General features: G+C 42.5%; 2 protein-coding genes, 1 long non-coding RNA gene and 1 pseudogene across 5 annotated transcripts; 3 read left to right on the top strand and 1 right to left on the bottom strand.

Annotated features, from left to right (window-relative positions):
• Positions 1-36,779: 36,779 nt before the first annotated feature.
• On the bottom strand, positions 36,780-203,132 carry LOC115152133 (furin). Of its 3 annotated transcripts, none has more exons than XM_029696672.1 (15): positions 202,225-203,132; positions 175,226-175,538; positions 116,295-116,393; positions 110,923-111,027; positions 103,969-104,097; positions 101,244-101,320; positions 69,244-69,332; positions 62,868-63,040; positions 49,064-49,276; positions 47,719-47,819; positions 43,429-43,532; positions 43,024-43,321; positions 42,591-42,718; positions 42,042-42,170; positions 36,780-38,065 (listed from the first exon to the last, which is right to left on the bottom strand). In XM_029696672.1, exons 2-15 carry the CDS (start codon positions 175,412-175,414, stop codon positions 37,362-37,364), a joined length of 2,538 nt encoding a protein of 845 aa, XP_029552532.1. In that variant the 5' UTR covers positions 175,415-175,538; positions 202,225-203,132; the 3' UTR covers positions 36,780-37,361. The 3 variants fall into 3 exon arrangements, with proteins under 3 accessions (XP_029552532.1, XP_029552533.1, XP_029552534.1); XM_029696673.1 differs by having other exon boundaries at positions 202,560-203,132; XM_029696674.1 differs by lacking the exon at positions 202,225-203,132 and adding an exon at positions 175,815-175,922.
• Positions 203,133-204,094: 962 nt separating this feature from the next.
• On the top strand, positions 204,095-220,407 carry LOC115152132 (uncharacterized). The gene is made up of 6 exons (XR_003867426.1): positions 204,095-204,410; positions 209,944-210,065; positions 216,486-217,266; positions 218,109-218,480; positions 219,951-220,017; positions 220,213-220,407. It is a non-coding gene; the product is annotated as an uncharacterized LOC115152132 (long non-coding RNA).
• Positions 220,408-221,756: 1,349 nt separating this feature from the next.
• On the top strand, positions 221,757-225,954 carry LOC115151365 (1-aminocyclopropane-1-carboxylate synthase-like protein 1; annotated as a pseudogene).
• An 8,304-nt stretch (positions 225,955-234,258) lies between these two features.
• Positions 234,259-237,591, top strand: LOC115152131 (uncharacterized). The gene is made up of 4 exons (XM_029696671.1): positions 234,259-234,528; positions 234,963-235,180; positions 236,146-236,337; positions 236,638-237,591. Exons 1-4 carry the CDS (start codon positions 234,479-234,481, stop codon positions 236,964-236,966), a joined length of 789 nt encoding a protein of 262 aa, XP_029552531.1. The 5' UTR covers positions 234,259-234,478; the 3' UTR covers positions 236,967-237,591.
• Positions 237,592-260,818: the final 23,227 nt, after the last annotated feature.

Here is a 260,818-nt window from a genome sequence, read left to right as displayed (position 1 = left end):
AATTTAAAATAGGTAAAAACCTATCATTTTACTAGGACTGTCTCGGAGTGGTCTGAGCAGGGAGAGGAAAACTGAAAATTGCTTTTATAGAGCGGTGAGGAGAAGTCGTCTACGGAAGCAACTTCACCATTCATTTGCTGTGTTCAGGGTTCACTCAAACATCGTTTTAAGCTTTGTTTTACTGTTGAAGTTACAGCTGATTTCGGGTTTGTATATCAATACCCTCCTTAAATATGTCATCTGATTTATTCGTTTCAGTCTCAATTGTTTAATCAAATTTTTCACCGCCAGCTCCTGATATCAGGGCTAGGCCTGAGCTTGTTTTCCCTGGCCAAACTAGCTGGCCATCTAAACTATGCTAGTTTTTGTCCTCATTGCCAAACTTCATAAATACTGCACCCTCAACTTAAACTTATATTGTAGTTATACATTCATGTAACTAAGAAATTTGCCAGAAAGAAACTTAATTAAATGATTTATTGCTTGTTTGAATAGTCATGGCTGGTTCGAGGTATCTGTCGTAAGATGACGGTGGCTAAGGATATCATTGCTACGTAACACGGATCCAAGTTCAGTTTGGAGATCCACCGGCGTCATTAGCGAAGGGTTAGCTGGACGTTTGACTGTTCTTGGAACTGTGACAACTGGTAGCCTCTCGCCGCTTGGCTCGATGGGATATGTAGGGATTCTGCTAGCACAGCCAGATATGTACACAGTCTTGTACCCAACTTCTTAGGGCTAGGCCCCTTTTTTCTCCACTTCCTGCCTGAATGACGTGCCCAAAGTAAACTGCCTGTAGCTCAGGCCCTGAAGCCAGGATATGCATATAATTGATACCACTGGAAAGAAAACACTTTGAAGTTTGTAGAAATGTTAAAATAATGTAAGAGAAAAACCAACCTGAATAGTTTTTTTTGGAGAGAGACCATCCTCTTAGAAATGCAAGAGAAAGGTCATATTGAAAATGAGATCCCTGGATGCAATTCCTATGGTTTCCACAGGGTGTCAGCAGTCTATGTTCAAGGTTTCAGGCTTGTAACTTCAAAATGAATAAGAAATATCAGTTTTTGTAGGGCACAGTCTTGGAAATTCGTGTTTGCGCGTGCCATGAAGACATTATGCACCTGCTAAAATCGGTTTCCTATTGAACATACTTCTTTCCGAAATAAATATTATAGTTTGATTACAATTTAGGGTATCTGAGGAGTAAATAGAAACATATTTTGACTTGTTGAAACAAAGTTTAGGGGTAGATTTTTGGATTTCTTTCTCTGCAAGTTGAACGAGTGGATTACTCAAATCGATAGCGCCAACTGAACAGACTTTTTGGGATCTAATGAAGGATTTTATCTAACAAAACACCACATGTTATAGCTGGGACCCTTTGGATGACAAATCAGAGGAAGATTTTCAAAAAGTGAATATTTAATCGTTATATGTGAATGTATGAAACCTGTGCCGGTGGAAAAATATTTTGATGTGGGGCGCAGTCCTCAAACAATCGCATGGCATGTTTTAGCTGTAATAGCTACTGTAAATCGGACAGTACAGTTAGATTAACAAGAATTTAAGCTTTCAGCCGGTATAAGACACTTATATGTACCTAAATGTTTAAAATCCATAATATTTATGATTATTTATTTGAATTGCGTGCCCTCCAGTTTCACCGGAACTTGTCCGGCTAGTGGGACACCGATCCTTAACCTTTTTTTAAATTAAAAACTCCTTATCGTATTTGTTGATTAAATCCGACTTTATTAATATAATGAGTAATCCAGGAATGTCAGGAGTTAATTGACTTGAGAAAATAGCAACTCTACAGAGAGCAATGAGTAAGGTTACCATACGGACAGTGGCAATATGTTGGCATATGAGAATTATTAGAATATGGCAAATATTAGTCAACCCTTGCTACCTGCGACATGAAACAGCAAGGTGGGAGGGCATACAGGATGTCGCCAATGTATTAATACGCAATTTGTCTAAATGGGTAAACACTTCAACCACTACATTTTTATTCGTCACTGTAGGTTTTTGCAAAAAAATAAGTTTTACTTCCAACTGTTAATATCAACACAAGATAGTTAAATGTAAACTCACCCTAGCAGGCAATTGTCGTATCTGCTTTTATGCAAACTTTCTAAATGTCACAAAAAAATTAAAAAAAATCACAGGGCAAGTTAATGGTAACATAGCTTGTGAGTATATTTACATACACACAAATAATTAGATATTAAACCGATTATGGCAGTAGGACGAGTGCATTAGTCATTTAAAAATTGGTCGAAGTAAGCGTACAGCGATCAAAACACTTGGTTTTCTGAGCAATCTTTCGGATTAGTAGGACATGTAAATGTATTAATCGGAATTAAAGTGGTTTATTTGATCTGTCCATGTGTTAGCAAGAACAGCGTGAGCTTCCTTCTTTTTGAGGAGTGAAGTGAGTTCGGAAAAACAAAGTATGCATCTTAGAAATAGTTCACATATGAAGTTTCTGAGTCCGAATTCAGAATCAAATAGGCTTCACAAAAACATGGTCGCTGTGGTAGAACGTTTATTTTGATTAGCGATTTTCTGCATTTATCAAGGTCCTATCAGGTAGCCTGATTTCAGATGTGTCCATGTAAACAGGATTATTATGGAAATCATTCTTCTTGCAAAGCATGTAAAGTTTAAATCAAACTATTATAGAAATCTGACACACAAGATTCACAATATTGTGTGCATGTAACATGTGAAACTTGCACTGTAAAATCTTGGATGGTGAAACTTGCATCCATCCAACAAGAAAAGCAATTCAGCCATTCTTTAAAGTCAGGAAAACGATCCTGCAAAGAAACATCCTTTTTTATAGTTTAAAAATAGATTTAGCAGTCAGTAGGCATTTAGAATTAAATGTGTAGTGGAGCTTCATAGTTGTATTGACATCACGTGCTCCTTCAAAATTATTCTGCAATAATCATTTGAAAAACTGTTTCCATCATTTGTCGCAATAAAGATAAATCCACCCCTCTTGAACAGATAAAACTGTTGTCTTTCTACACTAAAGAAAAATACACAGTCTACCAAACATTTAGGAATACCTTAATATTGAGTTGCAGAACAAAACAGCCTCAATTCGTTGGGGATTGGACTCTAAAAGGTGCCGGAAGCATTTCACAGGGATGCCGGCCCATGTTGACTCCAATACTTCACACAGTTGTCAAGTTGGCTGGATGGACCATTATTGATACACACAGGAAACTGTTGAGCGTGAAATACCCAGTAGCATTGCAGTTCTTGACACAAATCGGTGCGCCTGGCACCTATTACCATACCCTGTTCAAAAGCACATCAATCTTTTGTCTTGCTCATTCACCCTCTGAATGGCACACATACACAATCCATGTCTCAGCTGTCTCAAGACAAAATCCTTTAACCCTTCTCACTTTCATCTACACTGATTTGAAGTGGATTTAACCAGTGGCCTCAGTAAGGGATCATAGCTTTCACCTGGATTCACCTTGTGGAAAGAGCAGGTGTTCTTATTGTTTTGTATACTCAGTGTATAAACGCAACATGTAAAGTGTTGGCAGTTAGCCTAGTGGTTAGAGCGTTGGGCCAGTAACCGAAGGGTTGGTGGATCAAATCCCCAGGCTGACAAGGTAAAAATCTGTCATTCTGCCCCTGAACAAGGCAGTTAACCCACTAGGCCGTCATTGTAAATAAGAATTTGTTCTTAACTGACTTGCCTAGTTAAATAAAATAAAAAAGAGCTGAAATAAAAGATCCCAGAAATGTTCCATATGTACAAATCATATTTCATTTTGTGCACATGTTTACGTCCCTGTTAGTGAGCATTTATCCTTTGTCAAGATAATCCATACACCTGGCAGGTGTGGCATATCAAGAAACTGATAAAACAGAATGATCATTACACAGGTGCACCTTGTGCTGGGGACAATAAACGGCCACTTGTGCAGTTGTTACACAACACAATGCCACAGATGACTCAAGTTTTGAGGGAGTGTGCAATTGGCATGCTGACTGCAGGAATGTCCACCAGAGCTGTTGCCAGATCATTTAATGTTAATTTCTCTACCATAAGCCGCCTGCAACGTTGTTGTAGAGATTTTGGCAGTAAGTCCAATCAGCCTCACAACCGCAGACCATGTGTATGGAGTCGTGTGGGCGAGCGGTTTGCAGCGTTGTGAAGAGAGGGCCCCATGGGGGGTTATGCTATGGTCAGGCATACGCTACAGGCAATGAACACAATTGCTTTTTATCGATGGCAATTTGAATACACAGAGATACCGTGACGAGATCCTGAGGCCCATTGTCGTGCCATTCATCCACCGCCATCACCATGTTTCAGCATAATTCATGGCCCCATGTTGCCCCATGGGGGCCCCATCGACGTGTATGACAGCATGTTCCTGTTCCCACCAACATCCATCAACTTCACACAACCATTGAAGAGGAGTGGGACAGTATTCCCACTAGTGGTTCTGGGGAGGAGGGGGGGGGCAGAGGGGGCCAGTGCCCCTGTGACAACAATTTTGGACCCCCTTGTGGCCCCCCTAAAATGTGGAGTATGAAATAATTTTTACATAACAAATTTTTGCTATCGTTCATTTCATTTTTACATCCGTTATTAGACAGTGGCAAAGCAGAACACTAATTTAACCCACACATTTTCTAGAGGGACGGCTTTAGGCGGAACACAACAGTATCGTACCACATGCATCTGCATTATGAACATGGTCTTTTGCCTGCTAATGCCTGCAATGCAGTGAAGAAAACGATATGACAACAATAACGTCTAATGTAACTGGCCCCTCTAACTGTACAACTGGCCCAGCTTGGCCCCCCCAGTTGAAATGGTCTAGAACCGCCACTGAGTATTCCACAGGCCACAATCAACAGCCTTATCAACTCCATGTGAAAGAGATGTCGTGCTGCATGAGGCAAATGGTGGTCACACAAGATACTGACTGGTTTTCTGATCCACGCCCCTACCTTTTTTTTAAGGTATCTGTGACCAACTGTATTACTGTGACAGGTTAAAGGAAATACTCATAGCCTGTTATACATTAAAAAGTATTAGTAAGTTCATAGTATGTGAGGATCTTAAAACATCTAAGGTTAAAAAGATCATGCATTCTGTATTAGTTGATAGAGATTGATAACATTCATATAATTGTGTTAAAGTTAAAATCCATCAAGTGTACAAAAGGTAAGAATTGTAAAAGGAATGTGTAAACGTTATATTGATTACTTTATTTTGTGGTGCCTAATTTAAGGGGAAAAGTGTTAATCTGTGATCTACTAAATGCTCTTTAATCCATGAGTCTGAGACCGATTGCTCTGGTCTCCACTCAAGTTCACGGGGAAATCGCGGTCTTTTCCTCATTACAGTAAAAGTTCTCGTTGAGGAAACAATACCGTATCACTCTCGTGATTATTTCTCCCCTTTTTCAGGTACGATATTGATGATAAAACTGAGTCATTTAAATGTAATAATTCGCTAACATGTCAAGAGTGTTTAAGGTGTGTCTTAGTAACATCTTGAGGAAGTTGAGTTAAGTTTGCAGAGTAATATGAGCCCTGCTCGGTTGCAGCTAAGGCTAGCTTCGTACTGAGAGTAGCTGCCATTTTATGTCGATCGTGAATGAACATGTGAATGAACATGTGCGTTGCTAATAAGATATGTTGCGGTGTTATGTGTATAAGGGTTTTTCAAACACTTGATTGACTGTTGATAAATTGAGTTATGGTTTACTGAGTTAAAGCTTTGTGCTTGACAGTTATATTGAAATGAGTGTATGTTTCAGTGAATTACAGTGTATACTGTTGTGACGTGAATAAGCCTTGTACCCTACAACACTAGCTCTTTCCTGTAGATCTGTTGTTTTGTAAAATGTGTTACTTGTGTAAAATGTGTTACTTTGGTAAAATGATTACAGTAAAAGTTCTCGTTGAGGAAACAATACCGTATCACTCTCGTGATTATTTCTCCCCTTTTTCAGGGGCGTAACATTACCAGTCATATGAAATCCATAGATTAGGGCCTAATGAATTTATTTCAATTGACTGATTTCTTTATATGAACTGTAACTCAGTAAAATCTTTGAAATTGTTGCATGTTGCAATTATTTTTGTTCAGTATATTAACTATAGTGCCAGTGAGGATTTCCTACCACTGGACAACTTGTTACAGCTGTTGATAAGCCAATTTTTTTCCATGTTATTACATTAGGATATAAGGGGGATCATAGCTATAGTCAATCAAATTCACGAGTTGATTTAAAAACTGTTTAACATGGTCTGTGTCTTGACTGATTTGTCCAACATCGTGTGACAAAACGTGACTTTTCTGACCTTGCATTTATGGCAGTGTGACACCATGCACAAACCCTGTCTGTCAAAATACCCCTGTCTGTTAGGTTTGTATATATCTTTTTAGATCTTTTTCTTCGCATATCTTTTAAAAATATTTTCCTAAACCTCAACTTCTAAATACTCTCCTGCAACCAGCCGCACCCAATATGGCGTGGATCTGTTTTTTCTAAAGTATTTTTATTTACATCGGATCTGGAATCCCTCAACTGAAGCTAGCCAGCTAACTACCTACCAGCTATTAGTCAGCAAACCACTGCTAGCGGTCAGCTAACCTTTAGCTCGGAAAGCTATCGCCAGTTCGTACAACGTGACTCAAACCAGAGCATAACGGACATATTTTTTCTATCCATATCCCCAGATTCTCCATACCGCAACTCTGAACATTTTCATCTAGATCTTCGCAACTAGCTAACCGCAATCCCAGGTGACTACTCCTAGCTAGCGTTTCCATCCCGGAGCAAGCACCAATTAGCCTGAAGCTAGCCCGACTAGGGCTCCTGGGCCACGACCGAAGCCCACTCCTGGGCTACAATATCCGGATCCCTTCTACTGCCGGTACGGGGCACGGAACCCCGCCGATCCTCTACGACTGAAATACCGACATAATCTGCCTGACGATTCTAACAGGCCCCTCAGGCGCGACGTCCGCTGAAGGCCCCTTCTGCTAACCATGGCCTGCTAGCTACCTAGAGCTACTTGGAACCCTACTAATTCCACGACTGGTCTATCGACGTCACCGCACGAAGAGGCAAAAATGGACTTACCTCCATCGCGACGTCCCCCAAAGGCCCTTCTGCTAACTTGCTAGCCCCGGTCTGCTAACTACTTCTGCGTTATGAACTAGACACGGACACGAATGATCGATTGGTAGCTTGTTGTTACCAAGTATTGGTGCTAACCGTGTGTTATAGGATGCTAGCATGCTAGTTAGCTAGTTAGCTACGGCGTCATAGGACACGGTGCACTAGGTGGGTTTTCACGGAAGAATACTGTACCAAGTTATCTAGCGGAATAAACTAAGTTTGAGCCTATTCCTGGAAACATTGAACCGCTGTAGTTTACATACATTTTAATTTCTAGTGGTAGCTAGAAAAGTTATATTTTAGCGTTTTAGTGTTTCAGTGAATTGTTAGTGAGGGAGGCCCTGCTCTCTTGCTTCCCCAGTTGTTTAGTTAATTTTCATGCCAATCTCCTTTGCATTAGGCTACAGGAGAGGCTACGCTATCAGCTATGTGTCGGTCTATCCCTGTTCTCTCCTCTCTGCACAGGCCATACAAACGCTTCACATCTCGTGGCCGCTGCCACTCTAACCTGGTGGTCCCAGCGCGCACGACCCACGTGGAGTTCCAGGTCTCCGATCAGCGGCCAACAAGGCAGAGTTCATCTCAGCCTATGCTGACGGAAACATGGATTACCACAGAAAACACTGCTACTCCTACTGCTCTCTCCTCGTCTGACCACGTGTTCTCGCACACCCGAGAGCATCTGGTCAGCAGGGTGGTGGCACTGGAATCCTCATCTCTCCCAAGTAGACATTCTCTCTTTCTCCCCTGACCCATCTGTCTATCTCCTCCTTTGAATTCCATGCTGTCACAATCACTAGCCCATTCAAGCTTAACATTCTTACCATTTATCGCCCTCCAGGTTCCCTTGGAGAGTTCATCAATGAGCTTGACTCCTTGATAAGTTCCTTTCCTGAGGATGGTTCACCCCTCACAGTTCTGGGTGACTTTAACCTCCCTACGTCTACCTTTGACTCATTTCTCTCTGCCTCCTTCTTTCCACTCCTCTCCTCTTTTGACCTCACACTCTCACCGTCCCCCCCTACTCACAAGGCAGGCAATACGCTTGACCTCATCTTCACTGGATGCTGTTCTTCTACTAATCTCACTGCAACTCCCCTCAAAGTCTCCGATCACTACCCTGTATCCTTTTCCCTCTTGCTCTCCTCCAACACTACTCACTCTGCACCTACTCAGATGGTATTGCGCCGTCGCAACCTTCGCTCTCTCTCTCCTGCTACTCTCTCCTCTTCCATCCTATCATCTCTTCCCTCTGCTCAATCCTTCTCCAACCAATCTCCTGATTCTGCCTCCTCAACCCTCCTCTCCTCCCTTTCTGCATACTTTGACTCTCTATGTCCCCTATCCTCCCGACCGACTCGGTCCTCCCCTCCTGCTCTGTGGCTTGACGACTCATTGCGAGCTCACAGAACAGGGCTCCGGGCAGCCGAGCGGAAATGGAGGAAAACTAGCCTCTCTGCGGACCTGGCATCTTTTCACTCCCTCCTCTCTACATTTTCCTCCTCTGTTTCTGCTGCTAAAGCCACTTTCTACCACTCTAACTTCCAAGCATCTGCCTCTAACCCTAGGAAGCTCTTTGCCACCTTCTCCTCCCTCCTGAATCCTCCTCCCCCTCCCCCCTCCTCCCTCTCTGCGGATGACTTCGTCAACCATTTTGAAAAGAAGGTCGACGACATCCGATCCTCGTTTGTTAAGTCAAACGACACCACTGGTCCTGCTCACATTGCCCTACCCTATGCTTTGACCTCTTTCTCCCCTCTCTCTCCAGATGAAATCTTGGGTCTTGTGACGGCCGGCCGCCCAACAACCTGCCCGCTTGACCCTATCCCCTCCTCTCTTCTCCAGACCATTTCCGGAGACCTTCTCCCTTACCTCACCTCGCTCATCAACTCATCCTTGACCGCTGGCTACGTCCCTTCCGTCTTCAAGAGAGCGAGAGTTGCACCCCTTCTCAAAAAACCTACACTCGATCCCTCCGATGTCAACAACTACAGACCAGTATCCCTTCTTTCTTTTCTCTCCAAAACTCTTGAACGTGCCGTCCTTGGCCAGCTCTCCTGCTATCTCTCTCAGAATGACCTTCTTGATCCAAATCAGTCAGGTTTCAAGGCTGGTCATTCAACTGAGACTGCTCTTCTCTGTGTCACGGAGGCTCTCCGCACTGCTAAAGCTAACTCTCTCCTCTGCTCTCATCCTTCTAGACCCATCTGCTGCCTTTGATACTGTGAACCATCAGATCCTCTTCTCCACCCTCTCCGAGTTGGGTATCTCCGGCGCTGCTCACTCTTGGATTGCATCCTACCTGACAGGTCGCTCCTACCAGGTGGCGTGGCGAGAATCCATCTCCGCTCCACGTGCTCTCACCACTGGTGTCCCCAAGGCTCAGTTCTAGGCCCTCTCCTATTCTCGCTATACACCAAGTCACTTGGCTCTGTCATATCCTCACATGGTCTCTCCTATCATTGCTACGCAGACGACACACAATTAATCTTCTCCTTTCCCCCTTCTGATAACCAGGTGGCGAATCGCATCTCTGCATGTCTGGCAGACATATCAGTGTGGATGACGGATCACCACCTCAAGCTGAACCTCGGCAAGACGGAGCTGCTCTTCCTCCCGGGGAAGGACTGCCCTTTCCATGAACTCGCCATCACGGTGGACAACTCCATTGTGTCATCCTCCCAGAGTGCTAAGAGCCTCGGCGTGACCCTGGACAACACCCTGTCGTTCTCCGCTAACATCAAGGCGGTGACCCGATCCTGTAGGTTCATGCTATACAACATTCGCAGAGTACGACCCTGCCTTACACAGGAAGTGGTGCAGGTCCTAATCCAGGCACTTGTCATCTCCCATCTGGATTACTGCAACTCCCTGTTGGTGGGGCTCCCTGCCTGTGCCATTAAACCCCTACAACTCATCCAGAACGCCGCAGCCCGTCTGGTGTTCAACCTTCCCAAGTTCTCTCACGTCACCCCGCTTCTCCGCACACTCCACTGGCTTCCAGTTGAAGCTCGCATCTGCTACAAGACCATGGTGCTTGCCTACGGAGCTGTGAGGGGAACGGCACCTCCGTACCTTCAGGCTCTGATCAGGCCCTACACCCAAACAAGGGCACTGCGTTCATCCACCTCTGGCCTGCTGGCCCCCCTACCTCAGTTCCCGCTCAGCCCAGTCAAAACTGTTCGCTGCTCTGGCACCCCAATGGTGGAACAAGCTCCCTCACGATGCCAGGACAGCGGAGTCAATCACCACCTTCCGTAGACACCTGAAACCCCACCTCTTTAAGGAATACCTGGGATAGGATAAAGTAATCCTTCTAACCCCCCCCCCCCCCCCCACAAAAAAAATATATAGATGTACTATTGTAAAGTGGTTGTTCCACTGGATATCATAAGGTGAATGCACCAATTTTTAAGTCGCTCTGGATAAGAGCGTCTGCTAAATGACGTAAATGTAAATGTACTAGCTTGCTAGCCCCTGTCTGCTAACTGCTAGCTTGTTGGCCCCGGCCTACTAACTGCTAGCTTGTTGGCCCCGGCCTACTAACTGCTAGCTTGTTGGCCCCGGCCTACTAACTGCTAGCTTGTTGGCCCCGGCCTACTAACTGCTAGCTTGTTGGCCCCGTGCTTGTTAGCACCGGCCTGCACCGGCCTGCTTAACTGTCTGAATCGCCGTGTCCCCAGCCAGCCCAACCACTCACTGGACCCATATGTTCACTTGGCTACGCATGCCTCTTTCTAATATCAACATGCCTCATCCATTACTGTCCTGGTTAGTGATTACTGTCTTATTTCACTGTAGAGCCTCTAACCCTGCTCAATATGCCTTAACCAACAATGTTGTTCCACCTCCTACATATGCGATGACATCACCTGGTTTAAACGTCTTTAGAGACTATATCTCTCTCATCCTTACTCAATGCCTAGGTTTACCTCCAATGTACTCACATCCTACGTTACCTTTGTTTGTACACTATGCCTTGAATCTATGCTATCGTGCCAGAAACCTGCTCCTTTTACTCTCTGTTCCGAACGTGCTAGACAGCCAGTTCGTATAGCCTTTAGCCGTACCCTTATCCTACTTCTCCTCTGTTCCTCTGGTGATGTAGAGGTTAATCCAGGTCCTGCAGTGCCTAGCTCCACTCCCACTCCCCACGTGCTCTCATTTGTTGACTTCTGTAACTGTAAAAGCCTTGGTTTCATGCATGTTAACATTAGAAGCCTACTCCCTAAGTTTGTTTTACTCACTGCTTTAGCACACTCTGCCAACCCGGATGTCTTAGCCGTGTCTGAATCCTGGCTCAGGAAAACCACCAAAAACCCTGACATCTCCATCCCTAACTTTAACATTTTCCGCCAAGATAGAACTGCCAAAGGGTGCGGTGTTGCAATCTACTGCAAAGATAGCCTGCAGAGTTCTGTATTACTATCCAAGTCTGTACCCAAACAATTCGAGCTTCTACTTCTAAAAATTCACCTTTCCAGAAACAAGTCTCTCACTGTTGCTGCTTGCTATAGCCCCCCCTCTGCACCCAGCTGTGCCCTCGACACCATGTCAACTGATTGCCCCCCATCTATCTTCTGAGCTCGTGCTGCTAGGTACACCTAAACTGGGACATGCTTAACACCCCGGCCGTCCGACAATCCAAGCTTGATGCCCTCAATCTCACACAAATTATCAATGAACCTACCAGGTACCACCCCAAAGCCGTAAACACGGGCACCCTCATAGATATCATCCTAACTAACTCGCCCTCCAAATACACCTCTGCTGTTTCCAATCAAGATCTTAGCGATCACTGCCTCATTGCCTGCGTCCGTAATGGGTCTGCGACCAAACGACCACCCCTCATCACTGTCAAACGCTCCCTAAAACACTTCTGCGAGCAGGCCTTTCTAATCGACCTGGCCGGGTTATCCTGGAATGACATTGACCTCATCCCGTCAGTAGAGGATGCCTGGTTATTCTTTAAAAGTGCCTTCCTCACCAACTTAAATAAGCATGCCCCATTCAAAAAATGTAGAACTAGGAATAGATATAGTCCTTGGTTCACTCCAGACCTGTCTGCCCTTGACCAGCACAAAAACATCCTGTGGCTTTCTGCATAAGCATCGAATAGCCCCCGTGATATGCAACTTTTCAGGGAAGTTAGGAACAAATATACACAGGCAGTTAGGAAAGCTAAGGCTAGCTTTTTCAAACAGAAATTTGCATCCTGTAGTACAAACTCAAAAAGGTTCTGGGACACTGTAAAGTCCATGTAGAATAAGAGCACCTCCTCCCAGCTGTCCATTGCTCTGAGGCTAGGAAACACTGTTACCACCGATAAATCCACTATAATTGAGAATTTCAATAAGCATTTCTCTACGGCTGGCCATGCTTTCCACCTGGCTACCCCTACCCCGGTCAACTGCTCGGCACCCTCCACAGCAACCCTCCAAAGCCCCCACCATTTCTCCTTCACCCAAATCCAGATAGCAGATGTTCTGAAAGAGCTGCAAAATCTGGACCCATACAAATCAGCTAGGCTAGACAATCTGGACCCTCTCTTTCTAAAATTATCTGCCGAAATTGTTGCAACTCCTATTACTAGCCTGTTCAACCTCTCTTTCGTATCGTCTGAGATTCCCAAAGATTGGAAAGCTGCCGTGGTCATCCCCCTCTTCAAAGGGGGTGACACTCTAGACCCAAACTGCTACAGACCTATATCTATCCTTCCCTGTAGTTCTAGGATCTTCGAAAGCCAAGTTAACAAACAGATTACCGACCATTTCGAATCCCACCGTACCTTCTCCGCTATGCAATCTGGTTTCAGAGCTGGTCATGGGTGCACCTCAGCCACGCTCAAGGTACTAAACGACATCATAACCGCCATCGATAAGCGACATTACTGTGCAGCTGTATTCATTGACCTGGCCAAGGCTTTCAACTCTGTCAATCACCACATTCTTATTGGCAGACTCGACAGCCTTGGTTTCTCAAATGATTGCCTCGCCTGGTTTACCAACTACTTCTCTGATAGAGTTCAGTGTGTCAAATCGGAGGGCCTGTTGTCCGGACCTCTGGCAGTCTCTATGGGTGTGCCACAGGGTTCAATTCTCGGGCCGACTCTCTTCTCTGTATACATCAATGATGTCGCTCTTGCTGCTGGTGATTCTCTGATCCACCTCTACGCAGGCGACACCATTCTGTATACTTCTGGCCCTTCTTTGGACACTGTGTTAACTAACCTCCAGACGAGCTTCAATGCCGTACAACTCTCCTTCCGTGGCCTCCAACTGCACTTAAATGCAAGTAAAACTAAATGCATGCTATTCAATCGATCACTGCCCGCACCTGCCCGTCCATCCAGCATCACTACTCTAGACGGCTCTGACTTAGAATACGTGGACAACTACAAATACCTAGGTGTCTGGTTAGACTGTAAACTCTCCTTCCAGACTCACATTAAGCATCTCCAATCCAAAATTAAATCTAGAATCGGCTTCCTATATCGCAACAAAGCATCCTTCACTCATGCTGCCAAACACACCCTCGTAAAACTGACCATCCTACCGATCCTCGACTTCGGCGATGTCATCTATAAAATAGCCTTCAACACTCTACTCAACAAATTGGATGCAGTCTATCACAGTGCCATCTGTTTTGTCACCAAAGCCCCATACACTACCCACCACTACGACCTGTACGCTCTCGTTGGTTGGCCCTCGCTTCATACTCGTCGCCACTGGCTACAGGTTATCTACAAGTCTCTGCTAGGTAAAGCCCCGCCTTATCTCAGCTCACTGGTCACCATAGCAGCACCCACTCGTTGCACGAGCTCCAGCAGGTATATCTCACTGGTCACCCCCAAAGCCAATTCCTCCTTTGGTCGCCTTTCCTTCCAGTTCTCTGCTGCCAATGACTGGAACGAACTTCAAAAATCACTGAAGCTTGACTCATATCTCCCTCACTAGCTTTAAGCACCAGCTGACAGAGCAGCTCACAGATCACTGCACCTGTACATAGCCCATCTGTAAACAGCCCATCTATCTACCTCATTCCCATACTGTATTTATTTATTTATCTTGCTTCTTTACACCCCAGTATGTATACTTGCACATTCATCTTCTGCACATCCACCATTCCAGTGTTTAATTGCTATATTGTAATTACTTCGCCACCATGGCCTATTTATTACCTTAACTCCCTTATCTCACCTCATTTGCACTCACTGTATATATACTTTTTTTTCTATTGTATTATTGACTGTTTGTTTGTTTATTCCATGTGTAACTCTGTGTTGTTGTATGTGTCGAATTGCTTTGCTTTATCTTGGCCAGGTCGCAGTTGCAAATGAGAACTTGTTCTCAACTAGCCTACCTGGTTAAAATTAAATAAAGGTGAAATAAATGATGTACTCTTGTTTGCATATTTGTTTATTTGTATTTGTTGTGTTCATAATAAAACATTTTAAAAAACAAACATGCACAAACCGGACACGCGCGTGCGTCCGCGATCGTGAGCAAATTCATTTTGACCCCCCTCACACCAAACGCGATCACGACACTGAAATTTCGCAACAAGCTCTGAACCAATAATATTACTTTGGGGGCGGGACGATGTTCGCGCCTTTTCTTGCCTACATTTTTCATTGACCGTGTTGAAATGTATTCTGATTCTTCTGATTGCACCGAGTTGTGACATGGGTAAGTACATGATTGCATATTGTACAATAGTGATGCCAGGACAGGAGTTAATACATTTAATACATGCAAATTGTAGTTTTACACATCTAGGCACTTTCCTCTCACAGACTCCCATATGCCAATAATACACATGATGGCAGGCTGATTACTATGATTAGCTAGTTGCTTTCACCTTACAACCAAACAACTCTGGTATTAGATATAAACAATGCATTTACTGAATAAAATCCCGTTAAATAAACTGTAATATTATACAAATAAAAAATAAATACTTTATGCATGCTTTTCTAAACAACATGGATTAAACAGACACCACCTGCTAAAACAGAAGTTGGTCACCCTTGTATTATTGAGGCGCAGACAGGGAAGGAGGTGGTGGTTATGGGTGCATCCCATAAATGTGCTGTGAAGGGAGCATAGGCAATACTACCACCTTGTCCAGGAGCTGCTCTTGGACTGTGCCCCAACATCACCGATACTTCCGATGAGTGCAGAAGAGATGGAGACTGTTTTTTGTCAGCCCAGACCTCACCAAGCAGACAACCAACTACAGGACCCCAATAGAGCCAAAGAAAAGACTAGCTGTCACTCTAAGGTTAGTTATTGGAAAAGGTTGTGCTGTGTAAGCAGGTGCATGAAGAAGAGCAGTATACTATAGTGTAAAGAAACTCCAGCACACTGGTGATCATGATGCTCCACAGATGTAGGCCTATGTTCCATTACATCTAGGAAGCAGATAGATCACCAGGTATAGTGTCTTCATTATACTCAAGGTAAGCAAGACACACTGTTCTTTGTTTAGTCTTTTGTTTATAATTATTCAAGGTGACATTAACTTCTTAAAGTATAGGGGGCAGTATTTTCACGGCCGGATGAAAAACGTACCCAAATTAAACTGGTTACTACTCTGGCCCAGAAACTAGAATATGCATATAATTAGTAGATTTGGATAGAAAACACTCTGAAGTTTCTAAAACTGTTTGAATGGTGTCTGTGAGTATAACAGAACTCATATGGCAGGCAAAAACCTGAGAAAAATTCAACCAGGAAGTGGGAGATCTGAGAATTGTAGTTCTTCTTTTTAATCCCTATCGAAACTACAGTATCTGTGGGGTCACGTTGCACTTCCTAAGGCTTCCATTGGCTGTCAAAAGCCTTCAGAAAGTTTTTTCATCCGTCTCCTGTTACCGGGCAGAGAAAAGGAGCTCAGTCAATCATTGGACTGCCTGGGGACAAAGGGATTGAGGATGCGCGATCCCGCGAGCGCGCCGTTCCTCCTTTTTCTTCTTGAATGAATATGCTATTGTCCGGTTGGAATATTATCACATTTTTACGTTAAAAATACCATAAAGATTGATTTTAAACAACGTTTGACATGCTTCTAAGAACGGTAATGGAACATTTTGACTTTTCGTCTCTGGTACCGCGCTCACGCGTTATGCCTTTGGATAGTGCTCTGTACGCACGAACAAAACGGAGGTATTTGGACATAAATATGGTTTATTTTGAACAAAAACAACATTTCTTGTGGAAGTAGCAGTCCTGGGAGTGCATTCTGACAAAGATCAGCAAAGGTAAGAGAATATTTATAATACTAATTCTGAGTTTAGGTGACCGCAGAACTTGGCGGGTGTCTGTATAGCTTGCTTTGATGGCGAGCTATGTACTCAGAATATTGAAAAATGTGCTTTCGCCGAAAAGCTATTTTAAAATCTGACACAGCGGTTGCATAAAGGAGTACTGTATCTATAATTCTTAAAATAATTTATGTATTTTGTCAACGTTTATGATGAGTATTTTTGTAAATTGATGTGGTCATTCACCGGTAGTTTTGGTGGGAATACATTTTCTGAACATCATGCGCCAATGTAAAATGCTGTTTTTGGATATAAATATGAACTTTATCGAGCAAAACATACATGTATTGTGTAACATGATGTCCTAGGAGTGTCATCTGATGAAGATCGTCAGAGGCTAGTGCTTCATTTAGCTGTGTTTTGGGTTTTTGTGACATATATCCTTGCTTGAAAAATGGCTGTGTGGTTATTTTTGTCTATGTACTCCCCTAACATAATCTACTGTTTTGCTTTCGCTGTAAAGCCTTTTTGAAATTGGACAATGTGGTTACATTAAGGAGAAGTGTATCTTTAAAATGGTGTAAAATAGTCGTATGTTTGAGAAATTGAAATTATGATATTTTTGCTGTTTTGTACTTCGCGCCATGCTATTTCACTGGCTGTTGAATAGTGTGGGACGGTCACGTCCCACCTTGCCCAGAGAAGTTAACAGTCACATCAAGGCATGGTGCACCTGTTGTAGGTGAGATGAACAGCCAGAGCAAGGCATGTAAACAAATACGGCATATCCCTCCCAGTAACAATATCCACTGAATAGCAGAAAACTATTAAAAAAAGTTTAATGCTAGGTGCAATGCATATATAACTGCAACAACAATGTGCAAATAGTGCATACACAAATGTTTCCCTTTTTAAAAAGAACCTAGGCCTAAGTATGCACATGGCTGGGATCTGCCTTTTAGCAGGGGATTATTGATGTGACTGGGAGTCTCTGTCCCAGCTCTCTTGAGCGAATGTACTGAAGCTGTCATCCCAGCTATTTGTTGGAGACCTAGGTTCTGGTAAGTAATGATCCCTGGGCTCATTGTACATGATAGGCTGCAGTCCACCTCTTCCGTGCTGAGTACTTGCAGGTCGTGGTGGTGGCAGTGGTGTTGCCTGCTGGTCATCTTAGTTATGTGTTGGAGACCTAGATCCTGGTGAGTAGGAGTATTGATGCCTGGGCTGGCCGTACATCATAGGCTGCAGTCCAACTCTTCCATGCGGAGCATCAAAGAGCCATTGTGGTGGTGGAGGTGGTGGCAGAGGTGTTGCATGATGGTCATCCCAGTTTACAATCAATGATGATAGTTGCACTTTCAGACATCCCTTGTTTTTTCCTATTTTCTTCAGCTCTGGCACAAGGCTGAGCACAAATGCCTCATCCTCCGAGGTAGCAGCAGAAGGGATTTGCTTCCTGACAAATGCAAGCAGGTCTTCATCCACATCTTGATAGTTGACCTGTTTTCTTTGTCTTAGCTGCCAGTCTTGAGCCGTGTCTGTAGTGGTTGGTATTGAGCCGTGTCTGTAGTGGTTGGTCTTGAGCCGTGTCTGTAGCGGTTGGTATTGAGCCGTGTCTGTAGCGGTTGGTATTGAGCCGTGTCTGTAGCGGTTGGTATTGAGCCGTGTCTGTAGTGGTTGGTCTTGAGCCGTGTCTGTAGCGGTTGGTATTGAGTCGTGTCTGTAGCGGTTGGTATTGGGCCGTGTCTGTAGTGGTGGTATTGAGCCGTGTCTGTAGTGGTTGGTATTGAGCCGTGTCTGTAGTGGTTGGTCTTGAGCCGTGTCTGTTTTGGTCGGTATTGAGCTGTGTCCGTAGTGGTTGGTCTTGAGCCGTGTCTGTTAGTGGTTGGTCTTGAGCCGTGTCTGTATTGGTTGGTCTTGAGCCGTGTCTGTAGTGGTTGGTCTTGAGCCGTGTCTGTAGTGGTTGGTCTTGAGCCGTGTCAGTAGTGGTTGGTCTTGAGCCGTGTCTGTTTTGGTCGGTATTGAGCTGTGTCTGTAGTGGTTGGTCTTGAGCCGTGTCTGTTAGTGGTTGGTCTTGAGCCGTGTCTGTAGTGGTTGGTCTTGAGCCATGTCTGTAGTGGTTGGTCTTGAGCCGTGTCTGTAGTGGTTGGTATTGAGCTGTGTCTGTAGTGGTTGGTATTGAGCTGTGTCTGTAGTGGTTGGTCTTGAGCCGTGTCTGTTAGTGGTTGGTCTTGAGCCGTGTCTGTAGTGGTTGGTCTTGAGCCGTGTCTGTAGTGGTTGGTCTTGAGCCGTGTCTGTAGTGGTTGGTCTTAAGCCGTGTCAGTAGTGGTTGGTCTTGAGCCGTGTCTGTTTTGGTCGGTATTGAGCTGTGTCTGTAGTGGTTGGTCTTGAGCCGTGTCTGTTAGTGGTTGGTCTTGAGCCATGTCTGTAGTGGTTGGTCTTGAGCCATGTCTGTAGTGGTTGGTCTTGAGCCGTGTCTGTTTTGGTTGGTATTGAGCTGTGTCTGTAGTGGTTGGTATTGAGCTGTGTCTGTAGTGGTTGGTCTTGAGCCGTGTCTGTTAGTGGTTGGTCTTGAGCCGTGTCTGTAGTGGTTTGTATTGAGCTGTGTCTGTAGTGGTTGATATTGAGCTGTGTCTGTAGTGGTTGGTCTTGAGCTGTGTCTGTTAGTGGTTGGTCTTGAGCCATGTCTGTAGTGGTTGGTCTTGAGCCGTGTCTGTAGTGGTTGGTCTTGAGCCGTGTCTGTAGTGGTTGGTCTTGAGCCGTGTCTGTAGTGGTTGGTCTTGAGCTGTGTCTGTAGTGGTTGGTCTTGAGCCGTGTCTGTTAGTGGTTGGTCTTGAGCCATGTCTGTAGTGGTTGGTCTTGAGCCGTGTCTGTAGTGGTTGGTCTTGAGCTGTGTCTGTAGTGGTTGGTCTTGAGCCGTGTCTGAAGTGGTTGGTATTGAGCCGTGTCTGTTAGTGGTTGGTATTGACTGTTGTTCAGGCGTCTGAAGCACAGGGTCATGGCTCAGGGACACCACGTCGTCTTCAGTGTCATTTGGCTCAATATGTTGTGGCTGAGGCGAATCAGCATTTTCAAGGCTGAGGTTGCCTCTTGAGCTGAAAAAAGGTCAACAAATGAAAAGTCAAACATGTTTTAAGTAAACTTTATAAACCTCAGCTCAGGCTCAATTAATCATATTTCTCAAATCTGGGCCACAATGTCTAACACTGCCGGTTTTCATCATTCCTTTGTAATAAGAGACTGATTCATAATCTATAGGCCTACATAATCACTCATTCAGAAATGGGATACCAGCTGACATGAACCAATCACGTAGTGACTTAGCAGGTAGAAAATAAGGCCAGCAATAGTGCAATTTGTTGAGATTTAGAATTCTGTGCAATCAATTCAAATTAGAGGTTGACCGATTAATCGGAATGGCCGATTAATTAGGGCCGATTTCAAGTTTTCATAACAATGGCTAATCGGTATTTTTGGACACCAATTGTGGCTGATTTAAAAAATATATATACACCTTTATTTAACTAGGCAAGTCAGTTAAGAACACATTCTTATTTTCAATGACGGCCTGCTTTGTTCAGGGGCAGAATGACAGATTTTTACCTTGTCAGCTCGGGGATTTGTTTTTGCAACCTTCCGGTTACTAGTCCAACGCTCTAACCACCTGCCTTACATTGCACTCCACGAGGAGCCTGCGTGGCAGGCTGACTACCTGTTACGCCAGGGCAGCAAGAAGCCAAGGTAAGTTGCTAGCTAGCATTAAACTTATCTTATAAAAAACAATCAATCAATCTTAACATAATCATTAGTTAACTACACATGGTTGATGATATTACTAGTTTATCTAGCGTGTCCTGCGTTGCATTTAATTGATGCGGTGCCTGTTAATTTCTCATCGAATCACAGCCTACTTCGCCAAACGGGTGATGATTTAACAAGCGCATTCGTGAAAAAAGCACTGTCATTGCACCAATGTGTACCTAACCATAAACATCAATGCCTTTCTTTAAAATCAATACACAAGTATATATTTTTAAACCTGCATATTTAGTTAATATTGCCTGCTAACATGAATTTCTTATAACTAGGGAAATTGTGTCACTTCTCTTGCGTTCCGTGCAAGCAGTCAGGGTATATGCAGCAGTTTGGGCCGCCTGGCTCATTGTGAACTGTGTGAAGTCCATTTATTCCTAACAAAGACCGTAATTAATTTGCCAGAATTGTACATAATTATGACATAACATTGAACGTTGTACAATGTAACAGCAATATTTAGACTTAGGGATGCCATCCGTCAGATAAAATACGGAACGGTTCCGTATTTCACTGAAAGAATAAATGTTTTGTTTTTGAAATGATAGTTTCCGGATTCGACCATATTAATGACCAAAGGCTCGTATTTCTGTGTGTTATTATGTTATAATTAATTCTATGATTTGATATTTGATAGAGCAGTCTGACTGAGCGATGGTAGGCAGCAGCTGGCTCGTAAGCATTCATTCAAACAGCACTTTCGTGCGTTTGCCAGCAGCTCTTCGCTGTGCTTCAAGCATTGAGCTGTTTATGACTTCAAGCCTATCAACTCCCGAGATTAGGCTGGTGTAACCGATGTGAAATGGCTAGCTAGTTAGCGGGGTGCGCGCTAATAGCGTTTCAAACGTCACTCGCTCTCAGACTTGGAGTAGTTGTTCCCCTTGCTCTGCAAGGGCCGCGACTTTTGTGGAGCGATGGGTAACGATGCTTCGAGGGTGGCTGTTGTCGATGTGTTCCTGATTCGAGCCCAGGTAGGGGCGAGGAGAGGGACGGAAGCTATACTGTTACACTGGCAATACTAAAGTGCCTATAAGAACATCCAATAGTCAAAGGTATACGAAATACAAATGGTATAGAGAGAAATAGTCCTATAATAACTACAACCTAAAACTTCTTACCTGGGAATATTGAAGGCTCATGTTAAAAGGAACCACCAGCTTTCATATGTTCTCATGTTCTGAGAAAGGAACTTAAACGTTAGCTTTTTTACATGGCACATATTGCACTTTTACTTTCTTCTCCAACACTTTGTTTTGCATTATTTAAACCAAATTGAACATGTTTCATTATTTATTTGCGACTAAATTGATTTCATTGATGAATTATATTAACTTAAAATAAGTGTTCATTCAGTATTGTTGTAACTGTCATTATTAAAAAAATATATAATAATAAAAAAAATAATAAATCGGGCGATTAATCGGTATCGGCTATTTTTGGTCCTCCAATAATCTGTATCGGTATCGGCGTTGAAAAATCATAATCGGTCGACCATGCAGTCATGAGTGAACAGGGAGTACAGGAGGGGAGTAAGTACACACCCCTGAGGGGCCCCAGTGTTGAGGATCAGCGTGGCAGATGTGTTGTTGCCTACCCTTACCACCTCGGTGCGGCCCATCAGGAAGTCCAGAATCCAGTTGCAGAGGCAGATGTTTAGTCCCAGGGTCCTCAGCTTAGTGATGAGCTTCGTGGGCACTAACGCTGAGCTGTAGTCAATGAACAGCATTCTCACATAAGTGTTCCTTTTGTCCAGGTGAGAAAGGGCAGTGTGGAGTATGATTGAGATTGTGTCATCTGTGGATCTGTTGGGGCAGTATGCGAATTGGAGTGGGTCTAGGGTATCCGGGAGGATGCTGTTCATGTGAGCCATGACCAGCCTTTCAAAGCACTACATCAAGTCACAAGCTTGATGTAATCATTGCCTGCTAGGATGCATTTATTGTTTGTTTTGGTTGTATTTCAGATTATTTTGTGCCCAATAGAAATTAATGGTAAATAATGTATTGTGCCATTTTGGAGTCACTTATTGACTAAATACTAAACTTTTGACTACTTTAATAGACAAGTGAATTTGTCCCAATACTTTTGGTCCCCTAAAATGGCAGTCTATGTACAAAAAGTGCTGTAATTTCTAAATGGTTCACCCGATATCGATGAAAATACCCTCAAATTAAAGTTGACAGTTTATCATTTCAAGTGCTTAGGTACAGAGCCTAAACAACAAAAACCCTGTCACTGTCCTAATAATTACGGAGGGAGCTGTATGTACAGAGCGATGCCGCCAATTGTTGGTTATCGAAATTTGGTTAAGTCAGAAGTCATGGAAAAGTCATGAAATTCCATCTGTCAAAAAGTGTATAAACCCTGCAGTAATGATGATAGTTGCTCAGTGAAACTCTATTCTTTCTTAAGTACCGAACGTATTTTGACATTATTTAGCTTGAAAAGCTAGTGAATGGCAAGTTGAATGGCTGCTTCCTGGGTTTAAAGGAGAATTGCCCGTCAACATCTTCTGTAAACCCAGATTGTGGTTCATTGGCTGGCTGGCTAACTAGCAAAGGAGAAGTAACATTTGCTTAGCTATCATCCATAACTATCTTATTGACTCGACAATCAGCTGGTTGTTGCCTATTGATAAATTATTTATTAAATCATTTATTTGAAGTTCTTGTCTCTCGTCATCACTGAACCTCTGCTAGCTAGCTACATGCCAATTAATGATTTGTTTAGCATAGTAACGTGGAATTATTAGGAAGAACCGACTGGTTCAAAACATTAGAATATAATTAACGACCAACCTGTTTGGTTAGCAACTTCAGAACTGTCTATTGCCCGGACTATATAATCTGGTGGAAGGATGAAATAAAACAAATTTACTCATTAAAATAAAGTTAATGAAAACCTGTTATAAAATCATGTTTTATAAAGAAATATATATAAAGGCCCTTGAACCTGGGAGATATCGTGTGATAACTCCCTCCTAGGGGCTGTTAAAGAACAGCCAGTGGCAACCCATCATTTGGAGGAGGTTGGGGTTTTGAGCCCCACCTGTTCAGCTAAACAAATATTTTTATTACTTTTTTGTTGCATGTTTTGCATGTTATTCTGACATTAATACGTGTCACATATAAGTTTGCAAACAATGTAAAAAAATAAAATAATTGACTTAATAAAGCCACATACAAACATGGTCTCTTTTTTGCTTTCTTGTGTAAGGCATCTCCAAAATGCAGGTGTTTCAGCCTTGCTCAGTGCTTTATGTGGTGGTGGGGCAGCCAGAGGAAAATACAGAGCGTAGGGGTTGTGTCACCCCCTGATCTGTTTCACCCCCTCCAGGTGTCGATTATTTTCCCCGGTGTATTTATCCCTGTGTTTCCTGTCTCTCTGTGCTAATTCGTCTTGTATGTTGAAGTCAACCAGCGTGTTTTCCCGTGCTCCTGCTTTTCTATTTCTCTTTTATTAGTCCTCCCGGTTTTGACCATTGCCTGTTTTTCTGGACTCCATTCCCGCCTGCCTGACCATTCTGTCTACCCTGGCCTCGAGCCTGCCTGCCATTCTGTACCTCTGAACTGGTTTTCACCTTTTGCCTGTCCACGACCATTCTCTTGCCTACCTCTTTTGGATTGTTAGTAAACATCTTGGACTCTAACCATCTGCCTCCTGTGTTTGCATCTGGGTCTCGCCTTGTGCCCTTATAGGTTGGTAATCGTTCTCTAGTTGCGCCGTGATTGGCTCAGTGTTTTGTCACTCATGGGGACACTACGTCACCGCAAAATCTATGGGGAGAGCATGAAAATTCAAGCCCCTTTGGTGCTGCCATAGAGTTACATTAGAAGTGCCAATCCAAGAAGGCTCGAGGTCATTGGCCACAGATAAAATGTCAAATCACGTTATATCTATCATAGCCTTGATTGGACTGATCATGTCAACATCATACTTTCAAAATCTTAGCAAGCAAGCTAGCAGTCATTATCATGAATCAAGTCGACAATCTACTGGCAAATACATTTTAATCCTTGTCATATGAAGAGAAATTATGAAGAGAAATCATATACAGTGGGGGAAAAAAGTATTTGATCCCCTGCTGATTTTGTACGTTTGCCCACTTATAAAGAAATAATCAGTCTATAATTTTAATGGTAGGTTTATTTGAACAGTGAGAGACAGAATAACAACAAAAAAATCCAGAAAAACGCATGTCAAAAATGTTATAAAATTATTTGCATTTTAATGAGGGAAATAAGCATTTGACCCCTCTGCAAAACATGACTTAGTACTTGGTGGCAAAACTCTTGTTGGCAATCACAGAGGTCAGATGTTTCTTGTAGTTGGCCACCAGGTTTGCACACATCTCAGGAGGGATTTTGTCCCACTCCTCTTTGCAGATCTTCTCCAAGTCATTAAGGTTTCGAGGCTGACGTTTGGCAACTCGAACCTTCAGCTCCCTCCACAGATTTTCTATGGGATTAAGGTCTGGAGACTGGCTAGGCCACTCCAGGACCTTAATGTGCTTCTTCTTGAGCCACTCCTTTGTTGCTTTGGCCGTGTGTTTTGGGTCATTGTCATGCTGGAATACCCATCCACGACCCATTTTCAATACCCTGGCTGAGGGAAGGAGGTTCTCACCCAAGATTTGACAGTACATGGCCCCGTCAAATGAGGAGGTGACGTTGTCCTGTCCCCTTAGCAGAAAAACACCCCCAAAGCATAATGTTTCCACCTCCATGTTTGACGGTGGAGATGGAGTTCTTGGGGTCATAGGCAGCATTCCTCCTCCTCTAAACACGGTGAGTTGAGTTGATGCCAAAGAGCTCCATTTTGGTCTCATCGGACCACAACACTTTCACCAGTTGTCCTCTGAATCATTCAGATGTTCATTGGCAAACTTTAGACGGGCATGTATATGTATTCTTGAGCAGGGGGACCTTGCGGGCGCTGCAGGATTTCAGTCCTTCACGGCCTAGTGTGTTACCAATTGTTTTCTTGGTGACTATGGTCCCAGCTGCCTTGAGATCATTGACAAGATCCTCCCGTGTAGTTCTGGGCTGATTCCTCACCGTTCTCATGATCATTGCAACCCCACGAGGTGAGATCTTGCATGGAGCCCCAGGCCGAGGGATATTGACAATTATTTTGTGTTTCTTCCATTTGCGAATAATCGCACCAAATGTTGTCACCTTCTCACCAAGCTGCTTGGCGATGGTCTTGTAGCCCATTCCAGCCTTGTGTAGGTCTACAATCTTGTCCCTGACATCCTTAGAGAGCTCTTTGGTCTTGGCCATGGTGGAGAGTTTGGAATCTGATTTATTGATTGCTTCTGTGGACAGGTGTCATTTTTACAGGTAACAAGCTGTGGTTAGGAGCACTCCCTTTAAGAGTGTGCTCCTAATCTCAGCTCGTTACCTGTGTAAAAGACACCTGGGAGCTAGAAATCTTTCTGATTGAGAGAGGGTCAAATACTTATTTCCCTCATTAAAATGCATATCAATTTATAACATTTTTGACATGCGTTTTTCTGGATATTTTTGTTGTTATTCTGTCTCTCACTGTTCAAATAAACCTACCATTAAAATTATAGACTGATCCTTTCTTTATCAGTGGGCAAACGTACAAAATCAGCAGGGGATCAAATACTTTCCCCCCCACTGTATAAAACACATCGTTGCTCATCGGCCATTGGACAAACATTACACAACAAGTTGGAAATCGCAAATTCAACAATGAGTGGTTTGGAAGAAGTCAGTGGCTAACTGCCAGCATTGCAAAGCAATCACGAGCCTGCTATTGAGTGGAGTGGGTGTGTAGTCCAAGTCTGGGTTTAAGGGTCTCTTTTCCAAGCTTAAAAGGATAAAAATTCAACATTGGCCATGCTGTCAATCCATCATGACTGCTGCCAGCGTTCAAAACAACTGGAAACTCTGTATTGGGAAATCTCAGACATCCGTGAGTTCAAGACAACTGGGAACTCGTAAAAAAAATGAGCTCAGACTGGGAAAATATGTTTTAAACGGTGATCCAACTTGGAATTCCAAGTCGGGAACACTGGCCTCATTCTAGAGCTCCGAGCTGAAGATCACTGACGTCATGATTCGACCTTGTTTTTTTCCCAAGTTCCCAGTTGTCTTGAAAGCACCATAAATCCAGAAAATGCCAGACTTCAATTACAAAGTATGATGACAAAATGTCTTGTATGCTGCTGCATAAATGAGGTAATATGCCAGGGAGATACTAAGTGTATGTTGTGTAGTAAACTGTTAGTAGCCCATGTGCCTAACCCTAATAATTTGGCGCCTTTTCCCCTCATAACTTAGCCTACTGTTCTGACTTGGTGGTGCACATGTAGGCTGTAGCCTGTTTTAGAGATATGTCATAATCAAATATTGTAAGAGCTTTCATTATCTGTTTATATGCCCCCTTTATTTTCCTAAGGTTCTGACTTGGTGTACACAGAGAATACTGTTTGAACGGCCCATGTTCTGAATTCTGTCACTGTACATTTCAAAAGTGCTGAACAAATACTTATATTTACTACGTCCATCCTAGCTCACTCATTAATGTCTTAATCAAAATTACGGATTGCCTCTTATCCGCTCGTTGTCCCCTTATGCCATAGTTTGTACATCTCAATTGTCAGTAGAAACTACATTTGTTTAAGCAGGTCAGCCATATAAGTAATGTTTTTTTTTTTAAAGGCAGTAAATGAGGCTGAATGAACTGTTTCGCTGACAGGTGTAGCAGTGGTAAGGTGTTGGGACTGCTGTTGGGACAACTTTATGTAGGCGCTAACAGTTTGTGGACACTGTTTGTCCTCGTTATAGTGCAATTAATGGATTCTTTAGTGTTGTGTAGTGGCTTTGCTGGCATGTATCTAAAAAAAAATATTTGGGGAGTTTGCCCCATCAAGATTTACATACTAAAATCGGCACAGAGAACAACCCTTAGTCGGGAGTTATCACACTACAATCCACAGGTTCCCCTGACTTATTGCTAAATTAACCAATTTAGTTGAAACTCCCGCGCATGCAAACCTGCTTATTAGAAGGTCCTGTGTAGATTGTATTTTCAACCAGTCAACTACCAGGAAATAACACTGACCAAATCAAAGTGTTAGTGTCATCACCTGTACAATGATACAAAATATAAGAAAAACATAATTTTGATCACACTGGGCCGTTAACTCTTTTTTAGCTACTGATCTCTAGTTTGTCAAACTAGTTGAAGGGGGCAGGATTGTAGCATCCCCAGCTGAATGAATGGTCAACTCTCAAACTGATGGTTGATGAAAGTTTAATACCGTACCATTCCCACAGCTAATTACGTCATATTGCTAGCAGACTTCAGAACATCAATTACATTACAAATATCCGTTCAGTACACGTTCAAAAGAATTAGAAAGATATCTGAAACCAGACCAATATTGAAAGACAGTAAATATCTTGTTCCCTTTCCAGCTAGGTGCTAAATTTGACATTGTTTCTTGGGTGCTTGAACAACCTTAACAATTGTTTTTCTCCCTTTTCCTCTCTCGCGCCCGTTTCCCATATACCCTTGGCGCATAAAACTTATTGAATTCAACCATTATTTGGTTCAAAAACACATTTAGATTTGTGAACAGCCATCCACAACAACCACAAACCGTAAGGTGCAAATAGCTAAATGAGAGAGCAGCAGTGTGATTCACATCAATGCGCTATGTAGATATCAATAATAAGTGATATCCGTATCGCCGTAGACTACACCACTATCCTTACCTCCAAGCATTTATTCAAGTTGGATCTTTGGATGCCGACAGCAGTCGCACCATTGGAAGACAAAGCTTGGACTGAAGCGTACAAAAGCCTATTCCTGCTCTTTTCCCACGATACATCAAACACATTTGATGCGTCATCAAAGTGGTCTCTGATTTGTGGTCAGACTCGCTCAGGTGGAACAAACGTAAACTTGCGCTTTTGTTCAATGCTGATTTGAATGTCATTGAGAAAACAGAGAAGTGTCAAAGATTTGTTTCGCAAACATCCTTTCTGAATTTAAAAGTAATCCTTGAAGTAATCAATATTTTTCAAAAGTATCTGTAATCTGATTACAATATTTTTGCTGGTAACGTAACGGATTACAGTTACATGTAATCCGCTACTCCCCAACCATGTAGTATATACTCATTAAGTATGTTGTATACAGTATGTTAGTACGGGTATTCAAACACAGCAAGGATGTATTGTATGAGGTTTTGCTGTGCTTGTACAGGGTGAAACAGATGGGGGTATTTGCAATGTTCCTCTGGTACCAGCGCATGTGGGAGAAGAGGGTAATGAGCAGGTTCTTAAACATCCAAATGTTGATATGGAATTGTCAAATCAGTAAAGCAGAAGCCAAGGGGTTAATAAGAACAGTGGTTAAAAACAAATGGCAAGAGTTGTGGAACAGGGAGAGAAAGGGAAGACACATGTATACGATCCAGGAAAAGGTGGGGGCAGGGATGTCCACAGGATGAGAGAGAAGAGAGGAAAGTATAGTCACAAGGCTGAGACTGGGACACACAAGGATCAATAGTACATTGTAATTGGTGGGGAAACATCCAACTGGGAGGTGTGATCATTGTCAGGAGGAGATGGAGACAGTGGAACATGTTCTATTTCAATGCCAGAAATATGTGAGGGAAAGGTAGGGATTGTTATTAGATTTGATGAGTAAAGGGGTTGAAGAGCCAGGATTAAGTGAACTGCTGGGCAAATCTTCAGGGGATGTAGTATATACAGTTGAAGTCGGAAGTTTACATACACCTTAGCTAAATACATTTAAACTCAGTTTTTCACAATTCCTGACATTTAATCCAAGGAAAAATTCCCTGTTTTAGGGCAGTTAGGATCACCACTTTATTTTAAGAATGTGAAATGTTAGAATAATAGTAGAGAGAATGATTTATTTCAGCTTTTATTTCTTTCATCACATTCCCAGTGGGTCAGAAGTTTACATACACTCAGTATTTGGTAGCATTGCCTTTAAATGATTTAACTTGGGTCAAACGTTTCAGGTAGTCTTCCACAAGCTTCCCACAATAAGTTGGGTGAATTTTGGCCCATTCCTCCTGACAGAGCTGGTGTAACTGAGTCAGGTTTGTAGGCCTCCTTGCTCGCACACGCTTTTTCTGTTCTGCCCACAACATTTCTATAGGATTGAGGTCAGGGCTTTGTGTTGGCCACTCCAATACCTTGACTTTGTTGTCCTTAAGCCATAACTTTGGAAGTATGCTTGGGGTCATTGTCCATTTGGAAGACCCATTTGCGACCAAGCTAGTCCCTCCTGCAGCAAAGCACCCCCAGAACATGATGCTGCCACCCCCGTGTTTCACGGTTGGGATGGTGTTCTTCGGTTTGCAAGCCTCCCCCTTTTTCCTCCAAACATAACGATGGTCATTATGGCCAAACAGTTCTATTTTTGTTTCATCAGACCAGAGGACATTTCTCCAAAAAGTATGATCTTTGCCTCCATGTGCAGTTGTAAACCGTGGTCTGGCTTTTTTACAGCGGTTTTGGAGCAGTGGCTTCTTCCTTGCTGAGCGGCCTTTCAGGTTATCATATAGGACTCGTTTTACTGTGGATATAGATACTTTTGTACCCGTTTCCTCCAGCATCTTCACATGGTCCTTTGCTGTTGTTCTGGGATTGATTTGCACTTTTCACACCAAAGTACGTTCATCTCTAGGAGACAGAACGTGTCTCCTTCCTGAGCGGTATGACGGCTGCATGGTCCCATGGTGTTTATACTTGCGTACTATTATTTGTACAGATGAATGTGGTACCTTCAGGCATTTGAAAATTGCTCCCAAGGATGAACCAGACTTGTAGAGGTTTACACATTTTTTCTGAGGTCTTGGCTGATTTCTTTTGATTTTTCCATGATGTCAAGCGAAGAGGCACTGAGTTTGAAGGTAGGCCTTGAAATACATCCACAAGTACACCTCCAATTGACTCAAATGATGTCAATTAGCCTATCAGAAGCTTCTAAAGTCATAACATAATTTTCTGGAATTTTCCAAGCTGTTTAAGGCACAGTCAACTTAGTGTATGTAAACTTCCGACCCACTGGAATTGTGATACAGTGCATTATAAGTGAAATAATCTGACTAAACAATTGTTGGAAAAATTAGCTGTGTCATGCACAATGTAGATGTCCTAACTGACTTGCCAAAACTATAATTTGTTAACAAGACATTTGTGGAGTGGTAAAAAACGAGTTTTAATGACTCCAACCAATGTGTATGTAAACTTCCGACTTCAACTGTAGGTAGTTAGATGGGCTGTGTACAGCTGCAGCGATCGGTGAGCTGCTCAAATAGCTGATGCTTAAAGTTAGTGAGGGAGATATGTCTCCAACATCAGCAATTTTTCCAATTCATCCCAGTCATTGGCAGCAGAGAACTGGAAGGAAAGGCGGCCAAAGGGGGTGTTGGCTTTGGGGATGACCAGTGAGATATACCTGCTGGAGCGTGTGCTACAGGTGGGTGTTGTTATGGTGACCAGTGAGGTGAGATAAAGTGGAGCTTTACCTAGCAAAAACTTAGATGACCTGGAGCCAGTGGGTCTGGCGACTAATATGTAGCAAGGGCCAGCCGACCAAAGCATACAGGTCGCAGTGGTGGGTGGTATATGGGGCTTTGGTGACAAAACGGATGGCACTGTAATAGACTACATCCAATTTGCTGAATAGAGTGTTGAAGCTATTTTGTAAATGACATCGCCGAAGTCGAGGATCGGTAGGGTAGTCAGTTTTACGAGGGTATGTTTGGCAGCATGAGTGAAGGAGGCTTTGTTGCGAAATAGGAAGCCGATTCTAGATGTAATTTTGGATTGGAGATGTTTAATATGAGTCTAGAAGGAGAGTTTACCGTCTAGCCAGACACCTAGGTATTTGTAGTTGTCCACATATTCTAAGTCAGAACCGTCCAGAGTAGTGATGCTAGTCGGGCGGGCGGGTACGGGCAGCGATCGGTTGAAAAGCATCCATTTAGTTTTACTAAATGGTTTAGTTTTACTAAATGGTGTTGTATGGCATTGAAGCTCGTTTGGAGGTTTGTTAGCACTGTGTCCAAAGAAGGGCCAGATGTATACGGAATGGTGTCGTCTGCATATAGGTGGATCAAGGAATCACCCGCAGCAAGAGCAACATTGTTGATGTATACAGAGAAAAGATTTGGCCCGAGAATTGAACCCTGTGGTACCCCCATAGAGACTGCCAAAGGTCCGGACAACAGGCCTTCCGATTTGACACATTGAACTCTATCTGAGAAGTAGTTGGTGAACCAGGCGAGGCAGTCATTTGAGAAACCAAGGCTCTTGAGTCTGCCAATAAGAATACGATGATTGACATATACCTTTTGCAAATTCGTAACATATTGTACATTTTGCAAATTCGTAATATGTCATACGAAATGGAGTGCCTCAGATTTACGTACAGAATAATACAAAATGCTCTGAGACCAGGTTGAGGGCCTGAGGGTGATCTCCACAGCATAGAGAGGAGATCCTGCTGTGCCTTTGTGGGAGGGAGATAATGGAGTCAGGGAGGTAGAGGGCTGAGAGGAGAGATGATGCTGGAGGAACCCTGGGGCAACAAAACACTCTGCATTGGAATCCGTTTTATCAGATGGGATTTATTTCTGGATTAACAGAATTTGACCTTTTGACTGACCTTTTCAACAACAGTAATACTATTCCTTATCTTATCCTGTAGATAAGATACTATTTAATCTTTATTTTGTAGCTTGTCTTTGTACTAGACTGGTAGCATTTTATCACGGTTTTCTATGTTTTTGCCCAGTATTTCTCATTCTGTTCCCTTGCAGAAATTGTCATGTTACAGAACTACTCAAATTGAACTAAGAGCTTAAAAAGACAACTTAACTGGAACACTAGTGAACATTATTCCATAGACCATGACTGTTCTACGGGGATCTGCTTAAAAGCCTGGAGCAGAATCCATCCTGCCAGCCTGGCCTTCCAGGAGATCCAAACCAGCCAGATACCCTCCACTACAGTAGATCCTTCCTCCATCCAACTGCAGAACGACAAAGAGGACAGACTAAATGACCACTGAACAACCACTACAGCACACCCACACACAAGTACATGGGGGAGTGAATGACAAGTGACTCTCCATCTCCTCAGATTCAACACATGGACAGACACACTCATTCGCTCACTCACTCAACACACATACTTGCCATGCAAGGTATGCACAGGTTCCAGGATCTGAAATTAACTACAATTTCTCCCTGTAGATCTAATTATGAGGTGCATTCAAAATGTACTATTATCTTAGACCTGCTCCCCTCTACTCTTCTGGGGAATGGAGAAAATTTCCTGTTAATGAACTCCGCAAATACAACCTACAGACACGCAAAACTTTCCATATGAATCTAGTTTAAATATTAATGTCCTTGTGTTTCAGCAGTATTTAGGACTAGAGGAAGTTATTGAATCTTAGGGGGTTGTGGTGATGCTCTTCCAGAAGCTGGAGAAAGTGGAAGAGAAAACGGTAGAGGACAGAGCTCCACAAGGGTGATACAGAGCACAGAATGGGTCAACACACCAGCTTTCATCTCACATGACCTACAAAGTCATTTTATTTTAGCATGACATTTATCCCCACAATATTGACATCAATCATCAGTTACATAAAAAAGGATAAAATAGAAAAAAGGATAGAAAATACAATCTATTTAAAATATGCTGTAACTGATCTATAAACATTTCACCATAGCAGTTCTTATCACATACAATACTCAAGAGCTTTGATTGTAAAGACCAGTCCAAAATATGTTCTTAAAGTTGACCAATAACTTAATAACGCATGTCTGTAAATACCAGCAGGCCAATACATTTGCTTGTCAAAATATGTGAAATGTGTAATAACAAGAGAAAGCTATTATCTTTTTTCCACTGATAAATACTTGGCAGAGAAACAAACCCTGAAAATCAATAGAGCCTCCATGGGGAAAATGAAGACAAAATGATCTTATTTCTTGCCGATAGCAAGAGAATAGAGAGATGTTGAGAAGGTCAAATAGCTTTGGGTTAAGTGTTTTTTTCTTCTTCTTCAGAAAGATGGGAACAGTACTGCAGGGTTGGTAATCCCTCTAAGTAACCCAGTGTGCAAATGAAAAAAGTGGCTGACTAATATTACCTGCCATCCCTTCTCCCACTTGTTCTGTAGTGTGTGCGTTTGCTGATTGATGCATGGGCTTTCTACTTACATCCAAAAACCACAATACTAGAAGTTTGGCCTTTCAGCAATTGTCTATATTGGTATTAAGTGCTTGTAAGCTGTTGGTGACAATATTGCTAAGCAAAAGCTCAATAATTATCAAAACCTTGAAGTCTACTCCAAAAAAGTCTGCTGGATTTGATGTGTTGTCTGTATTGGGGTTATATTAGCTGATTAAGAAATGCTGGAGCCCACTGATTATGGAGAAGAGTAGGAAACTCAAAAAACAAACAGTAGGAAAAAGTGTTATAAAAAAGTGTTTAAAGGCCCAGTGCAGTCAAAAATGTGATTCGCCTGTGTTTTATATATATATTGCCACACTACGAGATTGGAATAATACTGTGAAATTGTAAAAAAAGGTTGATAATGCCCTTTTAGTGTAAGAGCTGTTTGAAAAGACACTGTTTTGGTGGGATGGAGTTTTGGCCTGCCTGGTGACATCACCAGGCAATAAGACGAGCGTTCCAAACCTTTGCCAATAACAGCTAGTTTTCCCTTCCCCACTTAGACCCCTCCCAAACAGTCCTAGCAAAATTATTGTTTGAGAAATTGCTCTTGCTAAGAAACAATTTTGTTTTCAATCAAATGGTTAAAAAAACAAACAGTAATGTACTCAATTGTTACCAAAAAATTATTTCATATGGAGAAAAAAACGTCTGCATTGGGCCTTTAAACCCTTACACTCGTGGGACTATTGATGGGGCTTAATTGAAAGGTTTCTTACAGAATAAATATTAAAAGCATATGCATAAACATGTTAGTAATTGAAAGGAACAGTTTGGAGATTATGGGAAAATTATAAGACCGAAAGGTGAGGACGCAACAGTTCATCTGACTGAATCCAAACATTACACTGTCTATTAGTGCTGAGCGATTAACCAAAATGTCAGTTATTTTTCAGTTTTCAAACAACTAATTGACCGAAGTCGTTCGTAAAAAAATGTATCTGTGAACTCAATGCTCACATCACTCAGTTTCTCTAGAGATCCAGCCTGAACTGTGTGATGTAGTAGGGAGTTGTGGTTTCCAATTGGCCAATTTCCTACATAGTTCAGCGCATAAAACGTGGCAATTAACTACAATCACCATAATCCATTGCGCATCTACTTGTCCAGTCTGTCTTTATTTTATGACAGCTACGGAGGAGAGACGAATGCGCAATCCTGAGGGGATATAGAGAGCAGCTGTTGCTGAGCGTGGTATCTCTACCTGAAAATACATAATCTAAGTGATTGATAGTTGGTATTCAGCAGTCATAAAAGTATGCCTTATTTACTTTGAAGAACTACAAAATAGTGATTTTGTCAGACAGCATAAGAAGCAGCTCAATAGAGATGAGATGATGACTTGGAATGAAATAATAAAGTCATAAAATAAAACAAATGTAATATACACAACAACTGAAATATTTTATTAAAGTAATGTGAATAAATTATGGTTCATAAGTGATAAACAGTAATGGGCAGTCACTACCATCATTGTCTTTTATTAATTGTTTTATTCTGTGTTGTTACAGCATTCAACCTACATAATGCATAGAGCATTTAATGTAAAAACATAATCGAAACCGACACCGAAAATCGCTTAGCACTACTGATGATAAAAGTTTGTGTGAGAGGACTAATTGGTGTCTCCAAGTGGCCACACACCAAGTAAATTCAATGCACTTGTATGACTCAAAGAACAGCCTTCAACTATAAGGTGCTGTTTTGAGCTCTCCTATATGTGCCGTTGAGGAACTAGAGCAAGCACACTTGAAGTTGTTTTGTTTGGAACACAACCCATTGTCCCCGCCATTACACAATTACTGGTGTTGTTTACGCAATCCAAAAACCATTATAAATCCCAATCTGGGTCAGGTGGGCATACTTTGAAAGCTTGTTCTATTGCCAACATGACTAGCTAAGTTATAAAACACGATATTACAGTGTTAGGCTTTCAAAATGCAATTCAGGGAAACAGATTGTAATATTGGTGCGCATAGAAAGCAGTCATGAGTGCATTCAGGTGCGTGTGCTGCGTCATATTTTCTTTACAGTAGACAAACATATGCACATTCTGTTCAGAATAACCCAGTGTATGACGCCATATGATCTTGTAACTGTACCTGTACTTAAATATAGATCATATACGGAAATGTGAAGTACACATTTGGACTCATGGGTGTTTGGCTTGCTTGTATGACATCAAAACAGTATTTAGTTATAATCCTCAACGTCTCATCTTTCAAAATACATAGTCTCATTCATTTACAACTTTCCCTCACTCAGTCAACAAAAAAAGTTGCCCAATTAGTGAGCGAGATTGGGGCAACTTCATATCGCGTGCGGTGTTCAAGTGCAGAACGGCTGTCAGTCGAAACCCATACAGCGCTATGAAGCGCAGAGCTTGAGGTCTGACGTCATATATAGCATGTTACTGTACTGCCACTGCATTCAAATGTAGGCATTTATCAATGCCCAAATCTGCAAACTTTCTCTCTTACATTAAATAAAACCCTGTTGAGGTCTTCATCCAATCAGAAACGGTGTTGGGAGGCTATTCAGTTCTTGTCTACAAAGTCACTGTCACACAGGCACACGCATACACACGTATACTAATACATACGGACATCTCTTCCGATGTCTGCTTAAAGGAAAACTCCACCCAAAAACTATATTTTGTTTCATTACATGCTGACCAGACCGGACAAGTCGCGTGTGCGAGCGTCGCAATATAAATTTAGAAATCCACGTTAGTCAATTATTGCACCCACACTGCTCTGCGGGCCAACGAGCGTCTGCGTTGCCAAGGGATAAAATAGAAGTAATTTATATTTCTGACGCAGATCGCGCTGCAAGTCCTGCCTCTCCCATCTCCTCATTGGTTTATAGAAGCAGGTACCCACGTGCCATCTCCTCATTGGTTATACCCACGTGGGTGATTGAAAGAGAAATGTTGTTGTGGTAATACTATGAAAGTGTAGATGCCAATCACCATATAAGTTCAAAGATGAAAAAGCCTGGAAGGAGAGATGACTAGAAACGTTTCGGTTCGCCGTTTTATGTGTGGATTAATTGTCGGAGTACAGGACCTTGTGCATTTCAGGTAAAATAACAACTCAATGTTTATATCCCAGGACAAATTAGCTAGCAACAGCAAGCTAGCTAAATAGGACAAATTAGCTAGCAAGTGCAAGCTAACTAGCTAAATTGCCATAAAGGTTTAATGCTTTTCGACCTGTCCCCAAATTAATGTCATTGGTTCAGAGTTTGTTTTGATATTTTAACCTGTGTGTCATGATTGCGTTTGGTGTAGGGAGACAAAATACATTTATTCACAATAGCGCACAATGGCGCACGCGCACAGCCGGTTTGGGTTCCGTGTTAGTCCATTGTTGATATAGTCCCAAAATGTTTTGCATGTCACAGCAATCAAGTTTTCAAGATATGCAACTTTCAAAATACAGAAATCGGCCTTTCTACAATAAACTAAAGGTCAATGGGAAACATTAGCGAAAACTGTACTTTACCAAGACCCTTGGGCCAGGGCAAATAATCTTATTCAAGTGTTTAAAAACAAAAAATGAACTTAAAATAAAACCAAAATAATATATATATAGTCATTATAAAACAAAAACATTTTCAATTGATTAATGCTTAAGGGTGAATCATTGGACCAGGAGGTGCTTGCTGGGCTGAGCCATTACATCCCTGGATCAGAATCTCTGTGTATCAGCTAGGGACAATGCCTAAACCAGACTCACACTACAGACCCATGAGCTCTAGCAGAGGGAGGGGCTGGAGAGACCAAACCCTCTGAAGAGTTTCCTCCAGACGTAGGGGTCAGAGAGGGGGCTAGAGAGAGCTCTGTGTCCTGATAAAGGCTGTCCTCTCACTGTGGCAGTTCAGTTCTTCACTGTCGGAATCAGAGCCCCCCAGTGTTACCTGGTCCTCGTCACCCCACACGGTGGGGATCCCTTTATATGATACCCTGCCCTGCCTCTCCCAGCCCAGCCCCAGGCCGAAGCCCCCCGAGGCCCATCCCCCTGTCTCCACAGAGTGCAGTTTGGTCCTACGGGCCCAGGGGGCGCCACCAGAGTGCAGCTGCAGCATAAGGAAGACCCCGGCAAAGGCTGCCAGGATGAAGGCACAGCTGAGCACCGCCAGGAGGGTGGCCAGAGGGGAGGACAGGGCCAGGCTAGGTCCTGGAGGCTCCCCCACTCCCCCACCTCCCCCCTGCTCTAACCCCACTGAGCTTTCCCCTGGTCCACCCACATCTCCCTGGAGGTCGGGGCCAGTGGGGGACTTGCGCTGGACCTGGTTCTGGTGCAGGCAGGCGGTGAGGACCAGGTGGCTGTGAGGGGGGCAAGAGAGGCAATCGCTGGGCCCGGGGCCGGAACAGGTGAGGCAAGCAGGGTGGCATGGCAGGCAGGACTGGACAGAGGACAAGTCCACCCAGTTGTCCAGGGACATGTTGAGGAGCTGGGGGCCCGTGGTGAAGCCGGGGGGGCAGAGCTTCACACAACCCTGCAGGAACAGGGAGAAGCCTAGGCTGCACTCTGGAAAGGGGGAGAGAGGGGAAGAGCGAAAGAGAGAGAAAGAGAAACTGAGAAAGCCAGATGATACACACACACAGGGGGATGAGGTGCTGATTTTCTGAGCATTCTGAGCAAGTCATTTAGCAGACGCTCTTATCCAGAGCGACTTACAAATTGGTGCATTCACCTATAATATCCAGTAGAACAACCACTTTACAATAGTGCATCTAAATCTTTTAAAGGGGGGGGGGGGGGGGTTAGAAGGATTACTTTATCCTATCCCAGGTATTCCTTAAAGAGGTGGGGTTTCAGGTGTCTCCGGAAGGTGGTGATTGACTCCGCTGTCCTGGCATCGTGAGGGAGCTTGTTCCACCATTGGGGTGCCAGAGCAGCGAACAGTTTACATTTTAGTCATTTAGCAGACGCTCTTATCCAGAGCAACTTACAGTAGTGAATGCATACATTTCATACATTTTTCTTCTCCGTACTGGTACATACATACACCCACACACAAAAAAGCAAAAACATGCCACAAATTAAGCCTTTTAACACTCCTGTTATATGTGCAGGTTGACGTTTATTGTCATGAGTCTTGCCCTGGAGGCAGAACTGAGTGGTTTCGCAAGATGGGCCTGCTGCAAAGTCAAAATTGGGTAAATCGTAAAAATGTATGAAAGCAAAAATTTGCATTTAGGTCTTAATTTAAGGTTAGGTTTAGGCATTATGGTAAAACCGGGTGTACACTACACGACTTTCAGAATCCTAACATCGCTGAGCCTCTCACATTAAACAACCGTCTTTCTTGTAGTTTTTTGTCTTGCCAAAGTAGTGGTGCGCACACTACACGATGAGGCACAGATGGGGTGTCACACACTACACGATGAGGCACAGATGGGGTGTCACACACTACACGATGTGGCACAGATGGGGTATCACACACTACACGATGTGGCACAGATGGGGTGTCACACACTACACGATGTGGCACAGATGGGGTGTCACACACTACACGATGTGGCACAGATGGGGTGTCACACACTGCACGATGTGGCACAGATGGGGTGTCACACACTACACGATGAGGCACAGATGGCGTGTCGCACACTACACGATGTGGCACAGATGGGGTGTCGCACACTACACGATGTGGCACAGATGGGGTGTCGCACACTACACGATGTGGCACAGATGGGGTGTCGCACACTACACGATGTGGCACAGATGGGGTGTCGCACACTACACGATGTGGCACAGATGGGGTGTCGCACACTACACGATGTGGCACAGATGGGGTGTCGCACACTACACGATGTGGCACAGATGGGGTGTCACACACTACACGATGTGGCACAGATGGGGTGTCACACACTACACGATGTGGCACAGGTGGGGTGTCACACACTACACGATGTGGCACAGGTGGGGTGTCACACACTACACGATGTGGCACAGGTGGGGTGTCACACACTACACGATGTGGCGTCACACACTACACGATGTGGCACAGATGGGGTGTCACACACTACACGATGTGGCACAGATGGGGTGTCACACACTACACGATGTGGCACAGATGGGGTGTCACACACTACACGATGTGGCACAGATGGGGTGTCACACACTACAAGATTCTTCACTTGGCTGTGAGGATTTTCGATACCACCACAATGTCTCACGAAAATGTTTTCAGTCAGACATTCACACCTGCCATACAGAGTTAAAATATACTGCTCAAAAAAATAAAGGGAACACTTAAACAACACAATGTAACTCCAAGTCAATCACACTTCTGTGAAATCAAACTGTCCACTTAGGAAGCAACACTGATTGACAATAAATTTCACATGCTGTTGTGCAAATGGAATAGACAACAGGTGGAAATTATAGGCAATAAGCAAGACACCCCCAATAAAAGAGTGGTTCTGCAGGTGGAGACCACAGACCACTTCTCAGTTCCTATGCTTCCTGGCTGATGTTTTGGTCACTTTTGAATGCTGGCGGTGCTTTCACTCTAGTGGTAGCATGAGACGGAGTCTACAACCCACACAAGTGGCTCAGGTAGTGCAGCTCATCCAGGATGGCACATCAATGCGAGCTGTGGCAAGAAGGTTTGCTGTGTCTGTCAGCGTAGTGTCCAGAGCATGGAGGCGCTACCAGGAGACAGGCCAGTACATCAGGAGACGTGGAGGAGGCCGTAGGAGGGCAACAACCCAGCAGCAGGACCGCTACCTCCGCCTTTGTGCAAGGAGGAGCAGGAGGAGCACTGCCAGAGCCCTGCAAAATGACCTCCAGCAGGCCACAAATGTGCATGTGTCTGCTCAAACGGTCAGAAACAGACTCCATGAGGGTGGTATGAGGGCCCGACGTCCACAGGTGGGGTTTGTGCTTACAGCCCAACACCGTGCAGGACGTTTGGCATTTGCCAGAGAACACCAAGATTGGCAAATTCGCCACTGGCGCCCTGTGCTCTTCACAGATGAAAGCAGGTTCACACTGAGCACGTGACAGATGTGACAGAGTCTGGAGACTCCGTGGAAAACGTTCTGCTGCCTGCAACATCCTCCAGCATGACCGGTTTGGCTGTGGGTCAGTCATGGTGTGGGGTGGCATTTCTTTGGGGGGCCGCACAGCCCTCCATGTGCTCGCCAGAGGTAGCCTGACTGCCATTAGGTACCGAGATGAGATCCTCAGACCCCTTGTGAGATCATAAGCTGGTGCGGTTGGCCCTGGGTTCCTCCTAATGCAAGACAATGCTAGACCTCATGTGGCTGGAGTGTGTCAGCAGTTCCTGCAAGAGGAAGGCATTGATGCTATGGACTGGCCTGCCCGTTCCCCAGACCTGAATCCAATTGAGCACATCTGGGACATCATGTCTCGCTCCATCCACCAACGCCACGTTGCACCAGACTGTCCAGGAGTTGGCGGATGCTTTAGTCCAGGTCTGGGAGGAGATCCCTCAGGAGACCATCCGCCACCTCATCGGGAGCATGCCCAGGCGTTGTAGGGAAGTCATACAGGCACGTGGAGGCCACACACACTACTGAGCCTCATTTTGACTTGTTTTAAGGACATTATATCAAAGTTGGATCAGCCTGTAGTGTGGTTTTCCACTTTAATTTTGAGTGTGACTCCAAATCCAGACCTCCATGGGTTGATAAATTGGATTTCCATTGATTATTTTTGTGTGATTTTGTTGTCAGTACATTCAACTATGTAAAGAAAAAAGTATTTAATAAGATTATTTATTTCATTCAGATCTAGGATGTGTTGTTTAAGTTCCCTTTATTTTTTTGAGCTGTGTATTTGGTCAACATTTTGATTTGAATAACATTGCCTTTGAACTTCAGAGCTGTAACGATTTGTCACTTTGGTTAAAGGCAAGTACAAATGCATACTAGTAGCAGTCATCGCTCCTGTTCGAGTCTACACATTTTGTGTGATGCGAAACAACGTCATCTCACTGGATAATTGTTTTTGCGAGCTCTCATAGGCTATTGCTGATCACCTTTCTTAAAACTTGTCGTTGCACTTCTCACACTGCAAGAGCATTGAAGATTTAATGCTGATAAAATCTAACATGTTTGAAAATATCGGGATGTCTGGAACTGCTCAAAGATGGGATCAGATTGTGTCGCTTACTCGCTCACATTAAACGAGCGTCGGGGACAGCCGCGCACCCCGAGTAGGCAACGACATGGGAATTTTGTCTCTCCGATCTCAAAAACTACACCGGGGCCAAAACCGTGTCGTGTACACCTGGCTTCAGGAGGTTAGGGATAGGTTTAAAATCCGATTTGATAACTTTGTGGCTGTGCCAGCTAGTGACCACTCTGCAGAGCTGCCTCTAGTACATGAGTCATCTCAAAAAACGGCAACCTGCATCATATGCATGAGAACCCCACATCCACATGCTGAGTGTCACCAAGAGGCTTCTAATCCCATCTGGAATCTTTTAGTGCTATAGATATCTCAGTGTGTCTCGGACAGTCAGTCTCACCGATGCAGATCTGCTGGGTGTCGAAGGTCTTGCAGCTGTTGTTGGACGGCCGGGGGAAGTCAGGAGACGAGGGGTTAATGGAGCTGGAGCCTGTACCGTACAGGATCAGAGTAAACTGACTCAACACACCTGGGAGGGGTGGAGGAGAGAGAGGGTGAACACATTTCAAATTCAAGAGAGAGGAGAACAGAAGGAATGAACAATTCAGTACCTCTAAGAGGAGAGAATGGGTGAGTGTCAGAGAGATACTAATATGATGACGGTGAAGAGGTAGGTGAACTGACTGAAACACAGGGAGAGGAGAACAATTGCTGATTAAGAACGAGAGAGAGAACTGATATGATGTGGACAGGAATATGGATGAAGAGGAGGCAGAGGGAGTAAAGAGAATCACTCATCTTATTTCCCCTGCTGTGCTGAGACTGTAACAAACGACAGCAGAGGAGACCTTCTGGAGTAAGGAGAAGGGAAAGGAGAGAGAAAAGAGGAGGGAGGAGCCTCTCCTGTGTATGTGAGGAGGGGTATGAAGGTACACAGATGTCCTCTTACCATAGTCATGTCCTTGTTCTGAGACGTTCTCTATCTCCAGGGTCCACTCCCCTCGAGGGTCCTCGTCCCACATGTGGGTGGTCATGAAGGCCCAGTCAATAAATCCCTCTGGCGAATAGTCTTTAGGCCTGAAAAGAGGGGGAGAGAGAAAGAGAGAGACACAGAGAGAGTAGTTAGGGCTCACAGCCAAAAACATAGATCTCATAGCAACCATCCTAAACCATGAAGGGCTCTTCAAAAACAATACCTCCCAGAACGGCTGCTAAAAATACACAGCACTTCAAGCAAACATAAATTAAAGACGTCAAACACTGCACTGTGTTTTTCTGTGAACATGTTTATGTTTACCTGGAGGATGATGTATCTATCGGACTGATATGAGGTTGATGAGGATTCCTTTGTATTTCCACAGTAGGTGTGTGTGTGGGTGTACCTGGGAGCCAGCAGGGTAGAGCGTGTCCCTAGGGGGCTGATGAGGTGTATAGCCAGGTTTCCTCTGTGGTTGTAGGAGAGAGTGAGGCGGGCCTGGACATGCTCCAGAGAGTTGACATACTCTGGTCTGCCCCAGCAGGAGTCCAATGTCTTACTGAACAGCAGCCGGCTACCTATGTCCCTCGGCTCTGAGAGCATGGTGAGGACACACTGGTGCTGTGGGCCCACGCTGGTCCAGTTCTGAGCCAGGACCACCATGGCCCCCGCATCCAGCAGACCATACCCATACGAATGACTCACTGAGAGAGACAGAAAAACCATGAGTGAAGTTCCAAAGAGTCATGTGAGTCCACTTATCATGTAGTTCAGTCAGCCAAGGCATGTCCAATGAGTGCTCTCCTGTTACCTTTGCGGCCCACTCCATTGGTCCTCCAGTCGTCAGTGCTGAGGTGGGCGGGGTGAGAGGTTCTCACCACCAAGTGCTGCATGTCCCGCCACGTCAGGTTCATACTATACAGCGAGAGAAAGATATGTATTCTTATATTAGAGATGTTCTAATAAAAGAGAGTTTAAGAGGCATTTCTAGAGAGAGAGAGAGATGTCCCTCCACATCAGGTTCATAGTTCAAGCAGATAGGAAAGAAAGACATGCAACACAAAAAAAGATGCATACAAACACCACTAGAGACATGTCAATGTCAGTCACACACAGCAGTGAAACGGACGTGGACGTGGTCCATAAGGTTTTAACAGCAGTGTCCAGTAACAGCACCATTATAAAGGCAGCCATTAAGCACTGGTGTTTAATGGTGAGAGAACACAGTAACACCTTAAAGTAGTATAGCAGAGTACTGTACTGAACAGTAGCCCACGTAGAGCAGTCAGTAATGACATCAAGCCTAGATGCTAATGCTTTTGTTCTTGAAACCGCCAGGACGGGTCACCTTCCACTAAATAGAAGGGCCATATTAAATCTCTCCAGCTGATTTAGCAGGGAGCGGCAGTAGGTTGGTAGGAAGAGCAGAGAGGACAAGAAGTTTAGGGAGCACATGCCTTTGGAGTGAGTGGAGAAATGGAGGCCCGCGGGCAAAGATAATCAAACCATAAATCACATGGGTTTACAGCTCAACTCGCTGCCTGCGCCGGGCCGAGACAGAAATAGAAGCGCTAGAACTGCTCCGCAGCTTGACAGCGGTAGCGGAAGCAGCAGACTCTCACCTCAACAACCTTTCACATCCATACACTCCCTCCGTCACCATTCACGTCTCACACTCATGTGTTATTAATGGACATCCCTCCATCCACTCAATGTCACCTCGCTGGAAAAACAGCGCTCTCCCTATTAAATGATTCAATCTCCATGAATTCCATCTGCTGGAGAAATACAGGCAGACCTGTTATTATTGCTCTCTCTCAGGAAATGCTGAGGTGATCTACACTTTGTGGAGAATTATTGGGTTTGAACTTTCATTGTCTGTGAATGATAGGGTATATTGAAGCAAACTTCCTCCCTGCATTCACAACGCCCTTCTCTGTGGCTGCAGTGGCTGGAGGGTTGCAACGACTACCAGTATGCAGTACATACAGTGCATTCGGAAAGTATTCAGACCCCTTGACTTTTTCCTTTATGAAAACCTGATCCACTTTCCATCAGGACAATGACCCTAAGCGCACAGCCAAGACAATGCCAGAGTGGCTTAGGGACAAATCTCTGAATGTCCTTGAGTGGCCCAGGCAGAGCCCGGACTTGAACCCGATCGAACACCTCTGGAGAGACCTGACAATAACTGTGCAGCAATGCTCCCCATCCAATCTGACAGAGCTTCAGAGGATCTGCAGAGAAGAATGGCAGAAACTCCCCAAATACATGTGTGCCAAGCTTGTAGCGTCATACCCAAGAAGACTTGAGGCTGTAATTGCTGCCAAATGTGCTTCAACAAAGTACAGAGTAAATACTTATGAATACTTATGTAAATGTCAAATTTCAGTTTTGAATTGTTTCTATATTTGCAAAAATTTCTAAAAAACTGTTTTTGCTTTGTCATTATGGGGAATTGTGTGTAGATTGATGAGAAAAAACTATTTCATCAGTTTTAGAATAAGGTCGTAACGTAACAAGATGTGGAAAAAGTCAAGGGGTCTGAATACTTTCCGAATGCGCTGTACACTACTATACACACCTTTTGTCTTTGCCCAGTGACAATGTTTGTGGGGGGACAGTTAGGACACATGCCAGGCATACGCTAATGAAGATGTAGAGTGTATGAGCCTGAGGACTGACAGCTGACTGGATCTGACATCTGTCAGCCTATCAAAAATGAGGGAGGAGATACAAAGAGATGTACGCTACTATAGGAGTAGTCTACAGACCTGATCACTGGCTGGCCATGCCAGTCTCACTAGCCACCACACACTATTCTTTTCAGGGCAGTTGTCTTATTCTATTGAGAGTTCTACTGAGAGACAAGTTAAACAGAGGTTCTACTGTTCTTGGGGGGCTATCCTCCTGTAGGTTTTCGCTTCAACCCCAGTTGTAACTAACCTGATTCAGCTTATCAACCAGCCAATTATAAGAATCAGGTGCGCTAGATTAGGGTTGAAGTGAAAGCCTACAGGATGGTAGCTCTCCAGGAACAGGGTTGGAAAGCCTACAGGATGGTAGCTCTCCAGGAACAGGGTTGGAAAGCTATGTTCTAGTAAGAGATGACAGTTTAACTTTTTAAGGTATAGGGGGCAGTATTTTCATTTTCGGATGAAAAAAGTGCCCAGAGTAAACTGCCTAATACTCGGCCCCAGAGTCAAATATTTGCATATTATTAGTAGATATGGATAGAAAACACTCTGAAGTTTCTACAACTGTTTGAATGATGTCTTTAAGTATAACAGAACTCATATGGCAGGCAAAAACCTGAGAAAAATCCAACCAGGAAGTGGGTAATCTGAGAATTGTAGTTCTTCTTTTGAATCCCTCTGGAAACTACAGTGTCTGTGGGGTCACGTTGCACTTCCTAAGGCTTCCATTGGCTGTCAACAGCCTTTAGAAACGTGTTTCATCCTTCTCCTGTTACTGGGTGGACTGCCTGGGTCCAGTGAGTTGTTTACTGCGCAGGCACATTTTGCGCACCGCTCCTTCTTTTTCCTCTGTAATGAATACACTATTGTCCGGTTGGAATATTATCAACATTTTATGTTAAAAAGACTAAGGGTTGATTGTAAACAACGTTTGACACGTTTAAACGAACGGTAATGGAACTATTTGACTTTTCGTGTCTGGATATACGCTCGTGCGTTATGCCTTTGGATAGTGATCTGAACGCATGAACAAAACTGAGGTATTTGGACATAAATATGGAGTATTTCGAACAAAAATAACATTTCTTGTGGAAGTAGGAGTCCTGGGAGTGCATTCTGATGAAGATCAGCAAAGGTAAGAGAATATTTATAATACTAATTCTGAGTTTAGTTGACCCCAGAACTTGGCGGGTATCTGTATAGCTTGCTTTGATGGTTGAGCTATGTACTCAGAATATTGAAAAATGTGCTTTCTCCATAAAGCTATTTTAAAATCTGACACAGCGGTTACATTAAGGAAAAGTATATCTATAATTCTTTCAATAACTGTTGTAAATTTTATCAACGTTTATGATGAGTATTTTTGTAAATTGATGTGCACATTCACCGGCAGTTTTGGTGGGAATACATTTTCTGAACATCACACGACAATGTAAAATGTTTTTTTTTTAATATAAATATGAACTTTATCGAGCAAAACATACATGTATTGTGTAACATGAAGTCCTATGAGTGCCATCTGATGAAGATCATCAAAGGTTAGTGAATATTTTAGCTGTATTTTTGTTTTTTGTGATGCATGTCCTTGCTTGGAAAATGGCTGTGTGGTTTTTCTTGTGAAGTTTATGTCCTAACATAATCTAATTTTATGCTTTCGCCGTAAAGCCTTTTTGAAATCGGACAATGTTGTTAGATTAACGAGAAGTTTATCTTTAAAATGGTGTAAAATAGTTGATTGTTTGAGAAAATGAAATGATGAGATTTTTTTCTGTTTTGTATTTCGCGCCATGCTATTTCACTGGCTGTTGAATAGTGTGTACCGCGGGTGGGACGCTAGCCCATATAAGTTAACAGAGATATTAGCGTGTAACTGAGATACGGATGGGGATTTGACATTATTTCACTATTCAAATAATATCATTACATTTTTTTCGGATAAAAAAACAAAACAAAAACAAAATTAAACATGCTTTTCACCAATCAGAATGACGTGAATGCACATGGCAGAGGTAAACAGTGGACAGGATGCTTTTCTCCATAGTTTTTCGCCATTATAGAACTGATTCTGTTAAAAAAATATTTTCTGGTGAGTATTTTGCATAGATCTGTCAGGTCTTGTCGAAAATCTGTATGCGCCCTGTAGTTGCTATTTGAAGTGGGTGGAAATAGCATACCGATGTCAGGGCAGACAAGGGCTAAATGCGCAGCAGTAGGTCAACGAACGGTTATAAAAACTACATTCAAAAGTTTGTTATTTTATTAAATAAAGTATTTCAAATGTCACATTGTCAAAATAAGCCTAAAAAGAAATTCTCCATAAATGAACACTCACTCAAGTTATCGAATACTAACGACCGTTCGGATTTCCGGATAACCGCGCCCATCCCTAAACAGAGATAACTCACTTGGCCTCCAGAGCCAGGGCGATGATCCCAGCAGCCAGGGGGGCCGAGGCTGACGTCCCCGTGTGGGTGTCTGTACACTTCTGTCTCAGGTCTGTTGTCACCTAGGAGAAGAGAGACAAGAAAATAGAACAGTCATATAGATTCCTACAGAAACTGGCTGATCTAACATGCAAGTGGAACAACTCATTTAAACGCATTACTTATCTATGCAAAATAAAGAGTATGTAGATCTCAAGTCACGATTTTGACATTGGGTGACTTCTGCCTAGGAGGGACAAAAAGGTGATGGAGAAGAAAAGGGGCGGGGGGGCACAGCAAAGTCCAGAGTGTTGTACCTGTTGTCAGATGCAGAGTTAATGAAGCATGTCTGGAGCAATGTGAAGACACATCAGTTATGACAGGCAGAACGTTAGCTAATCAACCCACTCAGTGTGTGTAACTTACAAGCTACTGTATGCCCCAGAACACTGAAAATACTACGGTCTAGTGAACACATCTCTTTAGAACCACGCTGAAAAAAGATGGCGTTCATTTTAAGGTATCAGGACTGGTTCTTACAGCTTACATCACTGGAATAATGACACAAAAAGCAGAGGGTCTTCCATGAACTGAAACACCACCTGCAAGTTGGTCCTGTCACACACATTGTGACTGGTTATTGTCTTGTAACCGTACCTATAACAGAGTATAAACATTGATGAGTTTGTTGAGGCAACAAGCAGCATGCGGTTACTAAAACAGAAGTGCATTAGTTGGGAGCGCTGTGCCTTCAGTTAATCACCTCAGAGTGAGACAATGACACAGCCAGACTGAGAGACGTGTTTGTTCACCTGCAGCAGCCCTCTGGTGTGTTTGGGAGGAAAGCGGAGAAAGCGTTGAGTTGCAGGAGTATTCATATTAGTTGTAGTCAGGGAAGAGTGATGCATCTTAGTCACTAATAGTTTGGTATGAATCACCATCTGTTTCAAGTGGAGGTTTACACTGCTATAGGTATGAGTGTGTTTGTGTTTCAGTGTCAATCTGTTTCTATGAGGTTTCCTCTGATGGGTGTTGTAGCGACCCTAGAGGTGTGTGTGTGTGCGTATCAGAGGTACTTGCTAAATGTTTCTGGTTGAAGTGGGTGTGTGGGTGTATCGATATGCTTCATTATTAGGAGACGGTTTCATATTGTGCTTTCTGCTTTGTTGTATGTGATAAAGAGATCATCCTGGACCTCGAGGGATTGCTAATGATGACTCACATCTGTTTCTCATTGGGGTTTCTAGAGCTGAAAATATGTGTGGAAGATAGGAGTGTGTTATACTGTATGTGTAAGAGAGTGTGTGTGTGTGTCAGTACTACTCACTATCTGTTTCTCGTTAGGGTTCCCAGAGCTGAAGGTGGTGGCGAGGGTGGAGGAGCAGGCCTCGCTGTACCAGGGCACCATGCCGTACTGGGTGGTGCTGCTGATGGACAGGGTGTAGATGCTGTTGGTGTAACCATCACAGTTACAGCTGTCCTTCTCACGACCACCGTTCCCCGACGCCCACACAAAGATGGAGCCCAGCCCACCACGGCCCTGGAAATGAACACATATAGGCAAGGATGACACACGGGCATCTACACTTAGAAAAAAAGGTGCTATTTAGAACCTAAAAGGGTTCTTCAGCGGTCCCCATAGGAGAACCCTTTGAAGAACCCTTTTTGGTCAATGTAGAACCCTTTCCACACCTTTTTTCTATGAGTGTAGAACACAAACACAGATAACACAGAGACATACAGTATAGTACAGAGACAGACAGACACACAGAGACATACAGTATAGCACACAGACAGACATTCAGAGACAAACAGTATAGCACAGACAGACAGAGACATACAGTATAGCACAGACAGACACACAGACAGACATAGAGACAAACAGTATAGCACAGACAGACACACAGACAGACATACAGAGACAAACAGTATAGCACACAGACAGACATACAGAGACATACAGTATAGCACAGACAGACACACAGACAGACATACAGAGACAAACAGTATAGCACAGACAGACATACAGAGACATACAGTATAGCACAGACAGACACACAGACAGACATACATAAGACATACAGTATAGCACAGACAGACACACAGACAGACATACATAAGACACAGTATAACACAGACAGACATACAGAAACATACAGTATAGCACAGACAGACACACAGACAGACAGTATAGCACAGACAGACAGACACAGACAGATATACAGAGAGACATACAGTATAGCACAGACAGACATACAGAGACATACAGTATAGCACATACAGAGACAAACAGTATAGCACAGACAGACACACAGACAGACATACAGAGAGACATACTGTATAGCACAGACAGACATACAGAGGCAAACAGTATAGCACAGACAGACATACAGTATCGCACGCAGGCATAGATATAACACACACGCACGTTCAAGTGTGTGTATGTGGAGAGATGGATGCAGATGGAGTTTGTGTGTGTGTGCGTGCATGCAGCTGTATGTGTGTGAGTTTTCAGTTGCGAGACTGATAGTGTGAAATATTGCACCAGACAAGGATGTTTACCCCCCCCATCCTGTAAAAGCCTTGACATCCTTTCACTGGATGTGATATGCTGTTGTATTCTTTCTGACACACACTGCACTGCTGCCGGCATAACTCTTATTAATGTATCATGAACTATATGGTAGACTATTTACTGCTGCGGAAAAGCCAGTAAAAAAACGATCACTTCATTACTGAAGTTAGTTCGATCGCATCACACAACTGTCCCAGACTATGTTTGGAATATTTATTTCCCGCACAGAATAGGTCTATTTTTGTACTATGGGGGATAGTAGATTGACATATGCTAATGCTTTTGCTGTTCGGTAGGCCTACTCATCTTGTTGGCTGACAAAAAGTAAATGTGGACAGTTCTTCCAATATCTATTTATTTAACCTTTATTTAACTAAGAACAAATTCTTATTTACAGTGACAGCCTACCCCGGCCAATCCATAACGCGGACGACGCTGGACCAATTGTGCGCCGCCCTATGGGACTCCCAATCACGGCCGGTTGTGATACAGCCTGGAATCGAACCAGGGTCTGTAGTGACATCTCTAGCACTGAGACGCAGTGCCTCAGACCGTTGAGCAAGTCGGGAGGGCATGATTGTACTGGACTGGGAGGAGGAGCAGCAATAAAGATACACTTTGAAGCTTTTTCTTTTCATAACCAAATATATAAGAGGAGCTACATACTGAGGAGAAAATGTCCTTCAGATGGAGAGTGCAGAGAGAAAGGAGAGAAAGAGAGTGCAGAGAGGAAAGAGAGAGGAAGAGGGAAAACAATAGAGATGGAGAAAGACAACATTCTACAATGAAAAGGATGTGGATATAGCAGAGCGGCACAGTTGAACAAATATGCAGAATACGGATGGGCATAATATCACATTTCTTCAGATATCCAGATAGTCGAAATTCACAATAAAAAATTAAAAAATGCGACTCTTGTTCAATCAGAATGATGCAAATGCACATGGCAGAGGTAAACACCGGACAGGCTGCTTTTCTCCGTAGTTTTCCGCAAAAAGTAACTGGTCATGGTATATCCTTTAAGTAACAATGTCACAAGGAAAATCTAATTGAATTTATAACAACACTTTTTCCATGATCAAATTAGGCCTATCATTCCCCCGCTAACCTTTATTTAACTAGGCAAGTCAATTAAGAACAAATTCTTATTTACAATGACGTCCTACCCCAGACAAATCCGGACAACGCTGGGCCAATTGTGTGCCGCCCCATGGGACTCCCAATCACGGCAGGGTGTGATACAGCCTGGATTTGAACCAGGGACTGTAGTGACACCTCTTGCACTGAGATGCAGTGCCTTAGACCGCTGCGCCACTCGGGAGCCCACTAAGTAATCGAACACTAATGTCCGTTCGGATATCCGTGCTCATCCCTAATGGAGAAATAGAGGGATTGATTGAAAATGTGAAAGAGGTTGCATAAAAGAGCAGGGGCGAGAAAGAGATATGAAGGGAAGGAGGGGCTAGATAGGCACACACTGTGTTGTGCCTCAACTCCAGCTGAGACTGAGATGAGAAACAGTGGAGGTGGGCGTGGGAGTGCCAGCGACATGAACAAAACAACTCATATCTCACACATGCACACGCATTACAGTACTGCTTAGGGAATGCACCCACAGTCTTTATGGATCTAAAGAAGTGCTGTGAGAATGTTATTTCCTAATCCCTGTCCCCTGTGGAGGGTTTGTCCCAGCGTGTGACTCAGTGGGACTCTCCTGCTCTCTTCCAGCTCACCAGTCCTGACACCTTAAAAAGAAGACCATCTCTTTTCAGCATGGTTCTATTGATGCATTGCTTTGTTTTCTTATGGATTAACTCTAAATCAACAGGTATTCCCCATTTCAAATCATTATGGGAATCTTTTCAGTAAAACAGAAAATGCCCTGTTTTGCTGCAGGCTATTATTTTCTTTCCATCGGTCCATTATCCTGGGAGTGTTAGATGTGAGATTTATGTTATATGAATCATATTTCTTACATTGAAACTCCCTCTCCCCACATTCTTACAGCGATTGCTATCCTCTATTCCCTTCCTATCTAAATCTAACTCTGTGTCAGCGATTTTGCTCCCATTTCTCCTCTGCCATTTGTCATTGCACATTTGTTTCAAATTTCAAAGTTAATTCGCCACGTGCACAACAGGTGTAAAACAGTGCAGTGAAATTCTTACCTTGAGAGCTCTTTCCCAAAATAGTGATGATAAAAATAATAGAATTAATAGAAAATAGTATAAAAAAAAAACACAAGAACTACGATGAGAGTTAAAGAAACACGATAATGCAAGTATATACAGGTCAGTGCCAGTACCTTATTTTTTTTCAATGTGCAGGGGTACTGGAGTGGTTGAGGAGGGTTTATACATAAAAAGTGACTAGTAGTAAGATATACATGTAAACAGGGCTGAAAAGTGACTAGTAGTAGGATATACATGTAAACAGGGCTGAAAAGTGACTAGTAGTAGGATATACATGTAAAAAGTGACTGGTAGCAGGAATATACACTGACACCTTCCTACTATTGAGCTGCACCCCCTTTTGCCCTCAGAACAGCCTCAATTCATCGAGGCATGGACTCTACAAGGTGTTGAAAGCATGCTGGTGTTGAAAGCATCAACATGCTGGATCATGTTGACACCAATGCTTCCCACAGTTGCGTCATGTTGGCTGGGTGTCCTTTGGGTGGTGGACCATTCTTGATACACATGGGAAACTGTTGAGTGTGAAAAACCAGTAGCGTTGCAGATCTTGACACACTCAAACCGGTGCGCCTGGCACCTACTACCATACCCCATTCAAAAGGCACTTAAATATTTTGTCTTGCCCATTCACCCTCTGGCACACATGACCTAGATTCACCTGATCAATCTATGTCATGGAAAGAGCAGGTGTTTCTCTAATGTTTTGTTCACTCAGTGGTAATATACTAGTGGTAATATATACATGTAAAATAGGAGTAATTGTGACCAGTAGCAGGATAAATAGGTAAATACTAATGGTAATGGCAATCAATAATCAATGGACAGCAGCGTAATGGAGTAATACATCTAATCAATAAGGCCAGCATCCCGGAGTCGCCTCTTCACTGTTGACGTTGAGATTGGTGTTTTGCGGGTACTATTTAATGAAGCTGCCAGTTGAGGACTTGTGAGGCACCTGTTTCTCAAACAAGACACTCTAATGTATTTGTCCTCTTGCTCAGTTGTGCTCTGGAGGCCTCCCCCTCCTCTTTCTATTCTGGTTAGAGCCAGTTTGCGCTGTTCTGTGAAGGGAGTAGTACACAGCGCTGTACCAGATCTTCAGTTTCTTGGCAATTTCTCGCATGGAATAGCCTTCATTTCTCAGAACAAGAATAGACTGACAAGTTTCAGAAGAAAGTTATTTGTTTCTGGCCATTTTCATCCTGTAATGAAACCCACAAATGCTGATGCTCCAGATACTCAACTAGTCTAAAGGCGGCCAGTTTAATTGCTTCTTTAAATCAGCACAACAGTTTTCAGCTGTGCTGACATAATTGCAAAAGGGTTTTCTAATGATCAATTAGCCTTTTAAAATGATAATCTTGGATTAGCTAACACATGGTTTACAGGAGTGATGGTTGCTGATAATGGGCCTCTGTACCCCTATGTAGATATTCCATAAAAGAAATCTGCCGTTTCCAGCTACAACAGTCATTTACAACATTAACAATGTCTACACTGCCTTTATGATCAATTTGATGTTATTTTAAGGGACAAAAAAACGTGCTTTTCTTTCAAAAACAAGGACATTTTTAAGTGACCCCAAACTTTTGAATGGTAGTGTAGGTATTCCTCTTGTCCAGGTGTGAGAGGGTAGTGTGGAGTGCATTGTCTGTAGATCTGTTGGGGCGGTATGCAAATTGAAGTGGGTCCAGGGTGTCTGGGATGATGGAGATGATATGTTCTTGGGCACAGGAATGATGCTGGTCAGCATGAAACAAGTAGGGCTTATAGACTGGGGCAATGAGAGATTGAAAATGACCGTGAAGATGCCTGCCAGCTGGTTTGTGCGTGCTCTGAGAATGCACCCTGGAATACTGTATAGCCCCATGGCCTTGGAGAGTGTTGACCAGATTAAAAAAAACTTTACTCACGTCGGACTCGGAGAGCGAGATCACCCAGTCCTCAGGGACGGCAGGGGCCCTCATGCACAGCTCGAGTAAATGTATTGCGTTCGACTGGTAGGGAGGCATCATTGGATAGATCATGGCTAGGTCTACCTTTGTAATCCATAATGGACCGTAGCCCTTGCGTCGAGCGTCAGTGCCGGTATAATAGGATTCCACCTTGTTCCTATATTGTCCTTTTGCCTGTTTGATGGCTCTGTGGAGGTCGTAGCGGTACTTCTTGTACGTGTTCGTGTCCTCAGCCGTAGCCTCGGGGTTGGCTGCAATAGCTCTGTCCTTTAGTTTAGCGCATACGTCAGTGTTAATCCAGGGCTATTGATTGGGGAAGCAGTGAATCTTCACTGTGGGGACAATGTATTTCCTGATGAAGCACGAGACGGAGGTGGTTAGTGCGTCGATGCTATCAGCAGAGTCCCAAAACATACTCCAGTCAGCGCTAGCAAAGCAGTCCTGCAACATAGCCTCTGATCCTGTAAACAGGACACAGGAGTATAGAGACATGATCTGATTTGCCAAAGGGGGGATGGGGGAGGGTCTTGTATGCTTGTTTGTGGGTTGAGTAACAGTGGTCTAGGACTTTATCGGCCCCAGTGGAGGAGATGTGTTGATATGTTTTTTTAATTTTTATTTCACCTTTACTTAACAAGGTAGGCCAGTTGAGAACAAGTTCTCATTTACAACTGTGACCTGGCCAAGATAAAGCAAAGCAGTGATCGGTAAGCAGCTCAGACAGCTGATGCTTAAAGTTAGAGAGGGCGATATAAGACTCCAGCTCCAGCTTGTTGTTGTTGTCCTGAGGTGGAATATATTCAGCAGTCACGATAACAAAGAAAACCCTTCTACCCAACCCTTCTACCTCTCGGGAGGTAGAAGGGTTGGTATTTGATTATCAGGTGTTCCAAGATGGGTGAACAATAAGTAGAGACTTCCACTGCGCTAGAGTCTGCACCAAGGGTTGGAACCGGTTCGGGGAACAGAACTGAAAAATAACAAAACGATTTGAGGAACAGAACCCGAACCCGAAACTAAAGTGATCTATACAGTTCCGGAACATAACTTATCTTTAAAGCATGGGAACCGGTAAATAATGTTATTTTAAGTTCAATATTTTTTTTTATTTAGTCCCACAAAAATCACAACAAAGCACCTATGCGAAGCCCTAACTCTGTTACTCAAACTTATTCCAGCGTCTGCCTGCCAGCTGGAAATCTTTGCCAGAGGGTGTGCGTGTGTGTAGGCTGGGATTACACGAGATAGGAATGACATGGGTAATGTATTGGGTGTTCTGTAAACTCGTCCCCAGGCTCAATTTCTATTGCATATAAAGACTGGAAACACTGTGCAACAAAATAGGACTTGAAAGGGGTGTGGGTTAAAATCGAGGTGGTAGAGAGAGAGCCTGCCACAGCTGTATTAAAATGCAGAAAATCGTCAATCAAAATAAATGTTCTATCACAGTGACAATATTATTTTTGGGTAGCCCAATTGCTTCTGAGTTCAGATATATAAAGTTATGTGAAAACTATTTTAAGATGCATACTTTCCGATATCCCGAACTCACTTCCTTGTTTAGCCTAAATCACTTGCACTGCTCGCACTTTGAAATCCAGAGTTCAAGTTCAAGTTTCAACTTTTATTTGTCACATGGACATGTACAGTGAAACGCTTAACTTTCAAGCCCCACCCAACGGTGCAGTATTCAATATCAAAATATTATAACTAATAAAAAATAACATGAGAAATAAGGAATAAGTGAGGAAGCTATAGCGCATTCAGAAAGTATTCAGACCCCTTGACATTTGCCATTTTTGTTACGTTACAGGCTTATTTTTCCCCCTCATCATTCTACACACAATATCCCATAATGACAAAGCAAAAACAAGTAAAGAAATGTTTGCAAATGTAAAACAAAAAAATCCAGAAATATCCCATTTACATAAGTATTCAGACCCTTCACTCAGTACATTGTTGAAATACCTTTGGCAGCGATTATAGCCTCGAGTCTTCATGGTGATGACGCTACAGGCTTGGCACAACTGTATTTGGGGAGTTCCTCTGCAGATCCTCTCAAGCTTTGTCAGGTTGGATGGGGAGCGTCGCTGCACTCGAAATTGAGCTCAGGTGCATCCTGTTTCCATTGATCATCCTTGAGATGTTTCTACAACTTCATTGGAGTCCACCTGTGGTAAATTCAATTGATTGGACATCATTTGGAAAGGGACACACCTGTTTATATAAGGTCCCACAGTTGTCAGTGCATGTCAGAGCAAAAACCAAGCCATGAGGTTGAAGGAATTGTCCGTAGAGCTCAGAGAAAGGATTGTGTCGATGCACAGATCTGGAGAAGGGTACCAAAAAATGTCCACAGCATTGAAGGTCCCCAAGAACACAGTGGCCTCCATCATTCATAAATGAAAGAAATTTGGAACCACCAAGACTCTTCCTAGAGCTGGCCGCCCGGCCAAACTGAGCAATCGGGGGAGAAGGGCCTTGGTCTGGGAGGTGACCAAGAACCTGATGGTCACTCCCTTAGCACTCCAGAGTTCCACTGTGGAGATGGGAGAACCTTCCAGAAGGACAGCACTCCATCAATCGGGCCTTTATGTTAGAGTGGCCAGACGGAAGCCACTCCTCAGTAAAAGGCACATGTCAGCCCTCTTGGAGTTTGCCAAAAGGCACCTAAAGACTCTCAGACCATAAGAAACAAGATTCTCTGGTCTGATGAAACCAAGATTGAACTTTTTGGCCTGAATGCCAAGCGTCACATCTGAAGGAAACTTGGTACCATTCCTGCGGTTAAGCATGGTGGTGGCAGCATCATGCTGTGGGGATGTTTTTCAGCGTCAGGGACTGGGAGACTAGTTAGGGTCAAGGGAAAGATGAACAGAGCAAAGTACAAAGAGATCCTTGATGAAAACCTGCTCCACAGTGCTCAGGACCTCAGACTGGGGCGAAGGTTCACCTTCCAACAGGACAACGACCCTAAGCACACAGCCAAGACAACACAGTGGCTTCGGGTCAAGTCTCTGAATGTCCTTGAGTGGCCCAGCCAGAGCCCGGACTTGAACCAGATCTGACATCTCTGGAGAGACCTGAAAATAGCTGTGCAGCGACGCTCCCCATCCACCCGTTTTTGCTTTGTCATTATGGGGTATTGTGTGTAGATTGAATCGTTTTTTTCCCTCATCAATCAATTTTCCAATAAGGCTGTAACGTAACAAAATGTGGATAATTCAAGGGGTCTGAATACTTTCTGAATGCACTGTATATAGGTAACTGCCAAAATAAAGGAAACACCAACAAAGTGTCTTAATAGGTTTTCGGGCCACCACGAGCCAGAACAGCTTCAATGCACCTTAGCATAGATTCTACAAGTGTCTGGAACTATATCGGAAGGATGTGACACCATTCTCCCACAAGAAATTCCATAATTTGGTGTTTTGTTGATGGAAAACGCAGTCTTAGGCGCCGGTCCAGAAGCTCCCATAAATATTCAGTTGGGTTGAGATCTGGTGACTGAGAAGGCTATGGCATATGGTTTACATTGCTTTCATGCTCATCAAACTATTCAGTGATCACTCGTGCCCTGTGGATGGGGGGCACTGTCATCCAATGGGGCATAGCCACAGAGCTTTCATACTTCTTGCGCTTTGGGGAGCTGTCATATGCATCCAATAAATTGGTCTTCACCACTCTTAGTGATTCAGGGCTAATCTCTATAGCTAGCCAGCTAATTACGACTAGCAACTAGCTAAACTAAAAGATAAGACCTTAACTTTTCTGAGATTGAGATGCTGTAATCCGTTTCCCGGTGCTTGACACTGAAGTTCAGTCAAGATAGCATAAAGTAAAAAGGTGGCCCCTTCCATAGATGCGGTAAAGAGGTCAATGGAACTTGACCAAAACAAAAGAAATGCCATGGAAACTCGTTGGGAAAGATGCCGTGAGGAAAAGATGCCGAATCGCCTCATTGCAGATTTAGGCTATTGTTTATATGTGTGTTTCACTTAGGTAAAAATTGGAGTAATATGTTTGTATGGACGTCAACCTCAAAACATGTTCATGTCATCAATCAACTGCACTATGCTACCAGCTTATACGAATGGAAGTTAGCATTTAGCAGTCACTTCTTCTAAACCTGAAAAAGGATAACTTTGATATGTTATGCAGCGAAAACAGCCAAATATATTCAAACCGGACTTTAGTAACCACCTTGTTAGCCTGTAACAATACATCAATCATGACGGATTTCACAAATATCCACTTTGTTAGATCAGATTTGTTAAATGTGTGCCAAACCAGCATCCTTCTATCCCCCGTTTAATTGACCTCTATACCGCATCTATCACCGTCCGCATTGTTACACATTTTTAGAAGCGCACGACATTGCCATACAAAGATCGATTTAGCCTCTTAAAGCCTCTGGAGGCTCCACAATTGTGTGACACCCTCCTTACGGACCCTCCGCACTGCATTGCTGGATCAAGCATAAATCATGTTTAATGGCCTGCCTGGCATTTTTATACATGACCCTAGGCATGATGGGATGTTAATTGCCTAATTAACGCAACAACCACACCTGTGTGGAATCACATGCTTCAATATACTTTGTATCCCTAACTTAGTCAAGCGTATATGTTATTTTGGTAGTTACCTGTACATGTAAAGAGGGCTGAAAAGTGACTGGTAGCTGGAATATATAAATACATATGGTAATATACAGAGGGGAGGTTCTAAAGGTTATGCTAGATGGTGATTTGAAATCCAGAGGATTGTTTCTAAGGGTTATATGTTAGATGGTGGTGGACAAGGATCAGCCAATTAAAACCAGCGGTTGTTTTTTCCGCTCCTGTCATAGACTTCCAGTCAAGTCCCATTCTGAGGCGCTCGGAAACCAGACATCTCGACAGCGAGAGAGCCGGCTGGTGGGTGAGATTAGGTGTTCTGGCCTGGTGTAACTATCATGTCAGGCCTACAGCGTATTCTCTGCTAAGCTAATAACAAATGCTCTGAGTAAACTGATCAAATAAAGCAGAGGTGAATAGTTACAGTTCTGGATGATATGACAGTTCAATCTGGTGCTCCAGGCCAGAACATACTCTTGGTCAGGTATGGTGGTTGCATCGCTTTCATTCAGATACACCTTCTACTAAATATTATCATGGAAAACCTAATTATTTTGAAGATCATTTGTGATAATGTGTGTAAAATTTTAAACAGCAATACCTTGTTTCCAATACAATTTTTCCCTGGTGGACCATACAGTTGTTCCTGTTCTACCCTTCTTATGTGTATGTGTCTTTAAAACAACATCTGGTAGGTATCGCGCTGTGGTGGTCATAAAATTTTATCAGACGGTTATTGTCATGCAAAAGCCGGCAGTCTTTTACATGACAAACACGTTTAGCATCTCCTGTCCTCCAGACATACAAGCCGCTGATCCACGGCTTTGGAACATCTATACTGAACAAAAATATAAACACAACATGTAAAGTGTTGGTCCCATGTTCCATGAGCTGAAATAAAAGATCCCAGAAATGTTCCATACTCACAAAAAGCTTATTTCTCTCAAATTTGTTTACATACCCGTTAGTGGCCATTTCTTATTTGCCAAGATAATCGATCCACCTGACAGGTGTGGCATATCAATAAGCTCATTAAACAGCATGATCATTACACAAGGGTCACCTTGTGCTGGGGACAATAAAAGGCCACTATAAAATGTGCAGTTTTGTCACACAACACTGCCGCAGATGTCTCAAGTTTGGCATGCTGACGGCAGGAATGTCCACCTGAGCTGTTGCCAGAGAATTGAAAGTTAATTTCATCCCATATGCCGCCTCCAACGTTATTTTAGAGAAATTGGCAGTACGTCCAACCAACCTCACAACCACATGTAACCACGCCAGCCCAGGACCTCCACATCCGGCTTCTTCACCTGCGGGATTGTCTGAGTCCAGCCACTCAGACAGCTAATGAACCCGACCTATGTCTGTCTGTGATAAAGCCCATTTGTGGGGAAAAAACTAATTCCAATTGGCTGGGCCTGGCTCCCCAGTGGGTGGGTCTGGCTCCCAAGTGGATGGCTGCGCCACTGCCCAGTAATGTGAAATTCATAGATTAGGGCCTGATTAATTTATTTCAATTGACTGATTTCCTTATATGAACTTTAACTCAGTAAAATCGTTGAAATTGTTGTATGTTGCGTTTATATTTTTGTTCAGTATACATTTGAAAAAAGTATAATAAATCCATTTAATATACACCATCACAATAAATGCATTATTTATTTATTTTGGTCAGGCCTAAAGAAACATAATATGAAGAAAAAGTAATTAAGAGGAACATAATGAGTTGGCCCACGTTATCTACGTATGCTCCATGCCGTATGACACTATTTTATTTTATAGTAAGAAGAATATAATTGAACTGAAACAGGTCCTATATGCTAGATTTAGAGTTATTTGGCAACATTAGTTGTGAATGATACAAACCTTAGAATGTGTTAGAAATCAAAACCTATTTGGGCTGCATGGTGAGACTATAGGCTATTGGTGATTTGAGAAAGTAGAAAAAAAGCTTGCGCTCCGTTTCTTGCCTCAGGCTGCACAGCTGTTCTCTCATCAAGTTATCATATTTTCACCCATTAGACTATTGTCACGGTTGTCGTTGGTTAAGGAGGACCAAAACGCAGCAGGTATGTGTAAGCTCATCTTGACGTTTATTAACTCAGAATGAACGTACAAAAATAACAAACAAGAGAACGAACGATCAACAAACAGTCTGGCAAGGCACAAGGCTAAACACAGAACAATCTCCCACAAATATACAGACAAACACACCCAACTAATATAGGACTTCCAATCAAAGGCAACACCACACAGCTGCCTTCAATTGGAAGTCCACCCCAATTAACTCAACATAGAAACAGACTACCTAGACTAAACATAGAATACATGAATCTCAAACAGTGCCCAAAAACCCCCGGAATACTAAATCAAATGCCCTTACTACAAAAACACCACCCTGAACTACATAAAACAAATACCATCTGCCACGTCCTGACCAAACTACAATAACAATTAACCCTTATACTGGCCAGGACAACTATTCTCAATTTAATCTTGTTTTTACTAAAATGTCAAATTTGTTTAGATTTAGAATGGTCCATTATCAAACGGGCAGGAACAGGGGAAGTGTAAAAAATACATGTAATCTGTATGCGGTCGAATAGCGAATGGAGGCTGCACGGTTTCCCACCGGTCTGTTTTGTAGGCTACTTCAGGTTTATAGTGGAGCATGTTCTTAATATGAGTAGCTGAAAAATAATTATAATAACACTTATTTCACTCCATGCATCAACCACTGTCTGAGGAGCATGCTCTCGTTCCGCCCAAACTCTGTATGCCATGGGCTCTCCAACATCGATAGTAACATGTTTTCGCAACTAAACATATTTCACTAAACTGTTGACAGCCTATCTGCGCGCTTGATAAAGGAGTAAAGCAGAAAGAGGAGGAGATGGAAACGCATAGTGGCAAGATATTCTGCTGAAGGTAATGTGTCACCCAATGAATTATAAAAAGGCTATTTAAAATCAAAATCACTAATTGCAGGCTAACGGTACAATCAATGAACCAACAGCATCGCCCAGGACTATACAAAATGGATAGACATTTTGGAGCATAGCATAAGGTAACCAGTCTATCCAGTATGCATAATAATACAGTCCACACTCAAAGGTGATTACTAGAATTTGTTTAATTTTTGAGTATAGGCTAGACCAATTATGTACCAAAGACATCTTAAATCAGTTTTGTTTGATGTTTTTCTGCCATGTGTAATATGTGGTACAGCTATGTACTGTATAATGACACAATCATACTTTTTATATTTATATATATTTTTTAGGGGGGGGTGGCTTGGGCTTATAAACTCTAATATGTTCATGGGAGTCTTGAATTAATCATCAACTTAGAAAGCGCTGTCCATTTCGTTGTTAGGCTTTGAAACAACATCCACAACAACCATGTTTTACACTGTTTCAACCTGCTGTTGAACTTCAACCTTCAAATTGATCATCACAGTGAGGTGAGTTGTAAAAGTATGATAGGCTACTGTTTTGACGATAAGTGTTTGATGTGACTTTCGATTTCATTTGCATTGATGTCAGAGTGGTTAGAGGGACAATAGAGCCCTGAGTACCAGGCCATTAACGACCTAATGGTCGTTAGCAAGTTGGGTACTCCCAAAGCATGTCCAGAGTGCATAAAAGGAGATTACCGTGACTCAGGGGTCACATAGAATTTTTCTGCGGTCACGCTGGTGTGGCAATAATGTCATCGCAACAACCCTAGGTAGGTACGCATCATTAACCATGTGTGCTCCAGTAATGAATTAGCTCCACTGACTGACCTCAGTGACTCCTCGGAGGAATGCCTCCTTGGCCAGCTTGGCGGGGCCATCTACCGTCTTCCCATCATCCTCTGGGCCCCAGCTGGCGCTGTAGATGTGAATGTGCTGCGAGTTGAGGCTGAGGGAGTGGGCCTCCACCACATCTGTCACCTCTCCATCCAGCATACGCACACCTGGACACACACACGCAAGGTCAGTACACAGATCGAGAGAGAGAGACAGGTGAAATTAGAGGTAAAATAAAGTAGATAGACAGGTAGGGTGAGACAAAGGGAGAAAGAGAGGTGACAGAAAGAGAGAGACAGAGGAACATTGTGGCAGAGAGAGACAGCATGAGCAGAGAAGAGGTAGGGTGCTATAAACATGATGCAGTTGGGAAACAAAGCCTTTTGTGTCTGGCTGTCATATTGACAAACACACTGGGGCGACAAAGGGCTTATGAGCCGGTCACTCTGCCAGATGTGATGAGCAATTGTACTCTCAGACACAAGCATGCAGATGTATGCTCACTTACTCACACACTTTTTACTGTTGTAGCTATAAACAAGCACAGCTGGCCATTAAAACAAGAGTCAATACCTTCTCCTTCATTAAACAACCAGGTAAGAAAACATACATCTCACAAACAACGCAAGATTGACAGAACATTCCTTCTGACGAACAAGTGCGGAAGGGTTTTAGGGTTTTTACGGTGCCTCCAACAGTGTCTGTGACCTGAGGGAAACCAACTGGCCCAGTAGCAGGGTCATTCCATGAAATGAGTGCCTTATTTTTTTAAGTAGAAATTGTGCACCAATATTGAATTTTAAAAGCCAGTTACATTAAATAAAGTGCCCTTTAATATAGACCACATGGAGAATTCAATAAATCCAAATTTGTATATGAATAAAGACTTGCTAAATTGGCAAAATTATGCATTTTGACATGTGTATCCTGTGACTTCTAGGAAGATTTTAACTGCAAAATGTCTCCAAGTTTTCACCATCATTGTAAAGCCTTTGTTGCTTTGGCAATGTCATTTCTGAAGATTGTTATTTATTTAATGTGATTAGTGATTAATTTACATCTGTCCCTCATTTTAAGGTCAACCCTGTTACGTGAACTGAACTCTCATTTTAATATGGTGAAACTATTCGTTTTTAAATATTTTTTTCAAAAGAAATATTGAACATCTAATAGTCAAAACATACCGTAAAAGCAGGTGCGCTGGTTCTACTATTTTTGGCCATTTCCTGGTGTTTTGTGGTAGAAAGCAGGCTAGAAACGTTTTAACAATATATTTTAAAAACTTGCATTCAATAGCCCCTACCTGTTGCACATATTAAACTTCCATTCCCCCTGTCACAGGGGGATTCATGGCTGATTTAAAATGAAATCATCAACCCTGTACTTTAATTGACACTCAATAGGCACTTACTAGGGATGTGCATCTTACCCTTTTAAGACGATTCAATACATATCTAGATACAGTGCCTTCAGAAAGTAGTCACACCACTTGACTTTTCCACATTTTGTTGTATTACAGCCTAAATTTAAAATGTATTAAATTGAGATTTTGTGTCACTGGCCTACACACAATACCACAGTGTCAAAGTGGAATTATGTTTTTAGAAATGTTACAAATTAATTAAAAATGAAAAGCTGAAATGTCTTGAAAGTATTCTACCCCTTTGTTATGGCAAGCTTAAATAAGTTCAGGGGTAAAGATGTGCTTAACAAGTCTCATCCAGTTGAAATTGGAAGTTTACATAAACTTTAGCCAAATACATTTAAACTCAGTTTTTTTTCTGACAATTCCTGACATTTAATCCTAGTAAAAATTCCCTGTCTTAGGTCACTTAGGATCATCACTTTATTTTAAGAATGTAAAATGTCAGAATAATAGTAGAGAGAATTATTTATTTCAGCTTTTATTTCTTTCATCACATTCCCAGTGGGTCAGAAGTTCACATACACTCAATTAGTATTTGGTAGCATTGCCTTTAAATTGTTTAACTTGGGTCAAACGTTTTGGGTAGCCTTCCACAAGCTTCCCACAATAAGTTGGGTGAATTTTGGCCCATTACTCCTGACAGAGCTGGTGTAACTGAGTCAGGTTTGTAGGCCTCCTTGCTCGCACATGCTTTTTCATTTCTGCCCACAAATGTTCTATAGGATTGAGGTCAGGGCTTTGTGATGGCCACTCCAATACCTTGACTTTGTTGTCCTTAAGCCATTTTGCCACAACTTTGGAAGTATGCTTGGGGTCATTATCCATTTGGAAGACCCATTTGCGACCAAGCTTTAACTTCCTGACTGATGTCTTGAGATGTTGCTTCAATATATACACATTATTTTCCTACCTCATGATGCCATCTATTTTGTGAAGTTCACCAGTCCCTCCTGCAGCAAAGCACCCCCAACAACATGATGTGCTTCATGGTTGGGATGGTGTTCTTCGGCTTCCAAGCCTCCCCATTTTTCCTCCAAACATAATGATGGTCATTATGGCCAAACAGTTCTATTTTTGTTTCATCAGACCAGAGGGCATTTCTCCAAAAAGTACAATCTTTGTCCCCATGTGCAGTTGCAAACCGTAGTCTGGCTTTTTTATGGTGGTTTTGGAGCAGTGGCTTCTTCCTTGCTGAGCGGCCTTTCAGGTTATGTCGATATAGGACTCGTTTAACTGTGGATATAGATACTTTTGTACCTGTTTCCTCCAGTATCTTCACAAGGTCCTTTGCTGTTGTTCTGGGATTGATTTGCACTTTTCGCACCAAAGTACGTTCATCTCTAGGAGACAGAACGCGTTTCCTTCCTGAGCGGTATGACGGCTGCGTGGTCCCATGGTGTTTATACTTGCGTACTATTGTTTGTACAGATGAACGTGGTACCTTCAGGCATTTGGAAATTGCCTCCAAGGATGAACCAGACTTGTAGAGGTCTACAATTTTTTTTCTGAGGTCTTGGCTGATTTCGTTTGATGTCAATGATGTCAAGCAAAGAGGCACTGTGTTTAAAGGTAGGCCTTGAAATATATCCACAGGTACTCAAATTATGTCAATTATCCTATCAGAAGCTTCTAAAGCCATGACATAATTTTCTGGAATTTTCTAAGCTGTTTAAAGGCACAGTCAACTTAGAGTATGTAAACTTCTGACCCACTGGAATTGTGATACAGTGAATTAACTGAAATAATCTGTCTGTAAACAATTGTTTGAAAAAAATACTTGTGTCATGCACAAAGTAGATGTCCTAACCGACTTGCCAAAACTATAATTTGTTATTAATTATACTTTAGATGGTGTATCAATGAACCCAGTCACTACAAAGATACAGGCGTCTTTCCAAACTTCACCATGAGGCCAATGGTGACTTTAATGGTGACTTTAAAACAGTTAGAGTTTAATGGCTGTGACAGGAGAAAACTGAGGATGGACCAACAACATTATAGTTACTCCAAAATACTAACATAAATTACAGAGTTATAAGAAGGAAGCCTGTACAGAATAAAAATATTCCAAAGATGCTTCCTGTTTGCAATAAGGCACTAAAGTTAAACTGCAAAAAATGTGGCAAAGAAATGAACTTTATGTCCTGAATACAAATGTTACATTTGGGGCAAATCACATCACTGAGTACCACTCTTCACATTTTCAAGCATGGTGGTGGCTGCATCATGTTATGCGTATGCTTGTCATTGGCAAGGATTAGGGAATTTTTGGGGGATTAAATAAAGGGAATAGAGCTAACCACAAGCAAAATCCTAGAGGAAAACCTGGTTCAGTCTGCTGGGAGACAAATTCACCTTTCATCAGGACAATAACCGAAAACAAAAGGCCAAATATACACTGAAGTTGCTTACCAAGACAACATTGATTGTTCTTGAGTGGCCTAGTTACAGTTTTTGACTTAAATCATCTTACAAATGGCAAGACTTCAAAATGGCTGTCTATCAATGATCAACAACCAACTTGACAGAGCTTGAAGAATAAAGAAAATAATAACGGGCACATACTGTACAATCCAAGTGTGCAAAGCGCTTAGAGCATGTGTCAAACTCATTCCACGGAGGGCCGAGTCTGTGGGTTTCCGCTCCACCCTTGTATCTGATTGATGAATTAAGGTCACTAATTAGTAAGGAACTCCCTTCAGCTGGTTGTCTAGGTCTTAATTGAAAGGAAAAACCAAAAACCTGCAGACGCTCGGCCCTCTGTTGAATAAGTTTCACATGTGAATTAGTGCATCAAATCGTATCATATCGCATCGATTTGTTCCTCTAACATTTGTTACATACACACATTCATTTTCTATTCTAAATTAAAATCTTCTGCTGATGCCCCTCAATATTTATCTGAAAAAAATTGCTATGAATATACAGCACAACTTTGGATTTCACCCCCATGTCATAATCAAATGGTTTAGACTGTTTGGAAGTGTTGATGGACTCAGAGTGAGCTATTCTTCTTCTATCGCTTAGACCATGCAGTGCAGGTTGCAAATTTACAACTTCATTATGCAATTATACATTTTACCCTGCATATCTAAAACTATCAAAACTTTTGCTGATGGTGAAACTTTACAATCAAAATAAAATCTAATGATCAGCATGTAGCCTCCCTATAGCCAGATGAGTTGTTTCTCTGGTGGTAGCTTAGGCTACTTTCATTCTGTTAAAACAATTTTCAACAGTGGATTTGATAAAAATATCCTAGCAAATTACATTGGTTGTCACTCAACTAATAAAGCATAATATTGAACAAGCCATTTTACAAACATTTGAATGCTGAAGCGCAGATGTGCCAGATCAGGAATAGGCCTACCTCTCATTGGCCAGCGCGCACAGTTTGACTACGCTACTGATATTGCCTGGGGTTGTTTGGTATGCCAAACGACTTGCAGATTAATGACTGTCAACATAATTACATGCTTAGTTCGACACTGAAGGAGAGGACGCAGTTGTCACAAAAGATGAGAGGTATTTTTGGAAGGTAGAAAGCAAGTAATTTGAGCAATAAACATTTGCGAAACGGCGATTCGTAATGTTTGAATCGATTTTCTGACCGATGCATGCTCATGTATTTGGATCGGTTTGGAGTACCCACAGACTGATGCACTCATAACTTATATGTTTGAACTAGAGGATGCATATCGGTGAATCGTTAGTTACCTAGCACTTACTATAGTAATTGTTTTATTTAAGATCTTGAGATGGAAAAACTTGCTCTTTGTGACAGGGCCTGTCCGCAGCTTTGATGTGGAACGTCTCAGATCAGTGTTCTGAACATTAATGGTAGCAGAAGGCGTGAAATGAGCCATTGTCAAATAAGTCCTATACTGCAACGGTACCTGACTAGCTAACCACAGGTTATCTGCTGCATCTCGGAGACAGATGATAAACCACATAAAGACTTCAATTACACACTCTAGGAAACCTACCTGGTTAAATAAAGGTGAAAAAAACCCGAAAAAAAACAGGCCCTGCAGACACACACAAATTGATTGCGTGTGTATGGAGCAATCAGTCTGGATAAAAGCAAGATGGTGTTTGAAAGATGAGGGGTCTTGATTTGAGGTAAATGTGAATGGTAATGTCTTGAATCATGCAGTAGCTAACACATTAATGCCGCTATAACAATCATCATCATAATCATTAGTGTCATGGGGCGGCAGGTCGCCTAGTGGTTAGAGCGTTGGGCCAGTAACCGAAAGGTTGCTAGATCGAATCCCCGAGCTGACAAGGTAAAAATCTGTCGTTCTGCCGCTGAACAAGGCAGTTAACCCACTGTTCCTAGACCACCATTGGAAATAAGAGTTTGTTCTTAACTGACTTGCCTTGTTAAATTAAATAAAAAAAATTGGCAGGAGGTTAAAATCCCATGGAGAGATACTGCTGGGTTACTTTCCCTCCAGCTGTGTTCACTGGCTCCTGTCTAAAAGCTGTGAGCTGTGGGAGATGAGTGTGTGTGTTTGGGGGTGGGGTCAACGCAGCCACTAAATGCTAATCACTGTACAGTAATTAGGAACGGCCCAGCAGGAGAACACACACACTGAGCTGCTAGAGCAGGAGATGCATGCTAGGAGGAGTAGGAGCGTTATGGCTGACTGCTGGGGACTGCTCTCAAGGCTCCACTGTTGGCTGCTTGTCTTTGATAGGGTGCTTAGGGACACAAGTTGGTAAAGGCCAGACAGTTGCTTGATATAGTCCATTAGACTGATTAGAGTACTTGGTTTTGACGAAAGATTAGAGACAAAAGTTGGTAAATATTCAGAAGTGGCAGCTAGCAAGTATAGAGATTACTACGGTGTGCTCTACTGAAATTGACACTAGTTCAACTGACAGCAGACCCTAGTCAACCAATCACAATTGGCTATTGGCAGAGCATGCCTCAATCACCTCCAATTTTGGCGTTGTAGGCCACGCCCACCCCACAAACATCGTTGTTGGCGGCCGCAGCAACCTCACCAGCACACCGTGTTCCATGTCTAAATGAGAGAGACAGAGAGAGACACAGAGAGCGAGAGAGGTAGAGCGAAAGAGAGAAAAAAAAAGAGAGAGAGAGGAGTTAGGATTCATTAACAAAAACACTCATTGCTCATAGTAACCACCCTGAACCGCGCAGGGATCTTCAAAAACAATAACTTCTAGAACGGCTGCTAAAAATACACAGCAGCACCAGGCTTGGGCGGTGTACCGTATATATACTGTATACCGGTGTATTTGGAAAAATACCGTAATTATTCAATACCGTAATACTGTTCAAACTATTTCATTTAAGTTTCAATAAATGTGAATATCAGTAGCTACTTTTTAATGAAGTTAATAATGGCAGTCAACTTGTGCAATACGTTAGGAGATAAAACAGATTGCGTTCATCATTTTACCTGTCACATTATTTTACATTATGAAGCTTACTGTAGTTCCCCAGAATAGTTGAGCCAGTCACGTGTTTGTTTGTAAATAGCACAATGGTAGAAAGCAGGAGCTGGTGAGTCCATAGCGTTCTATATCTATTGGCGAGTCGCTGTTGTGCGACGAACATGAGGTGATTACACTTGTATGCAATTCAATACTAAATGTTTGCCATCAGATATCTTATAACGGCTTTCTATCCTGTTTCAGAAGTCAAACAGCTCTGGATGAGTTCTGTACAGCTGCCATTCTTTCCCTGTGCTTCATACTATGATTTTTTTTCCTACTCCATTTTTCTCCCCTCTGATCCATGTACACATGCACGCTTTCTGAAGGAAGAGCAGCATCACAACTAGTTTATGTTAGTTTTCTCTTGTTAGCATTTAGTTAACAGCGTCTATATGATGCTGCTATTACTTGTGCAGTTTTTTTTTGCATTCTGGTAATAGACGCCCATTCTGCTTTTTTCCCCCATTTTTAGCGCTAACTTGTGTGCTATGCCGGTAATACTGTAAATCCCATGATATAAAAATCTGGATACCGTCCAAGCAGCACACCAACGAATAGACGAAAAACAGAAGGCCAACTGTTCTGCCTGCGGCTATGGAACCGTGACCTGTTCACCGGACGTGCTACCTTGTCAAATGTGGAGTGAAACCTGAAAGACAAGGCACTGTCTAAAACTATGATGGACGGTCACTGGACGCAGGCCATCAGAGAGAAATATGGGATACTATTGATATGTATGAATTATTCACTGTGACCTTCATCAATGATTATGAGCAGTATTGCCTTGTGTAAAGAGATAGAGACAGGTGATCTGAGGACGGCAGGTTCATCACACCTCTCAGTTCTACCTTGCTGCTGGCATGCTGTTGGGCATCACACAAGCACGCACGTACACAAACACACTTGTAAGGCCGCAGGGCCAGACAGTATTCCAAGGCATGTCCTCAGGGCATGTGAAGACCAGCTGGCAGGCATCTTGAAGGACATTTTCTAGCTCTCCTTGTCCCAGTCTGTGATCCCCACGTTTCAAGCTGACTACCATCATTCCTGTTCCCAAAAACTCTTAAGACATCCTGCGACAATGACTACCGCCCTCTAACACTCACATCTGTAATAATGAAGTGCTTTGAAAGGCTGGTCATGGCACATCTCAACTTCATCATCCCAGACACCCTGGACCCACTCTAATTTGCATACCTCCCCAACAGATCCACAGACAACACAATTGCACTCCACACTGTCCTCTCCCACCTAGAAAAGAGGAATACCTATGTGAGGATGCTGTTCGACTACAGTTCAGCATTCAACACCATAGTGCCCTCCACCGACGACTCCAACTCCATCATCAAGTTTGCTGAAGACACAACAGTGGTAGGCCTGATCACCAACGGCGATAAGACAGCCTACAGGGAGGTCAGAGACCTGGCAATGTCGTGCCAGGACAACAACCTCTCCCTCAATGTCAGTAAGACCAAGGAGCTGATCGTGGACTACAGGAAACAGGGGTGGGTGCACACCCCCATCCACATCGACGGGGCCGCAGTGGAGAGGGTCAAGAGCTTCAAGTACCTCGATGTCTACATCACTGAGGACTTAACATGGTTCTCTCACATCAGCACAGTCGTGAAGAAGGCACGGCAGTGCCTATTGGCCCTCGGGAGGCTGACATTTTTTGGCATGGCCCCTCAGATCCTTAGCAACTTTTACAGCTGCAACATCGAGAGCATCCTGACTGGTTGTATCACCGTCTGGTATGGCAAATGCACCGCCCTCGACCGGAAGACGTTAGAGAGGGTGGTGCAGACGGACTAGTGCATCACTGGGGTTAGCTCCCAGCCATCCAGGACGTACATGCCAGGCGGTGTCTGAGAAAGGCCCGAAACATTTCCAAACACTCCAGCCACCCGAGACATGGACTGTTCTCCATGCTCCTGTCAGGCAGGCGGTACCAATGCATCAAGTCTCAGACCAACAGACTCCTTAACAGCTTCTATCCCCTGGCCATAAGACTGTTAAATGGCTAACAACTACTTTTCTCCCTCCACACCTAGGCTGCTGCTAAAAATATTATTGATTAGATTTATGACTACCACTAAGCTGCTGTTAATTAATTATTGACTGCCATTACCATTAGTATTTCTACCATTCACTTTTTATTAATCCCTGCCTACATGTACATTTCTACCTCAAATACTCCAGTATTGGTAATCCCTGCACATTGTTAATTTGGTACTGCCACTGACCCTGTACTGTATATAGCTTCCTCTCTTATTTCTCTTGGTTTTTAGTTTTCTTATTAGTTACACTATCTTGATATTGAATACTGCACTGTTGGGTAGGACTTGCAAGTTAAGCATTTCACTGTACTTACACCTGACCTATATAACTTGAACACACACAAGTATACGCACACACGTACACAGACAGACATAGACTTTTGATTTAGCAACTCCACTATATATACACAAAATATATATACAGCCCTTCAAATTAGTTGATTCGGCTATTTGAGCCACACCCATTGCTGACAACGAGCACACAGCCATGCCACCTCCATAGACAAACATTGGAAGTAGAATGGCCTTACTGAAGAGCTCAGTGACTTTCAACGTGGCACCGTTGTAGGATGCCACCTTTCCAACAAGTCAGTTTGTCAAATTTCTGCCCTGCTAGAGCTGCCAATAAGTGCTGATATTGTGAAGTGGAAACATCTAGGAGTAACTAGGGATATGGTGGTCACAAAACTTTGTCAGCTAGTGATTGTCAACAAAATAACTGTCAGTCTCATGGTAATTGACCATTATTAACAAACACATTTAGCATCTCCTGGCTTTCATGCATAGCCTACAACCCTCTCATGCAAACATTTGGAACATCTACATTTGAAAAAGTCTAAATCCATGTAATATATGAAGAAAATGTAGTCTATTTCTGAAGAACAGAATAGCATACTCTGAGATTTACTTATGTTAGGCCCTGATCTGGCTATGCCATATGACTGTGGGCTACACTAGTTCATTTAGCAGACAAGATTTGCTTAGAATTTTATTTTATAGTATGAAGAATACAATTGAACACAGCTGAATAAAATAGAAAGGATATTTTCTCTAAACGATTTGAGAGATTGCGCACATGCGGCTATTTGGTGTTGAGTGGTTAACAAAGAAACAGGTATTCCTACATGCTTCATTTTTTCATCCTACATGCTTCAACTTTAGTTGTGATACACATGTTGAGCTATGTTATGATTTTTAATACATTCTAAGGCTGCATGATCCGACTAATGATGATTTGAAAAAAGTTGCATGAAAGGCATGAGCTCTGCTATGTTTTTTTGCGCAGGCTGCACACACTACATCAGTCACTCATTCACAATTTGACAAGCACTTGATAATGCCTCAAATTTCCCGGCTGCATCCCTTTTGTGTGGCCACAATGCCCCCTAAAAAAATTAATGTCTTTTGCAGCTAGTGGCCGTTGTGCCCTTGGGTTGAATATAATATTTATTATACCCTTCTCCCGGCTGCGTGCCGAAGCACCTCTCACTCACATGGCTCTCCATCACGTGATCGGGTCTTTCTCACAGGCTATAAGTGAAGACAGACACATCGGGGACACAACTGCGCACGTCCTTATCCAATTCCGGTGCACATATTGAAGATATGACCGAGTGGCACAGTGGTCTAAGGCACTGCTACACAGTGCTAGAGGCGTCGCTACAGACCCGGGTTCGATCCCGGGCTGCATCACAACCGGCCGTGAACGGGAGCCCCATTGGGGCTGCGCACAATTGGCCCAGCGTCGTCTGGGTTAGGGGAGGGTTTGGCCGGGGTAGGCCGTCATTGTAATTAAGGATTTGTTCTTAACTGACTTGCCCAGTTAAATAAAAAGGTACAAAGAAAATAGATATTGGAAGAACTGTCCACATTTACTTTTCGTCAGCCAACAAGATGAGTAGCTCTAACGAACAGCAAAAGCACTAGCCTATGTCAATCTATTATCCTCCATAGTACAAAAGGTGACCTATTCTATTCTGTACGGGAAATACATATTGTTGTTAGATGCGATAGATCCCAAATCAATACAACCACTAGCATCAAAAAACCTCTTAAGCAATGAGCATGACGCAACAGATGAGAACATTTAGCTTAAAATGTTAATAAACCATTAGGCTATTTCTTCGCATTTTCAGCTCAGTAATGCGCACATGGCATTAGGCTATAAGCGCAAATGTTACATTAGCAGGAAAACACCATTCTAAAAAGTGACCACAAATCTGATTATGCATGTAATGCTTTTATTATAAAGGTGCATTTTTATGATGAAAATGATCTTCCCCAAACTTGAAACTCAAGTGCTGCGGATGGGTATAACTAGCCCACTGGGGTAACTGCCCCCCAGCCTCCCCACTAGGGTTATGAATGCAAGCGGTACCGGAGCACCAGGTCTAGGTCCAAATGGCTCCCTAACAGCTTCTATCCCCAAGCTATAAGACTGCTGAACAATTAATCAAATGGCCACCCAGACTATTTACATTTACTTTTGTTTTTACACTTATGCTACGTGCTGTTTATCATCTATGCAGTCACTTTATCCCTACCTACATGTACAAATTACCACGACTAACCTGTACACCCGCACATTGACTCGGTACCGGTACCCCCTGTATTATAGCCTTGTTATTGTTAAGTAATTTTATTGTGTTACTTTTTATTATATTTTTTACTTTAGTTTATTTAGTAAATATTTTCTTAACTCTATTTCTTGAACTGCATTGTTGGTTAAAGGCTTGTAAGTAAGCATTTAATGGTAAGGTCTACACCTGTTGTACTCGGCGCACAAAACATTTGATTTGAATGTGTTCCTACCTGTCATTTAGATAAGGACTAGCCCAATTAGCGCTAGTTTATGCTAGCTTGCTAGTTAGCAACTTTACTAGCAGTAAATGCTAGCCAACTAGCTAGATAGCATAAGATGCTAAAAGTGCTAGCTAGCAACCTTACTACTATCCAGCCAACTTGACACAACTGTGGGAAGCATTGGAGTCAACATGGGCCAGCATTCCACAGAGATGAGGAAATCATTAAAAAAAATCTTGTTAAACACTATTATTGCACACAGAGTGAGTCCATGCAACTTATTATGTGACTTGTTAAGCACATTTTTACTCCTGAACTTATTTAGCCTTGCCACAACAAAAGGGTTGAATACTTATTGACTCAATACATTTAAACTTTTCATTTTTAATTAACACCCCCCCCTTCAAAGTCACTGAAATCTCTTCTACTAGCCATTGTAGCCAAAACAATGGGCAACTGTGCATTTTTGTACATGACCCTAAGTATGATGGAATGTTAATTGCTTCATTAACACAGGAACCACACCTGTGTGGAAGCACCTGCTTTCAATATACTTTGTATCCGTCATTTACTCAAGTGTTTCCTATATTTTGGCAGTTACCTGTATATCAATCTTGAACAGTATTTTTGGGGGATTCAATTTGAATGAAATTGATGGAGAGAGAAAGACAGAGTGCTTGCGTGCGTACTGATTTAAAGCAATGATATTTGAATGATAGTTTGTTTTAAAACTCTGCAGCTCCAATAAAAAAAGAAAAAAGATCTTTACAATAAGAAAATAAGGTGACCCCAAAGCGAGATGGAGATGTGTAAATTAGATGCGCATTCACTCCTAATATTACTCTAGCATAGGCTGCAGCAAATGTAAAGTACCTGTCACAAGATTTTTTTTTACCAACTGATGACATGATACTGTACACATGCATTGTGAACTGTGCTGCATAATGTGGTGCGCTTCCTGTTCCCACCCTGAGCGTTGATGATTGATCATGCAGATAGCAGAGAGGTCATGGAGATGCCCGATTTAGACATTGCATATCATTTAACAGTTCCATTTCACCTCATGCTGTTCATATAAATAATTTATTATAATTTACAGTTTTTCACAGTTAGTTATCCCAGGAAACAGAAGTTGGTTTGGGCAGGAAATCTCTGTAAATCTCGGTAACTTGGTTCCTGCTATTAAACCCTAGTACATAGTACCTTGCTGGTGCGTCAGAGGAAAAGGGTAGGAGCTCTATCTCAAGCTGAGAAGCTGATTACACTGGAGCACGGCTCTGTAAATCATTACATTACCCACCTGCTATTTACCAATAATGTATAAAAAAAATGCAACACAAGACACTTTTACAATTCATACTAATCAATACAGAAAAGTTTTGCACAGCTCAAGAGAAATTGTGACAAAGGCTTGGAAAGTAGAGAGTTAAATTATGTTTTCTACACTTCGCTTATCGCTTGACCTCGGCTATCACACGTTGGATTAGAGTGATTTATAAGCAATGACACTGTCATGAAAATGGCTATTCTTCACTGACAGCTCTGCCCTTTCCCCCAATATGCCATGCACAGCATATGCTAACATGTCGTACACCATCCGTGAACACAAAGAAGCAATTAAAGTTAAATCTTAGCAATTAAGATGTTGTGCTTGTTCGTTGTGTTGCTTTGGTAACATGTTTATCAGCCAATCCATGAACAGAACAGTCAACTTGTCAATGTGCACACACAATCACACATACCCACGCACGAATGCACACACTGAACGTGACAGTTAACTCATAAACATGCCTAAAAATGTGCACACTAGCACATATCACCCACAAACACAGTATGTCCCTCTGGCTGCTGGCCAAACATAAAAAACATTAAACCCACATTTTTATCCCTGCCATAGACAGAAACCCTGTGTCGCATTCGTTTCTGAGAGTGTTAGATTGAATTTTAAAGAAAGGGGGGATCCTAAGGCACACCATACTAAATGGTTTTAATCGCCATCAAGAGAGAAAGCAGCCCTGCTAACCCTGATTATGTCTATACTGGTCCAATTCAACACAGTAGCCAGGAGGCAACTGGCCTGTCTGGGCCTGCATTTTTCCTAAATTATTCCTGGCTGCCAGTGACATCATTGTTTCATCCATAGGATCTCAAAATGGTATTTGTGGCAGCGGGTATCGTGGCACAATTATAATTTGGCCAAATATGTGTAAGCGGGGAGGGTATCCACCACACCCATAGCGGTCAACAACTAAAGTGCAAGGCCTGGAGGCACTTTCAAATGTTTAAACTTGGGCTGCTTGAGGGTAGCCATCCAAATTTACCAGACACACAAACAGACAAATACACAGATGCTGCGTGATTACAGAGTGTGATTGAACTGGACCCCTTTCAGATGAGACAGATGACAGCTTCATGTGTGGAAGTGGCCCAGGAGTGTGGGTCTGACGACCAGATGACATCTTAATTATACATTTGTCAAAACAAAAATCACAGGAAATGATTTTAGAGGCACTTTATTGACCCACTCTCTTCTTTCTTTTTCTCTCCTTAATGCACTGGTTAAAGTGTCACACAGAACAGACAAGACTATCAAGTCAAAGGCTGTGTTCCCGTAAAATAACACCTTCTCTGAACAGTACCTGTTGTACCCATCTCCTAAGTCATGGGGTTAACTGAACAACCTGCTACATTACCTATACGACTGAAGCAGACAGAAAGGAAGGGTTCTGTTCTCCAGTTACTCCATGTTAGGTGTTAAACATGTGAGAAGACCAATTATAAAGGTGCTGCATCCATCATGCAGCCTCCCCTCCTCAGTGTAAACCCAGAAGCCTGCATCCCCAAGTAGCTCTCCAGAAGGAGGGTTGGAAGGCCACCCCTGCAGTAGTCCATGGCAGACAAAGAAAGGTAGCCTAAATACTATCTACAAGGTCACTGTGCCCTCTTTATCTTATCTGAGGGACGGAGGGGGACAGAGGGGGAATATTTTGTATCTCTCTCTCTTCTTCAGGCTTATACATTCTCTTCCAGCCTATTGGTTGCCTTGTCCCTTTACTTCAGAATGGTATGAGGCAATGTGGTGATTTTGTGTTATTGTTTTGTCTCTTCCGCAAAGAATGTTCTGATTTTAGACACAGACAAAAAGGTCTGAAATATGCACTACACATTATGTGGACACCCCTTCAAATTAGTGGATTCGGCTATTTCAGCCACACCCGATGCTGACAGGTGTATAAAATCAATCACACAGCCATGCAATCTCCATAGACAAACACTGGCAGTAGAATGGCCTTACTGAAGAGCTCAGTGACTTTCAACGTGGCACCATCATAGGATGCCACCTTTCCAACAAATCAGTTCATCAAATTTCTACCCTGCTAGAGCTGTCCCAGTCAAATGTAAGTGCTGTTATTGTGAAGTGGAAATGTCTCGGAGCAACAACGGCTCAGCAGTGGTGGTGGTGGCCAACACAAGCTCGACACCACCTCGAAGTGGTGGCCAACACAAGCTCACAGAACGGGACTGACGAGTGCTGAAGCGCTTAGCGAGTAAAAATCGCCTGTCCTCAGTTGCAACACTCAATACCGAGTTCCAAACTGCCTCTGGAAGCAACTTCAGCACAATAACTGTTTGTGGGGATCTTCATGAAATGGGTTTCCAGGGCTGAGCAGCCGCACACAAGCCTAAGATCACCATACGCAATGCCAACACGTCGGCTGGAGTGGTGTAAAGCTCGCTGCCATTGGACTCTGGAGCAGTGGAAACTCGTTCTCTGGAAAGATTAATCCCGCTTCACCATCTGGCAGTCCGATGGACGAATCTGGGTTTGGCGGATGCCAGAAGAACGCTACCTGCCCCAATGCATAGGTCCAACTGTAAAGTTTGGTGGAGGAGGAATAATGGTCTGGGGCTGTTTTTCATGGTTCGGGCTAGGCCCCTTAGCTCCAGTGAAGGGAAATCTTAACACTACAGCATACAATGACATTATAGACAATTCTGTGCTTCCAACTTTGTGGCAACAGTTTGGGGAAGGCCCTTTCCTGTTTCAGCATGACAATGCCCTCTTGCACAAAGCGAGGTAAATACAGAAATAGTTTGTCGAGATCGGTGTGGAAAAACTTCACTGGCCTGCAGCCCTGAACTCAACCCCATTGAACATCCTTTGGGATGAACTGGAACGCCGACTGAGAGCCAGGCCTAATCGCCCAACATCAGTGCCCGACCTCACTAATGCTCTTGTGGCTGAAGCAAGTCCCTGCAGCAATGTTCCAGCATCTGTTGGAAAACCTTACCAGAAGAGTGGAGCAGCAAAGGGGGGCCGACTCCATATTAATGCTCATGATTTTGGATGAGCAGGAGTCCACATACTTTTGGTCATGTAGCGTATTTTAGTGTGTGACTGATGCCAGAGCGATGTTTGGCTAACGTGGTGGATTCGTGCTCTGCCGCTGCCTACTGTAGTGGAGCTTTTGGCTGTGGGGTATCTGTGCTGTGGCAGTGTGAGTGAATGGGGCTGGATCCAGGGGCCTGCTAAAAGGATTAGATTATTTTTTGCTTGGCTTAACTGAGCTCCGAGGAAGCTAGAGGCTTGGTTGCTGCTCAAACAGTTACTTGGAGTTCCTCCTGAGCCAAATTGATCGGGAGCATTCTCTCTCTTTCAGGCCTTTGGAAGAGGGCAATCTACTGCCCTTGTCAGTGCTCACACGTCTCTGGTTGCACATCTAAAGAGAATCGCTCATCAGGCGACTCGACCAGGCTCATGGGATTAAGACTACCTAACAATGATAAGCTTTCTGAAAATGGCTTTAGAAGATGCACGCCAATCCAATGAGACACACACTTTAACTATAATGAAGTGATTAATTCGGCAGTGGTTTAAAGGAGACCCGTGGGATAAAGCCAGTCAAACAAAGAGGCTTCTAAACAAAGAAACAAAGCAAGCCAAACTAATGAGACAGACAATTAAAAACGTGCCGTGTCTCACCAAGGAAGGACTAACTCTTCACACCACTGACACACCTGATTAAATCTTCTATTTATCAGGCCTGCTCAGTGTCTGTATATTGGGGATGGTGTCTGGTCTGCTGGGGGTTTCAGGGGCTTAGACCATCTGCAGAACTCAATCACTGCTGCCCACTGCCCTGGGCCTTATTGAAGTGGCTGGAGCAAGAGCACAGCAGCCTTCCATCACACATACAGGCACAATTTCAATCAATCAGCCCTCTGGTCCCTCTCTCTGGACATTGAGGGTAATAATGGAAAAAACATACAGAGAGCGAGAGACCGAAAGAGAGACATACAGAGAGAGAAAGCGAGAGAGACAGAGAGGAATCAGGTGTGAAGGTGGAAGGTCGGGCGCCTGCCAACATCACCTCCTGAAGTCTATCTGTTAAATCATCTCAAAGCTCTGGGCTGTCTGGGAAATAAACACACGGCCTCAGACAGATAGAAACAGAGGAAGATGGTAAACAACATAGCCAGGCCTTTAAAAAGACGGGCACTTTTTATGTGTTGAACTTTGAGGTCAGGAGTCGGGGGCAAGAGTTGTGTAAAAGAGAGAAAGAGAGGTAGTGAAAGAGGGAAAACATTTTCTATATACCAGGCTCTCTCTCTTCGTCTCACATAACTGCCTCCAACACTGCAGGAGTATTTAAAAAAAAAAATTAATTTCACCTTTATTTAACCAGGTAGGCCAGTTGAGAACAAGTTCTCATTTACAACTGCGACCTGGCCAAGATAAAGCAAGGCAGTGCGACAAAAACAACAACACAGAGTTACACATGGAATAAACAAACGTACAGTTAATAAAACAATCGAAAAAATCTATATAGAGTGTGTGCAAATGAGGTAAGATTAGGTAGGTCAAGGCAATACATAGGCCGTAGTGGCAAAGTAATTACAATTTAGCAATTAAACACTGGAGTGATAGATGTGCAGAAGATGAATGTGCAAGTAGAGATACTGGGTGCAAAGGAGCAAAGAAATTAAATAACAATATGGGGATGAGGTAGTTGGATGGGCTATTTACAGATGGGTTATGTACAGGTGCAGTGATCTGTGAGCTGCTCTGACAGCTGATGCTTAAAGTTAGTGAGGGAGATATGAGTCTCCAGCTTCAGTGATTTTTGCAATTCGTTCCAGTCATTGGCAGCAGAGAACTGGAAGGAAAGGTGGCCAAAGGAGGAATAGGCTTTGGGGGTGACCAGTGAAATATACCTTCTGGAGCGCGTACTACGGGTGGGTGGTGACCAGTGAGCTGAGATAAGGCGGACCTTTACCTAGCAAAGACTTATAGATGACCTGGAGCCAGTGTGTTTGGCGACGAATATGAAGCGAGGGCTAGCCAACGAGAGCATACAGGTTGCAGTGGTGGTGGATCACCACCAGTGGATCGGTAGGATAGTCAGTTTTACGAGGGTATGTTTGGCAGTGTTAGGTTCTTATTTTTCAGAGTAAATAACTCACAGACACCAGAGAAGCTTTAATCAAGTTAAATATTCTCAAAGATTCTGTACAGCTGTATTTAGACAGCAAAACATTTCTCTCCATCACAGTTATATACATCCTACTTAAGACACACCTTCTCTCCAATCCTTACATCTTATGGTTCAACAGAAAGAGGGTAACAGGATACCAAACCCTTTTTACTCCCTTAACGGAATCTGTCCTCACCTCCTGACCTCAACCCCTCCATCTAATCCACAGATGTCCATCTGTCTCCCCTGTATCAACACGGTGCTCTGCTCCCGTCCCCGAAAACACTCCCCACAGCTATCTGTCGTTCTATAGAGACCCAGTCTCTTTCTCCTTTGATTATATGCTTCTTTCCTATCATTTATTTAATATCTCAATGTTCAAAATGTCGAATCCAACAGCAGCATGAGTGAAGGATGCTTTATTGTGAAATAGGAAGCCAATTCTAGATTTCATTTTGGATTGGAGATGCTTAATGTGAGTCTGGAAGGAGAGTTACAGTCTAACCAGACACCTAGGTATTTGTAATTGTCCACATATTCTAAGTCAGAATCGTCCAGAGTAGGGATGCTGGACGGGCAGGCAGCGATCGGTTGAAGAGCATGCATTTAGTTTTACTTGCATTTAAGAGCAGTTGGAGGCCACGGTATGGCATTGAAGCTCGTCTGGAGGTTAGTTAACACAGTGTCCAAAGAAAGGCCTAGAAGTATACAGAATGGTGTCGTCTGCTTAGAGGTGGATCAGAGAATCACCAGCAGCAAGAGCGACATCATTGATGTATACAGAGAAAAGAGTCGGCCTGAGATTTGAACCCTGTGGCACCCCCATAGAGACTGCCAGAGGTCCGGACAACATGCCCTCCGATTTGACTCACTGAACTCTGTCTGAGAAGTAGTTGGTGAACCAGGCGAGGCAGTCAGAGGTGTAAGAGGTGTCCAGACTTTAGGTTAAGATTGTTCAGGGGAGGTGAAACAAAGGGAAACATCACTGTGCCAGTGGGTTGGTGTCACAGTAGTGTGCTTTGGATGTGAGAAGACCTGCTGCAGCTAGCTGCTTCTCCTCACAGAGCCAAATGTATACTGGAACTACCTCGTACTAACCAAGGTGCACCAATAAGGGATCCAAAGTTGAACTGTGTCACTGGATACGTGCACTGTCTCTCACGATTGATAGGATATACAGTAACAGGGATTAATGCCAAGCCCAGAGACAGATAGGGTGGTGGCTGGATTAGAAACTACAAGTCTGTGGACAGCAGCCCTGTCATCATGTTTCTTCATCAACAACAAATGGTATGCAGACTCTAGAGCAGAGAATTTCGTCCTATTGTTCACTCGACCTGGAATACCTGATGATCAAATGCCGATGCTTCTATTTCACATCTGTTATCGTCACTGTACGAGGCTCTAAACAAACAGGAAACTGTACACCCCGAGGCTGTGTTTATTGTGGCAGGGGATTTTAACTCTGCATTACTAAAATGTGTGACGTATGACTTTTACCAACATGTCTCCTGTGCCACGAGCTGCAAACATTCTGGACCACTGTTATTCGACCCACAAGGAAGCATACAAGGCCCTCCCTCGTTCCCCTTTGGCAAATCAGATCACAACTCTATACTCCTGCTTCCTGTTTAAAAACAGAAACGCAAGCAGGAAGTGCCCGTGATATGCTCAGTAGAGAAATGGTCTTACGAAGCAGATGATAAACTACAGGATTGTTTTGCTAGTGCAGATTGGAATAGGGAATGTGAAAGGGGGATACCTAGTCAGTTGTACAACTGAATGCATTCATCGGAAATGTGTTTTTTGCATTTAACCAAACCCCTCTGAATCAGAGAGGTGCAGGGAGCTGCCTTAATCGACATCCACGTCATCAGCGCCCGGGGAACAGTGCGCTAACTGCCTTGCTCAGGGGCAGAATGACAGATTTTTTTTTACCTTGTCAGCTCAAGGATTCGATCCAGCAACCTTTCGGTTACTGGCCCAACACTCCTACCCGCCAGGCTACCTGCGAATATGCTCCGGGACTCCGCCGATAACCTTGGACAAGCTTATGACCTTTGTTATTGGCTTCATCAGAAAGTGCAACGATGACGTTGTCCCCACAGTGAAGGTCTGCTGTTTCCCCAATCAAAAGATTTATGGCATGATACTCGCTAAGCTATAGGACAGGGCCACCACAAATAGGGCTATCGCAGCTAACCCTGATGCTACGGTTGAGGCCACAAACGCATACAAGAAGTCCCGCTACAACCTCAGAGCCATCAAACATGCAAAAGGACAATACAGGAATAAGTTTGAATCCTACTCCACTTGACACGTGGCAAGGATTATAGTTTTTTCACGGATTATAAAAGAAGAACCAGACGTGAGCTGCCCAACAACGCCTCCCTACAAGACAAACTCAATGCATTTTTGCATGCTTTGATAAAACCAACAATTCAGAGCCTTGCATGAGGGCCCCTGCTGTTTCCGGAGGACTGGGTGATCTCGCTCTCCGAGGCCGACGTGAGTAAGACTTTTAAACAGGTCAACAATCCTAACGCCGCGGGGCCAGACGGAATACCAGGGAACGTCCTCAGAGAATGCGCATGGAAGCTGGCAGGCATCTTCACAGACATTTACAGCCTCTCCTTGTCCCAGTCTGTAATCCCCACATGCGTCAAGTTGACCACCACCATTCCTGTTCACAAGAACTTTAAGGCAACCTGCCACAATGAATACCGCCCTATAGCACTCACATCTGTAATCATGAAGTGCTTTGAAAGGCTGGTCATGGCACACATCCAGTCCCTCATCCCATACACCCTGGACCCCCTCCAATTTGAATACCGACCCAACAGATCCACAGACGATGCAATCTCAATCCACACTGCCCTCTACCACCAAGACAAAAGGATAGGGATGTGCCGAGTACTTGGACAAAACAAGTGTCGTAACAGATATGGAGAATTTTCTGAATACGATTTTGATAATTACCCCAAAATAATGTTTTTGTAATTATCCGTAATTGGGAGAAAAAATATTTTCATCTGCCAGCACGCATTCCTCTTTCACTCAAAAGAAGCACTGTGTTCTCTAAACAACTATTGACTAGGTCTTCTGTCTGTAAAGAAACGGGCAGAGTATTGGTTGAGCCTGCTGCAACGATTGGATTAGAACAAGCTGTTCTCCCTCTGCTCTCGTTTCACTCACAGTCACTCACAGGGCACAAGTCTCCCCTTCTCCAAACATTGTGTATGAATCAGAATTCATAGCTAGTCATTGTTGTTCAATCTAAACTGAACAAAAATCTAAACGCAACATGTCAAGTGTTCATCCCATGTTTCATGTGCTGAAATAAAAGATCCCAGAAACGTTCCATATGTACAAAAAGCTTATTTCACAATCTTTTTGTGGGACAAAATTTGTATACATCCATGTTAGTGAGCATTTCTCATTTGTCAAGATAATCCATCCACCTGACAGGTGTGGCATATCAAGAAGCTGATTAAACAGCACGAGCATTACACAGGTGCACCTTGTGCTGGGAACAATAAAAGGACACTCTAAAATGTGAAGTTTTGTCACACAACACAATGCTACAGATGTCTCAAGTTGAGGGAGCGTGTAATTGAAATGCTGACTGCAGGAATTTCCACCAGAGCTTTTGCCAGAGAATTGAATGTTCATTTCTCTACCATAAACCGCCTCCAACCGGCCTCAAAACCGCAGACCATGTGCAACCACGCCAGCCCAGGACCTCCACAGCCGGCTTCTTCACCTGCGGGACCTTATAAGACCAGCCGTGATTGGCTCAGTGTTCTGTCACTCATGGGGACACAACGTCACCACAAAATCTACAGGGAGAGCTCGAAAATTCAAGCCCCTTGGGTGTTGCCATAGACTTAAATTAGAAATGCCCATCCAAGAAGGCGTATCTGTGGTCATTGGCCACAGATAAAATCACGTCAAATCACGTTATATCTACCTTAGCTTTGATTGGACTGATCATATCACCATCATACTTTCAAAATCTTAGCTAGCAAGCTAGCAGTCATGTATCAAATTGACAATCTACTGGCAAATCCTTTTCAATCCTTGTCATATGAAGAGAAATTAGAGACAAAACACATCGGTGCTCATCGGCCATTAGACATAAACATTACACAACAAGTTAGAAATCGCAAATTCAACAATGAGTGGTTTGGAAGGAATCAGTGGCTAACTGCAAGCATTGCAAAGCAATCACTAGCCTGCTATTGAGTGGAGTGGGTGTGTGGTCCAAGTCTGGTTTTAAGGGTCTCTTTTCCAAGCTTAAAATTATAAATATTCAACATTGGCCATGCTGTCAATCCAGCATGACTTCTGCCGCATTCGAAACAACTGGAAACTCAGAACTGGGAAATATCAGACTTCAGTGAGTTCAAGACAACTGGGAACTGGGAAAATAAGTTTTGAACGGTCATCCAACTCGGAATTCCAAGTTGGGAACTCTGGCCTCTTTCTAGAGCTCCGACCTGAAGATCAACCTTGTTTTTGTTCCCGAGTTCCCAGTTGGCTTGAAATCACCATAAATCCAGAGAATGCCAGACTTTGATGACAAAGGGGAGTCCAAAAATGTATTGTATGCTGCTGCATAACTGATGTAATATGCCAGGGAGAAATGTATACTGTAGCTAAGAAAGTAATACTAAGTGTATGTTGTGTATAAAGCTGTTTGTAGCCCATGTGCCTCACCCTAATCATTTGGTCCTTTTTCCCCTCCTAATTTAGCCTACCGTAATTTCCGTAACTTTTTTCCCACGCTTTGAACCTCGCGGTTTAAACAATGACGTGGCTAATATATGGATTTTTCCCGCTTTAAATATTTTTTTCTCCAAAAAACACATTCTGTGACGTGCTCAGTTTTTTGGCGGCATGAAGCTTTCATTAGACCAATGAAATTGCCGAACAGGTTACGGTCAAACAACTTTTTTGTTTACTGTTTAGATTAAATCGAGCGCTCTCAAACTTCCCATCATTCTGATTACGGTAGTCATTTTGTCACCCTCATCATGGCAAAGACACGGAGAAATGCATATGATGCAGCTTTCAAGTTGAAGGCGATTGATCTAGCTGTTGGAAAAGGAAATAGAGCTGCTGCACGGGAGCTTGGTCTTAATGAGTCGATGATAAGACGTTGGAAACAGCAGCGCTAGGAATTGACTCAGTGCAAAAAGACAACTAAAGCTTACTGCTATTTTTTGTTGTTGTTACAAGCCGTGTTTCGTTAAAGCCTATTTATTTTTGTTACAAGCCGTGTTTCGTTAAAGCCTGTGTAAAGTTCATTTGTTTCAATGTACCGGTAGGCACCTGCGGCTTATAGACATGTGCGGCTTATTTATGTTCAAAATATTTATATTTTTTTAATTCTGTGGGTGCGGCTTATATTCAGGTGCGCTCAATAGTCCGGAAATTACGGTACTATTCTGACTTGGTGGTGCACATTTAGCCTATAGCCTGTTTTAAAGATGAGTCATCATTGAATATTGTAAGAGCTTTCATTGTCTGTTTATATGCCCCCTTTATTTGTCCTATGGTTCTGACTTGGTGTACAGGGAGAATACTGTAAGAACGGCCCATGTTCTGAATTCTGTTGCTGTACATTTCAAAAGTGCTGAACAAATAGTTATGTTGACTACATCTGTTTTAGCTCGCTCATTAATGTCTTAATCTAAATTACAGATTGCCTCATACACTTGTTGTCCCCTTATGCCATAGTTTATACATCTCAATTGTCAGTAGAAAACACATTTGTTTAAGCAAGTCAGCCATATCAGCTTTGTTTTTTAAAATTAACTGTTTCTCTGCCAGACAAGGCTCTGCTGATAGCCAGGTGTAGCAGTGGTAAGGTGTTGGGAAGGCTGTTGGGACTCTGCTGTTGGGACAGCTTTATCTACGCCCTAACAGTTTGTGGGCACTGTTTGTCACTGTTATAGTGCAATTAATGTATTCTTGAGTGTTGTGGCTTTGCTGATATTCATCAAAAACATATATATATATATATATATATATATATTTTTCCCCCACCAAAATTTGCATGCTAAAATCGCCACTGTATAGGAGTGACTGGAACTCAAGTCAGTTGGGAAAAGGGAGGGGCAGGGTCATTCAAAGCTACTATATTTAAAGAGAGTTCTGAAGGAGATATCTGCTTCACTCAGTCTTTGAGTAAAACAGCATCATCCAACTCCAGTATCAGTTTGTTACAGAAGGTATACAGTATGCTGCTACATGTGTTAGTACAGAAGTACACTTTTTGCATATCGCTTGTTTGCATAATTACCGTTAACTGTAGCTAAAATAGTCATCCAGATAATACATTGAATGGCAAAGTTTTATTTGTGTGGTATACATTTATAATCATTGTTTATTGTCCAGTTAGCCCAAGACTGTACTGTTAAGGAGTGTAGACGAGCCTACTCCTTTAACATCCAAGGACCTTATAGGTTATGTTCAGAGGAAAAAACTGGCTCTGGCACCCAAAACAACCCAATACCCCATCTAATTGTGAATCGTATTGTACAAACAAAGTGACTTTAATTTCACATCAAAATAATTTCACAAAAGCAAAACAAACACTTTCTGTACACTGTTTTAACCGGTTTAATCAGTTGCAGCCTAGTGTTTTTCAGTTGGAACATTTTTCTGGCATCCTTCTTCCCTTACATTTGACATTTTAGTAATTTAGCAGATGCACTTATCCTGAGCAACTTACTAACAGGTGTTTGGAGATGCTATCTAGCTAATTAGAACAGGTGGTCGCCTCGGTCTTCCGTAAACAAGCGCTGTAACATGGAAATATGACAGTGTAATTTTAAACTGTGTGTTTTCAGTCATTTAACCTTTTGTTTTAAAAAATCTTTCTCATTGATATGAAAGTTAAAAGGTGCAATATGCAGAAATCACTCCACCATTTCCTGGTTGCTAAAATTCTAATAGTTCATGTGACAAAATAAGCAAGTATAGTGTAGAGCAGGGCTTCCCTAAGCAAAACAAAGCTGATTCAAATAACCAACTCATCATCAAGCTTTGATTATTTTAAATCAGCTGTGTAGTGCTAGGGCAAAAACCAAAATGTGCATCCAGGGGGATCCCAGGATCCAGTTTGGGAAACCCTGCCACCCTGCTCTACACTATACTTGCTTGTTTTGAGTGGATCATGCTGTTCAAATTAATCAGCTTCTTGATATGCCACACCTGTCAGGTGGATGGATTATCTTGGCAAAGGAGACATGCTCACTAAGACGTAAACAAATTTGTGCACCAAATTTTTGAGAAATAATATTTTTGTGTGTATGGAACATTTCTGGGATTTTTTATTTCAGCTCATGAAACATGGGACCAACACTTTATATGTTGTGTTTTATATTTTTGTTCCGTGTAGTTATTTCCTGTCGCCTTTGCTGAGGACATATGGTTGTTTTTGTCTGTCTACTTTGCGCTGTTTAGTAGGTCTACTTTGTTGTCTGTATAATTATTCCCTTGCCAACGACGTCTGTCGTTATGTCATGATTCAAGCCCATGCTTGCTTGCTATTATTACTTCTTGCCCAGGCATGTTTAGAGTGACAGATCATTAGAAAATACAAATACAAATGTAAATTGTTTATTTTGATTGCATATATTTATTTTGAAACGATATATGGGGCAAGCGAATTAGTCTACCTTCATCTAAATATGTGTCTGGAATGAATGCAGGCAGTATTAGCCTATTAGCCTATTTCATTGATAGTTGCATAGGACTAAGCAAGTAAATCATGTGTTTTTTTTATCTGTTGGGGTCGTTTACATTTGAAGAATGTGTGTGAATGAGCGAAGGAACATAACGATGCTCTCTGAGATGCACTTTGACTGATAGTGCAGTAATGCGCACTTGAGGTATAGGCTTTGCAGTCATTTAAAATGCACTTCCGGGTTTTCCAATCACGAGTGTTGGGTTCTGAGAATATAAAATATACTTTTTCATGTCAATGAGGGAGTGCTGAGGTTTAGAGGGTCTACACCAGAAGTTAATGTTTATAGGAGGAAGGTATATAGTGTGAGCAATTAAGCTTGGAATGGATTGAGTGTAGGGAAGCTATTAAATGTGGCAGGCATTGATAAGGGGAGAGAGCCATGCATTAGTGATGGAGGGGGGGGTTGAGGTCAGGTCAGGTCACCTTAAAACTTCTTTGGGATAGGGGGCGGTATTTTGATGTCCGGATGAAAAGCGTGCCCAAAGTAAACTGCCTGCTACTCAGGCCCAGAAGCTAGGATATGCATATAATTGGTAGATTTGGATGGAAAACACTCCAGTTTCTAAAACTGTTAAAATAATGTCTGTGAGTACAACAGAACTGAAATGGCAGGCGAAACCCCGAGGACAAACCATCCCCCCCAAAAATCATCCTACCACTGATTTCAATGGCTGGAACTTTTATAATAGGGCGAAATCGTGCCCGTTTGCAGTTCCTTGGGCTTCCACTAGATGTCAAGTCTTTAGAAAGAGTTTCAGGCTGGTTTTTGAAAAAATTAGCCAGAAATTGTAGTTTTTCTTGGTGGCTCCCATTTTTGCTGTAGTGTTTCCCAAGCGTGTGAATGAGAGCGTGTTCTTTGGTATTTTTCTCCGGTAAAGACAATAATGATCCTCCATCTTAAATTTGATTGTTTATTTGCGTATTAGGGTACCTATTGTTTGATTATAATTGTTGATTGACTTGTTTGGATAAGTTTATTGGTAACGTTTGGGATTCATTTTGTATGAATTTTGAAGGAGGGAAACCGAGTGGATTATTGACTGAAGCGCGCCAGCTAAACTGAGTTTTTATGGATATAAAGGACTTTATCGAACAAAAGGACCATTTGTAATGTAACTGGGACCTTTTGGAGTGCCAACAGAAGAAGATCTTCAAAGGTAAGGCATATATTATATCGCAATTTCTGACTTCCGTGTCGCAACTCCCTGGTTGAAAATGAATTGTTATGCATTTGTGTGCTGGGCGCTGTCCTCAGATAATCGCATTGTTTTCTTTCGACGTAAAGCCTTTTTGAAATCTGACACGGCGGCTGGATTAACAAGTTAAGCTTTATTTTGATGTATTGCACTTGTGATTTCATGAAAGTTTAATATTTATAGTAATTTAATTTGAATTTGGCGCTCTGCAATTTCCCCGGATGTTGGCCAGGTGGGACGCTACCATCCCACCTATCCCAAAGAAGTTAAGGGAGAAATAAAAGTTTAAGGCCTGTGTCATTAGTGTCCTGCCTAGCAGTAAAGAACAATGTTTGTACAGATGTGGAGGAGACTCAGCCTATGAGGAACGGTTAAATATCAGTGCTTGTGTGAAATTGTCTTTGTCTGAATGCAGCTGTATTGACCCTCTGGGAAGAATTCAACTTGGTTAAACTTTCAGTGTCCATTGAGTTTTTTACTCTGAGAATTGGAGCCTAATACGAGTAAATCCAATTACGAGTATCAAGTGTGATGAAATGGATACGATTACGAATACGAGTATGACGAGATCGGCACACCCCTACAAGCGGAATACCTACACTGAGTGTACAAAACATTAAGGACACCAGCTCTTTCCATGACATAGACTGACCAGGAGAATCCAGGTAAAAGCTATGATCCCTTACTGATGTCACTTGTTAAATCCACTTCAATCAGTGTTGGGAACAGGTTAAAGAAGGATGTTTAAGCTTACAGACAATTGAGACATGGATTTTGCATGTTAATTCAGAGGGTGAATGGGCAAGACAAAAATATTTACAGTTGTCAAAGTTTACATACACTTAGGTTGGAGTCATTAAAACTTGTTTTTCAACCACGCCATACATTTCTTGTTAACAAACTATAGTTTTGGCAAGTCGGTTAGGACATCTACTTTGTGCCTTGACATAAGTCATTTTTCCAACAATTATTTACAGACAGATTATTTCACTTAAACAATTCCAGTGGGTCAGAAGTTTACATACACTAAGTTGACTGTGACTTTAAACAGATTGGAAAATGATTTCATGGCTTTAGAAGCATCTGATATGCTAATTGACATCATTTGAGTCAATTGGCGGTGTACCTGTGGATGTATTTCGAGGCCTACCTTCAAACTCAGTGCCTCTTTGCTTGACATCATGGGAAAATCAAAAGAAATCAGCCAAGACCTCAGAAAACGCCTGAAGGTACCATGTTCATCTGTACAAACAATAGTACGCAAGTATAAACACCATGGGACCACGCAGCCGTCATACCACTCAGGAAGGAGACTCGTTCTGTCTCCTAAAGATGAACGTACTTTGTGCGAAAAGTGCAAATCAATACCAGAACAACAGCAAAGGACCTTGTGAAGATGCTGGAGGAAACAGGTACAAAAGTATCTATATCCACAGTAAAACGAGTCCTATATCGACATAACCTGAAAGGCCGCTCAGCAAGGAAGAAGCCACTGCTCCAAAACCACCATAAAAAAGCCAGACTACGGTTTGCAACTGCACATGGGGACAAAGATTGTACTTTTTGGAGAAATGCCCTCTGGTCTGATGAAACAAAAATAGAACTGTTTGGCCATAATGACCATCATTATGTTTGGAGGAAAAATGGGGAGGCTTGGAAGCCGAAGAACGCCATCCCAACCATGAAGCACATGTTGTGGGGGTACTTTGCTGCAGGAGGGACTGGTGAACTTCACAAAATAGATGGCATCATGAGATAGGAAAATGATGTGGATATATTGAAGCAACATCTCAAGACATCAGTCAGGAAGTTAAAGCTTGGTCGCAAATGGGTCTTCCAAATGGACAATGACCCCAAGCATACTTCCAAAGTTGTGGAAAAATGGCTTAAGGACAACAAAGTCAAGGTATTGGAGTGGCCATCACAAAGCCCTGACCTCAATCCCATAGAACATTTGTGGGCAGAAATGAAAAAGTGAGTGTGAGCAAGGAGAACTACAAACCAGACTCAGTTACACCAGTTCTGTCAGGAGTAATGGGCCAAAATTCACCCAACTTATTGTGGGAAGCTTGTGGAAGGCTACCTAAAACGTTTGACCCAAGTCAAACAAGGCAATGCTACCAAATACTAATTGAGTGTATGTGAACTTCTGACCCCCTGGGAATGTGATGAAAGAAATAAAAGCTGAAATAAATCACTCTACTATTATTCTGACATTTCACATTCTTAAAATAAAGTGATGATCCTAACTGACCTAAAACAGGGAAATGTTACTAGGATTAAATGTCAGGAATTGTGAAAAACTGAGGTTAAATGTATTTGGCTAAGGTGTATGTAAACTTCCGACTTCAATTGTAAGAGCCTTTGAACGGGGTATGGTAGTAGTTGCACCGGTTTGTGTCAAGAACTGCAACGCTGCTGGGTTTAAGGAAGGTGTCCTTTATGTTTTGTAAACTCAATGTATGTGAGAATGCTGTTCATTGACTACAGCTCAGCATTCAACACCCTAGTGCTCTCCCAGCTCGTTACCAAGCTAGGCACTCTCTGACTGAACACCGCCCTCTGCAAGGATCCTGGACTTCCTGCCCTCGACTGCAAGGCTCTACAGAGGGTGGTGCGTGTGGCCCAGTGCATCACTGGAGAAGAGCTCCCAGCCATTCAGGACATTTATGCCAGGCGATGTCTAAGAAAGGCCCGAAAAATTACCAAAGGCTCCCATCACCCATACCATGGACTGTTCTCGCTGCTTCCGTTTGGCAAGCGGTACTGGAACATCGGGTTTTGGACCAAGCAGCTTCTTTCCCCAAGCCATAAGAATCCTGAACAGCTAACTGCACTGACTCTATGGTCACCCAGGTCTCTAGCAACACATTCTCACAATCTTCACACACACTCATCACCATGCACACACCCACTTACACTGCAGCTATATTAAATAGTATTGATTATTATTACCATTAGTATTTATCCTGCTACCAGTCACTTTTTACATGTACATACCTACCTCAATTACTCCAGTACACCTGCACATTGTAATGATGGTACTGGCACTGACCTGTATACAGCTTGCACGTTTTTTTTCACGTTCTTTCATATGCACTACCGTTCAAATGTTTGGGGTCACTTAGAAATGTACTTGTTTTTTAAAGAAAAGCACATTTTTTGTGTCCACCATCCTCTGGTGGACTGCACTAGCATCGAATAGTCCCCGCGATAAACAACTTTTCAGGGAAGTCAGGAACCAATACACGCAGTCAGTTAGGAAAGCAAAGTCTAGCTTTTTCAAACAGAAATTTGCATCCTATAGCTCTAACTCCCAAAAGTTTTGGGACACTAAAGTCCCTGGAGAATAAGAGCACCTCCCCCAGCTGCCCACTGTACTGAGGCTAGGAAACACTGTCACCACCGATAAATCCACAATAATCGAGAATTTCAATAAGCATTTCTCTACGGCTGGCCATGCTTTCCTCCTGGCTACCCCAACCCTGACCAACAGCTCCGCACCCCCCACAGCTACTTGCCCAAGCCTCCACAGCTTCTCCTTCAGCCAAATCCAGATAGCAGATGTTCTGAAAGTGCTTCAAAACCTGGACCCGTACAAATCAGCTGGGCTAGACAATCTGGACCCTCTCTAAAATGATCCGCCGCCATTGTTCAACCTCTCTCTCGTATCATCCGAGATTCCAAAAGATTGGAAAGCTGCCGCGGTTATCCACCTCTTCAAAGGGGTTGACACTCTAGACCCAAACTGTTACAGACCTATATCCATCCTGCCCTGCCTTTCTAAAAGGCACCGCCACCAAGTTAACAAACAGATCACTGACCATTTCGAATCCCACCGCACCTTCTCCGTTGTGCAATCCGGTTTCCGGGCTGGTCACGGGTGCACCTCAGCCACGCTCAAGGTATTAAACGATATCATAACCGCCATCGATAAAAGACAGTACTGGACCACCGTCTTCATTGACCTGGCCAAGACTTTCGACTCTGTCAATCACCGTATTCTTAACGGCAGACTCAACAGCCTTAGTTTCTCAAATGACTGCCTCGCCTGGTTCACCAACTACTTCTCAGATAGAGTTCAGTGTGTCAAATCAGAGGGCCTGTTGTCCGGATCTCTGGCAGTCTCTATGGGGGTACCACAAGGCTCAATTCTCAGGCCGACTCTTTTCTCTGTATATATCAACGATGTCGCTCTTGCTGCTAGTGATTCCTTGATCTACCTCTACGCAGACGACAGCATTCTGTTTACATCTGGCCCTTCTATGGACACTGTGTTAACAAACCTCCAAACGAGCTTCAATGCCATACAACAATCCTTCCGTGGCCTCCAACTGCTCTTAAACGCTAGTAAAACTAAATGGATGCTTTTCAACTGATCGCTGCCTGCACCCGCCCGCCCGCCCGACTAGCATTACTACTCTGGACGGTTCTGACTTAGATTATGTGGACAACTACAAATACCTAGGTGTCTGGCTAGACTGTCTCCTTCAGAATCATATTAAATATCTCCAATCCAAAATTAAATCTAGAATCGGCTTTTTATTTCGTAACAAAGCCTCCTTCACTCACGCTGCCAAACATACCCTCGTAAAACTGACTGACTATCCTACTGATCCTCAACATCCTCAATGTCATTTACAAAATAGCCTCTAACACTCTACTCAACAAACTGGATGCAGTCTACCAAAGCCCCATATACCACCCGCCACTGCGACCTGTATGCTCTCATCGGCTGGCCCTCGCTACATATTCGTTGCCAGACCCACTGGCTCCAGGTCATCTATAAGTCTTTGCTAGGTAAAGCTCTGCCTTATCTCACCTCACTGGTCACCATAACAACACACACCCGTAGCACGCGCTCCAGCAGGTATATCTCACTGGTCAAAGCCAACACCTCTTTGGCCGCCTTTCCTTTCAGTTCTCTGCTGCCAATGACTGGAACAAATTGCAAAAATCGCTGAAGTTGGAGATTTACATCTCCCTCACTAACTTTAAGCATCAGCTATCTAAGCAGCTTACCGATCGCTGCAGCTGTACACAGCCCATCTGTAAATAGCCCATCCAACTACCTACCTCGTCCCCATATTGTTAATTTACTTTTTTGCACATCTATCACTCCAGTGTTCATTTGCTAAATTGTAATTACTTCGCTATTATGACCTATTTAGTGCCTTACCTCGTATGCCATTTGCACACACTGTATATAGCCTTTTTCTATTGTGTTATTGACTGTACGTTTCTTTATTCCATGTGTAACTGTGTTTGTCGCACTGCTTTGCTTTATCTTGGCCAGGTCGCAGTTGTAAATGAGAACTTGTTCTCAACTGGCCTACCTGGTTAAATAAAGGTGAAATAAATTTTAAAATATATATTTTTTACAACAATAACAATGTCTACACTGTATTTCTGATCAATTTGATGTTATATTAAATCAACAAAAAAAATTGGCTTTTCTTTCAAAAACAAGAACATTTCTAAGTGACCCCAAACTTTTGAAAGGTAGTGTATATAAATATATTTACCTATATTATTACCTTCATATTATTTCCTCTCACCTAGATATTGAATTGTTGGGAAAAAGCTTAGTAAGTAAACATTTCACTGAACTGCTTTACACCTGCTGTATGCTGTGCACGTGACAAATAAACTAAACCTGGGACTACTAGAATCTCAGGCTCTTCTCACCCTCTCCAATCCACAGTATTGACAGCACTGTAATGGAGGAGAAGAGGAAAGAAAGCACTGAGAGAGGACAAACATTCTGATGATGGAGCACAAAATAATTACCTGCTCGGGTGAGAGCCTCACCTGGCTTGAAACCCTTTCAACAGTACCTGCCAGTCCTGCCAACTTGTAGTACAAAGCATCTACCCAGAACAACTACTAAATGGATGCAAATTCAAAACCCAACCTTGCATGCCACCAATACAAATGAACCAGCCTTGGCAGGGGAAGGGGACGTAAGCTTCCGACTTAAGTCTCCTGTTCCCTTTTCTCCCCATGGAAATATTCATATAATCCCATTGTGGGGAGGCGGAGAGCATTACTCAGCATCTGGCCGCACGCCTCTATGGGGATTTACTGTACTCATCTGCTATAATTTCTTCTTAGGTCACTCCAAACACACAGTGCTCAGAGCTATTGACAGAGACACACTTGCTTCTCATTTCATGGTCTCATATTGATTCCGTCCTGGATTATTACCTTGGCAGCAACAGCCGAAGTCTGTGTGTAGTATACTGTGTCTTTACTGTGTGTGTAATATACTGTGTTTGTACTGTGTGTGCATGTGCTTGCTTAGGTACCATGTGTATACAGTGCCGTGATAAAAGTATTTGCCGTGTTTCAGATTTTCTCAATTTTTGCATATTTCTGACACTGAATATTATGAGATATTTAACCAAAACCCAATATTAGATAAAGGGAACCTGAATGAATAAATAACAAAATGTTTACATTTATTTTGTTTATTTAATCAACTAAGTTATGCAACACCTAATGACCCTGATGGTTTGGGGATGATTTGCTGCCTCAGGACACGGATGACTTGCCATCATTGAAGGAACCATGAATTCTGCTCTGTATCAGATAATTCTAAAGGAGAATGTCAGGCCATCCATCCGTGAGCTGAAGAGCAGATGGAACATGCAGAAAGACAAATGGTCCAAAACACACAAGCAAGTCCAGAATGGCTCAAAAGCAACAAATATTTGTTTTATTATACCTTTATTTAACGAGGCAAGTCAGTTAAAAACACATTTTTATTTACAATGACGGCCTACCCCGGCCAAACCCGGACGACGCTGGGACAATTGTGCGCCGCCCTATGGGACTCCCAATCCCGGCCGGATGTGATACAGTCTGGATTCGAACCAGGGACTGTAGTGACACGTCTTGCACTGAGATGCAGTGCCTTAGACCACTGCGCCACTCGGGAGCATGGCCTATAGAAATAGCCTATAGTCAAAGTCCAGACCTAAACCCGATTGAGATGTTGTGGCAGGACCTGAAATGATCAGTTCATGCTTGACAAACCACCAATGTAGCTGAGTTAAAGCAATTCTGCATGGAAGAGGGCCAAAATTCCTCCACAGGGATGTGAGAGACTGATCAATAACTACAGGAAGCGTTTGGTCGCAGTCATCGCAGCTAAAGGTATAATTACTTTTTCACACGGGGTGTTGCATAACTTTGTTTTTGAAATAAATGGAAAAAAGTATCAATATGTTGTGTTATTTGTTCACTCGGGTTCCCTTAATCTAATATTAGGTTCTGGTTGAAGATCTGATAGCATTCAGTGTCCAAAATATGCAAAAATAGAAAATCAGAAAGGGGGCAAATCATTTTTCAGGACACTGTGTGCGCGTTTTCGGAAGTTCTGTGCAGCAGCGGGTCTGGAAAGGAGAAGCTTAACCAACCAAGGAGTAGTCCTGTGTTCCCTAGTCAGCAGAACTGAGTGGCACCTGCCTCAAGGGGGGCAGGGGTGGACTAGGCAGAGCTACTGTAGTACTACTCCAGGCAACGATGGAAACAAGGTCCCTGGTTAGTGAAAGCCTTTGGCCTTGACTATGCAAACCAATTGCTTTTCTCCCAGTGGGGAAAAGAGAGAGGGAATCTCTTCTGTAGAGGCAGAATAAAACAGTGGACTTAAATGCCTTCGGTAATGCCAATCACTTCAATATGTACAGTAGATACAGTACAACACACATCAATATGTACAGCAGAGAGGCAGCTTAAAAAGAAGACAGGGTTCTTGTTCAAGGGAAGGGAAAACATTTGGTGATACAACATGCAAAGCCATTTTCAGTTCACTGGTAGAAATGCATTGAATCTCTTCAGTATTTACAGTAGAGGCAGAGGCAGCTCAAATAATGTAAGCATGGGGAGCATGTTGTGCTGTGGAGAGATTAGTTCTATCTGAAATATGTTTCGACAGTGTTATGAAAGACTCATTTATCATGTTTCCTGACATACTGCAAGATTCTGTTAAGCTTTGAACCAAAATAAATGAGAAAAACAAACAACAAAAAGACTGTGGGCCTTTAGAGTGGCGCAGCTGTCTAAGGCATTGCAGTCCTGAGGCGCCACTATTGCATTGGGTTCGATCCCAGGCTGTCACAGCCGGACGTGCCCGGGAGCCCAATAGGGCAGCACACAATTGGCCCAGCGCTGTCCTGGGTTAGGGGAGGGTTTGGCCGGGGGGGCTTTCCTTGCCTCATCATGCTCTAGTGACTCTTTGTGGCGAGCCGGGCGCTTGTAAGCTGACTTTGGTCGTCAGTTGAACAGTGGTTTCCTACGACACGTTGGTGGGCTGGCTTCCGTGTTTAGCGAGCAGTGTGTTAAGAAGCAGCTCTGCTTGGCGGGTCATGTTTCGTAGGATGCATGTCTCGACCTTCACCTCTCCTGAGCCCATTGGGGAGTTGCATCGATGAGACAAGATTGAAACTACCAATTGGGAGAAAATGCTGGAAAAATTACAAAAATATATATATATAATATAAGACTGGCATTCGTTCCAGAATAAAAGGGGGAGATTTGCGACAAATCCTGCTGTGTGTTTCAGAGGCGGGAGGAATTCAACAGTGTCTAATCTCATCCACGGGAGATGGAGCCATGGCAGAAGACACAGCCACACGCTGGGTTCACGGTGAGGGAGTGAGGGGCTGAGGAGGCACTTTGGAAACCCCCTTTTACTTTTGGACCAGCGCTTTTTTACTTCAATCACCAAAAGCCGGGAGAGAGGAGCTGGTATCAGCCAGGGGCAAATAAACTACTGTACTAGCTACAAACAAAGTTGCTCAGGCTCTGAGGTGGTGGTGGAAGTGGTGGTGTTGACCCTTTTTGTACTAACCCTTCACATACGCTGCTGATACTGTTTTTGATCTATCCTGTTGCCTAGTCACGTTATCCTTGCCTATATGTACATATCTACAGAGCATTTGGAAAGTATTCAGACCCATTGACTTTTTCCACATTTTGTTACATTACAGCCTGATTAAAAAAAAAATGCCATTTTTTTTATAATTAGTCAATCTACACACAATACCCCCATAATGATAAAGCTAACCCATGTAAAAATAATTAAAAAATATCACGTTTACATAAGTATTCAAATCAAAGTTTATTTGTCACCTGCGCTGAATACAACCTTACAGTGAAATGCTTACTTACAGGCTCTGACCAGTAGTGCAAAAAAGGTATTAGGTGAACAATAGGTAAGTAAAGAAATAAAAACAGTAAAAAGACAGTGAAAAATAACAGTAGCGAGGCTATAAAAGTAGCGAGGCTACATACAGACACCGGTTAGTTGGGCTGATTAAGGTAGTATGTACATGTAGATATGGTTAAAGTGACTATGCATATATGATGAACAGAGAGTAGCAGCAACGTAAAATAGGGGTTGGCGGGTGGCGGGACACAATGCAGACCCTTTAATCAGTACTTTAAAGAAAGCACCTTTGGCAACGATTACAGTCTCTTCTTGGGTATGACGCTTCAAGCTTGGCACACCTGTATTTGGGGAGTTTCTCCCATTCTTCTCTGCAGATCCTCTCAAGCTCTGTCAGGTTGGATGGAGAGTGTTGCTGCACAGCTATTTTCAGGTCTCTCCAGAGATGTTCGATCGGGTTCAAGTCCAGGCTCTGGCTGGGCCACTCAAGGACATTCAGTGACTTGTCCCGAAGGCACTCCTGCATTGTCTTGGTTGTGTGCTTAGGGTCGTTGTCCTGTTGGAAGGTGAACCTTTGCCCCAGTCTGAGGTCCTGAGCGTGTTTTCATCAAGGATCTCTCTGTACTTTGCTCCATCCTGACTAGTCTTCCAGTCCCTGCGAGTGAAAAACATACTCACAGCATGATGCTGCCACCACTATGCTTCACCGTAGGGATGGTACTGGCCAGGTGGTGAGCTGTGCCTGGTTTCCTCCAGACGTGATGCTTGGCATTCAGGCAAAAGAGTTCAATCTTTCATCAGACCAGAGAATCTTGTTTGTTATGGTCTGAGAGTCCTTTAGGCGCCTTTTGGCAAACTCCAAGCGGGCTGTCATGCACATTTTACTGAGGAGTGGCTTTCGTCGGGCCACTCTACCATTGTGTTCTTGGGTACCTTCAATGCTGAATAGATTTTTTGGTACCCTTCCCCAGATATGTGCCTTGACACAACCCTGTCTCGGAGCTCTACGGACAATTCCTTCAACCTCATGGATAGTTTTTTTACTCTGACATGCACTATCAACTGTGGGACCTTATATAGACAGGTGTGTGCCTTTCCTAATCATGTCCAATCAATTGAATTTACCACAGTTTGACTCCAATGAAGTTGTAGAAACATCTCAAGGATGCTTAATGGAAACAGGATGCACCTGAGCTCAATTTCGAGTCTCATAGCAAAGGGTCTGAATACTTATGTAAATAAGATTTCTGTTTTTGTTTCGACATTATGGGGTATTGTGTGTAGATTGCTGAGGAAAATGTTTTATTGAATCAATTTTAGAATTGTAACAAAATGTGGAAAAAGTCAAGGGGTCTGAATACTTTCCGAAGGCACTGGACCTCAATTACCTCGTATATCAACTCGGTACTGGTACTCCGTATACATAGCCAAGTTATCGTTACTCATTGTGTATTTATTCCTCGTGTTATTATTTTTCTATTATTTCCATATTTTTCTCTCTGCATTGTTGGGAAGGGCCAGTAAGCATTTCACTGTTAGTGTACACCTGTTGTTTACAAAGCATGTGACAAATACAATTGGATTTGATTAATCTGGCCTAATTGGTTTGGGGGAAAATAAATATTGGGACAACGACATAGTTAAGAAACTCTAGGATAGTCTGACGCTGGGCTGTGAGAAGCACTGTTACAGGGCATACTGGTATTTCATACGATTAAATCACCAGTCAACAATCCCCTCAAGTTATTAATGGATGACACTGTGTCAGAGAAGCAGTGCTGTTTGACTGCTGTGGGCTGTTGCTGTTTGTAAATGAGGGCAGACAGACTGAAAGACAAGGGCTTGCTTGAGGGCCTATACTGAAAGAAACACAGCGTTACACGATGCAGTGAACCTGCAAAATAAGCTTGCACAATCTAAGAAACTTTTGACATAGCTCATTTGGCTGTATGTACTGCATGTATGGTCCAGTTTAGGAGTGTGGGGCAGAGCAGGGAAATCACATTACAGTACCTGTTCTCGTTGCGCTGTGTGTAGCGTGGCTGGGGATCAGAGTCTCCATCATTAACATCATAGCTGGCATCAGGGTCCTGGGAACAGAGATGGAAACAGGTGTCTGTGATGTGAGACTGGGGCTATGGCTGAAGAGCATCCTTTCCTTTCATGTTAAGGAACTGAGGATATGGTAATAGTGAGGGTGACCACTCTCAGGATGCATCTCAATAGCCTTAAAGGCTCTGCATCGTCAAGCCAACGTCTGCATTGGCCGTACACCATTTACTGCAATGCGGCCTCCCCAGAAGTCAGAGCAAATGGGGAGTTTCTGTTATTACAGAACCTCCCGCCCCCACCTACCGTCAACCAATCATGTCAATGCGGAGCTATACAGAGCCATCCGCATTGTTCCAAAATTTGAGAAGCGCACGGCGATGCGGTACGGAGCTCGATTTGGCCACTGCATGTCTCCGAAGGCTCCGCAATTGCGTAACACCCTCCATACGAAGCCTCCAACCACTTTGTCAGATCAAGCATAAATTGGATTTTAAGAGTCTCTTTTCCTCCATCTGTTGCTGCACTCAAACGAAAGCAATTCCTGGAAAGTAATTTGAGGTAGGTATTAGGGATGTGCATCTTTCCCTTTCAAGACGATTTGATATGTATCTAGACACATGGGCTCCGATACGATACAGGAACGATATGCTTTAATTGTAAACGATTCAGTGCGATTCGATTTTATTAGAGAACGAATTAATGCGACTTGGTTCCATGCGGTTCGATGCACTAACATTTGTTGCATAAATAAATGAAAATCTGCTGCTGATGGAGCTCATGAGCTGTGCCTCTCTGAGTTGGATCTATCTGAGCTGACTTCTGTGTGTGTGTGTGTCTATGGTGTACGTACTATGTAGGCACCTTATGTGAGCCATTAGGGAGACTAGGCATCTACCACCCCACTACCAGATTTGGCGGGCAATGTGGCCTATGTTTTTTGTCACTCCACTTTGGTTCTGAAATCACCATCACCCACTAATTAACCTGTCATTTTTGCAGATTAAGTTGTGGGGGCTGGTAATGTATCAATATTTATCATTTACAAATTAGTTATGACATAGCCAATGAATATATAACAGAACTTTGGATTTCACCCCCATCTCAAAATGGAATGGTTTTGACCGTTTGGAAGATTTATGAAGTGAGCTTGTTTTCTGTCCTCATTATGAAATTATCAACTTTACCCTGGTGGAAAAAATAAGAAATTGTCAAACCTGACTAAAAGTAACCAGATACTTAACAGAAAATGACTCAAGTAAAAGTAAAAGTCACCCAGTAAAATACTACTTGAGTAAAAGTATCTGGTTTTAAATGTACTAAAGTACAGCTGTGGAAAAAGTACCCAATTGTCATTCTTGAGTAAAAGTAAATGCTATACATCAAATTCCTTATATTAAGCAAACGGCACAATTGTTTGCTTGTTTTTTACAGACAGACAGGGGCACACTCCAGCACTTAGACATCATTTATAAATGCAGTATTTGTGTTTAGTGAGTCCACCAGATCAAAGGCAGTAGGGATGACAATACGTTATAGTGATAGCTGCATGAATTGGACCATAATTCTGTAGTACTTTTTGGTGCTAAGGAAAATTGATGGGAGTAAAAAGTACATATTTTCTTTAGGAATGTAGTGGAGTAAAACGTACTCAAAAATATAAAATAGTAAAGTAAAGTACAGATACCCTAAAAAAAGTAAGTATTTTCACTTCATTATTTTTACACCACTGCCTTTATATCTAAAAATGACCATATACACTGATTGTTTAAAGCGAAATTACCTAAACCATTGCAGACAGAGAACCTGAACAATCAAAATAAAATGTATTGTAAGCCCTGTTCAGCAGGTAAAGTCAGATAAGAGTGTCTCCGGTAAAACACAATGTTCAACAGCGCATTGATAACAATAACCTTGCAAATTACAGTGCATTTGGAAAGTATCGAGACCCCTCCACTTCTTCCACATTTTGTTACATTACAGCATTATTCTAAAATGGATTAAACTGTTTTTTTCTCCTCATCAATCTACACACAATGACAAAGCAAAAACTGGTTTTTAGAAATGTATGCAAATGTATAAAAAATACAAAACTGAAATATTACATTCACATAAGTATTCAGACCCTTTGCTATGAGACTCGAAATTGAGCTCAGCGGCATCCTGTTTCCATTGATCATCCTTAAGATGTTTCTACAACTTGATTGGAGTCCCCCACTTTAAAAAAAAAATGTAATCAATTTTAGAATACGGCTGTAACGTAACAAAAATGTGGATAAAGTCAAGGTGTCTGAATACTTTCCGAATGCACTGTACATAGGTTGTCACTCAACTGAAGCCTAATATAGCGCAAGCGGTTTTTACATTTGAATGCTGAAAGTGCCCTGAAGATGTAAAAGATCAGATGTGAAAGATTTGTTGTCAGCCCACGAAACTGGGCACAGTGCACCGTTTGACTAGGCTACTGATATTGTCTGGGGTTGTTCAGCATGCAAAATTACTTGTAGATCAATGACAGTTACATGTTTAGTTTGACACTGAAGGAGAAGATGCATCAGTTGTCACAAAATATAAGAGGTATTTTCAGAAGGTAGAAAGAATGTAATATGAGCTCCCCTCAAAAATGAATAGGCGATTCATAACGTACTTCATCTATCGAGACAGCGCAGGTTGTGGTTGCAGTACTCACGTAGTTGGAGGCAAGGTCTGGGTGGTCTTTCTCTATGCCGTCATCCAGGATCGTGACCACCACTCCTCTCCCGGTGTACCCCTGGGACCATGCTCCCCTGGCATTCAGGTCTGCTTCGCTGGGGTTGGACTGGAGAGAACACAGAAGAACAAGAATTCATGAAGCCATTGCTATCACAAAGACACAGGGTGTTTCTCAATATGCATACCACCGTGCTCCACACTCTCATGCTCCGACCACGTTCTCTTGAGTACGTCCTTGTGAGGACGAGTGTGGAGAATGCGTAAAACAATAGATTTGAAAAGGACTCACACTCCCCCTACTGTATTACCTCACACTTCAGCTCCCAATTCACGGAACCTTCTTCCAAGACATACACAAAGCAAACTTTTTACTTCATAATTATCAGTTATATATGTGAATCGTAATAATCTAGCTAGCCAGCTAGTTAAACAGGCTAAAATGACTTAAAACTAATATTATGCAAGATAGATCTCAATTATTCATTGGTAGCTAAGCTAACAATTCCTTGTGGCCATCTGGCTAGCTAACAGTACTATTAGCTAACCAGTTAGCCCTATTGACTTACTATGGGCTTGCGATCTACAGTACGTAGGCAGGTCAACGTTCCAAAATTAAACACAGCATGTACAGTGTATTCAGAAAGTTTCCAGACCCTTTGACTTTTTTCACATTACAGCCTTATTCTAGAATGGATTACATCGTTTTTTTCCCCCTCCTCAATCTACACACAATACACCATTGTGACAAAGCAAAAACTGTTTTTTTGAAGAACTGTTCGCAAATTTAAAAATAAAAACATGAAATATCACATTTACATAAGTATTTGGACCCTTTAGTCAGTACTTTAAAGAAAGCACCTTTGGCAACGATTACAGTCTCTTCTTGGGTATGACGCTACATGCTTGGCACACCTGTATTTGGGGAGTTTCTCCATTCTTCTCTGCAGATCCCCTCAAGCTCTGTCAGGTTGGATGGGGAGCGTCGCTGCACAGATACTTTCAGGTCTCTCCAGAGATGTTCGATCGAGTTCAGGCTCTGGCTGGGCCACTCAAGGACACTCAGATACTTGTCCTGAAGCCACTCCTGCGTTGTGTGCTTAGGGTCGTTGTCCTGTTGGAAGTTGAATCTTCGCCCCAGTCTGAGGTCCCTCGCACTCTGGAGCAGGTTTTCATCAAGGATCTCCATGTACTTTGCTCCGTTCATCTTTCCCTTGATCCTGACTAGTTTCCTGGTCCCTGCCGCTGAAAAACATTCCCACGGTATGATGCTGCCACCAACATGCTTCACCATAGGGATTATGTCAGGTTTCTTCCAGATGTGACGCTTGGCATTCAGGCCGAAGAATTCAATCTTAGCTTCATCAGACCAGAGAATCTTCTTTCTCATGGTCTGAGAGTTCTTTGGGTGCCTTTTGGCAAACTCCAAGTGGGCTGTCATGAGCCTTTTACTTTAGTGAGTTCCATCTGGCCACTCTACCATAAAGGCCTGATTGGTGGAGTGCTGCAGAGATGGTTGTCCTTCTGGAAGTTTCTTGGTGGTTCCAAACTTCTTCCATTTAAGAATGATGAAGACCACTGTGTTCTTGGGGACCTTCAATGCTGCAGAAATATTTTGGTACCCTTCCCCAGATCTGTGACTCGACACAATCCTGTCTCGGGTTTCCACGGACAATTCCTTCAACCTCATGGCTTGGTTTTTGCTCTGACATACACTGTCAACTGTGGGACCTCATATAGTCCAATCAATTGAATTTACCACAGGTGGACTCCAATCAAGTTGTAGAAAAATCTGAAGGATGATCAATGGAAACAGGATGCACCTGAGCTCAATTTCAAGTCTCATAGCAAAGGGTCTGAATAATTAAGGAGAGAGAGGAGGAGGAGAGAGGAGTAAGGCCAAGTGTGCACCACCGGCAATCTGGATGGGACCCAAAGTGGCTTAAAATTGACAGACTGAAGCCGTGGCTATATAATACGCCACATGGTTAGTCAACTTTCCTTTAATTAGGCTAAGGCCTAAACATTTTTTTGCATATTTAGTCTGTACTAGTGTACAGCATTATGTGTTTAATTCTGAGCCAACTCCACCAGGACCTCGATGACCCAATAGTTTTGGGCACTTTCAACATCAAGGAAGAGAGGGAGAGGCCAGGTGGAGAAGACCAAGACCAGGGAGCAGTTCTGGGCTCGGGTTCAGGGAGGAGGTAAAAACATTTGTTTTCAAATGCTGTGATGAAACCAATGTTACATCATGTGCGTTGGATAAACTAAAATAAACAGCTATTAATCACTTATTTTCTGTTTCGTGCTGTAATTAGGTCATGGATTCATATCTTGTTGGCCTCCAGGACAGCCTAGACCAGAGGTTCCAACACCTGGAGATTCTGGGGGCCTTCAGTGTGTTGGGACCTCAGGCTGCATTCTCTAGTGAGAGAATAAACACCTTTAACCTGACCCTCCTCTCCAGGCCGTTTTGGAGTGCCAGAGGCTGCTGTGTTGCAAGAGTAGCACTCTTACAAGCAACATGTGCTAGTTGGAGCATTTTAGGCCAGTGTTGCCCAACTCTTTTTCCTGTTGAACTACCACTCTGTTGGCTCTTGTTTAATTTTGTACATCTTTTTGTTTTTCATGTATTTCAGGGGTTGGACCAGTTGACGGCAATGACAAATACTGTATCTTCACACCTAGAATAAAAACCTCCAGGCTTTCGTCATAACTGTCAATTTATTGAACAAAACTACGAATTACAGGGGACAGTTTGGAAAAAACTAACCGAATCGTCCTCTGGAAAAACAAAGTAATAATTACATAAGCAACGTTCTCTAGTAATACTAGTCCCGTGCAAATAGGTCTTTGGTCGTGTGCATGCGATGCATACATGTCACGTAAAGAGAGCAAGGGTTGAGGATAAAAGGGAATGTTTTTCCTAAACAAATTAGGGGTTTTGGTAACAGAACTTTTCAGTCAGAAATGGCTGCAATTATGTTGCAGTTTCAGCAACAAGTACAGCTCGATAAACACTTTGACGTTCTGTGGTGGTCGCTGCAGCAGGGAGGAGACAGACACAACCGGTCCTAGTCACACAGTCACTCACTGTTTTTTTTTTTTTTTTTTTTTTTTTTAACACAACGCAGCAGGTCTGAGCCTGGCCCAGCACAATCAGGGGCGGCAGGTAGCCTAGTGGTTAGAGTAACCGAAAGGTTGCTGGATCAAATACCCGAGCTGACAAGGTAAAAATCTGTCATTCTGCCCCTGAACAAGGCAGTTAACCCACTGTTCCCCGGTAGGCCGTCATTGTAAATAATAATTTGTTCTTAACTGGCTTGCCTAGTTAAATAAAAATCGAATCAATTGCTGGTCGGACTCCCTCTAGTCATTTGGGTGTCTTAATTATTTAATCAAACCGTTTGCTTAAAGCATCAGACAAGCTCAGTGAATATAGTTGATTTGATTAAAACACATATGATTTGTCAATATATGGAAAAATACATGTTTTAAAATTTCTACCAATCGACTCCTGGTCGACCAAGATTTCTTTTAGTCGGGGACAGTCCTAATTGAGTGACAGGTCGGCACAAATAAATCAGCACAGTGGACAGAGCGCGCCGCGGTGTGTATTGGGGGGATATGGAAAGCCACTGGCCGGTTATGTATGACTCCTTTGGGTTTCTGCGGTAGCTGAATAAGGTGATATGCCACCACCTGTAATATTTGATTTTGATTGATAAGGGCGGGGTCAAGTTTACCATTGAAGCTGCTTCACTCTTAGCTAGCTAGCTGTAAAACGTGTTAGTGTTATTAGCCTTGGCCTATTTAGCCAGCTTGAACCAGCTAATCTGCCACAATGGATATCAGAAATTGCCTTTGCCAAAGTACCCAAACAAAGGAGAAGGAGAACGATGAGCAGCAGCAGCATCATACCGCCGAGGCTGCCGCTAAGCCCAGCAGCGATCATGCTGCCGAGCTCCAGCTAGCTCCGTGTGCAGAGCCTACCCACGCCGCCACAAGTTCCGCCAGGTTAATGGCTCCACAGCAGTTTCCATCTCTGACTATTTCTGATGATCTTGGAACAGAGGAGCCAGCTCAGGTTAGCCTAGAATCCTACCCCAGCCGCAGTCTTTCTGTGCAAAAACGTTCATTTAATAGCAACTGGTTCATAGGACGAGAGTGTCTGGAATACTCTGTTACTGCAGATGCTATTATGGTTTTCTTGGTTTTTGTTGCTGTAAATGGAACTGTACGTATTCGAAACATGTTTATGGTAGACTGGCATTGCTTAATTGATTACGTAGGTCAAATTTGATTCACAGAAGTGTATTGTGCCATATCACAACGCGTTGCTAAACTCAAGAGCGAGCGGCATGATTTTCCATGTTTGAAGCAGCCTGTATAGGCCTATTTATTTGTCAAGGAAACAGTACATGGCTGCATCTCACTGTAGTAGGCTGTAGGACATGTTTTGGTTATTTGGATCTCCATTCACCTTTTGTTTACTGCGTTTGTTTTCTGTTAAGGTAAGTAGCCTAAATAATGATTGTGTCATGCCTTTTTCACTCTGATATTTTGTTTACTAGATCTACTACTTGGTATTTCTGTTTTGTTCTGTTTGCATTTGTTGACATTTGCAGTTGTCAGTATTCTAAGCCAGACTGCTATTCAGTATTTTTGTTTGCAAGCATGAATAACTAGGCTAATACTTTCAGCATTTAGTTTGCATTATTTAGGTAAGACAGCTGTGTGTACGGTTGCATTCACATAGGGTAATTCACCTATTACAAACAGCCTAGCTATATTGTAGCCTATATTCATTACCAAAACGGCCTAGCTGTAGGGCGCTGTCCATTGTGCTGATACAGTGCAGCAGAGATTTCAAAAGCACTCAATGATCTCGGAGTCTCAGCATTTGAACTTTGTTAATTGTGGTATAACGTGTTTTATATAAGCAAAATTCAATATAATTCCAATGCAAGAACCCCCCCCCCCGAATTTAGCTCCCTCGCCGATTTAAACTGCCCCCTTAGTCACTTTATGCTGGCGCCGGGTCTGACACACACTGTGTCACTGGGAAGCCTCTTTGGCGGGGCTATGCCGAACAGAGCAGGGGCTGACTATAATTTCCCTGTCAGAGAAAGCAGGCCTGCAGCTGGAAATATGAATAAGTGAGAGATCCTGGTGAGAGCATTTGCCTTACTCACAGAGGAATTATAAAAACAGAGCTCCACTCTAACCAGCAGGGAGAAATGCAGGAGGGGGAAGCGAGATAGAGTAGAGGAGAATGTGTAGGAAGTGACAGATAAAGAGTGAAATGTAGGAGATAGATAGAGAGTGAAGACAAAAATATAAAAAAAGAGTGAAAGGGGTAGAGCTTCCGCCTAGGGGTCCTTTTTCCACCTCCCAAACCTCCCTGCTGATTTCTCCTAACAAGGCAAGCATCCTGCTGGGCCAACGCATTGTCAGGGCCTTTAGCCCCAGGGAAGCCACTGTGCTGCTGACATGGTCTAAGGGACTACACAGAGTAAGGCAGTTAGTTCCTGCTAGTGTAATCCTTGAGGCATACAGTATAACGTCGTCTTATTTATATAGCCTATGAGGAAGCAAATTTGAACAGTCTATGGCAGTACCTACTATGTGCAAACCCTGTATTCCACGAGGAAATACTCACAGGACAAATAAAAGGTTAGTATACCCTGTTCAAAAGGCTTGTATGCAATATCACCCTATAACATCTGCATTCATCCCATGCAAACCTCATTAAACAATCCTCCAGTGTTTGGCTTCAGAGGAACGGTGGAACAGCCTCAAACAAACAGCAGAACAGGCTCAGAGCCTTCAGCCGATTAGAGCAGTAATGCTGAATGACAGAGGTAGTTTCACAGCCTTCCATTCACAGGTGATTTATGTCTGGCCCAGTCAATGCTGGAATGAATCCATTCACACCACCACATGGCTTAGTTCAGAAAATGAGGAGGAGGATAAGGGGAATTCAAAGCATCCCTGAGCCTATGAGAAGGAGAAAATGAGAGAAGGAGGATGGACATTGTCTATTTCTGAAAGCAACAGTGCTACAGGTTTCATCATGGCCTTCTGTTTCATTAGCTCTGACCTGGAGCCTTTCAAACAGATGAAACTGAGGAGCATTTGGTGACATTTATATTGACGAATGACAACCGGTTGATAACAGAGTCACAGTCCTGCTTTCAACTTTGGCAAACTGTCCTTACAGTGTTTGTCCTTCCAGTGCTGCCTGCAGACAATGTATTATTTCCCTGTAGTCATTGTCATCAACTATTCATTACACATGGCAAATAAACTTGGGCCTTGACAGTTGAAGTAAACAAAGTGCGCTTTAGAACTTTTTGGACATTCAGTTTGATAAACGATACCCAGGTGATGAGTGCTCTCAGCAGGCAGCATATCCAGCTGTTTCAGCCTACTATCAAGAGACTTACAGACTGGGGGAAACAAAGTCGGTTTCTCACTGAAATACTCTGAACATCGTGCCCTTTCTGTACGGCAGCAGGTTTCTTTGGTCTGAAGATGTGAACGGGGTAAACAGCAGTAAAGTGCATTTCTATCATTTCCCTACGGGTACTCTAAATGCCTGGAGACAGCTATTCAATTAGCTCATTTGATTAGATCTTGTTTTCCTTGAGGCATTTAACACAGCTGCCTTGGCATAATCCCTATATCACTACATGTATTTATGTTGCTGTCTTATACATTTTAGATAATATCAAAAGGGGTGTTAAAGAGGTTCTAATTAAAATTGTCCAATGTGTTGAACATAAGGGAGAACTCCTGGCTTCGGTACAGTATAGAGGGGACAGTGTTATGGGGGATCTGACTTTTACCTATGAGAAAGTGCCTTTGAGATTCTTTCTGTAATACAAAGTGCTATATAAAATAAATGAATAATTATTATTATTACTACCTTGCTCACCAGGTACCACTGCTGGGGGAATTTGGGGTCAGATGGTTCGTTGTAGTCATCCCTCTTTTTCCTCCGCCTCGACACCTGCTGCTCCACCCAACGCACCTAGAGAGGAACACACACACACACCAATTAGCTCTGGTAATGAAACAACCATGACACGAGACAACTATCCACAGTCTGCCTCCCACGTTGGCTTTCATGTGGCCGTCAACACTCAAATGGTTAGGTCCTACAGTCACATACAGACTTTACAAACCGCCCAGCGGGGTTAGTTTAGTAACATCTGAAGTGAGAGTTAGGAGACAAATCTCATTAATCTGCTGAGACGTTGTGTGAATGTGTGTATGTGTGTGTGTGTGTGTGTGTGTGTTTCATCACCCTGCTGTAGGCACATGTGCCAGAACTTTCTGCTCGATATACACGGTCCAGTGGGTAGTGTCTGTCTAGTGTCTGTCTAGTCATAGTGTCTAGCCCAATAAATGATCTTCTTGAAAAACAGACATGAAGCTAACTACAGTCAAACAAATGCAAATCTAATGCTGGGCTGCTAGACACTGTGTCTGGCTTATGGAGAGAGGAGATCCATAAACCATCAGGCCACTGCCACAGCCTCCAGAATCACTGCACTGTGTGTGTGTGTGTGTGTGTGTGTGTGTGTGTGTGTGTGCGTGCGTGCGTGCGTGCGTGCGTGCGTGACATCTACAGACAAACTCCAGAGAGAGAGAGATCGGAGAGTAGGGCCTGCAAATATCCCCTCCTAAGTATGCAATAAGTAACGGTGAGGCCCTGAAACATATCGATTCCTTCTGCCCCTCACGGAGATGAAACCCTATTTTGTACATCCATCTTGGGGAAAACACACACAAAGCCAACACAATGAATGTGTTTTATTCAGAACAGGTGTGCATTCACCCACACACATTTGACCTTCTCTTAAGTGTATTGGCAACTCTACTGTTGTGGTCGCTGTCTGACAGAGTGCCCCTGGCCTCGCCTTGGGCAGGCTCTGTTAGAATGAGGTTACCCTGGACAAGCTGTTCCCCAGCCTGAAGCCTTTTCATCTGCAGCCTGGGGGGGAACTAGTGTGTGACAAAGTTGCCCTATGTAGTAAAATATATCTAGTGATATCTATCTCTTCAACATCAGATGTTCTATTTTTCTGTTTACACTAGCCTTGGATGTTGTGTGACCAAAGCCACATCCCTGCTTCATGTGTGAGTGCAGCTATTAGCATACCGTAAATTCCATAGTAGACAGACAAACCAAATAAGGATAGCAATTCAAACTATACATGAGCTTCTCATCTAAACCATATTGTGCATAGTGTCGCACACTTGATTAATGCAACGATTCACAAATGTGTGGATATTTTAAAAGCCTTTAATTTTCAATTTGGCTAACAGAGCAAAAATGCTGTCTAGAGGTATTAAGGTAAATAGGGTAATTATTACAGGGACGTGGTGTGGGAGAACCGTTGTCTTAACACTGAACCATTCAAAGGGGGGTATGTGGTGTATGTCTCCCACACTACCGCCGTACCTCCGGATGTAGTGTGGGAGACATATACTGCTCCAAAAAATAAAGGGAACACTTAAACAACACAATGTAACTCCAAGTCAATCACACTTCTGTGAAATCAAACTGTCCACTTAGGAAGCAACACTGATTGACAATAAATTCCACATGCTGTTGTGCAAATGGAATAGACAACAGGTGGAAATTATAGGCAATTAGCAAGACACCCCCAATAAAGGAGTGGTTCTGCAGGTGGGGACCACAGACCACTTCTCAGTTCCTATGCTTCCTGGCTGATGTTTTGGTCACTTTTGAATGCTGGCGGTGCTTTTACTCTAGTGGTAGCATGAGACGGAGTCTACAACCCATACAAGTGGCTCAGGTAGTGCAGCTCATCCAGGATGGCACATCAATGCGAGCTGTGGCAAGAAGGTTTGCTGTGTCTGTCAGCGTAGTGTCCAGAGCATGGAGGCGCTACCAGGAGACAGGCCAGTACATCAGGAGACGTGAAGGAGGCCGTAGGAGGGCAACAACCCAGCAGCAGGACCGCTACCTCTGCCTTTGTACAAGGAGGAGCAGGCGGAGCACTGCCAGAGCCCTGCAAAATGACCTCTAGCAGGCCACAAATGTGCATGTGTCTGCTCAAACGGTCAGAAACAGACTCCATGAGGGTGGTATGAGGGCCCAACGTCCACAGGTGGGGGTTGTGCTTTACAGCCCAACACCGTGCAGGACGTTTGGCATTTGCCAGAGAACACCAAGATTGGCAAATTCGCCACTGGCGCCCTGTGCTCTTCACAGATGAAAGCAGGTTCACACTGAGCACATGTGACAGACGTGACAGTCTGGAGATGCCGTGGAGAACGTTCTGCTGCCTGCAACATCCTCCAGCATGACCGGTTTGGCGGTGGGTCAGTCATGGTGTGGGGTGACATTTCTTTGGGGGGGCCGCACAGCCCTCCATGTGCTCACCAGAGGTAGCCTGACTGCTATTAGGTACCGAGATGAGATCCTCAGACCCCTTGTGAGACCATATGCTGGTGCGGTTGGCCCTGGGTTCCTCCTAATGCAAGACAATGCTAGACCTCATGTGGCTGGAGTGTGTCAGCAGTTCCTGCAAGAGGAAGGCATTGATGCTATGGACTGGCCCGCCCGTTCCCTAGACCTGAATCCAATTGAGCACATCTGGCACATCATGTCTTGCTCCATCCACCAATGCCACGTTGCACCAGACTGTCCAGGAGTTGGCGGATGCTTTAGCCCAGGTCTGGGAGGAGATCCCTCAGGAGACTACCCGCCACCTCATCAGGAGCATGCCCAGGCGTTGTAGGGAGGTCATACAGGCACGTGGAGGACACACACACTACTGAGCCTCATTTTGACTTGTTTTAAGGACATTACATCAAAGTTGGATCAGCCTGTAGTGTGGTTTTCCACTTTAATTTTGAGTGTGACTCTAAATCCAGACCTCCATGGGTTGATAAATTGGATTTCCATTGATTATTTTTGTGTAATTTTGTTGTCAGCACATTCAACTATGTAAAGATAAAAGTACTTAAGATTATTTCATTCATTCAGATCTAGGATGTGTTATTTTAGTGTTCCCTTTATTTTTTTGAGCAGTGTATATTAAAGAGAGATTTGAATCTAGAGCCGTCTCTTTAAACTACACAAGTATCTCTTCTGGACCTAGTTTGTGTCGTCAAAGTAGTTTAGCGTAAAGAGGCCTAAATTGGGATGAAAGCTGATTCTATATCTGGGTCGTTCCACGAAAAGAACCCTTGATATTGTTGTTATTATATATTTTTTGTATTTTACACTCTTTCTCCCAATTTTGCAAATTTTGCTGCAACTCCCCAATGGGCTCGGGAGAGGCGAAGGTGGAATCATGCGTCCCCCAAAACAGGACCCGCCTAACCGCGCTCCTTAACACCCACCGGCTTAACCCAGAAGCCAGCCGCACCAATGTTTCGGAGGAAACACCGTTCAATTGGTGACCTGGGTCAGCCTGCAGGCACCCGACCTGCCACAAGGAGTCGCTAGAGCGCGATGAGCCAAGTAAAGCCCCATCGGCCAAACCCTCCCCTAACCCGAACGACGCTAGGCCAATTGTGCGTCGTCCTATGGGACTCCCGGCCACGGCCGGTTGTGGCACAGCCCGGGAATGAACCCGGGTCTATAGTAACACCTCTAGCTGTGCCACTCGGGAGGCTCCAACCCTTTGATATTTTAAGTAGAAATTGTGCACCAATATTGCATTTTAAAAGCCTGTTATATTAAATGAAGTTCCTTTTAGTATAGACCACATGAAGAATTGAATTCAATAAACCTCATTTTTAATATAAATAAAGACTTGCTAAAGTGCCAAAAATCAGCACTTTGACATGTCCCTCCGTGCACCCTCTGTGATTCTAGGAAGATTTGAATCCACTTAATCCCAACATTTCTCCAAGTTTTCACCATCATTGTAAAGCCGTAGTTATTTTGTTGCTTTGACAAAGTAATTTATGAAGATAAAGTTACACCAAGTGACTCCTTTCAAAAGGCACCGAATTGGAGGAACAACTCATCTGTGCTAAGGGGAAGTTTTACCAGAAGCCCTGAGGACTGGAGGGGTCAGGGGTTAAAGCTAACACACTGTCCGGGTCCAGAAAGCAGCGTGGGCACAACAGCCTGGGGCTGTGTCAAGCTCTTCCAGCATTTTCATCAGGGTGCATACAGATGTAGGATCTCATTTTAATTACTCCTTTGTGATGCAAACTTGTAGTGTATTCAAGGTTTAGAAAGGCTTCTAAAGTTTGTAATTTCCACTTTAAAATGTCAGACTTGATTTGCCCCAATGAAAAATGTATCAACCCCTACACATTTTTTTCTCCAATAATTGTAATCCACATTTCCTTTTGCTGCAGGATTATTTTCCTGCTGTAGCAAAATGGCTCAAATTAAGATCCTACATCTGTATTTGGGCTTTTGGAACATAAGACTCCTCCTGAATGAGCATAGGGATAACCCCCTTTAGAATTACAGTAGTAGTAGTACATAAAGGTCTGATCTCTACCCAAATACCCCAGCACACTAAATTACACGTAATAGAGTGTAAACATGATTGTTTCTAGCTTAGGTTAGTTACAATTGTGTCCTGGCTGTGCATCAGATCAAAAGATTGACGAGTGACTGAAGTGACCGCCCGGGAGCTGAGTGGGAGAGCTGTGCAGATAAGCTCAATCAGACCAGGTCAATCAGACCAGGTCAATCAGACCAGGTCAATCAGACCGGAAAAAAGTGATGAGAAGGAGCTTCCTGTCAAATTGAATGTCCATTAGTCTCAAGTGAAATTCTCGTCTCGTCACACTTTCGTCAACTAAAATGAAAACTAATTTGCTACTGTTATCAAAAACATTTTCATTGCATCTCGTCTCGTTATCGTCATTCGTTTTCGTCATAGTTATTTTTGACGAAATGAACACTGATCCAAACAATACAGTTCTGCCTGTAACTATACTGCATAAGGCAGAATGAGAGCATGCTCGAGGAACTGAACTTGAAAAATAGAGTTTTGATGCACAATTATGCTGGAGGATTTGAATAGAACAAGCAGACTTCGAGGTGAAAAATACTTGTTCTCTGTTGAGAGATCTGAGAGCACAGTTACAGCCAGCTGCCTGAACAAAGCAAACTTCTGGGTCTGTGAACGTCCTTGTGTAACAGATAGGCCAAAGTCAGGATTCCTCTTCTCATTAACATTTGGATAAAATCAAATACGCGCCACAAAATGAGAATGCAAACACAGACAGGTCCAGCTGTTATTGTGTGGTATGGAGGGACATTTGCATATTTATGACTCAGTAACATACCTGTGGTTCCTTCTGCAGTCGGACACATGTTCCCCTGTGGCCTGATAGAGATTTCTTCACTACGGTGTGATGACGGAAGTGATAATAATCCCCAAACACCTGCAGACACAGAAAAATAACATTGAGACACTGATATCAAGTCCCAATGAAAACCAAAGAAACACGTCGATAGCACGAGAGCAAACATGTACACACACATGACATTTTCAGACAGCTAGAGACAGACATATACATTACAACACCTCCGCCACGTGACACAGAAATGTCCCAATGTGGTACCTGCGGACAGAGTCCACAATCCCACTCACTCATAAAATAGCTTTAAAGGCTAGGGGAAGGCATATTCTGTACACTACATCCTTCCTCTGTCCTCCACACAGTCTGACAGTGCCTTCTGTCTGTGGCCTCCAACTTTACTGGCAGTCTGGCAATATCTGAGTGGTACCAAATCCCTGCAGAGTTCTGTTTCACTGACTGCTCACTGGTCAAATCAAATCAAATTCTATTTGTCACATGCTTCGTAAACAGGTGTCGTTGGGCACAGATAGCCTAGCGGTTAAGAGCGTTGGGCCAGTAACAGAAAGGTTGCTGGTTCAAATCCCCGACCTGACTAGGTCAAAAAAATCTGTTGATGTGCAAGGCACTTAACCATAATTGCTCCTGTAACTCGCTCTGGATAAAAGCGACTAAAGTGACTAAAATGTAAAATGTGTAGACTAACAGTGAAATGCTTATCTACTGGCCCTTCCCAAATGCAGAGAGGAAAAAAATTATTCTTTTTTTTTATAATAACACGAGGAAGAAATACACAATGAGTAACGATAACACGGGGTACCAGTACCTAGTCGATGTCCAAGGGTATGATGTAAATTAGGTACATAGGGGTAACATGACTAGGCAACAGAATAGCTAATAAGCAGTAGCAGCAGCTTATGTGATGAGTCAAAAGAGTTAGTGCAAAAGGGGTCAATGCAGATAGTCTGGTAGCTATTTAGTAAGTATTTAGCAGTCTTATGGCTTGTGGGTAGAAGCTGTTCAGGGTCCTGTTGGTTCCAGACTTGGTGCATTGGTACCGCTTGTCGTGCAGTACCAGAGAGAACAGTCTATGACTTGGGTGGCTGGAGTCTTTGACAATTTTTAGGGCCTTCCTCTGACACCAGCTAGTATAGAGGTCCTGGATGGCACAAGTGATGTAGTGGGCCGTACGCACTACCCTCTGTAGCGCCCTACGGTCGGATGCCAAACAGTTGCCATACCAGGCGGTGATGCAGCCAGTCAAGATGCTCTCAAATGGTGCAGCTGTAGAACTTTGAGGATATTAGGGCCCATGCTGAATCTTGACGGGCCTCGTGAGGGGGAAGAGGCGTTGTTGTGCCTTCTTCACGACTGGGTTGGTGTGTGTGGACCATATTTAATCCTTAGTGATGTGGACACCGAGGAACTTGAAGCTCTCAACCCTCTGTTTTCTGTAGTCCACGATCAGCTCCTTTGTCTTGCTGACGTTGAGGTAAAGGTTGTTGTCCTGGCACCACACTGTCAGGTCACTGACCTCCCCCCTATAGGATGTCTCATTGTCATTGGTGATCAGGCCTACCACGTCGTGTCATCGGCAAACTTAATGATGGTGTTGGAGTTGTGCGCGGCCACACAGTCATAGGTGAAAAGGGAGTACAGGAGGGGGCTGAGCACGAACCCTTCTGTCGCACTTGTGTTGAAGATCAGCGTAGTAGAAGTGTTGTTGCCTACCTTCACCACCTGGGGGCAGCCCATCAGGAAGTCCAAGACCCTTGGAGGGTACTATGGTGTAGAAGGCTGAGCTGTAGTCAATGAACAGTGTTCTTACGTAGGTATTCCTATTGTCCAGATTAGAGGTCGGCCAATTAATCGGAATGGCCGATTAATTATGGCCGATTTCACGTTTTCATAACAATCGGTAATCGGTATTTTTGGCCAAAGATTTGACAATTTTTTTTTTTAACTAGGCAAGTCAGATTAAGAACACATTCTTATTTACAATGATGGCCTAGAAACGGGGGTTAACTGCCTTGTTCAGGGGGGATTTGTTTTTGCAACCTTCGGTTACCAGTCCAACGCTCTAACCACCTGCCTTACATTGCACTCCACAAGGATTAACAGGCTGACTACCTGTAACGCGAGGGCAGCAAGAAGCAAAGGTAAGTTGCTAGCTAGCATTAGACTTATAAAAAACAATCAATCTTAACATAATCACTAGTTAACTACACATGGTTGATGATATTACTAGTTTATCTAACGTGTCCTGCGTTGCATATGATCGATGCGGTGCCTGTTAATTTTCATTGAATCACAGCCTACATCGACAAACGGGTGTTGATTTAACAAGCGCATTTGTGAAAAAAGTACTGTCGTTGCACCAATGTACCTAACCATATACATCAATGCCTAACAGGAATATTTAGACTTAGTCACCCGTTAGATAAAATACGGAACGGTTCCGTATGTCACTGAAAGAAAAAAACTTTTGTTTTCGAGATGATAGTTTCCAGATTCGACCATATTAATGACCCAAGGCTCGTATTTCTGTGTGTTTATTATATTATAATTAAGTCTATGATTTGATAGAGCAGTCTGACTGAGCGGTGGTAGGCAGCAGCAGGCTCGTAAGCATTCATTCAAACAGTCCTTCGCTGTGCTTCAAGCATTGCGCTGTTTATGACTTCAACCTGGGTGGGTATAATTTGTGGAATGTTCCAACAGGAATCTATTCCAAAAACTTTGTAAATAACAAGGTTTCCAAAAAACAACGCATTCAAAGTTGTATAGCGGCAGAATAAGATACCGGGTAGGGAGTGGTCTATTTCATTGAGTTTTTCACTCATCACGTTTATTCCGAAAAATGTCTGTCCTCACATGTCTGTTTGCCTATGGACAAACATTAAGAATAAGCTACATGGTGAGTTGATGCCTATTCGGCAGCTAGTTAGCTAGGTTTGTATGCCTTGCTACTGGTTGGCAACCTTTTACTTTACGTTTTTTGGAACAGATTCCCGTTGGAACGTTCCACAAATTATACCCACCCCTTCAAGCCTATCAACTCCCAAGATTAGGCTGGTGTAACCGATGTGAAATGGCTAGCTAGTTAGCCGGGTGCAAGCTAATAGCATTTCAAACGTCACTCGCTCTGAGACTTGGAGTAGTTTTTTCCCTTCCTCTGCATGGGTAACGCTGCTTCGAGGGTGGCTGTTGTCAATGTGTTCCTGGTTTGAGCCCAGGTAGGAGCGAGGAGAGGGACGGAAGCTATACTGTTACACTGGCAATACTAAAGTGCCTATAAGAACATCCAATAGTCAAAGGTATATGAAATACAAATCGTATAGAGAGAAATAGTCCTATAATTCCTATAATAATATAATAACTACAACCTAAAACTTCTTACCTGGGAATATTGAAGACTCATGTTAAAAGGAACCACTAGCTTTCATATGTTCCCATATTCTGAGCAAGGCACTTAAACATTAGCTTTCTTACATGGCACATATTGCACTTTTACTTTCTTCTCCAACACTTTGTTTGCATTATTTAAACCAAATTGAACATGTTTCATTATTTATTTGAGGCTAAATTGATTTTACTGATGTATTATACTAAGTTAAAATAAGTGTTCATTCAGTATTGTTGTAATTGTCATTATAAAAAAAAAGAGAAAATAAATCGGCCGATTAATCGGCAGAGTGGTTTTTGGGTAATCCAATAATCGGTATCGGCGTTGAAAAATCATAATCGGTCGACCTCTAGTCCAGATGGGATAGGGCAGTGTGCAGTGTGATGGAGAATGATTCATCCGTGGATCTATTGGGGCTGTATGCAGACTGGGAAAGGGAGAGATTGAATATGTCCGTAAATACTCCAGCCAGCTGGTCTGCGCATGCTCTGAGGACGCGGTTAGGGATGCCGTCTGGCCCGGCAGCCCTGCAAGGGTTAACACGCTTAAATGTGTTACTTACATCGGCCATGGAGAACGAGAGCTCACAGTTCTCGGGAGCGGCCCATGTCGACGGCACTGTGTTATCGTCAAAGCGGGCAAAGAAGGTGTTTAGCTTGTCCGGGAGCAAGACGTCTGTGTACGCGTCATGGCTGGTTTTCCCTTTGTAATCCGTGATTTCTGGAGTCCCTGCCACACGTCTTGTCTGAGCCATTGAATTGCAACTCCACTTTGTATAACATTTTTCCTGTTTGATTGCCTTACGGAGGGCATAAGTGGACTGTTTGTATTCAATCATATTCCCAGTCACCTTGCCGTGGTTAAATGCGGTGGTTCGTGCTTTCAGTTTTGCGAGAATGCTGCTTTCTATAGGTTTTAAATCGTCAGAGTGGGAACAACATCCCCTATACACTTCCTGACAAACTCAGTCACAGTGTCAGTGTATACGTCAATGTTATTCTCAGAGGCAACCCGAAACATGTCCCAGTCTGCCTGATTAAAACAGTCTTGAAGCATGGATTCCGATTGGTCAGACCAGCATTGAATAAACCTTAGTACAGGTACTTCCTGTTTGAGTTTCTGCCTATAGGAAGAGGGGAGCAAAATAGAGTCGTGATCTAATTTGTCAAAGGGAGGTCGGGGGAGGGCCTTGTAGCCATCCCAGAAGGGAGAGTAACAATGGTCAGGAGTTTTTGAAGTGCGAGTACTGCAGGCGATGTGTTGATAGAACTTTGGTAGCATTTTCCTCAGATTTGCTTTAATAAATGCGGCCTCAGGATATGCATTTTCCAGTTTGCACAAGGTCCAGTGTAGTTGAGAGCTGTCGTGGTATCGGCTTGAGGGGGGATATATACGGCTGTGATGATAACCGAAGAAAGTTCTCTAGGGAGGTAATGTGGTCCCATTTGATTGTGAGATATTCTAGGTCGGGCAAACAAAAGGACTTGGGTTCCTGTACATTATCATAATCACACCATTAGTTCATGGAACATACACCTCCGCCTTTCTTCTTCCCGGAGAGTTATTTATTCCTATCAGCACGATGTATTGAAAACCCAGCTGGCTGTATGGAAGGGGACAGTATTTGGTATTTTATTAGGATCCTTAATAGCTGTTGCAAAAGCAGCAGCTACTCTTTCTGGGGTCCACACAAAACATAATGACATAATACAGAACATCAATAGACAAGAACAGCTCAAGGACAGAACTACAGTATATCCGGAGAGAGCCATGATTCCATGAAACAGAGTATGTTACAGTGTCTGATGTCTCTCTGGAAGGAGATCCTCGCCCTGAGTTCGTCTACTTTAATGTCTGGGACTGAACATTAGAGAGTAATATACTCGGAAGCAGGGGATGGTGTGCACGCCACGACTAAAAGTCCACTCTGAATACCTCTTCTCTGCCGGCAGCGTCTTGGAGCAGCCTCTGGGATAAGATAAATCGCCCTTGAAGGTACAAAAAAAGGATCCAATGCAGGAAAGTCGTATTCCTGGTCAAAATGTTGATGAGTTACCGCCTCTCTGATGTCCAACAGTTATTTTGGCTGTATGTAATAATGCAAAGAACGTTCTGGGCTAATAACGTGAGAAATGGCATAATAAATAAAAAAACACTGGAAAGTTGCTTAGGAGCCTGAAACAAAGCGGCCATGTCTATTGGCGACATCTCTCCATGTCCTCCGAGAAACATTGAATATTACAGTTCTTCAGGGCCTGTTGATAGGATAATCTCAAGCGGAGTCTCAGAGAGACCTGCCTGCTATGTTGAGGAGACTGGGGCTCAGCACTGGAATCCACACTGAGCTGTGTGTGTGTGTGTGTGTGTGTGTGTGTGTCTGAATTACATTTAAGTGGGGTCAAGATGGCAGTTGTCAGTACAGTATGGACAGTACGAGACTCATGCTCTGTGCGTTCAGGTGTGTGCATGTGAAAGAGAGATAACAGGAAAATAATCCTGCTGAAGATATACTGTACTATACATGTAGTTTGAGTCATGCTGTGTTCATGTGTGTCAGAGATGAGAAACAGCACAGAAACGTTACTAATTCTGCCACTCTGTTTAGTGACGGCGTCAGAGATACAGAGACCTTTACACTCCTCAATGAACAGCAGTCTGGACGCACACACACACACACACACACACACACACACACACACACACACACACACACACACACACACACACACACACACACACACACACACACACACACACACACACACACACACACACACACACAAGCATTTCACTACACCCGCAATAACATCTGCATGTGACCAATTAAAATTTGATTTGACAGAGAGCGTGTGTGAGCCCTCAGAGGAATCACTATAGTAACACACAAAGAAGCAAGTCAAACTCAGCCACGCAGCCAATCATACCTTTGTCTTTAAAGGCACTCACAGCACAAACACATTATCCATAATATGGACAAACACAAAAAGAGACTTGACAGACTGCATGCATCACAGCACACAGATACTGACACATGCGCACGCACAGACACAGACCCACAGGGAAACCAACAAGGTGACTCATACACACAAACACACACCCATGGCTCCAGACTGCAACCCTTCAGTCGCATTTTGCGACCTCTTGACTTGCCTGTGCAAGTTACATTTGGAATTGGTCGTACTGGTGCGAGCTGCACCTTCTACCTGGTCACCTCAATCAAAACGTTCTATTTTCTGGGCGGCTAAAACCATGATTTGGTCAAACTGTAAAGCATGTTATCTTCATGATTCCTGTACTGAAAGTGTCTCCTCTGCCGATGTGCCTGTTTTGCTGGGGCTGGCTGCTCTAATGAGAAAACCTCACACTCTCTCTTCCCTCGTGCGAATGTTTTTTAACACTTCATAATGCAATTTAGGTAAAACACAACTTTGGAAGCAATTGCTGTTGTCCATGCTAAAGAGAAGAGGGTCCGTCTTTTCATTTCTCAACTCTCAATATTCAGCTCAAAGCACACTGATTTACAATCAAGATACCCTCCCCTATGTATTTATTTGGACAGTGAAGCTAAAGCCTTTAATTTGACTCTATACTCCAGCAGTTTGGATTTGAGATCTAATGTTTTATATGAGGCGATAGTACATAATGTCACCTTTTGAGGGTGCTTTCATACATATCTATTTTACCATTTAGAAATGAATTTAATTTATGTATCTAGCCATTTACTTTATCTTCATATCTTTTATTTTATTTATTATTGCTGTTGCATTGTTGAGAAGGAACCTGCAATTAAGCATTTCGTTGGACGGTGTATACCATGTGTATCCTGTACATACAACTAATAAAACTTTAAAGTAGTACCCCCATTTAAAGGTGTAATAAGTGTTTGGACAATTTAACTTATAGTGTATTAAATGTTGTCAAAGGTTTAGTATTTGGTCCCATATTCCTAGCATGCAATGACTACATCAAGCTTGTGACTCCACAAACTTGTTGGATGCATTTGGACAAACACAAAAACACAGTTTGTTTTGGATTATGTTGTGCCCAGCAGAAATGAATGGTCAATAATGTAGTGTAATTTTGGAGTCACTTTTTTTGTAAATAAGAATAGAATATGTTTCTGAACACTTCTACATGAACCATAACAGCCCTGTCTAAGCCGGGGGAGGAGGGGGTTCCACTAAGCTATATAGAATTGATTTATTAAGAAGGTCATACCAAGGATCATTTAGCTATTTGATTTAGAATTTTAAGACCCCTTGAAGTATAATAAAAACATTAAAATATTTGATTAAATTAATTATTTGTACTTGTATGTGCTATTAGCCCATACAAACACATTGAATAACAGATTCACTACATGGAACAGATAGTCCCCACCCCAAAAAATCTAAAGGAAGTTTGTTCTGAAGTGTCTGTTCTATATCTGAGAGGTATAAGAAAGATCAGGAAACATATTTTTTTACATGTATTTAACCCTTTATTTTTGGCACTAAACGTTCTCCATATATACAATACCAGTCAAAAGTTTGGACACACCTACTCATTCAAGGGTTTTTCTTTATTTTTACTTTTTTCTACATTGTAGAATAATAGTGAAGACATCAAAACTATGAAATAATACATATGGAATCATGTAGTAACCAAAAAAGTGTTACATCAAAAAAGATGTTATATTTGAGATTCTTCAAAGTAGCCATCCTTTTCCTTGATGACAGCTTTGCACAGTCTTGGAATGAGTAGGTGTGTCCAAACTATTGACTGGTACTGTACTTCCATTCATTTTTTCAACTGGTACGGGGGACCTTCAGATGAGTATTGTGAGGCCTGGGTGTGTCCTAGAGCAAAAACGTACATGTATGTGTTTGTGAGAGTCTCACCTTTCCACAGAGGGGTCATATTAGTGTGTAGCCCAAACTGTTCGGATGCTACAGACAGAAGTTGGCAGATCGGCTGAACCGACTTCAGAGTCCTTAGACTCTTGTGGGGGTCATAGAGCAAAGCGGAGAACACCATCGTGTATGTGAGTCTCATCTTTAGTTTGTAGGCAAAATCGCTCTGACATTACAGATTATTTTGTGAGAAGACTGATTTGCGGGAGGTCTCATGGTCTGACAAACAGAGATCTAGCTCTGTCACCTTTCACAGCAGATGAGGAAGTGCGACATCGGTGGATGCGTAGAATTGCAAAAAAGCTTAAACTGACAGATATGGTGATTTTTTTAATATGCCAATTAGATTTCCGCGGGGCCTCGGACATCTACTCTAGGGGGTTCATGTGGATGCTACCATGATGTGGATTCTACCATGATGCTACCATGATGTGGATGCTACCATGATTACAGATAATCATGAATGAATCGTGAATTATGACGATGGAAAAAGTTACAGATGCACAAACACCATCCCTCCAAAACATGCTAACCTCTTACAATTACCGATAACAGGGGAGATTAGGATTTTCTTGGAGGGTATGATATTTATCCATCGGTAGCTTTCTCACTCATCATTATTCACGATTCATTAATGATTATCTGTAATCATGGTAGCATCCACATTAACACCTAACCCAAAAGCTACACCTAACCTAACTCTTAAACCTAATTCCCAAGCTTAAAATAGCCTTTTTCTTTGTGGGGACCGGTGAAATGTCCCCATTTGTCTGAATTTTCCTTGTTAACTATCCTTGTGAGGACTTCTGGTCAGGCATCAAAGAAACACCCAACAGCTACAACACATTGCAACACACCTCCCTGTTTCACTCACTGTTTCTCAAACTGACTGTCTGCCTTTCTTCCCCTTAAACTCTCTCCTTCTCTGCTTCTTCTTTGTCTCTCCGTTTATTGCGCTCTCACTGTTTTCTAACTGACTGTCTCTACCTCTCTTTCTACCTCTCTCTTTTCTGTATCTCTCTCACTCTCTGATTGTCCCCCCTCTCTCCACCCACTGTCTCCCAATCTCTTGTTCCCACTCTTGTTTTGACCATGTCTCTCTTTCCCTTCCCCTCTCTCTCAAGCAGGACTGAACATACACCAGCTGAGGTGGCTAATCTCTATCAGTTATTCTGTTTTAGTCCATTGCAGAGCACATGATTTCTGTCTGTTAATGATCATAATCCAACGCTACCCGACTCAATGTCCTGGTTTGTGTGTGTGTCAGACCTATTCTGTCTTCTGTTCTATCCTCTCCTCCAGAGGTATGCTGGCCTCCACTCTCTGTGACAGAGTCAATATTGGCCTCTGGGGATTGGCTCCAGCTCAGTGGTGCCTGACAGAGCTGCTCAGTCTGAGCCCTTATTTCACCACCACACGTGTGTGTTGTGGGGGGGGATGTTGGCAGATGCGGTAGTTAGTTAATCAACCAGAGACCCTCTTCTCGGTAGCTTGGTTCAGCCTGCCCACGGTGGCTGGATTGGCTGAGACAGAGCCTCTGGTAGAGGCTCAGCCTATTCCCTGGTGCCTGAGCAGGGGGAGTGCACAGCAGCCTATCCAGATTATTGGAGACTGTGTCAATCATGTCTATCTCTTAAAGAAGAGACGATAATACCTGTAATTCACTTTAACCACTATGCACTTTAATTCAGGTTCTGTGTTATAACCTACCCTCTACAAGCAGAGCCAGCCCAATGCACATCAACATCCTACACAAATCCTCTCACACAGCAGGATGAGTCAGTGTGTAGTCAGCCACTCTCAGTCATCCAGAGTTGGAAATGTCAGCTTCACAGCCGTAGCTCATTGACTGCTGTCGCTGTGCTTTTTAATGTTCTGTGCCCTCACAGTCACTCACACACACGCATTGACGTACACTGCACATCTAAAAAAATAAATATCTGCTGAATTACTCATTGATTGCGCTTTTGTTGTTCTTATCATGGACGTACGTACTGAACGCACACACACAAACACACCAGGGTTTCCGATAGGAAAATGTGACCGAGAAGATGTACATTCACCGGCCATTTGAGATATTTACCGGACCCACATGTATTGGGTGCGTAACCCATTAGGGCGTCCACCAACAGTGCTCAGAATGACACAAATCAAATTTAGATAGATTAGGTAATTCATCTAACAGAACATGCAACTCCTGTAAGGAAGCAGCCAATAAAAAGTCATTTTGAAACATTTGCCAAAATGCAATTAGTGGGAAAACACCATTCTAAACACTGCACCTGATGAGAGCGGTATGTGACAGAGATAAATATCTCAGTTAGAAACTTAGAAAGATGGTGAATCTATAGAAGGAACAATTTAGGATGGGTTGCTAATACTGTATGACTAGGAATACAACAGGAGAACGATGGCATATGAGGAAGTCTTTCATAGGGAGCATGTGTGGCAAAAGTCCTTGTTGATTATTGAGTTGCATCTTTCAGTGAAAAGCATCTAAAATATGTGTTTAGATAACATGTCTTGTTGAGCCATTTTTTTTTTCATCCCTTGCTTGCTAGCTAGCCAACTACGGCTAACTTACAGTCGTGTCAAAAAGTGCCACGAGAATAACAGCAAAGTAGCCGCATTTGCATTTTTAAGCTGTTTTCTAGTGACATTTATTTGGATACATAACAATGAGCTAATGAGGCGGTATTTCGCCTGGCATAGAAAACGTGCTCACTCGTCAGGACACTGTTGTTAAGAGGAGCTAGCCAAAAACCCAGCTAACACAATCACTTCAAACTGAAGCTGGAAAGACTGCAAACTAGCTGCACTTCGTTTAATTTGACCTTTTTTCAATTGACATTTCTTTGTATACATCCATAAAAATGATCCCAGCTGATTCATGTTTTTCACTGGCTAAGAAACGCTGCCTGTCTGTCTCGTGCCGACACGTTCATTTCTATGGGACAGCTGGAGATCGAATTTGAAAATTGAAACAATGTTGCAAATGTTGGATAGACAGACAGCAAGGTTTATACAAATTCAGCTGTTGAAAACGAAATGTTAGTCTGAAAGAAATGTGAGATAATGCCTAGATGTTTTTTATAGTGGAGATCAAGTTTATAAAGTGCCTGGCTGGGCTGATGAGACAGTGGACTGCGAGTCAGATGGAACAGAGCAAATAGGCATTTTAACATCATACATTTAGCCGGTGGAATCTTGTGGAATAGACACCAACTGAATGCGGGTTTGTATAATTTTAATTAAGATTTTTATGATTAACCATGTGACAATGATTTTGAGAAACAAAAACGTTATTATTGAAATAAAACTGTTCCACAAAAATGTGTATATGAAAATCATAACTGGCACGCAGATCGGTAGAAATGGTAGTAGTATAAAGTGAATGCATCCCCAAACTTGAAACTCATGCTCCTCCTATGAAGTATTTTTTTTTATAAATCCCTACATGTTTCTATGGTCGGATTTTGAAGCAAGGTAAGACATGCTTCATAATATGAAGTAAAACATTCAGGTTTCAAACAATTAAGTATGTTTTCAAAATGCATACTGCCTCCAGATCACATTGTAAAGTGGTTGGTGGCCAGGGTTGGGTAGGTTACTTTCTAAATGTAATACGTTACAGTTACTAGTTACCTGTCCAAAATTGTGATCAGTAACGTAACTTTTGGATTACCCAAACTCAGTAACGTAATCTGATTACATTCAGTTACTTTTAGATTACTTTCCCCTTAAGGAGGCATTGGAAGAAGACAACAATTTATGTTACCAATTGAACGACATCTATGGCAGGATAAATCAATGTTAAAGTTTACATAGCTGGCCGTATATGGATGTTACATTTTACTTTATGGGTTGGTTATGTAAGCTTCTTCTAACCTATCGCTTTCTATTTTATAGAATTTAATTGTATTATTATATCTTTACATTAATATATATAATTTCTAAGTCCAAAAATTAATGTAGCAACTACAGATTGCCCCTTTGAGTCTATCAAAAGTGTTTTATCAGCATGAATTAGATTGAGAAATAAAAGCCCCACTTTTCCATAGGCTAGGATCCACACTATGCAGCTGTTGCAAGAGCGCATTTTTCATTGGCTGTCCACTGGTTAAAAAAGAAAAATGATTAATAGGCAGTTTAAACTTATTGAATTCAACCATTATTGGGTTCAAATGCACATTTAGATTTGTGAACAGCCATCCACAATATGTAAGGCGCAAATACCTAAATGAGAGATCAGCAGTGTGATTCACATCAATGCGCTATGTAGATATCAATAATAAGTGATAACCGTATCGCCGTAGACTACACCACTATCCTTACCTCCAAGCATTTATTCAAGTTGGATCTTTGGATGCCGACAGCAGTCGCACCATTGGAAGACAGCTTGGACTGTAGCGAACAAAAGCTATTCCTGCTCTTTTCCCGTGATCCATCAAACACATTTGGTGTGTCATCATAGTGGTCTCTAACTTGTGGTCAGACTTGCTGAGGTGGAACAAACTTAAACTTGCGCCTTCTTTCAATGCTGATTTGAATGTGATTGAGACAGAGAAGTGTAAAATATATATATATATTTTTTTACAAACATCCCCTAGTAATCATCTAGTATTTCAAAAGTATCTGTAATCTGATTACAATATTTTTGCTGGTAACATAACGAATTAGTTAGTTTTTTGTAATCCCTTACATGTAACAGATTACATGTAATCAGTCACTCCCCAACCCTGTGGGTGGCATGCTGATAGCCTGCCGACCGTTGTTTTTTCTCCCGGTCAATTTGGCCGGCAACAATGTTTTAATTATCAGCTTTCATTGGGTTTTATTTTCGGACAAAAGCCAGCAATTACCGGCTAACGGAAACCCTGACACACACACACACAGGTGCAAAGTGGGCTAATCAAACCTCCATGGTGAGTTCCTGGCTGGCAGACTCAGTCCTGGTCCACTGACTAAAGCACAAATTAAAACAGAAACTCTAGGGTTCCTCTCAGAAACACTAATTATTCATTTTGAAATGCAAACTAATTGTGTTTTTGAAATGCAGGCTAATTATTCACTTTGAAATGCAGGCTAACTGTTTATTGTGAAATCCAGACTAATTGTTTGGTTGCTCCCTCAGACATATGAAACACACTGGATTAGCTCTATCTGGATCGGGGCTTTGTCTTTCCATGACACCTGTTATTCAGGGCAACACTGTAACAACAGCCAGTTCCTAATGAATTACCTGGCAGAATACATACTTAGAGAACCATTCAGTGGTGTCAGAATAACAACGCCGTGGCATTGTGAAATGTGTGCATAACAGTGAAGGGAAGATTGAGTGGAGAATGAAGGGAGGCTAATGAAAAAGGTTAATTACTAGAAGCTGAGACTGTGACAGTCAGGATGACCAATGATAAATCATGAGTTGGACTGCTTCAAATCCATTCTGCTGTCTGTCTGTCTGTCTACTGCAGGCGATGAGGGAGAGAAGAGAGGAGGGGAAAGACCTGAGGGAGAGATTTGAGGGGAAGAAACAAAGGACTGGAGTGGGATTTTTTAAACGAGAGGACAATGGAAAAGAGGATAGGATAGGAGGGGAGACATTAGGGAAGAGAGGTGATTTGAAGGGGAGAGATGGGGGAGATTGGAGACAAGAGGGGAGAGATGGACTAAACAGGTGTAAATTCTGAGAAGCTCCACTGCTGTTCTTCAGCCTCTATCTCCTGGCCAGCCATATGTCACACATCCCACACTGCAAAGCCTCATCATCCCTCATTTCACAGTACACACAAACCTAGATCTCCCTCCCTCCCTAGAGTAATAATATATTCCCATTCCAAATCCTATTTTCCCTAAACCCTAACCTTCACCCCAAGCCTAAAACAGCATTTTAACAAATTCAGGATATTAAAAAAGTCCTGACATTTCTGGTGATTTGTCAGGACATTCTGGTCCTGATAAGGTAGAAAAACACACACACACACCTATAGATAACTGCCCTGCCACATATCTCTTTCAAACACACACAGAACCAGAGTTTAGAATACCATGATGACACAGATTACCAGTCCTGAGAAGAGAAAGATAAAAACAGAGAAAGAGAAAGAAAGAGTGAGAGGAAAGAGGTGATTGGAATTAATAGTGAGGGGGAGGGATCGAGGTAAATAGAAACATTTTGAGAAAGGAAGATGCAATTCATTGTATACTCAATGTAGCCTTTTCTAATTCAAAATGTTCCCACTGGAATGAATGTTTAATCTTAAATCCCTCTATGGGGTTTGGAAATATGCTAACCAAATGAGTAAACACTGAGTTTTCACCCTGCTTCACTGAGGCATTGAATATTAATGGAAGTTGGATTCATCTCTCCACTACACACACACACACACACACACACACACACACACCTTCACAGCAGTAAGCCTATTCCTCACATCAGTAGCATTAGAAATCACACAAGCCTATATTGCTGCTCCAATGTTATACAGAGTAATGGTTTGTCTGGGGACAAGAGGAGAGAGAGGGGTGAAGGCTACTCCCTGTAATTCCTTCTAGGTGTGAGAGGGAGGGAGAGAGAGAAGTTCTCCATCATTGGCATATGAAACAGAATGTGTAGCTAGCTCCTGCTTTGGCCACAGGGGTTTTACTCTGTTGACCCCATATATCTTCAAGGAGTGCGAAAAGCCAGATGAAAACACCCTTTTTCTGCTAAATACTTAAATAAAACATCTGATAAATGCTATGATAACTACACACAACACCGACAGAGAAACTTCAAAAGAGAAGTAAGCTCCACTAAAAAATACAGAGAAGGAATATTCAAGACTCAAAATGGAAATCAAACAGGCTTGAGAGACAAGCTGTGTGCAGCTATTTCTACTCCTTTCACATGTTCCTGCACTTGGATAATTATTTGATGTGCTTGTATTACTTTGGGGCTGGCTTTAGAGGTCTCACAAGGACTTATTTCTAAAAAAGATTAAATTAATTTGTTTCCTCATTAATCTACACACAATAACCCATAATGACAAAGCGAAAAGAGTTTTAGCAAATCTATTAAAAAAAATAAACAGAAATACCTTATTTACATAAGTATTCAGACCCATTGCTATGAGACTTGAAATTGAGCTCAGGTGTATCCTGTTTCAATTGATCATCCTATGTATGATAGCGCTGATATTTATGGCAGTTCCACTTCTAGGTTCTAAGCTACTTTGCAGTATTTCGTTTTTTTTTTGTTATTTCTTGCATTACGAACCCAGAATTTTTTGGGTGTTATTACATATTGCCGGAAATATCTTTTGGATATCAGAGCGGCGGTATCGCACTATCATTACGACCAGGAATACGACTTTCCCGATTTGGATCCTTTGTTCGTTACCCCCAGGGCAACTGAACTTATTCCAGAGGCTGATCCAAAACACCGCCGGCGGAGAAAAGGTATTTGGATGGTGTGCACACCGTCCACCACTTCTGAGTATATTACTCGCTAATGTTCAGTCTCTGGATAACAAAGTAGACGAGCTCAGGGCGAGGATCAGTGTAGTTATTCCCTCCGTAAGAAAATCAAACACGAAAAACATCAGTACAGAGACAAAGTGGAGTCGCAATTCAACAGCTCAGACACGAGACGTATGTGGCAGGATCTACAGACAATCACGGACTACAAAGGGAACACCAGCCACGTTGCGGACACTGATGTCTTGCTTCCGGACAAGCTAAACACCTTCATTGCCCGCTTTGAGGAAAACACAGTGCCACCGACACGGCCCGCTACCAAGGACTGTGGGCTCTCGTTCTCCGTGGCCGACGTCAGTAAGACATTTAAGCGCGTTAACCCTCATAAGGCTGCCGGCCCAGACGGCATCCCTAGCCGTGTCCTCAGAACATGCGCAGACCAGCTGGCTGGAGTGTTTACAGACATATTCAATCTCTCCCTATCCCAGTCTGTTGTCCCCACTTGCTTCAAGATATCCACCATTGTTCCTGTACCCAAGAAAGCAAAGGTAACTGAACTAAATGACTATCACCCCGTAGCACTCACTTTTGTCACAGTGAAGTGCTTTGAGAGGCTAGTTAAGGATCATTTCACCTCTACCTTACCTGACACCCTAGACCCACTTCAATTTGCTTACCGCTCCAATAGATCAGCAGACAATGCAATCGCCATCACATTGCAGACTGCCCTATCCCATCTGGACAAGAGGAATACCCATGTAAGAATTCTGTTCTTTGACTACAGCTCAGCATTCAACATCATAGTACCCTCCGAGCTCATCACTAAGCTCGGGGCCCTGGGTCTGAACCCTGCCCTGTGTAACTGGGTACAGGACTTCCTGACGGGCTGCCCCAAGGTGGTGAAGGTAGGCAACAACAGCTCCACTTCGCTGATCCTCATCAGCTCCACTTCGCTGATCCTTATCACAGGGGCCCCACAAGGGTGCATACTCAGCCCCCTCCTGTACTCCCTGTTCACCCATGACTGCGTGGCCACGCATGCCTCCAACTTAATCATCAAGTTGGCAGATGACACAACAGTAGTAGGCCTGATTATCACTGACGATCTGAAACCTCAGGAGGCTGAAGAAATTTGACTTGACCCCTAAAACCTCTACAGATGCAGAATTGAGAGCATCCTGTCGGTCTGTATCACTGCCTGGTACGGCAACTGCACCGCACGCAACCACCCTCTCCAGAGGGTGGTACGGTCTGCCCAACGCATTACCGGGGGAAAACTACCTGCCCTAAGGGACACCCGATATGATAGGAAAGCCAAAAAGATCATCAAGGACAGCAACCGCCCGAGCCACGGCCTGTTCACCCCGCTATCATCCAGAAGGTGAGGTCAGTACAGGTGCATCAAAGCTAGGACCGAGAGACTGAAAAACAGCTTCTATCTCAAGCCCATCAGACTGTTAAATAGCCATCACTATCCAGCTTCCACCCGGTTACCCAACCCTGCACCTTAGAGGCTGCTGCCCTATATACATAGACTTGGAATCACTGGCCACTTTAATAATGGAACACTAGTCACTTTAATATTGTTTACATACGGCTTTACTCATCTCATATGTATATACTGTATTCTATTCTACTGTATTTTAGTCAATACCACTCTGACATTGAGCAATCTAATATTTATATAATTTGTAATTCTATTATTTAACTTTAAGATTTGTGTGTATTGTTGTGAATTGTTAGATACGACTGCACTGCTGGAGCTAGGAACACAAGCATTTCGCTAAATATGTGTATGTGACCAATTTTTTTTATGTTTTATTTGATTTTGACATGTTTCTACAACTTGATTGGAGTCCATCTGTGGTAGTTCAATTGATTGGACATGATTTGGGAAGGCACAGACCTGTCTATATAAGGCCCCACAGTTGACAGTGCATGTCAGAGCAAAAACCAAGCTTTGAGGTCGAAGGAATTGTCCGTATAGCTCCGAGACAGGATAGTGTCGAGGCACAGATCTGGGGAAGGGTACCAAAAAATGTCTGCAGCATTGAAGGTCCCTAAGAACACAGTTGAAGGTCCCTAAGAACACGCACTCCAACATTCTTAAATTGAAGAAGTTTGGAACCACCAAGGCTCTTCCTAGAGGTGGCCGCCCAGCCAAACTGAGCAATCAGGGGAGAAGGGCCTTGGTCAGGGAGGTGACCAAGAACCGATGGTCAATCTGAAAGAGCTCCAGAGTTCCTCTGTGGAGATAGGATAAACTTCCAGAAGGACAACAATGTCTACAGCACTACACTAATCAGGCCTTTATGGTGGAGTGGCCAGACAGAAGCCACTCCTCATTGAAAGGCACGACAGCCTGCAAAATGAACCCAAAGGACTCTTAGACCATGAGTAACAAGATTCTCTGGTCTAATGAAACCAAGACTGAACTCTTTGGCCTGAATGCCAAGCGTCACATCTGGAGGAAACCTGGCACCATCCCTACGGTGAAGCATGGTGGTGGCAGCATCATGCTGTAGGGATGTTTTTCAGCGGCAGGGACTGGGAGACTAGTCAGGATTGAGGGAAAGATGAACGGCGCAAAGTACACAGAGATCCTTGATGAAAACCTGCTCCAGAGCGCCCAGGATCTCAGACTGGGGTGAAGGTTCACCTTCCAACAGGACAACAACCCGAAGCACACAGCCAAGACAATGCAGCAGTGGCTTCGGGACAAGTCTCTGAATGTCCATGAGTGGCCCAGCCAGAGCCCGGACTTGAACCCGATAGAACATCTCTGGTTTGATCTGAAAATAGCTGTGCAGCAACACTCCCCATCCAACCTGACAAAGCTTGAGAGGATCTGCAGAGAAGAATGGGAGAAACTCCCCAAATACAGGTATGCCAAGCTTGTAGCGTCATACCCAAGAAGACTTGAGGCTTTAATCGTTGCCAAAGGTGCTTCAACAAAGTACTGAGTAAAGGGTCTGAATACTTATGGAAATGTGATATTTCATTTTTTTTTTTTTAATACATTTGCAAAAAATTCTAAAACCTTCATCATTTTGGGGTATTGTGTGTAGATTGATGAGAACAACATAACAACATGTTTTCATACCCTACAATACTCATCTCGTATGTAAATACTGTACTCCATACCATCTACTACATCTTGCCTATGCCGTTCGGCCATCACTCATTTATATATTTTTATGTACATATTCGTATTCATTCCTTTACACTTGTGTGTACAAGGTAGTTGTTGTGGAATTAGTAGATTACTTCTTAGATATTACTGCATGGTCGGAACTAGAAGCACAAGCATTTTGCTACACTTGCATTAACACCTGCTAACCATGTGTATGTGACAAATACATTTGATAATACATTTTAGAATAAGGCTGTAACATAACAAAATGTGGAAAAAGCTAATGGGTCTGAATACTTTCCAAATGCACTGTATGTCAATGGAAGGGACAAAAACACCCTCTTGACCACTCATCACTGTTCTTTTGGATTTGACTGGTGTTAGAAATAAGTTTGATGACACAAACACTCCGCTTTAAAAATTTAAAATGATATTATGAGATACTACCTTGTAGAAACGTCCTGGTGTGTGTGAGTGTCTGGCTAGATTATTTCAGTCTCCCAGGCACTGAGTGTTGTGTCAGTGAGTGTCACTACCTGTACAGAATAAGCCTGGAGTCACTGTGTTGCCTGGATGGCAATGTCAAAAGTTTCAGAACTATTGTGATGTGAACAGTATGCAATCCGTTCACCAAGTACAAACCCAACAATCACTAACTTTCTCTCTCTGTTTTTATATCCCACTTTCCATGTCTCTCGTTCCTTCTATCCATTTCTCTTTCTGTCTCTCTCTCAAAAGAGAGCTGAAGCCTTGTTAGTACAGGGCCAAGTTTTCTATGAGAAATCTATAGCCAAGCACTCAGAGAACTGTCCTATTGATTTTAGACCAGATTCAGTCAATCAATCAATGACTACAGATGGGATTGCATCAGTGAGAAGCATTGAGCCTGTGTATGTACAATAACCTCTTGTTAGCCATCTAGGTAAATTAAGAGTGTGTGTGTGTGTATGTGGTAATGATGACGAACTAGTGAAAGGAAGGGAAGAATACAGTTGAAGTCGGAAGTTTACATAAACGAGTTTTAATGACTCCAACCTAAGTGTTTCAACCACTCCACACATTTCTTGTTAACAAACTATAGTTTTGGCAAGTCGGTTAGGACATCTACTTTGTGCATGACACAAGTCATTTTTCCAACAATTGTTTACAGACATATTTCATTAATAATTCACTGGATCACAATTCCAGTGGGTCAGAAGTTTACATACACTAAGTTGACTGTGCCTTTAAACAGCTTGGAAAATTCCCGAAAATTATGTCATGGCTTTAGAAGCTTCTGATAGGCTAATTGACATAATTTGAGTCAATTGGAGGTGTACCTGTGGATGTATTTCAAGGTTTACCTTCAAATGCAGTGCCTCTTTGCTTGACATCATGGGAAAATCAAAAGAAATCAGCCAAGATATCAGAAAAAAAATTGTAGACCTCCACAAGTCTGGTTCATCCATGGGAGCAATTTCCAAATGCCTGAAGGTACCACGTTCATCTGTACAAACAATAGTACGCAAGTATAAACACCATGGGACCACGCAGCCGTCATACCGCTCAGGAAGGAGACGCGTTCTGTCTCCTAGAGATGAAAGTATTTTGTTGCGAAAAGTGAAATCAATCCCAGAACAACAGCAAAGGACCTTGTGAAGATGTTGGAGGAAACAGGTACAAAAGTATCTATATCCACAGTAAAACGAGTCCTATATCATCATAACCTGAAAGGCCGCTCAACAAGGAAGAAGCCACTGCTCCAAAACCGGCATAAAAAAGCCAGACTATGGTTTGCAACTGCACATGGGGACAAAGATTGTGCTTTTTGTAAAAATTTCCTCTGGTCTGATGAAACAAAAATAGAACTGTTTGGCCTTAATGACCATCGTTATATTTGGAGGAAAAAGGGGGAGGCTTGCAAGCCGAAGAACACCATCCAAACCGTGAAGCACGGGGGTGGCAGCATCATGTTGTGGGCGTGCTTTGCTGCAGGAGGGACTGGTGCACTTCACAAAGTAGATGGCATCATGCGGACGGAAAATTGTGTGGATATATTGAAGCAACATCTCAAGACATCAGTCAGGAAGTTAAAGCTTGGTCGCAAATGGGTCTTCCAAATGGACAATGACCCCAAGCATACTTCCAAAGTTGTGGCAAAATGGCTTAAGGACAACAAAGTCAAGGTATTGGAGTGGCCATCACAAAGCCCTATAGAAAATTTGTGGGCAGAAATGAAAAAGCGTGTGAGCAAGGAGGCCTACAAACCTGACTCAGTTACACCAGCTCTGTCAGGAGGAATGGGCCAAAATTCACCCAACTTAGTGTGGTAAGCTTGTGGAAGGCTAGCTGAAACGTTTGACCCAAGTCAAACAATTTAAAGACAATGCTACCAAATACTAATTGAGTGTGTGTAAACTTCTGAACCACTGGGAATGTGATAAAATAAATAAAAGCTGAAATAAATCACTCTACTATTATTCTGGCATTTCACCTTCTTAAAATAAAGTGGTGATCCTAACTGACCTAAGACAGGGAAATTTTACTAGGATTAAATGTCAGGAATTGTGAAAAACTGAGTTGAAATGTATTTGGCTAAGATGTATGTAAACATCCGACTTCAACTGTATGTACTCTACCCATAAGCGCCCTTCACTTCAATAACACATAGCTCACACAACTAAGGGAAATGGAAGCTGCAAACACAGACTCACAAGACACACTTATGCCTCACAAACATAATGTAGGTCTCTCTTTCTCTGTCTCTGTGTGTAAAGTAGCCCTCTGCAGGTTAGCTGTCCCTTCCAGCATGTACTGTAGCTCAGACAGCAGGGCTGTTAAGAGCAGTGGGATGCTGAGAGGTCCTCATAAATGATTCATGGGTGTGTTTTACCCACCCCAGCGCTCCCTGCTCTTCCATGTAACGTATCCCAGGGTCCCCTGTGCCAGGCCGGCTGCCCAGCCACTGAGGCCTTCTGGGAAACAGACTGGGTAATGACATCCATTTCATTTCCATTTACCACTCAACGCTCAAACTCTCCCATTCTCTAAAGCTCCTTCCCTCCTCTCTAAGTCTCTCTCTCACGCCCTCCTTCTCACTAAAACTCTGTAACTATATTTTCCTATAGCCTAACTTTCCCTCCCTTCTCTAACCCTCTCTCCCTCTATACATCTTACCCTTTCGCTCTCCATATCTAACTCTCCCCTTTCTTTCCCCCTCTCCCTACCAATGTACTATTGTGTCAGTCTCAATCTATCTCCAGCAGTTTCAACCTGACTAGATACATACTGCTCAGCTTCTGATACAGTTTAATGATACAAACAGCTCAATGTCTCACACTCAACTCAACAACACTGGACTAGAACATGTATAAAGCCCTATAAATGAAAACCCACAGCCCCATATTTGTAAGCTCAGTGCTAATGTTATAACTGACTAGCTACCCGTAAACATCCCTCAGCAAGACTCAACATAGAATATTCCTTATACATCTATGGTCCAAAGCACCATTTAGGCTCACTATAGACTTAAAATCCTAAGCACCAATTTATCAAAGAGAGTTCAGTCCCATTATTACAGTTAACCAGCTAACATGAAGTCTTGTTCTGGGGCCAGCAGCTCACAGATTTGTCAGAGATTATTATTATGGCACTGTATTAAAAGCTAACCTTTTCAAAGTAATATACTACGTCATTTGACTAGACATTATATATAGGCTAGCTAGCGAGTTTTCCTCATAGGATCACATGTACTGGAAAAACTGTCTGTATATTCAAGCCGCTGATGCACGCCTTTAAAAAAGTATTAAAAAATATATTTAATATACACCATCATAATAAAATGCATGCATTTTAGTCAGGTCTAAAACATTATGATATGAAGAAAATTATTTCAGAAGAACAGAATATGCGTTGGCCTACCCTACTGTATGTTATATGGCTATGCTCCATGCCATAGGCTGTAGGTTTGTTAATTTAGCTGACAATATTTTATGCTTATAAATCCCGTGCCATTCTTTATTTTATATGATATCATAGTAACTCAGCTGAATAAAACAGAAAGGATATTTTTCCCCATTTCATAGCGAGTGCGCATATGAAGTGGCTATTTTGAGCGTAAAAGTGATCATTTGGTCCTATATTCTAGATTTTGGCAACTTCAGTTGTGAATGATACAAATCTTAGAATGTGTTAGAAATCAAAACCTATTTGGGCTGCATGGTGAGACTATAGGCTACTGGTGATTTGAGAAAGTAGAAAAAAAGCTTGCGCTCCGTTTCTTGCCTCAGGCTGCACAGCTGTTCTCTCATCAAGTTATCATATTTTCACCCATTAGACTATTCTCAATTTAATCTTGTTTTTACTAATATGTCAAATTTGTTTAGATTTAGAATGGCCCATTATCAAACGGGCAGGAACAGATGCGTCTGTAATAGTGATGCGTGGGTTGACTAATTTTCTCAGCTTTCTTTTTCCTTACAACTGGTCAAACTGATGTCATTTGGACATTTTCCACAGAAACTCTTTCCCGTCTTTGCTTCTCGAAAATTGACAGACAATTTGACCGATGTCAACTTGATTGAAGCATTCATTCTAGTGATCTATTACATTATTCTGGTGAACAAGGGTTTATTTAATCTTCTTGGGCAACATATAATGACAGAAGATAAGCTACATGTATCTAATTATAGACAAATTGACTAACAAATAGCCTACAAAAATGTCGGAAATTATAAGCAGAAACCAACAACATGAGTGTGAGATTGTGTCGGCAGATACAAAAGTTCTGCACCCCCTGTCAAAAAAATTGTTCTGCCATCTTCGACTGTAGCCTATAGCTGATTTTCTATATTTGTGGGTTATGTTTGAGTGCGGGCCTCAGTTTTCACTTCATCACATATGTAGTCGGGCGGTTGCGGATGGGTTATTAGCAATTGCGGGCGGGTGACCAAACAGCTGACCCATGCACTACGAATCTGTATGGACTCGAATAGCGAATGGAGGCGGTGCGCTTTCCCGCCGGTCCGTTTGTAGGGCTACTTCGGTTTTTATAGCAGAGCATGTGCTTAATATGAGTAGTTGAGAAATAAATATAAGAACAATTATTTCACTCCATGCATCAACCACGGTTTGAGGAGCATGTACTTGCTGTGCGAAAGGTGATATTCCGCGTAAACTCTGCATGCCATGGGCTCTCCAAACTTGTTCCTGCAGCTACCCGGTGCTTAATTTGGGAAACCATGTGAAATCTGTTTGGCAACATCGCAACCAAATATATTTCACTAAACTGTTGACATCCCGTCTGCGCGCTCGAGAAAGGGATAAAGGAAAGAGAAGGAGATGGAAACGTAAGGTGGTGAAATATTCTGTACAACTAGAGGTAGTGTCACCCTATTAATTATGAAAATATAAAACACTCCCTATTACTAGGCTATTCAAAATCAAATAGAAATTCACTAATTGTAGAATAACTGTAAGCCACCCTGCACAATCAAATAACCAACAGCATATATGTTTGCTCCTAGACTCATGGATAGACATTTTGGAGCGTAGTATAAGGTAACCAGTCCATTCCGTATGCATAATACAGTCCACACTCAAAGGCTAGACCAATTATGTACCAAAAACATCTTAAATCAATTTAGGTTTATGTTTTTCTACCATGCATAATATGCAGTAGGCTATGTACTGTATAATGGAACAATATTACTTTTTTTTTTGGAGGGGGGGGGCTAATAAGCTCTAATATGCTCATGGGTGTTTTGAATTAATCATCAACTTAGAAAGCGCTGTCCATTTCGTTGTTAGGCTTTGAAACAACATCCACAACAACCATGTTTTACACTGTTTCAACCTGCTGTTGAACTTCTTTCTTCAAATTGATCATCACAGTGAGGTGAGTTGTAAAAGTATGATAGGCTACTGTTTTGACGATAAGTGTTTGATGTGACTTTCGATTTCATTTGCATTGATGTCAGAGTGGTTAGAGGGACAATAGAGCCCTGAGTACCAGGCCATTTGGACCTGATGGTCGTTGGCATGTTGGGTACTACTAAAGCATGTCCAGAGTGCATAAAAGGTGATCAATTAATCACATTTATTTATGAAGCCCTTTTTACATGATTACCATGACTCAAAAGTCATGTAGAATTTTACTGCAGTCATGATTGCCGGTGTGGCGGTAATACCTTCACCGCAACAGCCCTACCTATAACTAGGATCTGGAGTTTGTCCTGGTCAAGTCATGTGGTCAGGAAAACCGCGTGGTACTACATGAACATGCTTCCTCCCTAGCGTGATAGTGACCCACCAGACCTTGAGGAAGAGAAGCCAAGCCTCTAGACAGACGGGACTCAGGTCAAGGACCAAACACAGGCTGTCCAGACCTGTCACTCAAAGTCTGGGGCTGCTGCCTCTGGAAAGAGCTGAGGCATAGAGGTAGGAGAAAGGGGATGTGTTCCGTTGAACCTAGCAGGCCCTTTAAAAACGGCTGGTATGTTCCATTACAACTCGGCACCACAGGCCACCCTGCAGGCTTTCTCTATGTGAGGAGAATAGACTTGTGTTTCTACACAGGCTCATCCAGGACGCCCTCATATAACCCCAGGAAGGAGCAGCGCTGAGCAGAGTAAAGCTGTCCCTGTGCCATCGAGTGATGGTGTAATGCAAAGCGGCTCGACCACAGTGACACATGCCAGCGCACACCCATGAACACACACGTACATGCACTCACACACAGACACTGAGAGAACACGAACACACCCACACCAGCTTCCTGCCGCTAAGACTCACCATAGGCATCAAAGTTATAAGGCGGGGAGCTTATCTGGGATGACATTCAGCCATTTCAGGTAGGCTTTGTTACAGTGCTATTAAAAGGAGAGATGTCCCACGGCTGCAAATGGCATGACATTTACCACCATTTCATTTTAACCCTGTTCGGTGTGATCACATGGCCCAGTCTCATCGCTCTGTTGGCAATCAAAACAACAAACCAACAGTAAGAACAGGGAGAGGAGCTGGTGGTGAATGGTATATTAAAAGTCGTTTTTTTATGGCGTTATGAAGTGTTGAGCTGATTATTCATCTGCTGTTTGAGGAGCCTCATTAGGATGCTGCGGAGTCTGGATCTTTTGCCACTCCGAGCATGAAATGTATGTGGTAAAAAATTAAGGCTATCACTCGATTAATATCTCGGTTTGTGTGTGTGAAGATGGCAGCAGAGAAAACATGGTGGAACAGAGCGGTTATTGTGAGATCATTTCATGCGGGGTCCCATGATAGTCCTCATAACAATGATAAATGGGCAATGCACTCTATTTGGGTAGATCACATGACTTTCTCCCTCATTCTCGCAGGAAACTCTCAGTTTCTCCTCAGATTAGAACATTCTGGAAGGTGTTACCTTATCTACTGAACTAAACAAATGCCCTGGAGCAACCGATTGGGAATCAACAACATTGTGTTTGAGGAAATGTTTTTAATATGGGCTATTTTTGTCCCTTATGGCCCCGACAACAGTATTGTTTATTCTGTGGCTAAGGAGGGAAACAGTTGTTCTAAGAAAGGAACTACCATTATCATATTTTGTAGTGAAGCCCTTTATAGCATTCCTTGTGGTTGGACATACGTAGAAGCTTAGCTATAAGGGGTTTGTAGCACCATTATGGAATGCATTCACTCCATTGTGAAATATATAAGGATTTGTTAAAGACATGCTGATGATGCCATCTCTTTACACATTCCAGACACTTTTCCCATCATCCAGTCATCATTAGGCGACTGTGCACACAGACTGGAAGTTCAGATGGCCACTTCCCATAAGCTCCAAACAGACTGAAATAGAGAGATGGGGAATAGGCTAGCCTTATTACTGTACTACAGGGCATTTCACACGACACCATGGACCACAGTGGACAAACACGTTGAGGAAGTCAATACTGCTGTAGTTTCTTCCTCCTGCACAAACATCCAGTAAGCAGAAGCCTTAAACCTGCATGGTTAACCCCTTACATACCACTGCCTCCCAGCAGCCTGCTGGAGAGAGAGGAACATATTCAGCCACACTTGTGTGAAGTTCATACATCTAGGAGTGGACTTCATAAATTCTACATGTTGACAGCTTGGAAAGGCATTGGTGCTTTAGTATTATCTAGCTCCTCTCCTGCATGACTCCAGTAGCTAATACACCTGCCAGGGCAAGCTTTCATTCTCTCTCTGGTTGTGTTGAGTTCCCTGGGAGTTGCAGTTAACCACATGAAGGGAAATGTGAGCTGCTGTTGCACTCCTTTTATCAGGGTGGGATGAAAGAGGCCTCCTACTATTTGAAACAAATGTGTGTCTTTCTCTAGACAGAGTCAGACTTGTTTCATCTACAGAGCAGAGGGGAGAGGAGGTAGAGTGGGGTTAGAGTCACAGGGGAAGAGCAGCCACCTGACTTAGTTGGAAGGCTTGATAAGAATCCAGGAGGAACACAGGGAAGATAGAGTCCTTGGCTGCAGGCATGTGTTCCAATAGAACAGCTCTGGCATTGTTTCCTAGAATGTTTAAATTATTCTAGATTATATTCTGCATAGAATGGTGCCAGACCAATTTAGGTTGATAATGATTTTCTTGATGAACAATGAAACTTTCCTTTCAGAGAAATATGCCAGCAGCTACTCAGCATTTGGAAAATAAAGATTAGAGAACTGCATTTTTCTACAGGCATTTGATGACAAGTCAAGCGGTATTGCAGTCAGTCTTAGTTTGCAATGATTCAGTAAAATAAAAGGACGCACTGAGATAGATTCTTAGTCTGTGTGCGTCCTCCTCGTACATGAGCAGTCCCCAGACAGGCTAGGCACCCTCAAATAAATGTGTTATCACTGTGCTTAATCTAATAGCAGAACCAAATGACCTGGATTGCAGTGGAGATTACATTAAAAGTACAGTACATTGTGTTTCTGAAGTGGATACGGTAGCTAGCCTGACAGCTCTCACGCACGGCTGGTCACATTACAGGTCTCTGAGATAGAGAGAAATAGGCCAGGTCAATAACCTTAATCCTCCTACACCTCACTGCTCTCTACAGGTTAGCCCACATGTCACCCGACCTGTTGTCTACTCTGCTCCCTCCTCCCACTATTTCCCCCCATCCCCCACACTTCCCTCTCGGTCTTTCATGACTTAGATCTGCGGCTTTGTCTGACCTCTAGTTTGCCCTGCTGCCACGCTACCCTCATCCTTCTTCAGCTCTAGACGGTCTCTGAAGCCTGGATCATTAACGAACAATTCACGTTTTACCAACTCTTTGACCTGTTCTCTCATCTTTCCCTCTGCCCTCCTCCTTTCTTCCTTCATTTCTCCGAAGTGTACTTAGCCATTAACAGTTACACACTCTCTGTACAGAGTTCCAGAGGTCAAACTCTCTTTCATTGTGATATGTCTTTTTGAGTGCATTTTGAGAAATTATTTCTGGTGCTCTGGTGCGGCGTCAACCCATTACCGGAACTATTTGAAACAAATAAAAGTCTGTGGCTGCAGGCTCCTCATAATGATGTGGTGCATTTAAATGAGAGACATCTCTGGGGCTGAGGTAGATATAGTAGTCAGAGGAGAGGGAGAAGAGCGAAAGAGGGGACGAGACCTGAGGAACTTTTAACACAAAGAGCACAGAGAGTGGATTAAAGGAGTCGAGAGAGGAGGTGAGGGCACACCTGAGGATTGGAAGAGGTATTACGAGAACAGGTGGTGATGGAATAGAGGGAGAGGTGAAAATAGGAGGTGTGTATAAGTAAGAGATATGAGAGTGAGAGGGTGTGATGGAAGATGGGTTAGTGGAGCAAGCACACCTGAGCTGAAAAATAACACCTGCCAAATGTGGGTAGATTTTGGCATTAGCGGGTAAGAATGTCTATTTCACCAGCCATGTTGGCGGGTGGTCACACAGAGCATTTGGGTGAAATAGTTTTTCAGTCCAAAGCACACATGTAAAGAATATTACAGAATGCATCATGATGATTTGTATCAATCGGGTGGGTATTTGTTTAGCAAACTCTGCTATCGCACGCATTACCAAAACATCAGGCCAACTAACTACACACTCCAAAAAACTAAAAATTCTAAGTGGTCTCATGATGTGGTTTAAACATTGATGTGGACTTATAACATCAAATATAAATATATATATATATATATTCTAAAATGGATTAAATAAATAAAAAATCCTCAGCAATCTACACACAATACCCCATAATGACAAAGTGAAAACAGGTTTGAAATTTTTGCAAATAAAACTGTAATCCTTATTTACATAAGTATTCAGACCCTTCACTACAAGACTCAAAATTGAGCTCAGGTGCAACCTGTTTCCATTGATCATCCTTGAGATGTTTCTACAACTTGATTGGAGTCCACCTGTGGTAAATTCAATTGATTGGACATGATTTGGAAAGGCACACCTGTCTATAAAGGTCCCACAGTTGACAGTGCATGTCAGAGCAAAAACCAAGCCATGAGGTCGAAGGAATTGTCTGTAAAGCTCCGTGACAGGATTGTGTCAAGGCACAGATCTGGGGAAAGGTACCAAAAAATGTCCACAGCATTGAAGGTCCCCAACAACACAGTGGCCTCCATCATTCTTAAATGGAATAAGTTTGGAACCACCAAGACTCTTCCTAAAGCTGGCCGCCAGGCTAAACTGAGCAATCGGGGAAGAAGGGCCTTGGTCAGGGAGGTGACCAAGAACCCAATGGTCACTCTGGCAGAGCTCTAGAGTTCCTCTGTGGAGATGGGAGGACCTTCCAGAAAGACAATCATCTCTGTAGCGCTCCACCACATGATTACTGCATACAATAGCTATAGGATCAGCAGAGGCATTCAGGGAAGTTAGAGGGACATAAATTAGGTTACTTATATTGTCTTTTATTTTTTATTTTACCTTTATTTAACTAGGCAAGTCAGTTAAGAACAAATTCTTATTTTCAAATGACGGCCTAGGAACACTCAGTTCTGTAATCACTGCCTTGTTCAGGGGCAGAACGACAGATGTTTACCTTGTCAGCTCGGGGTTTCGATCTTGCAACCCTTCGGTCACTAGTCCAATGCTCTAACCACTAGGCTACCTGCCATCTACCAACACCTCTGGTGTAATGTATATTTGCTGAAGTATTATGACAACTCTGCGTCACATGACTGTAGTATACAAGAATAAGTACAAGAAGGCCCGCTATGACTTCCGTGGAGTCATCAAACGAGCAAAAGGACAATATAGGAATACGGTGGAATCATATTCCACAGGCTCCGATGCCCGCTGCATGTGGCAGGGACTACAGTCCATTATGGATTACAGAAGAAGACCCAAAAGTGATCTGCACAACAATGCCTCTCTACCAGACAAACTCAATACATTTTCTGCATGCTTTGACAACAACAACATCGAGCCGGGTGTGAGGGCCGTCACCGACCCAGGGGATTGGGTGATCTCGCTCTCTGAGGCTGATGTGAAAATGGTCTTTAATCAGGTCAAAACCCGCAAAGTCGCGGGCCCGACGGTATTCCAGGGCGAGTTCACAGAGCATGTACAGAACAACTGGCAGGCATCTCCTTGAGAGGTTGAACATGTTTTAAGATGACCACAATCGTTCCTGTTCCTAAGAACTCTAAGGCTTCATGCCACAATGACCACCGCCCTGTAGCACTCACCTCCGTAATCATGAAGTGCTTTGAGAGGCTGGCACACATTAACTCCAATATCCCAGCCGCGCTAGACCCACTCCAATTTCCATACTGCCCCAACAGATCCATAGACGATGCAATCATAATTGCTCTCCACACTGCCCTCACCTACCTAGATAAGACGAATACCTATGTGCGAATGCTGTTCATTGACTACAGCTCAGCGTTCAACACCATTGTCCTCTCTAAGCTCATCACCAAGCTAGGACTCTGTGTCTGAACAACTCCCTCTGCAACTGGATCCTGGACTTCCTGACGGGCCGACCCCAGGGGATGAGGGAAAGCTGACCCTTAACACAGGGGCCACACAGGGGTGTGTGCTTAGTCCCATCCTGTACTCACTGTTCACCCACGACTGTGTGGCCATGCACGACTCCAACACCATTATCAAGTTCACTGACAACACGACAGTGGTAGGCCTGATCACCTGTGACGATGAGTCAGCCTTACAGGAAGGAGGTCAGTGACCTGGCAGTGTGGTGCCAGGCCAACAACCTTTCCTTCAACGTCAGCAAGACCAAGGAGCTGATCGTGGACTACAGGAAATGAAAGGGCAAGCACGCCCCCATCCACATCGATGGGATGGCAGTGGAGCAAGTAGACAGCTTTTAAGTTCCTTGGTGTCCCAATCACTAAAGACTTAAAATGGTCCAAACACACTAGCAACAGTAGTGAAGAAGGCGCGACAGTGCCTCTTCCCCCTCAGGAGGTTGAAAACGTTTGGCCTTGGCAATCAAATCCTCAAAAGGTTCTACAGCTGTACCATTGAGAGCATATTGACTGGCTGCATTACTGCTTGGTATGGCTTTAGCACCACCCTCGATTGCGTGGCACTACAGAGGGTTGTGCGGATAGTCCAGTACATCACTGGGGCCGAGCTCCTTGCCATCCATGACCTCTATATCAGGCGGTGTGAAAAGAAGGCCCAGAAAATCAAAGTCTCCAGCCACTCAAGCCATAGACTATTTTCTCTGCCGCCGCACAGCGGCGCATCAAGTCTGACACCAACAGGCTCTTGAACAGCTTCTATCCCCAAGCAATACGACTGATAAATAGATAACAAAATAGCTACACGGATTATCTGAGTTAACCTTGTGTCTTTATTGATCTTTTATTTCAAATCTTTGCACTGTCTTTATGCACACTCACAGGGCCCTACCCACTCACACTGTCACTCCAACCCACACACAAACACTCACTCCAATGTTTTCTCACACACAAATCATACATTTATACTAACTCTACAAACCCGCACACCCACTCACATACTCCGTTTATCTTATATCCGGTTGCCTAGTCCCCTTACCCCTATACATATCTACCTCTATCACTCCAGCATCCCTGCACATGTATATATGATATTGGAACTGACTTTTCAAATATTTCCAATATATAGTATGCTTGCTTACTTATTTTATTGTGCATCTCATATTTCCTATTCTTATTTATTGATTTTTTTTTCTAGTAAAACATTGTATTGATTATTGCATTGTTGGGTTTTGAGTTTGCAAGAAAGGCATTTCACTGTACTTGTGCATATGACATTAAAACTTGAAACTATAGTATTCGCCATATTATTTTTGCAGATTTTACATAGTATTCACTGTAGAGTTCTTGCAGATATTTACTGTAGTGCAGTGTTCACCAACCTTTTCTGACTCAAGATCACTTTCTGAGTCAAAATGCAAGCCAAGATCTACTGCTCCGATTTTTTTTTGTTAACATGACTTAAAAAACGTAACCCAAATCATGACCTGTTCCTGCCTCTATGATTTTTTTTTATTTTTTATCATTCAGATCTAAAAATTAACTCCCTAAAAGATGGGGGGCTTTTCGTTCCCCTCTACATTTGGACAGAGTTTGCCCAACTCCACTTTCGATCAATGCAATAAAGAGGAAACCAAGAATGAGAAACTGCTAGCCAAGTGAGCACAGCAAGAAAACAAAAACAAGAACCACCACGGTGCTTTGCAGAGAGTGATTGTTTCTGGCTGATAGAACGGTAACCTCATCCATCTGTACACATATGTTGTTTAAGTACTGATGTTTAAGTTCTGCATTCAGACCAGGGTTGTGCTCAATACACATATCAATTCAGGAAGTTCATTCAAATTGAAGTGATTAATGAAAAATGAGTGCTTCAGGTTTTTGATAGAAGAGGTATCATTTCATATCATTTCATATTTTTAAATGTAAGGTTGTCTAACTATACAAATACAAATAACTGACACTAACCAAAGAGTTTATCAAATTGAACAACTCCTGTTTAATTTACCTTTTTGATTTTAACTTTTCATATTCTCATTGGGGTTCTTTATGGCACAACTATTTTGATGCCATGAATATCAACCTCGCTGTAGTATATATATTTTTTATGTTTTTCCTGCTACGCTACTCAGACAAATCTAAGTAATCCGATTGGCCAGCGGTAGGCCTTTATAGCGCACTTGATTTGTTCTCTGGGCTCGCCGGGTAGGCGGATTTGTATCTTCAGACACATGAAATGGTTCTAAATCGGAACACTTCACGTAACTGGCGAGCAGGGCAGCTGAATTGGGTACACCTATCGCCAACAGCACGAGACAAAAAAAAGGAACGCAATGCTTTATTGTTTTTTTTTTTACTGCTGTAGTGTTATTGTGGACATGACTAGTATACTATAGTATTCACTGTAATGTTTTTGCGGACATGACTAATATACTGTAGTATTTACTGTAGTGTTTTTGCAGACATTACTGTAGTATTTATTGTAGTATTTTTGCAGACATGACTGTAGTATATTGTAGTAACACCTGCCGACTAGGGTTAGCTAAAACGGCAAAACTACCATACTACGTCTACTGTTGAGTGAGGGGAATACCTCAACCAGAACATAAAGACACACAGGTTCGTGAGTTGGGTCAACAGTTCTGAGCAATGCAACAGACAAGACCATTGCAAAAATATATTTATTTTATTACAATTGTAACATTTGAACACTAGACAGGTTCTAGGCCCATTAAAGGGAAACAGTACAGAAGCAGATATAAAGAACAAACAAAGTACAATAAGCTTAAAGGATGTCTGTAGTATCTATAGTATTCACTGTAGTGTTTTTGCTGACAGGACTATAGTATTTACTGTAGTGTTTTTGCCAAAATAACTAGTACACATTAGTATTCACTGTTGTGTTTTAGCTGACTTTACTGTAGTATAGTATTAACTGTAGTACTTTTGCAGATGACTGTAGTATACTGTAGTATTCACTGTAATGCTTTTGTGGACATGACTGTAGGGTGTCCCAGCACCTGAAGTGACTTATCAACCCTCTATGCAAAAGGTTTCATTATCACAGGAATTCAGCCTTCTCTGTGTTGATCTCTCCCCATTCTCGCACACCTCTGGTTAGCAGAGGTTCTGTTTTCATTACATCCTGTAGTTCTGATATCTGATCCCAAAATAGAGAAACTCCCAAGTGATTCCATACATTGAAACTAGCTCAGTTGAGTTTGCCCTCTCCCCCTCTCTCTCCCTGTAGTGCTGTACTGAAAAAGTCACGTGACTCGTGACATTGCTGGATGCAGGCCTCGCTCTGCTCCGTTGCCAGTGAAATCATGATTCACAAATCCATGAAGTGTGGAAACATTTGTTGTTTTATTAAAAGCGTACGGCCGAATTAGCCATTTTTGTCAAATGTACTATCGGTTTTGTCAAGAAGCCACAGCAGTGGAGATGGGTAACAACTGCACATCTGTTCTCTTCGATACTTGGCGAACATCTCAATAGAATCAAAATGGCTGTTTGACTGAGCCGTTAGAATTTTGTAGCCATTAGCAGCCGATATCTACTATACAAAACAAACAATGGTGAGCGAGTCTTAGTGATGTTAAGTTTGATACTGGTGCTCCAGATAATGAAGCTCAGAGTAATTAACTGTTTTTCGGCACAATTTGGTGAAAGTGCTGAAGCCTTCAGAAAACCTCAGTTTTCCATCACTAGTGAGTTATTTTCTAATCCTCTTTTATAAGATAAAAGGCTTGTACGTACATTTCAATGACTGGTTGTTGTTTGTGAGAGTTGTTTGTCATGCTTAACTACTCAGCTCGGTCTGGATGCAGGACCCGGATTGAAAGGAGGCGCCTTTGAACCTGCCCATATAAATACATTGCCATAGAGTATAGAGGGCACACCTGCTATGAGTGCCCTCCATCCTCACGTGGCCACAGAGATGGGTAGAGGGCACAGCTGCCACAAATGCCCTCCCCAGCATTCACATCACAAGCATGGAATTATGTACAAAGATGAAAAACCAACTGGCAGTTTGTTTTGGCTTTACCAATATAAATAACCAACAATCATCAGACAACCAATAATACATACCCAGATACTTGTAGTGTTATGGTAACATGTTAATAATTGTTGCACTTTTTGTGCATTGCCATTGTTATGCTAACTAGGCCTGCTTTATGGCTATGCTTGCTACTTTTGTTAGCTTTATATTGTTTGTTTGCTTGCCATGCTATGTAGCTATTGATAAATTAGCCTATTAGCCTAAATTAGCCTATTACAGCTACAGGCCTACCATGCCGCATGCTATTGCACCCCCTTTCTGGCCATAGTACTACAATGATATTGATTACTGCATTGTTGGGTTTAAAGCTTGCAAGAAAGTAATTTCACTGTACTTGTGCACGTGATATTGAAACATTCATTGTTAACTGCTGCTATACTTATGCATAGCTTTACCAACTTATATGGTTATTGCATTTGCATATTGCCATTAACAGCTGATTAATTATGTATGTTCATTGCTGTTATTGCCTTTATTATTTGCATAAATAACATAAATAAAAAAGTGAAATGAGAAAGAAAGTCTACAATGACCAAAAGCCAACAGGTAGGCTGCTATTTAGGCTATAATCTGAATGGAGTTGTGTAGGCTAACTGTAGGACGGTGAGAAGCACAGTAATGTTATAGCTAGATTCAATTAGCCTAGTTAATTGACTGCGTCAAGACAGGTACTATGTAATCTGATGGGATGATAAATAACTATCTAGAAGTTAGTCTAGAGTGGTTGCGGTCTCTCCCTCCGTGCCTGTTGCATCCCTCACTCGGATCGGACCGGTCGTCCTTTCGGAACGGTTACATTTTTTAAAATGTATGCATATTGTCCGGCTCTTTCACGTGTCCATTTCAGAACAGGAGCTCTAACTCAATCACCATTTGTCCTCATCATTCAGATTATTCAAATTAAATCATTAAGTGTTTAGAGTGATTAGTGGCAATGGAGCGCTGAGTACCAGGCCATTAGCAAGGGCCGTTAGCAAGTTTTGGATGGGATTTTGATTGCGGTCATGACTCGTGACTGCTGGTGTGGCGGTAATACGGTCACCGCGACAGCCCTAATTACCATAACCCACACCTAAACCTCAAGCAAAGCAGTTACAATTTTGTAACTGAAGAATATTGTGACAGACTAGGAACCAATGTTAAGGTCAGTATTTCCCTGGGCACAGTTATTAGGGGAGGACATGCAGGAAATGTATAAAACCACCCCTTGGTCATGTTCAGGTGAGGGCCTTGTACCTGGAAGGTCGTGTATGTGTGTATTTTGTGACCACGCTGTCTTGAACAAATATTTGGGATGTGGTCAATCGTTCTGAATGGTATGTGTTGAGTTTGACCATCAGTGAGTTTATTCATGTGTGACAACCATTCAAGATGCTCATAATAAATGTATATTTTATTTTAATTTTATTTAACCTATATTTAACTAGGCAAGTCAGTTAAGAACAAATTCTTATTTACATTGATGGCTTACAAAAAGGTAAAAGGCCTCCTGCTGGACAGGGGCTGCGATTAAAAAAATATATATTAAAAGAATTGGACTAAACAGACATCACGACAAGAGAGACAACGCTACATAAAGAGATATCTAAGACAACAACATAGCAAGGCAGCAACACATGAAAACACAGCATGGTAGCAACACAACAACAACATGGTAGCAGAAACTGGTGACTGGAAAGAGCTGCAACAAACACTCAAACTGGACAGTTTTATCTCAATCTCTTCATTCAAAGACTCAATCATGGACACTCTTACTGACAGTTGTGGCTGTTTTGCATGATGTATTGTTGTCTCTACCTTCTTGCCCTTTGTGCTGTTGTCTGTGCCCAAAAATGTTTGTACCAAGGCCTCCTGCTGGACAGGGGCTGTGATAAAAAAAAAAAAACATGGTACAAACATTTTTGGGCACAGACAACAGCACAAAGGGCAAGAAGGTAGAGACAACAATACATCACGCAAAGCAGCCACAACTGTCAGTAAGAGTGTCCATGATTGAGTCTTTGAATGAAGAGTGAGATAAAACTGTCCAGTTTCAGTGTTTGCTGCAGCTTGTTCCAGTCGCTACCTGCAGCGAATTGAAAAGAGGAGCGACCCAGGGATGTGTGTGCTTTGGGGACCTTTAACAGAATGTGACTGGCAGAACAGGTGTTGTATGTGGAGGATGATGGCTGCAGTAGGTATCTCAGATAGGGGGGAGTGAGGCCTAAGATGGTTTTATAAATAAGCATCAACCAGTGGGTCTTGCGACGGGTATACAGAGATGACCTGTTCACAGAGGAATATAAAGTGCAGTGATGTGTCCTATAAGGAGCATTGGTTGCTAATCTGATGGCAGAATGGTAAAGAACAACTAGCCACTCGAGAACACCCTAACCTGACAATCTATAAATAATGACCATCCTACCCATGCTAGATTACGGAGACATCTGAATCAGGGTTATTTTGGCAGGTGGGGTGAAAGAGGAGCGATTACGATAGAGGAAACCAAGTCTAGATTTAACCTTAGCCTGCAGCTTTGATATGTGCTGAGAGAAGGACAGTGTACGATCTAGCCATACTCCCAAGTACTTGTATGAGGTGACTACATCAAGTCCTAAACCCTCAGAGGTAGTAATCACACCGGTGGGGAGAGGGGCATTCTTCTTACCAAACCCCATGACCTTTGTTTTGGAGGTGTTCAGAACAAGGTTAAGGGCAGAGAAAGCTTGTTGGAGACTAAGAAAGCTTTGTTGTAGAGTGTTTAACACAAAATCCGGGGAGTGGCCAGCTGAGTATAAGACTATCATCTGCATATAAATGGATGAGAGAGCTTCCTACTGCCTGAGCTATCTTGTTGATGTAAATTGAGAAGAGCGTGGGGCCTAGGATCAACCCTTGGGGTACTCCCTTGGTTACAGGCAGTGGCTGAGACAGCAGATGTTGACTTTATACACTGCGCTCTTTGAGAGAGGTAGTTAGCAAATCAGGCCAAAGACCCTCAGAGACACCAATACTCCTTAGCCGGCCCACAAGTTTATGTAAAGCTACTGCAATAATGTCCTTTTTTTCAGTTGGGTTGTTTGGAGAGGTTTTGCTGGTTTGAGGTCCAGGCAGTTTATTGGCAGTGCCCTCCAATAAGGTGACTGTCTTTAAGTAAATTAATTTGTATTTCTAAAATATCTATTGTTTATGTAAATGCAGTGGCCATTTCAGAAGTACATTATTGTTTGTCAATGTTTTTGGTCATCTTGTGAACTTGGTCAGCTGAATCTGTGAAAGCACTGTTGTATTTCAGAAGCTATCTAGTGGAAGTATAAGATCAAACTCATTTTGGTGTACTCTTTTTAATGTGTTATCTGTGTCAAACGAGCAAACCTAATCCTCTAACCTTAATATACTTTGCTTGTTCTTTATATCTGCTTCTGTACCGTTTCCCTTTGGGCTACTGAGTGGCCTTTCACGAACCTCTGTCTTATGTTCTGGTTCAGGTGTTTCACTCATTAAACGGTAGGCATAGTCTGGTTAGCCAATTTAGCTAACCCTAGTCTGCAGGTTTTACAACAATATACTACAGTCATGTCTGCAAAAACACTCGTAAATACTAAAGTATACTGCAGTCATGTCTGCAAAAACACTACAGTGAATACTAAAGTAAAGTCTGCAAAAACACTACAATGAATACAACAGTATATACATTTATTTAGACCATAGTATAGTATTTTTTCATGAGGGTTAGCTTTAATGTGTAACATATTTGAACAAGGACAACAATGGAAACAAATTAGCAAAGGAGTCTTCCGTTGCCTAGGCAACGCCACCCACAATGCAGCAGCAGCAGCAGCACACATGGAAATAGACTGAATAGAACATTCTTGGAACCTCTAAAGCTGGCAATTTCACTGGTAAACTCAAGAGTACACTCGCAATGTCTGCCTGGTATTGTGATGCAATTTACATGGTCATGTACAATGTTAATTCAAATGATGAGTGATGTAGCTCATGCAATGGAATGCATTTTTTGTAAAGTCAGTTCAGTTTAATGAACAATTCACAGCACCTAATATGTCTGATGGGAACATTTCCTGCTTTGCACCTATGTTAGTGTGTTAGGGATCAAAATGAAACATTGATAGTGGTGTTATACTTTGTATTCCATGTTATAGAGCAGCATCTCAGGAACACATGCCACTTTTCATGAGGATAGGACTTACTATTGCTGAGATCTTGTTTACAAGTGACGGAAAAGGTCAGGGACCTTGTCAATAAGGCACCAAATCACCAGTCTCGATTCTTAAATTCAACACTTTTTGTCCAATATATCAAGATAGGGTGATCATATTGTTATGACATTTTCAAGGCTGATGTAGAACACATGATTCAAATGAAAGCAATATTTCTGAAATTAAAATGCAATATTATGCAAATTAGGCACTTCATATGCAATTTAAGCCCAATAATTGTAGGGTGGTCATATTATTTTTTTAAATCTTGATGCTTTATGCAAACAGAGCTTGTAACAATTTATATAATTAGAATACAACTTTTCCTACTACTTTATGCAAATTAGATACTTAATATGCTAATATCTCTGTATAGAATATATAAATACAGCATGTTATTACCATTCATTGGTCACTGAAGAGTTAGGCACTACCCATTCACTAGGCTACCTGCCGGGGCGGCAGGCTACCTGCCGGGGCGGCAGGTAGCCTGCCTGCCGGGGCGGCAGGTAGCCTAGTGGTTAGAGCGTTGGACTAGTAACCGAAAGGTTACAAGATCGAATCCCTGAGCTGACAAGGTAAAAAATCTGTCGTTCTACCCCTGAACAAAGCAGTTAACCCACTGTTCCTAGGCTGTCATTGAAAATAAGAATTTGTTCTTAACTGACTTGCCTAGTTAAATAAAAGGTACATTTTTTTAAATAACACACACTTACACAGCATCCCCACACACAGCCTAAAAGGTGCTTACAGACCGGCTGCGTTAAACGGCAATTCAACAGCAAAAAAATCTTCCACTGTGTCAAGAGACCAGCGGTCCAGGTTGTTGCCAGCTCACTGTCATTAAAACCTTGTTTGACAAGATGAACTCTGCTCATTCGTCAACCATGCGTGGCGGCCGCTCAAGAATTCAGCTATTTTCATTTTTTAGCGGCTTGAGTGCTGAGCCAGCGGCGCCGTTCACGGGAGCGAGCATCACAAACCGCAACGATTGCAAAAGTGCTTGCGTTTTGCCGCACTACTCCCATTGAAGCCTGAGACCTTCACCGCGGACCGTCTCTAAGCACCTTAACAGACACACACTTCTCACCAAGTCTGAACTGTAACACAGAAGGCTACACTAGTCTAATAACATAGCTTACTAAGGTAGGCCTTCACCTGAGTTGGGTTGTTATTTTTGTTATTTTGTTACATTGTTATTTTTGGTGTTGATGAGAAAAGTCTAGTGATGGGAGGATAAACTGCACTGTTTCCAGCAAACGATAAGGCTCAGAAGAGACAGCTGAACAGAAAGATAGCCCCATCTATGATTAGGGCTGTTGCGGTTACCGTATTACAGCCACACCGGCGGTCACGAGTCATGAAGGCAGTCAAATTCCACGTGACCGTTTAGTCACTGTAATTAGGCCTCTCCAAGCTCTGATGCTACTGATGGTCATTAGTAGCCTACCAAACTTGGTATCTGCCTGGTACTCAGCACTCTTGACTCTCTAATATCAATGCAAATGTCATCAAAAATCTAATCAAACACTTCATGAGAGCCCATATTGCGCAACATTTCTATAGGCTATTCAATTGCGTGAGAAAACAGATTGATAGACTCATCAGCTTTCTATCGGCTAGGCCTACTATATTTATTTCGCAACTTTCCTAATATTAAGCACATTGCTTCTCTTTACAACAGGAGTATTAGCCTATCACTTGTGAATTATATATTATCACTTGTGAATGATACCCAGCATAAGGAACAGCCTTTTTTTTGGTGAATTCTTTTAATCAAAGTCGCACACCTCATGCAGTCTAGCCCATAGGCCTATATGTTTTGTTAAGGTTTGTACCACAACTACAGTGGCCAAAAAAACATATTAAAAAAACATACAAAAAAACGTATAAAACATAAGCATTTTAATCCGCTTTACAAGGGGTTTAGAGCCTAACTGGCATACATAAGCAGCGCGTGATTTTTAAGTTTAAGGAAGATAATTTTCACCCAAAAAATGCTCCCGCTCCCCCTCTCTGGCGCTCGAGGTCACCAGGCTGCTCATCATTACGCACACCTGTCACCATCGTTACGCACACGAGCGCATCATTGGACTCACCTGGATTCCATCACGTCATTGATTGCCTCCCCCATATCTGTCACTTCCTCAGTTTCCTTCCCATGTCTGCATTGATGTTGTTTTATTTCTCTTGTCCAGACCCTGTTCTTGTTTAGTTTCATGTCTATTTATTATTAAATCATTACCCTGTACTTGCTTCCCATCTCCCAGCGTCTGTGGTTACGGAACCGTTCCAGAATGCAGACACCACAATTGGAAGCATTAGGGAGTTTTTTTGTTGTTGGTGACGTCGGGTCCGGGTGCCGCTGCAACCGGGGATGCCTCGGCTGGCTCAGCCGGCCCCCGCGCCTCGGCTGCCTCAGCCGGCCCCCACGCCTCGGCTGCCTCAGCCGGCCCGTCAGGCTCGCCCAGGTAGGATGCGAGGTGCCCCGGGGGTGTACTGTCACGTTTGCTCCAGCTCCGCCTCTCTGGCGCTCGAGGTTGCCAGGCTGCTCATCATTACGCACACCTGTCACCATCGTTACTCGCACAAGCGCCTCATCGGACTCACCTGGACTCCATCACGTCATTGATTGCCTCCCCTATATCTGTCACTTCCTCAGTTTCATTCCCGTGTCTGCATTGATGCTGCTTTGTTGCTCTTGTCCAGACCCTGTTCTTGTTTAGTTTCATGTCTATTTGTTTTTAAATCCTCACCTGTACTTGCTTCCTGTCTCCCAGCGTCTGTGGTTACGGAACCGTTACACCTTTAGAATAAAAGCATTTGTGGTCACTTTTGCTAATGGTGTTTTCCCGCTAACGGAACATTCCAGCTTATAGCCTACTGCCATGTGCGCATTACTGTGCGTATAATGTGAAGAAATAGCCTAATAGTTTTCAACATTTTAAGCTAAACTGTTCTGTCAGACTCGTTGCTTAAAAATGTTTATGTTAGTGGTTGTATTAATTTGGGATCTATTGTATCCCACAACTGTCCCAGACTATATTTATTTCTCGCACAGAATAGGTTGACTTTTGCAGTGTGGGATAGTAGATTGACATATGCTAGCGCTTTTGCTGTTCGTTAGGTTGACGAAAAGTAAATGTGGACATTTCTTCCAATATCTTCAATATGTGCCTCGGAATCGGTTAAGGATGCGCGTGCAGTTGGGTCCCCAATGTGTCTGTCTTCACTTGTAGCCTGTGATAAAGACCCAATCACGTGATGGAGCGCGAGCAGCACTCAGGGAGAAGGGCACAAAGGCATGGATCTTTTTAGGGTGCATTACAGCCACAAAGGCGAGGCCGCCGTGAAACTCGAAGTATTATCAAGTGCTTGTCAAATTGTGAATGAGAGACTAATGAAGAATGTCCAGCCTGCGCAAAAAACTAAGCAAAGCATGCCTTTTATTCGAATCATCATTAGAGTCGCATCATACGGCCGTAAAATGTATAAAAATCTAAACAAACGTTTTTAGAACAACTAAAAGTTACATTAATAACTCTAAATTAAGCATATAGGAGTACCTATTTCTTTGTTAACCTGCATGTGTGCACTCTCAAATAATTTGGAGAAAATTCTAAGCAAATCTTGTCTGCTAAATGAACTAGTGTAGCCCACAGCCATTTGGCATAGCCACACCAGGACCTAACATAAGGACAACTCAGAGTATGCTATTCTGTTCTTCTGAAATAGACTACATTTTCTTCAGATCATGCTTTTTTAGACCTGTCTAAAATAAATAATGGATTTATTGTAAAGGTGTAGGCTATATTGCATGGATTTATTAGACTTTTAAAAATGTTCCAAAGGTCTGCATCACTGGCTTGTAGGAAGCCAGGAGATGCTAAATGTGTTTGTTAATTAACGGTCAATTACCGTGAGATCGACAGTTATTTGCTTGACAATCACCGGCTGACAAAATTTCATTACTGCCACAGCCCTAGCTATGTTAGCTACTCAATGTTTTTATCGATTGTAGGGCTGTAGCCATTGAATTCTGGTAGTTTCATTTGAAAAAATAAAACCAGCAATCACAAAATTCGAAGGTTGCACAATAGAGCCAATGCCGCGCAGCACTGCCTCTCGCCCGACGCGTTGCCTTGGTGAACGGCGTCAGGCAGTCCCACACACTAGCAAGCTAGCACTCGTCATGGAAATGGGGGTGGCGAAATGTGAATTTGGATCAATCCCCGACAACACATACATCAAAATGAAGCTACGAAGCTCTACTTTGTAACTTGCTATGTTTTTTTGTGTCTCTGAAAACATAAATGACATAGCTGAAAGAAAAACGTCCGATGACCCTCAGGACATTCCAATACTTCTTAGCAATACAATGTCATATTGATCTTACTCTGGTAGGTTGAGTAAGAGCAAATATAAACACACCAATTTTGCTGGTTTCACAAAAGGTCTGTACCACAGATTTGAACGTTCTTAACACGGCACTTGCTTTATATTTGGGATCATATTGCGTAAATATCCTAACGTACAGTATTTAGATTTTTAGACATGGGTAACAACTGCCATATTCATGTGATTTATGATGTATTTTGACAACCACATTATTGACATTTAGTGAAAATGTATTTGTTTCTTAGCATCACCTAACAAACCTATGGGTACACTTGCAATTGGCCGCTAGTCCACACATTATGCAATCATTGACATTCCATTTCTATGGCAGCACATGTAGTCAGGAGCAAAGGAGAGGAGAAAAACTACCAAAAAAATGAATCAATGCTGTTATTTGGCTGGACAATTACTGTCATTCAAAATTACCTAAGGAGAAAAGTATAAAACAGTAGGAGGTATAGAGAATGGAGGGAAGATAAAAGTAAGACGAGAGGTGTGAGTGAACAACACTAGCAGGAAGGAATTGGACGTGTTTCAATCTGCCACATGGCCTGGGATCTACAGAGACTCATTGTTCCCATCACAAAGGCAGAGGCAAGGTGTGTACTGGAAGGGAGCTGCAACAAAACAGACCTCCTCCCTCATGGGCAGACTATATTGGAGCATGAGGTCTGATATCAACAGGCTCGGAGACAATTTCTATCGACAAGCCATCAGACTGCTGAACACTTGAACTGGACTGACCACCTGCAATGACTCTCCGCACCTTAGGCACTCACTCACGCCCATACACATCACAACTGCTATTACCAGACTCTTAATATTATTTTGAAATACTTGCTCCCCAAAACACGTGTTAATATTGGACCATAAATTGTGCTTTCCTGTATTATACTTATGCTAAAATGCTAATTATGTTTTATTGGTGAACGTCCAGTCACTGGAGAACAAACTGGATGAGCTCCATTCGAGACTATTCTATCAACAGGACCTAAAAAACTGTAATATTCTGTTTTTCAGAGTCATGGTTGAACGAGGACATGGATAATATACACTGAGTGTACAAAACACTTTCCTAATATTAAGTTGAACCCCCCCCGAAACTGTTCCACAGGGATGGTGGCCCATGTTGACTGCAATGCTTCCTCCAGTTGTGTAAAGTTGGCTGGATGTCATTTGGGTGGTGGACTATTCTTGATACACACGGGAAACTGAGCATGAAAAACCCAGCAGCGTTGCAGTTTTTGACACAAACTGGTGCGCCTGGCACCTACTACCATACTTCGTTCAACTTAAATATTTTGTCTTGCGCATTCACCCTCTGAATGACACACACACAATCCATGTCTCAATTGTCTCAAGGCTTAAAAATCCTTTAACTTATATTTACATTTTAGTAATTTAGCAGACGCTCTTATCCAGAGCGAGTGCATACATTTTACATTTTTTTATTTATTTTTCTCCGTACTGGTCCCCCGTGGGAATCGAACCCACAACCCTGGCATTGCAAACACCATGCTCTACCAACTGATTTTAAGTGGATTTAACAAGTGACATCAATAAGGGATCATAGCTTTCACCTGGTCAGTGTCTCATGGAAAGAGCAAGTGTGCCTTATGTTTTCTACACTCAGTGTGGATGCTGCAGAAATTTGCTTTTTATGTCGTTTTGGAACCGAACTATTAATTTAATATATTATTCATTACAGCTAAATTGTTTAATGTATCATAAATCTAATTAATAATTTGACCCAATATTATGGCCATAAGATGAGCAAATTAACCCTAATATGCATCAAATGTTATTTTAAAACAGTTTAGATGATATGGACAATTTTAGATATTCTTCTGTTATTTAATATGCAGTTGTATTTTTTTTTATAACTTGAATAGCCAGGCCCAGCCAATCAGAATGAGTTTTTCCCCACAAAAGAGCTTTATTACAGACAGAAACACTCATCAGCATTCCCCCCCACCCCCTCTTCAGATGATCCCACAGTTGAAGAAGCCGGATTTTGAGGTCCTGAGCAGGCGTGATTACATGTGGTCTGCGTTTGTGAGGCCGGTAAAGACGTTCTGCAAAATTCTCTAAAATGACGTAGCTCGGCTTATGGAAGAGAAATTAACATTAAATTATTCGGTAACAATTCTGGTGGACATTCCTGCAGTCAGCATGCCAATTTTACGCTCCCTCAAAACTTGAGACATTGTGTATAGGTACAAAACTGCACATTTTAAAGTGGCCGATTTGTCCCCCAGCACAAGGTGCACCTGTGTAATGAACATTCTGTTTAATCAGCTTCTTGATATGCCACACCTGTTAGGTGGATGGATTATCTTGGAAAAGGAGAAATGCTAACTAACAGGGATATAAACAAATTTGTGCACAAAATGTTAGATAAATAGGCTTTTTGTGTGCATGGAACATTTCTGGGACCTTTCATTTTAGCTCATGAAACCAACACTTTACATGTTGCTTTCATATTTTTGTTCAGTATAGATTAGAAGTTATCCTATTTGGTATTGTAGTTGTTCTACCAGTTATCAACATATTGTTAAATGTTTAAAAAAAATAAAGCTCAGTGGTTATTCTGTGACTTTAGCTAATGGTATCGTTTCGGTATCGAGTATCGTTTTGGTATTGAGTATTATTTCAGTATCTAGTATTTTGATACTAAACCTGGTATTGGTATCGAAGTCAAAATTCTGTTATGGTGATAACACGCGTACGAAGCATGTGACCAATACGATTTGATTTATTCTATTCTACTGAGCCATTTACTTTTTTTTTGTATTGTTATCTTTTATTATTTATTATTGTTTTTGCATTGTAGAGAAGGAATCTGCAAGTAAGCATTTCGTTGGACGGTGTATACCATGTGTATCCTGTACATACGACTAATAAAACATGAAACTGGGCCCAATCTGCTGATAATAACGTGCTGGCTGGCAACCTTCTCCATGGCAACAACAGGGTTGTGGTGGCAGAGCAGCACTGTGCTCTGTGGCGCGAACAGGGTGCCAGGAGGCGGCTAATCGCCTGGGTTTTTGTCTACTCTATCTATGGCCATGAGAAGGAGGAGAGGAGATGTAGTTTACACCAACGAGAGAGAGAAGAGAGAAAGAGACAAAAAGAGAGAGAGAGAGAAAGAGACAAAAAAGAGAGAGAGAGAAAGAGAGAGAGAGAAAAAAAGAGAGAGAAAAAGAGAGAGAGAGAGAAAGAGAGAAAAAGAGAGAGAAAAAGAGAGAGAGAGAAAAAGAGAGAGAGAGAAAGAGAAAAAGAGAGAGAGAGAGAAAAAGAGAGAGAGAGAAAGCGAGAGAGAGAAAGAGAAAGAGAGAGAGAGAAAGAGAGAGACTAGAAACAGAGGGAAGTGGGAGGGGATGGATGAAAAAACAAAGATGATGGAGATTGAGGGTGGAATAAAAAAAAGTGATGACGTAATAAGCTACACAAGATAGGCAACCTCATGAAAGACTGCAGGAATTCAATATTACTTTTTCAAACTCTCTGTTTTTAGCTGACGGTCTTTATAGCTTAGCTGTTGAGAGGAATTGAAGACGTGCTCCTTTTCTTCCTCTGACAATCCACAGGGATTAGAAAACAGCTCAAATGTCAGGTGCTAATGGCAGTGTCTTCTTAATGCAGCACCATAATGTTCTTCTGTGCTGGGTTTGAGGGTTTGCGTGTCTGTCTAAAGGTGTGGGTACATTATTAAAGTATGCGAGAGTGTGTGTGTGTGTGTGTGTGTGTGTGTGTGTGTGTGTGTGTGTGTGTGTGTGTGAGTGAGAGAGAGAGAGAGACAGACAGTAGCATTGAAGCCACTCTCCACTGAGCAAGTTGAGTCACCTCTCACAGAACAATGAACCTGACTGGCTCACGCTGCAAAAAGATCTCATAGTTTCCCTTCGAAATTCAATGCTTTATGCATTATGGATGTACGTCTATTTTTGACACATTCATTCTGTGTGGTTACAGGGTTAATTCTGCATGGTTACAGGATTAAACAGAAACAACTCTAAGGTTGACAGTTTAGGCATTAGTTCCGAGTGGTTACGGGTATGGTTTGGGGAAGGCTATGGTTTGGGGAAGGCTTAAAACCAAATAATTAAAAACGACAGGCTATTACCATCAGGTATCATCAGTATTCTCACGGTTGGCTAAAACATTGTGAACTGCCAAAGAGGTTCAAGCAACGCGCTTCGGCTCCGAGCACCATGAGTTCGCACAGAGTTCTCGGCAATTGTTTTATTTTTTTATGAGCGCTTAGGAAGGCATATATCGACGTTCTCAGGACCTTTTCAATCATCCAGAATATATTTCTTGTGATCAGGCTGCAAAAGGAACACTGCATGACATTTAAACAGACCACACACACACACACACACACACACACACACACACACACACACACACACACACACACACACACACACACACACACATTAATGAATGTGTCCTAACAATAAAGAATTTAGCACAACACTGAAGGGAATAATCAGTTACATGGTGATGATATCACCTCAGTGATAAACATCTAATGACTTCCTGAATACACACACCCTCTGCCAGCGGTGTGTGTAGCTGGCAGGGGTTTCACCAGGACTTGGCTTTCTGGGTTTTAACCACAAATTATTTTGTGTCAGCCCTGAATCTTTTGCGCTGCTGCGGAACAATTGTAGTCAACTGAATGCGCTGCTTAGTTCGTAGAGCTGTGGTTACGTGAAACTCCTGAAGTCATCCAACCGCTATAAGCGAGGGCACTCCGCCACTTCCCAGAATGGCGCGATGTCTCAAGATCACTTAATGATTAATTAGTATTCTACATAACCGACTGAATATAATAGCATAGATCATGTTAGGCTACTGTTAGACCAAAAACATAACATACTTTCTTATGACAATTTAGGATGATTGTGCAGAGATGTAAAAAAGCATGTGTACAGTAAATCAACAGCACGCGAAATATGCTTTGATTTAAACAAAATACAGGTGGCTGTGTTTAACTCCATCTGCTAAAGAAATTGATCAAACAGTAGTTAAGCTACTTAGCCTACTTCATCCAAGAAGATCGAAATGCATATTCCAATGGAACTGATTGGGATCAAATGGTTTCCATGCATGCAGCATGGACGTTTCAGCCATAAAACGTGAAGAATTATCTGTTAGGCTACCCCCAAAAATAGCACTACACCACTGGTTGTAATACATGTAAAGCACTTGCCGTGTGGTCAACTGATCATTTCAGCAGCGTTTTCACGTTACTTTTAGACAAGCATGGGAACTCATCTTGATAAATCAATCAATGTCAGATTTCTGTTTTCACTGAATCTCTGTTTGGCTATTTGGTTACAATTCAGCTGGGAAATGTTAGCTACGTTGAAGTGAGTGCTGATGATCTAGCTAAATTGAAGTGAGTGCCTATAGCCTACCCGAGGAGCTTCTCTGGTGTTTTCCAGATCTTTCCAATACTTTTTTGATGCATTTTAGCCACTTAGCCTACTGATGCAAATACAAAATTGTACGTTACTCGCTGATATATTATTTTATATATTATTGTAACAGTTGACCTACCTAAGCAATAAACCCACATGGGGTTAGTGACCATAATCCATGGAAGGGGTGCTGGAAGTGCTGCAGACACATTTTAATAAATGTGCCAAATGTAATTACTCATGTCTGTACAGAAATAACTAAAATCAACTTATTTTAAAAAATTGCTGTGGATTGTGTTTTGGCACAAGCGCATAGGTCTACAGTCGGAATCCCGCAATTGAGCAGCCCGTGGCAAATATCAAACAGCTGAGTGTTGAGTTGTGGCTGTTAATATGGCTGTCTATGAACAGCAGGCAAAAGCTACAATGTCTTTCGCAATATTTCAAAACACAATTGAGGGGAAAAAAAACTATTTGCATAAGTGAGTGCCGCTGGAAAGTTGGTGGACTATAATTTTCTCATATTGTAGACTTAAAATCTATGTATCCACTCTTTCATTGGCCTACGCTATTGGTTGCATTTAGGACATGGGTTGTTAGTTTTATTGATCTCAGTGTGTCAATGTATTTTTGTAACCTTTTATTTAACTAGGCAAGTCAGTTAAGAACAAATTATTATTTACAATGACGGCCTACACCGGCCTAACCTGGACGACGCTGGGACAATTGTGCGCCGCCCCATGGAACTCTCAATCATGGCTGGTTGTGATACAGCTTGGATTTGAACCAGGGTGTCTATTGAGCGCGTGCGCCATCGTGCATAAATATATTTTATCCCCCCACACCAAACGCAATCATGACACGCAGGTTAAAATATCAAAACAAACTCTGAACCAATTACATTAATTTGGGGACAGGTCGAAAAGCATTAAACATTTATGGCAATTTAGCTTGCTAGCTAGCTTGCTGTTGCTAGCTAATTTGTCCTGGGATATAAACATTGATTTGTTATTTTACCTGAAATGCACAAGGTCCTCTACTCCGACAATTAATCCACACGTAAAATGGTCAACCGAATCGTTTCTATTCAATTCTCCTTCTAGACTTTTTCCTTCTCTTGACTTTATATTGCGATTGGCACCTTACCAGCCACTGACCTCAGTCTTTCAGTTACCCACGTGGGTATAACCAATGAGGAGATGGTGTAACCGATGTGAAAGGGCTAGTTAGTTAGCGGTGGTGCGCGCTAATAGAGTTTCAATCAGTGACGTCACTCGCTCTGAAACTTGAAGTAGGGTTTCCCCTTGTGTTGCAAGAGCCGCGGCTTTTATGGCGCGATGGGTAACGATGCTTCGTGGGTGTCAGTTGTTGATGTGTGCAAGGGTCCCTGGTTCGAGCCCAGGTTGGGGCGAAGAGAGTTTCAATGGCACGTGGGTATCTGCATCTATAAACCAATGAGGAGATGGGAGGGGCAGGACCTGCGTCAGAAATAGAACTAGACGCTTGTTGGTTGCAGAGCAGTGTGGGTGCAATAATTGAATAATATAGATTTAAAAATGTATTTTGCAAAGCTCGCGACGCAGTCAGGTAGAATTGCAGGAAATAATTTTAGAAAAGGCTATTTATTGTTTTTCAGGGCTGAGGCCCGAATGTTATGAACCTCCGGTGATGTCCCTGGTGGCTGGCCCTAGAGAACATCCACCACCAGAGAGAAAGGAAGTGAGGATGACTAAGCCATCATTCCCCCTGTTCACTCAACCATCCTCAGGCCACACATCCTTTATCTAACCCACCCATCTCCCCAAATAAAGCCACTGTGTAGCCCAGACATTGGAGGACTGCATTAGTTATGTTTATCTCCCTGCTGCCTCCTATCACCTACTCAGAGACAAAAGTCTGAAATATGGCTCATTATTCTCGTGCGGCTGGTGCCTAAATGAAACAATGACAAAGGATGTACGCCTCCATAATCTCATTTCAGACAACTGTTTAAATGTTGCTTAGCAATCCTCCCCTCTGTCTCTTCCTCTCACTCTCAATCTCAGTCTTTAGCCACTGTTCATCCATTCTCTCCCACTCTTTTTCCCCTCGCCAAATCCTCCCACTCACTTTCCTGCCTTCATAATCTCTCCTCTTTCCTCTCAGTTCCGATCACTCGCTTCTCTCTACTTTCTAACTGGATCCTTTCATTTTAAACTTCTCCCCTACTCTATTTGTATCTAGCTTCCTGCCTCCCTACCTACACAAATAATAATAATAATAATAATAATTCCCCCAATCCCTAAACGTCTTTGCTTCATGAAAGTTCCCGTGTGGCTCAGTTGGTAGAGCATGGTGTTTGCAACGGGAAAAAAATGTATGAAATGTATGCATTCACTACTGTAAGTCGCTCTGGATAAGAGCGTCTGGTAAATGACTAAAATGTAAAATGAAAGAAGCAGAGATGACAGAACTTTACCGATGTCAACTAGATTGAAGCATTCATTGATTTATGACATTATTCTGTGATACAGCCCAGGATCGAACCAGGGTCTGTAGTGATGGACATCTGGGCAAGAGGCATACTTATGTAAGAATGCTGTTCATTGACTATAGCTCAGCATTCAACACCATAGTACTCTCCAAGCTCATCATCAAGCTCGAGGCCCTGGGTCTGAATACCGCCCTGTGCAACTGGGTCCTAGACTTCCTGACAGGTCACCCCCAGGTGGTGAAGGTAGGAAACAACACCTCTTCGCTGATCCTCAACACTGGGGCCCCACAAGGGTGCGTTCTCAGCCCCCTCCTGTACTCCCTGTTCACCCATGACTGTGTGGCCAAGCACGCCTCCAACTCAATCATCAAGTTTGCAGACGACACAACAGTAGTAGGCTTGATTACCAACAATGAGACAGCCTACAGGGAGGAGGTGAGGGCTCTGGGAGTGTGGTGCCAGGAAAACAACCTCTCACTCAACGTCAACAAAACTAAGGAGATGATCGTGGACTTCAGGAAACAGCAGAGGGAGCACCCCCCTATCCACATCGACGACTCACTGCGAGCTCACAGAACAGGGCTCCGGGCAGCCGAGCGGAAATGGAGGAAAACTCGCCTCCCTGCGGACCTGGCATCCTTTCACTCCCTCCTCTCTACATTTTCCTCTTCTGTCTCTGCTGCTAAAGCCACTTTCTACCACTCTAAATTCCAAGCATCTGCCTCTAACCCTAGGAAGCTTTTTGCTACCTTCTCCTCCCTCCTGAATCCTCCTCCCCCTCCCCCCCCCCCTCCTCCCTCACTGCGGATGACTTCGTCAACCATTTTGAAAAGAAGGTTGACGACATCCGATCCTCGTTTGCTAAGTCAAGCGACACCGCTGGTCCTGCTCACACTGCCCTACCCTGTGCTTTGACCTCTTTCTCCCCTCTCTCTCCAGATGAAATCTCGCGTCTTGTGACGGCCGGCCGCCCAACAACCTGCCCACTTGACCCTATCCCCTCCTCTCTTCTCCAGACCATTTCCGGAGACCTTCTCCCCTACCTCACCTCGCTCATCAACTCATCCTTGACCGCTGGCTACGTCCCTTCCGTCTTCAAGAGAGCGAGAGTTGCACCCCTTCTGAAAAAACCTACACTCGATCCCTCCGATGTCAACAACTACAGACCAGTATCCCTTCTCTTTTCTCTCCAAAACTCTTGAACGTGCCGTCCTTGGCCAGCTCTCCTGCTATCTCTCTCAGAACGACCTTCTTGATCCTAATCAGTCAGGTTTCAAGACTGGGCATTCAACTGAGACTGCTCTTCTCTGTGTCACGGAGGCTCTCCGCACTGCTAAAGCTAACTCTCTCTCCTCTGCTCTCATCCTTCTAGACCTATCTGCTGCCTTTGATACTGTGAACCATCAGATCCTCCTCTCCACCCTCTCCGAGCTGGGCATCTCCGGCGCGGCCCACGCTTGGATTGCGTCCTACCTGACAGGTCGCTCCTACCAGGTGGCGTGGCGAGAATCTGTCTCCGCACCACGTGCTCTCACCACTGGTGTCCCCCAGGGCTCTTTTCAAGGCCCTCTCCTATTCTCGCTATACACCAAGTCACTTGGCTCTGTCATATCCTCACACGGTCTCTCCTATCATTGCTATGCAGACGACACACAATTAATCTTCTCCTTTCCCCCTTCTGACAACCAGGTGGCGAATCGCATCTCTGCATGTCTGGCAGACATATCAGTGTGGATGACGGATCACCACCTCAAGCTGAACCTCGGCAAGACGGAGCTGCTCTTCCTCCCGGGGAAGGACTGCCCGTTCCATGATCTCGCCATCACGGTTGACAACTCCCTTGTGTCCTCCTCCCAGAGTGCTAAGAACCTTGGCATGATCCTGGACAACACCCTGTCGTTCTCTACTAACATCAAGGCGGTGACCCGATCCTGTAGGTTCATGCTCTACAACATTCGCAGAGTACGACCCTGCCTCACACAGGAAGCGGCGCAGGTCCTAATCCAGGCACTTGTCATCTCCCATCTGGATTACTGCAACTCGCTGTTGGCTGGGCTCCCTGCCTATGCCATTAAACCCCTACAACTCATCCAGAACGCCGCAGCCCGTCTGGTGTTCAACCTTCCCAAGTTCTCTCACGTCACCCCGCTCCTCCGCTCTCTCCACTGGCTTCCAGTTGAAGCTCGCATCCGCTACAAGACCATGGTGCTTGCCTACGGAGCTGTGAGGGGAACGGCACCTCCGTACCTTCAGGCTCTGATCAGGCCCTACACCCAAACAAGGGCACTGCGTTCATCCACCTCTGGCCTGCTCGCCTCCCTACCTCTGAGGAAGCACAGTTCCCGCTCAGCCCAGTCAAAACTGTTCGCTGCTCTGGCACCCCAATGGTGGAACAAGCTCCCTCACGATGCCAGGACAGCGGAGTCAATCACCACCTTCCGGAGACACCTGAAACCCCACCTCTTTAAGGAATACCTGGGATAGGATAAAGTAATCCTTCTAACCCCCCCCCCCCTTAAAAGATTTAGATGCACTATTGTAAAGTGGTTGTTCTACTGGATATTATAGGTGAATGCACCAATTTGTAAGTCGCTCTGGATAAGAGCGTCTGCTAAATGACTTAAATGTAAATGTTAAATGATGGGACTGCAGTGGAGACGGTGGAAAGCTTCAAGTTCCTCAGCGTACAAGTCACTGACAAACTGAAATGGTCCACCCACACAGACAGTGTGGTAAAGTTGGCGCAACAGCGCCTCTTCAACCTCAGGAGGCTAAAGAAATTTGGCTTAACACCTAAAACGCTCACAAACTCTTACAGATACACAATTGAGAGCATCCTGTCGGGCTGTATCACCGCCTGGTACGGCAACTGCACAGCCCACAACCGCAAAGCTCTCCAGAGGGTGGTGCGGTCTGCCCAACGCATTACCTGAGGCAAACTTCCCGCCCTCCTGGACACCTACAGCACCCGATGTCACAGGAAGGCCAAAAAGATCATCAAGGACAACAACCACCCGAGCCACTGCCTGTTCACCCCGCTATCATCCAGAAGGCGAGGTCAGTACAGGTGCATCAAAGCTGGGACCGAGAGACTGAAAAACAGCTTCTATCTCAAGGCCATCAGACTGCTAAACAGCCATCATTAGTACATCAGAGGCTGCTGCCTATAGACATAGATTAGGAATCACTGGCCACTTTTAGAAATGGATCACTAGCCACTTTAATAATATTCCGTATCTAGCATTACTCATCTCCTATGTATAAACTGCACTCCATACTATTCTACGGTATCTTAGTCACTTTTAAATTGTGTTTACATATTGCATCACCCATTTCATATCTATATACTGTATTGTATTCTATATTACACCACTGACTGCTAAACAGCCATCTCCAGCACATCAGAGGCTGCTGCCTATAGACATAGATTAGGAATCACTGGCCACTTTAAGGAATTGAAACACTAGCCACTTTAATAATGTCTCCATATCTTACATTACTCATCTCATATGTGTAAACTGTACTCTATACTATTCTACGATATCTTAGTCTCTTTAATTGTGTGTAAATATTGCGTCACACATCTCATATGTATATACTGTATTCTATACTATGCCACTGTATCTTAGCCCAATGCCACTCTGACATATATGTATATATATTCTTAATCCATTTCTTACTTAGATTTACGTGTATTTTGGGTATATGTTGTAAAACTGTTAGATATTACTATATTACTTGTTCGATATTACTGCACTGTCGGAGCTAGAAGCACAAGCATTTCACTACACCCGCAATAACATCTGATAAACACGTGTATGTGACCAATACATTTGATTTGATTTGGAGAAAAGAAGAGAAAAGGAGAGAACGGGAGAAGAGAATAGAGATTAATGAGAGTAGGGCTTTACTATGTAGCCTACTGTCTGTCTGTGGGATGTGAGCAGGACTCTGTACCATATGGCATCAGACATCCATCTCTGACAAACCCGACCCATCTTCAAGGAGTCCTCTGTTCCCAGACGCACCGTTCAGCATGAGTGAGTAATGACAGAAAAAAACGCAGACGTATGTTTCCCCATTAAATTGATCTATCGGTTTTAGACTGACGAGTCTGAGTCCGCCTAAGCATCTGGAGGGAGTGATGGGAGGGAAAGAGAGAAAGAGCAGAGAAGGACAAAGCTTTGGGAAGCTTTTGAGAGAATTAACAGAGAGAGCAGAGGGAGATTAAATATATGTGTGCATAAGGAAAGAGTGAAAGTGGAAGAGAGCACAGAGTGAGATGACGAGACAGGGAGGATAGGGAGAGAGAAAGAGAGAGCGAGAGAAAGACTAAACTCATGACATCACCAGAGGACAACGCCAGATACCAAGGTTAAAAAAGACAGGCCGATTTATGTCCTCCAAAATAACAATCAACCCCTGCCAGTCCTTACAAGCCCTGGATCTCTGATTGGATAAGTCTCTGTCTGCCCTGTGCTTTACTGGCAGAGGCATACAGTTGTTTTAGGCTCAAAACTGGGGGTGTCAACTGGGAATACTGGTGTGGTAGTGGGGCCTATACTACAAGGCTGTAGAGAGGGAAAAGACAGAAGAACCCACTTACTATTATTCCATTGTTCCTGTCTACCAGAAGTACCTTCATGAAGTGTTCGTAACAAGTGATGAAGGTATAAACATAAAACTATCCTCTGGGGGAAAGAATGTGTGAGACTGTGTGTGTGACTGTGTGTGCGGCGTGCACATGTGCGTCAATCTGCGTGGAGCTTGATTGCTTGGCAGTCTCAAAGCAGAATAAGGCCTATTCAATAGAGCCAATAATGACTTGCATTCAAAGAGCCAATTATGAATAAAAGGTTATTTAAGGCACATTTTTCTAATGGCCTTCTCCCCCTCTCCCTGTCTCTCTACAGCAGAATCCTTTCACAGTTCCTGCTAGATTAAATCAATAACCAAAGAACTCCAATCAAAGCCAGCTGAGAGCGAGAAACTACAGTACTTTGATAAGTAAACAATCAGAGCCAAGGAGACAATTGAGTGGTGACGAGTTTGACAACGAGAGGCATCTCACAAATGAAAAATATCACATCTCATCCTACTACTTTATGAGGATCTACTACTATAACAGGAGAAAAAGCATCTGTGATGGAGCTCAAGACAGAAGCTGCATGGACAGCAACATAAAGAAAGCAGAAGATAAGCCTGAATTCAATTTGAAAACAGCTCTGAATATCCTGTTTTTGTGGGGGATAGGGTGGAGGGAGGGTTGGTACTGTAGTTCAGAGCCTCCTACGCATGTATTCGATGCAGACAGTGAAGTCTCCTGTGGAGTGACTGAACCAGGGTTTCCGTTAGCCGGTAATAGCCGGCTTTTGGCCTATAGATTTGTTTTGAAATGCCAATAAATAAAAAAACTGTCCAATTGTCCGGGAGAAGAAACAATCCCATTGCGAAAATGCTTTTTAGCCTATTCATGAATGTAAATACTAGTCAATGGAAATACATTTGACTGGTCATGCTTATCGGTCTAAAAGTTAATTTGCATAATTTATTTGAATTAAATTGTCGCATGTGTAGGCTACACTATATTCATTTATCACACGCTTACAGCATACAGATACAAAGCCTTTGAGCGGAAAATCTGTCAGACAGCACGAGAGCTACTGCTGCAGCACCTCAAACAGCAACGAGCTAATGCTGCAGCATCTCAAACAGCAACGAGCTAATGCTGCAGCATCTCAAACAGCAACGAGCTAATGCTGCAGCATCTCAAACAGCAACGAGCTAATGCTGCAGCATCTCAAACAGCAACGGAAGGCAGGCTTCATCAGGACGTCACACACTACTTTGTAATGAGCTGGAGGCAGTAGGCTTTGCATTTTGAAAACATATACTTCATTGTTTGAAACCTGAACATTTTAACACGAGGCATGTCTTAGGCCTACCTCGCTTCAAAGTAGCCTATTACATCTCCTCTATTTCAAAATTTCGAACGGATATTTAATCTGTCACATGAAACCGCTAGCATGTGCAGTGCCCTTTTGACAAAAGTGTTTTCCCGCTAATTGCATTATGGAATGAACATTTGCGGGTAGCCTAATGCCTTGTGGGCATTGCTGCACTTATAATGTGGATAAATAATCGTTTATCAACATTTTAAGCTAAACATTCTGATCTGTTGCATCAGACTCATTGCTTTTTAACATTTAAAAAAAAAATGTAGCCTAGGTCTACTGGTTGTATGAATTTGGGATCTATCTTCCTACAACTGTCCCAGAGTCTGTTTGGAAAAGGCTACTTCTCGACAAGCTGACCAATAGAATAGGTAAACTTTTCTACCATGGGGGACAGTATATTGACATAGGATAGTGATTTAGCTTTTTGTTACTTGTCTTGTTGGCTGAGGAAAAGTAAATGTGGACAGTTATTCTAACATCCACAAAATCAGAATACGGTAAGGACTGTGCATCGTTGCATCCTCTACTTGCATGTTCTGTTAATATGAATTACCATAATCTAAAATGTAATTTCTGTCATTCTGAGCACCCTGATCAGGTTACGTACCCAATGCACATGGGTCCTAAAATGCTGCTGGTTAAATGTCCGGGGCCACATTTTCCTAACAGAAACCCTGACACACACGGTATGGAATGCCCAAATGAACTATACTGAACAAAAATATAAATGCAACATTTTCAGATTTTACTGAGTTACAGTTCATATAAGGAAATCAGTCAATTGAAATAAATGCATTATGCACTAATCTATGGATTTCACATTACTGAGCACGAGTTCAGCCATGGGTGAATCAGATTGAGTTTTTCCCTACAAAAGGGCTTTATTACAGACATAAATACTCCTCAGTTTCATGAGCTGTCCAGGTGGTTGGTTTCAGACAGTTCCGCAGGTGAAGAAGCCAGATGTGGAGGTCCTGGGTTAGCATGGTTGCACGTGCTCTGCAGTTGTGAGGCGGTTGACAAAACTGCACATATTAGAGTGGCCTTTTATTGTCCCCAGCACAAGGTGCACATGTGTAATGATGATGCTGTTTAATCAGCTTATTGATATGCCACATCTGCCAGGTAGATGGATTATCTTGGCAAAGGAAAAATGCTCACGAACAGGGATATAAACAAATAAGCTTTTTGTGCATATGGAACATTTTGGGGATCTTTTATTTCAGTTTGTGAAATATGGGACCAACACTTTACATGTTGCGTTCATATTTTTGTTCAGTATAGAACCCATAGGAGGAGTGCAGGCTTTAGCTGACAGCTAAACTCAGCAAGGGATGGAAGAGTCATGACATGCACTCTGACTCTCAACACAAGGGCTTATAGGTTGTCCTGTCTGTATATCTTGTTGCACATTAAAGCCTGTTGAGCAGGCTGTCTCTGAAATAGAACAGAGTTTCAACTTACCACAGATGCAGGGCATAGAGATCATACACTCTGACTGACTAGAGGGGTTCCACAGGGTGCACTGCTGTGCTACTCACATTGCCATGGTTGATGAAGCCGTGTTTCCTGGCGATTCGGTTAGCCTCCTGCGGTCCCCCCTCTATGTGGACCGCCCAGGTATTAGTGTAGACCTCCTCGCCAGTGGTCAGCTTAGCAGTTGACTCCAGTGCTGCGGACAGGAGGACCAGGAGAGTCCCAAGCTGCAGCAGGGCCAGCCTGGCATCCATGAAAAGGAGAACAGGGGCACTGGGCAGGGGAACTCCGTCCGTCTGTCTTTCTGGGGTGGAGAAGTCTCAATGCTCACCAGTAACAGCACTGGCCTCCCTCACAGCAGCCAAATAGAGCAGTGACCTAAAGAAAAAGGGAACAAAGTCATAAAACCACACATTGGCTCGTAAACACATACATGCATGTATGCATGAATGCACGCAAACACACACAGGTAGTTGTTCACTCAGTGTGCAGTGCGCACAACCCCACATGCCACAGCACAAAGCAAAAATAGGAGACCACAGACCACAGCATGCATTCTGTTGAATGCATTCACTTTCTACCACCACAGTTTCTACTAGAGACACAGACAGACTTTCTCTAGCTGAAAGAGGCTACAACAGCATGAGAGACTACCTCTTCAAGTGTTTCTGCTTCATGCTTTGAGCCGATCAGCAAAACACAAGGAATAACCCTAAAACAAGTCGAGCGGTAATTGAACAAGTTGGAGCGCGATCCATATGAAGGCGAAACAGGATCAAGAGAGTAGGGTTGCTTGCGAGAGAAGTCCTACTGTGCGAAGGCAGCTTGCATTGTTCTGGGCTTTTGACAGTCTGACTTCAATCTTAGTTGTGAGACGTCATGTGGGGGAGAGCTAAGCTGTAATTTGTGCTGGGGCTGCGGTATCTAAAAACAGAGTGGGTAAAGCTCTGTCTGTCTCCCCTGAGAACACTTAGCCTGTCCATAGATGGACTTTTCAGTTACACACAGACAGTACAGTAAGAATAGAGACTCAGGAAGCCCCCCAGGCATAACGTACGGTGATGATGCAGGGCAATTCCACAGTAACGGAATTACGCTACTCTATACACAATGACTACTTAAAACTGTGGAGATACAGACTTTGGTAATGGAATTACGGTAAAATCTCCCTCAGCTTTTTATGCGACCATGTTTTCCAAAAACTCTTAAATATCTGCTCCGAATTAAGATTCAAAGATGCATATTGCAGAAAGAATGGGGTGTCAGCTGTGATATGGCACCTTGAGTTTGAAAAAAATCTATTTTGGTTATTGAACTACAGTAAGTGAAGTGGATTTACACCCGGTAACGGAATTACGGTAACAGAATTACATCATGGGTCCCTGATCTGTACTACACAGAAATGTATGCATTTCTGTGTAGTATAGATCAGGGAACCATGATATAATTCTGTATTGTGGATATGAATGTCATTCTCATTATGTTTCACAAGTTTTGACATTACAGCGCAGCACAGCAAAGCACAATAGAGTACAGTGCAGTACAATACAAAACAGCAGAGTAGGGTAGAGTTCAGTACAATATACTGTACTCTACTGTACTAGGGATGTAACGATTCACCGATACGCATTGGTCCCCGATTCAAATGTTTAAGATAGGACTGCATCGGTCCAAGGACCCCAAAACGATCCAAAAGAAGCACGCATTGGTCAGAAAATCGATTCAAACGTTACGAATTGCAAATCCATTTATATTTTCCTCAAATTAACTTCCATCTACCTTCCCGAAAATACCTAATATTTTGTGACAACTGATGCGTTCTCTCCTTCAGTGTTGAACTAAGCATGTAACCGTATTGACAGTAATTGATCTACAAGTAATTTTGCATGCCGAACAACCCTAGGTAATATCAGTAGCTTAGTCAAACCGCGCACTGTGTAAAGCTTTGTACACTGACCAACGCGAGATAGGTGGCCTGTTCCTGATCTTCTGGCTTGCGCGATATTTGGTTGTCAACCAACTAATAAAGCCTATGTAATTTGCTAGGTTACTGTCATCTATAAGCTGTTGAAAATCATGTTTTACTGGAATAAAAGTAAGCTACCCGAGACACAACTCATCTGGCTATGAGCTACCTGCTGAACGGGTACAGTACTTGCTCAGGTTCACCATCAGCAATAGTTTTGGTAGTTTTCCTTTAAACAATCAGTGTATATGGTCATTTTTAGATATACAGGGTAAAGTTTCACATTACTAGCTCAAACACAATCTGTAAAATGACAAGCTAATTAGTGGGTGATGGTGATTTCAGAACCAAAGTGGGAGACAAATAACATAGGCCACATTGCCCCCGATAGTGGTAGTGGGTTGGTAGATGCTTAGTCATTTCAGACTAGGTGCCTACATACATAGTACATACACCACAAACAAACTTAATTTACACACACACACACACACACACACACACACACACACACACACACACACACACACACACACACAGAGAGGCCCAGCTCATGAGCTCCATCAACAGCAGATTTTAATTTAAAATGGAAAACAAATGTGTTTATGCAACCGTATTGCATCAAATCGCATCGCTTCGTTGTCTAACAATCCGAATCACACCTAATCGTTTAGAAATAAAACGTAGCGTTTCTGCATCGTATCGGAGCCCATGTATCTAGATACGTATCGAATCGTCTTGAAAGGGAAAGACGCACATCCCTATACTGTACTATACTTTTCTTTACTGTATTGCACTGTACTCAGTACTGTACTTTGTTGTACTGTGCTCTACTCACTGTACTGTGCTATCCAAACTTGTACAACACAAGTCTTTGATAGGTTCAGATTTGGTCCAGTCCAGTCCCTCTGTGAACGTTAACGCCAAGGCCAGGGTGGACTGAGCAAATTTCAACTACTTTTCAACATCCATGGATGTCCGGTGTTGGTCTGTGGTCAGTGGGTGAGGATGCTGGTTTCATTAAATGGAAAGTGGAGGCTCATTGGTAGCTGTCAGTAAGAGCTGGGAGAGGTGACATTAACTGGAGAGTGAGAGAGAGGCGGAGAGAGAGGGGTTGTCCAGACTCAAGACTGTTTTTAACACTCTTGGTTTGACCAGCAGACAACAGAAATAGAAAGAAAACAGTTATGAGCTGAACATAACAGTATGCCAGTGGAAGGGAGGACAGTAGCAGGTGACTTAACTGTGGTTTGTGACTATGATTTCCCATTGTAGCCAATTCAGTTGCAGTAATTCCGTTACTGATGTTTTGGTAATTCCGTTACCAATTAAGAGTTTTAAATCACTTAATAATTAATAAATAAAATGTATCAGTAAAATCACTATAACTAATTGGCAGGTCAACCATTACTTGTTACTTCTGTGAACTTTCATCATCCTCCCTCATGAGGGAGAGAAATTAGAAAATATCTTAAAGATATGTGGGTTTTTGGTAATAGAATTTCAAGGCACAAAGCCATTATTTCCTAAACTTACAGAAGCTAAGCTTTTAATACTTTCTGGTAGATGTTTTCTAAGACACCTTTTTCATCTGTTTATCCAGAAATCAAAGCCTTTACTTATGCCAAATTATTAAGATGGAAATGTATCCATGCCTTCATTTACCAATTTGATATGCTCCTATGAACTTCACATGTTGGTGCTCATGGGTCCTTTTGATGGAAATGCCCTGCAGTCTTAGCTGTCAATGTCTGCTCTGACTGGACCACCCATTATTCAATAAGCTGAAGGCAACTTAACATGATCAGGCATAAGGTGGGAAAACACAGTTATTGATTTCCCACAGTCTCGTGGTGACCATTAAAATCTGAATCTGTCAAAAAACATTCCATAAAACATCTAGAACACAATGTTCCTCATCTTTAATTCCTAGGATGTTGGGGCTTGCCAGACAGTGACGCTAAAGTGAGTGACTCGTCTCATCAATCAGTGTAGTCTACTGAATCGTATCAGTGAGTTCATTAGGCTCCCTAATTTGCATAGGCTACTGGTAGATGTAGGCTTTTAGGCGATTATCTGCAGATGAATAATGAAAACATCCGATGAAGATGGTGAATCATCACTGCAGCAATAGGTAGTGGAGAGCCTCATTCTGGTCCAAATACACTATATATACAAAAGTATGTGGACACCCCTTCAAATTAGTGGATTCGGCTATTTCAGCCACACCAGTTGCTGACCGGTGAATAAAATCGAGCACACAGCTATGCAATCTCCATAGACAAACATTGGCAGTAGAATGGCCTGTATGTCCAGGCGCAACTACGGCTCAGCTGCGAAGTGGTAGGCCACACAATCTCACAGAATTGGACCGCAGAGTGCTGAAATTTGTAAGTCGCTCTGGATAAGAGCGTCTGCTAAATGACTTAAATGTAAAATGTAAATGTAAGCTTGTAGTGTGTAAAAATCGTCTGTCCTCGGTTGCAACACTCACTACCAAGTTCCAAACTGCTTCTGGAAGCAACGTCAGCACAATAACTGTTAGTCGGAAGCTTCATGAATGGGGTTTCCATGACACTGTTCCTGTTCGATGTCTGTTCCATATTAAATGTTCAACTCCCCGTACCTGCTTCTCTTCTCCAGCGTCGGTCCTTACAAACTGTAGAGTTTGGTGGAGGAGGAATAATAGTCTGAGGATGTTTTCATGGTTTGGGCTCGGCCTTTAGTTCCAGTGAAGGCAAATCTTAACGCAACAGCATTCAATTACATTTTACACAATTCTGTGCTTCCAACTTTGTGGCAACAGTTTGAGGAAGACCCTTTCCTGTTTCAGCATGACAATGCCCCCGTGCACAAAGCGAGGTCCATACAGAAATGGTTTGTCGAAATCTGTGTGGAAGAACTTGACTGGCCTGCACAGAGCCCTGACCCCAACCCCATTGAACACCTTTGAGATGAATTGGAACGCCGACTTGCGAGCCAGGCCTAATAATTACGTGGACACCTGCTTGTCGAACATCTCACTCCAATATCAGTGCCCAAACTCACTAATGCTCTTGTGGCTGAATGGAAGCAAGTCCTCGCAGCAATGTTTCAACATCTAGTAGAAAGCCTTTCCAGAAGAGTGGAGGCTGTTATAGCAGCAAAGGGGGGGGACCAACTCCATAATAATGCCCATGATATTGGAATGAGATGTTCGACAAGCAGGTGTCCACATAATTAAATACACTACATGACCAAAAGTAAGTTATTTTACACTAAGTTCCCTATGGTGGACAGAACGTGTTACTATATTACACAGACTAACGTTTTCACCACACAAGAATTACAGGAAATACACATCCTTTTTACCTCAGATTCTTGATGTTAGTATTAAAGTGTATATTCATCACGATCTCATGAAATCATTTGCTTAAAACAGATCAATATCTTTGGTTTCGTACCAGTGTTTGTCAAACTTAGAAACAATCTTTACAAGCCGGAATGTTGAATAAAACTACATTTGAACTTACTCTACCGGTTGTCTGAGTGGCATACTACCGTGCTCCACACTCTCATGCTTCGAGTGCATTCTCTGAGGAAGTTCCCTTAAGTAGGTTCTTGTGAGGATGAGTGTGGAGAACGCATAAAACATGACATTTGAGAAGCACTCCCGCTACTGTATTACTTCACACTGCACTTTTCATTCAGTGAACCATCTTCCAGCTAGGACAATGGCAACGGAGACAAAACAAGATATACACAAAGCAAATATTTTTCTTCATAACTATCATCTAGCTATATGTGAATCATAGTAATCTAGCTAACCAGATAGTTTAACAGGCAAAAATGACCTAAAACAAATGTTATGCAAGGTAGATGCAAATTCTTCGTGGGTAGCTAGCTAGCTAACAATTCTTATCTGGCTAGATAACAGTAGTAGCTAGTCATTTAGCCCTATTGACTTACTATGGGCTTGCGATCTACACACACTACAGTGGGTATTGTAGCCAGGTAGAGTGTTGGGCCAGTAACCGAAAGGTTGCTAGATTGAATCCCTGAGCTGACAAGGTAAAAATCTGTCATTCTGCCCCTGAACAAGGCAATTAACCCAGTGTTCCTAGCCCGTCATTGTAAATAAGAATCTGTTCTTAACTGACTTGCCTAATTAAATAAAGGTTAAATAGAAAATAAAAAAATGAACAAAAGCCTTAGATCTATTTAAAACAGTCCTACCGTAAGAAATCCTAACTCTAGGCTGAACCTCAAACTGTCCAAATGAGATAGAGGACCATCTTAGTGCTCATCACTGGACTGAGAAGAGTGAGGCAAGCAGGCCAATGAAATGTCATTGCTGATCATTATCACCATCAGTGCTTGCTGATACTTCTGTAATAAAATGTCATTGATTTAGATACAGGTAACTGTCAAAATACTGGAAACACTTGAGTGAATGAGGGATAAAAAGTATATTGGAAGCAGGTGTTTCCACACAGGTGTTTCCTGACTGGTGGTTCCTGACTTAATTAAGATCCCATTATGGAGGGCCCTATGATTTCCGTGATGCGGACAGAATCTGTTAATAAAAAAAATGGAATCAACTGTAAAACGTGGAATATTGCAGAATTCTCCATAATTTTGCTGATTATTGTAGTAACCTAAATTATTTAATAATTGTAAAATTACAGACGAGTAGGCCTAGAGAAATAATTCAATTTTCAATTGGGGTGGGTCGTGGGTGGAACCCTTACGTCACCTCACAACTTGGCTGTCACTTTGAGAAACATGTCGAAGAGGCGCCAATTCGTCAAAAAACTAAAACATTCGACCCTAACCCCCAAATTCAGAGCAGAGCAATACCCAAATGATTATGAGTCAGGCAATAAGCTGTTTTGCAAATTCTGTCAACATACTATTGATTGGACACGTAAAATTACGTGTGACAACCACTTCAAATCTAAAGCCCATGTGAAGAACAGGGAAAAGCACCGTGTTAGCCAGAGCGTACATCTTCAAACCACAATTACTATTGCAAGCGCATCAGCAGATTCAATACGATCATTTATTCAGGAGTTTGTGGCTGTGTGCGCCGAGTCTGACATCCCTTAGAAAAGCTAAGAAACCTACGGCCGTTTCTAGTGAAGCATTGTAGGGAGGCGCGTTACCCGAAAATGAGAGGAGCCTCTGTCAAACTCACCTGCCCCGTGTGTTCTACCAACATATGACTGCCGTTCTACAGAAGACCCGTGGGAAGAAGTTTGCGGTGGTTGTTGACGAGACAACAGATGCAAGGGATTGCAGCGTTCTAACCATCATCATTGGTGAGTTAACAAACTATTAATATACCGTTGCAATAGCCTACATTTACATTCTGCAATGTGAATTGTCCAGATGCAAATTGTGATATTCTAAACGACAAGTTATCGTGGTGAAATATAGCGATGCATAATGTCAGCAGCTGTCTGCCTCCATCTAGCTAACTATCACAGTATCAATATTGTGTTTACACTTGAAATTTAAATAACACTTGTCACAATATTATTTTAGGTTAAAACAATTAAAGTTGTTCCTTATTTTCATTGCACGTGTTAAACCAGTACTTTCTGGTGGATGTCATTTTCATGGACAGGCGCAACTACTCAACGTTTTCCCAAACTGTACTAGCCTCCCTCCACAGCAACCATCTGAACCTGAATGATGCCTGGGCAGTGGTCACATATAATGCCTCCTACTGCCTGAAGACATACAAGGAGGTTCTGAAAGGAGTGATGCCCAACAGTGTCCATATAACCTGTCTCTGCCATGTCATCAATCGAGACCTGGCAGCACTACAAATATTTCTCTGAATTTGCATCACTTGTGACATGGATGAGATCTGTCTTCTTCGAGAAGCCTGCCAGAAAGAGAAGATAGGTGAGATTCTTCATTATGAAGGAGTTTGTGCAGGCCAAGGCTCCTCCTGAAGCAGTGAGAATAGCTGGTTTGAAGCAGTGAAGTACCTTGCAGAGCATGTTCATCTGTACAGAGTTTTTGTTGGAAGAAAAGTCATCAACCCGGACAGTCACAAACATCCTCAGCCAGCTGGAAACATAAGGAGAAGGTTGCTGCATTGTCGCCTAGATTCTTGCATTACTTTTTTTCATTTATAATGAAACACTCAGAACTCTGAATTGAAGCGCTTGCCTTGATTTAAAAAGTGCAGTGTTGCATCATTACAAATTTACTGTTATCTTATTAAATTGTTGATGTTTTATTCATTCACATTATTAGACACCCTTTCTGATAATAAAATTAGCGTAAATCATATCACAGAATTCAGAATAATGAAAATGGAAAAAATGGAATTTGGTAAAAATAAGCGGATTTCATAGGGCCCTAATTATGCTTAGGGCCATGTATAAAAATCCTGGCCAGGCCATTACTTTGGCTACCATGGCTATGCCCCGATAGATTGACAATGCCCCCATGCACAGGCAGCGAGTTGTCACTGAATGTTTTTTTTTAGCATGAAAATGATGTAAACCATATGCCATGGCTGTCTCGGTCACCAGATCTCAACCCAATTGAACGCTTTTGGGAGAATCTGGAGCGGTGCCTCAGACAGCTTTTCCACCACCATCAACAAAACACCAAATTATGGTGAACGCTTGGTAAATATTGTGGAAGAATGGTGTCGCATCCCTCCAATAGAGTTACAGACAGTTGTAGAATCTATGCCAAGGTGCATTGAAGCTGTTCTGGCTCGTGGTGACCAAACACCCTATTAAGACAAGTTGGTGTTTCCTTTATTTCGACAGTTACATATTAGGCCTATATCTGAATCCTACTTTTAAAACACTTCTCCATGAGTAGCTATCCAGGAGCCCCTTTCCTTTCTTCCAATGCCATCTTAAAACATAATGGTCAAGTTACCAGGTTGTTAACCAGAGTTAATCTTGGAAACACAAAACTACATTCTGTTATGAGATATTTTGAAGAATGCCTAATCAGACTTCTTACAGGTGACGTGCAAAGGGAAGTTTTACAGATTCAAAAATTGCTTCCCATTCTTAAGTTTTGTTTTTGCATCTTTAACATTCTGTTTTGTACATCAGCTTCAAACAGCCGAAAATACAATATTTTTGGTAATTGAAAAGATATTTCACAGCGGTTTAGATGGCATAATGATTCTCTCCCAAACTCGGTTCTGGGGCCTCCCGGATGCACGTTTTGGTTTTTGCCCTAGCACTACACAGTTGATTTAAATAATCAAAGCTTGATGATGAGTTGGGGGGGCCCAGGACCAAGTTTGGGAAACCCTGCTCTAAACTATACATTGCTTGTTTTGTCACATAAAATGAAATTAGGCAAACTATTAGAATTTTAGCAACCAGGAAATGGTGGAGCGATTTCTGCATTTTGCACCTTTTAACTTTCATATCAATGAGATCATTTTCAAAAAACAAAAAGGTTAAATTACTCAAAACACAGTTTAAAATTACACTGCCATATTTCCATGTTACGACGACCACCTGTTGAAATTAGCTAGATAGCGTCATCGAACACTTGTGTGTAATTCGCTCAGGATAAGAGCGTGTACTAAATTATTAAAATGTCGGCGAAGAACGACACCAGAAACATTTTTGTAACTGAAAAACTTCAACTGAAAAACACTGTCGGCTGCAACTGTTAAAACTGGTTAAACCAGAGTATAGAAAGTGTTTGTTTTGCATTTGTGAAATTATTTTGAAGCGATATGAAAGTCACTTTATGTTTCTACAATACGACTCATAATTAGATGGAGTATTTGGTAGTTTTGGGTGCCAGAGCCAGTTTCCCTCTGAACATGACCTATAAGGTCCTTGGATGTTAGAGTAGGCCAGCCTACACTCCTTTCTTGGGCTAACTGGACACTAAACATTGATACAAATGTATACCACACAAATTAAACATTGCCATTCAATGTATTATCTGGGTGAATATTATAGCTAGTTAACTGGCAATTATGCAAAAAATTGACTGCTGTACTTACACATGCAGCAGCATACTGTTGTCCTTCTGTAACAAACTGATACTGGAGTTGGATGATGCTGTTTCACTCAGACTCAGTGAAGCAGATATCTCCTTCAGAACTCTCTTTAAATATAGTAGCTTTGAATGACCCTATCCCTCCATTTTACCAGCTGTATACGCACCACTACCAATTTGGAAGGAGAACTCCCTAATTCGACTATAGTATCCACCCTTTTGGAGCTGTTGTAGATCTGAAAGAAATGGATAGGTGTTAGCAGCAATATGGCAAAACCCAGGCAAGGTGAAATACAGTAATTACATTGTTTAAACCTATCCATGCCTCTCAGATCTAATGGCGAGCCTTGGGAGCTATGGGTCGATGTGGGATTCAGCAGCACTACACTACTGAGAAGTAGAGGAGTTTAGCACAGTGATGAGCATTACCACACTGTGTGTGTATTCATTATTGTTTTAATGTGATCATAAAGTAGTTGGGTGGCAGCTATAATTGGCGGTAAGTCTGCGTATCAGCAGCTGTAAACGACACCAACTTGTCTTTCTCTCTGTGTTATCAGACTGGAGAGTGCCAAGGATTGATCAGTATTGGCCTATACAAAGCAGGTAGGTAGATCTTTTAAAATGATACAGGAAAACTGACAAAGTGATCCAGGATTAACCTATCTGCTGTTGAAGAGCATGAATTGGCAGTTTGAAACGGTTTCTCCTGATAAAGATGAAGACAAGCAGCGACAAAGTGCTCTCAAGAACCTAAACATCCACCCAGTGCGTGTCAACACCCATCCACAGAGCTCTAGACTAACTTTTTCCACTGGTGACACGGGTGCTACCAACTTTTTCAGTTGATGGCATGAGCACATGATTTGGTCACACCAATTTTTTTACCACTGCGCAGTCATAATGACCTGAACTGTGTCCATAATGTGTTTGCATTCCATACAGAACCAGGCTAATAATGACTAGCAGTCTTTCAAATTAGCATTCCCTTGCAGGGCTTGACATTCAGGTAAATTTGCCAGTGGCACACCTGGCCAGTACCAACTTCAAACTACTGGCCCGAATGAAAAGAATACTGGCCCAGGAAAGCAGATGATGCGCACATCATTTCAATGTTATCTTTACATTTCTGATTGAGCAAGTAGCCTATACCCTCCATACACAAATAATGACATTTTGACTTGACACTATCATATTTACATTGATTGTTCGGAGAGGAAAAAAATAAAACCTTTGTGCAATCTCAAAAAGGGTGTTAACGTTAGCGATTTTGAACAGTCACTCTACAGTTGTAGGGTGGGTCAATGACGAGCAAGGATTTTAAAATGGGAAGAAAAATGTGTAAAATATGATAAAAGTTATTTCTACCTTCATTAGTGTGGTGTGTATATAAACTCAGCAAAAAAAGAAACATCCTCTCACTGTCAACTGCGTTTATTTTCAGCAAACTTAACATGTGTAAATATTTGTATGAACATAAGATTCAACAACTGAGACAAGCTGAACAAGTTAGACATGTGACTAACAGAAATGGAATACTGTGTCCCTGAACAAAGGGGGGTGGGGTCAAAATCAAAAGTAACAGTCAGTATCTGGTGTGGCCACCAGCTGCATTAACTTCATCGGGGTAGGGGGCAGTATATTGACGTCCGGATGAATAAGGTGCCCAGAGTAAACTGCCTGCTACTCAATCCCAGAAGCTAAGATATGCATATTATTAGTAGATTTGGACAGAAAACACTCTGAAGTTTCTAAAACTGTTTGAATGATGTCTGTGAGTATAACAGAACTCATATGGCAGGCAAAAACCTGAGAAAAAATCCAATCAGGAAGTGAGGAAATCTGAGGTTTGTAGCTTTTCAAGTGATTCCCTATCCAGTATACAATGTCAATGGGGTCATTTTGCACTTCCTAAGGCTTCCACTAGATGTCAACAGTCTTTAGAACGTTGTTTCATGCTTCTACTGTGAATGGGGAGAGAATAAGAGCATATGGAGTCAGATGACTGAGAAAATGACATGAGCTCAGTGGCGCGCACACCCGTGAGAGTTAGCTGTGTTCCTTTTCTTATTTGAAGACAAAGGAATCGTCCGGTTGGAATATTATGGAAGATTTATGATAAAAACATCCTAAAGATTGATTCTATACATCGTTTGACATGTTTCTACGAACTGTAATAACTTTTTTGACTATTCGTCTGAACTAACTACGCGAGCACAGTGGATTTGGATTACTCGACTGAATGCGCGAACAAAAAGGAGGTATTTGGACATAAAGGATGGACTTTATCGAAACAAATTAACATTTATTGTGGAACTGGGATTCCTGGGAGTGCATTCCGATGAAGATCAAAGGTAAGTGAATATTTCTAATGCTATTTCTGAGTTTTGTTGACTCCACAAAATGGCCGGTTTGGTTTTGTGACTGAGCGCCGTACTCAGATTATTTCAAAGTGTGCTTTCGCTGTAAAGCTTTTTTGAAATCTGACACAGCGGTTGCATTAAGGAGAAGTGTATCTATAATTCTTTGAACAAGAGTTGAATATTTTATCAACGTTTATGATGAGTATTTCTGTAAATTGATGTGCTCATTCACCGGCAGTTTTGGGAGGCAAAACATTTCACACCAATGTAAAATAGGGTTTTTGGATATAAATATGAACTTTATCGAGCAAAACATACATGTATTGTGTAACATGAAGTCCTATGAGTGCCATCTGATGAAGATCATCAAAGGTTAGTGATTCATTTTAGCTGTATTTCTGTTTTTTTGTGACGCTGTCCTAACATAATCTAATGTTATGCCTTCGCCGTAAAGCCTTTTTGAAATCGGACAATGTGGTTGGATTAACGAGAAGTGTATCTTTAAAATGGGATATAATAGTTGTATGTTTGAGAAATTTGAATTATGAGATTTTTGTTGTTTTGAATTTGGCGCCCTGCTATTTCACTGGCTGTTGAATAGTGTGTCCCACGGGCGTCCCACATACCCCAGAGAGGTTAAGTACTGCAGGGCATCTCCTCCTCGTGGACTGCACCAGATTTGCCAGTTCTTGCTGTGAGATGTTACCCCACTCTTCCACCAAGGCACCTGCAAGTTCCCGGACATTTCTGAGGGGAAATGGCCCTAGCCCTCACCCTCCGATCCAACAGGTCCCAGACGTGCTCAATGGGATTGAGATCCGGGCTCTTCGCTGGCCATGGCAGAACCCTGACATTCCGGTCTTGCAGGAAATCACGCACAGAACGAGCAGTATGGCTGGAGATGATTGTGGACTACAGGAAAAGGAGGACCGAGCACGCCACATTCTCATCTACAGGGCAGTAGTGGAGCAGGTTGAGAGCTTCAAGTTCCTTGGTGTCCACATCACCAACAAACTAGAACGGTCCAAACACAAAAGACAGTCGTGAAGAGGGCACGACAAAGCTTATTCCCCCTCAGGAAACTAAAAAGATTTGGCATGGGTCCTGAGATCCTCAAATGGTTCTACAGTTGCAACATCGAGAGCATCCTGACTGGTTGCATCACCTCCTGGTATGGCAATTGCTCGGCCTCCGACCGCAAGGCACTTCACAGGGTAGTGCGTATGGCCCAGTACATCACTGGGGCTAAGCTGCCTGCCATCCAGGACCTCTACACCAGGCGGTGTCAGAGGAAGGCCCTAAAAATGGTCATAGACCCCAGCCACCCCAGTCATAGACTGTTCTCTCTGCTACCGCATGGCAAGCGGTACCGGAGAGCCAAGTGTAGGACACAAAGGCTTCTCAACAGTTTTTACCCCCAAGCCATAAGACTCCTGAACAGGTAATCAAATGGCTTCCCGGACTATTTGCACTGTGTGCCCCCCCCAACCCCTCTTTTACGCTGCTGCTACTCTCTGTTTATCATATATGCATAGTCACTTTAACTATACATTCATGCACATACTACCTCAATTGGCCCGACCAACCAGTGCTCCCGCACATTGGCTAACCGGGCTATCTGAATTGTGTCCCACCCGCCAACCCCTATTTTACGCTACTGCTACTCTCTGTTCATCATATATGCATAGTCACTTTAACCATATCTACATGCACATACTACCTCAATCAGCCCAACTAACCAGTGTCTGTATGTAGCCTCGGTACTGTATATAGCCTTGCTACTGTTATTTTTCACTGTCTTTTTACTGTCGTTTTTATTTCTTTACTTACCTATTGTTCACCTAATACCTTTTTTGCAATATTGGTTAGAGACTAAGTAAGCATTTCACTGTAAGGCACACGTGACAAACTTTGATTTGGTGGCATTGTCACGCTGGAGGGTCATGTCAGGATGAGCCTGCAGGAAGGGTACCACATGAGTGAGGAGGATATTTTCCCTGTAACTCACAGCGTTGAGATTGCCTGCAATGACAACAAGCTCAATCCGATGATGCTGTGACACACCGCCCCCAGACCATGACGGACCCGCCACCTCGATCCCGCTCCAGAGTACAGGCCTCGGTGTAACGTTCAGTCCTTCGATGATAAACGCGAATTCGACAGATTATTTCACCCATAATTCACTATCACAATTCCAGTGGGTCAGAAGTTTACATACACTAACTTGACTGCACCTATAAACAGCTTAGAAAATTCCAGAAAATGTCATGGCTTTAGAAGCTTCTGATAGGCTAATTGACATCATCTGAGTCAATTGGTAGTGTACCGCGGGGGTATTTCAAGGCCAACCTTCAAACTCAGTGCCTCCTTGCTTGACATCATGGGAAAAATCAAAAGAAATCAGCCAAGACCTCAGGAAAAAAAAAAATTGTAGACAACAAGTCTGGTTCATCCTTGGGAGCAATTTCCAAATGCCTGAAGGTACCCCGTTCATTTGTACAAACAATAGTACGCAAGCCTAAACACCATGGGACCACGTAGCGGTCATACCGCTCAGGAAGGAGACTCATTCTGTCTCCTAGAGATGAATGTACTTTGGTGCGAAAACTGCAAATCAATCCCAGAACAACAGCAAAGGACCTTGTGAAGATGCTGGAGGAAACAGGTGCAAATGTCTCTATATCCACAGTAAAATGAGTCCTATATCGACATAACCTGAAAGGCCCATCAGCAAGGAAGAAGCCACTGCTCCAAAACCGCCATAAAAAGCCAGACTATGGTTTGCAACTGCACATGGGGACAAAGATCGTACTTTTTGGAGAAATGTCCTCTGGTCTGATGAAACAAAAATAGAACTGTTTGGCTATAATGACCATCGTTATGTTTGGAGGAAAAAGGGGGAGGCTTGCAAGCCGAAAAACACCATCCCAACCGTGAAGCACGGGGGTGGCAGCATCATGTTGTGGGGGTGCTTTGCTGCAGGAGGGACTGGTGCACTTCACAAAATAGATGGCATCATGAGGTACGAAAATTATGTGGATATATTGAAGCAACATCTCATGACACCAGTCAGGAAGTTAAAGCTTGGTCACAAATGGGTCTTCCAAATGGACAATGACCACAAGCATACTTCCAAAGTTGTGGCAAAATGGCTTAAGGACAACAAAGTCAAGGTATTGGAGTGGCCATTACAAAGCCCTGACCTCAATCCTATTGAACATTTGTGGGCAGAACTGAAAAAGTGTGTGCGAGCAAGGAGGCCTACAAACCTGACTCAGTTACACCAGCTCTGTCAGGAGGAATGGGCCAAAATTCACCCAACTTATTGTGGGAAGCTTGTGGAAGGGTACCCTAAACGTATGACCCAAGTTAAACAATTTAAAAGGCAATGCTACCAAACACTCAATTAGTGTATGTAAACTACTGACCCACTGGGAATGTGATGAAAGAAAAAAGCTGAAATAAATAATTGTCTACTATTCTGACATTTCCCATTCTTAAAGTGGTGATACTGAACTAAGACTGGGAACTTCCAAACTTCAAGTGTGTGTGTGTGTGTGTGTATATACACACACACAGTTTGAAAGAAAAGCTATTTTTTTGTCCATTTTAAATAAAATTGATTATAAATACAGTGTAGACATTGTTAATGTTGTAAATGACTATTGTAGCTGGAAACAGCTGACTTTTAATGGAATATCTACATAGATGTACAGAGGCCCATTATCAGCAACCATTACTCCTGTGTTCCAATAACACGTTGTGTTAAACTTGGATTAGCTAACATTTTAAAAGGCTAATTGATCATTAGAAAACCCTTTTGCAATTATGTCAGCACAGCTGAAAACGGTTCGTTCTGATTAAATAAGCAATAAAACTGGCCTTTAGACTATTTGAGTACCTGGAGCATCAGTATTTGTGGGTTCTTTTACAGGTTCAAAATGGCCAGAAACAAAGAACTTTCTGCTGAAACTCGTCAGTCTATTCTTGTTCTGAAAAATTCATTATATTCCATGCTAGAAATTGCCTGTGTACTACTTCCTTCACAGAACAGCGCAAACTGGCTTTAACCAGAATATAAAGAGGAGTGGGAGGCCCCGGTGCACAACTGAGCAAGAGGACAAGTACATTAGAGTATCTTGTTTGAGAAACAGATGCCTCAAGTCCTCAACTGGCAGCTTCATTAAATAGTACCCACAAAACACCAGTCTCAACGTCAACAGTGAAGAGGCGACTCCCGGATGCTGGCCTTCCACACAGTACCAGTCAAAGGTTTGGACACACCTATCCCTTCAATGGTTTTTCTTTATTTGTACTATTTTATACATTGGTGTGACATCAAAACTATGAAATAACACTCATGGAATCATGTAGTAACCAAAAAGTGTTAACCAAATCAAAATATATTTTAGATACTTCAAGGTAGCCACCCTATGCCTTGATGACAGCTTTTAACACTCTTGGCATTCTCTCAACCAGCTTCATGAGTAATGGTTTTCCAACAGTCTGGAAGGAGTTCCCACATATGCTGAGCATGTCTTGGCTGCTTTTTCTTCACTGTGGTCCAACTCATCCTAAAATTTCTCAATTGGGTTAAGGTCGGGTGATTGGAGGCTAGGTCATCTGATGCATCACTCTCCTTCTTGATCAAATAGCCCTTACACAGCCTGGAGCTGTGTTTTGAGTAATTGTCCTGTTGAAAAACAAATGATAGTCCCATTAAGCACAAACCATATGGGATGGTGTATTGCTGCAGAATGATGTGGTAGCCATGCTGGTTAAGTGTGCCTTGAATTCTAAATAAATCACTGACAGTGTCACCAGCAAAGCACCCCCACACCACCTCCTCCATGCTTCACGATGGAAACCACACAGAGATCATCCGTTCACCTACTCTGCATCTCACAAAGTCCCGGCGGTTGGAACCAAAACTCTCAAATTTGGACTCATCAGACCAAAGGACAGATTTCCACCAGTCTAATGTACATTGCTCGTGCTTCTTGGCCCAAGCAAGTCTCTTCTTATTGGTGTCCTTTAGTAGTGGTTTCTTTTCAGTAATTCAACCATGAAGGCCTGATTCACAGTCTCCTCTGAACAGTTGATGGTGAGATGTGCCTGTTACTTGAACTCTGTGAAGCATTTATTTGGGCTGCAATCTGAAGTGAATATTAACTCTAATGAACTTATCCTCTGCAGCAGAGGTAACTCTGGGTCTTCCTTTCATGCGGCAGTCCTTAAGAGAGCCAGTTTCATCATAGTGCTTGATGGTTTTTGCGACTGCACTTGAAGAAACTTTCAAAGTTCTTGACATTTTACGGATAACTGACCTTCGTGTCTTAAAGTAATGGACTGTTGTTTCTCTTTGCTTATTTGAGCTGTTCTTGCCATAATATGGACTTGGTATTTCACCAAATACCCCTATCTTCTGTATACCACCCCTACGTCATAACACAACTGATTGGCTCAAATGCATTAAGAAGGAAAGACTGGAAAACCCACCACCGGCCCAGGCCGATAGTGGTAAAGTTCCTGAGGTTCAAGGACAAGGTAGCTGTTCTGGAAAGAGCCACGAACTTGAGAAGAACATATATCTTCCTCAACGAGAACTATCCTGAAGCTGTGTGTCAAAAAAGGAAAGAACTTATCCCAGCCATGAAAGCTGCCAGAGCGCGTGGGGACATTGCTTACATCTGCTATGACGGACTCATTTTCCAAGCCTGGAAGTGGTGAGAGAGCAAAGCCTATGGGTTCGTAGTTTCAACCCTGCAGCACACACACAAACCAATTAATTTGTTGACTGCTGAATGTATATTTTTCTCTTTCTTTGTTTGCTCTTTCACATTATGTCTCTCTGAGAAGCTACCCATGAAAGGGCTGAAAATATCCCATATTAATATATGTAGCCTTAGAAATAAGGTTCATGCAATAAATAACTTGCTAACATCATAACATTCATATATTAGCCATTTGAGACTGACTTAGATAATTCATTTGATGATACAGCAGTAGCAATACAAAGATAAAATCTATAGAAGAGGCTATATACAGCAACACATCCCTCCAAGTGCTAACAGTCAGTATCTAAATGTGTGAAATTCTTAATAGTATATGTGATGTAAACAGAGAGGTCTACTTTCTTGGAGACCTGAATATTGACTGGTTTTCATCAAGCTGTCCGATCAAGCGGAAGCTTCTCACTGTAGCCAGTGCCTGTAATCTGGTTCAGGTTATTAATCAACCTACCAGGGTGTTGACAAACACTACAGGAACAAGATCATCCACATGTATCAATCACATTTTTACCAATACTGTAGAACATTGTTCTAAAGCTGTATCGGTACCCATTAGATGCAGTGATCAGAATATAGTGGCTATATCCAGAGAACGACAGTGTTGTCCAGGGTCACGCCAAGATTCTTTGCACGCTGGGAGGGCGACACTAGAGTCGTCAACCATGATGGAGAGGTCTTTGAGTGGGTTGGCCTTACCCGGGAGGAAGAGCAGTTCCATCTTATCGAGGTTGAGCTTGGGGACGGAGAATAGTAGTTGAGTCTCATCAGCATAGCAATGATAGGAGAGATCATGTGAGGATATGACAGAGCCGAGTGACTTGGTGTATAGAGAGAAGAGGGCCTAGAACAGAGCCCTGGGGGACACCATTAGTAAGAGTTTGTGGTGCCGACACAGATCCCTCCACGTCACCTGGTAGGAGCGGCCAGCCAGGTAGGATGCAATCCAAGAGTGTGCATAGCCTGAGACGCCCAGCCCTGAGCGGGTGGAGAGGAGGATCTGATGGTTCAAGGTGTCGAAGGCAGTGGATAGATCTAGGAGGATGAGAAAATCAGCTTTGGCAGTGCAGAGAGCCTCCAAGAGCAGTCTCGGTTGAGTGACCTGTCTTGAAGCATGAGTGGTTAGGGTCAAGAAGATCGTTCTGAGAGAGATAGAGAAAGTTGATCAGAGACAGCACACTCAAGTGTTGGAAAGAAATTAATGGAAGGCAGACGTCAGGAGGTTAAAGTCGCCAAGTACGAAGAGCGGTGCGCCCTCGTCAGGAAATTAGCTTAGCAAGGTGTCAAGCTCATTGAGGAACTCTCCAAGGGCATCTGGTAGGTGATAGATGACAATAATGTTAAGCTTGAGTGGACAAGTGACAGTATGGAATTTAAATGAGGAGATGGACAGGTGATGAGTAGACCTGTGCCACCACTGCGACGACCAGATGCTCTCGGACTATAAGAGAAAACATAGTCAGATGAAGAAAGAGCAGCGGTGTTCTCTGGGGTGATCCATATCTCCTTCAGGGCCAAAAAGTAATCCGACTGAAGGGCAGCATAGGCTGAGATGACCTCTGCGTTCTTGACCACAGATCGGCAGTTCCAAACGCTGGCAGAGACCCGGAATTCCACCTGGGATGTGCACGAAGAGTACACAAAATTAGAAGGGCTGCAGCCAAGGGGTGGGGAGTGTCTGTAAAGCCTACAGGGAGAGGTGCGAACAGGTATAGAAAACATACATAGTTGATGAAGCTACAAAAGAGCAAAATTACATAATCTGTAAATAACTAGGTAAGATACTCAAGTAAGAGAGTGGTGTGACCACAACAGATAAAGACAAAAAAAAGTATCACTCCTAGGGATATCAGGAGTCCTCTAGCTATAGAATGAAGCACTTGGAATGTTGTTTTAAAACTTAAATTAACTTCACATTTAACTTCTGTTACATGGCCTCGTAACCATCACTTTAAATTAAGCTACAAAATACCCAATCTGTGGTGAACTCTCCCCATTTTAGGTGGAGCCTTTGAGTTACCACGTCTTTGAATTCTTTCCAATCCGTGCTGCATAGTTTTGAGCTGTGATTAGTGAATTGCTTTGATGACTTCTTTCACATCAGATAAGTGGTAAAAGATCACATCACTTGTTTCTGGCCACATGATTGAGTTCTTTCACAAAGTTTGTCTCATACAGCTCACCTCAATTTCATTCTCCACCAGTTCAAGGACTTGGCCGACGAATGGTTGGTTATCGTACATCACAATAACAAACTTCCCAACTAAATCCAGTGTATTGTTTTGTGCAGGCTGCAGTGTTGACTTTGAGCTTGTGGTGGTAGGCTCCTCAGATCCTTCTTGATTGCAGTCACAATGTCTCTCTCCGTGGCTGCAGAAGCAGGACAGCTCTCTGACTTATCTTCCCAAGGGTTTGTGAGGCAATCTGTTGTATTTTCATGGTGTCTTTAACCACTTGCAACTGACTCTGCACTGCATCGTCATATCTACACACGTCAACTTCAGATATCCAAAAGTACCTTACGCTTGAGCTTGTGTTTTCCTGTAGTTTGCTGTACAGATCTTTTGGGGTCTGGATATCTGCTCCCATGTTCACCATGTCATCAGCACTACGGACGTTTGTCTGCTCCACTGACTTCATCAGGAGCACCTTTACCGTATCCCTTCTCTGAAAAGTTCCATGTTACTTCTTTGAATCCCAAAAGAAATGGAAGTGTGCTGAATAGGTAAAATATAATTTTTGTTCCTGTACTGTGTGACAGGATAGCCACTCATGAAGTGAAGAGTAGTTAGAGGGATTTTGCCCCTTCACTTCCTTCAAAATAGGCTCAAGGTGTGCTCACACGGCTCTTTCATCATGGCGGAGGCTATCTGATTATGTAGCATATGACTGGCACCCTTGAAATGTGTACAACACACTAGTATGCAATTTACATGCATAGTTTTCTGAGAAGTCCATGTGAACAACTACTTCATTGTCACCGATGTTTTCTTTAAGATTTCGGCACTTCTCAACTTGAAGAAATGGTGCTTGGCGAGCAGGTCGAATTTTTGATTCAGGATTCTGTTCAGATTCTGCCATGTGCCTATCTTTTCTTCATTGCTGGTCTCCTCTCTTTCCCATTGCTGCAATGTGGTGTTCACTTCAGGCAGAGCTAGTTCTACCTCACTGTAATAACTTTGAGAAGGACTCGTCTCTGAACTTTTTCTTTGTGCTTCGTTACGGTGTCTTTCTTCCCAGGCAGAAGTCTGCTATTTTCATCCCTACACAATAATTTTGTGACCTTTGCCTTCTTCTCTGCTGCCAGTTTCTTTCTCCCTCTTTGCTTGTTTCTTTCTCATTTTCTTTTTGACAGTGCAAGTTGTATTTCAAGTCTGATCATTTGTTGCTTCAACTGTGCTTTTTCTTTACCTAACTGGATATATTCTCTACATCACTTCTCTCTGGGGTTAATGAAGCAAGTGGTTGTCCCTGCTATGTTGGTGGCATCTCAGGTGGGTAATGTTAAGGTGGTTGGCTTTGCTGTGGAGTTGAGGGCTGAGGTGGGTGCTGCTGTTGAGGTTGTAGATTGCTCAGGGTGCTCCTCAAGATGGTCACCATCCATGGACACTGGAGTGAGGTTCATCACAGCATGCATTTGCCTCCAACTCCTCTGCTTTTTCCTTCGTTTATCCCTTCTCTTTTCAGCTGCAGAGGTCATAATCTCCCTACCTGGGCGATGGTCTATGTGCCCATCCTCCTTACATCTGCGGTAGCTAAACACAAGACGAATATAATTACAGAGATATAGTGCAGGCTATAGTCAAAATGACTTCCATAACATGAATATTTCCTAAACGCTATTGTAAACAACCTTTGCATAATATCCCACAGCTTAGTCTGACACTCATACATTGTATTGATTACCTAAAAGATCTAGCCTTCTTCAAATGAGTGTGAACCTAATCGAACTTAGTCTTAATTCAGGTTTGCTGGTTACTGAACTGCACTTGTCACTTAATAAAACATTATTATATTAATTAAGTTCTTATGACTTGAATATGTGACTTCAGAAAAAACAAATAATTATGATAATGCTGTCATTACTTTTGTTTTTCACAATGTAATAGATAGACAAAATATTCCTTAACACATAAAAATACATACACAGTTGAAGTCGGAAGTTTATATACACTTAGGTTGGAGTCATTAACTCGTTTTTCAACCACTCCACAAATTTCTTGTTAACAAACTAGAGTTTTGGCAAGTCGGTTAGGACATCTACTTTGTGCATGGCAAGTAATTTTTTCCAATTGTTTATAGACATATTATTTAACTTATTTACTGTATCACAATTCCAGTGGGTCAGAAGTTACAGAACATACACTAAGTAGAACAGAACATGCACTAAGTTGACTGTGCCTTCAAACAGCTTGGAAAATTCCAGAAAATGTCATGGCTTTAGAAGCTTCTGATAGGCTAATTGACATAATTTGAGTCAATTCGAGGTGTACCTGTGGATGTATTTCAAGGCCTACCTTCAAACTCACTGCCTCTTTTCTTGACATCATGGGAAAATCAAAAGAAATCAGCCAAGACCTCAGAAAAAAAAATTGTAGACCTCCACAAGTCTGGTTCATCCTTGGGAGCAATTTACAAACGCCTGAACGTACCACATTCATCTGTACAAACAATAGTACGCAAGTATAAACACCATGGGACCACCAGCCGTCATACCGCTCAGGTAGGAGACGCGTTCTGTCTCCTAGAGATGAACGTACTTGTGAGAAGTGCAAATCAATCCCAGAACAACAGTACAAAAGTATCTATATCCACAGTAAAACAAGTCCTATATCGACATAACCTGAAAGGCCGATCAGCAAGGAAGAAGCTACTGCTCCAAAAGCGCCATAAAAAGCCAGACTACGGTTTCCAACTGCACATGGGGAGAAAGATCATACTTTTTGGAGAAAGGTCCTCTGGTCTGATGAAACAAAAATAGAACTGTTTGGCCATAATGACCATCATTATGTTTGGAGGAAAAAGGGGAATGCTTGCAAGGCGACGAACACCATCCCAACTGTGAAGGATGGGGGTGGCAGCATCATGTTGTGGGGGTGCTTTGCTGCAGGAGGGACTGGTGCACTTCACAAAATAGATGGCATCAGGAGTCAGGAAAATTATGTGGATATATTGAAGCAACATCTCATGACACCAGTCAGGAAGTTAAAGCTTGGTCGCAAATGGGTCTTCCAAATGGACAATGACCCCAAGCATACTTCCAAAGTTGTGGCAAAATGGCTTAAGGACAACAAAGTCAAGGTATTGGAGAGGCCAACACAAAGCCCTGACCTCAATCCTATAGAACATGTGTGGGCAGAACTGGAAAAGCGTGTGCGAGCAAGGAGGCCTACAAACCTGACTCAGTTACACCAGCTCTGTCAGGAGGAATAGGCCAAAATGCACCCAACTTATTGTGGGAAGTTTGTGGAAGGCTACCTGAAACATTTGACCCAAGTTTTAAACAATTTAAAGCCAATACTACCAAATACTAATTGAGTGTATGTAAACTTCTGACCCACTGAGAATGTGATGAAAGAAATAAAAGCTGAAATAAATAATTCTCTCTGCTATTATTCTGACATTTCACATTCTTAAAATAAAGTGGTGATACTAACTGACCTAAGACAGGGAAGTTTTACTAGGATTAAATGTCAGGAATTGTGAAAAACTGAGTTTAAATGTATTTCGCTACGGTGTATGTAAACTTCCGACTTCAGCTGTAAATATGTTATCAATAAAACATACACTACAGTCCCTAAAAGCTTAAGAATAGTCCTAAAAACACAACTATATGTGTCATGCGAAGTAACGAATGACATTGTGGAATAACAGTTATACAGAATGACATAATCGACACTCCGTATGACAAAAAACAGCTTGAACTATTATTTGACCCTGCTGGTCATCTATGAACATTTGAACATCTTGGCCATGTTCTTTTATAATCTCCACCCGGCACAGCCAGAAGACGACTGGCCACCCCTCATAGCCTGGTTCCTCTCTAGGTTCTGGCCTTTCTAGGGAGTTTTTCCTAGCCACCGTGCTTCTACACCTGCATTGCTTGCTGTTTGGGGTTTTAGGCTGGGTTTCTGTACAGCACTTTGTGACATCAGCTGATGTAAGAAGGGCTTTATAAATAAATTTGATTGATTGAACTTATTCTACAGGCCCATCCACCTAGGAAAAAACGATGACCTTGATCTACAGCTTTTTAAAGTAATTTCACATCAAATATGACATTTTAAAATAAAAATTATTTTAAAGAGTTGCGGTATCGTATGACAGGACATTATAGTGTACCAGTGACCAAAAAGGTGAAATAATCAACATTTTAGGAGAGACTTACTAACCTTTCTGCACTGTGTGGGGGTCTTTCTGATGCAATATCCTGTCATGTGACTATCGCAAAGCATTGTCTGAAATGGCTCATGAATGTCTGTTATACTGAATGACATTTAATGAAATCCCAAGTCTTTTAAAGCATAAAAATGTAATACAGTTTAGGATCCTCACCATTATTTTTTATTTATCAATACAGAAACTCCTCTGGCATAATTGTGAGGGTATTGGATTTTTGTTGTTTTTAAAGAAATCTATGCATATTGATTTTAGTTGTGGACAGTTAATCCTAATGGCATTTTGCTACTTCTGAGCTCTATAGCTCCCTGAATTCCCATTATTCATAATGAATACTCTTATGCCTATAAATAGGGGAAGGTTAAGTCTTATAATGCAGTGTTTGTAAAAATGTATTTTTATAATACTGTAAATATGCTTCGGACACCAAAATGGACACGTCATGTCATTGACCCAGGGCCCTATAAAATGAGGTTCTTTTTTTTTTTCTCCAAGTTTTCACTCAAAAGCACACTTTTTTTGGGGGGGGGGCCACAAGAATGCTTAAACCACATCAGGAGTCCACTTTTGAGGTCTGGGAACAATCCCCCCCCCCAAAAAAATGGAGGGTGTACTTCCCCTTTACTTCAATTGCACACCTATCAAGAGATCATTGTGTTGTGTTTGGCTGGTGGTGTTTTTGTACTGTACAATGTGCAGTGTAGGCTAAATTTGATGACATAGTTTGCAAAACAAATGCCCCTGCAATTGGTACAAATCATCATGATAGCATTCAGCTAGGTAGGCCTACTTTGCAGTCAACATTTGATAAGGAAGGTTTTTTGGGGAAAGCCTTTAGAAATGTTAATTCAAACTGTGCATGACGACTGAATTGCGCATCGCAGAGATTCAACCAAGCCTTCGGACCAAACCTTTTGAATAACTGGTCTACATACCCATTGCTGTTTGAATAAATCTTGATAATAAAAAATAAGCTAATTGTGAACCAAAAACGAACGTGACCAGCTAAAACAATTTCTATGCCACCCTAGAGCCCAATAAAAATAAATAAAAAGGGTGTAGCACTGCCAAGTCAAAGGGTCGCAAATGCGAGTGTTTTGGTTGCAGTTTTGAGCCCTGTGTCCTAGCTCTGACCGACTCATTCTTAGAAAGGCTTTATTCCAGGAGTTTCTACTGAACCGCAGAGGAGTGAAACAGAGCATACCACCACACATCCTCTCTAGAGACACACAATGCTCAGGGAGTGGAACAATAATCATCAGAGCAGTGGGACACACACACACACACACACACCTGGAGGCCTCCACATGGCAGGCAGTGACCTCGGTTCTCATCTTCAGTGTGTGGATCTGCTGTGTAAAGGTGAGTCACTGAGGCTGCCGTGACTAGGTATCACTGTCTACTCTCTCTCTCTGAGCTCAGCTCACTTTGTACAGAGGAGCATACTTAAGGAAAAATGCAGCAACTCTTGGAGGACAATGGAAGTGCACTTAAAGTTTTTTGTTTTAAACTCACAAAAGAACATTTTTGGAAGTGAACTTTATTTGTCCTTGAAGAGTTGCTGAATTTCCCCTTCATTTTCAGTCTGACTTAGCTCATGACCGGCTCTACAAAGGAAAACAGAAAGAGAGTAAGTGAATGCTGCCAGCCACTGACAAGCACCAGCCCATAGTACTGCATGGTGCATTAATCCACTGATACAGCCTGGGTCAATGGATTCCTCAGGAGGGTTGTATGTCAGAATGACCATTATATCACCCTGACAGTGACTCTATACCTCCTTAGAACCAATGAACAAAACATCTAGGCCCTCCCTGCAAATCTGTGTCACCTAAATAAAGGCCATTCCCAAGTGAGTGTCATTTCAATAGGATTCAGGTCACTCTAGAAACCGTCCAGTCAATATGTTCAACAGTTACAGCCAGAGTTAGCCAGTCAGAGAAGTTCACAGGTAAACAAAACAACCGCTCCTGAACATAGAACGAAAAGGCTAAGACATTGGACCTGATAAGAAACCAAAACATCTACTTTAAAAAGTGCAAATCGTGTCATGCAGTGTTAATCCTATTGGAAAACTCTGCATATGTACAGTACAACTCCGCCACACTTCAGTTGTTTTGCATTCTACAGTAATGTAAGACCTTCGTTTTACCCTGCTGAGATTCCTATGGGCATGAATGATCAGATATACAATAGCCCGAGGATGGATTAGCTGGGTCACAGGAAGTTCATTTTTAGAACAAAAACTGACTCTCCTATAAGCTTGTCATATAGGACTGCATTTGTTTCTTTGATACTTATCTTCAGACCAGCCATATTATGCCGGCTCACTGTAACTCCTGATCTTATTATCAATGGCGTAGACTACTGAAAATGCCAATAACGAAGGTATAAGAAATTGCAATATTTACGCAAACCGAATCATACAAAAGTGATTTAGGCATTTATATAGGGAAAACAATTAAATGAAGGAACAAATATAAAACACACAATCAACTATGTTGAAGGCAAGTAAATGTGTTACTTTAGAAACAAACAAAAAATATATTATTCCAAGATCTTACCACGAGTTCTCTCTTTGAGGACCTGCACTTCAACAAGCAAGCTTCGTAGAGCTGGTTTAATTTCAGCAAATAAAACATAACATCACACAGCTAGCTGGTCCTGTGTAGCTAGAGCACCAATGTTCGCTGAACTCCCGAGTCCTAGGTCCAAATTGTGAAGTGAAGTATTGACAGCGCTGTCAGACACTGGAAGAGAATGCGCTCTTAGGCTACCCTATGCCTCTCATTAATTCGTTCCCTCCCAGCCCACCAAGGCACTACCCACATCGGGATACCTCCAACTCCAACCTCTTTTCTCAAAGAGCAAAACAACACACGTTGGCTATGACATGTACCATTCTGTCGGATGAAAGAACCACGTCATGTCTCTGCTGCCTGGTTGACAGCTCTCTCTCCTCCCGAGGCGTGGCTCGGGAACTCTGTGGAGTTACTCATGTGACATACCCAGACACCAAGTCCCCCGGTGTATCGTGGTACTGCAATATTGTTACACCTCTGTTATCTTTGGTTCGGAGTAAACTTTCCACGTCTTCTCGTTGTCTCTCATAGTGTTCGTTTCAGCTAGCCTCCGTCCGAGTAACGTTAACTAGCTAGCTAGGACTTCCAACACGTTTTTCCCCCCCATGTAACGTTAGGGCATTCAACACAATTCCGTGACATCCATACTGCTCTATTCGAACAAACTATTATATTCAAAGCATGTTGTGAAATTCTAAAAATGTCATAAATTCCTTTATACGAGAAAGTGACATCGTCCACTTGGCTAGGAATCGTGCCGCGTTCAAGTACTAGTTGGAACTAAGAAACTCTGATATTTCCGACTCGCTAACTGGTTGTAGTTAATCACGTGCCACGATCAACGAATTAGTACATGGGATATTTCCGAGTTTCCTAGTTCTGACTACTACATGAACGTTGCATTTACAAGCCACAAATCCCAGGAAGTAAATCCACACGCCCCAGCCCCACGTCATCGTTAGATCACAGAGTTTCTAAACCCAGAGGCGCAACATCGCGAGACTTCCGGGAACGCTTGCGAAACAGACCAGTCCGGGGTTTGAGAAGTCAATGAGAGAAGTGAACAATTCTAACTTAGTTGTCAAATTTCTCGAAATCTAAAAAAGCACAACCTCGATTCCACCCAATGACTTAAGTAGTTGAACATGTTATTACTCCAACCTCGTGAAAGTGACAAACTGACCTTATATTAGTGGCACATGCGCAGTTCTTCGCGAGGCGAACGTTAGACCCGATGTCAGCCATGACAATTTCAGGGTGCGTTCGTAAATTAATTTCGGATATCTTCTCCTTTCTTTCGTCTGAGTGTGTCAGAGCGCAGAATAACTCATGCATTTATGAATGCGCAACACCCGTAGAATATGACAGGTGTCAGTAAAGGTTGGAAAAAACGGAATTTAACAGGTGCTAGCAGCACAGTTAGTCACTACCGCCCAAGATAACATGAAAACAGCCTAGCTCTGCTTGGGCGAGTAAAATGGTCAGAGTGATGTGTTCTCTCATTTTTGTCAGGAAGTAGCAAGCAAGCTAGCCAATTTAAGCCAGTTAACTTGGGTGCTTGACTGCCGTTGTGAGGTCAGAACGCTCGGATCAACTCCGTCAGAGCCTCCAGTCTGCCCTCTGAACCTTCCTGGAGCGAATCGCTCTGAATTTATGAACAGACAATCTGACAACGATTCTGAATTTACGAATAACAGGAGCGCACTCTGGCACTCGAGAGGGATTTTACGAACACACCCTTAGTCTATCTTCATAATTTACTGTCTTTGGTTGGATCATACGTGGCGCCACCACATTTGCAAACTGTCTATGAGCGACATCTACCGGATTTATACCGTGCATGCATAAATAATGGCTTCCATGCAATGTTGTATGGTAGAGGGCGCAAAAGAGCGATCCTGTTCATTCTGACTCGCTTGCTAACACACAAACCCAATAACAAGCAGCCAGCCCGCTTCCAATGGCTCTGCTGTTAATACGGTCCAAAATTATCCATCAACCCGGATGTAGAATTTTTTGGATTCTCTTCCCCTCATTTTATTTTACATATGCTATTGTTGTTAACTGCGTCAAAAATAGAATATGTTCTAGACCGGGCTAGACAGTGAGCTGACTGCACTGGTAGCCACGCCTACTGAAGAGAGCGAACTGAATCTTGGCAGCCTACTGTAAGCATAACAAACCTTTGTGTTGATGCTGTAGTCTCCCATTTTGTTTTTACTTTAGTTGAGTGCTTCATAGTATGATTATAACTATTTTAGCCTACTGATTATTTATTAGCTAATTTCGTTAAGCCTGCTAGCACAGGCCTATATTAAGGCCTATTAGGCTACATTAGCCAAACTCAGGCTAATGATTGGTTATTTGATAAAAACATTTTTTTTAAGAATAATAAATAGGGTTGTTTTTTTTCCATATAAAAGATAACTCGGAGGACCTATCATCTGTCAAAGTGGCATCTAAAATGAACTTCCACGGAAGAAAATATAAGCGGTGCAGCAACTGGTCTGACCCAGAGGTGGCAGAACTCCTCCAGCAGTGGTCAAATAAGTCGTTCCAACTAGAGCTGGAGAGTTCCCTCAGAAATCAACATGTTTTCAACCGAATAGCGGACGTCCTGCGAGAGAAAGGCATTTAGCTAAAAGTATTATTATATTATTGATCGATTGATTGACTTTTCAAATCACCCAGTATTGTTATCTGCAGAGTTATCTCCAGGCAAATGTTGCAATTATTCAGCCATTCTTGGACCTACTATCAAAAAACAAGCTAAATATGGACAGTACTAAAACAAATGATCTACTGATTCTCTCTTCACAGCAAAATCAGCAGAGCTGGGATGGTTGTATCCCCCATATATATATAACATTTCATTGGTTGCAATAATTTTGTATAATAATATAATATAATTCAAAGTTTTGAATCTGGTGGAGTTTCAGTTCATAAACCACGTGCCATGGAATCGGTACATCGAAAATCTCTTACCAAAGATTTTGCAATCTATATGGCTCAGCTGTCAATTTTTTGTTCCTTGAATGAAACTGATATACTTTTTTAGTTAACACAATTTTCTTTAACCAATTTTGGTCTTTAATGCAGGGCTATACATTTTTGTTAGCTGCATGTGTGACTTAACTCCACCAGTCCTATTTATGATATAATTCACAAAGATTATACTTAAAAAAAACATTTGTCCTAAAAATAAGGTATTTTTTAAAATCATTTAGTATATTTGAGTTTAACCACAATATTAGTTGTATTATTTGTTCTGTGTTTTCTGGTAAATTAAACTGAAACTACAACCAATTTCAGTGGCTTGTTTTAAAAATAGCGATATTTTAGAGATTATTTCATTTTCAAATTACCGAAAGTGAGAGGTTGTAATCTGAATAAAGGGAAAAAGGCCATTTTTGAACATGGGATGAGACATTCTTACTAATATGCTAGAGAACCAGTTTGGATTTAAGTATAACTTTTGTATGAATGGCGCCTTTAGTGATAGGTCTAATGCTTTAATATTTAATCATTTCTGCTATCCGAATTCATATTCATTATATAAATAGGCCCGTTTAATTTTGTCTGGCTTGCCGTTCCAAATAAAATGTAATATTTTATCCGGGTCAACAGCATCAATGTAACAGTATAGCTTCCGTCCCTCTCCTCGCCCCTACCTGGGCTCTAACCAGGGACCCTCTGCACACAGACAACAGTCACCCTCGAAGCATCGTTACCCATCACTCCACAAAATCCGCGGCCCTTGCAGAGCAAGGGGAACAACTACTTCAAGGTCTCAGAGCGAGTGACGTCACCGATTGAAACGCTATTAGCGCGCATCCCGCAAACTAGCTAGCCATTTAACATCGGTTACACTTGCAAAATTGTTGCATGAGAAATTGCCCTTCGCAAAGAAGCTATTTTTGTTTATTTTTGACCATTTTAATTGAAAACCATCACAGTAAGGTACTTAATAATAGTTACCCAGAAAAGATTTGATATTGAGATAAAAAACGGCATTGGACCTTTTAACCTATCCCAACCTCACCTACCGGGAAACAAGGCCATACAGCCATAGGGTTCTCATTGGAACAATTGACTGGGGCCAATTGACCGGGGCAAACATGTGCGACCAAACATTTTTGAAACTAACCCAAGATAGACCAGAGCCTGTTGTTTCCAATGGGAGCAAATTAATCATAATGGGCAGAAACAAGCAAGGAGGTGGGCAGAGCCAAGCATGAGCTAGTGAGATTATATTGGAACGTTCTAGCATTTATCTGCATATTTCCGTTAGGGAACGCCTACTCTTTGAAGTGCACATGTGCAATAACTAAATTCGCTGTTGCACTCCATCCACAGATAGAACAATGAGCTAGATATTTCACTGGATATACACTGCTCAAAAAAATGAAGGGAACACTTAAACAACACAATGTAACTCCAAGTCAATCACACTTCTGTGAAATCAAACTGTCCACTTAGGAAGCAACACTGATTGACAATACATTTCACATGCTGTTGTGCAAATGGAATAGACAACAGGTGGAAATTATAGGCAATTAGCAAGACACCCCCAATAAAGGAGTGGTTCTGCAGGTGGTGACCACAGACCCCTTCTCAGTTCCTATGCTTCCTGGCTGATGTTTTGGTCACTTTTGAATGCTGGCGGTGCTTTCACTCTAGTGGTAGCATGAGACGGAGTCTACAACCCACACAAGTGGCTCAGGTAGTGCAGCTCATCCAGGATGGCACATCAATGCGAGCTGTGGCAAGAAGGTTTGCTGTGTCTGTCAGCGTAGTGTCCAGAGCATGGAGGCGCTACCAGGAGACAGGCCAGTACATCAGGAGACGTGGAGGAGGCCGTAGGAGAGCAACAACCCAGCAGCAGGACCGCTACCTCCGCCTTTGTGCAAGGAGGAGCAGGAGGAGCACTGCCAGAGCCCTGCAAAATGACCTCCAGCAGGCCACAAATGTGCATGTATCTGCTCAAATGGTGAGAAACAGACTCCATGAGGGTGGTATGAGGGCCCAACGTCCACAGGTGGGGGTTGTGCTTACAGCCCAACACCGTGCAGGACGTTTGGCATTTGCCAGAGAACACCAAGAGTGGCAAATTCGCCACTGGCGCCCTGTGCTATTCACAGATGAAAGCAGGTTCACACTGAGCACGTGACAGACGTGACAGAGTCTGGAGACGCCGTGGAGAACGTTCTGCTGCCTGCAACATCCTCCAGCATGACCGGTTTGGCCGTGGGTCAGTGATGGTGTGGGGTGGCATTTCTTTGGGGGGCCGCACAGCCCTCCATGTGCTCGCCAGGGGTAGCCTGACTGCCATTAGGTACCGAGATGATATCTTCAGACCCCTTGTGAGACCATATGCTGGTGCGGTTGGCCCTGGGTTCCTCCTAATGCAAGACAATGCTAGACCTCATGTGGCTGGAGTGTGTCAGCAGTTCCTGCAAGAGGAAGGCATTGATGCTATGGACTGGCCCGCCCGTTCCCCAGACCTGAATCCAATTGAGCACATCTGGGACATCATGTCCCGCTCCATCCACCAACGCCATGTTGCACCACAGACTGTCCAGGAGTTGGCGGATGCTTTAGTCCAGGTCTGGGAGGAGGTCCCTCAGGAGACCATCCGCCACCTCATCAGGAGCATGCCCAGGCGTTGTAGGGAGGTCATACAGGCACGTGGAGGCCACACACACTACTGAGCCTCATTTTGACTTGTTTTAAGGACATTACATCAAAGTTGGATCAGCCTGTAGTTTGGTTTTCCACTTTAATTTTGAGTGTGACTCCAAATCCAGACATCCATGGGTTGATACATTGGATTTCCATTGATTATTTTTGTGTGATTTTGTTGTCAGCACATTCAACTATGTAAAGAAAAAAGTATTTAATAAGATTATTTCATTCATTCAGATCTAGGATGTGTTCCCTTTATTTTTTTGAGCAGTCTATAATTGTGAAGCATCCGCTTGGGTTTTCCACAAGCCAAATGTCCGGAAGTGGGAGAAGATGGAACGAGATGGATTTTGCTTGAAATTCTGCTAATCTTTTTGTCGATGAAATAATTAATCTCAATACAGTTTTATGTTCCCAAAAATATAAATCTGTTACGAACAGAGTGGACTACGTTTTGTCGCCAATATGATCTTGGTAGCTCTTGGTAGCTCATGCTTGGCTCTGCCCACCTTTTTTTCTTCTGCCCACTATGACTAATGTGAAACCACGGGCTGTGGTCTTGTTTTAGCTATAACCATCCTTGGTACAACTGTCCCATCACTCTGGGTGTGTTCATAGATTCACTCTGGCTATCTACTCCGATTTCAGAGCACTCTCGTCTGAGTGTGCTCGAACACAGTATAACTGAATTTACGAACGCTCAAAAACCGTTGAATATGGCCAGTGTCAGTAAACGTCTGCAAAAAAAGCGTCATTAAATTGTTGCAAGCAGCACAGTTACAGTCACCAACACTCTGGATAACATGAAAACAACCTAACCAGCGCTGCTAGGGGGAGTAAAATGGTTAGAGTGAGATTTTCTCTCATTTGTGTCTGGAAGTAGCTAGCAAGCGTTCCAAGCCGTGCTGTATTGGCCGTCACAGACACACCTATGCCTGCTAAATTCCATCTGAAAATTATCACTGCACCTCCATAAGAATATTATGTTCATGTTGCTGTCTGATTCATCTCTTGTATTTATGTCAACTCGCACATTAGTAGGATGGACAATAGAACGAGTCAAAATACACCCAAGGCTGAAAAATGGCAAAAGAACGTTGGCTAAGCTGGAACACTAGCGCGAGCCCATAGCAAACGAATGTAATCGAACGTTGGCAGAGCCTCTTCTGACTGGAGCACCAAGAAATGTAGCCCTTCTTACAACTTTTACTACAACTTTTTACTACAATCTGTTCTTAGGACGAAACTGAAAAAGAACAACTTGTGTAGAAAGTAAACATCCGCACCTCGATGGTGCCACGTGTGCTTATGTCTGCATAATGAGGAAGTAGGAAAAAATTGCAACTTTTGACTATTTCTGGTCTAGCGATCGATGACAGCAGAGTACGCTGCCCAACCTTATGTAATTGGAAAGAGGAGATTATCCTGATTAAAATGGTGTCCCACTTGAAAAAATCTAAATATACACATTTCGAGATATTTGGCGAAATATACCAGCATGCTTCTCCATAGGAAAACAATGGGGGGATCTCAGCGTTCCAAGAGAAAAATGTATTTCGGGGCTAGCGTTTGATGACAACTAGGGTTGCACATTTTGGGGAATATTCAAAGGTGGACACTTTCCGTGAGAATTAACGGGAATATATAGGAATTAACGGGAATCTATAGGAATTAACGGAAATATGTGCAAATTAATATTAATACCATTTAAATGTAGATGTTTTTTTGCATTGGATATATTTACCATATCATATGGAGACATAAACATAAACCTTTTACCTTATCATAAGGAAACATAATTGCAAATTATTAAATCCATCCAATAGAAATATAAAAAACAATTTAGTTACGAATTGAACTTTAATTAATCTTCACATGGGATGATTTCACTGAACAACAAAATAAAGGGAATATTGAATGATCCCAAATGATCCATCGCATCTCCCAAAAATGTTTTCAACATACATCTGTAAAATGATAGTCTAGAAACTAAAGCTTTGGTTGTCTTCCTCCCAGGCTTCCATGTCTTCTCCCTGGACCTCCTCAATGTCCACCTCTTGAACATCAGACTCTGAGGCCTCTTCTTCACTGTGTGTTCCCGAACAAGGACCAGTTGCACTCGGAGGCGGCTGATGTTGGTAGGATTTGGAGGATGATGGAGGAAACAGGGCAAAGAGTCTGAGATCCACAAAGTCCCTTCCACCAGGTGGCTGATGAGATATGTTGGCACGTAGATTTATCGGTGGTGACACTGTTTCCTAGTCTCAGTGCAGTGGGCAGCTGGGAGGAGGTGCTCTTATTCTCCATGGACTTTACAGTGCCCCAGAACTTTTTGGAGTTTGTGCTACAGGATGCAAATTTATGTTTGAAAAAGTTAGCCTTTGCTTTCCTAACTGCCTGTGTATATTTGTTCCTAACTCCCCTGAAAAGTTGCATATCGCAGGGGCTATTCGATGCTAATGCAGTATGCCACAGGATGTTTTTATGCTGGTCAAGGGCAGTCAGATCTGGAGTGAACCAAGGGCTATATCTGTTCCTGGTTCTACATTTTTTGAATGGGGCATGCTTATTTAAGATGGTGAGGAAAGCACTTTTAAAGAATAACCAGGCATCCTCTACTGACGGAATGAGGTCAATATCTTTCCAGGATACCCGGGCCAGGTTGATTAGAAAGGCCTGCTCGCTGAAGTGTTTTAGGGAGCATTTGACTGTGATGAAGGGTGGTCGTTTGACCGCGGACCCATTACTGATGCAGGCAATGAGGCAGTGATCGCTGAGATCCTGGTTGAAGACAGAAAAGGTGTATTTAGAGGACAGGTTGGTCAGGATGATATCTATGAGGGTGCCCGAGTTTACGGATTTGGGGTTGTACCTGGTAGGTTCCATGATAATTTGGGTGGGATTGAGGGCATCTAGTTTAGATTGTAGGACGGCCAGGGTGTTAAGCATATCCCAGTTTAGGTCACATAACAGTACAAACTCTGAAGATAAATGGGGGGTAATTAATTCACATATGGTGTCCAATTAATTCACATATGGTGTCCAGGGTGCAGCTGGGGTCTGTAACAAGCGGCAACAGTGAGAGACTTATTTCTGGAAAGGTGGATTTTTAAAAGTAGAAGCTCAAACTGTTTGGGCACAGACCTGGATAGCATGACAGAAATCTGCAGGCTGTCTCTGCAGTAGATTGCAACTCCACCCCCTTTGGCAGTTCTGTCTTGGCGGAAAATGTATACACATACATAGAGGCATTTTTCAGCTATGATTTTACCACTCAGAATCCAGAATGGATATGACAATGGAGCCAGCACAGGACGTAATACACGCTTACAACAATCTACTTTTTGATCTTCTTGACTTCTTATCTGGTAAACTGCTACTGTGTGTACAGAAAAGAGCCCCAATTAGGGGTTAGTGTACTCCAGTAAAAAAGGGCTGGTTTAGATTTAAAACTATTTCCCTGTGTCCCCGTTCATAGGGGCATGAGAGACTAGTCAGTGGTAGAATTGAGTTTGCACTTTATTGGCCCAAACACCCACAAGGTTGAGGTTACTCATGGACAGTAATTTTTTATTTTTTTTTGCATTGATGTCTTCTAACTGTCCAAGAATAGGATCCAAAGTGTTAGGAAATATTTGTTCCCTAAATACAAAGGAGGATCTCTCCTCATACCTCTAGCACTTTAGTCAGATTGCTAGACTTTTCACCACAGAGCCAATCAGGAGAGAATACATACAGGTCAAGGGTGCCAATTGAAAGTCAAGGGGTGTGTCTGTGCCTTTTGGATTACTCTCTCTTTTTAGAGAACCCCTGTGGTTCAAGTCAAGAGCCCTTTCAGTCTGCTCTGCACATGTCTGAAAGTGACAGAGCCAGCATGCAAGAGAGTTTATCACAGTATGTCATAAAAAATGATTACACTTATGAATATGTAAAATGCTAATATGTATTAGATCCAGTACAATGGAATAACTAAGACCTGAATTTGAATGCAGCGTGTTCCGATTCCTCCTTCTCTTTCTGTACAGCAGGGTCAACCAAAAACACTTGGCCTGATGGTTCATTCAGATACTGGGGAAGCAATATAGAAATGTATTGATCCCTTAAATGATTTTACTATTAAATGATCCATATCACAATCCTCATACCTCTTCACAAAAATTTACCTAAATCAATTTTGGAAAAAGGATTTTACTCACAAAAGACGTAGGAATTTATAGGCCATGCATCAAATAACTATTTTCATCAGAACAACGAATCCTCAAATGCACTATTGCATTTTGTAAGTTGTCTGCAGGTGGCTTGTTGTGAACGCACTCAAATATCAAGTCATTATCAGGTTATGTAAACTGTCTTATTGTACAGTATATGAAAGTGATGCTATGAAAATGATTCTTTCACATTATCAAGCTCACTCTGACTGACAAAACACTGCCTATTACTGTGATTAAAAAGAGCATATGAAACATTGTTTTTCATTAGGCCTACCTGTGCGCCTTCCTTTGAACACCTCTCCTGTCCTTGATCCATGCCACATACAGCCATTTGCGGATCGTTTCAGTGTCCATGTGACAGATAGTTATTGCGAGGCTGGAACATAAAAAAAAGGAGAAGTTTAACACCCATGTAAAATGAAGGCCATGCAAGCTTACAGATTTAAGTCTAATAGCATGAGATGAAAGTAGACAAACATCAGAGTGTGCGATAAGAAGGTATTCTGAACCTTTTTTGAGGTCAGTAGGTCACATGACCAAGGAGCTATTGAAAATGTAAATGTAGAAACATTCATGTAAAATCATGTGAGATTGAACAAACTAAAGGGTGTGCAATGTGTAGGCACACTGAGTGGACATTCTGAACCTTGTTTGAAGTCAGTAGGTCACATGACCAAGGAGATATTGAAATTCTACATTTTGAAAAATTAATGTAAAATCATGTGAGATGAAAATGGACAAATTAAAGGGTGTGCAATATAGAAGGGTAGTCAGTGGACATTCTGAAGTTTGTTTGAAGTCATTAGGTTACATGACCAAGGAGCTATTGAAATGTTAAATGTAGAAACATTTATGTAAAATCATGTGAGATGAAAATGGACAAACTAAAGGGTGTGCAATATAGAAGGGTAGTCAGTGGACATTCTAAACCTTGTTTGAAGTCATAGGTCGTATGACCAATGAGCTATTGAAATAAAACATTTTAAATACATAATTTAAAATAGTGCAAGATGTAAATCGACAAAAAAGTGTGCAATGTGTGTCTATGCCATCGGGTTCGCTGTAACCAGTTTTGAAAGTTTTAGGAGTAATGGTTAAAGAGCTATTGAAATTTGAAAATGTTGATTTGTCACTATGTTGACGGTCCCTAACTGCTGTTGTTGGACGTTAGGAAAACTACAGGCGAATATCCAACCTGAAACTGTTTTTACCTCGGTGTAATGAACGTGTAGGAGTCGGGACGAGAGAGAGGCAGGCAGTGTTTCTCAGCCAGTCTAAATCATGAATCAGTTGGCATCATTTTTATGGATATATATACAAACAAATGCCAATTGAAAAAAGGTAAAACGAAATGAAGTGCAGCTAGTTTGTAGTCTTTCCAGCTCCAGTTTGAAGTTATTGTATTAGCTGTGTTGTTGGCTATCTCCTCTGAACAACAGTGTCCTAACGAGAGCACATTTTCTATGCCAGGCGAAATCGTGCCTCATTAGCTCAATGTTATGTATCCAAATAAATATCACTAGAAAATCGCTTAAACAAATGCAGCTACTGTTGTTATTATTTCTGCATTGTTTGACGTGACTGTAAGTTAGCAGTAGTTGGCTAGCTAGCACGCAAAGGATAAGAATGTTGCCAGCCAGTATGGCAATAGAACGAACGACTGGATACAGAACAAAGAAATACCGACCTAACGTTACTGGGTTGCGTCTCTGGCAAAGGAGCAAATAGAATACTAGATTTGTTTTGGGACTATATCTTGTATAACTTTTTTAATTAAAATATGGCAATCATTATTTGAAGATGTTGGTAACCCGTTAAGTGTTAATGCCCTCGAAGCCGGTGTTTGGAGGATATATTGGTACGGTTTGCCGAAAAACACGGTTCCAATATATCCTCTAAACACCGGCTTCTCGGGCATTATCACGTAAGTAAACAGAGTAGCGCTGTTTAATGTACAATTTTGTCAACAAAATTAGGTTGATTTTACCCCCACCCCTATTGCAGAATGCAAACTTTGACAGCATGTACTAAAGTCGATTTAAACCACATTTGCATTAGTCCCCCTCGTTTGGCATGTAGGCTGTGACAACGAAAAGGCAGCAGACAGACCAGTATGTTTTAGCGGGGAATTTGGTAGGGTGACCTGATTTTTATCTATGAAAATAATTTTGTCAAGCAGATTGTGAACCCAAAAGTGTACATTTCATTTTAGAGGGGGGATAATACAAAAAATGATAATTTGGTTAGGGCATAGGGCAGGGTTAGGGCAGAATGAATGTAATCTTGTCTTCAGGATATGTATTATCTATTTAGTCTGACCAGTGGAACAATTTGCATTCTTAACAATGGGCTAAAATATAGGGTAATTAATTACTGTGCTTGTCAGCAAGAACATTACTTTTATTCCCCACACTTATTATATTATTCTACTTCTTCCAATTTTGCCAGTGTAATCACTTATTTTAAATCTCATGCCTACTTGTGTCTTTGAAAATGAATTATGAGGCTATGTATTTTTGCAGCCATTCATAGAAAGCTTTGAATAAGTCATACAAATAGGCGTTGGATATTAAATGCTCCAGGAATCAAATATAATTTGACATTTTAGTATTGTGTACATTCTAGGCAACTCAAACATAAAATATTTTGTCTATGTAGAGTAAGATGATGGAAAGGATCTTCAACTAGTAGGTATAAACTACCTGAATATTGATATTCATTTGATTTTTCTTGAAGGTTTGGTGGTTTTGAGAAGTTAATTGTTATAACAAAAACATTTTCAAACATCCAGCACTTGGGAAACATAGATCAGGGATGGCCAACCCTCCTGGAGAACAAGCAGGATTTTCATCCAGCCATTAAAGAGATTGTTCACCCAAATTACAAAATGTTTCTGTCCTTACCTTGCAAGCAGTCTATGGATAAGGAGACTGCAATCTATGATTTGGTTACCCACTGCCATCAACCATTAATATTTCCTGTGCAGAGCCTTGGTGTAGTGGTAACACTCCCTGGCACATTTCGCGTACAACTTTCCACCTGAGAACAGGGATCAATCCCTGCTTTCAGACTTCCACTGTTTCTTAGCATTTGTCTGTCAAACCACCCCAAAACATATGTAAAAAATATATATAATATTAGCGTACTTTAAATTTTAACCCCCAATAATTGCAAAGTAACAAAGTCGTCCAATGTTGTGTGTTAATTTAATACACCTGACCTGTGTGTAAAGTTATTTTTCGATAATAATTAAGTTGAGTGTTCAAGGTTTCCAAAACCGTATAGCAATCGGTGCTACTTTTTTTTCTATATAGTGTTTCACACTTGACCAAATCACCTCAGCTAATCAAAAGGGATGTGAAATTACTCCAATGTAGAGTTGGAGTCATGAGAAAGGCTACCCTAACCTATTTCCTGACCATTCACCTTATGTATTACTGTCCCTCAAGTGACATCCCAAAAAAACAATAAACAACCCAAATGGCTCCTAGCCCCCCATGCATGCTTTCTATCCCTATCACTAAAACTTAAACTGAAACTAAACAATATAAAAATGAAATATAAATATTTGTATATTATTATTTTTATATTATATTATTATATTAATTAGAAACCAGCAAACTGAAACTAAACTGAATTCAAAATAAACATTGAACAACTAATAGAAATAAAAACTAATATAAAAACACCAAACTACAATAAACTTGGCCCAGACATTAAACATTTGGTTTGGGCCGGGTAGGGCCTGTTTTTTTCATCTATAACTAGGGCACATGCAGGGCTCGGGTATCACTAAATTGATCAGTAAAATTTACAAGCTAAGCCATTTGCTCGTGCTCTGCTGCGCAGTACAGTCATATCTAACAAAGATCATAACATGCTTCAACCTTGTCAAATATAAAACTGGAAAGATTATTTAATGGAAAATAAGAATGTTCCTTGAGTTTTGTCAGAGTTTAAAGTGACAAAGTATTTCACAGCGAACTGCTCTCTCATGTCTCATCATTGAGCAGAGCAACCCAAGCTGAGCCGTTGCTATGGATACTCACAGACGCAGAGCCGCCATGAGCAGAGCACATGCAGATTGCGCTGCTTGCAGGGAGCAAGTGACAGACCGAGAGGAGTAGTGAATGGAGGAAGTTATTTCTGGTTTCGGGCAGGGCCTTAAATTTGTCAGAAGCAATTGTGCCAGGGTAAAATTGAATATCAGACCAAGTACATTCTACCGCAGGTTGGGGTGAACCACTCAGACTCTTAGTTTTCTTTTGATCATTGCTCCCGAGAACCCCCTTATCCTAGGGTACCTCTGGCTAGCACTACATAACCCACTATTCTCCTGATCCACAGGACACCTACTAGACTGGGGTAAGGACTGCCAGACTAAATGTCTTAAGACCCCCACCAAGAGCCTTGCCGTGTCGTCCTGCATCCATTGAAGACCAAGATTTCTCCGCTCTCCCTCCCGAATACTTCAACCTCCGGGAGGCCTTTAGTAAGAGGCAAGCCGTCACCCTCCCCTCATCGTCCATATGACTGTGCCATAGAACTCCTACCCGGCTCCACACCTCCCCGGGGCTGTCTGTACTCCCTCTCGACCCCTGAAGCAGCATGGACAATTACATCCCAGAGTCGCTGGAGGCAGGTTTCATTTGCCCCTCTTACATCCCCAGCTGGTGCAGGCGTCTTCTTTTTGGGTAAGAAGGATGGAGGCCTGTGTCCTTGCATCGATTACAGATGGCTGAACCGGATTATGATCAATTATCGTTAATCCTACCCCTGATGTCCACCGCCTTGGAGTTGGCCCAAGGGGCCAAATTCTTCACCAAACTGGACCTCCGCAACGCTTACAATCTGGTGAGAATCAGGGAGGGAGATGAGTGGAAAACTGCCTTTAACACCCCTAGGGGTCACTATGAGTATTTAGTTATGCTCTTCGGATTATCAAACTCACCGTCAGTCTTTCAAGCATTGGTCAATGACACTCTTAGGGACATGTTGAATTGGTTTGTTTTTGTTTACCTCGACGACATCCTGATCTTCTCCAAAACCCTTCCAGAACACATACTGCATGTACGCCAAGTCCTGAGACGCCTCCTGCAGAGCCAACTATATATCAAGATAGATAAGTGTGAGTTCCACGTATCCCAAGTTTCCTTCCTGGGTTACATTATCTCTACCGCAGGCATCCAAATGGACCCCGTAAAGATTGAGGCGGTCGCCGACTGGCCCCGTCCGACCTCACTCAAGCAGGTCCAGTGGTTCCTCGCGTTTGCCAATTTTTACAGCCGTTTTTATACTCAACTTTGGTGCTGTGGCAGAACCTCTCACGGTCCTAACCTGCAAGTCCCAGACCCGTTTTTGCTGGACCCCCGAGGCTAACAGGGCATTCATGGAGCTCAAGGGACGTTTCACCTCTGGACCCATCTTCGTTCATGCTGATCCTACCATTTTCTTGTTTATTGTATTTACTTACGGATAGCCAGGGGCATACTCCAACACTCAGACATCATTTACAAATGAAGCATTTGTGTTTAGTGAGTCTGTCAGATCAGAGGCAGTAGAGATGCCAGGGGGGTTCTCTTGAGAAGTGTGTGAATTGGACCATCTTCCTGTCCTGCTAAGCATTCAAAATGGAACTAGTACTTTTGGGTGTCAGGGAAAATGTACGGAGTAAAAAGTACATTATTTTCTTTAGTAATGTAGTAAAGTAAAAGTTGTCCAAAATATGAACATTAAAATACAGATACCCCAAAAAACTACTGAGGTAGTACTTAGGTATTTTTACTTAAGTACTTTACACCACTGCTTATCACTGACTTTGCCAATCAGAATAAACCATTTATTCTATGGTGTTGACCAGCAAGTGAGATGCCCATTAGAGATGTGGTTCTGTACTTACCGTAACTATATTTAATCTGTGGCCCTGTGCATGACACTCCTATTGAATGTAACCGTTCTCTCTCTGTCCAGAAAACGAATCCTTTTTGTGTCCCTCACTGCCACAGATGACCCAGCCTGACATGCAACATATCGACCCAGCTTTGCTGTAGTATCCTGACTGGAAAGGCCACCACTTGTAAGAAATCTCCTTGTATAGGACTTCATATGTCATGTGTTATTTGAAAAGGATGGTTATGGTACATGTATTCATTAGAGACATTTAAACTACAATTCGATAACAGGTTTATTACACAGAAGGAAGATGTTTATTAGAGCAGCGATTAGGATGATGGTGATGATAATAATGGTGGTGTTGATGATGACGACGACGATATCCGATCTGTAGTCTGAGAGAAGAGGTGTCCAGGTTCTTGCCTCACTACTGTGGTTTCCCTCACCCAGGTGAGTAAACTGCTTCTCCTTAGTCCATATATTGTATAATGGCTCTAGTCTAGTGTATAATCCTGGCCTTTAAGGAGTGCTGTGATTTCTAGACTACTTCATTATATTATTACTGTATAATAAGTATAGCGACTCATTTGGGCTTGTGATACCAGTGGACTCGACTCAATAACTTTCATTTACCAAATTAATGACAGTAAAAGTGCTTAGGCCCATAGAAAATGGATTGTATTCATCAAGGACTGTAGGCTATTAATCTATGGGTATGAATAGTTAAAGACAGTGGTGGCTGCTGATTGGCTGATTACCCGGAGCGCAAGGTGGTTGGGAGTTGTCAACAAAGCAGCATGAAAGAAATATGAGTGCACCAGGGAGAAAGGTCGTCACTAGTTACCACAGCTACAAAGTCGTATAGCCTGCCTATTTCTAAAATGTCTCTTATGTCATTTTAAACCTAACCCTAACATTAAGCACACTGCTAACCTTATGCCTAACCGTAAATTAAGACCAAAAAGTCCATTTTGACTTTGTGGCTGTGGTAACTAGTGGAAACCAGGGAGAACGCAACAAGCATTCAGATGCTATAAGTGTAAACACATTATCTAACTGGGAGTAGCTAGTTAACATGTCACAAAGCATGATGCGCTAGCCTGGTAAGTTAGTTAACCCCCTAGAGTCGATGCCCGCGGAAATCGAATTAGCATAATACATCAATTCCCATAAAAACTGTCTAAGATATCAGGTTTTTTGCATGGGTTGCATCTCAATCCACCACATCCGCCGATGTCGGCCTTCTGCATCTGCAGTGGAGCTACAGCGGTGTTTGTCAGACCAGGGAATGTCCCGAAAATCGGTCGGTTTGGTCTACAAACTATTATGACCCCTATATGGACTCTCGCGAACACAAAAACGTTGGTTGTTTTGCTCTAGGACTCCCACAATCTTTACAAGACTCTTCTGAAGGTATTTTTAAAATGTATTTTACCTTTATTTAACTAGGCAAGTTAGTTAAGAACAAATTCTTATTTTTAATGACGGCCTAGGAACAGTGAGTTAACTGCCTTGTTCAGGGGCAGAACGACAGATTTTACCTTGTCAGCTCAGGGATTCGATCTTGCAACCTTTAGGTTACTAGTTCAACGCTCTAACCACTAGGCTAGAGGTAGCCCAGTACCAGTTTAAAAAATGATCTTTCTTATATCTCACTTCAAAACATGATTTGTGAATCTGTTGAGACCGAACAGCTAGCGCGACAGCTAAAATGGCTTTGAAAAAAATATGATTTCAGCTAATAGGGGGGGAAGTATCTAACAAAATAACTACATTATGGCATTCGCTGATCGTAAACTATTTACATACAGTAGACATTCCGGTACATTTGTGGAGAAAATTTGTACTTACTCAACCTTTAAATTATGAAGAATGTTTTTACTCATAAAGCTAGTGTCTTATTTGTGTGTGTGGGTTCAGGTTGTGGTGATGAATGGCTGTGGCTCCCTCTTCTCATCTATAGCCGCAGTGCTTTGTGACCTGCAAGGTTAGTTCAACTCACTTAAAGTACACTCAAATAGTACGTCCAGTTGTTTCACCTATGGATTGCATAATATACTGTAACTGAACCTTTAAATGTCACCCATGCCTTATCATACTGTGAAATACATGGTACTGTATTTAATTAATGGATTTTGAGTTTGTTAGAGAGGTGTACTCAGACTCAGTGTGTGTGTTTTAGATGCAATCCTTATTTCAACACCATTCTATAGTGGTCACTGAGGATGTGCATCTCTACAGTGGTGTTCGGCTCTTCTATGTTCACCTCGACTGTGAGGTAGGCCTTAATCCTTAACAATATATGGTATACCATATACAGTGCATTCGGGAAAGCTTTTTTCACATTTTGTTACGTTACAGCCTTATTCTAAAATGTATTAAATAAATGTTTTTCCTCATCAATCTACACACAATGCCCAAAGCGAAAACAGGTTTTTAGACATTTTTGCAAATGTATAAAAAAATAAAACAGAAGTTCCCGATTTACAAAAGTATTCGGACCCTCTGCTATGAGACTCGAAATTGAGCTCACATGCGTCTTGTTTCCATTGATCATCCTTGAGATATTTCTACAACTTGATTTGAGTCCACCTGTGGTAAATTCAATTGATTGGACATGATTTTGAAAGGCATGCCTGTCAATATAAGGTCCCACAGTTGACAGTGCATGTCAGAGCAAAAACCAATCCATGAGTTCGAAGGAATTGTCCGTAGAGCTCCGAGACAGGATTGTGTTGAGGCACAGATCTGGGGAAGGGTACCAAAACAGTTCTGCAGCATTGAAGGTCCCCAAGAACACAGTGGCCTCCATCATTCTTAAATGGAAGAAGTTTGGAACCACCAAGACTCTTCCTAGAGCTGGCCACCCGGCCAAACTGAGCAATCGCGGAGAAGGGCCTTGGTCAGGGAGGTGGTCACTCTGACAGAGCTCCAGAGTTCCTCTGTGGAGATGGGAGACGCATCCAGAAGGACAACAATCTCTGCAGCACTCCACCAATCAGGCCTTTATTTTAGAGTGGCCAGATGAAAGCCACTCCTCAGTAAAAGGCACATGACAGCCTGCTTGGAGTTTGCCAAATGGCACCTAAAGACTCTGACCATGAGAAACAAGATTCTCTGGTCTGATTAAACCAAGATGGAACTCTTTGGCCTAAATGTCAAGTGTCACGACTGGAGGAAACCTGGCACCATCCCTACGGTGAAGCATGGTGGTGGCAGCATCATGCTGTGGAGATGTTTTTCAGTGGCAGGGACTAGGAGATTAGTCAGAATCGAGGTAACGATGAGAGGAGCAAAGTACAGAGAGATCCTTGATGAAAACCTGCTCCAGACCGCTCAGGACCTCAGACATGGGGCGAAGGGTCACCTTCCAATAGAAGAACGACCCTAAGCACACAGCCAAGACAACGTAGGAGTGGCTTCGGGACAAATCTCTGAATGTCCTTGAGTTGCCCAGCCAGATCCCAGACTAGGACCCGATTTTAACATCGCTGGAGAGACCTGAAAATAGCTGTGCAACAACGCTCCCCATCCAACCTGACAGAGCTTGAGAGGATCTGCAGAGAAGAATGGGGAAAACTCCCCAAATACAGGTGTGCCAAGCTTTTAGCCTCATACCTAAGATGACTAGAGGCTCTAATCACTGCCAAAGGTGCTTCAACAAAGTACTGAGTAAAGGGCCTGAATACTTATGTAAATGTGATATTTAGGAAGCTATAGGAAGCTATGGGGAAGGCAACTAGCAAGGTAACCCCCCTACCCCCCCACCCAATCGAAATAGTTATCAATTCATAAATTAAGATAGAGGCACTAGAATCATCATCGGTATAACTGTCCCTTGTTGTGTTCCTGCCAGGGGGTGAATGTCAGAGTCGTGATCCTGGTGAACCCCCATAACCCCCTGGCTGAGGTCCACTCCCCGTCAGGACTGGCTTCCTGGAGGTTGCCAAGAGGTGATTTTTCCCCCCCCCTCACACCACATTTACATATTGTACAATATGTTTTCCCTCAGCGCATAAAACGGCAAGTATCATGACTGTAGTTTTACTGTAAAGTACATCTAAGGGCTGAGGACTCTCCCAAAACCATCTGTTCTAGTTTTAGTGGCGCTCTCAGCATTAACACCCTCTACAGACCTACTACCCATGCACTGAGATGCAGTAACCATAAACCAGCCGTGTTCTATTACACACTGCTCCCTCAGGCTGCCTACCGATAGTGTTTAAAATGCCTGCTTGCATTGCCTTTGTAATAAAGAACAATAAACATTGTAAAACGGTGCAATACAAATTCATAATACATCGCTTTTCCTCCCTGTTCTCTCCATTCCTTCCCCGTCTCAGGCATGAGTTGCACACCATTGTCGATGAGGTGTACATGCTGACGGTGTATGAAGAGACAGCCACCTTCCACAGTGTCCTTAGCATGGAGAGGTATGACACACACACACGCAAACCCTTCCTATTGAATGTACATTAACAATGTTGTGCTTGCAGCTTGCTGGAACGACAGAGAACACATGTGATGTGGGGGATCAGCAAGGTTTGAGTCTAAAGTGAGTGTGTGTGTGTTTGCCTGCACATGCATACAGTGCATTCGGAAAGTATTCAGACCCCTTGACTTTTTCCACATTCTATTACATTACAGCCTTATTCTAAAATGTATTAAATTGTTTTTTTCCCTCATCAATCTACACACAATACCCCATAATGAAAAATGAATAAAAAACAGAAATATGACGTTTACATAAGTATTCAGATCCTTTACTCAGTACTTTGTTGAAGCCCCTTTGGTAGCGATTACAGCCTCGATTCTTCTTGGGTATGACGCTACAAGCTTGGCACACCTGTATTTGGGGAGTTTCTTCCATTCTTCTCTGCAGACCCTCTTAAGCTTTGTCTGGTTGGATGGGGAGTGTCTTCTTTCCCTCGATCCTGACTAGTCTCCCAGTCCCTGCCACTGAAAAACATCCCCACAGCATGATGCTGCCACCACCATGCTTCACTGTAGGGATGGTGCCAGGTTTCCTCCTGGCATTCAAGCCAAATAGTTACATGGAGAGGTTTTTTGGTACCCTTCCCTAAATCTGTGGCTCGACACAATTCTGTCTCTGAGCTCTACGGACAATTCCTTCGACCTCATGGATTGGTTTTTGCTCTGCACTTTCAACTGTGGGACCTTAGACAGGTGTGTACCTTTCCAAATGATGTCCAATCAATTGAATTTACCACAGGTGGAGTCAAATCAAGTTGTAGAAACATCTCATGGATGATCAATGGAAACAGGATGCACCTGAGCTTAATTTCGAGTCTCATAGCAAAGTGTCTGAATACTTATGTAAATAAGGTAGTTCTGTTTTTATGTTTAATACATATGCTAAAAATGAGCTATTGTGTGTAGATTGTGAAACATAAATACTTTTATGTATTTTAGAATGAGATGATAACGTAATAAAATGTGGATAAAGTCAAGGGGTCCGAATACTTTCCAAATGCACTGTGTGTGAGTGCATGAGCATACGTGTCTGAATGTGTTTGTACATACATGTTGTTGTGGGGACTATCTGGCCCCCCTCTTAGATTCACCCCTGTCTCATTTGTGTTGTCCTTGTGCAGGACTTTGTGATGGCAGGGTGTGTGTGGGCACTGTGTACTCTGACAACAGGGACTTGGTCGAAGCTCTGGATGTTTCACGGTGTCCCTGATCCAATACATCATCAGATGGCAAGGCTGCTCCAGGACAGGTGAACGGACACAAACTCACACTAGATGAGAGGACATACTGTATCACCCTGATTAGGGAGTTTAACATACCTGTTTTCTATTGTAGATTGGATCGATGGGATATTTCTTCCAGAGAACAGGCTGAGAATGCCGGCCACTCACAGATACATGACTGAGGAGCTACAGAGCCTGGGAGTCCACTACCTCCACCGGCCTGCTGGCTTCTACATCTGGGCTGACCTCAGGAAGGTAAGGACACTGACACAGGGTTGGGGTTAGAAGACTCCCCTCTTCTAAGACTCTCCTCCCAACTCCATGATCTCGCAATCACGGTTGACAACTCCATTGTGTCCTCCTCCCAGAGTGCTAAGAGCCTTGGTGTGACCCTGGACAACACCCTGTCGTTCTCCGCTAACATCAAGGCGGTGACCCGATCCTGTAGGTTCATGCTCTACAACATTCGCAGAGTACGATTCTGCCTTACACAGGAAGCGGCGCAGGTCCTAATCCAGGCACTTGTCATCTCCCGTCTGGATTACTGCAACTCGCTGTTGGCGGGGCTCCCTGCCTGTGCCATTAAACCCCTACAACTCATCCAGAACGCCGCAGCCCGTCTGGTGTTCAACCTTCCCAAGTTCTCTCACGTCACCCCGCTCCTCCGCACACTCCACTGGCTTCCAGTTGAAGCTCGCATCTGTTACAAGACCATGGTGCTTGCCTACGGAGCTGTGAGGGGAACGGCACCTCCGTAACTTCAGGCTCTGATCAGTCCCTACACCCAAACAAGGGCACTGCGTTCATCCACCTCTGGCCTGATCGCCTCCCTACCTCTGCGGAAGCACAGTTCCCGCTCAGCCCAGTCAAAACTGTTTGCTGCTCTGGCACCCCAATGGTGGAACAAGCTCCCTCACGACGCCAGGACAGCGGAGCCAATCAACACCTTCCGGAGACACCTGAAACCCCACCTCTTTAAGGAATACCTGAGATAGGATAAATTAATCCTTCTAACCCCCCCCCACCCTCCCCCCCAAAAAAGATATAGATGTACTATTGTAAAGTGGTTGTTCCACTGGATATCATAAGGTGATTGCACCAATTTGTAAGTTGCTCTGGATAAGAGCATCTGCTAAATGACGTAAATGTAAATGTAAATGTAGAAGACTGGATAGTGAGGAGCCGCTGTCTTGGTTCTTCCTGACATGGTTCCTCCTCTCTCTCTTTCTTTATCGCTCTCTCTCAATTTAATAGACTTTATTGACATGGCAAGTTAAATTTACTTACATTGTCAAAGTACACATATAACAACAATGGTCGGACTAACAGTAATATATCAATAATAATAGTAGGCCTAGTTGCAGTGGTAATAATAATAACAACAGCAACTACAACATCTCTCTCTCCTTTCTCCCCCTGTCTGTCAGTACCTGCGAGAACCATCGTTTGTGGAGGAGCTGTCTCTGTGGAGGTGTTTACTGAAACACAAGGTGGTGCTGAGCTGTGGCCAAGCCTTCCACTGTTCCACTCCTGGCTGGTTCTGCATCGTCTTCACCGACCAACAGCAATACCTGACGTTCGCTACATTCATCAATCAGTTCATCTGTTTTTCTCCTCTCATGACGATAGAGGCAGGAAACAGATATTGCCTCTTTTTTCTCCTCTCTTTCCACTCCCTTTCTCTGTCCTATCTTCCTTTACTTGCCATCTCTTCATTGTGTTATGTGTGGTTGTTGTAGGCATGCAGAGGATCAGGAATGCCCTGGAGGAGACAGATAAGGCCACATCTACCCCTGACATAGGCACAACCAACGAGGCCACCGAGAAGGAAGGGACAAAGATGACATCAAAGAGGGACACAACAGGCTCACACAAAGCTGTGGCTGTCAAGCCAACGCCCTTGCCCAAGAACACCTCATCATCAGAAGAGCCTGGGGAGAAGGATAACCCCGACCCTGATGCCATCCCATTAGCCAATGAAGACTTTGTCTTGCTGGACTGCCAGACGTCCCACCCCACAGGCAGTCTGGACTCCCTGATTGGTGCCCTGAGGAAACAGATCCGCTCCTCTGATTGGCTGGAGAAGAACACTCCTGAACTCAACGGCCGGGCAGGAACCAGAGCTGCTAGATGTGTTCAAAGATCTGCTGGACAGAGCCAGGAAGTAGAGGAAGAGAGGAGTGAAGGGAGGGGGGATCAAAAGGAAAGGAGATAATAAAGGATATCTGTTAGGAGAGGTGGCAGGAAAGGAGACAAATATTCCCCAGTTTGTCCACATCAGGATGTCTTATTTTTTTGTAATAGATACAGTGCATTCGGAAAGTATTCAGACCCCTTGAATTTTTCCACATTTTGTTACATTACAGCCTTATTCTAAAATTGACTACTTTGTTTTGTCCCTCATCAATCTACACACAATACCCCACAATGACAGAGCAATAACAGTTTTTTAGCAATTTTTTGCAAATGTATATATCTTTTTTTTTTTACTGAAATATCACTTTTACATACAGTACCAGTCAAAAGTTTGAACACACCTACTCATTCAAGGGTTTTTATTTATTTTTACTATTTCCTACATTGTAGAATAATAGTGAAGACATCAAAACTATGAAATAACACATAGGGAATCATGTAGTAACTCAAAGTTTTAAAAAATATATTTGAGATTCTTCAAAATAGCCACCCTTTGCCTTGATGACAGCTTTGCACACGCTTGGCATTCTCTCAACCACCTTCATGAGGAATGCTTTTCCAAAAGTCTTGGAGTTCCCACATATGCTGAGCACTTGTTAGCTGCTTTTCAATTCACTCTGCGTTCCAACTCATCCCAAACCATCTCATTTGGGTTGAGGTCAGGTTATTGTGGATGCCAGGTCATCTGATGCAGCACTCCATCACTCTCCTTGGTCAAATAGCCCTTACACAGCCTGGAGGTGTGTTTTAGGCTATTGTTCTGTTAAAAAACAAATGATAGTTCCACTAAGTGCAAACCAGATGGGATGGCGTATCTCTGCAGAATGCTGTGGTAGCCATGCTGGTTAAGTGTGCCTTGAATTCTAAATAAATCACAGACAGTGTCACCAGCTCCTCCATGCTTCGCGGTGGGAGTCACACATGCAGAGATCATCTGTTCACCTACTCTGTGTCTCACAAAGACACGGTGGTTGGAACCAAACATCTCCAATTTGGACTCATCAGACCAAAGGACAGATTTCCACTGGTCTAATGTCCATTGCTTGTGTTTCTTGGCCCATGCAAGTCTCTTCTTCTTATTTGTGTCCTTTAGTAGTGGTTTCTTTGCAGCAATTCGACCATGAAGGCCTGATTCACAGTCTCCTCTGAACAGTTGATGTTGAGATGTCTGTTACTTGAACTCTGGGAAGCATTTATTTGGGCTTCAATTTCTGAGACTGGTAACTCTAATGAACTTATCTTCTGCAGCAGAGCTAACTCTGGGTCTTCCTTTCCTGTGATGGTCCTCATGAGAGCCAGATTCATCATGGTGCTTGATGGTTTTTGCGACTGCACTTGAAGAAACTTTCAAAGTTCTTCAAATTTTCCGGATTGACTGAAAACCTGTTTTCGCTGTGTTGTTATGGGATATTGTGTGTAGATTGCTGAGATTTTTATTTCATCCATTTTAGAATAAGGCTGTAATGTAACAAAATGGGGAAAAAGTCAAGGGATCTGAATTCTTTCCGAAGGCACTGTAGATTTGTTTGAGAATTTAAAACACAATACAACCATGTGTGGACAATGCATTTAAAATCAGACGATTATACAAAAAAGTTTGAAAACATATTTCTAGCGCTCTGCCATTTCCTGCTTGCTAAAATTCAAATAGTTCGCCTAATATCAGTTTGTGACAAAAGAGATTAATTGTACCATCTAAACCGCTGTGAAATATATTTTCAATAACCCAAAATATTGTGTTTTCAGTTTATTGAAGATGGTGTACAAAACCGAAAGTAAAAGATGCAAAAAAGAAACCTCAGAACGGGAAGCATATACAGTTGAAGACGGAAGTTTACATACACCTTAGCCAAATACATTTAAACAGTTTTTCACAATTCCTGACATGTAATCCTAGTACAAATTCCCTGTCTTAGGTCAGTTAGGATCACCACTTCACCAAGAATGTGAAATGTCAGAATAGTAGAGAATGATTTCAGCTTTTATTTCCTTCATCACATTCCCAGTGGGTCAGAAGTTTACATACACTCAATTAGTATTTGGTAGCATTGCCTTTAAATTGTTTAACTTGGGTCAAATGTTTCGGGTAGCCTTCCACAAGCTTCCCACAATAAGTTGGGTGAATTTTGGCCCATTCCTCCTGACAGAGCTGGTGTAACTGAGTCAGGTTTGTAGTCTTTTTCAGTTCTGCCCACACATTTTCCATAGGATTGAGGCCAGGGCTTTGTGATGGCCACTCCAATACCTTGACTTTGTTGTCCTTAAGCCATTTTGCCACAACTTTGGAAGTATGCTTGGGGTCATTGTCCATTTGGAAGACCCATTTGCGACCAAGCTTTAACTTCCTGACTGATGTCTTGAAATGTTGCTTCAATATATCCACATAATTTTCCATCCTCATGATGCCATCTATGTTGTGAAGTGCACCAGTCCCTCCTGCAGCAAAGAACCCCCACAACATGATGCTGCCACCCCCGTGCTTCACGGTTGGGATGGTGTTCTTCAGCTTGCAAGCCTTCCCCTTATTCCTCCAAACATAACAATGGTCATTATGGCCAAACCGTTCTATTTCTGTTTCATCAGACCAGAGGACATTTCTCCAAAAATTACAATCTTTGTCCCCATGTGCAGTTGCAAACTGTAGTCTGGCTTTTTTATGGCGGTTTTGGAGCAGTGGCTTCTTCCTTGCTGAGCGGCCTTTCAGGTTATGTCGATATAGGACTCGTTTTACTGTGGATTTTTATACTTTTGTACCTGTTTCCTCCAGCATCTTCACAAGGTCCTTTGCTGTTGTTCTGGGATTGATTTGCACTTTTCGCACCAAAGTACGTTCATCTCTAGGAGACAGAACGCGTCTCCTTCCTGAGCGGTATGACAGCTGCGTGGTCCCATGGTGTTTGTACAGATGAACGTGGTACCTTCAGGCATTTGTAAATTGCTCCCAAGGATGAAGCAGACTTGTGGAGGTCTACAATTTTTTCAGTCTTGGCTGATTCTTTTGATTTTCCCATGATGTCAAGCAAAGGCTCTGAAAAAAAGAAAGGAGGACCAAGGCACTCTTCATATAATTGATTAAAATGCCTTTATTAGTATGGTATGTTCAATAGAAACAATGTTTTTAAAAAATCTGACGCGTTTCGGCTGCATGGCCTTCGTCAGGGAGTACAAAGAAATAGTACAATGTTCTCTTTTTAACAGCTTTTCCAATTAACCCTAATTTGAAGAGGGAGTAGATGATTCCCCAATTATTTTTAATGATTCTGTTAATGTTCTCTGCTTCAGTGCTGTATTTTGTAACAAAATACACTCTCTCTGATGCATCACGAGGCACTCCCCTTCGCAACAAGTTCTCTCTGTCAAGTAATCCAGCCCTTATACCTGCATCTTTCAGGACCTGGACGCTGTAGCCCCGATTCAAGAAACGATTCTCCAATTCAGCAGATTTGACACTATAGTCTGTTTCCTGATCGCAAATTCTGCGGACTCTTTGGAATTGGCCATATGGAATATTCTCTTTTAGCCTTTTGGGGTGAAAGCTGTCTGCCCTCAGAATGACTATTCCCATCTGTAGGCTTCCTAAAGATTGATGTGTGCAAACAACCTTTGTCATTTTTACTGATGTCGAGGTCCAAAAAATGAATGTTATCCTTGCTGTACTCCATAGTTAGTTTGATGTTAGGGTTAATGCTGTTAAGGTATTGGTGGAAGGAAATAAGTTAATCTTCTGAGCCGGACCAAAAAAGGCAAACATCATCAATATAGCGTCCCCAGCATATAATCCGGTCAAAGAAATGGTTATTAGAAGGATCCAAAATGAAGTCATTTTCCCATTTACCCAAGTACAAACCAGCGTAGGAAGGGCTGTAGCAAGCCCTTCCTGTTTAAAAATACGGTCATGAAAGATAAAGATGTTATGATTAAGAGTCCATTCAGTCAGTGAGACAATGAATTCTGTAGGAGGCATCTCAGTTTCAGGTCGGGTACTCAAGAAATGGTGCATAGCTGCCAAACCTTGTTCATGTTCAATGGTGGTGTAAAGAGACTCCACATCCATGGTGACTAAAAAGGAAGCTGTACCTATATTATTCAATTCCTTAATTTTGTTCAATACATCTGTGGTATCTTGAAGATAGGCTGGGAGTGACATCAGAAAAGGCTTAATTAAGTAATCAATGTACTTAGAGATGGGTTCTGTCAGACTTTCATTACCACTAATGACTGGCCTGCCTGGGGGATTTTCAAGATTTTTGTGGACTTTTGGAAGAAGGTAAAAAGAAGCCATACGTGGACTGCCATTGAAAATAAATTTGAACTCATTGTCTGAAATGTAGCCATTCTCCTTAGCTTCTGTGAGGATCCCTTTCAACTAAATTTTTAGGTCCTCTGTAGGGTTGAAGCTAAGAGATTGGTAGAATTCATCATTGTCTAATTGACGGTAGGCTTCTGTCACATATTTGTCTTTACTCCACACTACTGTAGCGCCACCTTTGTCTGCTTTTTTAACCACAACCCACAACCCCCATGATGTCAAACAAAGAGGCACTGAAAAAAAAGAAAGGAGGACCAAGGCACTCTTCATATAATTGATTAAAATGCCTTTATTAGTATGGCATGTTCAATAGAAACAATGTTTTTAAAAATCCGACGCGTTTCGGCTGCATGGCCTTCGTCAGGGAGTACAAAGAAATAATACAATGTTCTCTTTTTAACAGCTTTTCCAATTAACCCTAATTTGAAGAGGGAGTGGTTAAAATTGATCAATTTTAAAATGGATAACATTTTGATTTTGTGTCACTGATTGACACACAATACCCCATGTCAAAGTGGAATTATGTTTTTAGACATGTTTACAAATAACAAGTTGCATGCACTGACTCTGTGTGCAATAAGTGTTTAACATGATTTTTGAATGACTACCTCCATCTCTGTACCCCACATACACAATTATCTGTAAGGTCTCTCATACGAGCAGTGAATTTCAAGCACAGATTCAATGACAAAGGCGAGGGAGGTTTTCCAATGCCTCGCAAAGAAGTGCATCTATTGGTAAAAAGAGCAGACATTGAATATTCCGTTGAGCATGGTGAAGTTATTAATTACACTTTTAATGGTGTATCAATATACCCAGTGACTACAAAAATACAGGCGAGCTTCCTAACTCGGTTGACGGAGAGGAAGGAAACCACTCAGGGATTTTACCATGGGACCAATGGTGATTTTTAAACCAGTTAGAGAGTTAAATGACTGTGATAGTAGAAAACTGAGGATGTATGAACAACATTGTAGTTACTTCACAATACAAACCTAAATGACCGAGTGAAATGAAGGAAGCCTGTACAGAATAAAAATATCAAACTAATACAGCAAAACATTTAGGAAAGAAATGAACTTTTTGTCCTGAATACAAAGCATTATGTTTGGGGCAAATCCAACGCACACACATCACTGAGTAACACTCTTTGTATTTTCAAGCATGGTGGTGTCTGCATCATGTTATTGGTATGGTTGTCATCGGCAAGGACAAGTGAGATTTTGTAGGATGAAAAGGAATAGAACTAAGCACAGGAAAAATCCTAGAGGGAAACCGTCTTCACTCTGCTTTCCAACAGACACTGCGAGACAATCCACCTTTCAGCAGGACAATAACCTAAAATGCAAGGCCAAATATACACTTACTTACAAAGATGACATTGAATGATCCTGAGTGGCCTAGTTACTGTTTTGACATAAATCAGCTTAAAAAATATATGGCAAGACTTGTAAATGGCTGTCTAGCAATGATCAAAAACCAACTTTTTTCAAGATTAATGGGCAAATATTGTACAATCCAGGTTTGCAAAGCTCTTAGAGACTTACCCTGAAAGACTCAGCTGTAATCACTGCCAAAGGTGATTCTAATATGTATTGACTCACATGTATTGACTCACAATATATTAGTGTTTTATTTTCCATTGATTTTATTTAAAATTCTCTACTTTGATATTACAGAGTATTTTGTGTAGATCGTTGACCAAAAAAATGACAATTAAATCAATTTGAATCCCACTTTGTAACACAACAAAATGTGGAGAAAGTCAAGGGGTGAACACATAACAAAACGAAGGACAGGACAACATTGTAGTCATAAGGCACTCCCTCAGTAGATCAGCGATCTTGGGCTCCTAAACTGAGTTAGATGATGATTTGATGATGGTGATGCAGTTAGCTTGATGTTATCCTTGGCCTCTCTGTAGCCTGTGATGCCAGGTGATTAGAGTTGTTTTACTGGCCCTGATGTCATTCCCAGCTCAGGCTCTCTTTAGCCTGGACTTCGTAGTCCTCCACAACTAACATGTAGCACCCACTTGGGTAATGCCTCTGCTGCTGCTACAGTGGAAAAAAAGCCCATACCACACATCAGTCCAGAGCAGTGGTCATCCTCACTGCCATGGTTATATGATTATGACATGTGGCTATCTACAGAACATTTCCTGAGCTTTTAAGATGCAGTCAGGTCTAATTGATCATGAAGCAGGTGTTGAGATGCATCTTTTAAGTTTTGAGAGTTGTTCTTGACTATTTCAGCCAGAAGTCAGTATATCAGGCTGTGCTGTAATCTATGCAGTTCTGTTCATTGAATGCCAAAGGTGACTCAAATTCATTTTAAGTTAAGTTTCAGTCTCTGTCAAATACATTTTGTTACACAGTTATAACTTGTTTTCTGGTTGTGCTCTTGTTCCTAATGTACTATAATGATTCACTTTTGAATATGGTTATATTATTATGGAATGTGGCTATCTACAGAACATTTCCTGAGCTTTTAAGAGAGATGTTGTTAATACTGTATACATATGTACAGTAAATGTTTCTGAATATTTTATATAAATTGGTCAACTTTCCAGAAATGCCTTATTTTTACCACTTATGGAGAAGTACAATATGTGTTTTTCCAGCTCAATTCTAGTGAAAGCCTAAATACTCTCGACTCAAATGTTTAATTGGTAAATCAAGGAAGTGGAACTCACATTAAATAGTTTTGAAACCCTAATGATTTAAGTATAATGTTGCCTATTTTTGTTACTGTAGGTAATCCAAGGACACAGCATAGTCTGTTCTTGCCTGCCTCTTGATACATAGTAAGTGAGCAGTAAAAGCTTTATACAGTATATATCCCAGGCTGTTAATTACAGTTTGGCTATGGGTTGTTGGGGTTTTTCCATAATGACCGTGCACTGACTGGGGACTAGAGGAGGAAGGTGGAGGTCTTGATTTGTGTGGTGCTACACAGTGTGTGTGTGAGAGTGGGGTTTTCTTTCCTGAGCTGAGTCACACACACACACACACACACACACACACACACACACACACACACACACACACACACACACACACACACACACACACACACACACACACACACACACTATAAGACCTTCTGTTCACCTACACATAGCAGCCATAACGTCATGACTGAGTTGGAGAATGTGGTGTGTGGCTGATTGTGACTTAGTGAAAGCGTCATGCCACTTACACTGGTGGGCGATTGTGAAACGCTAAGTGTTTGTGTGTTAATGGGGGTGGGTTCTTTTTTCTCCCATGATGACAACCTGTCCTCTGTTATACCCATGCAGAGGGAGGGAACTGGGGCAAGGTTTATGAGCGTCCTCACCCTTCAAAACAAAGATTCAAAATGCTTTAATGAATCCACTGCCTGTTCACCCCGCTATCATCCAGAAGGCAAGGTCAGTACAGGTGCATCAAAGCGGGAACCAAGAGACTGAAAAACAGCTTCTATCTCAAGGCCATCAGACTGTTAAACACCCATCACTAACATTAAGTGGCTGCTGCCAACATACTGACCCAACTCTAGCCACTTTAATAATGGAAAAATTGATGTAATAAATGTATCACTAGCCACTTTATATAATGTTTACATACCCTACATTACTCATCTCATATGTATATACTGTACTCTATACCATCTACTGCATCTTGCCTATGCCGTTCGGCCATCACTCATTCATATATTTTTATGTACATATTCTTATTCATTCCTTTACACTTGTGTGTATAAGGTAGTTGTGAAATTGTTAGGTTAGATTACTTGTTAGATATTACTGCATGGTCGGAACTAGAAGCACAAGCATTTCGCTACACTCGCATTAACATCTGCTAACCATGTGTATGTGACAAATAAAATTTGATTTGAAGAAAAGTTATTTGACTGTCATCCATTCACTGCCTCGGTGAAGATAGTAGAGCGAGACAGATCTGCTTTCACTTTTATAACGGCACAGCCGTTGTGTCACAGCCAAGGGATTCTGGGGGAACTCAACCACTGAGTAAGGGGGTTTCCACTGTAGTGGGGAAGTGGAGCTCAACACAGAGGGAAATATTTACAGTGTCATATTCCATCTCTCTCTGTGTGTGTGTGTATGCGTGTGTGTGTTCCTGTGCTACACTGGCAGTGCGTGTCACTGTATCAGTGTGTTTGTTAGCACTGAACTCATTGTACACTAGTCCCTCTCACACGTCTGACTAACTCCTGTTCTACTTATGACAGGAGGAATTTACACAAAGCTTCATAGCACAAAACAAAATAAAAGGTAAGAGGAACATTTCCTATACAATCTGACTGTTGCTAATGTTACCATGAATCTGATTTACTGTACATGTTTCTTTATGGCACCATTTGAATTTCTGGTATTTATATACATATATATTTTTTTACTTTATTTAACTAGGCAAGTCAGTTAAAGAACAAATTCTTATTTTCAATGACAGCCTAGGAACGTGGGTTAACTGCCTTGTTCAGGGGTAGAACGACAGATTTTTACATTGTCATCTCGGATTTCGATCTTGCAACCTTTTGGTTACTAGTCCAATGCTCTAACCACTAGGCTACCTGCCGCCCCATATTCCTTATAAACTTTGAACTATTCCTGAACAGAATTATACTGTAGTGGATGTACCTGTGAATGCTCCACTCTCTGTCTCACAACACCACCCCCTTCTCTCCTCCTCTCTTCTTTTATCCCAGTCTCCTTGTTCTCTCAGCCCTCTGTGTCAGTATGAAGGTGCTTGAGGTGGGAGACTCGGTGAGTTGGTTCAGGCTGGCTGAGTCGTGTGTGGGGCTGGCAGGGTGTCTGTGTGTGGCCTACTCTGTGTGGACCCCTCGCTGGCTCAATGACAAGGGACTGTGGACTAATGGCGACAACAGCACTGACATTGACCAGACCAGGGGCATTATCTTTAACGGTGAGGCAAGAAGCTGCATTGACCATCAGCGTCCATCCATTTAATACACCCCTGTGTATTCAGGGTGTATTAATGTCAGTGACATGATTACACTATTTAGTTAATTTAAATCAGGTACGGTAATACCAGCTGTTCCTAATTCAAAGAGTGTGTTACATGAAACCAAACCAAATTGCACCTAATGGAATGCTAAAGGTAGCAGATGTACAAGGAAAAGCTTAACCGTGAGTGTTGATAAAATGTTTAGTTACACTTGAGGTTGGCCTTGTGCATTTGGCCCTTTTGGAGTTTTTCCTCAGAACACAGTGAACATGACTTGAGGGGAAACAGCTGAGCAGTAAGATATGCACAGTAGGATTGCAGTGATGTGAACAGGTGTGGACTTGCTCCTGTAGCAATCATCCACATTCTTAGTGAACAGGATGAGGCGGCGATGGGGGATGTTCAATGTTTAGGGCTTAAAGAATGTGTAAAGTAGGTTATATACACACCCCCCCCAAATTTCTCCAGTGCTGGTAAATAGCTGATGGTAAAGAAAGAAAGAGTTGAATACAGTACATGCTGCTCCCCTGCTTTATTCCTTCAATCACATACTGTATACACACAGCAGTAGCTGTGTGCAGGCTTCCCCCCCCCCCCCTAATTAGCATTTAGGGCTCCAAACCAGTTCCCTGACAGGTTATCTGTTAACTGTGGTTTGTGGCATCTAGGGTGTCTGATTACATCAACTGGCTCTTACTGTTTTTTCTGTTTAGTATGACATCAAAGAATGACGGTGTGAGTGATAGATCAGCAGTCAAATTGACAATACATGCCATTGTGTATTGTCATTGTATTGACAGCCTGTTATTGTGCTCTCCCCTGTGTTGAACTCAGAAATAGCATGCAGATGTAGACAGGTTGAACATCTTGTCACTGTTTACATATTTTAACCCCTGTCTGTCTTCGTATGTGTGTGTCTTCAGCCCTGGAGGCAGAGCAAGTGTTTGGGGTGCTGTCTTTCTTCATGGCTGTGAGTTCTGGGGCTCTGTGTCTGGTGTTCGCCCTCTGCTGGACGTCCCAGACGGTGCGCTCCTACTCCAACACCCGCTCTCTACTTATGGCAGGCCAGGCCCTCTACCCCACTGTCCTGCTGCTCCTCGTTTTGGCACCCACAGGTCAGTATGGGTCCAGACCACAGACTTGAAAAGAAGAAAGGGTGCACTTCATGTGTAAAGTATTGGAGCAGGAGCTCTAAGTCCATCTCCTGCTGATTGGGTGCCAGGTAGCCTAGCAGTTAAAGAAGCAAGGGTTGACAGTTCGGAGGGTTGCCAGTTCAAATCCAGGGTCCGAATGGAAAAATTTGTCAGGAAGTGAACTGGCAACCGAAAGGTTGCTGGTATCAACTTCTAGATGCCATTGCCTGCTGTTGTGCCCTTGATCAATGACCTGACTGAACTCTCTCGCTCTCTCTCTAGGATTTTTCTTTCTCCTCAGCTGGTCCCTCTTCACCTACCAGCACTGGGTGGAGATCAACAATGACTTCACCTGCCTGGGCTCCTCCTATTGGATGGGCGCCATGGGCTGGGCCCTGCTATTGGTTGCTCTGCCCGTGGTCTTCCTGGTGGAGCAATGTGTGGTCCCGGACATCCTGACGGACCTCATGAAGGCCACCGAGGGGTGGCGGCGTGCCTCTGAGGTACCGCGCGCCAAACACTCGTTCAGCGAGAGCCATCAACATTGTCAAGAAGACGAGAGTCATGAAGACGTAGAGAGAAGGCTGAAGATGTACATGTCAGTACCCTGAGAGGGGGAATGGAAGACAGAGAATTAGTGAAGCCTTTTTCAGGCTCAGAGACTGAGCTGACTGCAGGACTGGACTGGACATACAGCTGATAGATGTCCTGTTCACACTAGCAGCACCAGGGAGAGAAGCTTCTCGTGTCTGTCTGGATCAGAGACTGACTGCTCCCCTGTAGGAGAATGCCCCCAGACACACTCTGAGAATGTGATATTAGACAAAAATGCCAATGCAGTGATAGTGTTCTTGTCAGTCTTTGTAGTTGTTTGTTGCCAAGCAAGGTTTTCCTTCCTTATAAAGGAAATATTTGTTACAGCAGCGCCCTCATGTGGTAAGCATTACTAAGGTTTGTATGTTGAAAAAAATAAGTATTCAACTATAAAAAAAGAAGGGGGGTTGTTCAGATGCAAAGGACCACTTCTTATAGAATTTACATGAATTAGGCCTAATGATGTAATATATTCACAAAGCGGTACATTACAGTTAAACTAATGAACATTCAAAATAGGCCTACGTCTCATTTCAATCTAAGTGTGAATTTGAATATCTTCATAAGTTAAATAAGTGTGTAATACATTCTTGAAGTTGTACATTTTTAAAAATTGATGAATAAATTGCCGCTGTTAATGTATTACTGAATTATTTACACATCCCTTTTAACTAGTATCTCCGCCAGACGCCTAATTTATCAAAGGAGCGTGCACACAAAAAAATACTCAAAACCTTGCATGAGCCAGTTTTTATGCAAAGGTTGGTATTTATACATTTTGATCTTGACGGAAAAGTGTGCATATCTCCACGCACAGCTCAGCCCATGCATAACTTCTAGTGGTTGATCAATTGTATTGCAAGCAAATATTATTATTTAATCTGCAGTGCCTAGCTTCACTCCCATTCCCCAGGCGCTCTCATTTGTTGACTTCTGTAACCGTAAAAGCCTTGGTTTCATGCATGTTAACATTAGAAGCCTCCTCCCTAAGATTGTTTTATTCACTGCTTTAGCACACTCTGCCAACCCGGATGTCCTAGCCGTGTCTGAATCCTGGTTTAGGAAGGCCACCAAAAACCCTGAAATTTCCATCCCTAACTATAACATTTTCCGACAAGATAGATCTGCCAAAGGGGGCGGAGTTGCAATCTACAGCAGAGATAGCCTGCAGAGTTCTGTCTTACTATCCAGGTCTGTGCCCAAACAATTTGAGCTTCTACTTTTAAAAATCCACCTGTCCAGAAACAAGTCTCTCACCGTTGCCGCTTGCTATAGACCACCTTCTGCCCCCAGCTGTGCCCTGGACACCATATGTGAATTGATTGCCCCCCATCTATTTTCAGAGCTTATGCTGTTATGTGACCTAAACTGGGACATGCTTAACACCCCGGCCATCCTACAATCTAAGCTTGATGCCCTCAATTTCACACAAATGATCAATGAACCTACCAGGTACAACCCCAAATCCGTAAACACGGGCACCCTCATAGATATCATCCTAACCAACCTACCCTCCAAATACACCTCCGCTGTCTTCAACCAGGATCTCAGCGATCACTGCCTCATTGCCTACGTCCGTAATGGGTCTGCATTCAAACGACCACCCCTAATCACTGTCAAACGCTATTTAAAACGCTTCAGCGAGCAGGCCTTTCTAATCGACCTGGCCCGGGTATCCTGGAAGGATATTGACCTCATCCCGCCAGTAGAGGATGCCTGGTTATTCTTTAAAAGTGCTTTCCTCACCATCTTAAATAAGCATGCCCCATTCAAAAAATGTAAAACCAGGAACAGATATAGCCTTTGGTTCACTCCAGACTCCAGACCTGACTGCCCTTGACCAGCATAAAAATATCCTGTGGCATACTGCATTAGCATTGAATAGCCCCCGGGATATGCAACTTTTCAGGGAAGTTAGGAACCAATATATACAGGCAGTTAGGAAAGCAAAGGCTAGCTTTTTCAAACAGAAATTTGCATCCTGTAGCACAAACTCTAAAATGTTTTGGGACACTGTAAAGTCCATGGAGAATAAAAGCCCACTGCACTGAGGCTAGGAAATACTGTCACCATCGATAAATCCCCGATAATCGAGAATTTCAAGAAGCATTTTTCTACGGCTGGCCATGCTTTCCACCTCGCTACCCCTACCCCGGTCAACAGACCTGCACCCCCCACAGCAACTTGCCCAAGCCTCCCCCATTTCTCCTTCACCCAAATCCAGATAGCTGATGTTCTGAAAGAGCTGTATGGGAGAATCTCAATTGGTTTCCCTCGCCTCTTTTTGAAAAAGGTCAGTCGTGGAGAGGAAACGGTGAAACAAATGAGCTTGGGTAAAATTAGACTCTCCTTCTCTACTTGAATGTCAACAGGCAAATTATGTTTTCAGGGGTGGAATACCAAAATAAATGTGTATAAACTGTTAGTTGTGAAGGAAATTGTAAAGATAAAAGGATAAGTAGTGCATACTTGTATATGCCTGTCTCCGTAACACTTAATTTTAAGGGGTTCTTATTACAGTGTAATTAGGCCTACATGTGTAATTACACTTTCCTTCCATTGAAAGGATTTAAAAAAATAAAATCTTTACTTAACTAGGCAAGTGAGTTAAGAACAAATTCTTATTTTCAATGACGGCCTAGGAACAGCGGGTTAACTGCCTCGTTCAGGGGCAGAACGACAGATTTGTACCTTGTCAGCTCGGGGATTCGATCTTGCAACCTTTACAAGTCCAACGCTCTAACCACTAGGCTACCTGCCACCCCAAACATGGCACCACACATACAGTAGTTGGCAATTAGCTGATCGAGACTGAAGCCAACTTTACCACGGTTGCACCTGAGTTCAATTTCGAGTCTAGTAGCAAAGGGTTGGAATACTTACAGTATGTAAATAAAGCATCGTTTTTTTATTTTTAATACATTTGCAAACATTTCTAAAAACCTGTTTTTGCTTTGTCTTTATGGGGTATTGTGTGTAGATTGGTGAAAAAAAAATCATACATTTTATGTTAAGGCTTGCTTGTGTGTGTGTGTGTGTGTGTGTGTCTTTTCACAATCCCCACTGTTCCATAAGATGTATTTTTATCAGTTTTCTTTCAATCTGATTCTACTCCTTGCATCAGCTACCTGTTGTGGAATAGAGTTCCATGTAATCATGGCTTTATGTAGTACTGTGTGCCTCCCATAGTCTTTTCTGGACTATGGGATTGTGAAGAGACCTCTGGTGGCATGTCTTGTGGGGTATGCATGAGTGTCTGAGCTGTGGGCTAGTAGTTTAATAAACAGGCAGCTCGGTGTATTCAGCTTGTCAACTCTTCTTACAAAAACAAGTAGTGATACATTCAATCTCTCCTCCACTTTGAGCCATGAGAGATTGACATGCATATAATTCATGTTAGCTCCACTTGTACATTTAAGGTACATGTTCTGAGCCAATTGTAATTTTCCTAAGTCCTTCTTTGTGGCACATGACCACACGACTGATGTCCAGGTGCGACAAAACTAGTGCCTGTAGGACCTGCCTTGTTGATAAAAAATAAGAAGGCAGATCAGTGCTTTATTATAGACAGACTTCTCCCCATCTTAGCTACTGTAGTATGAATATGTTTTGACCATGACAGTTTACAATTTAGGGTTTACTTCAAGCAGGTTAGTCACCTCAAGCTCAATTTCCACATTTTTCATTACAATATTTAGTTGAGGTTTAGGGTTTAGTGAATGATTTGTCCCTAACACAATGCTTTTAGTTTTTGAAATATTTATGACTAACGTATTTCTTGCCACCCATTCTGAAACTAACTGCAGCTGTTTGTTAAGTCCTGCAGTCATTTCAGTCACTGTCGGCTGGCTGTTGTATAGTGTTGAGTCATCCACATACATAGACACACTGGCTTTACTCAAAGCCAGTGGCATGTTCTTAGCAAAGATTGAAAAAGTTAAGGGGCCTAGACAGCTGCCCCAGGGAATTCCTGATTCTACCTGGATTATGTCGGAGAGGCTTCCGTTAGACAGATAACGCTTTATCCACAATATAGCAGGGGTTGTAAAGCCATAACACATACGTTTTTCCAGCAGCAGACTATGATCGATAATGTCAAAAGCCGCACTAAAGTATAACAAAACAGCCCCCACAATCTTTTTATCATCAATTTCTCTCAGCCATTTGAGCCAGTAAAGGGGGCTTTACTTTTCTTAGGTCACGGAATGACTTTTGCTTCCATCCAGGCCTGAGGTCACCCACTTTCTAGTAGGCTTAAATTGAAGATATGGCAAATAGGAGTGGCAATATTTTCTGCTATCCTCAGTAATTTTCCATCCAAGTTGTCAGATCCCGGTGGCTTGTCATTGTTGATAGACAACAATAATTGTATGTAGGCCATGGAAGAACTGTGACATTTTCTGCTTCCAGGAATTGTGTACAGATCCTTGTGCCATGGGACTGTGCATTATCATGCTGAAACATGAGGTGATGGCAGCGGATGAATGATACGACATTGGGCCTCAGGAGCTTGTCACGGTATCGCTATGCATTAAAATTACCATCGATAAAATAAAGTTGTGTTCATTGTCCCTAGCTTATGACCATAACCATGGGGCATGCTGTTCACAACGTTGACATTAGCAAACCGTTCACCCACACAATGCCATACACGCTGTCTGCCATCTGCCCGGTACAGTTGAAACCAGGATTATTCTGTGAAAAGCACACTTCTCCAGCATGTCAGTGGCAATCGAAGGTCAGCATTTGCCCAGTGAAGTTGGTTACAATGCCAAACTGCAGTCCGGTCAAGACCCTGGTGAGGACGACAAGCATGCAGGATTAAGCTTCCCTGAGATGGTTTCTGACAGTTTGTGCAGAAATTCTTCAGTTGTCCAAACCCACAGTTTCATCAGATGTTTTTATTTATTTAACTAGGCAAGCCAGTTAAGAACAAATTCTTATTTACAATGACAGCCTACCGGGGAATAGTGGGTTAACTGCCTTGTTCAGGGGCAGAACGTCAGATTTTTAGCATGTCAGCTCGGGGATTCAATCCAGCAACCTTACGGTTAGTGGCCCAACACTCTAACCACTAGGCTACCTACCACCCATGTTTCAGACGATCCCGCATGTGAAGTAGACGGATGTGGAGGTCCTAGGCTGGCATGGTTACATGTGGTTGTGAGACCTGTTGGAAGTACTGCCAAGTTCTCTAAAATGACGGCGGTGGCTTATGGAAGAGAAATGAGCATTCAATTCTCTGGAAACAGCTCTGGTGGACATTCCTGCAGTCGGCATGCCGATTGCACACTCCCTCAAAACTTGAGACATCTGTGGCATTTTATTCCCCCCAGCACAAGGTGCACCTGTGTAATGATCATACTGTTTAATCAGCTTCTTGATATGCCACACCTGTTAGGTGGATGGATTTTCTTGGCAAATGAGAAATGCTCAATATCAGGTATGTAAACAAATTTGTGCACAAATTTGAGAGAAATATGCTTTTTGTGCTGATGAAACATTTCTGGGATCTTTTATTTCAGCTCATGAATCATGGGACCAACTCTTTACATATTGCATTTATATTTTTGTTCAATGTATTTAACCTAACTTTTTATTCATTACCCACCCTAACTCATAAAGTCTGTTAACTTACATTTAAAGGTCTGAAGGGGTAATTGGGTACTTATTTTATTGCTTACTTTATTTCATTCTCAATACCTTAAGACCCCCCCAAAATATGCTGCTTAAGAGATTTCATAGGTAAGGCTGCCACTCACCATTATGCTATAATGATAGTGCAGGGCAGGGTGGGATTCCCGGGATAGTCCTGCTAGGGCTGTGGCGGTCATGAAATTTTGTTATGACTTGCAAATAACTGCTGGTCTCCCAGTAATTGACCATTAATTAATATAAACACGTAACCAACAAGCCACTGATGCATTTAATATAGCCTACTCCATCACAATAAATTATTTATTTTAGGCAGATCTAAAGAGACATTATCATATAAAGAAAAAGTAGCCTACTTCAGAAGAACAGAATAGAATATTTTGAGTCGTCCTTATGTTAGGCCCTGTTCTGGCTATGCCACATGGCTGTGGGCTACACTAGTTAATTTAACAGGCAAGATTTGCTTATAATTCCTGTGCCATTATTTATATTATTTTATAGTAAGAACAATACAATAGAACATAGCTGAATAAAATAGAAAGGCTATTTTTCCCAAACGTTTTCCGAGGGGACTGCATACATGTCTATTCTGTGTTGAGCGTCCTTTTATACGCTTAATTTAGAGTTATTTCTGCACCTTTATTTGTGATACAAACGTTCTATGGCTGCAAGATGCAACTCTCATGCGACATTTTTCAAATCATCATTATAGGCATGCTCTCTGCTCAGTTGTTTGCGTAGGCTACACAAACGTCATCACTTTCTCATTCTCAATTGGACAAGCACTTGATAATATTCTCACCCTTCAGAATATTCTTAATTTAAAATGGTATTTAATCTGGTGTTTACATATAGCCTACTAATATATGTGTGGAATTATTTTTAACTTGGAATGGCTCACAAAAAAAAACATACCATCCAAAGCCTGCACTTGAATAGCGAACGGAGGTTACGTGCTGTTAACATTTAATATGCCAGCTAGGCTAGGCTACACTGTTTGTAAAGCAGATTAATGTGCATAATTTTAAGAATTTTGCAATAAATATGGCAGCACGAGAAAGTTGGGATCCTCTTTGAAATAGTGTCCAGTCAAAACTCTGTTTTCACACGTGATTGCGCAATGACTGGGTTTATAAGAACATAAGTTGTTTCATTAGGCTCTGTAGGCTATGGGCTCTCCAACTGTGTTCCAGGGAAGTTATTTGGCCCCCTTAGTTGTGATAAAAAGGCAATATACAGTTGAAGTCGAAAGTTTATATACACCTTAGCCAAATACATTGAAACTCAGTTTTCACAATTCCTGACAAATAATCCTAGTAAAAAAATCCCTGTCTTAGGTCGGTTAGGATCACCACTTTATTTTAAGAATGTGAAATGTCAGAATAATAGTAGAGAGAATGATTTATTTCAGCTTTTATTTCTTTCATCACATTCCCAATGGTTCAGAAGTTTACACACACTCAATTAGTATTTGGTAGCATTGCCTTTAAATTGTTTAACTTGGGTCAAATGTTTCACGTAGCCTTCCACAAGCTTCTCACAATAAGTTGGGTGAATTTTGGCCCATTCCTCCTGACAGAGCTGGTGTAACTGAGTCAGATTCATAGGCCTCCTTGCTCGCACACGCCTTTTCAGTTCTGCCAACAAATGTTCAATAGGATTGAGGTCAGGGCTTTGTGATGGCCACCCCAATACCTTGACTTTGTTGTCCTTAAGCCATTTTTCCACAACTTTGGAAGTATGCTTGGGTTCATTGTCCATTTGGAAGTCCCATTTGCGACCAAACTTTAACTTCCTGACTGATGTCTTGAAATGTTGCTTCAATATATCCACATAATCTTCCATCCTCATGATGCCATCTATTTTGTGAAGTGCACCAGTCCCTCCTGCAGCAAAGCACGCCAACAACATGATGCTGCCACCCCCGTGCACGGTTTGGATGGTGTTCTTCGGCTTGCAAGCCTTCCCCTTATTCCTCCAAACATAACGATGGTCATTATGGACAAACAGTTCTAATTTTGTTTCATCAGACCAGAGGACATTTCTTCAAAAAGTGTGATCTTTGTCCCCATGTGCAGTTGCAAACCGTAGTCTGGCTTTTTATGGCGGTTTTGGAGCAGGGGCTTCTTCTTTGCTGAGCGGCCTTTCAGGTTAAGTCGATATAGTACTCGTTTTACAGTGGATATATATACTTTTGTACCTGTTTCCTCCAGCATCTTCACAAGGTCCTTTGCTGTTGTTCTGAGATTGATTTGCACTTTTTGCACCAAAGTACGTTCATCTCTAGGAGACAGAACGCGTCTCCTTCCTGAGCGGTATGACGGCTGCGTGGTCCCATGGTGTTTATAGTTGCGTACTATTGTTTGTACAGATGAACGTGGTACCTTCAGGCCTTTGGAAATTGCTCCCAAGGATGAACCAGACTTGTTGAGGTCTGCAATTTTTTCTGAGGTCTTGGCTGTTTTCTTTTGATTTTCCCATGATGTCAAGGTAGGCCTTGAAATACATCCACAGGTACACCTCCAATTGACCCAAATGATGTCAATTACCTATCAGAAGCTTCTAAAGCCATGACATAATTTTCTGGAATTTTCAAAGCTGTTTAAAGGCACAGTCAACTTAGTGTATGTAAACCTCTGACCCACTGGAATTGTGATACAGTGAATTATAAGTGAAATAATCTGTCTATAAACAGTTGTTGGAAAAATTACTTGTGTCATGCACAAAGTAGATGTCCTAAATGACTTGCCAAAACTATGGTTTGTTAACAAGAAATTTGTGGAGTGGTTGAAAAAGGAGTTTTAATAACTCCAACGTAAGTGTATGCAAACTTCCGACTTCAACTGTATATTGAACCTGTTCTGAAAGGCCCCAGATTCTGCAACACCACTAAGCAAGGGATACCACCAAGCAAGCGGCACAATGAAGACCAAGGAGCACTCCAAATTGTAGTAATGTACAGATCAGGGTTGGGTTATAAAAAAGATATCAGAAACTTTGAACATCCCATGGAGCACCATTAAATCCATTATAAAAAAAATGGAAAGAATATGTCACCACAACAAACCTGCCAAGAGAGGGCCTACCATCAAAGCTCATGGACCAGGCAAGGAGGGCATTAATCAGAGAGGCAACACAGAGACCAAAGATAACCCTGAAGGAGCTGCAAAGCTCCACAGCGGAGATTGGAGTATCTGTCCATAGGACCACTTTAAGCTGTACACTAGGGCAAATCCAACACCTCTCATCAGTGAATCATGGTGGTGGCAGCATCATGCTGTGGGGATCTTTTTCATCGGCAGGGACTGGGAAACTGGTCAGAATTGAAGGAATGATGGATGGTGCTAAATACAGGGAAACTCTTGAAAGAAACCTCAAATCAAATAAAATTGTATTGGTCACACATATGGTTAGCAGATGTTAATGCGAGTGTAGCGAAATGCTTGTGCTTCTAGTTCCGACCGTGCAGTAATATCTAACAAGTCATCTAAAAATGTCACAACAACTACCTTGTACACACACAAGTGTAAAGGAATGAATAAGAATAGGTACATATAAATATATGGATAAGCGATGGCCGTGCGGCATAGGTAAGATGCAGTAGATGGTATAAAGTACAGTATATACATATGAGATGAGTAATGTAGGGTATGTAAACATATAAAGTGGCATTGTTTAAAGTGGCTAGTGATACATTTATTACATCGAATTTTTTATTATTAAAGTGACTAGAAATTTGAGTCAGTATGTTGGCAGCAGCCACTCAATGTTAGTGATGGGTGTTTAACAGTCTGATGGCCTTGAGATAGAAGCTGTTTTTCAGTCTCTCGGTCCCAGCTTTGATGCACCTGTACTGACCTCGCCCTCTGGATAATAGTGGAGTGAACAGGTAGTGGCTCGGGTGGTTGTTGTCCTTGATTATCTTTTTGGCCTTCCTGTGACATCGGGTGGTGTTGGTGTCCTGGAGGGCAGGTAGTTTGCCCCCGGTGATGCGCTATACAGACCTCACTACCCTCTGGAGAGTCTTGCTGTTGTGGGCGAAGAAGTTGCCATACCAGGCGGCGATACAGCCCGACAGGATTCTCTCGGTTGTGCATCAGTAAAACTTTGAGTGTTTTCGGTGACAAGCCAAATTTCTTCAGCCTCCTGAGCTTAAAGAGACGCTGTTGTGCCTTCTTCACCACGCTGTCTGTGTGGGTGGACCATTTCAGTTTGTCCGTGATGTGTACGCCGAGGAACTTAAAACTCTCCACCTTCTCCACTACTATTCCGTCAATGTGGATAGGGGGGTGCTCCCTCTGCTGTTTACTGAAGTCCACGATCATCTCCTTTGTTTTGTTGACGTTGAGTGTGAGGTTATTTTCCTGACACCACACTCAGAGGGCCCTCACCTCCTCCCTGTAGGCCATCTCGCTGTTGTTGGTAATTAAGCCTACCACTGTAGTGTCGTCTGCAAACTTGATGATTGAGTTGGAGGCGTGCATGGCCACGCAGTCATGGGTGAACAGGGAGTACAGGAGAGGGCTGAGAATGCACCCCTGTGGGGCCCCAGTATTGAGGAACAGCGGGGTGGAGATATTGTTTCCTACCCTCACCACCTGGGGGCAGCCCGTCAGAAAGTCCAGGACCCAGTTGCACAGGGCTGGGATGAGACCCAGGGTCTCGAGCTCAATGAAAAGTTTGGAGGATACTATGGTGTTAAATGCTGAGCTGTAATCGATGAACAGAATTCTTACATAGGTATTCCTCTTGTCCAGATGGATTAGGGCAATGTGATTGCATCGTCTGTGGACCTATTGGGGCGGTATGCAAAGTGGAGTGGGTCTAGGGTGTCAGGTAGGGTGGAGGTGATATGATCCTTGACTAGTCTCTCAAAGCACTTCATGATGACGGTAGTGAGTGCTACAGGGCGATAGTAATTTAGCTCAGTTACCTTAGCTTTCTTGGGAACGGGAACAATGGTGGCCCTCTTGAAGCATGTGTGAACGGCAGACTGGGAAAGGGATTGATTGAATATGTCCCTAAACACACCAGCCAGCTGGTCTGCGCATGCTCTGAGGCCACAGCTAGGGATGCCATCTGGGCCGGCAGCCTTGCAAGGGTTAACACGTTTAAATGTTTTACTCACGTTGGCTGTGGTGAAGGAGAGCCCGCACGTTTTGGTAGCAGGCCGTGTCAGTGGCACTGTATTGTCCTCCAAGCAAGCAAAGAAGTTGTTTAGTTTGTCTGGGAGCAAGACGTCGGTGTCCGCGACGGGGCTGGTTTTCTTTTTGTAATCTGTGATTGACTGTAGACCCTGCCACATACAGTGGGGCAAAAAAGTATTTAGTCAGCCACCAATTGTGCAAGTTCTCCCACTTAAAAAGATGAGAGGCCTGTAATTTTCATCATAGGTACACGTCAACTATGACAGACAAAATGAGAATTTTTTTTCCAGAAAATCACATTTATTTGCTAATTATGGTGGAAAATATGTATTTGGTCACCTACAAACAAGCAAGATTTCTGGCTCTCACAGACCTGTAACTTCTTTAAGAGGCTCCTCTGTCCTCCACTCGTTACCTGTATTAATGGCACCTGTTTGAACTTGTTATCAGTATAAAAGACACTTGTCCACAACCTCAAACAGTCACACTCCAAACTCCACTATGGCCAAGACCAAAGAGCTGTCAAAGGACACCAGAAACAAAATTGTAGACCTGCACCAGGCTGGGAAGACTGAATCTGCAATAGGTAAGCAGCTTGGTTTGAAGAAATCATCTGTGGGAGCAATTATTAGGAAATGGAAAACATACAAGACCACTGATAATCTCCCTCGATCTGGGGCTCCACGCAAGATCTCACCCCGTGGGGTCAAAATAATCACAAGAACGGTGAGCAAAAATCCCAGAAGCACACGGGGGGACCTAGTGAATGACCTGCAGAGAGCTGGGACCAAAATTAACAAAGCCTACCATCAGTAACACACTACGCCGCCAGGGACTCAAATCCTGCAGTGCCAGACGTGTCCCCCTGCTTAAGCCAGTACATGTCCAGGCCCGTCTGAAGTTTGCTAGAAAGAATGAATGGGGCCATGTATCGTGAGATTTTGAGTGAAAACCTCCTTCCATCAGCAAGGGCATTGAAGATGAAACGTGGCTGGGTCTTTCAGCATGACAATGATCCCAAACACACCACCCGGGCAACGAAGGAGTGGCTTCATAAAAAGCATTTCAAGGTCCTGGAGTGGCCTAGCCAGTCTCCAGATCTCAACCCCATAGAAAATCTTTGGAGGGAGTTGAAAGTCCGTGTTGCCCAGCGACAGCCCCAAAACATCACTGCTCTAGAGGAGATCTGCATGGAGGATGTGTGAAATATGTGAAAACCTTGTGAAGACTTACAGAAAACGTTTGACCTGTGTCATTGCCAACAAAGGGTACATAACAAAGTATTGAGATAAACTTTTGTTATTGATCAAATACGTATTTTCCACCATAATTTGCAAATAAATTCATAAAAAATCCTACAATGTGATTTTTCTGGATTTTTTTTCTCATTTTGTCTGTCATAGTTGAAGTGTACCTATGATGAAAATTACAGGCCTCTCTCATTTTTTTAAGTGGGAGAACTTGCACAATTGGTGGCTGACTAAATACTTTTTTGTCCCACTGTACATCTAGTGTCTGAGCTGTTGAATTGTGACTCTACTTTGTCTCTATACTGACGCTTAGCTTGTTTGATTGCATTGTGGAGGGAATAGCTACACCGTTTGTATTCAGTCATGTTTCCGGTCACCTTGCCATGATTAAAAGCAATGGTTCGCGCTTTCAGTTTTGCGCGAATGCTGCCATCAATCCACGGTTTCTGGTTGGGGAAGGTTTTAATAGTCACCGTGGGTACAACATCACCGATGCACTTGCTAATAAACTTGCTCACCGAATCAGCGTATACATTGTTGTCTGAGGCTACCTGGAACATATCCCAGTCCACGTGATCGAAACAATCTTGAAGCGTGGAGTCCCCAGCTACAATAAATGCAGCCTCAGGATATGTGGTTTCCAGTTTACATAGAGTCCAATTATGTTCTTTCAGGGCCGTCGAGTTGTCTGCTTGGGGGGGATATACACGGCTGTGATTATAATCGAAGAGAATTCTCTCGGTAGATAATGCGGTCGGCATTTGATTGTAAGGAATTCCAGGTCAGGTGAACAAAAGGACTTGAGTTCCTGTATGTTACCAGAGAGATGTTTGTTTCTGTCAGTGCTATGCGTGAAGAAACCGGGTGGCTGTATCGACTCTGATAACGTATCCCGAGTGAGCCATGTTTCCGTGAAACAGAGAAGGTTACAATCTCTGATGTCTCTCTGGAAGACAACCCGTGCTTGAATTTCGTCTACCTTGTAGTAGTATACTCGGGAACGGTGAGCTATGTGCTCGTCTATGGAGCCTGACCAGAAGACGGCTCCATCTGCCCCTTCTGCGGTGACGTTGTTTTGGGTCGTCTACTGGGATCCAATCCATTGTCCTGGGTGGTGGACCAAACAGAGGATCCGCTTCAGGAAAGTTGTATTCCTGGTCGTAATGTTGGTAAGTTGACGTTGCTCTTATATCCAATAGTTCTTCCTGGCTGTATGTAATAAGACTTAAGATTTCCTGGGGTAACAGTGTAAGTAATAATACATAAAAAAACTAAATACTGCATAGTTTCCTAAGAATGTAAAGTGAGGTGACCATCTCTGTCGGCGCCATGTCACTGTCACCTGTTTCAGTCTCCCAGAGAGTTGAGACTGGGACAGAGGTTCACCTTCCAGCAGGACAATGACCCTCAGCATACTGCTAAAGCAACACTTGAGTGGTTTAAGGGGAAACATTTAAATATCTTGGAATGGCCTAGTCAAAGCCAAGACCTCAATCCAACTTAGAATCTGTGGTATGACTTAAAGATTGCTGTACAACAGCGGAACCCATCGAACTTGAAGGAGCTGGAGCAGTTTTGCCTTGAAGAATGGGCAAAGATCCCAGTGGCTCGATGTGCCAAACTTACAGAGACATACCCCAAGTGACTTGCAGCTGTAATTGCTGCAAAAGGTGGCTCTACAAAGTATTTACCTTGGTGAGGTGAATAGTTATGCACGCTCAAGTTCAGTTTTTTTTGTCTTATTTCTTGTTTGTTTCTCAATAAAAAATATTTAGCATCTTCAAAGTGGTAGGCATGTTGTGTAAATCGAATGATACAAATACCCCAAAAATCTATTTTAATTCCAGGTTGTAAAGCAAAGAAATAGGAAAAATGCCAAGGGGGTGAATACTTTCGCAAGCCACTGTATGCTGGCCTATGGAGTTCCTTAGGAAACCCAACTACCGAACCATCCAATGATGGAATTTATGAATAAATTATCTGGGCTCCCGAAAGCACTGATCTCCATAATATATAAACAACTTTTGGAAAGCTCATATTCTGAGCTAGCCATTTAAAAAGTATTGTCCACAGATATAATTGAATCTGAACAACCCTTTAAGTTGAACAGAATATGGAAAAATATGACCTTGGCATTCTATAATCTGAACCATAAATGTATACATTTTAAGTTTGTTCACATCATTTATTTAACACCAAGGAAACATTTTATAATACAATTGGCCCCAACTCCCAACTGTTCACTGTGTCCCCTAAATCAGGTAGGCATATTCCTTCATATGACATGGGAGTGCCATGCAGTTAAATGCTTCTGGGACAAGGTTACAACATTCAGTTTTGTTACTTAATGATGATAGCCCCTTGATTCTCTCAATCAATCAGAGAAGATTACTGCAAAACATTTTTGGCTATAAGATGGCCTCCACCTCGCTCTCTCCCATTTAACCAGTGGTGTCAGAGGAAGGCCCTAAAAATTGTCAAAGACTCCAGCCACCCGAGTCATAGACTGTTCTCTCTGCTACCACATGGCATGCGGTACCGGAGCGCCAAGTCTAGGTCCAAGAGGCTTCTAAAAAGCTTCTACCCCCAAGCCATAAGACTCCTGAACACCTAATCAAATGGCTACCCAGACTATTTGCGTTGCCCCCCCCCTTTTACACCGCTGCTTCTCTCTGTTGTTATCATCTATGCATAATCACTTTAATAACTCTACCATCATGTACATGTTACCTTAACTAACCTGTGCCCCCGCACATTGACTTTGTACCAGTACCTCCCTGTATATAGTCTCGCTATTGTTATTTTACTGCCGTTCTTTAACCCCTGTGCGGCCTCCGGGACGGACATCCAGCAAAAAATCCTATCGCCATTAGCGTAACAAAATGTAATAATTTTTTTTTTCAAATTTTTTCTTCTAATTATATCGTTTTATAGATACACCTCTCCTGAATCGAACCACGTTGTCCGATTTCAAAAAGGCTTTACAGCAAAAGCAAAACATTAGATTATGTTAGAGGAGTATATTGTAAAAGTAGCCACATAGCCATTTTCCGACCAACCACATGCATCACAAATAACCAAAAAACAGCTAAATGCAGCACTAACCTTTGACAATCTTCATCAGATGACACACCTAGGACATCATGTTACACAATACATGCATTCTTTTGTTCGATAAAGTTCATATTTATATATAAAAACAGCATTTTACATCGGTGCGTAACGTTGACTAACTATTTTCCCTCAAATGCATCCGGTGAAACAGCGCTCCAATTTACTAAATTACTATTCGAAAACATTTTTAAAATGTAATATTGTCATTCTAAGATTTATAGATGAATATCTCTTGAAAGCACCTGTAATGCCAGATTTAAAAATAACTTTACTGGGTAATCACACTTTGCGATAAAAGGGGATGTGATACTCAGAAAATTACCTAGTAATACAGGTCAGCGCCATCTTGGAACAATCGCATATCACATCTAGTCTTGTATACTATTGTCAATAATCCCTTACCTTTGGTTGTCTTCATCAGAAAGCACTTCCAGGAATCCCAGGTCCACAACAAATGTATTTTCGTTCAAAAAAATTACTCCTTTATGTTCCAAGAGCTTGTTCTTGTTAGCGCGTCTGAAGGCTGATCCAAAAGCTCCGTCGGCTGCGGGACAGCTATTTCGAGAAAATGCTTTTTCTTTCCATTTAGGTTTGTTCAAACGTGTCAAACGTTGTATAACATAAATCTTTAGGGCCTTTTTCAACCACAGCTCCAATAAGAGTTGAGGGGGATGATTGCATTGTCTTTCAAAATGTTTCGAAAGGGGAGGGTAGCCAGGGCCGCCGGCGTCATAATGGTGATGGCCCTCCTCATGTGACCAATTTCAACAGCGTCTCATTCATTCAGTTTTAACAGTAGGAGACTCAAACCACTTTGTAAAGACTGGGGAAATCTAGTGGAAGCAATAGGAAGTGCTCAATGAACCATTGCTCACGGTGTGATTTATAGGCAACGAGATGAAGTTGAGTCCGCAATTCAGAATTCCACTTCCTGTTTCGATCTGTCTCGGGGTTTTGACTGCCATATGAGTTCTGTTATACTCACAGACACCATTCAAACAGTTTTAGAAACTTTAGGGTGTTTTCTATCCACAAGTATTAATTATATGCATATCCTAGCTTCTGAGTTTGAGTAGGAGGCCGTTTAAAATGGGCACGAATTTTTTTCAAAAATCGCTGTAGCGCCCCCTATCTTAGGCGACCGTCAAGAGGTTAACCTGTTGAGGCCAGGGGGCAGGATCTTATCCCGGTATTGGGATTCATTGTCATGTGACCATGGCGGGGAATTCAAAACTGCAAGAGTAATCATTTCAAATAATCAAATAATCAACTATTTTCCTCCATTTGAAAGATATATCTCCTAAATCTAACCACGCTGTCCGATTTTCAGAGGCTTTACGGAGAATGCATAAAGTTAGGTTATGTTAGGAGAGTACATTGACAATAGCTGTGTGTAATGTTTAGCCATTTCAAAGAAGGGCATCAACAGACAGAAAACTAGCTAGAATTATGCACTTACCTTTGACAATCTGCATCAGATGACACTCATAGGACATTATGTTATACAATACATGCATTTTTAGTTCCATCAAGTTCATATTTATATCCAAAAACAGCATTTACAGTCGCGGTGAAATTCAGAATTTTTTTCGGCACGAATGCTCCCAGTGAATCCAGCATTACAAATCACGGAATTACTATTAGAAAACATTGGTAAATTATAATATTGTCATTCAAAGAATAATATATTATCATCTCGTAATTGCTACCGAATGGCCAGATCTCAAAATAACTTTACTGGGAAATCACATTTTGCAATAAACTGGGTACTATGCTAACAACAACAAGCTAAGCTATAAGCTAAGCTATACAGTTAGCATTAGCATCATCTAATATCGATAATAACATTCTAAATATCCCCTTACCTTTGATTATCTCCATCAGAAGGCGCTGCCAGGGATCCCAGGTCCAGAACAAATGTGGTTTCTTTTGACAAAGTTCATAATTTATGTCCAAATAGTTAGCGTTCAGTAGGCTCCCACAAAATGAGGTGGGCAGTGTAAAGTCACGCCGAAAAGCTAAAAAAAACCTAGTAAATAATCTATTTACGTTTGTTCAAACATGTCAAACGTTGTTTAGCATTAATCTTTTGGTCCATTTTTAACGTGAAACATCAGTAAACATCAGTAATATTTTCACACAACCTATCAAGTGTCTAGAATAAACGATTATGACAAAGACACTCTTCTCAGATTTATGCGCAGGCGCAAAAAATGAAGTGATGACGTGTCAACTTACAAGCATTCTAATTCGGTCTGTATTCATCACAGATGCTTCAAACAACTTTATAAAGATCGTTGACATCTAGTGGAAGCCTTAGGAGTTGCGAACTGAATCCTTTCTCACTATGGTATCTATAAAACAATGACACTAAATAGTACAGTCACAAAATTCACATTTTTTTTAAAATCTATTTTTCACAGGTTTTTGCCTGCAATATGAGTTTTGTTATACTTACAGACACCATTCAAACTGTTTTAGAAAATTCAGAGTGTTTTCTATCCAAACCTGAACAATAATATGCATATTCTAGCTTCTGAGTTGGTGTAGGAGGCAGTTAAAAATGGGCACATATTTTTTTCCAAAATTCTCAATACTGCCCCCTAGCCCAAACAGGTTTAAGTAAGCATTTCACTGTAAGGTTGTATTCAGCGCATGTGACTAATACGATTTGATTTGATACAGTTACTATTAGAAGTTATTACATTTGAATTATCGACGGCGAGAATGAATGGTGCTGGTCAAGGAACAGTTTAGGCCTGGACAAACACAGTGTGTACAAAACATGCTCTTTCCATGACATAGACTGACCAGGTGAATCCAGGTGAAAAATATGATCCCTTATTGATGTCAATTGTTAAATCCACTTCAATCAGTGTAGATGAAGGGGAGGAGACAGGTTAAAGGAGGATTTTTAAGCCTTGAGACAATTGAGACATGGACTGTGTATGTGTTCCATTCAGAGGGTGAATGGGCAAGACAAAAGATTGAAATGCCTTTGAACACGGGATGGTAGTAGGTGCCAGGCACACCAGTTTGAGTGTGTCAAGAACTGCAACATTGCTGGGGTTTTCATGCTCGACAGCTTCCCGTGTTTATCAAGAATTGTCCACCACCCAAAGGACATCCAGCCAACTTGACACAACTGTGGGAAGAATTAGAGTCAACATGGGCCAGCATTCCTGTTGAACACTTTCAACACCTTGTAGAGTCCATGCCCTGACGAAATGAGGATGTTCTGAGGGCAAAAAAGGGATACAACTCAATATTAGGAAGGTATTCCAAATGTTTTGTACACTCCGTGTATTCTTGACTCACACATAAAAAATAAATATAATTATTTTTACTTGTTACTTTCTTTGCTTTCAGGCCCACAGGGAAGGGGTGGTACGGGGGAGGGATGGGTCTCTGGTTATTGTCGGGGAGATTGGGGGGAATGTAAGGGGAGACTCGAGGGATGGATTGGGTGGGGGAATCATGGTTTCCAGGTGCGGAGGGAGGATGCGGGTGGGTGGGGACTGAGGGGGGCAATGGTTCAGGGGTTATCTTTATATGCTTAAAAAAATTGTACCTGTTACCCCCCTCCCCCTCTGAATAAAAAAGAAATAACTAAATAAAAAGTTGTATACATGTTTGGTGACCATCTGGACACCGGTTGCCAAGGCAAAACAGAATGAATTAGATTTTCAGTGTTGTACGTCCGTGGTTAAAAAAAGAAGGGAGAGGGACAGAGGGAGAGGAACGGTTAGTGTTGTTTGGCCTTTTGGTGGTGCTAGTGTAACGTGATATGTGGGCTCCTTGAAATTGGGGGTTATATCTTCTTTTTTTGCTGTCATTTGATGAGTAATGAAATTACAGAAATTGATTCATGCCACGTGTCTGTGTATGTTTGTGTGTGTGTGGATCTTTGTGTGTGCACATGTTTGCGTGTGTTTTGATTTGTTACAGACATACCCTGATGAAGTATACCCCAAAATATTTCTGAATATTTGATAGGAGTCAGAAGGCGGTTTTATTTGGCTATGTCTTGGAGGATGATGATTTATGAAATAATGCAGGAAATCGGAGCTCGCTGCAGTTGTATTTTTCTGTGGTTTCTATAACTCACTCTGAATATTTGTAGTTTCTCTGACAGTTTAATATTGTTACGTTTAGAGCAGAGACACTGAAGGGAAATGCAGAAAGACAAGACAGCAGGAGAGAGAGAAAGAGACTGAAGATGGTTTAACATTTCGACATTGTAGTCTGCAAAAGGTTGGTGTCACGGACCTGTCTTGATAAGAAGACTCCCTCCCGTCTCTCTCTTTCACTCTCTCTCTCCTCCCTCCTCTCTCTGTCTCTCTCTGCTCTAATGTAAAATTATGATCTCTCTATCAGCTCTCTACCTTCAATTCCATTGCAATTTACATTTTAGTCATTCATTGTAAATAGTGATTGCATGCTAATGGGAACATCAGAAGATTTTTGGTCTCCCAGAGAAAAGGAGGGAGAGAGTAAAAGAGAGAGAAAAAAGACAGAGGAAAAGGTGGACAGGGACGTGGGGAGAGTAAATTCGGTGTCCTGGTGTCCTTCAGTCTCTCCCTTCTTGTTCCTCTCCCAGAAAGGACCCCAGCTGTCCGTCACTCCCGGTGAATGTTAAGTGCGCCTTTGCTCTTTGTGACTAGCGTTCCCTCCCGTCCAGACCACCCCTGCTGATTACATTCCCTTCAGCCGGATAGAGAAAGGAAGAGAGCGCAAGAAAAAACAAAACAAAATCTGAGATTGTTAGTCAAAGGTCACAGTCATTTTTCTAAATGTGTGAAGGTATGTATGTGTGTTGTGAGTGTATGTGGGTAGTACATATACTGAAGGCCTTTATACTGTGTCTTTGTCTCATTGGGTTTGTGTGTCTACTTGTGTGGACCTGATTGTGTGTGTGTGTGTGTGTGTGTATGAGTGTCTTTTTGTATAGGCCTAGCCTGTGTGTTTGTGTCTGTATCATTTTTTTGCATGCCTGTGTGTTTGTGTGTATCCTTGTCTCTCCTCTTGGACATCTTTGTCCAGACAATGAGGCTGTGGCTCCATTGTCATCTCTCTATTCATCCCTGGACAACTGCAGTCGCTTCCGTCCCTTATCTCCTGGCGACCAAGGAAATTAAATTACAAATATAATCACTCAGTGCCAGTTTCTTTAACTGCGTACCTCTGCTTTGCATATAGAGTGTGCTTGCTTTGGAGACGCGTGGCGTGAAGTTACTCATACAGATGTAGGACCTTAATTTGATTCAGTTTGCTACAGCAGGAAAATAATCCTGCAGCAACAAGAAATTAAAATTATTGTGGATTATAATAAATGTAAATTTTTTTGTAGGGGTTGATAAAAAAAAATTGTTACTGCAAATCAAGTTTGAAATGTTAAAAACCTCTTTGGGATCGGTGTCCCGCTTCTGGTGAAATTGCAGAGCGCGAAATTCAAAATACAAAAATCGTAATATTAAACATTCATGAAAATACAAGTGTCTTACATCGTTTAAAAGCTTAACTTCTTGTTAATCCAACCGCGTTGTCAGATTTCAAAAAGGCTTTACGGAGAAAGCATACCATGCGATTATCTGAGGACAGCACCCCACATCAAAATACTTTTTCAAACCAGCACAGGCGTCACAAATAGCGATAAAATAAATCACTTACCTTTTGAAAATCTTCCTCTGTTTGCAATCCCAAGTGTCCCAGCTACACAATGAATGGTCATTTTGTTCGATAAAGTCCCTCTTTATATAAAAAAAAAGTCAGTTTAGTTGGCGCCATTGAGTTCAGTAATCCACTCGTTCAACATGCATACAAACGAATCCAATAAGTTACCGGTAAAGTTCGTCCAAACAAGTCAAATGATGTTTCTAATTAATCCTCAGGTACTCTAATATCTAAATAAACAATAATATTTAAGACGGAGAATAGTATGTTCAATAGGGAAGATAAATAACGAAGAGCGCGCACCTCATTCACGCACGCTACAACTACTTGTTTGTTTTTCAAGAAACAAGCCTGAAACCCTGTCTAAAGACTGTTGACATTAGTGGAAGCCATAGGAACTGCAATCTGGGTTCTATCTATTTGTTTTTCTCATAGGCTAGCATTGAAATGGCCTGTGACCTAAAAATAAATGTCCGGATGGATTTTCCTCGGGTTTTCGCCTGCCATATCAGTTCTGTTATAATCAAATCAAAGTGTATTTGTCACGTGCGCCAAATACAACAGGTGTAGACCTTACAGTGAAATGCTTACTTACAGCCTCTAACCAATAGTGCGAAAAAAAGGCGTGTGTGTGTGTGTGTAGGTAAGTAAAGAAATAAAACAACAGTAAAAAGACATTTGAAAATAAGAGTGGTAAGGCTATATACAGACACCGGTTAGTCGGGCTTATTGAGGTAGTATGTACATATAGGTAATTAAAGTGACTATGCATATATGATGAACAGAGAGTAGCAGTAGCGTAAAAAGAGGAGTTGGCGGGTGGAGGGACACAACAAGATAGCCCGGTTAGCCAATGTGCGGGAGCACTGCTTGGTCGGGCCAACTGAGGTAGTATGTACATGAATGTATAGTTAAAGTTACACTGTTGCTACTCTCTGTTTATCTTATATGCATAGTCAAAGAGGTGTTGGGGGGCACACAATGCAAATAGTCCGGGTAACCATTTGGTTACCTGTTCAGGAGTATTATAGCTTGGGGGTAAAAACTGTTGAGAAGCCTTTTTGTCCTAGACTTGGCACCCCGGTACCGCTTGCCATGCGATAGTAGAGAGAACAGTCTATGACTAGGGTGGCTGGGGTCTTTGACAATTTTTAGGGCCTTCCTCTGACACCGCCTGGTGTAGAGGTCCTCGATGGCAGGCAGCTTAGCCCCAGTGATGTACTGGGCCGTACGCACTACCCTCTGAAGTGCCTTGCGGTCGGAGGCCGAGCAATTGCCGTACCAGGCAGTGATGAAACCGGTCAGGATGCACAGGATATTCACAGACATTATCAGAGTGTTTTCTATCCAATGCTACCAATTATATGCATATCCTAGCTTCTGGACCTGAGTAACAGGCAGTTTACTTTGGGCACGTCAGTCATCCGAACCTCCGAACACTGCCCCGAGTCTTAAGAGTGGAAATTACAAAAATAAGCCTTTTTAAACCTCAAATACACTACAAGTTTGCATTTCCTGCTGTGCAAGAAAATTCTCAGCAACAAAAGATTGATCAAATTAAGATCCTACATCTATAGGCCTTTTTGAAATAATGGGCTCTGCCCTATACCTGCTGAAGTATAGTCACACACTTTCTTTACATTGTTGTTCACATTGACAAAGGTACAGTATCTGAAGGAGGGAGGAGGAAAGAGTTGGGGAAAGAGAGATGTGGTGGTGAGAGAGAGCGGTACAGAGATCCGGTGGCAGAAACTTTTGAGAATTTACTGTTTTGTGTAGGGAAGTCATTTAGAATAGTGTAAAGAGCTGTTGTAGGAAAAGGGAGGTATATCAAGACAGACATTTCCTTGTATGAAACATTTGATTAGTAGAAAGAGGTGATGAAAATGATAACCTCAGATGAAACTTTCCACTGTTCCACTAACTTTTCACACTTATAGTTTACTGCAGTATGTAAAGGGGAGTCTTATAATATTTTGGGGTAGGTAATAACTTGATAATGATGATGCAATAACTTGAAATGATAATAATTTAAATGACATTTTATTGGTTGAATACACAGTTTAGTAGGTGTTAAGGCAGGTGCAATGAAATGTTCCTAGTGTAGGGTGCTAGCCAGGGGGGCAGAGTAGGGTAGGGGCCATTTAGTGGTGGCTGTTTAACAGTCTGATGTCCTGGGGATACAAGTTGTTTATCAGTCTCTTGGTCCCAGCTTTGATGCACCTGAACTGTCTCGGCCTTCTATATTTAGAAGGAAAGTATATATCATTTTACCTTTATTTAACTAGGCAAGTCAGTTAAGAACAAATTCTTATTTTCAATGACGGCCTAGGAACAGTGGGTTAACTGCCTTGTTCAGGGGCAGAACGACAGATTTGTACCTTGTCAGCTCGGGGATTTGATCTTGCAACCTTTCGGTTACCAGTCCAACGCTCTAACCACTAGGCTACCTGCCGCCCCTATATGGTAGTGGGTTGAACAGGCTGTGGCTTGGGTGGTTGAGGTCCTTAATTTTCCACCCTCTGGAGAACCCTGCAGTTGCGGATGGTGCAATTGTCGTACCAGGAGTTGAAACTACCCAACAGGATACTCTCAATGGTGCATCTGTAGAATTTGTGAGGGTCTTACGGGCCAAGACAAATTTCTTCATCCCCTGAGGTTGAAGATGCGCTATCATGCCTTTTCAGGGATGTGCACGCTGAGGAACTTGAAGCTTTTGACCCTCTCCATTGTGGTCCTGTTGATGTGGATGGGGGTGTGCTCTCTCTGCTGTCTCATGTAGTCCACGATCAGCTCCTTTGTTTTCTTGATGTTGAGTGAGAGGTTGTTTTCCTGGCACCACTCCGCCAAGGCTTTCACCTCCTTCCTGTAGGCTGTCTCGTCATTGTTGGTAATCAGGCCTACCACTGTGTTGTCAGCAAACTTGATGATTGAGTTGGAGATGGGTGGGTGAAAAGGGAGTACAGGAGGGGGCTGAGAACGCACCCCTGTGGAGCCCCTGTGTTGAGGATCAGCTTGGCGGTGGTGTTG

The sequence above is a fragment of the Salmo trutta genome, chromosome 17 (assembly GCF_901001165.1).
Source record: "Salmo trutta chromosome 17, fSalTru1.1, whole genome shotgun sequence".
Lineage (NCBI taxonomy): Eukaryota > Metazoa > Chordata > Actinopteri > Salmoniformes > Salmonidae > Salmo > Salmo trutta.
This window is presented reverse-complemented; position numbering and strand designations above follow the sequence as displayed.

Bases quoted from the DNA above. Each gene is read 5' to 3' on its own strand.
- LOC115152133 (XM_029696672.1), bottom strand. From the start codon at position 175,414: ATGGATGCCAGGCTGGCCCTGCTGCAGCTTGGGACTCTCCTGGTCCTC. The intron at 63,041-69,243 runs GTGATTGAGGCA...GTGTGTGTCCAG, and splicing joins CTACAACGCCAAAATTGGAG to GTGTGCGTATGCTGGATGGA. The intron at 43,533-47,718 runs GTGAGTTATCTC...CTCGCTGTATAG, and splicing joins GCCCTGGCTCTGGAGGCCAA to TATGAACCTGACGTGGCGGG.
- LOC115152131 (XM_029696671.1), top strand. From the start codon at position 234,479: ATGACAGGAGGAATTTACACAAAGCTTCATAGCACAAAACAAAATAAA. The intron at 235,181-236,145 runs GTGAGGCAAGAA...GTGTGTCTTCAG, and splicing joins CAGGGGCATTATCTTTAACG to CCCTGGAGGCAGAGCAAGTG. The intron at 236,338-236,637 runs GTCAGTATGGGT...CTCTCTCTCTAG, and splicing joins CCTCGTTTTGGCACCCACAG to GATTTTTCTTTCTCCTCAGC.